Source organism: Camarhynchus parvulus, chromosome 3 (genome assembly GCF_901933205.1).
Source record: "Camarhynchus parvulus chromosome 3, STF_HiC, whole genome shotgun sequence".
Classification (NCBI taxonomy): Eukaryota; Metazoa; Chordata; class Aves; order Passeriformes; family Thraupidae; genus Camarhynchus; species Camarhynchus parvulus.
Genome location: NC_044573.1, coordinates 91,708,961 through 91,997,318, shown reverse-complemented (window position 1 = coordinate 91,997,318; position 288,358 = coordinate 91,708,961). Strand labels below are relative to the sequence as shown.

Here is a 288,358-nt window from a genome sequence, read left to right as displayed (position 1 = left end):
TCATGGATTTGTGGTAGGAATTTAAAATGCATCCTGTATCGCAGGAGCCAGAAAAATTACTATGAAGCCAGAGACAAGAGTAAGTCTTCAGCAGCAAAGCCAGCATCCACAATGACTTTGAGAATCCATAGGATTTGATATTCTTTCCATTAGGTCATACTTGCATCACATTAATGCTACCGATTGAAGTCAAGGAAAATACAGTCTTTCATAGCTTCTTAATACATTGTGGTGGTAAGTTACATTTTAATAGATGTGCTCTCAGACATCTGAGTTGCAGACCACATCCTGAGAACAATGCCAGGCTCCTCTCACCACAGACTCAGGATGAACAAGACTGAACTCACAATGTTGAGCTATTTAAAGGTAAAAAAATTAGCAGGGAATATAGTTGGATGAACTTGTGATTTCTCAAAACTGACCCACCACTTATCACAATACAATTAATTGGGACACAGCAACAGAGCAGCAGAGGAGGGCCAGGGTGGAGGAGAGGGCTCAGTGCATTTTGGTGGGTATACAAGTTGAGGGCAGGGATCATCAGCTGGAAAATCTCATCAAGAGTACAGATTCCTTTTTCCTAGTAGGAACTTTTGCCTCCTTAGCCCTCATGTCTTCAAGAGCAAGTCTGGTTCTCCAAGGCACCAGCCCTGGCAAAGTCAGAGGCAGGATTTTGGCTTTCCTTCACCATCACGATTTTAGCAGAGCCTACAGACTGCTACCACAGATGGTTGCCTCTCTACCTACACTTAAATTGGTCCCACTATTTTTGTTTACCGTGTATATTGGGACTAGCAAATATCAGAGTGGTAATGGGTGGCCAGGGAATAAGAGAGAAAATAACAGTACCTTATTGTTAGCATGAATCACAGGTAAAAATAGTTCAGCATGTTGTTATCTGCATTTATAAAAAGAAAATCCAGCCCCAAAGGTATGCATCTGCGTGTGAGTATAAGCCAAGTTTGGCATCTAGTCAGTTTTCTAATTAGTAATTAATTTCTCTGAAGTAATCACAGTGAACTAAAAAGGATTTAAGACAGTAGTGAAGGACTGGTACAGATTTTCTGAAGTTCTGGATGCCCCATCCCTAGAAATGTCCAAGATTGGGTTGAATGGGGCTCTGAGCAACCTAGTCTAGTAGAAGGTGTCCTTGGCAGGGACGTTGGAACAAGATTATCTTTAAGGCTCCTTCCAACCCAAACTATTTTGTGTTTCTGTGACCTTGAGTCAGCTGGACAAAGCCAGTCAGGGAACATCCACCAGAAAGCTTCAGACACAGAAGCAAGCAATGTAAACAGGCCTCCATGCTGATGGTGCCCAAGTAACAGCTGGCAGATCTTATTCCCTTTTGGTGAAAGAAAAATCACAAACATGAAACAGCCAGTGCATGAAAAGTTGCATAAAAAGCTAAATTCATCAGCCAGCCTGTATCCAAAATCTCAGGACACAAAATGGCACTGTTAGTACATAAAAACTGCAGAGCAAAACCATGAACTCCGTCCACCTCTTGCTGAAACAAGTTCTGTGTGATGCCAGCCAAGCCCAAGAGTTTTCTGGCACTTTCAAATAGGTCAGATCTCCTGGCTGCTGCTTTGGGATCAGATTTAGGGGCATCTGAACTCTGAATACCAGCTGGGCTGACACTGCTAGCCAGCCATTTGTTGTTGAGACAGCAGTGCCAAGTCATTTGGTTGTATGGTTTGGATCACAATCACTCAAGTACTCTCTGTTTTGCTGTTGTTTACCCTGGTTTTCAGACCAAAAGCCTTTCACATAGGTCATATTCAGTCACCTCCCGTTCTCTTATGCCATGAGACTTGCCAGTAAACTCTGTTTGTTAAATAAAGCTGAGTGACATTTCTGAAAACCTTTCTTAATGGACCAGACTCATCATTATAACCTCAGCAGCTGCCTGTACAAAGCTCTGAGGGATTTGGGAGCAGTGATCAGCCACTCATTCTCTTCTGCAGAAATCCCTGCAGCCTTACCGTTCCCAGAATGTCAATATCCCTTCTGCTACTGCATTAGGCAACACAGTGTTTGGTGTTTGCTCACTCTCACTTCAGACAAAAGGCAAAATTGTGTTCCTAATGCAATAATTAGCTGTGCTTGTAGGGCACATAATGGACTTTAGATGAGGATGGAAGAAGGTAGCAAAGGACAGGTTACCTCCACAGAAACTACAATGCTAAAAGAACTGCATTTACAACCACCTTCTGTCTTTAATGTGCACACAATCTTTCAGATCAGCTTAAATCCAAGCTTCAAAGAAGCATTTTAAAAATGAGACCAACGATTTTAACCAAGATTCAATACATGGAAGAAGTCATTGTGAAGATATTAAATCTCCCCACTATGCTTGTGTTAAGCCATCATGTTAGTTAAATCACTTGAGTCTGCAGTCTGCAGGAATGGAAAAAAAAAAGCTTATTTTGGTCAATAGGAATGTTCTTCTGCTGTCAAGCCATGGTTCAAATTTAGTTCCTCAAATGGGACAGATGCCAGTATAATTTTGACTGAGATTAGACAATAAGGATATGTCTGAGACACTATCTAGCCTTACTGTAACTCTTCCAGTTCCGCCCTAGTAAATAAATAATGCATGTTTTTCTTACTTTGATAACTCTATGCTATAGCCATTTATGTTCCTCTGGGACCTGAATCTGCAGCCAGAAGATGCACATCGGCATGAGGCTCTTGAGACTATTGTCACCAAACTGAGAGCTATCCCAGAGCCCTGATTGCTGAAATATCTGCGAGTTTCAGCATTGCATTTAATGGGAAAAGTTTTAGATATTGTAACACATAAAACTTGTACCAGAACTAATACAAGTGGGTCATTGGTAAACCTCAATAAAGAAAACACAAGTGAAGTCAATAAACAGTTGTTACAAGAAGGAAAAACCACAGCTCACCCATTAAGAAAAAATAGATAAAATTATTATATTCTTTTAGTTTATATATTTTTAATTAATCAGTCATTATATGAAAGCCCAAGAAGTAAATAGCATGCTGGCTAAATTACTTAATCTTTGATTTTTTAAGAGGCTCTGGTCATGGCCTTCATCCTTGAATCACCTATTGAAATAACTTACGTGCAAAGTAGGAGGACTTATCAGTCCAAACTCAGAATTATATCTGACTTACCATTTAATTTCTTTTTTTTCTGGTTTTGAGAGGCTTGATTTTACTTTCTGCTTCAGTTTGGACAGATGACACTGAATTTGCCTAGAGTGCACTGAAAGGAGTGAAAGATGTCATTGCACAGATATATCTCTTTATTACCATGCTTCTGAAATATATCAAAACATTTAGCACATGATTGAATAGAACACCACTGGGAAATGAACTATATAGCCCTGCTGACTTATGTTTGATTGCACTTAATACTTCAGGGCTGACTCTGCCAGAGACAACTGTCTGCACAAAGCCATGTCGGCTTCTGCCTCCACAGAACCGAGCCAGCCTCAGGTCAGGGCTGCAAAGCAGAGAGATCTCTTTCCTCAATGTCTCTCTCCAAGGCATTTGGTCTTCCATTGTCCATCAAAGCCAATTGATGGCAATTTGGAGGCACCTTCTGGTGTCAAATGCTTACTTCATCCTAGCTGAGGAGAAAAGTTATTGAATGAGCAGAGTACCAGGGAAGAAAGAGGGTATTGATGTCAAAGGGTTAAGAGTGACTCTGCTTTCTTGCAAAAAGAGCTCCCAGCAAGCTCCCAGACAATTTGGAAGTTTTAAAGGGAAGCTGAGCTGAAGTTATGGGTGATTCTTCCTAGGAAGTTTTGATGTGCATATGTCTTAGGTGTGGAAAAAAATTGTGGGATTATCAGACCTTAATGTCGGGTGAAGAACTGCAAGACTTCATTCCACAAGCTTCAAAGGATGGAAGAATCAACCAGAAAATTTTCTGTTAATTCTTTCTGATTCTCAGATCTTTTATCCTCCCTTCTTTGACAGGATGAGAGGCTGTGGATGCTGCATTATTTGTGATCTCCAACCTTATGATTCAAACAGAAGCCTGTGAGAAAGAGTTTGCTCATCCCATACAGACAGAGCTGTCACCAGCTACCAGCTGACTCAGTAGGTGAGACTGCTTTGTTTCCAGCTTAGTCAGCTTCTGATTTTACCTAATGTTTGCAGTTAGAAGAATTAACACCAAAGGTTTGCTTGACACTATTTACTAAGCGCACAACTCACCTGCTGGTCTGGAATATTCACCACATTTTACTAAAGCTATGAAAAAGCTCCTGTTTTGTTAGGAATATACAGATCACAGCTGGGGTTCACAGACAGCATTACTCATTTCAGGACATTGGATAACAAGGCAGGCAGCTGCCATCTAAAAGAACCTGAAAGTACCTCAGAAATCAATGCACCAAATAATACTTCTGCACATTTACTGCCGCTACGTACATACAAAAGGATTCAGCTAGGTTTCCAGACAGGATCTTGTGCTCCATCTTTTGGACAGTAAACCTTCCTTTCCATCTATTAGCACCTCTTTATTCGAACAGGAAAAAAAATCTGAGTCAGGTTGTTTTGAATGATTCACTGTAAATAAATCTGACACATTTAGCCATTAACCTCTTTGCAAACAATCCTGTCTTGTCAGTTATTCTTGAGAATAAGAGGAGAAATTTAATACATAAATAAATGCCTGTTTCAGGTAATCCATAAATAGGTAGTTAATCTCTGTGTGACATGTGACTGGCTACATTTCACATAGTACTTTTGCTGCTCCCCAGGTAAATCTTTTTAGAGATTCAAGCACAACAGTGGACAAATAAAATCCATCCAAAATAAGCCAGCAATCTTCTTCCTCTGTAGCTATGACTATTTTAACATGAATATAGGTTTTCAGACATAGAAAAGACATTGCTTGGCAAGTACCCTTTCACTGGGTAAATAAAGAAACCCTTTGTATGAGCAACAACTCGAAATTTTAAGGGATGTTCACAGTTTATTTTTCCCTATACTTCTAGCGTGGGCCATTTTTACTTGCTATCATATTTGCTAGTGCATTTTCATCTCTGCTTTTGTTTAATAATGTAGGAAAGGGTGTCAGGTGTATTTTCAGTCTGGCCTATTACACATTAATAGGCTGCAAATGCTGTCAAATGACAAGGGAGCAAGTATGCGCAGTGTCTGAGGACAATGATGCACTTCCCAAATTCCTACACTCTTATCCTGATGAAGGAAATTAATCCCTATAGAAACATATACTTAGGATGCCCAAAATCCTTACATGTGGGTCTTTCTTTGCTAAGACCTCTCAGTGCATCCAGGTTTCAAAACACTATGGAAAACACACCGTGACCTCAAGAATGCAGGAGATGACTTAGCTTTTCCAAAACATTATTTTCTAGGCTCAAATGCAACTTCCTAAAAATTTTGGATGCTTAATTTAGGGCACTATAAAAACATGCTGAACTGAATACTATCAGCCACTTACCAGTCTGAGAAGTGTCAAATAACCTTTATTATGTTCTACTGCCCTCTATGTCCAAGCACCATGTTCTTTTATAGCCTTCCTATTACTCTATAAAGTAAGGGAAGATAACATGTTTGCAGAACTTTATCCAGAACACAAGAGTCAGGTGCCTCTAATACAGTCCTATATTTTTTTTAAACAACTGATTTTAGAAAGTATGAGCAATTCTCCACTTTCTAAGTGATTTGACATTTTCAATTTCACTCAGATGCACATGAATTTTGATAAGCATTATGATTATGGGAATAAATTCAGACTAAAATACTAATAGTTACACTGCAGCTAAAAGGTAAGCAGCATTAATACCTGATATAGCATTACTGCTGCCTGTTATTGGACAGCTACTTAACCACTGTTCTGTTTGACAACTACAGAGTGTAATTACTCTATGTGTTACTACTAAATGTTTCTTTTGCAAAGTGCCACTACAAAAAAAAATCACATTTTTTTTTATTTTAGAAATACTAGAACACCTAAAAAAAAACAAACAAAAAACCTTGATGAGCCAAATGCTGTATTACAATCAAAAGCAAATCAGCACACTAAATTAATGAATATACAGGGATTGAACTTGGAGAGGAGACACAATGTCTTCATGATCATTTTCCAAGTGGATGTGATGGGACAAAAAAGAGAGGAAATGAAGAAGATAGCAGCATGCTCTGCAGGGCTGAACTCAGGGCTGGAGGCAGAAAAGACAAGTTCTAATTCAAACCTTTTCACTAAATCCTCATTCACCTTTGGAGAAAGTTTAACCTCATTGCTGCAACTTCACCAGTTCTGGAGTGGAAATAATAGGAGGGTTTTAGGAGGAAGAGCTGCCTAATCCTGTGCCTGTGCTAACATCCACTTTTCCCAATTTCAGTCCCAAAAGCCAATTTGAGGCAGGACTGCCTGCAGGCTCTACCCATAGCTTTGAGAACCAGCTTATTTGCCCAGGGCTGAGCTTGGTCTGCGTCCCTTCCCCAGGAGGGAAGTGGAGGCCAGCTGTGCCTCAAGGTACTGTGCTGTCCTTCCTCTTAGTCTGAGCACAGCACCCCAGGGACAGAGCTCCTCTGCATTCAGCATTTGGTAATTGGGAACACGAACAGAAATGGAGGAGACCTTTCAGATGCAAAGCAAACCCACTGGCAAAGGTCAGAAAATGGTTACTGTGGGTTTCTCTGATCTCTCACTCCAGACCCCTTGCTTCAGGGCTATTTGTGGTTTTTTCTACACCATCTGGTACTAACTGCTGTCTCCACTGACTTCGAGAATCTCAGGCTCTCACTGATTCTGAACCTAGATGGTGACTGTGACAGAATGTTGGACAAAGTACCCTGGGCTGATCCAGAAAGAGAATTCTCATTATCCATACTAGAATTAAATGATAGCAATATCTAAATTCTAAAGTGAAAACACTGAGTTACGAACTTGCTTACAGACACATTTAGACTAGAGCCCAAGAACTACACTACCTTGAACAAAGATTGCCAGAGCCCCCTGTTTATTTTGTTGGAAAGCCCTCTCCAAGAATTCAAGACAATAAACTTTGGGTCTTTGAAATCAAATTATTATGTGACAGCACCCCCTCTTATTGTATATCCTAATTGAATTTAACATCACACTGCATCTCTATAGAGAAAGACAATGATAAATTTTATTTTGCTGCAGAATCCTCAGAAATATCTTTGCTAGATCGCAACTAGATTACTCTCTTGACAACAATGATAAATGGTTGTCATTTTCATGTGTTAAAGAACTTTTAAAGTAATAAACTAGTGGTCCTGGTGCTCCAGTAAATAAGTGCACATTTTGTTAGCCCTCTGTCAAAGCTAACAAAGCGGCCACACTGTGATTGCCTTTACCAGGGGCAAAGCCAAGTGGGAAATACATCTGTGTTGGTTGTCACTTTAGATTCCTTGACAGGACACATCTCTCCTAGGAAATTTAAACAGTTATATGTTTTCTGGATGCTTGAACTCTGAGGACAATTTGTATGGAATGGCTTGTCAACATGCTTCAAAATTCTCTTTTTCCCTTATAAATAAGGTAGCATCATTTAAACTGCATTGCAAAAGGCTTAGGCTAATTCCCAAGTGATGCCTGGAGGTGGTTCAGGACACTGATACTAGTCGCAGCCCAAACACATTCAAAGGACTATTCCAATGATTTAAGAGCATGGACAATCACAAATTGCTTGAAGATGGCTTAATTCAGCTTCCTCTTTGAAACCATCACCCTCACTTGTTCAGGTCTGTCATTCCTTTGTTGAGCCACATCTTGAAAAGATCCAAGGTTGAGGTCTGACAACCCCTATGAGCTGCTTCTCAATGCTTGTAGTGAAGTCATTTTTCTCACAGTTTTACCTGAACCTCTGAACCCCAATCTACAACTATTAATGCACACTGCACTGCCTGGAACTACTGTGAACAGCTTTTTGGCAACTGAACACAGCTTCACTTACCATTCTATTTACTTTAGGGGATGAACAGAAGCTCTGGGCCTGGGCTCCAGAAGATGGATGAAGAAGAGATGGAGCCATGGCAGAAATAAACTGGGTGTGGTTTCATGGCAGTTTGGCGTGATGTGAGGAGAACACGAACCCTGTCAGGAACAATACCAATGTCACAGGAAGATGCAAGTCAGGATGTGCAGGATGGCCAGGTTTAGGGCATAGACAGTGCTCACAGCTCTTCCATCAGCCACAAGCTTTGGCATTAACCCTCTTAGCCCAGGATTTTTTTATGCATGTGAGCTATTGCAGTAAATTGATGGGGTGAAGAGAAGAGAGGTCAGACAGAGCAGGCAGCTGTGGGTACCCAGCCCTGCACCATGTTCCAGCACTGCTGAGAGCAAGGAATAAATCACAGTGCTGTCTGGCATGGAGCCTGCTGCTGTAGGAGTTGTGCTGAGCAGTGAGTACTAAGAGCTTTGAGACATGGGGTTAGCTCCTGGTCTTCATATTTAGGCTTGAAGTCATTGCAGACTGCACATCTTCATGCTGAGGACTCTCACATGTGCACACATCCCTCCCCTCCACACTGGCCAGGGAGCCCTCACAGCCTGCAGGCACTGGAGATGCCACCACTTCTGGTCTCTGGAGCTAGGTCAAGCAAACCCAACACACCTCAAACTGCTCCCATCCCCTCTGAGCCTGTTCAGGAACCAAGCATCATCTCCAAGAAGATGTGGACTCCTTACAGAAAGAGAAGCCAGGAGTCTCGGAGGTAGGGGGGACATGAATCTCATAGAAAATAAGGGGTCAGCAAGTCAGTGTTTTTAAGAACACTGGGTTGCTGATCTTTCTTGGGAATGTTTACACTACAAAATACCAGTTGCTATGGCTGGGCCTTAGGTAAACATGCCAAATTCTCCCATATGCATATGTACACACTCACTTAATGTATGAATGTCCTTTAATTTTGGGAAAATACTTCTAAAATGATATAAGGCTGGATAATTTAAAAAAGAAAAAAGCAATGTTTAACCTCATATCATTCTAAATTCCTAAAATAAATCCCTTATATCTGCACTTTGGCATCAGTTCTCTTGTTGAAAGTCAGTTCTACACATCAGTCAGTTGGGCATCAGAAATAATGCCACGTGATCTGCAGAATTAAACAAAATAGTACATTTCATTTTGACAATACTTTCAAAGCACTCATCTAATATTTAAGGCCCAGTGGACACACAAAAGTAATCTTTGACAAATACAGAGGAAAGGTTCACAGGACTTTTTCCCAGCCCTTTGGGAACATAAGGAAGAGACAGCCATTAGCTGTTAGCCTGAAATCATTTATCCCATTCTGCCTGGCCACATCAATGAGCTGTATGATTTTAATACACTGCTAGTATGAGTGATGCGAGCCTCAAATCTTGGAATAATCATATTCACCCACAGAAAACTGAGCTCAGATGAAAAATACTCACAGCCATGCCTTCATCTAAAGCTATTCGTTTGGTTTCCTATCCTCTTATTTCTGGCAAATCTGTCCATCAAATTTCAGCTGCTGCATAGTTCTGTCTTCACCAGGAGATGAGCAGCACAACATGGGAGCTGTCATTTGTCTTTCATCTCTAGACTGTTTTACAGATGTGTGTTTACAGGAGAACAAGTGGGTGCACTCCTGTTTCATTTCCCTGGAGGATGCAGATCATCTTTACATAAGCTGCCACAGCTCCTAGGAGCTCCTCCTGCTGCTGGCTTTCACCCACTGCTGTAAATGGACCTCCCTTGTCCCCAGAATGGGATATCCTGCCCAGGGATATCCTGTGTGAGCACATGTCCCCTGCAGCCCCAAAGCACAGGGGGAAGAATTCCCATTTTGTTCTCCAGATTCAGATTTTAGGTATCTTGCACAGGGCTTCCAGTTTCATGCAAATTTGGTGAGAATATCATATTCTGCAGGTGGACTGTGAGCTTTTATTAGGGCTATTTTAAAAACACCTGTGAGCAATACAAATCTGAACCAAGGGAAGGAAAAAAGAAAAAAACCAAACAAACAGAAAAACTCCTTCTCCCTTCTTAAACTCTCACAGGGAGGAGCAGTTTCAGGTGTTCATAAAATTGTCCCACCAGAAAGACAGAGAAAACCAAGTTTTGGAGACTGGTCAAGCTGAGATCCAGATACAGCTTGCCTGGCTCCTGGCCCTGCTCCTCAGCTTTCTTCTTCCAGTCATGTGGTGTGAGCTAATGAGCAACTTAAATCAGGATAGATGCAGATAACAGACTGTGCCTCCCCTCAACACTCATACATGGCTGTCACTGACTAACAAACTAACCTGTCCCACAGCAAGGGGCAGCACAGTGACCTGACTTTTGGGACAGCTCTGTCATGAGTGGGTGGTTTGGGAGGCTTAGAGAATCACCATCAAAAGCATCGGTGAAAAGCAGATTTTAATATAAATCTGTGAAAGTGCAAAATAACAGAGTTCAGTGGCAAGGTTCACTCTATTATTTACCACATAGATGAAGTACACAAAGGGAAATCAATACAAAATTATTTACACAGAGACCAGGAATGGTGCAAATTATATGGACAAAAAAGGGTACAAAAGGGTTTAGCAAGAACTTAATCATTGACTACTTTGACATTCATAAAGTGATTCAATAGGATTTACTATAATTAAAACAGTGACTTAATTATGGATTCAATATAACATTCATGCCATAACCAATTCACCCACATGCACACAGACAGAAGTGTATACATCTATATCTATGCATGCAAAGGTACCTGTTGCTTTACCTGTCCTGAGCCCAGCCAGCCTTGGGAGCAGGTCATTGGACTCCTTTGGGTTTCTCCACCTGGGTGTAAGTCACTGCACACTACTGACATCTGCCCAGTTTGAACTAACTAAGCACAATCACACCTGTGCAAGACAGTATGAAATCATTTCCACAGGAGTTATTTGAATTTGCATCTGAAAGGCAACAGGACCAACCTGCCAAACATAACAATTTGTTAAGAATGACTCTTTCATTTTTATAAACACATATAAATATGTATATTTAGTAGTTAGTGTAGTGCTGCAGAGGCAGTCTCAAGTAGAATGTCATCATTTTTTAATTAATTCCTGGAGAATTCCTTTATGAGGAATATGAAGAAAACTGGGACCGTAGGAAAACAAGAAAAATGAACTCTCCATATTCCTTCACCAATCAATTACAGGATAATATTGTCCATTCCCTTTAGTAGATATCCATGGACCTGTAACTGCATTCCTTTTTGTCTAGTCCCTTTTTCAAGCTGCTGACACCTTCTGCCTCCATTCTTTTCCAAGGCTATGTGTTCCAGGTTACACCCAGTACATAAAGACATAATTTCTCTTACATTCTTTAAAATAGTTTCTTACCAGTTTCAATGACTTCCCCAAATTTTAGTATTTAAGGAAAATAACAGTTCTGCAGTCACCTTAACCATATCTCCATGATTTTGTAAGCCTAAGCCACACACTCTGAAGCCTTCCCAAATTGAAGTCCCAAGGTAGTCTACAGCTCTTTCATCCGTCTTACTCATTTTAGAAATCTTCCATGTAGTGCCCTGAATCAAACAGCTATCTGAAATCTGTAAAAGAAGACTGTATTCTGGTCCTGTGTTTTCACCACGTTTGTGGTCCTTTAGGCTAATATGTTTGACTTTGCGAATTAGATGGACTAAGAGACATGGCTCAGCAGACAGGCAGTAGCTCAGCAGGCTTCCATAAAAAGCCAGTCCCTCTGCCCAGGTTTTGAAATCTAGTCAGGGACAAAGAGAATCAGCCTCTTGCTATGCTTTACACACCGTCCATTTCTCCCAGAAGCAATGAGCTTCTGTATTTTTGGCTTTAAAATGTTCATCCTCTTCTGAGCTAAATCTAAGATCAACTGAATAAGTATTCATAGCTGGTGCCTTCAGAATATTTGTTGCCAGGAAAAAATATTTCAAGAAGAAACTTAAGTGTGTCAAAAAGGATTGAGGGGTTTGTATGTATGCATAGATGCATGCCTATGCAAATTGAAGAGGGTGCAAAACTTTGAATATTGGGATTTGAAAGATGCAGTTTATCTTGGCAGCAGAGGTATTTGTGTTTACAGATCTTAAAGGACGTACATTAATGAAAGTCACTGTGGCAATAGAAAGCCTAAGAGTAACAAAGGATGAGGCTTGAAGGAAAACAAAATTGTTTTCAAGCAAAGGAAACAGTTAAGGCAACATTTCCTGAACAAATCTTTGAAGGTGTTGAGATTTTTTTCCTTAAGATTTCACCATAATTGGAGAACTAGGCCCTAAGACCCATAATGTACATTCCTATTTCTATCTAATTTTTTGAGAAATAAGTTAGTCATGATGGCTTTTCACTCCTCTTTTCAGAAAGGGCTTCTGGAGTGATACATTAATTATTAACTACACATAGGCATTGATCATTCCTCCCCATCCCAATTAATATTGATATTGAATTTAGGTTTAAAAAAATCACCAGTTTGTGACTTGTGTTTCATAAGCAAATGCACAGACACCTACTTCAGGATTCACGTTTTGCACTCTGCGGCAGAAGGCCAGGTATAAGTAAATTAATCATGTTATTAACTTGGCCCGCACTACAAATTACAACTCTGCACGTGGAGAGCAGAACACCTGAAACTTGCCCTTCTGATCTGCACAGCAGCTAGAGAACTGGCACAGGAACTCAGAGGCACAGGCACTTTTTCCAAGAGCTTTGAAAATCAGCCAGCACAGCAGCACAGAGCACATGCCTGAATCCAGTCAAGTCAAAATATTTTATCAGAAACCCATCAGTAAAGGCGATTTGACATTCCTCCCTCAGACAAGAACCGTGTCCTATCACTGATCTCTCCAATCCCTAAGAAAAAGCATAACTGACCATGAATATTATCATATCAATAATGTGTGTCAGATGCTTTTGATGAAAGTAAAGGGAGACATATGGGGCAATTATGCACTGTCAAAACATAATGAATATATTTGAAAAGCAGAGCTGAAAATAAGCTGCTTGAAACCAACCTGCCAAAAGAGTCAAAGGCTTCACACTAATTAACATGGCAGTCCGCATATTACATGGCACATTTGGCATCCCAACAACAAGGCCACCCCATGGACTCACCCTGCCTGTTACCCTGGTCCTGGTAGTAACTCCTGATTAAAAGCCAGATGATGTTAGAGCCTGGTGCTGTAGTGACCGCTCTGCCATCAGGAGAGAAAATGCAACAACTGGTCTGAAAATTAGAGCAAAGAAAAAAACAACACCACCCATTTATCAGATGGAGAAAATATAAAATGAAGATCAGGGAAGTGCAGAGCATTTTATCTTGGCACCTTGTCACTGGCCAGCACTCAAGGGGGACATAGCTGTAGGGTCTTCTGCATCCCCTTGCCTTCTTCCTTGCTGCAGGGTGAGTGCTTGAGGAAGTCACTGCACAGCAAGTGCTGTGGGCACAACTCACCACTTCCTCTGCCAGTGGACATGAAAGTTACAGTTTGGTCCACACCATGGAAATATTTATTTGCAAAGAGAGACAAGAGCTAAAATTGGGGTCTAGCAGCAGCTCATGGAGTCCAAAGACACTGAAGTAAGAGGAAAGATAAAACTGTGACACATAATGGAACTTAACTACAGAATGTTTCTCCTTATTTTTACTTTTCTTTCTCTGTGCAAGTTCAGAAGTACTGCACACTCTATGCTAGCTAAAATCACAGACCCTTGAAACTCTGATTCACTGTGGGGCCAAAACATAAGTTCAGTAGTTTTGAATGACAACTTTTAATTAGTTTGAAACTGAAGTAGGTGAGACTCCAGCTTTAAATAGGCTGTCACATACAAGCAAATATATGTGATTTACTTTTTATTGCTTTTATTATATAGTTCAAGAGTTGCACATAGCATTTTGATGTATTAAATGAATAGTTTCTGCTTTATAATTTCACGCTGTAAAATGAAATATGTGTAAATATAAATAAATATATGTATGCATATACTTTTAAGCACATAGACTCCTTGGCTGACAGCATAGAAGTAATAACCTGTTTTCAAACCTGTTTAAAACAGCTGTCAGCTTTGGCTGGTTTTAAAAAAATCAGAAAGAATGATGAAAAAATGAGAAGCAAATTGATAAAAAATTGAAATCTACATTGGGGGAAGCAAATATATCAACTGAAAAACGTAGTTTTTAACAATGGAAGACCTCTTTAAATGAATTGTTAAATAAAACCACAGTCAGTTAACAAGCCATTCTTCAGTTGCACAACAGAGAGCTCAACATGGTCACAGCTCACCTTGGCCCCCACGCTCTGGCTCAGTCTGTGCCCCAAGACATTGCTCATGCAAACACACATGTTCTATCAGCTGCCTTCACTAAATGAGTGCAAACAGACAAAAACATTGAAAAGGCCAAGGGAATCATAAGAAATCATTAGCTTACCTTCTATATTTCCATCCAAAGCACAATACAGGAAATTTGTGTATTCCCTCTCAGATGATTGCCTACAATGGGAGAAAGACACTCTGCCTTTTCTGATTCAGCATCAATTTCCATGTGATTCAGGTCTGGTGGATTACCTCCTAGCCAGACTCTTATTAAGATGCTGTGAGGAACACCCCAGTCCCGGCTCCTCCTATATGGCCCTTTGCACCAGAAGTGTGTGGTGGGCTGTTTGCTCCATTAGCAGCCCTTGCAAACTCCCTGCATAGTTGCTCCTCCAGCACCACGAAATGGGCAAAACTACAATCAGTACTTCATCTGGGATGGGAACAACTTCAGTAACTCATGTCCTTCTTCCAACACTACTTACCCTGGCCAGTCCTTCAGGGGACAACTCAGGATTACAAGAAATTGCTCCAGATTACAATATCCTGTGATGTGACTGCTACTCCATCCTGGCATGTTCCCAAGGAATTAGCTTCCTGAGCCCACTGCAAAGGCAGGCAAGAGTTCTTGGACTTCTCTTGGAAGCCTTCCCAGAGTTTTCAGGCCAGGTGTAGGACCCTGTGCTGTTCACAACCTGGTAAATGACATGAGTGATCAAACTAAAGCAGATTACCCTTGATCAACTTCCATACTTTCCAACATCTGCAAGCTATGCAGCAGCTGGGCAGAAGTTTTCAGAAGGCTATTTAGAATGCAAAATCTAATGATGATGAACCATTCTGAGCACTTCTCAGCTCCTTATCTTTAGCTCACTTTCTTATCTCAGAGAGGTACATGCAAATAAACAAAGAAATAAACTGATATCCAGTTGGAATGTCTCTTTTAAAATTATGAACTCACAAGAAAAGTACCTGGCATAAATAGTTGAGTACCAACAAAGGAAAAGAGAAAATAAAAGTCAAAAGCTCTTAGCATGATTCCTCTCATCCTTCTCTACAAACATAAACATCAAGAAACTTGAATCAAAGTTGATTCCAGACCTGTTGGAGGCTAGAACCTAAGATTTCCTAGGAAGGTATTATTTGGAGAGAAATGTAATTTCAAGGAAGATTTAGGTTTCTCAAAGGAAGACTTAATCTCTCATCTAGCCCACCATTCATTTTACTTCCCTAATGAGAACATAGCACACGGACACCTTGGGAAGGAGTTTTGCATTGCAGAATGGAAAAAAAATGCAACTTCAGTGAGATGCCCTTATTGTGAGCAAAATAAATATCATTTTAAAGACCAGAGGAATTCTCCGTTCCTTGGATACCTAACTACAGAAGGTTTTTATTAATCAGTAATCTTGCCCTAATCTACTCAGCTGCATAATGATTCCTATGATTAGCAGTACAAATGGGGTATTCATACTGCCTCAGACAGCACAAGAAGCCGGCTCACAAGCCCACAGGACTGGTCATGACTTCTACATCCCTATCATTATATAAGAAGAAGGTGCTGAAGTGACCCTGCACACTGAGATAACTGCTTTGTCATAATTTCTTTTTCAGCCATTTTTGTGTGGTACATTAAATTAGTTCTAGTAACTCATTTCCCTCTAATTCCTGTTTTCCAAACCAGCATTTTCAACAGGTTTTTCTCAGCAGCAAATCTGGATTTATTCTTAGAAAATTTAATTTATTCCCTGAATTGCAAATGTCAAGGCCAAGAATCAATGCATTATCAGCAGATCTAGAAGACAGTCTACATATAGAGGACCTGCTATGCTGGCACAAAAGGGACAAGGGAAATAGGCACAGTTCCTAACCTGCAGCTTCCCACTGAGGTTGAAGGCCAGCCAAAGTAAGGTTTGGGCTAAGTCTCTTCTACAGGTACTTCTGGGTGATGATTCAGGAATCCAAATTAGGCTCCAGCTGTGAACTACCTTCAGAGGATCCCCATCTCTCCACCAACCATAGCTGGAGGTCTGGGAGACTATCCTAAATCTTCCACCTAGGCATGATTCATACTTTTGGTAGTTTCAGTCAATCTCCACACACGCTATCCTTGGGTCTGTGGCAAATTTACAGACACTATTCCTTTCCCTAATTTGGGGAAGGAAACTGCTCTTTGTTTCAGTGATTTGGACCTTTTTATTTCAACATTGTTCATCATCACTCTGTGATCCAGGAAAAAGTGGAATTCCAAAGAAAGTGAACTTCATTATTTAAGCCAGAGATTTTTTTTTTCCAGAACTGTTACTGGAGTGCATGCAATCGAAATTGCAAGTTATCTGTTACATGTCAGGAGACTTTGCCAAAATATTTTCAAAAATAATAATTTCACGATTCCTTACTAAATAACACAATTTGAACATCCCTTTCCAAACACATGCTGTGCCTTTTTAGATATATCTTTTCAGCTGAATTAACTGCTTCTCTGTCACAAGCTCCACAGTTCTTCTAAGAAACTTCTCTACATAAAATGATCTCATCTGTCTTCATTGAACACATATACTTATCAGGCATATATTAATTTAAGCAATATGTCTACTTGACAAAATGCTGTGCTGCACAGAGAATCCAGAGAAAGCAATTCCAAAGCAATCAGAGATACCTGGAGTTGCATCAGCTTGTCCTATCCGCAAGACTAAGGTATCCAGCTTTGCAAAAGTCCTCACCACTCTGCACTAGGGCTGCTGCTCAGGCTCTGGTTCCCAAAGTAGGTCATCCATTAAACCATGCTGCATACATATCTTCTCCCACTTGATTTCAAAGTTTTTGTGTATGGAGATAGGTGGGAGCGACCGTAATTCGCAATAAAACCAAAGCCATGAGTCCAATATAATTTAGAGAAGGTGGTGAGTAGGAGACAGCAAATCCATGGAAACAGCCTCCAGCCAAAACATGGCATCTGGTGTTTCTGTGCCCTAAGGTGGCAAAGGCTTCTTCCTCTTTCATGTTAGAGGCTTGGATGAGGCAGCCAGGTAGCAACATGATATTTGAAGTTGAGCTGCAAGAGGGAAATGTGACAATGGGGCATAAATTAAAGTGAATACCATTCAATTATACTGAGAAACACTAACCTTAGCAGGCTGAAAGTTTAAGGCTAACTTTTAGTCTAAGTTAAGAAGCTTCCTCTTCCATGGGAACAACTGTGTTCTTTAGAGACTAATACTCATCCCAAGGTAAGTTTCTAAAATAAATGGAATTATTTATTCCCTTATTTTTCCCTGGTAAGGACTGCCACAGATCTTTCAGATCATTATCACAAGGATCTGTAATAAACTTTTCTAAGACCAAGACAGAAAGGTCTGCCTACAGGTTCCCTTCTACACTAGGAAGCATCACACACAAACAAAATCACTTCTTATTCAAAAGCCTTTCACTGAAGCCTCCTTCAGTCTTCCCTCATGATGAGAACTAAAGAAAGATTGCCTTTTTTATTTCAATTTGCTGATTTCTATTCATCTGTGGTAAAATTTTACAACAACATCATTAATCAAAACTAAATTTAAATAAAAATCCTATTTCATTATCTTTTATTGTTGGTACTATTGCTCTCATATTGCTGAATAATGTTAATGATGTGCTCGTGTGCCGCCAAATGATAAATTAAAAAGCATCTCGTGAGTGGAACTTGTGTTTCACATTGAGCCCTGGAAAGATTTTGTGGGATTAGGTATTTATGGTGTATTTTATTGCAAAATACGTCAGATTTTCTTTTTTATTTGCTAGAAAGGCTACTGACAAACAATTATTTTATGCAGAACACCAAAGAGCTGTAGCCATATACATATCTACATAACCCAGTTATTAATATAGTAATGAGGCAGGTAGAACACATGCACATCAGTCCTTTTGCAATTAGTTTATACATTTTGAACAGTGGTGCTGCATTTTTTGCAAAGCCTAATTCTAAGAACTGCCATCCTTTTGTATCAGTGCAAGCCACTTGGCCAATCTTATTCTTTTTCCACTTTGCTTTTATCCACTTCTACATGCCTTTTGTATTTCTGTTTGATCCTATTAGTACTGAGATCAATCACAACATTCCTGCTGGGAGCAGAATGGGATGCTATCTTTGTGATGTCTAAATCCAATATTTGACACTATTTTTCTTTACACACCAGCTGCAAACTGGTATCTGTTCTTCTAACTCTTCACTTTAAGTCTTCCATTGTTATCTCTTTTTTACCATTTAAAACAAATGAGAATTTAAATACGCAAAAAATTTTAAATAATGCTACCTTTTCTTAATATGCTAGAATTTTTGTACAGTTACTTTTCTAATCCCAGTTCATACCTACACAAGCACACTACTGGTTTATTTACAGAAACCCTACTGGACAGAAAGTCAATTTCTCAATGTTTTTCACAAAACCTGAGCAAGTTACCTACATGTTCCCTAGATGTCTGTGGGTTTTCAGAGTGAATAGCATGCATCCACTTAGAAAAATATATCAATATGGATAGGAAAAAAAAAATCAAAATTCAGCCCCTCAGATGGTGAAAAACAACTCGAAGATTTGCAGATTGTAAATAACTCTTTCTTGAAAATTTCTTGTTGACAAACAGCTCCTTTGTCACAATACTCTGAAATGTCTTGAGAAATTGACTTAGAGTCTTTACACAGGGCAGAAGAGAAAATTATATTTTTCCCTTTAATACCAGCTCATTATTAAAATGAAAATAATTAATAACTATGCATAGTCTCATATAATTTTTGCTGTCAAAGACAGCATGGTGCACATACAGTTGCTCATCTCACTGACCATACTAGGAAAATTATTTTAATAATGAATACTTGCCACTGCATTGATTTTAATCCAGTTAAGATTGATAGTCAGCTAAAGAGCAGCAAGGTAAATGCCATTTTAATAAAAACAACTGTTATAACTGATTTCTGCTGTTTCACTACTGCAATCTCCTTCAGCAATACAGAAAATGAAAGCTGTTTCTCTGGTGTTGTCACACCCAGATTTCAAGACCATCACTTCTCTAAGTCAAAACAGAAATATTTCCATTTGCTGTTTTCTGAAAAAGCAGGAACTTTTGTTGTGAAACAGATGTCACAAGAAATTTTAAGCTGCCTTTTCTGCTGGAAGGGTATATAAACACACAAGTCACTGAAGTGTGAAGTTCCTGTGTTACCACAGAAAGTAAGATATTTCTGACCATGGCATTTCATTTGTGTGCATACAAGCAGTCCCATCTTTCAGGTATTCCATCTCACTTTTCCAAGAATTAAACTTGGGATTTCTACAGATTCCATTAGGCTTACTTAGAACAAAGCTGTTACACCCAGTTAGAAAATAAGCCATGAAGCCTGTCTGGGGATATGATTTTGATAGAATTTGGATCACTGAAGGACTTTTCAGAAGATTGGAAAATCACTAATTATACACCATTATCCCAAATGGTAACCAGAAATACAGAAGTAAAATGATGCTCAGCAAAATGACAGGGTCATTTAGCAAGGAATGAAACAATCAAAAACCAGATGCAGAAGTAATGTCCATCAAGCTGTCTTTATGAAAAGCAACTTGCTATCAAAATCACTTTTACATCTCTAATACACCATTTATAGATTAAAGCAATTACACAGACATAATATGTGAAAATTTTATTATCATCTTTGATTTAATATTATCTTCAGAGCGGAAAAACCTCAGATTCAGAGAGTCCTGCAAAACTCATTCACAAAGTCCAAAAAGAGAAAATAAAGAGAGAACTAAAAAAGATACTAAGATATCACTCAGTCCATCCCTGCCCAAATGCTTCACTGTCCCAATGTCTTTCCTGCAAGGTGTTTGCCAGACTTGTTGTTATAATCTTTCATGATGGGGGTTCCTTCAGATCTTCCATATAATTTCTATCCAAGTTTTCTGACTTTTTCTGCACAGCAACATACCACTACATTTAACCTCAGGTATTTTTCAGTCTATACATTTCTTTTTCTTGAAGCTTCAGCACTATTAAATGAAACCACAGGATTACCCAAGACACAGTGTGTTTCCCTAGGAGGGACAGACAGATGAGGGGGTTAGGAATGAAGACCACTATCTACAAGGAGTGTGTGATCCTGCGCAGCACTATCCTATCAACATCAGCCTATCAATTAGAAATATTCAGACTATGAGGCAGACAAAAGACCTTGTTTTTATAGATATAATTCTGTTAGAATTTGGACTTGAAAAAATAAATACCGCATAATTTTTACTTACATTCTAACTTGCCATTGGGGCAATCTGAGTAATGACTTTTGAGTTTTTCACTGCAACCACTAAAACTAATAACTGTTTATAGGTTGGATTTTTTTTCCAAAGTAAGTGAATAATCTCCTGTAATGACTTGTGTCCAGGAGCAAAGCCTTTGACTGAAAAACAAACCACTGCATAATTTGAAAACTACTGTTCTTTATAAACAAGCTGGCAATTTTGAAATGCAGTGCAACCTTCCAGAAATAAGTGGGAACTACACAGACATTTTGTCACACAAGATAGAAGAAAACAAAAACCATCTCACACTTGTTAGCAGGCACAGAGGAGAGCAGGCATCACTTGGCAGCTGAGGGACTGAAGCAGCTTCCTGTGTCTCAGGGCTGTCCAGCATCTGGAGCTGCTCCAAGTGTTGGTCACCAGCAGTGCTGGACCTCAGCATGTTCTAATATAACCTGACTATCAGAAATTCAGGAACTAAGATGTGTATAGAGTGAGTTAACATCCAGGAAACAAGAATGTAAAGCTCTTGTCTCTATGCCTGAGGATCATAGAAAGGATGGGATTAAAAACAAATGGGAAGGTGTTAGGAGCTCTATGTCACTGAATTTCATACAAAGTCACCCCCTGGGATGATGAGGGAGAGGGTAATCACTGAGATATCACACTGTGTCTGTGTATGGTTTAATTCAGCTTGACTGCCATCAAAAATGCAGCTTGTGTGAGATGCTAATGACAGCCTTCTGCAATGCAATGCTTTCAACAACAATTTATTAGCTTGGCTAGGATCTAGAAGTAAACAAGGCATTATATTCATGAGAATAATTGAAATAAAGGTTAAATACTGTCAAAATGCAACCATGCTGTTCTCATAACAAATCTGTGGGGGATTCCACCTATTTAAAATTTTAATACATTTTTAGAGCTCTCAGCAATGCTTGTGACTAAAATGTTGGAAAATGGCTCCTGGGAGGGTAAGGTAGACTGGTTTATGTATTATTCCAGTGCCGTGGGCATTTAGCAGCCTCCTGAAGTAATCAATTATGATGGGGAACTACTTCAGTGTTTTTGTGCTGTAAGACTTAGGCAGAAAATCTTAAACACGTAAATGATTAACCAAGTCTCATCAGATTTCCTCGGAGTACCTGGCTTCTCACAAGTTTTCTGATGGAGCTGCACTCTCCCAGCGTGCAAATACATACACACATGCTGTTAATGTAATGTGGTTGCCACAGAATTTATCTTAAAAAGCAACATGCAACACAACCCATTAGAAAATACTGGAAGATGGTGGGTGAAAAAATCAACCCTGGTTCAATTCCACTCATGTTGGTGAGTTCTTGATGCAACACATTTGCTGAAACCATCCACAATCAATTACTGAGACAGAAATAGAAGCGCAGAAGAAACTTCCTTTAAATAACAAACTGTTGATGCACTTAAAACAGCTCCTTATTTTTCTTTCCGTAGTACAGAGCTTCCTATGGCTTTTTTCTATGGGGTCCTGGGAGTTTCTCTAAGAACAAGCATTGAGCTCTTTTCACTCTGTGGTAGAGTCCTAGTTAAATAAAAGGTGTAGGAAGGTTGTCATGAAACATGCCTAACATCTCTGCCCTTCAAGGCAAGGCTTGTGTAAACAAAAACTGCTAGTGAGAGCAATGAGAGGCACTCGGACAATACCAGGTCGCTCAGGCACTAATTCATGTTTGTTGTGGTTCTAGTGTCGCGGTGCGCGCGGTTTGTTTTAAGAAGTTTTCGTAAATGTTTAGTTCAGTTCTGCAGAGGTTATACTGAGTTTTATAGGTTTTACCATTTGCTTAAGATGGCGATTTTTTATTCAGGGCTCCCCCTCCCTCCCCCTTCTTCCCCATGCGGGCCAACTGCCACTCGCCCTATCACCTTGGTTTCTCCCGCCTTTTTGTAACAATTCCTATGTCCATCAGTTATCCCCTCCTCAGTTGCCCCGGCGACCCCCCTGTCCATCACCCTCTCCCCACTCCCTGTCCCCAGAATCTTCCATCAGGGGCTGGGGGTGATTGGTGCAGGGTGGGAAGCCACTCCTTTGTTATGTTCTCATTTGCTGCCGTGCCATGTCTATCATTTGTACTTATGGTCTCATTGGTTGTCTGTGCCTTCCCCCTCCCCTCGGAGTTCCTTTATCTGCCCCCTCCGAGGGGCGGGCGGGGGGCAGTTGCTCGCACTCCCTACCCGACCTGTCGTTCCCTTTCCCTAAATAAACCCGGTTCCTGCTGCGAGCTTCTGCCTTGCTTCACGTTTCTTCGCCTCGCTACTTTGTCGCTGCCTTGCACCTCTCCTTTCTCAGCCCTCTCAGGGACGCCTTTCCCTGCCTCGACGCAGGGAAGGTCCCTGGCAGCCAGCCACTTCCCCAGCCGTCTCTTCGGAGCTAGTGCTGTCGAAGGCAAGGGGCTGGCCCCACCAGGCTGTGTGCTGCGGGACACTTGTGGCCGCTAGCCGGGGTCAGACGCCCGCGCAGCCGCATTCTAGCCTCAGGTAAAAATCCTGAAGATTTAGGAATGTTACTGAGATGTTTTGGAAATTCTGTGTTAGCCTTTCCTACCAGTTTTTTTCCCCCATCTCACTTTCTATAGCTAAAGCAGAAGAGGTTGTGACAGAGCGGATGCGTCCTGGCCATCCACAATGATGCCTGCTTCCCACTTCTGCCTCCATGCAAGGGTGGCATCTGCCCCAGCCCCACATTTCAGCCCCCTAGCAGAGCTTTGCCTTGGGACTACTGAATGCTGCACAAACCAGATTAACACAGCTCATTTTCCTTCCCATCACACAGCTCCTGCCATGCATCAGTTGAAACCAGCATGCAAAACAAAGAGCAACTATTGTGCAAATAGAAGAACAAAACTTATGATTTAAATTTAAATCTGTAAACAATTACAGATTTAAAGAAGAAATCATGTTCACTATCAGGATAGATAACCTTAGAAATAATGATGCTTGTGTTCACTTCTTTGAGTTACACTTTACTGTAATAAAATGGTAAACCAAAATATGAAATATATACTGGCAAATTAATAGGTTATTTAATATGAAACTGACTGAATATTAATATGATTTCTGCTTTTTTTTCAAGTGCTACTGTTTTTTATAAATGAGGTCTTAGAATTTTCAGAGTATATGATATTTCCAATCCTAACAGTTCTCTTTCATCATTTAACAGAAAAGGCAAAGTGCCTGGGAGCACAAGAGCAGGAAACCAGCACAACAGAATTCCCTCTCAGAAGGCATTTAAATTTTATGTAGTAAGCCAGGTCTATGACAAAAGTATGTGTAATGTAATGTAATTGTATCATTTCTCAAAGTTTTACATGATGACTTTCTGTTTCTAAATAATACTTCATTATTGGGAGCAGGAGAATGTAATTGTTCTCTGGGTGCTGCTGTTAGCTCCTAAGGGCACGATCAATCCTGCTGAGACACATAATTCATGCACTGTTTGCTTCTGATACAGCTACATTTACGAAAGCAATGCAGTGATTAGATTCCTCCAGAATAAATGTGTCTATAAATCCCTGTGTTGTAAATATTATTAACAGCTATATCCACTAAAGGACTTGAGCCACTGACATGAGGCTGAGGCAAAGCTAACAGACCTCCAAACAAACCATAATTTTCAAAAAATTTTAAAAAACATCCCCTCTCTGCTATGGCTTAATCCTGGACACATTTACCATCACAAGGCACCCTCCTATCTACTGCAGTCTACTCCGTGCCTGAGGTGCTGTTCCAGCTTCTGCTCAGCAGGAGCTTCTCAAACCCCTTTCCCACAGGGGGGAAACTTGAATCATGGCATTGAGCATGCTTCTACCACTTTTTTTTTTGAAAGACTGAATCTGATAGATACTTAACACAGCAGGAGCAGAATTAGATGCCTTCACAAAAGCAACCAAGGACACTTATAAAAAATAGTGGCTATTTTATCAGCCAGTGAGTGCTCATGAAGGGAGATCACTCCCAGCAGCACCTCATGCCACAGGAGAATAGTGCCTTCAGCTCCCTCAGGCTAGACATGATTACAAGTAATGATCCAGGTACTCATAGAAATTACACTATCTGAACAAAGGGTAAAGTTCATGTCTACAAATTAAGACATCTGCAACAGATCTAGCTGGAGGAAGATGAGTGTCTTAGGGCATAGTTCATCTCATTTAAGCAATGAACCTAAAACTCATGATGTGCATCACTCCTTGGGATTGCTTTTCCCCACACTGACTGTAAAGGGAGCCCTAAAAAGTTAAATCAGATATAAATGTATGCACTGCATACTGCTAAATTTAGCTGAAATCAGTTTTCCACCAAGTGTTTATTAATAATTTAACTAACAAGAAACATGGATAAAAGTGAGTCAGTGCATTGTTTAAATATTATTTATGTTACCATTGGACTGTGCAGAGAGCAGAAAGATGAAACAGGGGCTGAATAAACATAAATCTTTCCTAATCGTGGAGAAAGTCATATTTATGTATGTCTTTGTATCCAGAAATACCATATTGATTTTCCATCATTTCCACATATGCCATTAATATACAGAAATTAAATTCTGAAGGCAGTAATTTTTAAAAAAGAGAGAGAGAGAGAGAAGGACTTTAATAAACCTATAGGATTCCTGTAATAGTCCAAGGAGATTTTCACACTCAGCTTTGTAACAACTCTTGTTATTGGGTTCCATGGACAGTGTCAGAGAATCTTCTCAGGACATCAGTAGAATCAGTTTGTCTCAGCACATCTCCAGATCAGTCTTAAAGATGACTGGTACTATTTACTGTATAGAAAGGCTGATTCTTAGATCTTTCTTCCCAATTGCAACTAACATGTATAGTGCTTACACTGAGTTTTTGTTCCACAATGGATTGTTTCCATTGCACATCATTGAGGAAAAGACCATCTATATGAAGGCGTATTTCCAGAGTTCATGTAGCATGTAATAACACGGAAGGAACCTCAATCCCATCTTTGCAGACTTGAAAGCTAAATTTCCTGCCAGATGACATAGGAATTATTATATTTAAAAAGTAAATGAGAACTACACATTTACTGCAAAAAAACCTAGTGTAATTAAATCATACATCCACTCCTGTTGACACTAGTCTAAAATCTGGAATATATCCTCACCCACCCCATGAATCTCACTAAAATATTTTTTGCTTTCTTTGACCCATAGCCTGCATTTAAGAAGAACATCGCTTACTGTCTTCTGAGTGTTCAATTCACTGGTACTTCAGACAGGCAGGTATTGTAATTTTCCTCCAAATGACCCATTTAAGGAGAGGCAAAGATGTTAAGTATCGCAATGTCATAGAGAAAAAAAGACAAGAAAAACAACAAAAATCAAGTGAAACTGTTGGTGAATCCCTAATCGGGGTTTGCAGTCCTCATTAGAAAAAATAAAGATAAGAAATAATCCTTAATTGAAAGAAAGCAGGACTGAAAGATCAGCACTCATAATTCATCTGTTTCAACTTTGCTTACTCCCTGAGCACAACCAGTTGTGGCATAAATATTGTTGACTGGGCTGCCTGTGGTCTTTTTTAATTACTCATGTTTTAACTTTCCTGTTTGTTACCTATTTCCCATATTAATCACAGCTTGATACCTTTTTTTTTCTTTCATCTGCTATCTGCTCTTAAACTTAATTTTGTTGGTGTTTTCATGTTCCTGCTTCAGCTAAGCACCACCTCATTCTCATGCAAGCCCTCAGTCCGGGTGGTGTCTCCAGCATGAGCAGAATTCAGCTTCACAGCAGAGGCACACCAGAGTGCCTTCTACTGTGGTGGGTGACTGGGATGTGTCAGCAACAAGGATGAGCCTGTGGACTTCAGGGAAGAGCTTGACTGCTCTCAAAAAGCAGGAGCGGATGACTGTCCGTGCAGGAGGTGGGAACAAGGCAACAGTGTGTTCCACCTGGAAAGGCACAGACAGAGCAGGCATCTTGGCTATCTGCCATCAGACAAGATCTCTCTCTGCTGGCTCTCCCTGTGCCTTTCCAGCCACCCGAGCATGCAATTCCAGCTGAACTGCAGAAGGAATTAATATATTTGATTCCCAGTTTGACAGATTGGGCCAGCTCTAAGCTCTGAGCAGTTTGCAGTAGTTACATAGACAGTGCCTGACCAGGGGCATAAATATAAACACATGCACTTGCATGGTCCTCAGTTCTCAAATTGAGATGACAAAAATTTACCTCACCCTGTGGACAAACAACATTAAAAATTTTGAAGGAGTACGTGTGACCTCGCCCAAGTCAGATTCATAACCTCAACCCCTTGAAAACACAGTCACAGAAAAGCTAATTATGCTGTGCTAGTCCAGATTAATGTGCTGCAACAGCAGGTAGCACTCTGAAGATTTAGGCTCTGAGCTCTCAGGCAGTAATTTCCCTGAAGGAAGCAGAACAGTTGTGCCAGCTCCTGCAAGCCTTCCACTATCAGCAACACACAGCAGCTCCAGAACCATGCCAGAAACAGACAGGGTCTTTAATACAACAAGGAACCACAAGGGAACATAAAACATTCCTGACCTTCCCTTTCCCTCTCCTGTGGGAAGGCAGCCTGAAGGAAGCTGAGGGGTGACACAGTTTTACCAGAGATAGCCTGGCCTTGAAGGACACAGGATAAGAGTCATCCCAAGGTCTCTTCCACCTGCGTTCCCAATGATTGCTGACTGGTCAAATTAGAGCATTCCTGAATGCTTGTCTCACCTCAGACTCTAACCTCTAACCAAATTACAACGCATAAGAAAGTTGTCTTAGCCTTACCTCTAACAGAAGGATGCCTCCCACTTAAAAAGCACTTAGCACCTAGCACTTAGATGACATTCCTTAGTCAAGTTCAGACTTGACTGTATGGATTGTACTGTTTCCTTAAAAAAGTTTTCACTTTTCACTAAAAACTGGTATTACTTTTCACAGGGATTTTTTTCTGAATCTCAAGGCCCTTGGCAAAGGTAAATAACTAAGGCAAAATAAACCTTTTGAAGAGCACAGTGCTAGCATCCATGTGTTCTATGAGAAATTGGTTATGAATGTATAATTTAGGGCTTCAAGGAAAATTTTAAAGCCAGATATAAATTAAAACAGACCTAACACTGTACTCACTGAAGTCTGTTAGAACATGACTGGACTCTCAATGACCACTGGAGGTTACTGTTTCCCCACAGAAATTCAATGAGTCAAGCATTATGCTAATTCTTTTCAATTATTAAATACAGGCATCCTTAATATCAGTGGCTGCAAATTGCTCCCACACATGGCAAGCTTTGTTAAGTATGTTCCAGGGTGGCAGAAATCAGGGGCAGAGGAAGGGTATTTGAGCACACAAGCATAGAGATGCAGTCAAAGAAAGATTTTTCTATGCTTATTATTATTTGTTATTATTGTTTGTATTACTTCAGAACCTAGAAAACCAACATTTACTGGGTTTCTGTTGTGTGAAGAGCTCTGTCCTGGCCACCCACAAACTTAGCAAGAGACAACAGGCCCTTACAGGCAGATAGGAACCCACCAGACAGTATCAACTGGTGAGACGGACAACAGCATCCACACACCAGCGGCACATCCTCATCAAGTCTTGGCAGAAATTACAGACACAGAGGCGTATTTTGAGGCAGGATCCAAGGGGTGGGGGACAATAAAGCTGTTTTGCTCATATTCACAGAAGTTACTTTGCAGTGCATTGGGCAGCATGAGCTTTATCGCTGTACCCCTGAAAAGAGGTGAGCAAGTAATACTGATTTTTGGGTACCAGGGACAGCAACCAACATCTTAAGAATGAATGAGAGCTGCCAAGCTGGTTCATATGACTGATGAACTCTTTGCACTTGTTAGCCACTGTGGGTATCTTGTTTTATTGCCTTAACACATCATTTCACCTTAAAGGTTGTAAGAAGGTGGGATTTTTAGGATAGATGTAGTATAATTCTCCTTTGCCCATATTACTTCTATCTGGAGCTTGTAATACTTTTTCTTTTTTCTGTGCAGCAGTGAAAAACTTTCTGCTGTAAATTGGGTATAATAATTCCCTTTTTTATGTCTCACTCATTTGAAGGCGAGTTCTGGGAGACAGGGGCTGCCTTTTAATTTCCATTTGTGCAATTCCAGTACAATAGATTTGGATCAGGGCCCCTAGAAACTCCTCCAGTAAAAGTAGTAAAAACAGCAACAAGGTAATCCTAACCTCTCAAAATATCTTCAAAGAGTCAACACAAACTTTAATGTTTTAAGTCATGTCAGGAAGAGCCTAATGGCAGTTTACCCACAAGAGCCTGATATTCCTCACTATTGGCAGCCAGAGGCACCTAATGGCATGTTAGAGACAGCACAACAAGAGAAGATCAATGTGACACAAAAAGGAAAAAACCCAACCCAGTGGTGTGTGGAGAAAGCATTGTGAGGCTCAGGGGAAGCAGCTGCTTTGTAATCTGTAAGGCTCTATAAAATACCACAATCTGAAAAGAATAGAAGAATTTTAAAAATAGTACTCCATTTTCCCTTCTTTAAAGATTTGTCACCTCCATCATTTTCTGTTCTGCAAAGTTCTGCTCTCTCTCAAAGCCTTTTAACTTTAATATTAAAGTGACATATCACTTTTTTCCTCTTTCCTTTTATTAGGGGGGTGTGGGGGAGGATTTGAATATTTTCCTTCATTGTTGGATTTATTTTTTCCAGTCAAAAGCTAGTTTTGAAATTCTAAGCAGGGTTAGGAGCTTTGGTAGAAATTCAACAACATTCTGTTTATTAAAAAAAACTTAAAATCTGTGCTTTAAATCTCTGTCACACTGTGAAAAGGCATTAACATACTCTTTTCAACTGTTTCATTGAAAGTCTTTCAGCAGGTAAAGCAGGAATAGGCACAAGAGAAACCTCACCTTCAAAGGTTTTGGGTCTGGTTGTCTCTCAGGTATGTTCCCCTAGCATAGGCTGCCATCCTCAGTTTGGTAGAAGGATACCAAGTTTTTCTCCTTCCAACTGTCACTTCGAGTCTGGGTGAGTCTGCCAGTCCACACTAACCATCACCTCTTAAACAGGCACTGGATAAACACTGGGCACCACACTGTGGTTGATATGAGCCATTCCTTCACCATTCTACCAGGTCCTGAGTGGAAATGGTAATAGGTGGGTTCACATTTAAAGTAAATCACTGGTAGAGCAGCAAAAGTCCTCACCCAGAAACCAGGGAAAATTATCCTGATGCGATGAGCAGAGCAAAGGACTCAGGAACAAACTGTCCCCACTGGCAAGCAGGAAACAAATGGCCTCCCAAGGAATACTTTTATTAAAGGCAGAGAAACAAAATGGTTTTTACAGGCAGAGAAACAGGGCAGCAATAAGTCATTCTTAAAGCACAACTGTACTTTATAATTTCTTCTTCCAGAAAGAGAGCAGCCATGGCAGCTGGATGCCTTTCCCTTTCTCTGCCGATGTTCACCAGCCGTGCAAGATTTTACAGCCTTTTGAGACCCATCTCAGCTGAGCAGGTTGGCCATGGGTGGCCCTGGCTCTGCTCCATCACCCACCACCTCCCATCAATCCTGCTGCACAGCCAGGCACGTGTGTTCCCCATGAGCACAGGGACAGCTCCAGCCTCCCTGGAGTCAGTTCTGCCTGCTGCTTTCTGACCAGCCCCTAGAACAGAGCAGGTCTCACCCACCTCTGAGAGCAAAGAGGGATTGAAAATTGTCCTGGAAGCATGGGCACATGCTGACAGCTTTCCCATTTCTCAGGAAAAGTGACTTCTGGGTTGGGCTAAGGAGGAAGCGGGCAGGGGTGAGGGAAGGAAGAGCATGCGGGAGTTGGTGCCCTGGCAGAAGTGCAAACAGTCAGATCCAGATGCTCAAGCACAGTCACGATGCCAAAACTTGAAAGAAAACAAGAAAACCTAATTAGTGCAATGGTGTTCCTTTTTTTTGCAGGTCTGGGTGCTCCCAGGGAGTAAAAATGTAGCCCACACAAAGCGTAAAATACATTGTGCTCTATCAAGGGCAGAATGAAATAAAATAATTTAATGCTTCTTTGTTTCCAATGGGAAAATCATTCCTCTCTTGTACTGCAAGCACATCCTGACAAAAAAAGATGCCACTGAAAAAAGTTCACGCAAAATTTTGAAGGGATGATTCCCCTGATCCTTAAATATTTACTTTATAGGACTCAGATAGCATCTTTGATGCCAAGAAATGTAAGGTTGATGGAGACAAGACCAGCAAGTTCTGAACCAGCTCTTGTAAAAGCAGAATTCTCTAGAGCGAATAGCATCATTATCCATAAAAATGACATTTCATTTTTTGTAGGTTTTGTAAGAATGCCTACTCTGTTCACAGAAATCTGCTGTTGATTGGAAAAGACACTTTTCAAAGGAGTGACAGAAATTACCTCCCCTTCTCTGTGTCTAGCATTTACTTTTCTCCCTTCATTTAGCTGCCTTGATAGCTATACTAAATTAACTAAATTACTGCAGTCTGCTCAGGCAGAGACAGTTATATCAATAAAGAAGTGTTAATATATATATGTGGTATCACCTAATGCTCACATCAACATGGTGGTTATACAGATTTCATATATTTTTGTTTCTCCTCCAATCACAGAGTAAAGTCTTCAGAATAGCAATAGTAAGCACATACAGCAGTTGGTAAACTCTAATATCAGTTTCATATGATTGATTAAATTGAGATGAAAAATTTCCTCTGGGGTACTAACAGCCAGAAAAGTTTTTAAGGTATAAGATGTTATTTTACTGGTGGATTTATTTCAGCTCTAAAGCTAGACGGATTTCAGAGAGTGCACACTGACAAAATGACACATTCAGTGGTTCCGCTTTGACTGTGACCATTACAATATTGCTTGATCCTGTCACTCTTATTCCAGAGATAATTCCTTTTTCTTTTTTCCAAGGAGAACAAAAAAAAAATTGTGAGCCTGCCTTTTTGTTCCACCTTTGGGCAGCACTAGCACAGGGGAAGTTAGCTCATGATGATGTGAAATAACCAATACTTAGATAGATACATGACAGCAGAGCTGGCAATTATCAGTTGATAACAGAACTGTCAAGGGGCATGTAAGAAGGAAACATGCCTGGCTATGCAGAGTCCTGAGTAATCCATAATTTTTTATTGCCTTGTCTCAATATCATATAAAACTAAGTTCATAATAGAGAGGTCATGAGTCAAAACATTCTTCAAAAATTTGGTCTTGAAATTTTTAAAATTTCTTGTTAAATTATGCAGTTAATTTGGTTGTTTGTCCTTAAAAGCGGCAGTGCTGGCTGTCTGAAGCTCTGAGCATGCAGTAGCCATTCTCATGAAGATGAAAGGAAGAGCAGAGAGCACAACTTGCTCTTTTCAGAGAATGCTGTTCACAGATGCAATCAAAGCCATCTAAGACTTCTTTTTGGAGCAGGTGAGAAATTTTTCAATTAACAATTCCCACCTTGATTTGCTAAAAATTGTTGTTAGGTATTATTTGAGGAAAAAAGTTAAAATTTCTGTGTTCAAAGTACTTTGCTTTGAAAATTAAGCAAAACCACACTTTTATCTGAGTTGTGTGCTCTAAAGATTTATAATCTCAAATATTGTTGAGATTTTAATTTCGCTCTGTAACCAAAACAAACATTTTTAAGACTTGAATATACTCCCACCTACTGCTCAGCTTTTTTTTTCCTCTGACAGCTGAGTTTTGAATAGTTTGGTTTAATGGACATAGAAGTCACAGGTGGAGACAACTTGCAATGTGATATTTTGACATGGCACCATCTTTCTTCTCCAAAATGAGTTTTCTGCGAAATAAATAAAATTCCAGAATTCAAGGGAAAACTTCCACCTGTTTTTTCCTTACCAACTTTAACCATGTTATTCATCTTTCCTTTCACTAACATATTCCCTTTTTCCTACCTCTATTTTGATCTCCTGAAGTTTGCTAAAAAGGTCATCTATAAAAATACTACCTGAGAGAAGTCAAACATCTGAGCAAAAGATAAACTCAGCTCATTAATAAGTTGTTGGGCAGGAGAAGTCACCCTTCCCTTGCTGAATCATGGCCAGGTGCCAAAAACTTACTGTGAATATCTCAAGACAGAAGAAAGTAATTACTGTAGAATTTTAAAGCCTCAAAACTTTATAAAAATTTTAGATATTACTTGTTATTGGTCCTACTGAGTCTGACACAATGAAAGCTGAAATTTTGTCCAGTGAGAACCAAAGAAATATGTCCCCATAATTTTGATACAGTAGAGCTTAACTGCCACCTTTTTCCATAGCACAAGTTAGGGACCCTATTAAAGTAAGCATGTAAATTCATAGCTATATTCACTTACTTATAAAGGAATAAAACAAGTCTTGCTCTTTAACACATTCTTCCATTTGGAAGGTACTGGCAGACAGTAGATTTTAATCTGAGTTTTCCAGAAAGACAGTATATACTTGATCTCTTTTGCAAGAGCTCGCAGTGGAAATAGACATTATATCAACAAAATCACTTATTTTTATCTTCAATTGATGTTTTGAAAAAGATGTGATGTTAAAGGTTTATTTCTTAGCTGAGAGAACATGTAAGAAGGAATGGGACTATTATTCCATAGTAAATTTGAGTCTATATAATTTTACCTTCCTCTCTGGGTTATGACTTTCATTTCTGCCACCAATAAATTTCAGGTTTATTGTGGTTGGTGTTGGGTACCTCAGCCCTGTTATGGCTGCTTATCTCATTCTCACAATCCATTTGATAAAACCTAATCCATTAGTAGTCATTTTCCCTCTTGGGAGCACTGCCATTATTTCCTCTCTGATACCTGAACAGACATAAAAACAGCAGAGAAAAATCGGGTGACAGACTCCACATTGTAGATGTCACAGTCAGAAGTTTTCTATGCAATGAGCAGCATCCACAAAACCTAAATTAATCATAACTGACAGTTCAAGAAAAAAAGAAAGAAAGAAAGAAAGTATTCAAATGCACCAATGACACCCTGGGAGTAAAGAAGAACAGTTCAATGTTTCTCTCAGGAGAGACAAATTAAATCCCTTGCTCTATAAGCAGCAGAGATGATGAAATGTGGTATCTTGCAGATCTGCATCTCAAGCCTCTGCTGTGTCTCTGGACTCTCTGATGTCTAAGCAACATGATTTTACATCAGCTTCTGCCCTGATGGGGCATGAACCCTCTGCCTCCTCTACCTGACCAGCTATTTTCACATAGAGGTTTATTATTTTCATAGGTGGTTATTATTTTTCTGATCTTTACATTTCTGACAAACTTGGATGAAATCAGCTCGTGTCAAAACGTTTGGGGCCAGTGTTAGCAGGACTGTGGACAGCTGATCACCAGACAAATGCAGCATGTTTTCAATATTTCTTATTTGCTCAGAAGAAGAAAGCAAGCTAAAATAAAACCTGTATTTGAACCAGAAGTTGGACACACCTGTTATTTTCAGGGATAAATGGGTGGGGGAAGGGCAGGGTAGACAAACAATGAAGTGGGATGACATATGAAATTATTCAGAAAGAATTCAAAGAGATAGAGTTTTGATAGAGATTAGGAATAAAAGAGGGAAAAGCCCGTTATCTAATGGGGGAAAAAAACTACTGCCATATTCTTTGGAAACGACAGCAGGACTCCACTTTCCAGCAGCCTGAACACAAAACTCTGTGGCCTCCAGACAACAAATGGTCTGAAACACATTTTCTGAGAGTGAGAATGGCAGTCACAGGCACATTAGATGCCTTATGCCCAAATTCTCTTGTCACTCATCTGTTAGCACAATTTTCATCTAAATGATTCTCAGGAAACTTCTGAAGTTCACAAAGCAGGAAGAAAAAAAGAGGCAAAGACACTTGCCATTTAAATAACATCTCTCCTTCAGCTGTTCCATGAAAGAGAACAGAGAGCTGTTGCTTTTATTTACCAATAAACTAATATGAGTAAAGAAAGTAACAAGCAGCTTTTATGAACATGCATTCAGTTGAGGTAATGGACTTTCTGTACAGGATGTGCACCAACCCTGAAAGTGTTCCAGGTCAGGTTGGATGGGGCTTTTAGCAATCTGGTCTAGTGGAAAGTGTCCCTGCCTGTGACAGGGGGGTTGGAACTTGTTGATCTTTATGGTCCCTTCCAACCCAAACCACTCCATCCTTCTATCATAAATGTGTGTTTGAATGCTACCACTGCTCACAGTGTGAGTAGAATCATTGCCTCCCTGGGCTATTGTGCTTCGAGTTTCTCTCTCTATTGCACCATGCTTGACTGTAGTTGCTCTTGAATAAGAACAAAGAGGAAGACTTTGGAGGACTAGGAAATTACTGACCCAAGTCTAGTTTCTGTTAGTGCCTGTCTACTGGCCTGTGTGAAATTAATCTATCTACATAACATTTTAGTATCACTTTAATAATTAAGATCAATCTCACTTAGCTGGGTCTCTGAATAACGTGTAAACCAGAGTACCACCCTAGCCAGAAATGGGCCAAACTAGTGCCAAAATCTGTACCACGTTAAGCTTTCAGCAGGCTCAATTTCAAGGCACAAATCTAGACTGGTCTCACTAATATTTTACAGCAGAGCAGCAATCCTCCTTCTCAGTGAGTCCTGGTAGGCCAAGCCCAAATATAAGAGCCCCGTTTCCTCTTGGAAATGTTGAACTCAGTCTCTCCTCCCAGGGAGGCAGGGAGTGTAAGGAAAGGCCCCCACTTTCACTGCAAGATTGCTGTGGTGACAAAAAAGGTGTCCCTAAATCCTTCCTTCAGCGGCATGAGCAGACATAGTTAAGGTATAAAAGGCTAGATGTGAGCCCAAGTAGATCTCCTGCCTTTGTCCACAGAAAGGAAGGAATGTATAACTTACAGTCCATGTCCTCAGTGATGGGTAGACACCTGCCTTGTACCATCCTCAGCAAGTTCTGTAGATATTTATCAGTAAAACACTGATCCCTAAAGCTGTACAGATGAGATCCTGCGTATGAGATTAAAAACACAAACCCTATTTAAAAGAAAGAAATCATTTTTAAAAGAAACTTCTGCCTGTTCCATCCATCTCTAACTAAAATTTACTACCTTTACGTAAAAGTCAAAGTTTTAACAGGGATTTGGAGACTGAACTAAATCAACTTTTCTTCTTGAGATACAATCCTGTAAGAATAGCATACATGTACTCTGAAAGGGTTTTTACAGACCTAAGAAATCAGGCTTAGCCAAATGGTGTTTTCCACTTGAAGTACTTAAAAGCTTTGCCATGGATCCAGACTTGGTGATTTGCTGCAGGACTCACACCAGTTCTGCTTGTCAGGACTAGCAGAACCAACCTCCTCAGGACACTCTCATGACTGCAGTTTGCCTTATGTTATCCTGAAAAACACCCCAAGAACATGCTGAGCAGTGGAATTATACTGCATGGCCATGACTCATTTATGCACAAGAGTTCTCCAGAAAACATGAGGCAACTATTGGAAGAGCGAGCCCTTGTGGGCTTGTGTACATGGCAAATCTCTCAAGCTTTATTTTCATTCTGCTCTCAGTGCTGTGGGTCTCTGAACTTCATCAGAAAAAAATGCATATTAATGATTCAGCTCTGGGAACTCCAACTGATGTAGAGGAGAAAATGAACCCTTTGAAAAAGATCTGATAGAAATGTTCTCTTTCAAATCTCTCCTCAAGACCTACCTCTGCTGTGACATCTATCAGCCAGGTGATGATCCTCACACGTTAACAGCAGTCAGGGACAACCCGCACCTCTTATTAAAGGTGTTTTGCAATGACTCATAAACACCATGCTGAGCCTACAGATAACTTATATCATCTTGTGCTTTCATTCCCACCTTCTTTCCTCCTTTACTGTCTCCTTCCTCTTTAAACTTATTTGTTATATTCTTTACAAAGCCCAGCCCTATATGTATGCGTATATGTATATATGTATATATATACACACACACATACTTGCCTTGCACCTCCACATACCCCCTCCATTCTCAGAAAAATTACCTGCACCTTCCTACAACAGAGCTTCCATACACAAAATGATTCACACTTTATTTATATTTTTAGGCCTTAGAAATCAAAAGTAGACAAGGCAAAATTACCTTAAGAAAGTTTTTAGTACTGATGAGGAGAATATTTTGGTTTCAAGTGATTTGAATTAGTTCCCCTAAATATATGGAATCACATTATTTGAAAAAATGAAATAGCAGGATCAAATAAGAGTTTTCATCTGTCAGAGAAACTCTCTTCAAGGAAAATGTTCAAACACAAAACTCTTAATGCTTTTTCCCCCTTGGAAGCCACACAAAATAAAACTTAGAATGATATGTCATCATTGTAAGTGAATTTTAGGAGTTACAGAATCACTGCTTGTTTTACTACCTCTATATACATTGTAGAATTCCTTACAATATGAAAGATGTTTGATAATAAAGTGAAAGGTAAAGCATGACAAGTTAAGCTAAAAATTGTTTTAGTCTATTAGTGCTAGGGATAACGGTAGTTTATTGCTATGGATGAAAGCCAGCCCTCTTTGAAATCAGATGAAATTTTGCTGCCATGACCTCGTCCAGGCCACTGTTCTGGGACACAGACCAGGGTCCCAGGTCTCAGTTTCATTATCTGGCTTGATTACTTCAACCAGAAACATTGGTGCATGGAAAAATTAAACATAAACAATAATGAAAGATCGGCTCATTATCACATTTGGGACAGAAATCTTTCACACAAGGGGCCCCATGCGCATATGGCACTCCAATAGAGTCACCAGTATCTTTGAGAGCAGTTCTGTTGATGACACAGCAAGCTCCCAGCTCACCCACGAGTGCAGAGCACTATTCCACAGGCTACTCCCTGCATGGAGCCTACTGCAGTCAAGCTGCAAACTTCTCCTTTTGGATGTCCAGCTTCCCAGGCTTCCTTAGGAGCATGCCAGTGGCTTTTCTCCTGTGCATGAACACATTTCCTTTAGGACAGAGCAGCACAGCCTCAGCCCCATTAAGACTTCAGGCTTGATAGACTCCTGGTGGCAGTTCTGTACACAATACTGCTTTCCCTCCTCACCTGAAAGCTCTTTAAAAGTGTCACATCCAGCTGAATGCTACATCAGTGGCAGCTTTTTTAACAAAAGCAGCCAAGTGAAGCTGAAATGTGTATAGTTTAGGGGTTACAGTAGAGATTTAGAAAGTCTTTGGAACAGCCTTCTCTACACATCAGAGCAGCCTCCCTTCTCACCCCTTCCAAAGCCACCCTGGTATCCCAGGGATTTCCACCACCATAGGACTGAGGGCCACAAAGCAGCAACCAGGAGGCAAGTAAAGCTGATGCAATGCTTTCATCCTATGCAGAGGTTCCCTGAACAAACCTGAATTCCATAATGCCTTGGGGAAAAAAAAAAAAAAAGTGAGTTTCACGCTGTCCAGACAGCAGGAGGCTGTCACCTAGAGGAGACACCTCTGTTCCCTACTGCCCTCAGATTCCCAAATAGCATTTCCCTTATCAGATACAAGGATTACTCTCAAAATTCACCATTATCACAGTCCAGATGAGAGAGTATCAAGGTCAGAGACAGCCAATTTGTAAAGCCAAATTATGCTAAAGAGAACACCATACTGTATGCTAGATTGTGCAAAAACCTTTGCTGCCTCTCAACATCTTACCCTGTCTCAGAACTGATGTGAAGGTGAGGATTACTTGCCATGCTCTGGAAATCAGGCAAATTAATTGGGTGTACACAGTAAAATGGCTTTTTTATTAGTACACCTCAGTTGTCCCCAAGACTGAGCAGCTGCTCAGAGGACAGTAGTAGCTGCTGTGGCTGAGACATTGCCATTGTCATTCTCAGCTCCTGTTTCAAGCAATTTGTGGTATCCTGGAAACCATTATCAAAACTATGTGGCAGAAATCATTGCCATATTCTCAAAGAAAAATAAAAAAAGGAACTGCTGCACCAAGTTGATGATCTAAAATACATAAAAACTATAGAAATCAAGTTATTCTAGTTGTCTACTTGCTTTTTGGACTATATGATGTATTTGCAGCCAAGCCTCCTGGCTAAGTTGTTGATTTTCTTTAAAATGGGTCTCATCTCCCTGACTAAAATCTGAGCTGGTACCTTGGACACCTGAGCCATAAGCCACCCAAAAGCCCCTTTCTGTCTCCAGTGACACACAAAATTTAAACCAGTAAACTATTTACTACAATTCCTGAACTGCAGACTAGCTCGAAGTTTTCACACACACACAGTAAATATTTTGCATAATAGAAGAGTTCAAATACTCTCTTATAATAGAGGGGAAAAACTCCTGACCAGAATTTAAACAAGCTCATTAAACCATAATTGACATGACTCCAGAACAAATCAAACCAAGGGATATTCCAAAATATGTCCTGGAAAATTGCTAAAAACAACAGAAATTGCTTCAAAATAACATTATCTATGCAGAAATCTATCCATCCTGAAAGAATTAGATCCCCCTTTTATATAATGGCAGAGACTCACCACCTTCATCCTTTCTTTGCTGTCTCCTAGAGTCTGGGTGTTTGTTGTTTTTTTTTTATAATTTACATAAAGAGCAGATGTCAGTGTCCTTCTAACTAGCAGCCTTTCCATATATCCTTATGCCCATAATTCACCTTCAGCACATCTTAAGTATTGCTTTCACTGCCAAAAAAAACCCACCCCAAACCAATAAACTGCCTCTGTTCTTTGAACAAATTTACCTGAGTGCGTCAGTTTCCACCTCTTTATACTATCAGAAGGAGGAAGGCCATCAGACCACTTCAGAGGCGGTGAATGGCAAGCCAAGGCTGAGTTCCCCAAAGCCCCTGAAACTGGGACAGGGATGAACCCAAAGTGTCCCAGGCCAGTCTCAGGGGTTTACCAGTCACCACTCTGGCTATCCTTTGTGCAGCTTATTTCACAAGGTACTCATTTGAGGGGGAAAAACATCTGTCAGCTTGCAAAAACTGATTAAAGAAATCTAAAGGAAACTGAAGCATCCATCTAGACTCCCTACAAGACCAAAAAAGGCAATAAACATCTACCATTTGGTGCAATGCAGTGTATTCCAAGGGCAAGAACTTTTGTTCTTCAGAATTATTTTTATAATGTCACCTCTGCCAGGGATTATTTAAGAGCTTCTAGATAAGGGAATGAATTTCATCAGAGGCAGAGACATCACCTCAAGTCTCCCTTTAGTTTCTTGATGAATAAAACACCCTCCCCAGCTCCTTCTAACACCTCACTGCTACATTCAGAAGCAGAACTTTAAAGCAAAAGGAAATTATTAGTGTCTCAGTGTAAAAGCCATCTTTAAGAAATTAAGAGAGCAAACACAAGTGCAATGAGTACAGATGAGTTGACTAAGCCTGAAGGAGATTTAAAACTACCTTAAACCAGGTGTATCCAATCTACTCCTCTGAATAGCTGCTACTACCGCATAGCAACGCTGTGCCTGCTGCAAGTGAGAACAAATAGTACCTCACATTTTCAGAAAGTGAAGGCTGATGTAGCATTTCAGGTGCCTTACATGTAGGAATTGCTTCTTACCATTGCTAATGCCTAACTGCCATTATTACTTGCACGTAGGAATCCTCTCCATTAAACTAATTTATACCACTTCTAACAATAAATACAGCAGGGTATCATGTAAAAACATAAATAAAGCTTCAATATAAATTTCCCTCTGTTCAGGAGAAATTTCTGATTAGTCTCACACACCAGGCCCTTCCTTTTCCAGTATCTACCAGTTCTCCTTAGTGAATGCCAATGACCAGGCAAAGGAATACAGGAGCTGGGAAATCATTTGCAATTCACTCCTTCTGCCAACAAAAGTAGCTGCTAGAAGAGGATGTCAATCTTTCCCCCTTGTAATCCTTCTTCACAGCTACAGTAAGGAAAAAGAATACTGCACATTCCCAGTCATGAGTCACCCAAAACAGCACTGTGCTGGGTGGCCACAGTCTGGGCTTGCATAAGTCCCTTGGACGGGAGCAAGGATGAACCTGAATTGTCCTACATAAGTTCTTCCAGTTCATCTCTGGATACTCTACATGTAGGGTATTTTGAATACTGAGGTATCTTTCCTATTCTAGCAGCATCTTTTCACTCAGACGTGCTTGATCTGGAAAGATATTTTGTACAAGTCTCCATAATCTCCATAGGATTCATAGTCATCCACTTCTTACGTACAGACAGTGCAGGAGCAGCATTGTTGGGTTAAGTTCTGATAAGGAAGGCCCCAGTTCACACAACACATACATTTCCTGACAGCCAATGTTAAAGAAATAAACTCAGACTGTCCCACGTTCAGAGAATAGCGGCTAGAACACTGGGAAATGGGGATTCATCTTATTGCACTATTACAAAATTACTTATTCAGCTCAAAAAAAGCACAGGTGCCACATCCAGATAGAGGGTGCAGCTGTACTACAAATGCTTCAAGGAGAAAACACAAGAGAAAACCTTTCCAATTTCACATGTTAGTGCTGCCACATGAAACAAATGGTTACTAAGAAATGAGATTTCCAGCCATCTGGAGACTGAAGTTCTGGAACAGATTTCCAGAAAAAATGTACTAGGAACAAAACAAAAATCCCCAATCAATTTTCAAAATAGGTCTGGATGTGTTTGCAAAAGAGGGTTATTTGTAATGGTTTCTCACACAGAAATCCACCTCAGCACTCTGCCTGGTGTTTCCAAGCTAGGAATAACTTACAGACCTTTCTAGGGAATCAGAGCACACAAAGGCTGTTCTAGCAAACCTTTGGTCACATCACCTTTCTATGAGGCACAATAAAGCAGTATATGCAAACAGTGCAACAAATTTGGGAAAAATGTATCTGAAATCTTTAGGCATGAAGAAGCAGAAAAAATTAAAGCTTTAAATGCTCATTTAGGGATAAGAGCTATCTACAGTGCACAGCATATTGAAGGGCAAGGAATGCAATTAGTGCTTGCTGCTGTATTTCAGGAGTGCTTGATCATTTCTTCTTAGCATGTAATTTACATATTAATACTGGAAATATCATTTGTTTGTTCCTTGCATTATCACTCTTTGATAAGCACGTCATTATTGCATACAAATAAGGAGCTTCCACCTGTCTGACAGAAAACACAGCCAGAAGTTATTTACAAAGGAGCCCTAGTTAGTCTGTTTCATGCCATAATGAATCACATGTCTCATTAGTGGGCACCTTTCCTTCCTCCACAGCAAGCAGGCAGAGAAAGATCCTGACAGGGGAGCTTGCACTGCTCACTGCATGCCAGGAAGCAACATGACGTATTTTGCTATGAGACCAACACAGAGATATACTGGAATCATGCTCAGGTGCCTCCTCAAGGCATCACCTTGTACTTATATTCCTTACAAAGAACAAAATTAAAACCCATCTTTGAAGAAAATCAGGGCTTGGGGGAGAAAAAGAAAGTCCAGGAGAGTGACAGAGCAGAGGTGCTGGGGAAGCCTGAAAGCAGGGCTCAGCTCAGCAGAGCCACAGCCTCCTGCTAGTAGAAGGTTTTGAGTCACAGCAGCCACCTGAGTCCTCTGACACAGGCCAGCCTTCGATCACTCTGTCAATAGTGAAGAATGGCATTAACTCCATATATCTGATGGAATGGCTATAAGCATAAATATTTTAAGATACTTGGGTCAAACTAAAGGTCCATTCATTCCTGTAGCCAGTCTGGCTGTGGCTATCAGCAGATGTTCCTGCCAGGAACATGGCACACAGAGAGCCCTGCTGACCACAGCTGATATTCCCAGCAAGCAGGTGTTTGAGGCTGCTCTGTGCCAGAGTGTGTTCTCAATGGCCTTGATTCTCCAGATCCATCCAATTTGCATTTCTACTTTTACATCAGACACATCCAGCAGCAATGAGCTCCTGAGCTCTATTACAGGCTGTGTGGAAAAGTATTTCCTCCTGTTTGTTTTGGGCCAGATGTCTAATAGCACCATTACACTGTCCATACTGCACAGGCTGGGAGAGGCAGGGAATGATCACCTCCAGCTGGACTGCACCATATACATCTCAGTAGTCTCTTTCCCAGGCTAAAAGCCATAACTCATTTAATCTCCCCATGTGCAGAAGGCATTTCAAACTTCTGGTTAATCTTGTTGTCCTCCTCTATCTTTTCTACATCATCTTGAAACTAAGGGATCAGAAATGAGCTCTCTATTCAACACTCCCTATATGTAACAGTGACGAAGAGATATTTTATCTTCTATTCCTTTCCTTTTAACTTCTAACATCCCATTTGCTTTTCAGTTATCAATAATCATTATAATGATTTTTTCCTGAAAATTATGTATAATAACTTCAAATTCACATAGCTAATACCTAAATTACAATTTCATACATATATTTGAAACTGGTTTTCCCAGGTGAATTATTTAAAATATCTGGGCCCTAGACTTCATCTGCCATTTCTATTTTACAGTCAGTTAATAACAAGAAATCCTACTAGTGCTCTTTGCAGTTGGTCTGACTTTTGGTTATTCTGAAATATTTTGTCTGATCAAGCAGCAGTTATCACCACATCACTTATCCATTTCTCAGATCATTAATGAATACACTAAACAGAACAGAGGCTGGAGCTGTGCATACTCCTCTCTATTGTGAAATAGAGATCATTTACTCCTACCCTGTGGCTTCTTTCATTTAGCCAATTATTAATCTGTGACGCCTTAATATCATCAAGACTCTACAGTTAAAAATATCATGGAAAGTCTTTTTTTAAAACTTTTATTAACTGCATCACCCTTACACACATATTTTTCACAGAACTAGAATAGATTTGTGAAGGATGACTTCGGTCTATGAAATCTGCTTTGACCCTTCTCCTCTATGCTGTATTTCAGCACTCTCTACTCTTTTCTGTCATTTGTAACAGCTTCTACCAATTTGTCCAACACAAAAGTCACAGGTATTGCTCTGCAGTTCCTAGAATTCTCTCTGCAATGCTTTGATAAACACTGGTGTTACATTTGCCACTCCTGAACCATCCAACAGGAAAAATCATTTTAAACAATAAGGTGGAAGCTATAACTAATTGTTCAACAAACTCAACCCTGAGTTCAACAGGTATGTACTTGGCTCATACTGCCTGATACCATCAGTTTGATTCTTCCTTTTCCACTGAATTTTCTAAACCTCTCTGGTGTCTTTTTATATTGAGACAGTTCCTCAGACTTGCCTCCTATAAAGGAAGGTTTTATGGTTGGGCATATTCCCCAATGAATGCCAATGAAAAGAATTTATTTTAAGCTTAGTTCCCTGCTTTCTCTGGGCTCCCTTTAATTTTCTTCTGCTGAATTTGAGATGTCAGTATATTCATTCAAAATCAGTTACTCTAGTTCATACCTCTTCATTTTAGACTTTTATTACTGGTAGAAAAGTATTCATATTCATAGGAGTTTTTAAAGTACATATGAACTTGATTGAGTTTTCTGTCTCATCCTTTATGAGATTTTTATTTTTAATATTGAGCAGTGAAAAAGGGACTGTATTTGTGTACACATGATCAGTTTCATAGCCTCATGTTTTATAGCATCCTATGCCTAAATGTAGGAATACTGCATCCCAGAAGATTTAACCACCCCAAAGATAACAGCCACAAATTAAAAATTCAACACAGTTAGCTCTTTTACTTTTCTGCAAATTAGTTGCTCCTTCCCCCTCCCCTCAAAAATAAAACCAAAAAATCACCCCATGTATTTAACTTAGAAGACAAGACTACATTATTTAGGTATGGTCTTAAAAGAAGAAGGAAGATTTATGTTTCTGCTCTGGGTTTATCATGGGTCTCTGAACAACAAGTAAATGTTCAATGTCATATTTATACTGCCACATGCTGTGATTTTTCCTGCCTGAGAGACTCCACGGCATATGCCCTCTGCTCATCTGCAGTTGTGAAAATATTTTAGCTGCCATTTGTAGAGTGAACCAATAGACAGGAATGAAAGCATTAAAGAATCCTTTTAAAACTACACAAAATACCCTGGCTGAATTTACCACCACCATTGCAGCACCTACTTACAAAAAAAAGAAAGAAACACAGGATTATCTCTCTCCAATGATACTTTTTGTTTCACCAGATAGCAACATTGGATATTGCTTTAATAATGAAGCTGACAAATTATTTCTATTCACAGTTCAGCACCCCCAAATATTTTTATATAAAAAGCATCATTGGCAACCATTTACTTTTAAGTACATACTTTCTAGCAGCATAATGTCTAGACCTATCAACTCTAATGGTCATTTTACCCAGGCCTCTTAAAAAATAAGATGATGATCATTTCAGACATATTTCTTTATTAAGAAACTTCTGGCTTTAAACAGGCCTTCTCTGATATTTTTATTAGATATGTTGTTGTATAACACAAAGCCTGTTTTGTTGGGGCCTCCTCTCAAGAAGTCCACATGGGGTTGTGCTCATCCTCAGCAGCCTGAGGCACAAAACCACCAAGCTGATTAATCCCCTGGGTCACCACTCAGGCATCAACAACTCAAAATTACAGCTCTTACTTCTCACCCTAAGCACACCCAAGTATCTGACAAATAGCATTGGAGGGAAAAAACATATATATAGACAAACAAATATATACATAATATATGGGGAAACCAAAAAACAAAGTTCAGCAAGGAGTGCATGTATTGGCTATAGTTCACCAGGTACAAACTGCCTGCGCACCTTTGAAGCAGGAACACTGAGGAAGGTGGGTGTGCCACTCCAAGGGAGCAATGAAATAAAGGAAGGAATGACACAAAGGTGCTGCAGTCATGCTCTGTTGAAATCAATGCGCATATGAAACAAAGGAGGGAGCAGTACAGCAGTTATGCTCTGTTGAAAACAATTAAGCTAAGCGAAACTAAGCCAAAGGAATTATCCAGATGGTAATCAAAAGCTGAACTGTGCTTCATTAACTCAAAAATACATACTACTTTTCATGTCCTGCATAAGCTAATGAGCAAAGTCACTCAAAATCCACCTAAACATGAAACTGTAACTTTACATTTTCTCCTCCCACAACAAAAATAATATAAATTAAATAGGGGGGAGGTTAGAGAAGACTCCATTGCAACTTCCAGGATCCATTGATGGGCTGAACCTGTCTTGTCCTCATAGGGATGCCAGCTGGGTAAAAACCTTATTTTATGTTCACCAAAGGATTATCCTCAGCGAGCTTTCATTGGTGATTAGAACTTGTCTAATTGCTTCAGATTCATTTTTGCAGTCAGTATACTACTGATGGCAATCTCTGAACCTTACCCTGTCACAGACTTCTATTACCGGTGTGTTTGATAATAAAGTGTGCTATTCCATAAAGTGTGAGCTTGAGTCCTTCAAGGGTGCTGGCAGCTGCTGGCAGGGGATGACAGGGATGACATGCTTGACAAAACTGACAATAAACCCACAAAGAGTGAGAACACTGTCAGTGTGTGACCCTGAATTGTTGGTCAAACCACCCTGCGACACAGTTGCTGTTTAGTTGGGGTCCACAGAACAGAGCCCTGACAGACTAGTCATGCACAAGGGTCTCATCTTCCCTGGGGGCACTGATAGATTGCTCAAATATAAAGAGTTTAAGGAAACATGTCCCTTTCTCCTGACAGTATATCACTCTTACAACCCAACAACTAGCATGCTGCTTGCAGGTTTGGTTTGAGCTAAAACCCTGAGGAAGATTTTCAAAATTAATACAGAGAAAAGCTATCTTGAAAGCAAGTAGAGTCTGGTGACCACTAATAACAAGTGTGTACCTGCGAGCTTCTTAGGCAGCTCACAGGAAAACCACAAAACCAATATGAGTGTCAGGGAATTTCTAGAGAAGGCATGTGTAGGGAGAATGGTAAGGGGGCACATTATTCCCCAATGAGTTGCAGCTGTGGCCAATTAAGAGCAAGTGGCATATACACCTGTAAGCAATTAAGTACAACGGCCATAAAAGGGTGGAGTCAGCCAAGGAGTAAGAGTCAGAAGCCTGCAAGAAGCAGAAGGCTGCACCAGTGAGGGCTGTAGTGAGGACCAGGAGAGTCCCAGGAGAAGATGGTGAGTTCCCCTGGAGGGGATGAATAATCCCAGAAGAAGGCTGACCCCAGGAGAGGGTTGGAGAAGCTTCGGACATGCCAGGGCTCTGTGGCAGTCTGGTAGCAATATCCTTCATTGGATCGCTGCTGGATTAGCTGCAGATGCTTCTGGCTGGGTGCTTTGGGAAAAGCCCCTGGAGGGGATGGACTCTGTTGTTGTAATGCTCACTGTAATATATAAATGTGGTTGTAGTGTTTACTGTAATGTATAAGTATTAGTGTAAAGTGTTTAGGGCTACTGTGACCCACTGGGACGGAGTGGGGGAGGCGGTGTTGGTGAAGCAGAGAGTGGCAGGTGGAAGCCACAAAGAGGTCTAGACCTGATTTCTTCAATCAAGACACCTGGGAATAGGTGAGCCACCAACAAGCAATAATTATGGGATATTTGAGGGATTTGTTTTGGGACGTTTGAGGTATTTACTTTGAATTATGACCGCCTCGACAAGTAGAGATAGATGCTGGTGTAATGTAACTGGTATAATGTATTACTGTAATGCAGAAGTATAGTTGTATAATATATTACTGTATATATATGAGTATTGTTGCAAATGCCTCTAATACAACAGGCATGCACATACTTTAGCATCACAGGAACACAAGTTTAAGTGCTCACTTCCCTTGAGGTGGGTCAGAGACATACCCCAGGCACTGAGAGGGTAGCTCTGCCATCCAGCAGCTGGTATGTGGGATGGGGAATCCCATTTCCTTAATGAGCAACACTGGCTGAGCTAAGCCTTCAGAGAAAGGCCAAAGATGGGGAGAAGGGCCTCCATTCTCAGTATCTCATCCCTCAGTGACATGAGCAGACAACAACTAAGCTTGGAAAATTCTGGGATTTCACAGACCTACCAGCACTGGGGGAGAAGCACTGAGATGTCTCACCTAATACTCCTGCAGATGTGGGCACTTTTTGTGACTCACCTCAGCACAAAAATAGCTGTAGCTGTCAAAATATATGATTTTATCTCACTACTAACCTAAATGGGGTTACTCACACAATCAAGGACTAATTGCATGAGAAGGGATTGCTTGATCAGGTTCTTAGACTTGTGTGTTTCTGGTCAAGTCCTCAATGGATGCAAATTAGCACAGCTTGAAAGAAATTAGTTCAGTGATTCTGAAGGTGTGGCTTCCACTATTTGTGTGTTTGAGAGGAAAGGCAACAGAGACAAAGCAATTCTGCAGGAGAAAGTTATGGCTCTACTAACATACTAGTAATAGATAAAGCAAGTTGGTACAATATAATTTATTTGGATTGTCATTATGTTCTTTTTAAGACTGCTAGGCAAACAAATTAGTCCTGGGTTAAATGTCAAACCTCTGTAGTGGGATTTGAAACTGACTAAAGGATGAAAAGGTAGAGAATTTAGGCACATAAATGGTAAGAATTTAAAGCTAGCTGCAGAGGGCCAGTACTATTTAGTACATTTAAGTTATTACTAATCAGGAGATGATTGTGTGGGAGTCTTTGGAGAACATAAAGAGTTGAGATGCATCAAGTCTGAAAGAGGTTTGAGGAATTAGAAAGGATGTAAGTATATAAGCAGATAGTCATCATTTCTAAGACAAAGTGATACTTCCACAGAAAACCTCATTTTGCCTGGTCATTGCTAAAGCACAAGTCAGCAACGGAGAATCTCTCCTATGAGGAAAGTCTAGCAGAATTGGGGTTGTTCAGTGGGGGCAAGAGAAGGCTTCCAGAGAAACCTTTCATTACATAAGGGGCTTGTAAGAAAGACATTTGAGTAGGGCCTGTAGTGATAGGGCAATGGGGAATGGGTTTAAACTGAAAGAGGGCAGGTTAAAATTGGATGTTAGGAAGAAATTCTTCATGGGGAGGGTGGTGAGGCACTGGAACAGGTGGCCCGGAGAAGATGTGGATGTCTCATCCTTGGAAATACTCAAGGCCAGGTTGGATGGGACTCTGAGAAACCTGGTCTAGAGAAAGGTGTCCCTGCCCATGGCAGGGGAGTTGGAACAAGGTGGTTTTCAAGGCCCATTCCAAACCAAGCCATTCTATGATTCTCTTCCCTTCTTCTCTCTACTTCCCTCTGCTATAAAATCTCTGTGGGCTGAACCACAACCATTTTGCATCTGTTCACAGAAACCCTTCACAGCTGCAAGTCTCATTCTGGGAGAAGCAGCAGTACAGGCAAACAGCAGTTATTTTAGCAAATTTTCTCATGGTCATTTCACACTTCAGGCACAAGAGCTTCAGAAGATGAAGGACTCTTGCATACCAGCATTTCTACAAAAACTTTTGTTCCCCACTGACCTCGAGTCTTGTATATCTGTGGGAGATGTATGGCATATAATAACAGCAGTGCTGGGGGAAGCTCAGTCAGTCACAGCTTACACACACAGGTAAATGCATTTTATTAACTGAAAGCTTTCATTTTCTCTTGTGGGCTCATGGGAGCCCCTGATGGCATTTTTGTAAGGAGAAAATGGAACTGAATAATCTTTCAAGAAAAAGAAAAACTAAAGCTTACAATTAATTCAGCTCTATAAATGCCAAACGTGGGTTCAAAAGCCAATTTAAAATCTTCAATGTAAGATCAAAAAATACTACAAAAGGATGCAAGTATTTTTTAAACAGGAATGTTCTCTTCAGGAGTCAAACCACTTCACAAGTTGACAACTTTCTGTATTCATAACCAGCAGCTTCCTTTTGAAGCAACTTTCACATTGAGATCTGATGGAATAACTCAACATTGCAAAACAGGCAAGTACTATAAAGTATGCTTATTATTTTGAGTGCTACAAAAATAAAGTCACAGATAAAAATCTCAAGATGTGCACAGCCTAAAAACCTTACTGGTCCCTGCCTTACAGAGATTCTAGCTGATACATAAGTGGACAAAAATATACAGGAAAGCAATGCAGTACGAAAAATGAAATCCATTAATTAGCAGCTTGTTTTGTGGAGTCCTGTATAAAGAAATAGCAGGTCAAACAAATATTTGTGACAGTTCCCCTTTAAACCAAATTATGGTTGTATTTGGCCATATTTGAAATAAAACACATACACTGTCAGCCTCTGCCAAATGCAGCCATCACCATCTGAGAACAGCTCAAGGTAGAGAAGGAAGTAAAATTCCAAATTTAATCAATGATGTCTATGAAAAAATTAAGTCAAATGTCTGAACTATATGGGTATAAGCATACATTCAGACAGTGATCCTTCTTCATCAGCAGAAGAAAATTCCAGCATTTTAACATTCCTGTGATATAGCATGCAGTAGGTATATTAATTTAACTAAATTTAAAATTGCAAGCACACAGTAAACACAAAGTTCAAGTTCTCTGTAACATCAGAAAAGAAGGGGTATTTTGGCTTCTCATTAGGCTTCTACACAGAAGTGAATTTTATACACAAAATTTGTATCATATCCATATATCCATTTCTCCTGCAGGTTTGTACCCACTGCAGAGAACATTTTAAATGATAGAGCTTCCCAAGCATAATAAACTCTTTGCAGCTAACTCACAAAATACATTCTTAAGTTTGTGCAGAATATGTGCTGAAATCGTGCTGTTATTTCTTTGTCATTAGTTAACAACTCTCTGGAGCAAAACACACAGTTATGGTTGCTCATGACACCTGTCATACCACTAAGCTCTGATCTGTGGATAAGTCAAAGGCATGAAGTTATCAAAAGACCCATAGCAGCTATTTAAACATTAAATAAGAATTTTTTTGTAGTAGTTCATAAAAAATTTAAAGACAAAAGTATAAAGTAAAAAAAAATTAAAACAACTGTTGTGAATTCTACTTTTGTCTCTAGGACCTCTTTATTTTCACATTGGACTTGCAAATTTTTTTTTTTTAATAAAAGAGTACTGGTGTGTCAGAAAAAAAAGTTCATTATCTGGGACTATTTCTGTGACTCCTAGAACTTGCCTTATGGGATTAGCTGCCCAAAAATGACACTGGAAATATGGGTCCTGCAAAACAGTATACTTTTATCTAGGTCCAACAGCATGAAATATTTTCTGCTTGGGAGGAAGGATTTGTTCAGTGAGGCTATTGCATCTGATTATGTGACACTGCATGGTACCAGGAATAAACAGACATCAAAGACAGCACTGTGAATGGAACAACAGCTAAAAGCTTTAGCAGCGACACTGAAAAAACAGGGAGAAAGGACGTGGAAGAGACCGATGCAGCATGTATCTCCAAGTAAGGTGTGCCAGAAAAATGGAATGACTGTAAAAGAAGCTGTTTAAGTCTTACAGTCTTTTAACTGTGAGAAAGTGGATAAGTTTTCTGAAGTTTTCATGAAGCTACAGTGTGAAAGAACTTTGCCTTTCATGCAAAAGTGTGACTCCTGGCTGGCTGGCCCCAGGCTGGACAAGCTGTTTTGCTCTTTCCTTGGACCCTTATCCTACAGAAACATCTTAAAAATTAAGTCACTCCCACTCAATTTTAGGTAACACTTGAAAAATGTAACTAGCAGCCCTCTTCCTTCTATTCCTCTCCCTTCTGTTTCCTTTAACATCTGCCAAAGCATCTATATCTTGCTGGCTGGGACATTCACTTTGGTTGGTGGCAGGCAACTGGAATTCTTTCAGGGGGAGAAAGGAACGGAATTGTATCCCATATAGAGTATTCTGCCCACCCAGAATTACATTATATAGATTACCTGTAAGGAAGTCATTGATACTTCCTCTGGTTTTGTCTTATAGATGACTACTGCTGCACTTCTAAAGAAAATTTCTGGGACAATCTACTTACTTCAGTGTGTTTGGAAGGAAGAACTTTTCAGGAGGCACAGGTAGGATGGCTTTGAGTCCAGACAAGGATGAGGATGTGTAAGAGACTGTCCAAAGTTTCCTTCATTTGCCTCACGACCGTCACAAGGACAGGGACTAAGATCCTGAAGACCCTGACTAGAGTTCTGGCCTGGTTGAGGTGGATGTTCATCAAGTGATTGTTTGCAGGTGTGCTTGCTGTGTCACCACAGTCTTACACCTGCTTCATGATCCCCGCTCCTCACAACAGCCCATGATTTCCTCACCTCTTGGCCAGATGCGACCAGCTTTAGAGAAAGACTCCTTTTCTGAGGTAACTTTGGTGATCCCTCATGTAAAATCCCTCATCTGCCTCATGACTGCTGTCAAGGATGGAGATTGAAGGCCCTATAGAAACCAGTCCTGAAACAATGGTTCCTGCTCACTGCTGAGACTGGTTTGTCCTGTTTCACAACTAGACTATGTGTACTTGTTTTCATTAGACTTAGTCTCCACTGTCCTGTACCTGTTCCCCTCCCAGTGGAGGACTATAAAAGACCCCCGAGTTAACCAGAGACTTTGAGATTCTCCCCAGTGTGGCAAGATGGATCTATTGGCTGGACCATGAGGATCTTGTCTCTCTGTTGGTAGCTATATTCCCCCCTCCTCCTTCTCTCTCTCTCTCTCTCTATCCTTTATCTCCTTTCTAATCCTTCTATCGCATTTGCTGTGGACACTTAATAAAAGGTGCATTTTGTTTTGGTTAATACTGAAATCTCCTTCTGTGTTTTTTTTTTGCCTCGGAGATCAGTAAAGGAACCATCATGACCCCCGCTTGTACTAGTGGATTGTGACAGGATGTGAGATGGAAGCTTATTCCCCATAGCCCCTCAAAGTGATTTGAGAACAACTTTCCCCTCCAAGTGCTGACTGTGAATTCCTTATGAGACATGAGTCCTTGAAGGGGCAGAAAGGACAGGCTGTTGATTCCTGTATGGCAGTAGGAACCTAAAAGCTGGACTATACACAGAGACACGGTTTTCCAGCACCCAAATCTGCTGGTGGACCCAGACCAATGCTCACTTCACTGCGTTGTGTCTCCTGGAGAACCCCTGAGGTTTGCACTGACACACTACAAGTAGAATATACAGAAATCTACATTGCTGCTGGCACCACATGTGAACTGAAAGGATTTCTGTCACCACTGGGACCAGAAAGTTTAACATTGTTTGTTAGCTCTATGTTTTCTTTCTTTAAAAATGTTAGGATACTGACATTTCATGCTGCCTGGTTTGCATACAACTAAGCTATATGGTATGGTAATTTTTGCTTTGTTTTTTTACACATTATTCTATTGTTGTCATAGTCTTTTGAGATTTGCCATTTATGCCCTAAGCACTAAACAGTGCACTAGGATGCCGCTTACCTTAATTTTTTTTTTTGACATTTTTCATATAGAATGTTCCCTGCATAGTTACAGACTCAGTACTATTAAAAAAACAGCAGGAGGAAAACCCAATTAAACTTGCAATTTTCCACCAAGCAAGGCACATATGCAGTGTTCCACCAGATGACTTGCTCTGTCCTTGCCTGTACGAGACATATCTACAGAGGATTTTCACCTGGGGTCACAGCATGGCTCATTTCCTAAAACTGCTATCTTTCTGCAGAAGATAAATATGAATAAAACATAACCATAATGGCTTTCTTCACTTCAAATATATATACTGAATTTACATGAAGTGCTAACATTTCAAAAGGCTCTCCAGACCTCTGAAAGCTGCCTGGGCTTTCAGTTGCAGCTTCTTTGTACACACCAGAATTGCTTCCCATGTTGTTCAGGCTATAGTGGTGTGCAACTCCTCCATACATGGGCAATCATTTAATCTTCACATATGCAGGAGGAAGACTGGGCAGTTTTATGCTCACAGAACTGGACTCCTCCTTTGACATCCCATCTGCTCTTTAAAATCAATCCCATTAAGGCGCTCTTGGTGTGATTCAGAGGGAATCCAGACCCTGATTTATAGCAAACCTAGGATGCAATTGGTCTCCCATCACTTCATCTGTCCTCAAGCTCAACAATTTTGGCAAGCAAGTCTTCCCTGTTTCCTCCATACTCAAAGGAGCATTTTTACATATAGATGTAGGTATCCTTCTGCTCAGTGATTCATCAGCATCTCCCATTTCAGGATGGGCTGAGTCATTTGTCTCTCTATTCAACAATTAAGAGCCTTAGATCACTTTCTAACTCAACAGTTAACGCCAAAGTAATTTACATTAAAATAGTTAAGCCTTATCCCCAATTGAATCATTGCTCTTTATTTTTATGTCAGGATTGATGACACTGTGACATAAATCCCAGGGAACTTGGGTAAAGTAACACTCCTCTGAGAAAGTCCTGCTTTTGGCTTTGATAGAGTTCATTTTCTTGGTAGCTTATTCAGTGCTGTGGTTTGGGATTTAGTACGAGAATAATATTGATAACACACAGATGTTTTGGTTGTTGCTAAGTAGTTCTTACCCTAGGTCAAGGACTTTTTGCAGAACACATTTACTGCATTTACAAACAGTCAAAATATTACTGATGGCTATAAAGATGAAGAGACTTTTTGACTATGTAATGAAAGAGATGGAAAATTGGGAATCTTCAGCACAATGGATAGTTTCATCTTACTCACCAATGAAAGAAAAGCTGAATGTCTCAGGCTTCTCAGTTTTCTTGCCAGAACAGTTCCATCTGGAGCATTATGACTGCAGAGCAAACATTCAGAACTCTATATAAATTCTGTCCAGCAGAATGGACAATGGAAAAATCAGCTGCCTCAGTGGAAAGCTTTAAATGCATTGACAAAAGCAGCTATGCCATCTGAATTAAAGAACACAATCATTCAACTCTTGCCTTCCTCTGGATCTGGAGGACTGCAAACATCAAGCTTTGGGCTGCCAAGCTTTCCCATGGATAGCAGTAGTAACAGGCTACCAACTTCTTCTTTACAATGATTTCCATTCTTGCCAGTGCATCATCATCTGGAAATTCTGATGGTTTTGAGAGCATTTCTGCTGCTTGTAATCCTCCTACTTTTGAGGCTACATCCTTGCCTAGGAATTTTTCTGCTGTGAACTCTTCAAGCACCATTTTGCTTACAATCTTTGGAACATTTAATGCAGCAGGAGCAACTTCTGCCTCACAGTCCAGCAGTATTTTATTTGGATAGACTGCCAGTGTCTCTGGACATAACATCCCATCAGCAGCTTCTGCCCTCACAAAGCAGAATACATGAAAAAAGTTATTTACACCAAAGAGCAGCTGAAGAATTGAAACAATTTGAAACAAAAAAGATTGTAATGGGAAAAATTCCTCTTAAGCCACCACTAGTAGAAATTTTAAATGTTTAGGACTTTCTAAGTTTATTTTCAAACACGCTATTTTCTCTGATTGCTCAACTACACACTTTTGTGGTTGAGCAATGAAACAAAATGTTTCCACTTCAGTTCATCTTTCTTTCATCTTCAAGTCTTCTGCAGTAATAACCTCTCAGGTTTAAAAAAAAAATCTTATCAAGGCCAGATTTAATGAGGCTTTGAGCAACCTGGTCTAGTGGAAGGTGCCCCTGGAACAAGATGATCCTTAAGGTCCCTTTCACCCCAAACCATTCTGTGATTGTGTCTTTTCAGTTTCCCATGCTCAGTCAATGAGGAGGAGCACAAGAAGCCAGGAGGCAGAAGGCCAGGACAGCTGACCTGAACTGTCCACAGGGACATTCCATACCATAGAATGTCACGCCCAGTATCTAAACTGGGGAGAATTGGCCAGGAGGGGGAGGTCACTGCTTGGGAATAGAGTGGGCAGCAGCCAGTGGGTGGAGAGCAATTGTGTTGGGCATAACTTATTTCTCTTAGGTTTTATTTATATCTCTTTCTCCTTTTCAATAAAATTCTGTTCTTATTATTGCTATTATTATCATGTTTATTATTAGGAGTATTATTATATTTTACTGTATTTGAAGTCTTAAACTGTTCTTATCTCAACCCATGGGTTTTACCTGTTTTTCTCATTCTCCTCCCCATCACACCAAGACTGCATGGGGGAGTGTCATGGTTTGACACTGGCACAATGCCAGTGCCCCATGAAAATATAATTCCCTGGTGTTTGCTGTGAGATGTGACCAGGAAATAAGCAAAGCAGGCCTCTACCTTAGAAAAAAAAGTTTATTAACTAAACTACAAAAGGAAAAAAAACCACACACACACACACGCACACACACACACCTGGAAAATGAAAACTCCACAAAAAGCATTTCCTCCTCCCCCCACCACATTTCCAATACATCTTCCAAATTTCAAGTCTCCATCCATCACCCTGTAAATACTCAATTCCAGTCCATCAAGAGGAGAGGAGTCCTTCTTGGGGCCATGGTGACCTCTTCCTTGCATGCCCAGCGCTCTCACCACTGCACAAGGAACAGAGCTGCTTCAAGGGTTATCCTTTTAAGGGTGCTTTGACCAGTTCCGAGAAAAAAAGCACAGTTTCCTCATCACTCTCGGGACCTCTTGTCCCCCCCATACTTATCTACCCCCTGGGGCCGGGGGGTCTCCAAAACTGAACCCTCTCAGTTCTGAGCCATCGCCTCCCCCCTGCATGCAGCCTCTGTGTCGCGAGGAAGCATGGTTCTGTCCATGGCTGTACCAAAAAGAGTCCAGCAACCAGCTACTCCATCATCTCTTTCCGGCCTCTTCTTTACTCTCCCAGCCTCACTCACTGCTCCAACTGTCATTCATTTGCTCATTTCTTCTTTATCATCCACTCCATCTCCCCTCCGGGAAAGGTCCAAATGCTCTGTGAGGTCTCCATTGTCCAGAAAGGGGTTAACAAACTTCTGCACTCAGCCAGGCTCCTTCCTTGCTGCACTTCCGCCTTCCCCCTCCTTCTTCACAGGCCGATATCACTTCAAGGCCACAGGCCTGTACCAGCTTTCCCTCTCTCGTCTTCTGGCCGGGGGTGGGGGGGGCTGCCCAAATCTTCTCGGGGCCTCTCTCCCTCTGTCTCTCCTGGGGGGGGCTGCCCAACACCTCCTGGTGCCCCCACCACCCTTCCATCCTGAGGGGTCAGGCCTACCTCTGCCGGGCCGCAGGTTTCCCCCGCCCAGCTCGAAGCCGGGCAGGGGAGGCCTTGCCTCTTTGCTGGCCGGAAATCAAAGAGCGAGCCCAAGGGAGTGCTCTGCTTCTAACCCCTGTGTTCTCAGAGGCGCATCCACCCTCAGTGGCCAAGCCTGGTGTCAATTTAAAATCTGAACACCTATTGGCCTCTGGCCACTCCATTCCCAGAAAACCTGCTTCCTGGAAACCCACGACAGGGAGTGAGAGAGCACGTGTGTGGTTGATGCCTGGGGTTAAACCAGAACAGAGTCAAGAGTCCAATAGTCCTAAGTAATAATTTTTATTCCAACAATATTTATAAACATATAACTAGAACACAGTTAGATAAAATGCATGAGTAGTGATAGAAATGCCACCTTTCTGCCAAAGTGTGGTTCTTACCATTACTCAACTGTGTCAGGTCCCTTTTCCCACTGTGTCCCTGGAAGCTTACACTCCTGGATATCCAGTGGTCTGTCTGCAATGGGACAACTGCAGAAAGCATTTGCTTAGAGTGGTTACTGGCTCAGCAGAAGGGTGCTTTCCATTTTGCCTGGCTGAGAGCTGAATTTTGACAAAAAGGAAAAGCACCTCTATTCTTCCCCAATAAGCACCTATGTTTCTTATCCGACAGCTCATCTCCTGAGCTCATGAAATTGTTCTAGGATGCAAAACCCACTCCTACCCCAGCATCAAGAGGGTGGGGAGGTAGACAATTCAGTTTCCACAGGCTGTTTCAATGTATCCCTGTGGGCTGTCTACTGCTAATACCTATCTTACATACCCAAGGGCCCATATTAAATTCAGAACAAAATTAAGTACATAGCATGAGCTTAAAAATTATATTTCCAGGACAGCTACTTAACACTGGGTTCATTGTAAAACATGATACAGGATTTGGGTGCCCAGCCTGTTCATGAACTGCTGAATATCACTTCCCTGGGTGTCTGGAGACACCTTGTGTGGAGATCACAGATAGGTACTGTGTTTTACAGACAGTAAATGCAAAATCCATGAAAGAAGTCATAGCAACCAGGCTTTCAATGGATTGACTTTCATACTTAAGACAGAATACTTATTTAAATGCATTATTGTGTGGACAACTTACTGATGCTCAGATTTTTAAGCAGGAATTTCCTTCAACCATTCTAAAATGCAAAAGAATAAGCATACAAATTAAGATGGGTATGTTACCCAAATTATCAACCTGGCTTGGTCACTGGGAACAGTAAGATCATATTAGCTTTACCATAGCCTAGATATTCTGCTCCTCAGCAAGAATGGCTCCCACATCATCCCAGCTATTCTGCCCAGGAAACTGCAGCCCTTCACCTGGGCTATCTGGCACAAGATGGCTTTGTGCCCTGTGGACAGACCCTAAATGTTGTGGGAAGTACAGTCATAAGGAAAGAGAAAACAATGTCATCCCAGACCAAGCTGTCAGCCCACCACAAACTGTCCTACCCAACAGCAGAAAAGAAGAGATCCTAAAAAAATGTACACACTGGGGGAAATCTTCCTGGAGGTATGCCTTGGATGAGCAAGGACAGAATCACCCAGCTTGATGTAAATGACAGTCCCTTACCAAGCTCTCCTTGCTTGAACCTTCTCTTGCTCCTGCAAACTTGATATAACCCAGGGCACAGCAAAGGAATGGCTGAAATTCAGCAGATACATGAGCATCAAGAACAGCCCACAGAGGAGCACTCCTCAACCCACCATCTAAAGGTAAAATATATACATCCATCCCCAAGGGACACTTTTCCTATTATGCATTCAAAAGATGAAAACTGCATTTCAAAGGCCTGAATGTGCTTCTAGAAGGGAACGTAGAAGGGAACACAGATCCTTTCACCTTCAGGAAGTGAAGCAGTCATTTATGCCAAAACCTTCCAGCTAGGAAGCTACTGCTGGAATTATGTCAAGCATGTGACTAAGGACACAAAAGCACATGAAGCCCCTTTCAATACTTGGGTGATGATGTTTGCTCATGCAAATTATATCCATCATACTCACTCCCAGCTTTTGTAATCATCAAAAAAAGTTGTGGTTCATGGAGTTTACAACTTTAATATTCAGATACCTTGTTTTGTGTCTTTTACCTCCCAATTGTTATCTCTTATGAACCAGGGTTGTTTCTATTAGTATGAAATCCAAAACCAAGCTAGCAGTCAGTCCTCTATCCCCCACACCAGAACATTGCACTTGCATTAAAATAAGAGCTCAGCATGAGAGACTAAAATTCTGAACAGATCAAAATTATATTCAATAATTTTATCAATAATTTATATAATCAATATTATATATTTTTGTATTCCTGTTTAATAGCTTCGTTCATCTACTGAGACTAATGAACAGAAAAATTTATCTAACATTCACTGAGTTACTGGAGTTTACAAAGCCATCTGGAATCAGTTTTACTTTGTGTGTTCACATTATTAACAAACTATTCAACCACATTTTTCTCTGTGCAGGAGATATGTGCCAGGCTTATGTTTGAATCAAATGTTTGTATTTGTGGTCCAAATCCATCAAGCGAGAGACAACCACAGTCTGCAAACTCTTTGAGTTTTCTCATTGAACACAGCATGAACTACACGCTGCAGCTTTAGCAGAGGTAAACCATGGCAAATCAACACAGGAATGGCTATAACTGTTTTACATAAAGATATTTCTAGCTTGCAGTTCAAACTCAAGGAGGAAAATGTGCATGCAATTTGTTAATTATGTTCTTCTTTGCTCTGTATTTCTCAGTTTCAGAAACTGCATGGATTACAGGGAAGAGTGTGCTCACTGGGGAGAATTGTTAGCACTTTTTCAAGACTTAGCCTCAAAACCAACTTCAGAGAGAAAGCAAAATATTGTTTCTTCTTGATAAAATATGAGAAAGGATTTTAATTTTCCTCTGGCATTCTTGCTTTTGGCTGATTCGTTGTTGTCAATAGATAGGTTTATAAGCAATGAAGAACAATGTTAAGTTTATTCAGAACTGAGTTTATTAGTCAAGCTAATCCTGAAGCTTTGGAGGAATTAATGCAGGGATTCAGAAAGGATATTAAAAGACTCTTTTGATGAGCACAAATCAAAATATTTCTGATCTAGGCATTTCTTAGGACAATGAAACAGATAAGGAAAAACTTACCTTCATATATTTTAACACTGAAGCATTCCCAGAAGTGCTTAATATCCTAGCTAACCCAAAAAAGAATTGCCCTGAGAATAAACTAGCTTAATTTTATGTTTGGCAAATGTTTTTACTTATAAGCATTTTAATTAATTATAACAATATTCTAAAATATTTTAAAATACAGAGCAGACTGTTTTATAATTTTATATCTTTTGCTTTCACATTTTGAAGACACCTCATATTAACTTCAGGAAGAAGCATGTCTTCTCAGTCATACTAAATGTCGTACCTTTTTTTTGATGTATTCATAGGTTCAGAATCAAACAATGAACATGTAACTAAAATAAAGTGTAATATTTCTATTTGTTCCAGAGCTGACATTTGCTTAATAGATAGCATAAGTAGGATCCAACCCCACTTGCTACAAAAACAGTGACTTTAAGTTACATATCTGATTCTGGAGAATCTGGATCCACATATATTTTAGCAATTGTCAAATTCAAACTACCTATGGTCCCACCATAATGTTCACAGTTCATGAGCAGATCCATTTTATTTGAAGTTATTTCTTCTCTTTTCTTGCCTTGCTGTAAGAAACACTTTGCTCTCTCTCAGTGATTAAAAAGAAATGGGAAAAAAGTAAAGAAACCAAAGTCTGTATCTCAAGTGATGATCATTTCCAAAACAGCGCATGAGTGTCTTGCAAGAGATGCCTCCATTTGCACTAATAATTTCCTGAAGATATTTGTTTGCAATGAACCAAAATGTAACAATTGAATGAAGAATTATGGTCTACTTAAAAAATTAGCATTTATAATCAAATAACTTTCAAAACTGAGTACAAAATCATAAAGTGATTCAATATACAAACCTAAATTTTCCAAATAATCTAAAATTTAACTCCCTTAATAGCCTAAATACATTTTTATTAAATTTAGAAGCTTAAATGTTATTGACTATCAATTACCAAAGATTTTGGTCCTTAAAAAGGCAGTATGAGGTTAAAAGCCCCACTGTAGAGCAACTCATATTTTTTGAATGCAAATACCTTTAAGAACCAAGCTACTTCTAAACCATCTCCTTTGAAAATGTAAAAAAAAGTGAACTCAGCCCAACCCAGTAAACAAATGGTCTGAAGAAATTAGGTGTCAGTTTTCCTCCTCTATAGAATTAAACAGAAAGTGCATTTTGTTTTGAAGTGCTTTTCTTCTCTGTGAAGGACACAGCTATACTCTGTTTTATATAACAATACAAGGAAAGAAACAAAATTATTTCTGCGTGTATTCTCCTGAATAAATGTTGGGCCAGATTTGTAGACACACATTAAATACAAAGCCAACTTATTGAGTCTTTGATTTCAAGAAGAATGTGTTACCTCTAGTGCAGTAGTTAGAGCAACATCTGGGATATAGGAAAACCTTATTTAAATTCATGCTAATATATTGTTAGAAGGGATGGAAGAAATAATAGGGGATTTTTATACTACTTAGGAAGAAAACAGAGGTGCAGTTGAATCTTGAGCTCTATTCTCACTTTAAGTAATCTAAGTTTATTCAATTGTAATTATTAGTCTTGAACTGGAAAAATCCTGATTTTCAGAGAAAGAAAAACTTGCTCCAGGTCAAAGGATGTGATGTCTGTTTCCTAGCTGAGATTCTTCTAGAGGAAAGCATAGACTCCAGACCTACCAAAGTTTCAGGAGGGTGCCTTTTCAAGCCAGCAGACCTACCTGTAATACTGTCTGAATGGGTAGGAGGAAGAAAAGGACAGAGAGCAAAAGAGAGATACTTCCACAGATTCCTTTGACAGGAATTTTCTAACTTTATCACCTAAAAGTCAGCTCCCTAAATGTCAGCTAGTCCCCTGGGCTCCTTTATAGTTGAAGGAGAGAAAGAGGCGCCTCCAGAAGGCAGTTCATCTCAACCAAGATATCTAAGACAGGTTCAATGAATCAGTTGTTCATTTCTTTCTTATCCTATGGCTATGAAGAAAATATGACAGGTAACTTTTTGATGTCTGACTTTGTCAAGATGAATTCTGACTTAGTGTCATTTTTCACTCCAATCTGAAATGTCACTTGTGGATTTTTTTTCTTTGTAGTCTTTGTGACCTGGTTCCCTTTCTTGCCAAGTTTTGTGATGCCTGCCCTGACCTCATTCAGTGACATGAGCCAGAGCCCACTGGAAGATCCTCTTTGCTGTGAACGATCTTTGGATCAGACCTTAAGGGAAAATCAATATGAGGGCAAAGGCACTCATCAAGATTATGACAGAACAGCAAAATGGTTTAGTCCAGTCATTGCAAAAGTTCTCCCTTGAATCTTTAAGACAGGGCCAACATATTGCTTATCCCATTTCAGCCCAGAAGGTCTAGCAGTTTTTGACTCCATATCTTGTGCTGTCATGCATAACCTGATAAACTGCACCAAAATTGCTCCATATGGTTGTCATTCACTTCTGGCCAGTAGAAAGGCCAAAGAAATGTACAAGACTCTCACAGAAACCTGTATTGCAACAGTTTTTCTGCAATAGTCTGATGAAAAATGGACTTTCGACTTGAATTCTAGAATTCCTTCTATTCTGGAATTCATCAGAAGTTAATAGATTTGGGTAACACATAAAAATGTTGTTGTTAAAACATGTTCAACGAGTGAAATCACATTATTAATTTAGTGATTTTTGCCCTCTCCTGACAAGAGGACCAGTTCACCACAGTCAGCTATTTCCAGTATCATACAGCAGCACACAAGAAAGCAATCATCACGAGGCTGCATTCAGTGAGAGTATATGAAAACTCAAATTTTCCACTGTAAGAGCAATGGCAAGTATTTCTTACTGAAATCAGAAATAGTTTGTGTTGGGCTTCAAAATACCTTGTATCATTCAAAATTATGGGGAAGAGAAGCCAGAGGCTAAAACTATCTTGAAAACACATCATTAGCAGACAGAAGTTATCAATCATGGCACTGTATTGGTTATGACAAAAATGGCCAAAAAATAATCTTGACTTGAGAGCATCCATTTTCTTTTCACATATGATAAAAAGTTGTCATACAGATAACTTTCTGGTTTCCATATATTTACAGAATTCTCACTGGGAGACAGTTTTTATCAGAATACAAACCTGAAATATGGAAACATCTTCGTAAATGGGTAACGACAGGTAAACAAATCCTAAAACGCCATGGAAGTCTACCTGAGAGGTTCCAATTCTGTGGATTCAAAAGGATAAGAATAAGAATAAAAAGCAGCATTGCACTTGAATTTTCAAAAGTCTACCATATTAACAATAACAGCAATTCTGTGATGAAAACCTATTCACAATTTAAAATAATTTCTAAGCAGATTGAAGGAAAACAATTCACACTTTTAGTTCAGGTATGTTTACCAATGCAAGTGGCTCCTATGAATCCATGTGAGTTAAACACAAAAATGTGAACTTCAGTACCCCAAACTTTGATGTTCTTTATACAATTGAATCAAAACTGAGGGATCTTTATCAGTTTCTGAATAGAATTAATGGGGTAAAAATGCAGTAAAAGGTACCATTACTATAATTTCATTATAATGAATTTATTATTCTAATGAAGGAGGATTTTTAACGCCTAACAAAAATATTAACAAAAGGAAAGAAAGAACTATACTACTTCTAAAGCTACTCTGTCTTTCTCACAAATTTGGAGTAAATGGATGATTTAAACTGCACATTGTACATCATTTTTCTTACTAGTTTTCTTTAAATGAACACATAGGTTTTAAATGGTGCACCCAGTCCTATAGTGCAGAGAAGCTCCTACGCCACATGTGATCAAACACTGTCCTGGAAAGACATATGATGGAATGTCCACTTGACCTTCCCAGGAACATCATTATTAAAAAAGAATGCTGAAGAAAATCAATTGAGTTTTGCTTTTTATCTCCTAAAATGGTGAAATCTTCCTTGGAAGCAATCGGGTACATGTGAACTACAGTGAAAGATGAAAATATTCATACCTGTAATCCATCTCCTGGCTTAAAGACCAAGGCCTTCAGGGAGCACAACAAATCCACATCACCTTTCTAAATGTCAGTTTTGTGCTTTGACCTTTGGCTTAGCCATCAGATAAAAATCATGCATAACCACATACTTCCCCAGCAACTACATTAAAACAGATGCTGAAAAAGAATAATTTTGTTGAGGGAAAGTCATAATGAACTCAGACAAACATAAAGATCTCTTCCACATCTACCTTTCCTGACTAAATCAGAGCTTAGGCAATACCTTGCCAGTCACTGTAGAAGACATTTATTGCTCATTGTTGCTTGATGTTAATTTTACTTCGATCACATAAAGCTCTTTCTGGTCAGAGGTATGTACATTTATAATTCACTTTTAGATCTAAGGACAAAAAGCACTAGCTAAAAATCCAACGGTCATTACCACTGGAAAGGATTCAGAAAATGTGAATATTTTTGTTTGAGAGAAACTTGAAGTATACAGCGGGGGTGCAGAACATAGCTTTATATACGAATGCAAAGCTGTTACTGAAAACTTAAATGCAGACCTAATGAAATCATTAGCACTGAGAAATTACATACCCATATTTTGCAAATAATCCATACATTTTCTATCTTAGCAGTTCTTAAATTGGACAAATCTTAGAGGCATCAGTCTCCAGAAATAAAGCTCTCTGGTTTTCGTACTGGTATCACAGGCAGTAATTATTTATACATGCGAAAGTCATTTCTCTAGCCAGAGAAGGCAGTTTTGTGTCTCCAAGTCACAGCCCTGGACTGGAAAGTGATGGGAAGACCCTAGAGCCTTGGTGTCACGAGAGTACCTAAAAAACTTCCTGCAGGGCTCACCAGCTCCACCTCCCTGTGGTTTGACTACAGATGCCAACATCAGTCTGGGCCCACAGCAGCCTGTCCTCCTCACTGGAGTGTAGCAGAGGATAAACTGAACAGCCCCTTGTCCATATTGCTTCACTAGCAACACTGCAAAGCTGCCTAGTGATGTGGTTGTTTCGCCCCTCCTTTGTTTCTATCAGCACATGACACCACATTTAATATAATGCTAAATTTGGAGTGATTTTCATGCAGCACAGATTTAAAAAGTATGAGCAGTGAATTTCAAGCGCTTCCACACAGATGGCAATGCAGTGTGGAAAACTATTCCATTTTCCCACACTCAGATAAAAGCGTATAAATGCCAAATAAACTGGAGATCTTCCTCTGAGGAGAAAAAGAAATGCAAAAAGAAAGTTAGAAAACAATGTCCTGAAGGAGCCCAGAAATCCCCATTTATCACCTGTTTATGCAATCATCCTTATTGCAAGACAGTAGGTTGATTCACTGGAATGTGTCACACCAAACCACTGTATTCTGCAATCTCTTACTGCCATCTTATGCCATTTTTTGTCACTGCACAATCCATGGCATACTAAAAATTGTTAAAAAAATGCTTTTTTACGTAAAGCATTGCCTTTCACAAGTGTTTGTGATCTTATCAGCACATTATCATCTGGCCCTCATCTCTGTACCCCCAGTTCTGCAAGAAAATATTGAACACTAAACTGTCTTTGAAGTTGATGAGAACTGAGAATCCCTAGCACCTTTCAGGATGGTGTTAGAAAGGTTAATAAAAAGCTCTCTCCTTCAAAACTATTTCTTCAGGAGCTCATTGCTTTTCAAATATATGGCTTGACTCATTTGCACTGATTGACTCCACGGTTCCCAGTACTGCTCAGGGATTACAAAATAAATGAAGAAAGGGTTGTAGTTTTCCTTTTTCCTTCTGTCAAAAAAAATAGATGCCTTCCTTATAAACAGCAAAACCAAATCCATGCTATACATCATTTGCACAAAAATAATGTACTAAAGTTGCTGATTTAAACAGCACTAAATGACAGAACACCAAAATGAGTAAAGCACAAGGAAAAATAATGGTTTATAATGAGCAGTCATATTTTATGACACATGAACTCCATTTTTGTAGCATGCAATGACTTCAACAGTTCCGACTTATTGCAATCCCATAGCACAATTTTGCAAGATAACATTTGTATTTATTTTTCAGTACGTGCTACTCCTTTTTAACACACTTCAGTGATCACTTTCAAGGACAATACAGTCAAATGGGAGCTGCAAAATATCTCAATATTTGGCTTTCCCTAAAAATGTAGCAATTACCGTATCTCAGTAATACATCCACAGGAGAGTTATTTAATGTAGTAGGATCCTATTTAAAAGTAAAATTACCTTCTTCTGTGCTCAGTTTCCTGAGAGACAACTATAACCCAAAAAAAGGACAAACTGATGCGATGTTCTCCATTCTGGATTACACATCCAGCTCTGCTATCCCTGGCATGGGAAGGACACTGACCTGTTGGAGAAAGTCCAGACAAGAACCATAGGGATAATCAGAGGGACAGAACACATCTCCCATAAAAACAGGCTGAGAAAATTGGCATTGCTCAGCCTGGAAAAGACAAGGCTCCAGGAAGATCTTCCAGCAGCATTCCAGTATCTAAAGGGGACCTTTGGAAAGCTGAAGAGGAACTTTTTACAAGGGTCTGTAAAGATAAGGACAAATGATAATGGCTTTAAACTGAGATGAGGTTTGGATCGGATATTACAAAGATATTTTTTACTGTGAGGATGGTGAGGCACTGGAACAGAGAAGTTGAGAATATTCCATCTCTGGAAGTGCTCAAGGCCAGGTTGGACGGGGCCCTGAGCAAGCTGGCCTAGTGAAAGGTGTCCCTACACATGGCAGGGGGGTTGGACTACACAATCTCTAAGGTCCCTTCAAACCCAGGCCATTCTATGATTCTGTGATTGGGGCCCTGTTATGACCCTTTGTTTTGGGACTCACTACAGTGTGGGGAAATACGGAATTATAGGTTGCTGCATTCTGCTTACTTGCAAGGAGAAAGAGTGAAAAATCTAACTTTAAAAATTCCCATAACATGCCAGATTTCTATATACAGAACCATATGGTTGATCTTGCAATTATCTGTTTTCCTTAGTATTTGATACCTCTCTGTGGTCTGTCTTTTTAAAGTTCTAATTCATCATTTCAGGTGCAAAATAGGGCCCCTCCTATAAAATAGGGATTTTACAGTCATACATACTCAAGGTCATTCAAAATTTTGGAGCTTTTATTTTTTCTCCACAGATCTAAACCTAGTTAAATAAAGATCTTATTAATACAAAAAGAGGAAGAGTAAATACAGAGAAAAATGGCATGGATTAACTTTTCTAAGGGAACAGGGTTAGAGTTTCCAGGGAAACATTTTCTGAGGAAGGACATAAAGAAGAGGGTGCTAACACAGTGAATTTAGCCCTTGAGGGAACTCCAGAAAGGTGGGTAAAATCTGTAAAAGGTAAAGATGAAGATTAAAAACACATCAGTTGGATTGAGTAGAGTGAACAGGGAAATTGAGGGAAGCAAAACCCAGAGGACATAGGCAAAATACACAGTCTTTAAAACCAAGAATAAGAACTGTCATCATGGAAAATCTGAGGGGTAATTAATGAAAGCTTGCCAAAACCAGAGTAAGAACTTTTGAGGCTTTTTCCAGTAACTTCTAACGTGTGAAGAAAAAAAGTATTGGCACAAAAGTTAGGAAGACATTTCTAACACCATTCCATTTACTCTTTCAAGGCTGTCACTGTTCTCTTTCTAACTTTCATCTCCCTGAGTACATAAAAGCAAATGCAACCTTTTGCTGTCAGCTGCCCTGGTCTGAGCCTCTCACCTCTGCTTCCACTTTGCATCCAAAGTCCTGCACACCATATTGCAGCTAATTTCTGAATTGTCACACCTCCCAAAGCTATTCTCACATCTCTTTCTTTCATCATCTATAGCTTGATCTTTGAACATGTGTATTTGAAAGAAGTATCTGTCACATGCAACTTTGCAGGTTTTTTGTTTATTAATTATTTCAGATCAATAGACATAATTAACAGTAATCTTAAAGCCATTACAAAGATCCATAACAAAACCAAGGTTACATCTTATTGCAAATATTTAAAAGATGTGATGACATGTACTGATATTTTTTCTTTCAAAAAAGGTGAACTTCACTCAATGACTGGCCTAAATTTAAAGTGAACAGTTCTTTACCTTTTCCTCCACCAACTGTGCAATAGCATGATTTCATCTGAATTGATAGCTTGGAAAAGAAAGACTACAGAAAGGAAATTTTCAGCCTCTGTGCAGTCAAAATATAGATTTCCTCAATTCAAAGATTGATTCAGAGATTCAAATTATGGCATCAAATCTAATAAAGAGTACCTGGGTAATCTACTGAAAGCCAACATTTGTTGCATCCCATACTCAATTAAACCTGTGCTTTAAGACATGAAACTGTTACTTTCCCCGCAGAAAAAGAAGCTGTTTTTTGTCTGTGACACGGTGATGTGACAGCGGGATAGGTTCTGTATAGTTAAATAAAGAAAGAATATATAAGGAAAAATTATTTTTAATTTTTTTTAAAATTTTCCTGATTCAAGCTTGAATAAACAAATTTAAGCATTTGTTTTTAAAAGTTACCTATTTTCTATTGCGTCATTTGCATTACATTAAAAGACTTGTGAATGAGCAGACAAATTCCACAAATAGGACTGATAAAAGCTGACCTGGGGAAACAACAGACCCTTCAGAGTTTAAGGCTTGTTGGCAAATTACACTATACCTATCAACAAAGAACAGGGTCTAGGAACTGAGTCCCAGAAAGAAATCCACTTGGGATAAAAACTCCTCTCCTTTGCATTTTGAAGCTGAGACCATGGTCTGCAACAAGTTGTGAGAGAGAGAAGTCACAGAAATGGCGCAGAAGGAATTTTGCTGGATATTAAAGACTTCTGCTTGTGGAAAGAGGGAGGTTACAGACTACAGTGTCTCTTCCTTAATGCTGATTATAATTAAAGCGCTGAATCAGTGCATTCCTTGAACCAAAAAGACATGCAAACACAAAATGGTGAGGACAGATAAGGATATGCAAAAAGTCTGTAATATCAGAGGTTCTTTCTAGAAGTGAGTAGCCTAAACTCTGCCAAGGGCTGCTTGGAAAAGAATAGATTTGTTAATTTCCAGCCTCTTCTAGTCTGCATTTTCTGTTTATACAGGTGGCATATAATTTCATCCTTTTTTATCAATCAGATATCAATAATTGATAAAGATCTGCCCAAGAACATCAAGAGGCACTCCATAATATGCAATCTTTCCATCAAGACAGTAGAGTCTTCAAAAAGTTTGGTAAACTCATTTCTAAACTTTCAAAAGCTGCATGGCCTTTTACAGAGAGCAGGACACAAGAATTACTTTTGCTTTTAAAATCCAACATTGCATAATTCACCTCAATTGTATGACTACCTCCGCAAAGCTTCTCTAAAGTGTTCCTGCTGAACATATAATTGCTGTAACTGTCAGGTTCTTGGTGGTGAAATTATCAAGATTTATTGCCTTCCTGAAAAGTATTTGTGAAAAATTAACACCCAGATGTTTAGCAGCACTTTTATATAAGAAGCATACGTCTGCTCATTCACAGTTATTGTGAGCTTCTAAGAAAATATAAAATTAGACACCAGAGAAAATATGTGTTGTATCCTTTAGAACTTACAAAAGCTCAGGTATTTTAAATAAATTGTATTAAAATTATTAGGCATGGAAATTTTAATGAAGAGTTTAATATAAGCCAGTATCTTAAAATTACATTGTAATTATTACATTCCGTAGGACTATCTTCAAGTTATGATTTCATTTCTAATTTATTTTTAAAATATTACATATACATATTTGGCAAAGATTTATTGCTTACAGAGAATAATTCCTTGCAAATGCAATGCTGAAGACCACTTCAAGGAGTCACTCAGCCTTTCTGTAGTGTTCATACCCTTGAACAGAGACAGTGACTTTTTACAATTTTAGCTGCTGCTGAGCACAGAACATGAGACAGTTCGGTGATGTCTACCAGAGAGAAAAGATTTAAATCTTAGTTCTACTAGTCTTAAACCTAACTTTCTTTCTGACAGCATTATTAATATCAGTATGTTCCATGATTTAGGGCTTCATTCAGTCATCACTGAAGACAACCAGTCTCTTAACTGATTTCACTAGCAACTGTATTAAGTTCTTAACAGTTTTACAGAAATGGACAAGAATTATGTAATTACTTCTTTTTTTGTACTGTGGGCTTTCAATCAGTAGATTAAATCAAAACCAACAGCTAACTACAATCATAGAACAAGATAATTGCTCACATTATATGTTAAAGTTCACTGTGAAAAGCAGAGTAAAGAAATCTCCACTTGCATTAACAGGACCAATTGAAAACTACAAAAAGTCAGATTACATCTGCACTCAGCCTGAGACAGTAGCTTTGCGTGGAGTTATGTCCAAAACAAATTATCTTGTCAAATCACTACTACTCTTTAAAGTAAAATAAAAATGTGATGAATCCATTCATATTTTTCAGCAATACTGGAAAATTTTTCAGCTACTTCCTCTACTCTGGCTGCAAATTCTGGAGTGTCTTCCAGCAAGTGACATCCAGAGCAGAGACTCACTGACTGACATCCTGAGCTACAGAAATCATTAGCAGCCCTTGGAAATTCTGGAAGCACAGCCAAAGTGAGAGGACTGGAGGCACTTCCCTTTCTCTGCAGACCTCTGCATGTTGTACAGGGAAAACTTTCTCACCAGCCTCAACTCCTGTGAGCCCATGTATGTTCCTCTCAAGCCTTGGCAAGTCTGTTTTTCTCATCAGTCCATGAGGGGAAAAAAATCCCCTCTGAGTACACACATTTCCTTAATATAGGAGATTTTACAGAAATCATCTAAGTTCTACATTGGCTTCATCTTTTCCAGTAAATGTTGATCTTGAAAATAAAACACCAACAGGGACAGAGCTACTAGTGTTGGTCTCTTTTTCTTCCATGTTTCTTCTTAAAAGATAAAAGATACTGAGGTAAAAGTTTAAAGCTCCTTGGTGTTTGTTGTATAGAATTCAGTAATTTAGAATTCTTGTTTGTTGTTAAGAATTCAGTAATTTAGACTTCTATTCTTATATATAATTTTAAATTTTGAATGATTATTTTCCTTTTGTTTGGATCTAACCTTCTCAATTTTGAGTTTTATACAGTTCTAGAAAGGTAACAAACCAGGCTTACAGGGGATATTTATTTGTCCTACAGAGCAATTGTCAGTGCTATGTAAGAAGTCAATGACAGACTGATTTTGCATAAAAACATTGCAAGGAACAACCAAGTATACATAAGTATGGCACTGGGCCTTCGCTCATTAAATGTTTTGCAGCACACTAAGTCAGGAGCTGAGACACATGACAACAGAAAGACATCAGTCAACATCTCTACTGCAAACTGCCCTTTCACAAAAACAGCATTTGGCAGCACCCGTAACAGAGATTTCCTTGTCACACACATTCCAAACCTTGTTGGGGTGCGTTTGTGTTCACACTTTGTTTTGCACCCAGTTTCACAATGTTTTACTGTTCTTAAGTCAAGTTTTATAAGTTTTAAGTTTTATTCCCATTGATTTGTATTATGCTAAGATGGCGACCTGAGCAAGGGGATTTCCAGTGCCCCCTCCTCATCCTTATGTCGGTTATATGTCTATCATGCCGGGCCCTCCTTGTTTCATGTAAATTTAGTTGTCATTCTTCGTGTCCCCTCCTTTGTTCCCCTGGCGACCCCCTTGTCCGTCACTCCCAACCCACTCCCCAGATCCAGAAAGTTCCCCGGGGTTTGGGAGGTGATTGGGCTAGGGGGGAAAGCCACACCTGTGTTATCTTCTGATTTGTTCTTTGTGTTTGTGTAATGTCGTTTGATTGGTCATGTTCTGTTTTCCCTCCCCCTGGGGTCGGTGATAAAAAGCCAGACCAGGGGAGGTTCGGTGGTCAGTTCTCTGTGACTCCCTACCCTTCCGTTCTTCCCTCGACCTCAATAAACCCGTCCCTGCTTCACGGAGAACTGGCTGGCTCACGCCTCTTCCTTCATTCCACTGCTTCAGCGATTGCCGCCCCAGAAGTTCGGGTCCGTCTTCTCTGGGTCGCCACCTGTCGCTAGACCGCGCAGGGGACCCAGGTGGCCGGGGGCCAAGTCCTGTTCTTACGCAGCTCACTTGCCTCTGGTCAAGACAGACTGTGGCCGCTCACCCCCTCTCTTTTCGAGTCTGTGCTCTGTGGAGCAGCCGGCCTTCTGTCCGGCGACGCCGGTTGCTGGCGCCCAACGTGGGGCGAAAAGCGGACTGTTCCTGATCCAGCGCCGGACACGGACTTCAGGATCCGCCTCGCCCCCGTTCTGCTTGGATTACAAATCCGCGTCGGCGCGGCAGCACTCTGCGTCGAGCAGGCAGCTGGGGCACTCAGCTGCCGCTCCGCAGAGATCCGGACGACAAAGACCCTTCGGCGCCCCGAGGCGTCGTCCCAGTGGAGACCGGCTTGTCAGCTTCCCCTTCCCCTCCTGCGTCGGAGTGGTAAGCTCCTTACTCCCCTCCGTTTTTAGAGCCCCCCCCGAATCGCGATCGGGGTTTCCGTGAGGGCTCGGGGTGCCCCTGATCCCCCTGGGTCGCGAGCCGCGCTTCATCGGGGAGGACCCAGGGTGTGTTAGGGGGGCGAGGGCTTTCGCGAGTAGCCGCGCTTCATCGGCAAGGCGATTGGAGGGGCCGGCGCAGGAGTTCCCCTATTCAGTTTTGCTTAGTGCCTACGTTTTTCTTTGAGCTTGCTTTCTGTCTGCTTAGTGGGGAATCCCCAAGCTCCTGAGGGAGGGAGGGAGAACTGGTTCTCTGCGCGGCGGGCAGGGGGCGGCTCCCTCTTTAATCCTGTTGTGTTGCTGCAGCTCTCTGGGTGGCGCCAGTAGAGCGTGCAGCCTTCCCTACCTCTTTGTGTTCGCGGTTTTCTACTCCCCTTCGAATTTTATTTGTGACAAGTCGGGAAGGTTGGGAGGAATTTAACACCAGACCATGGGCGCGCGGTTGTCAACCTCCCAGCGTGAGTCCGTTCATCTTTGTTTCGCGTTTCTGTACGGCGCAGATCTCCCGTTCAAGGAACGGGAGATCAAAAGCCTGATTCGCTGGGTCTCCTCCCAGTTCAAAAACTTCTCCCCCGAGCAATGCAAGGACCTCCGATTTTGGGAAGAGGTCCTACGTAAATTATCTAATCTGGCCCGCTCGGAGGAGATAGATATTACTAAAAGGTTAAAATTGGCACAACACCTGCATTGGGTGGCGCAGCTTGTCGCTGCGTTGAAAATCAAGCAGACTAAAGAGCGGGGAGGACACTCAGCTGCTGCCGGGGCTCCTGTCGCCCGGCAGCGTTCCATCAAAAGGCGCGCCTCGGTTAAAAGTTCGGTTGAGAGTTTGGTTGTTCCCCCAGTTTCTGTCCCTTCAAGTGCTCCTACCCCTCAACCCTCTCCCGCTACCCCCAAAAGCACCGGGATCCTGAGGCGGGCAGCCCCGAACCACAGACGGCCTCCCGATCCATCGGAGGGCCCGTCTCAGGCTTCCCAATCCCCCCACTGCCGGCGATCATCGGCCGGATCGCTGGCAGCCTCTCCTTGTCCCTCGCCTTCCCCGAACCCCCGTTTCCAAGTTTTAAAATCCCCCAAGTTAAATTCTAAAGTCCGCTTCGTGGTCCCCCCACAAGATGGCTCCTGTGGAGCACAAGATGGCGGGGACCACGAGGCACCGTGGCGGGACTCCCTTTCCCACTTTCCCTCGGGCCGACCATCGCCCAACCCCTTCCTCCCGCTTCCCAACCCCTTCCTCCCTGAAGACCCGCCCACCTATACCTCCTCCCCCTGGTCCACCCCTCCCGTTGCCCCTCCTTCAGCCCCGCCTGTGGCTCCGCCTGCCGCTCCGCCGTACCACCTGGCACCACCCCCGTCTTCCGTGACCTCCCAGCTCCTCCCACCGGGTTCCGGTTCCCACGCCTCCACTTCCGTTTCCCACGATCCGCCATCTTGGCCGGATCTGGGGGCGGGGGGGGGGAGCGTGGGAAATTCGGAGCCTGATGTGCCTGATTCAATCACGGCGGCCCCGGTGACTTTTCACCTGCGGCAAGGGGGGAGGTGGGACATCCGGTGGACCCCAGTTTCAAGGGCAGTCATTCGCGAGCTGTGCAAGACCCAAAAGGAGTTTGGGTCTGCCAGCGAATATTTTAAAGGTCTCCTGAATGCTACCCTCCGGGAAAATGAACTCGTTCCTTGTGACGTGAGGCAAATTTTCTCATGCTTACTAAACGAGTCTCAGTTTTCCCGGTGGGAAGAGGGATGGAGACAAGCGGTGGCTGACCTGCTCCCGGAGATTTTGGCCCAGCCGAATATCTCCAGGGATGCCAACGGGAATCTCCTAACAGTTGAACACCTCTGCGGGTTAGGAGATTGGGAGAAAGGGCAGCAGGCGGCAGAGCTAATACCATCTGAAGCTCTTGAAAAATCAACACAGGCGGGGGCCCAAGAATTTTTCAAGGTGCTTGTTGGTGTTCCCCAAACCCCTGTCTTTTTGTTACAGCAAGGCCCTGAAGAGTCGTTTGACGACTTCGTCATGCGGCTACAAGCCGCAGCGAGGTTCGAAAACGTCTCTGAGGGGACGAGGCAGGAGATGGTGGCTGCAATCGCGGCCTCTAATGCTAACGCTGCTTGTAAAGCGGCAATTCTCAGCCTTCCGTTACAGCCTGCACCAACTTTAAAGCAAATGCTCCTGGTTTGTGCGAGGAAGGTGCCCGCGCTCCGCCAGACCACCGCGGTGAAGACTCCGAGTGCGGGAAAGCGAGTTTCAGTAGCGGAGGGGCCAGAGGTCTTCATGTACAACCCCGAAGACCCCATTGAAGTGGCCGCCAGTCAGGGACCCGGCACGCCGAGGCAGCAGAGGGGGCACTGCCACCTCTGCTCCAAAGAGGGGCACTGGATGCCCGACTGCCCCCTGCGCAAAGCATTTTATCAGTTTCGCAGGGAGCACGAGTCGGGCGGCTCTACCAAGGGGGCCCCCTCTAGTTCCCAAAAAAACTAGAGGGGGAGCGCAGCCCGCCCCTGCGTGATGACAAAATTAAGGGTGGGCAGTTAACATCATTCCGACGCAGGGGAGGGGAGGAGCGAGGAGGAAGCCCGCCGCCAGCACCCCCTATACCATCTGGGGGAAGTCATGACATGTTTAACACCAGACTGATCATTGATTTCTCTAGACTTGACTTACCGCCGATTTTGACACTTGGGGAGACGGCTTGCCTCGGTTGCGTGGCTCCGTCTCCCTCACCAGAACCTGTCCTAACCACAAATTGTTTCGCGTCACCCTATAGGTTAGAGACAACAGAGGACCTTCGTCTGCAGGACGACCGTTTGCGATTCCTGTCAGTGCGCCCCAACGCCGCGGGAACCTGGAGCCGGCTGGATCACCAATATGTAGTCGTGGGGGACACCAAGTTCACGCCGCGGGATTTGCAGGTTTTCCCGGCCTTGGTGTCCTCAGACCAGCACCGGTTCGAGGTCGCTGTGGGGTGTCTACATCCACCAATGTTCCTCCCCAAAGGAACAATCATTGCTCAAGCCATCCCAGTCCCGGCCATTGATGACATCGTGGTCGGTGACTGGGACCCAGATTGCCCAGGCCAGCGCTCTGGCCTCCCCCGCCGCCGACTGCGGAGGGAGGAGGAGCTGCACAAAACACACACCGTGGCCTGGGCACAGAAACTGGGGGCTGCCAAGCCTCGGCTTGAGTGCAGCCTGGCACAGGGGGGGGACACAATTAACATCAGGGGGATGCTAGACACGGGCGGGGCGTGGCGATCATTCCGCTTCCGGCGGAATGGCGTCACACTGGGAGCTCCAAAACGTGGATGGCCACATTCAAGGTGTTGGGGGTTCCCACTGGCACGTCAAAGCAGGAGCTTACGTAAAATTACGGGGCCGGATGGGCAATTGGCACGAGTACGCCCATTCGTTTTGAATTACAGCGAGCCTCTCTGGGGGAGAGACACCCTTGAGCAATGGGGAGCCAAAATTGACCTCCCGGCTCCTCACCCGGTTTTTCGGGTAGCGGTCGCTGAAGAGCGCGTCACCTGGAAACTCAATTGGCGATCTGATGTTCCAGTCCAGGTGAAGCAGTGGCCGCTGAATAAACAAAAATTACAAGCGCTCAACCAGCTCGTGCAGGAGCAGCTCCACAAAGGGAACCTGGTGGAGACCACGTCACCGTGGAACTCCCCAGTGTTCGTGATCCGAAAGTCATCAGGCAAGTGGAGGCTCTTGCCACGACCTGCCTAAATTAATGCAGTCATAGAAGACATGGGTGTCCTCCAGCCAGGGATGCCCTCCCCTACGATGCTCCCCCGAAATTGGAATCTGGCCATTATTGACATCAAAGATTGCTTCTTTCAAATTCCCCTTCACCCTGATGATGCGCCACGTTTTGCTTTTACGGTGCCATCTATAAACCGACAAGCTCCCAGTAAGCGATACCATTGGCGAGTTCTTCCTCAGGGAATGAAGAACTCCCCTGTTATTTGCCAATGGTACGTTGCCGCCCTCCTCGCGCCCATCCGCGAGACCTACAGCGATGTCATCATCCATCATTACATGGATGACGTGCTGGTCTGCGCACGCGACGACGACCAGCTGGCACACGTGCTCTCCCGTGTCAGCAATTGCCTAATCTCCGCAGGATTCGAGCTCGCGGAAGACAAAATTCAAAAGATGCCGCCCTGGAAATATCTGGGCCTTGAGATCACTAAGCGGACCATTGTGCCCCCAAAATTGGCCATCCACTAAAAGTGGAAACTTTGGCGGACGCCCACCAACTGTGTGGGGCTTTGAATTGGGTAAGGCCCTGGCTGGGTATCACCACTGAAGACCTGGCCCCCCTCTTCAAATTACTTGAAGGGGAGGAGGCGCTTAGTTCGCCTAGGGACCTTACCCCAGAGGCCAGGGCAGCGCTGGAAAGAATTTCGGGACTACTTGAGGCTCGGCAGGCCCATCGCTATGATCTGGACCTGCCGTTCAAATTTATTGTATTAGGCCGACTGCCACACCTCCATGGTCTCATTTATCAATGGGACCAGTCCCGCATTCCACCGAAGGGTCGGGGCAAGGACCAGGGCGCTGGCGACCCCCTCTTAATCATAGAGTGGGTGTTCCTCAGCTGCCACAGGTCCAAGAGGATCACACAGCCACATGAGCTGGTGGCAGAACTGATCCGGAAAGCTCGCTTCCGGATCAGGGAGTTGGCAGGTGAAGACTTCATGTGCATTCACTTACCAATTCAGCTGAAATCTGGCAAATTCCAAGCTAAAATGTTGAATGAACTTCTCATGGAGAGTGAAGTTCTCCAATTCGCACTCGCCGATTACACCGGGCAGATCGACGTTGAGCGGCCATCTCATCCGCTGTTCAACGTCGGTCTGCAATTCAAATTATCTACCAAAAAGCTGCTTAGCCAGAAGCCCCTGGAGGCCCTGACTGTTTTTACAGACGCGTCCGGGGGATCCCACAAGGAGGACAGACTTGCTAAGTCTGCTCTTACCTGGAGGGATCCCCAAACTCAGCGTTGGGAGAAGGAAGTTGAAAGAGTTGAGGGTTCCCCTCAAGTCGCTGAGTTGGCCGCAGTCGTCAGGGCATTCGAGAAGTTCCAGGACCGGCCATTTAATTTGGTAACTGATTCGGCCTATGTAGCAGGTGTAGTCGCGTGGGCGGAGAATTCCGTTCTCCAAGAAGTTCAAAATTCGGCCTTGTACAGGTTGCTTTCAAAACTTGTTCAGTCCATCTCCCAGAGGAAGCAACCGTACTATGTGATGCACACGAGGTCTCACACCGACCTGCCCGGGTACATTGCGGAAGGGAACCGCCGGGCTGATGCCCTGGCGGGGAACGACTGCGTGGACCCCGAGGAGTTCCTGGCGTGTGGCGCGTCATGGGCTCCGCTCCCACAAGTGTTCGAGCAAGCAAAGCTCAGCCACCAGCTGTTCCATCAGAATGCGCCTGGCCTGGTTCGCCAGTTCCACCTAACGCGCGACCAGGCCAAGGCCATTGTGGCAACATGCCCCCAGTGCCAGCAGAGTCAGCCTCCATCTCTGCCTGCTGGTGCTAACCCGAGGGGCTTAGCAAGCTGCGAGGTGTGGCAGACAGACGTCACCAAAATTCCATCATTCGGCCGCCTCAAGTACGTCCACGTGTCCGTGGACACGTTTTCCGGTGCCATCTTTGCCTCTGCCCACACAGGGGAGAGAGCCCTGGATGTCCAGAAACATCTGCTCCAGGCTTTCTCCGTGTTGGGCATCCCCAAAGAAATTAAAACGGATAACGGCCCGGCTTATGTTTCCAGGGAGCTCCGCGACTTCCTGCAGAGGTGGGGAATAGGCCACAAGACCGGCATCCCCTATTCCCCTACGGGACAAGCCATGGTGGAGCGGTCCCATCAGAGCCTCAAAAGGGTCCTTAGTCATCTGACCCCGGCCATGAAGATGGAGTCGCCCCACATCCAGTTGTCGCGAGCCTTGTACACCCTAAATTTTCTAAACTGTTCATTTGAACATCTAGAGCCTCCCATTGTGAGGCACTTTGGGGGGCACGACAGCCTGCGCACGAAGGAGAAGCCTCCGGTTCTGGTGAGGGACCCGGAGACCTACCGGCAGGAGGGACCCTTTCCTCTTGTGACCTGGGGGAGAGGATACGCTTGCGTGTCAACTCCCTCAGGCCCCAAGTGGGTCCCTTCCCGGTGGGTTCGCCCTTACGTGCCCCGCGCACCGATGCACGCAAGCCACAATACCCAAACAGGTCAAAGTCGCGAGCTGGCGGCGGAAGAGGCGGGAGCTCCCCCCTGTTCCGGAGGCCCCAGAGCACGACACGGAGCAACAAGAACTGTGTGAAGAAAACCTGCCTCCGCGGTGGCTGTGGGAGCCCTCCACCCCTTTCTAATAAGTTTCCTCATGTGATTTCGATTTGCTCATGGTCGCCTTTGGTTTTGGTTTGTTTCAGTTACCGGGATGCCCAGCCTGAAGATGTCTGCTTGGTGGATCGTCTTGCTGTGCCTCGCCGCGGGGAACGCCTGGCCCATCCAGCCCCCTCACGAGAACATCTGGAAAATGATGGCCAGGTCCCTCGGCAGGGACAGCATCTGCCTGGACTCCGGCGCGGCTGAGAATCCACTGGGGACCAGTTTGGTAGGAATCCCCGTGCCCATCGACCAGCTGCCGCCCTCCATGGCAGTAGCGTTCAAGAGGTGGGAAAATCCCCGAGCCGTTGCCCCAGGGGCTGCTGCCAGCCCCCGAGTGACCTGGGAGCGAGAAGTGTCCCGATTCCCAAAGGGCAGGCTCGGGGAGCCCCCTCTTGAATTCCAACTACTCGGCGCCGCCAAAGCCCCTCTTTGTTTTTTAAGCCCCAAACTATGATTTTCCCCACACAGTTTATGTCACTTACTTACCTAGCCCCAAACCTCAGTTTACGGCCGGGAGCTGGTGCGGAACCACCGTAACAGTCGCCGCCCCTGCCACCCTTGATTATTTTTCCCGAAAACTCCCAATGAATTTATTCTTAATTTGCGGCGACCGAGCATGGGCGGGCATTCCTGCTCAGCTGATAGGAGGCCCATGTGCCCTGGGCAGGCTGACGCTGTTTGCCCCCAACATGACACAAATTGACGATTGGCGAAGCGAAAACCAAACAGGGCACCTGATTCGGTCTAAAAGAGAAACCCAACAATTTGGCCTCGACTGCGATTCAAAAATTGAACATTGGCCAAAATCTAAAAGAATCGCAATGTCGGTGTTGCTCCCTTGGGTGGCAGTTGCCAAAGCCCTGGGAGAATTGGGCGAGCTTGAATGTTGGGCAGCCAAACAAGCAAATTTAACATCAGCCGCGCTTACGGACCTCCTAGCGGAGGAGAAAATCACCAGACAAGCGGTCCTCCAGAACCGGGCGGCCCTGGACTTCCTGCTGCTGAAACACCACCACAGCTGCAGGGAGTTCCAGGGTCTGTGCTGTTTCGATCTAAAGACCCGGGCGCCGGACATCCAGGCGGATATCCACCAGATCAAGAAAAATGTAGCAGACCTCCAGGAAGAATCCACCGACTGGCTTTTCCATCTAATGCCAGACACTGGGCTCTCGGGCTGGGCAGCCTCCCTTATCAAAGATATTGGTTTTGTTGTTTTCACTATTATCCTTGTTTCTATCAGTTCACTGGCCCTTTGCACTCTGCTTAAACAGCTAATCAAGCGTCTAACATCGACTCCTTCCGCCAATGCCGTCCTGGCTCCCCTCCCACCGGCCTCCATCCAGGAACCATCTACTTACGTCGAGATGGCCCCGCAGGCACTCGGCGAGGACGGAGGCAACGAGGAGCCAGAGGCTGTCGCAGAGATCAGTGGCAGCTTTGAGAGCATCGAAGGAGCCCCAGAGGGACCAGAAGTTTAAGTTGGACTCTTAAGTTGGACTTTTCGAGAGACTTTCATGTTTTGAAGACCTTACAAGCTCAGTTTCGAGTTCAGCCCCATGCCTCCCTCAGTTCCCGTTCTGTTTTTCGTTTAAGTTAAAAAAGGGGGAGATGTTGGGGTGCGTTTGTGTTCACACTTTGTTTTGCACCCAGTTTCACAATGTTTTACTGTTCTTAAGTCAAGTTTTATAAGTTTTAAGTTTTATTCCCATTGATTTGTATTATGCTAAGATGGCGACCTGAGCAAGGGGATTTCCAGTGCCCCCTCCTCATCCTTATGTCGGTTATATGTCTATCATGCCGGGCCCTCCTTGTTTCATGTAAATTTAGTTGTCATTCTTCGTGTCCCCTCCTTTGTTCCCCTGGCGACCCCCTTGTCCGTCACTCCCAACCCACTCCCCAGATCCAGAAAGTTCCCCGGGGTTTGGGAGGTGATTGGGCTAGGGGGGAAAGCCACACCTGTGTTATCTTCTGATTTGTTCTTTGTGTTTGTGTAATGTCGTTTGATTGGTCATGTTCTGTTTTCCCTCCCCCTGGGGTCGGTGATAAAAAGCCAGACCAGGGGGAGGTTCGGTGGTCAGTTCTCTGTGACTCCCTACCCTTCCGTTCTTCCCTCGACCTCAATAAACCCGTCCCTGCTTCACGGAGAACTGGCTGGCTCACGCCTCTTCCTTCATTCCACTGCTTCAGCGATTGCCGCCCCAGAAGTTCGGGTCCGTCTTCTCTGGGTCGCCACCTGTCGCTAGACCGCGCAGGGGACCCAGGTGGCCGGGGGCCAAGTCCTGTTCTTACGCAGCTCACTTGCCTCTGGTCAAGACAGACTGTGGCCGCTCACCCCCTCTCTTTTCGAGTCTGTGCTCTGTGGAGCAGCCGGCCTTCTGTCACGAGCAACCGCAAAACCTTAAAAGTCTTACCTCACCAAACAAATACAGATCCATTGCTGAAAGTCATAAGCAATGTTGCACTTCATTGCTACCATACGGAAATAGATCCAAACATAAAACCATCTGTTTCCCAAGGAAAAAACCAAATCCCACACAACATTTAGCACCATCTCTATTTCTTCACAGTCTGTAGTTAAGTTTTCAATTTCTTAATTCAATGATAAGTTAGCAGAATGGTATTCACAATTAAATTAGATTTTCCAACTCTAAAACAACAGGTTAATCCATCACATTCAAAGATGCCTCCTACTCAAAATGTAAGTCAGGAAAAGCTTATTATCTGTAGATTTGGCCCTATATTAAAATTCTGAGTGACAGACTCTCAATACAATTAAACTTGAGCTTTGCAATGTATCTTTAAAGAGTGCAAAGCAAAAATGTGGCTATAGTAATTAAAAGATCCCTGGTGCATGATGTTCTTACAGTGCATACTAACCACTCAGTCACATTTGACGTTGTTTCACAGAAAGGTCTTTTTCAATAGATTAGTTTGCATTTCAGGTAATTTTATATCTGGCCTTAGAAAGATCTTACGGGATTCAGCCAATTAAGCTCTTAAATTGATACCTTTATGTAATATTTCTACAAGACACACTGCATTTCCCAAAATTTAAAGATCACACAGCACTGAATTTTGAAGTATGCAGCACCTATGAGATTTCACTGCATATCTACATATTGAGTATAAATACTGCAACATGTTTTGTTTGATATAGGCTGTCTCATAAAAAGGCAAATCACTTTTACTCAATAGTTAAATCAGAATTATCTTGAACTTGAAAAAAAATGGAGAGTACACAACTTGGCTTCATTACATTATCCAAGAGTTCTTTAAGAGCTTTATTAATGATTTCTTGATAAGCACCATCCAATACTTAGAGTATGTTGATTGATACTATTACATATTTAAGTAATTCCATTACAAACATCTTGGCTAAACAAAAACAAAACAACAAAAAAGTAAGTACAGATGTGACAGACTACTTTCAAAAGCATTTAACTCTCTGTTTAATGAAAGAATTTATTTCTGAGGAATATACATTTATAATTTCCTCTATACTCATTTTCTTTTTTGTATTTTGTTTCTTAAAGTCAGCAGTGCCAATTTATTCATACAAGCTCTCAAATTGATTTATTTTAAGTGACTAGGCACTGATATTTTTGGATTCTGTTACAAGCTGCTTCCTTATCTTGTCATATAACTTTGATCAAAGTCAGCTGCACTCAAAATTTTAGGAGTCTCTACTTCTGGTTGCTCCTGCTGAGAAACATGGAGTGTCATCTCCAGACGTAATGAATACCTCAGAGGTTCAATCTGTTTCATTTGAAGCTTTAAGTGTTCAGCAAATATGGAGAGAAAACCAGATTCAAAGGCAGAAGACTCCAAAAGTCATGAAGCAGACAGAAGTCACTGATACCTCTTAAGGCAGATATGATATTAATGACAAGAAAGGAAATTTGTACAGAAGCTGTCTAATGACAAGACATGAAATGCACACACACACCAAGTAGACTAATGAAGGGGACAAAAGACAGGGCTTCAACTTCCTCAGTATTTCTGCTTCCTGACACCTTCAAGAAATCTTCATCTGAGTGTTAAAATCAGATCTTGATGTCTTCACATGCCATGTTTTCATCTAAGAGGAGAATATAGCAATATTTATCAGACACAGACTTATCACACTAACACAGACTTTCCAACATTTGCAATGTGAATTCTGAAGGCTGCAAGACCTTGTGTAAACATACAGTACCATTCCAGCCTCTGCTAGATTACAGATTTCAGGTAATCAAAACACGATGCACCACAAATGTAAGCAGCAATGATACATCCAGAGTCCTTCCCAAAAATCCTCATACAAACAAAACCAGACATACAGAGCTCATCACTGAGCTACTAATTTCGTAGTCACTCTGACCAGCTGAAGAACTGGGCTGAGAAACATCTCATGGAGTTCAGCAAGGGAAAACACCAAAACCTGCATCTGGGGAGGAACAACGCTGCGCACCAGGGCACACTGGGGCTTCGTTGGCTGGAAAGCAGAAAAGGACAACGGGTGGATCATGGATCCCATGGCAAAGCAGGCCAGCTGCATCCTGGGCTGGATTAGGGGAGGCATTTCCAGCAGGTCAAGGGAGGGGATCCTTCCCCTTTGCTCAGCACTGGTGAGGTGCACCTGGAGTGTTTCCTGGATTCCCCAACACCAGGAAGATAAGGACATACTGAAGAAAGTGCAACAAAAGGCTTTGAACACGATGAAGGGACTGAAGCATCTCTTATGAGGAAGGGCTGACAGAGCTGGAACTACAGCCTAGAAAAAGATCAGGGAGATCTTATCAGTCTATATTTATATGCCTGATGGATGGAAGACATGGAAGCCAGGCTGCCTTCAGTGTTGCCCTGTGACAGGACACATTGTACAGAGATTAAAACACACGACACTCCAGGTGGACATAAAAACCCTGTATTTTTTACTCCAAGTATGGTCAAACGCTGACTTGGGTTGCTCAGATCCTGGAGTCTCCATGTTTTGAAATATTAAAAATTGAACAGGACACAGGCAACCTGCTGTGGCTGCCCCTGCTTGGGCCAGGGCGGGAACCTTGTCCTCTTGTCTGTGCTCAGTCACGTTCATGGCCGGCTACCACCCTCGGACACTGCCATGGCAGCGTCCCCTGGGCGAGCGGTGGAGGGACTTCCCAGGCAACCAGCGACAGGACAGGAGGATAGAGTCTTAAACTGCACCAGGGAGTTTTAGGTTGGACATTAGGAGGAATTTCTTCACAGAAAGGGTGATTATAAATCAGAAGGGAGTGTCCAGGGAGATGGGGGAGTCACCCGGGAGGTGTTTTAGTAAAGACTGGACGTGCCATTCAGCGCCACGGTTTAATTGGCGTGGTGGTGTCCGGCCATAGGTTGCACTCGCTGATCCCGGAGGTCTTTTCCTCCCTTAACGCCGCCGTGAGGACACCGGTCCCGGCGGGAGCGGCGGCCTCCGGGCCCGCGCGGCGGCGGTCGGGAGCGGGCGGGCGCTGTGACGTGGCGCCCCGGGGTTGCCATGGCGCCGTGAGGGGCCGCCATAGCCACGGCCATGGCGCCGCCCGCGCCGCCCCCCTCTCGCGTCTTCGCCGAGCTCGACCTGGCCCCGTCCCCGGCCTCGGAGGCACGCGTGGAGCCTGCGGCGCTGCCCGGGCGGGAGGTGCATGTGAGCGGCAGCGCGGAGCTGAGCGCCCGCCCGGACCGGGCGCGGGTGTCGCTGCGGCTCGGCAGCCGCAAGGAGGCGGCCGTGGCGGCGCGGAGCAGCGTGTCCCGCCGGCTGCAGTACATCGCTCATACCGCCCGCCTGCACGGCATCCCGGTGAGCTCCGCCGCCCGGGGCCCGCTGAGGCGCCGGGGCGTCCCCAGGGGGAAGGCGGGGGGGGGCAGCAGGTGGGGCAGTTCCCGGTTCCCGGGGCCGTTCCCGGTCCCGTTCCCGGTCCCGCTCGGCAGCCGGCGGGGTGCGGTGCCATCCCGCCGGAGCCGGCCTGAGGAGAGGTGCCCGCGGAGGGCCTTGGTGCCGGAGGGAAGCGGGGGAGTGATGGGTTTGGAGCTCTCGGAGCCTCGGGAACCGCTGGGAAAGCCTGCCTGTCTTTGGAAGGCTGCAGCCATGCCAGCCCCAGGAGAAAAGGTGGAATGTCGCTACCCGGGCTTTCCAAGAGGTTGCTTGTTAAGCATGTGAAAGGCGTCCTGCTTCGACTCCCACGGTGGTGGAATCGCCGTCCCTGGAGGCGTTTAAGGAAAGGCTGGACGTGGGTCTCAGTGCCATGGTCTATTGACATGGTGGTGTTCAGTCTAAGGGTGCACTCTATGATACCAGAGGCCTTTTCCAACCTAATTATGTTATTTGTTGGTGTAATACAGCATTCGCCCGTGCAGGCGGGTGAAACTGATAAAGTAGTACACAGCAGCATAACCTGTACCTGTGTGTGTCAGAGTAACTGTGATGACCAGAGCTTAGTAGCAAATACATACAGAGCTCTTTCCTCTCCCTCTTTCTTGTTCTACTTACGTAGAGAGGTTTTGAAAAACATGGGATATGATCAAGATAGCTGAAGTGACAGAAACCCCTTGTGGACCCAGAAAGTTCCTTTACCACAATGACTATTTTAGCCTCTGAAAGCAGTTTTGCAACAATGAAAAAAAGCATAGACTTACCTTTAAAGCTCTGTCCAAACAGTAAATGCTCCATAAGGGTGATATTTGTCCTAACAATCGGGCTGATGATGTTTTTGGACTTCACAAAAGAGTTTTGGACAGTGTTCCACACATAGGGCTCTTAAAAACAGAAAAAAAAAATTGGTCTTTTATGGAATAAGCAGTTCTTTTCAAAAGTTACTTGTTATTTATATTCCCTAGAAGGTTTGTGCCTTTTGAGTGTATTCGCAGTTAAGCTGGGGGGAAAGGGAGATGATCAGGTTTGCTATAAACACTAGATTATTCAATGGAGTAGAAAGGAATTGCAGAAGGGTTTCCTGATACTGCGTGATGGTACAGTGCAAGTCAGAGTTAGTTAATGCAAAGTAGGAGAGTCAGTTACTCAGCCTAAACACTGATGTGCCACAGTGAAATTGCATGCCCACATTTCAGATGCTGCATGCATTTGAAGATAAGTACTGGCACCAGCTTTCATTCCCAAACAAAATAGGATTCTGTGGGGTTTTTTTTGAACTGTTTTATGCTGTCACTGTAGCATCTATACAAATTGTTCAGGAATAAAGAAGGCAGTAAAGAAGACCACTTCGCCCCTGCAAAAGCTCATATTGCAGCTCTGGGACGAGACAACAAGGGGATATGGAGGCTGCATTGGGCTAGGTGATGTTCATGCCTGGGTGCATGTCTGTCACAGGCAGCATTTGTCATGGGTTCCATTGCCATCGGGATGACTTCTTCAGCCAAAACTGGTGCATTTTTGTAAGGGATTACAGGTTAAATGCCTTCAGTGTCTATTGAGTGAGTTAATAGGAGTTTAAACTGGTGAATTTTAAGAGGAATGGGAGAAGACAATGCAATTCAGTATGCATTCATTCCTATTAGTAGAGAAAATGTCAACCTTTGTACTCACCACCATGGTGAGCTATCAGATTATGGGACATTTTTGTCCTGAGTGTAATTAAATATATGTTCTTCAGAGCATGGCTGTATTAGAAAAGATAGTTGCAGATATTTACCCCACAGTGAATCCGAACAACTGAATTCCAGTTTTGGCTTGATACTGATTGAATTGGGACAGCAAGGAGCATCCAGCATGTAGTGGCTGGCACACAACAAGAGTAGGCAGGGTGTTAAATCGGTGAGTGTGCTTTAGAGGGGCTGTGTGCACCACTACAGGCTAGAAAAAAGGATTGCAAACTGAAGTACAACTTGGACAAACAAATTACTTCATTTGGGTTTATAACAGGTTCAGAAAAGTAGTGTGAGCAGGCAAGCAGGGTGGAGAGTAGGCTGTTTTTACAATGTGAGAGTATTCAGTGTCTTATTATAGTTACAATAATTTCACAGTAATCTTTTTCGAAGATGCTGTGTGTTGGAGAATGGAAATGTTCTTTCCACTTAGTTGAGAGACTGTGAAATGCTGCTTGAGTTGTGGGTTTCTCAGTGTTAGCAAAGTGTTAGCTCTAGGGAACTCTGAGAAAAACAACATGAAGTTATTTTTTTTTCAGAGTAGTTCCCCACGGTATAATTTTTAGTGCTTTGTTTCATCCAGTTTTAAATCACTCTACTGCTGGAGCTTTTATTGGCCTTGCAGCTTTTCCACTAACAACTCTCACTGCTGGCAATTTGTTCTTAACTGCGTTTGCTAACTTCACTTGCGGCTAATACCATTCTAGACAACTGTAAAATTAATGTCTCTTCACAGTCTCCATATGGTTCTAGTTGTTGCAAGCTTATCTAAGGCCTCTTTAGAAATCATCTAACTATGCTATATATTTATTTTAATTAATCCACAGAACAATTTTCTTAACCCTATTGTTGCTATAGTAGGAAGTCTGTGAGATGGGAAGTGCATAACCTTTGCAGCAGCAGGAGCTTGCATTAGCAGCTTCTCAGGAGGCCTGGGGGCAGCACCTGATTTCCATATACATTTACACAGAATTTTAATCAGAAATAGATGCACATAGTGGCATTTATTTATAGAGTGCTGTAAGTATATGCAGCACTTCAGAGCACAGAATGTGGTTTCCCCATTGATTTTACTTTCCCTGCAGCCTTCAAAGCCATCTCCCTTAATCAGCCCAGCTGCTCAAAAGTAACATTTTCTTCTCTTTCTCTAGAAGCAAACAGATTTTATATTTGCCAGCTATGATTTATTTGAGAAATGGTGTGGAGATGACACTTGTTTTCTTTAATGGTGATATCTAACTGTTGGCATTGGCACCATGTTTAAAATAACAGTGATAATATTTGTTGTACCTGTCAGTGTTGTAGAACAAAACAAACCATCTAGCAAAATATATCTGGTAGGCTCTGGGTTAGAGATTGTCTGAACTGGGATACCTCCCTTGGATTTATGTTCAATATTCTTCATATTTCAAAACTTATTCAGGAGTCACAGTTATGGATGCACATCCATACAGTCAGTTAAAAAAGGTTTTAAAGTTTGCTGACTTAGTTGCAAAATCTCCCAATGACAATGTATCTCTGACTGAAGGTAAAAACCTGTGTAAGGCATCGCCTTTTTTATGTTACTACATATTTAAAGAAATATCTCTAGAGTACCCTGCATTTGCTGAGTACAAATCTACTTTTTGTCTTTCTTGTAATAACTGTTACATATACTTCTGTTATTTCTTCTTTAAGCAGCAGAAACTTTTTCACCATGGGGTTTTGGGTTGTCGCTCTGTCATCTCATGCCAAATAGACCACACAGGGTGTGGGGATGAGAGGCTGGAGCACAGCTACCCAATCCCAGAAGGTGCTCACCATCCTTAACTATCTGGAGACGCTGTGGATGACTGTCAGGAGACAGGAGCGTACATCAAGGCTCTCATTAACCATTTCCATAGTGCCAAGAACAAAAATGCCGTGATCACATGGAAGAAGCTAACTCTTGATTGTTCAGATATCTTTCTTTTTTGATAATGTAAGGTTATACTGGATATATCAGTTCAAATGTACAAGTGGATTTTAAGAGACATTTTCAAGTGTCTCCAGATATTTTTTATTTACAGTTACACATATCAGCATACATTACCCAACGGGCATTAGCATACATTCCAAACTATAAACGTTTTCCCTTGCTCAGGCTTGGCTTGTGTGTCATAAAATGGTCTCATAGTTTTGTTAAGTCATTAGCCAGGAGCAGAACACAATTTTATGTGCAGATGGGCTGTTCTCTTAGTGTGTTGTTGCATACTTGTCTCCTTGAAGTATGCTTTTGCTAACTTACCCATTTGGTTTTTTTTCTTGTTCTCTTCTGGGGAAAAGAGCAGTCATTCCTATAACCAGACAATGTCATGAGGGTGGACACAATGGTCCTGGGACTAAGACATTGTTCAGAAGTAGCAGATAGGAGTGACTGTAAAAGGTTAGGTTCAGTTGAAAAGAGTGAAAATATAAAGCAAAGCAATTTCTAGACTTGATATGCTCAATGGGATATCGTTTATCTTTTTCATTTTTATTTTAGAGCGCCTGAAGCAGTGATGTGATGCCACATAAAAAATTGGCTTTATGAGCAGAATTCACTAGTATGATTCTGTTAAGAGTTGTTCAGTGGCTTCTGGGGTGATTGAAATACCAATATTGTTATATTGGTTTAATTATTTTTTGTGATTCTTGGCCCACAGATTTAGAAAATAGAGAAAGTTATTCCAGGTGTCCAGAATACCTGAAGTGCAGCTTTCCCTAAGTCACAGTGAAAAGTATTTCTTCTGGGGCTATTGCAATCAAATGGGTATTTCCTCAGCCAAAATATTAATAGTAGACATAAACAGTAGGGAAGAAAAATTTTTGCTTTTGAAGTAGTCTCAGTCTTGATTCCAATTTAAAATTCTCTTGTCTCCTACCTGTCTTTTCCATATCTTTGTGTGAACACAGTCACAAACAGAAGCAAAGTATCTAACAGAAAATGTATCACAGAAGGCCACCTTGTTATGACTTCAGCAATTATTTCATCCATTTATCTTCAGTAGCACATACTGCTACTGTCACATTTGGTGGGATTAAAATTAGCTGTGAAGGAAATTTTGTAATACACGGTGCAAAATGGTCTTTCACTCCATAATATTGATCTTGCCATAGCACTTGATGCCACGGGATGGCAGTGTCCTTAAATACACAGGAACCTTGGGAGGGCACAGCCAAATTCCAAGGCTTGGATCTGCTCAGCAGGAAAGAGAACCTGTTTTTAAAAAGGATTAAGGAGAGGGGACAGGGGAAAACAAATGCATTTTTTCTGTGTTTACAGTTGTGTTACAGCACAGCTATTTCTGTAAGATACAAGTTGTAGTAGTTTGTTTTTTCTGTGTGGTAATTTCTGTAAGATATGTGAAACCTCTGGGGAAAAATATTTCTTGGCAATTGTAATTGAATTCCAACATAAATAGTAAGATTTACCCCATCCTGTAAATTAAATGAGCTGTTGGTGCTAGACTGTCTTGATCACTCTAGCAAACCCCAGCCAGCCACATAAAAGAAAAAATACAGCTTTTATGGACTACTGGCCCTTGCTAATCCTTGCCCTTACTAGAAGAGACTTTCTGAAAATATCTAAAAATAGGACTGTTGTGCTTAAATTTGAACACTACCAATCAATCATTATACAAATTTTGAAATTTCAGTTTTTTGTAGACTTTTATTCGTAATATGACCATATTATATGGTAATAAAACCATATAATATTTTAAAAGGAAAACGCTTCTCATAGTTAATATCATTTGCATAAACTTATGCATGCATGCATGCTACATGATAAACTTGAAGACTTGAGCGTCTGTAGGAAATACTCTGACACAAAGCATCGTGAATGTCAACATTGAAGAAAATATTTCCTATGCAAATAAATCTAGTAAACAAAACTTCTTTAGTAACTGGAAGGCTGGGTATTTGCTCTACTACACTTCATAGGTGTTACATGCAAAGCTGCAATTAAGCTGTAGGCTGTACTTTTTTTGCTATGTTAGAGTAATTTCACAATAAATTGTTCAAACTGTTCACTGCAGAGCAAAGTGGGTGAAAGATATGCGACTGTTAGACCAGTAGCAAGCTGGTCAAATATTCACATGTACCTGCCATTATTCTGTATCTTCTTGAGTCCAGTACCTTATTTATGTGTCCTACAGGATTTCCTAATGCTCTGTGCAGCCATTATGTTGACCAGTGTAGCTGCTGTTGATGCCGAGGCATCACTGGTGGAACAGCCTTTTTCAAGGGTTACCATTATGCCAGAATAATTGCTGTTCAATCTTTGTTCATATGACCTTGCTACAAGCTGCTGCTGCTGCTAAAATATCTTAAAATAGGGGCCTAAAAAGCACTTCTCACATACTAACTTTGTAAAAGCAATTGAAGCTTCTAGATTTCTTGTACCAGGTGAATTTACAGTTACATACTAATACACACAGCTTCTACCTAGCAGCTACTTTTATGACCTAATTGTTCTCTTCAAGGGAATAGCAGCAAAATTACATTATAGAGCTACTGTGTAATTGACTTAGAATAATTCAAGCTAGTTTTTAACTGAAGATATTTGCATGGAAAATTCAAAATTTCTGTTTCAAAGTCATAAGTAATATGCCAAAACAGTTCAGCTTTTATAGGACACCATGTACATACAGCAGATGCTTAATTTCTGTCTTTTAAGGTTATATTCCTCTACTTTGTTTTAGGAAGAAAATATGACTGTAACAGAAGATTTTAGTAGAGTAGAAAATACTTACCAAATGGAAGCAGAGGTATGTATTCAACCTAACCAAAAATAAAATTAAAGAATAAGAAGTGTGTCAAGTCTATAAAAATTTGCAGACTGTCTTTTCTTAAACCAAGGAACATAACGGCTGCATAGTCCAAAAAAACTATTTAAGGACTGCAGTTTATAGCAGACTTCAGCTGCAGTCTTCTGTTGTGTGCTGAACTTGTTTTCTTCTCAGATGAATGTGTGCTTTTTAAATGTTACCTGATGCTACAGACTGGCATATTTGGTTCTGGGGCAGTGTGAGCAAACCAACAATTCGGAACTTTCCTTTGCCTGTAGCCCTTCCTGCCCTCTGCTTCTTGCAAGGAGTTGGTGAGTTCAGAAAGCTGCCCCAGTTTACTAACCGTTTTTTTCCCCAGCTCAGCTTTAATATTTTTTTTCCATTATTTTAGCTCCTTGAACTGGGAGCAAATGCAAGATCTGCTTAGGCCACAGTTGCAGAGCACCTGGATTTTGGTCTGTTCTGTACAACTCTGCCATCAGCTTGCTCTAAGTAAAGTAAAGGTAATTGTTTCCTGGGTAATTGGCTCAGAATTTTGTAGGTAAAAAGTGCTCTGTGAAATGCAGATATTATGGGAATAATCCCATTTACTTCAGTGTCTGCTAAGGGAAGTATATATTTGCACATTCATGCCATAGTAGGAAATAAATGCTGTGCTTGAAACATTCACTGAGGGAAATTATGTGTGTTCAGCTAATGTATTTTTTAGACCATAAAACTTTAATCACTACCCAGCAAGTTTAGAGATCCTTACAAAGTAAACCTGGAAGCCTGCAATAAAATGATAGCTGGTTTATAGAGCGGTGGTTTAGAGTCCTCTTAAACAAGTTCAGCCTCCTTAGTTTGCTTGCTTAAAGTCATATTCTTATCTAAATAACACCAATAAATACTGAAATGATTGAGAATTTGGAGAACAAAAGTTGGATTTTAAAATGAGTCTTAAGATACTTAAATGGTGTGCATTCATGTTCTAAATGACTTCAGCCTCATCATGGAGGCGCATACTACCTTGGGAGCTTAAATCACCATGTTTTTAGATGACCTGTACTTAAAAATTAATAAAACCCTTAATATTAATTATTATATGAATTGTTTAGGCTACAGACAAGCTTAGGCTTACAACTTCAGTCTTAAGTGGCGACTTAACCAATTATCTATCTTCTGCTATTAGTTTTTGTACAGCAAGGATTATATGTGGAAGGCTAATTACTTAGATTTAGTGTTGATTTGTAAGCAGCTTGGACCAGCTGTAATTGCTGTTGCAAAGTGTGGGTTGCCTGGGACCCCAGGGGTTGGAACTGGAAGAATCCATCCACGGTGCTGCTGTTTTGGCTGCCCTGCACGCTGAGGTGGCAGTGTGGCCACTCTTAATGCAGAGATCAGTCTCTCCTTGCTTCTCCCTTTATGTATATCTTTGCTTCATTAGTGCAGCTTCATAAACCAGTGTCCATTGACAAGCACGTTTGCCTACTTTAGCAACATGAATTAATTTAAAACTCACTTCCACTCACTTCACTGTTAGAGTTTGCCATTTTATCTGTGTTATATGTAAAGTCTTGGACATCCTGTTTTACTTCATTCTGTAAACTCTTTACCATTTGTCTCCTGTAAAGAATTTTTAGAAGACTGAAAAATTCCCAGGCGTGTAGCTATTTAAAAGTATAATGAAGAATTCAAGATATTCTTTCAACTGTAAGGAGATAATTTTAATTCATGCTATAACAAAGGAAAATATGCAGAAGAATGAAGTTGTGTATAAGATCACAAAGCTTTATAATATCTTTATCATAATAGTTCATTTATTTCATGACGTTCTCATGGGAGGAAGATTATGTTGGTTTTGTGCATTTCTTAATATGCTTGCCTCCTTATAAACCATAACTTCTTGTCATTTGCAGCCTTTTCCAAATCTAGGAATGTCTCTAATAGTTTTACATAGCTTCATGTTACTTTTTAACCTTAATAACTGAAAAAGTTAAAACATTTATTTGCATTTTAATGTTGAAGTATTCTCTGTTATTGTAAGTGGAATGTATTAGATGTAGCTCTAAATGAAAATTTTGATTTTTATTTTTTTTAGGAGGGGGAAGCAGCAAAATCAGCTTTGTTTTCTACTTCTGAGGGTACCTGATCAAGTGCTTTTTTTTTAACAGTAAAGTTCCTGAGTGCCCAAAAGTGCCCCAGTCTGAGCAATTTATTTCCTGCTTAAGACCCATAGTTCTTTTGTTTCATCACTTTTTTTGTTTCATCCCCTAGAAGGAACAAATCTTGTAAATGCTGATGGCAATCTGGAAAACACTATGACAGTCCTCATAGTGAGACTTTCTACAAAATACAGCTATGACAGTTTCCTGGCAAAACATCACAGGGGGATGTGTGCTTTTTATATGTATGGCAAGAACTGCCACTGAAGAAAAAACTGTAGGTGTAGCCTCATGTTCAGTCTCTGTTCAATTGACACTGCACCTTTCAGAGCCACTGAACCGGTGCAAGGATCCAAGCCAGGATAAGGTTCAGGTACTACACCAAAAGGCTGTCAAGGGTAACAAGATGGGAGCATTAATTACTTTTTACCTTACTATGCATATGAAGTAGGTCCCTCCTCCCTCACTGAGAGACTCAGCTTCCTTGAATTATCTCATTGTGCACAAGGTAAATAAATCTCTGGTATGCACACAGGAAGCTGCTGCAGTGCTGCTGACATGCTGTAACTGGGATTTCTGTGTCATATCCCTTCACTGTGGTAGAGTGATGCATAGACTGCAGCAGCCATGGGGGCAACTGTACGTCCCACGTGTTGGCAGTAGAATTTTCTTAACTGCAGGTTTTTTCTTCCACTCCTGTGGAAGCTGTATTAATATGCAAAAAGAAGGGAGTTGGGGATAAGAGAGAAGGTGAACCTGACTCATGGTGGGAGCATGGTACTGGAAGTGAAGATGAGGTTTTAGGTTTTTTTTTAAAAAAGTTAGGGATCCAGGATTTGTGGTTCCTGAGTGTTGTATCAGCTCAGTGTCATTGCTTCAATCCTGGCAGCTGTGCTTTGTTGCAGAGAAGAGCTGGCTTCTGCCTGGCAAGTTGCTGCCTGGCTGGACTTTCCACCAGGAAAACTGTTGGGCTCTGGATCCAGGGGCGATAGTGATTGCTGCTTCATAGCATTTGGGAAGGACCTGAATTCCTAGTGCATCTTCATTTAATGCTTCTTACAGCCGGAGGCTGTTGGGTGTTTAAATTGTTTTTAATCCAAGTCTGAAGTGCCCAGTTCCCTCTCAGCACTGCAGTGATTCTGTTCAGACAACGCAGGATTTGGAGCCCACTGCAAGCTGAACTGGGCTCAGTCTAGCTTAATCTCATAGCTGAGGTTTATTTAATCTAATGCTTGGAATTAAAATGTATTTTTCCTTCATGCACAGTGTTTTCCACATCATTTTGTATGAGCTTCTGCATAATTAACATCTAGCAATCTGAGAAGGGACGAACCAGGATGCATCTAGTCATGTGCACCAGAGCACATTCATTCTTCAGATTGTCTGCATACCAAGAATTCTGCATTTCCTCAGGAAGGGATTTCTTAATCCTCAGTTTTAAGCTGTTTAAGAACTTCTTTCCATTGCAAACATAATGCTAGTCTCTAGGGCTATATAGAAGTCTTATAAGTTCATAAATGTTGGAGTTGTATATGGCACTAGTGTGTTTAGTTACCTTGTAGATGTCTGGCCTTACACTGATTTAAATAAAAGTGTTGAGTCATAGTGGAAAACGAAAATATTACTCATGTGATGTCTGTTCACTCACTCCCAGGTCTGTATCATATTCAGTGATTTTGGAAAAATGCAGAATGTTTGCAATCTACTCATTGAAAAGTTAGGAACCTCTGTTACCATCAATCCACCTCATTTCTACCATACACCAGAAGCCATAGACACACTTCGGTAAGTTCTCTCACATGCCAGAAGTCTTACACCCTCAGTTAATATGAATACATAATTTATGCTGTTTGCAATGGGAGCAAGTAGTTTCCTTCACACCTATGAATGTTTATGTTAGAGAGTTCAGTATTTAATATAACTTATAAGTTAATGTTGTTCAGCCTAGAAGATAGAATTTGTTCTTGTACCTGTGCAAAAGCAGAATGTAATAAAAGTTATTTTCCTGCTGATTTCCACTGGAGTATAATCTGCTGTGAATCTTAAGTCAACAGAATTTGTCTTTGATTATATGATCATGTGTAGATTTCATTTGTATTCATTCATGAGGGTGCAAGTGTGTTGCCAGGTGTTGATAATTTCAAGTACCTGTGCCAGTTCCCGTTACTGTTAGCTGACATGATCTAGAAAGAACCATGTGTGGCACTTCTCAGCATCAAAATAATGTGTCCTGACGCTCACAATCTTGATCTGTTTTAAGCATTGACTATTCAGTCCAGGCTTCTCTCACTAAATGGGAGGGAGAGAAGGAAGTTTAGTCTTGGTTGGGGTTTTGCCTCTTGTAAGAAAGAACTGCCTGGTCCAAGCAGCAAGCTTAATTAGCTGCTGTTAAAGGTTCCAGAGGTGCCAAAAGTGAATGTCAGAGGTATCTACAGGAGATCAGGAAATATGGCCAGTGACGTTAAGCAGGTGCTAATATACCTTGAAGCTGAGCCACCGAAATGCCTGGAGCAAGGGTTGAACTCTTGCTCGACTCAGCGTGGATGCCTGCAGCATGCAGGTGTTAGAAATGCTTGATCTCATCAGAATTAGTGAGGATGCTGACTTTTCCTCCACGCACTGTCCCCTCAATTCCCAAGCTGTGGCTCAGAAGCTGGGGGAAGATGATGTGCCTTACCATCTCTGTAGTTAAGAAACTTGCAATGCTAAAAACAAAAGGCTTGGCAGGCGCGCTGTACATCAGTTGAACCTGCTTGTTATTGTGCTGCTGCTTCCACCTCTCAGCCGCCAAGTGTGTGTCACTGCCGTGGGAAACACACGCCGGAAGGCCCAGGAAGTCTGTCAGCTGTTTGGCCAGGCCTTGGGAAAGCCTTTATTGATAAAAGAAGAGGAAACAAAAGAATGGGGAGGCCACATAGACAGTCACCTGTCACACTCTGCTGATTCACAGACTCTGCAAGAAAGAATCCAAAATGCTACTGCTTATGCATCTTGTAGAGTGTTTGCTGCATTTGAGATAAAGGGAAAAGAAAACAGAAGAAGCAAATTGCCCTAGAAACCTTCAAATCCTACACATCTTAATAAAATCTTTATCCTTACTTGTGATTTTTGATGTTTTTAATTCACTCTTGTGGTAAGTCTGTCCTCTAAAATTAAGGTTACAGTTAATTCTGAAAGTACAGTTCACAACTGCTTTTTTTTTTCCTGGCCCCTGTAAAACAGCAAGATATTTGATGTGCCAAACATTTGGCACACCTGGCTGAAACTGTGCTATATCTGAAACTGTGTTTACCTTTCCTCCCAAAACTGGAAGGAAATTAATCCCCATTGCAGAGTCGTGACAATCTGAACAGGCATTGTGTTCACCTCTGACAAAAGTGAGTGTCCAACATAAAACCTGCTTAGGAATGTTTTATTTCATCATAGGAAAAAAATATACATTTTATCCTGGTGTCTGTTTGCTCAGTTTTAAAAAGGACATCTGTTATCTGGATGTACATTACATGTACAGACACTGAAGTACTCAGTCATGAGGGTAGAGTTTTTTCAACCATGGCTGCATAATGTATTTTGATCCATCATATCCACTGAAGTAGGTTTCCATATCAGGGTGATACACCTGAAAAATAAATATTTCAAGTTGAAGAAGCATTAGAATTGGCAATAAATATAAACTGATACTTAAATGAAGTAGACTACATTGTTTGAAAACTCCTGATGAGTCTTTAATGTACATAGAGATACTTTCAATGACATTTTCTGTGTACCATAACTGAATTTCTGTCATCAGAATAGCAATTCTATCCAAGTACTTTACAAATGTTGAACAGATCTCCTGAGATGTTACAAACTAGATTTACACCAGCATCAATGTTTAAAATCAGCGCTGTTTCTTACTGAAGTAGTTCCCACTTGTGTTGCTCCAACTTATGAACCTCTAACACTTGTTAGAGGTATTTGGTATTTCTTTTAGCTGGATCAGTTATCTAATCCAATGAGGCAGCAAGAACAGTAAAGAAGCTGTGGGGGAAATGGTGAAGACAGACCCAGGAGATGACCCTAGGTCCAATATGAAGATGCAAACCCACCAAGGACAATCCAAGCCTTGTCTTGGTGCAGGAAGCCCACAGTGAGTGGCTCAGAACTGTCAGCTGGAAAAGGGTCGTGACAAGTCGAAGCATTTTCTGATCTCTCAACTCTTCAAGAAATTACTGTGCCTGTTAGGCTATGAAAAGGCTGAGTAAGGGCAATCCACAGACCTTTTGAACTGGAGGCATGACTCACCATCTGTTAATAATCTCAGCTAGACAACTTTGAAATACCTGGTTTTGTGAGCTTGTTACCAGTAGTTTCTCCAATAATCTGCGTGGAGAATTAACCTGCCACGTGGGCAAATAAAGCAATTTGATACCTTAAAAGCTAATTCCACAAGGTAAATATTTAAGATTAAGTATCTGTTTCTCCTGATGGAATATAAAGGAAACTGAAGGTAGCCAGCTAACTGGCATAGTGGAAGGTGCATTTTTTAGACAGCGTGGGCAGAATCCAGTTTTAAATGTTTATGATACTCATCTGGAACGGCATAGTTTCTGCTCCTAAATTCAGGCACGTTGGCATATTCTATATGACAATTGGTGGCTAAACCAGAATGGACTGAACTAAGACTTCTCCTGAATAAAAGAGGTGATTGTGTCACACTGTGGTTGAGACGGGTCCTTTATGTGCAGTAGCACAGTTTTGAGAGAGAGCATGGAGAGCCTTCAGGCCAGGCTGACTTACACAATTCCTTTGGGAGGTTTTCCCAAAAGGCAGAGGAACGTGCCAATTTTTAATCTGCCCTGTTTGACTAGACCAAGTGTCTCCTGTTAGGTGAATGGTTCATCTACTTGCTGTTTTTTTTAAATACAGACCCTGCCACTGTCCACAGAGAAGGCATCCACAACAGCATAGGGTTCCCTTGCAAAAAGCCACCTGTATGTGGCATGCATGCCTGAAGGCTGTTTTCTGGCTCAGAGTCTCAGACTAGTCTAAAAATCAGGTGTGCCTTGCATAAGCCAGGAATCAAAAGCTACTTCAACCCTGATACACAAAACAGAATTTTGGCTCCCGAAGAACTTTGCAGATAAGAAAGAAGACATTCTTCAGTCTGGGCAGCAGCTGAGCAGGAGCTGTTTGAAATGGAGATTTTTCAGAGTAGAATTGAGAAACTAACATACTTTACTAGATCCCCAGAATATATATAATGGAAATCAAGTTGCCAAAACACTTACAAACCTCAGCAATTGGATACTTCAAAGTGGGTACTACCTGAGTTTGGTCATTTTTCAGCTTCAAAAACCCATGCTTGAAAGTACAGCAGTAATTTGTTTATCTGCTTTCTCTGTTAGTTTTCACTAACTTTGCATCCTAGCTGGTATCTATTAAGCCAAAGGTCAGCCAACTTTTAAACATACAGGATAACAATCAAGTTGCAGTTGAATAAAAATAAATACTACCTCTAATCCCATAATAACTGTTATCTCTTCCTCAGAAACATAAGCTGTAGATTTGCCAAATCCATTTGCTTTGTTAATTAGAATTCGATAGTGAGGAGTATCTTTTAGATCCTGTAAAAATAGAAAGAAAATAAATAGCCTAAAAGAGAGATGATGACTAAAGATTACATATTATAATCAGTTAACTTTCAGTGGGCTTACAGAACCTAAATCCCCTTGAGATACATGTGTATATATATATGTGTGTGTGTGTGTATATATACAGCCAGTTCATTTTTGATTTTACCAATGTCAGAATTAAATATAAAGCAATCAGAACTGCAACACACAAAGTTCTTGGGATATCTGAAACATTTTTTAAGAATCAAGAGTTTAATTAACCTTTTTTTCCCACAGACCTTGCAAGAAACAAGATTTACAATATCCTTGCTTTTTTGTACATAGGCCCAATGACGATCTGCTAACACCCTTTTTCCTTCACAAGTCACAGCTAAACTCCAAGAGAGGAAGAGACAAGTTCAGAACATAATGCCACCTCCAACAACCATGGTCCCTGGAAAGAGCTAAGGCAACTTCTATGTGTATATATACATGAATCTTCCAACAAAGAAGTGCCTATGAAAACAAATCCTGGGCCAGGGAATATGGGCCATGATATTCGCTGCTATCCATAAACATTCCTGCCCAAAGTAACCCACAATCTAAACACAAAAAAGGGATTGATGAATACAGATGGAGTTTATGAAGCAATCAGTATCAATCAATGAACAGGCAGTGGCCTCTGCTCAGTGATTTCATAAAGATCTGGAAGTCAGAGGAAGGCAAGGAAAACCTGGCTGATATTTTGAGGGATTTACAAAGGACCAGGCTCAGTAAGCTGAAGCCTAAAGATCAGAAGGCATTTTGCAAAGTGCTTATGACATGATAGGCAAAGGCAATTAAACCTCAAAACCAGCAAAAGACGCTTAAACCTCTTGTCATCACTCTTGAAATTAAAACAATAAAGATGAACACAAGGCTGGGACAGCAGAACAATGCAAGGTACATAAAAAGAATCAATGTCTGCTAAGAAATTCTTGGGGGTTCAGCTGGTGATAACACTACTGAGGGGAGAAAAGAAAGCAAGGATGCAGCTGTTTTAGAAGCCAAAGATGAGGGACAGTTGGATAAAACTACATCAGGGAAGGAACCAAACACACAAAATGTGACTGAATGTCAGTTCCCAGCTGAACATGAATTTTCTGCTATAGGTGGAGATTTTCATGTTTTCCTCATTTTCAGTCTTCTGACTTAATACTTAGTGTCTTCCTGCCACTTAAGCAGCATGTCAGTGGCATGCAGAGTATGAAGCACTGCATTACCAGATTAGCACTGTCAACAAAGATTTAGCATCTGATTTTCAAATACAAGGACTTAAGCAAGAGAAATTCAAAGGCTTTAAGAATTCTAACAAAAATGTGTTTCTAAATAGATTTACACTCCAAGTAACCAGATCCTCAAAAACATTGCTTTTTCGCTGAAACTTAATTAAACACAGAGGATTGCTTGCATTTCTTAAGTGCAGTGAAGATGCCACCAATTATGGATGGCATCAGATAAAGGACTTAACAGCTTCTCAAATTTAGTGACACAGCAGGAGAAATCCATTCAGACAACATAGGTTGACACTAGTACTTCAAATATAACACTGTGTTTAAAAAGTGAGTAGTTTTAATTTGAGATGTGTCCACTACAGCCCTGACCAGCAAAGCTTAGCCACTCAGTGGTGTAAAAGCCAAGCTATACTGGGACCACAGTGCAGAAGCAGCAAAGGTACCACTCAGCTGCACAGGTGATGCAGAACTCTGGAGTATTTCCCACTAGGATGGCAGGAAGTTGGTCTGTAACAGAGTTTCTGAGGGTGTTTTAACCTCAGTTATTCTGTGTATATATTAATAAAGCAAGAGTTTAGTACATTCAGACCTGTTTCACTGGAGGATATCTGGGTTGTAGTTGTTCTTCTGGAGTGTTAGCTTTTACATCCCATCCAACAATGACACCTGAGTAGCCAAATCTGTGAATTACTACCTGGCCCACACAGAACTTAATATATTCGGGCTTTGGACTGTGAACATGAGCTGATTCTAATTTAACAAAGAAAGAGACTTAGCAAGGAGAAAAGTTTGATCAGTTATATTAAGCATTTTAACAGAAATTATACTGACTTCTACCTGAAGAGAACTGATAATTAGATTAATAGGGGAATTAAAGAAGAACAGTTGCTTTGGTTTTTTTCCCCCAGAATATTGATTACTATATTTTACAAAGGAACATCCACTAAGAAATTTTTCTGTTTTCATGCATTTGATATTACATAGGGATCTTAACAGAGTTTTAGAAAGCATTAACACGTATGTGCATTGACAGTTACTTAAGCCTTACATACACTATTTTACAGTGCTTACATGTGGTAACCTATTGTGACATTATTTTTGCTAGTTTAAGTCACAGAATTCTTCTATTCAGTCTGGTTAGGAACTTTTTTCCAGGAACAAAGTGGTCAGCTATTTCTTTTTCCTTCCTTCAGAATACATACACTGATGTATTCAGTAAAATACATACATATAGTTACATCATATTGATACTATTACACAACACAGGGAAGAGGCCTTGGATTTTATGTTTACTGTTTTGTTTACTGAATATTATCAATCATGTTTAGAGAGATGAAAAAAGGAAAACAGTCTGCCATTTACAAATTAAGTAAAGAAATCCACTATAGGAGCCTTATAGACAACATCATAAGTAAATTATGAAAGGATTGCAAAAACTTCAATACCTGCAAGATAAGAATGGGGTTTTGCTTCATTGGCACCACTTTTAGCTTTGTTCTCTCCATAGTACCAATTCCTAAAATGTAAAATTAATAACTCAACATACAAACAAGTTCTTTAGAAGCTGAGTTTTAATAATAATCAGAAGGTTAATTATCCTAAGTGGGATACTGCAAAGCCTTTGATACAAAATTCTCTACAGTTTGAAGCCTGCATGAGTTTTAAGGAATATACAAGAAAAAGGAATTTGTTCCAACAGGAAAAAAAGAGAATGAATCTAATTTCTTTGAATATGTTACTCTACAGTTGCATTAGAATTTTTATATCAGAGGAAACCCACTGATTTTATAGAGGTGAGCAAACACTGCTCTGCATTCTTACAGTGTGATTCTTCAGTATCTTTTGTAAAGTCTTTTAAAATTGATTTATACTGGTATGGACAAGGTGTCTGGCGATGAGTCCCTGCCTAAGGCTGCAGTAGGTGTAGCTTTTCCTTCTGCACTAGACTGAATTTCATCTGAGTGTAAAAGGTTGGCAGTAGGAGACGGACATGTTTAGAAAGGGGAAATGGCTAACAGTTTTCATTGCTATAGTGATAAAGAGAAATTGTAAAAAAACAATGAGAATATGGAACATTTCCTTCTGCTGGCAATGTAGCAGCAGCCGTCTATGAACAGAGGAGTTTGGGTAACATTCTGCGTCCATACTAGCCAGCAAACCATTAGTGCCAAAGAACTACAGGTTGTCCTAGTCTCCTTCCTCTTTGATGGTGCCTTTCAGTCTTACTCCCTTCACCCTGCCTGGAGGAAAGTGAGAGCAGGTTCCTGCGCAAACAATGTTTTTACAAAAGTTTGGTTTAGCTCAAATATGTAGAAAGACTTAAGGCTGACAAGTACCTCTTAACAGAAAGAGCAATTGGCAAAGTTAAAACAGCAGCTAATATAGAAGGTCTCAAATGACATTATTTCTAGGACAACCAATTCTTTATAAAATATTCAGAAGACACAGACAATATACTATACGCAAACTATATACAAATAATCCAACTATATACCAATAATCAATGGATCATTTGATCTTTGCATGCTTTATTTTAGATATGCATGGAGCTTTCCACGAAGTTGAGAAGCAATTTATGGTGAACCTTAGAAGAGCACAGGTTTTGATTCCATTCATAGGCCATTCCCCTAGCTTTTGCTGGAAACAAAACTAAGTCAGGATCTTCCACAGTTCAGAGGACCTGCCACCTTTGATTATTGTACATGGATCAAGAATAAAGGACCTTTGAAGGTCCATACAAAGTAAAACCTTTGGAGTATTTCTACTGTACATGAATTAAATCTCACAAATAAGCCCATCAACAAACCGAAAGAAGTCCACGAAGTCTTCTTAAATTAAAATGGTGTGTATGTATGAATGGATAGAATTTTACTTTTTTAGACCAATCGTTGTTACATGACCAATAATCAAAATTTCACTACTTCTTAACCCGCAGATTTTCTGTCTGTGATTCCCAATTCAGATTTTTTTGAAATACAATATCGAGCATAAGATATCCATCCACTGCTAAAGCATCTGATCCTACAAACGTAGTTGCTTACAGTCATTAATTTGGCTAATTGTTCTGCCTTCAGAATCAGACAAATTTTGATGATAACATGTACAGAATTACTGGCATGAGTTATGTTTAGTTTCACATTGAGTTCAGTTTTGATGTTTGTGTAGAAAGTTCCAGATCAGTCTGAGAAGCAAATGAGAGATATTTCCTCTTTGTCACTTACTTCCCCCACAGCACACCTTCCTGCTCAGAGCAGACCATGGCTGAAATCTCCTAGGTGCAGACAGTAACACCCTACCTTGTCTTTGAGAGCCACAGCTTTAAGCCATCTGCCCACACATCCAGACTCAAGTAAGATCTTGTTGAGATGCTCCAAGAGCCAGTTATCCTTTAGGAGTAAAAATGGTCATCATACTGTTTTTAAAACCTTCTCTAGTATTCTTATATAGGTTTTTAATATTTAAGCTTTGAAGTTTCACTTCTGTAGCAAAGAGAAAGAAAGGGTCAGTGACCATGAACAATTTCTCCTCAAGATTAATATCAACACTGAAAATGAATATTCTTTCAGTCATCACTTGTACCAGAAAACCATATGTAAATTTTGGAAAATACCATTTTTCATTACAAGACTGCTTTCTTCCTGTACTTGGACCATAGGAATTGTTAAATTACATTCAGATTCTGCAGCTTCAACTGTTATTTGAGAATAGAGAGCGTGAGATATTTTTAAAATGGTGTACATAATCAAAATACTATTAAAAAAGCCTACAGGTTTTTGCATAAATCTAAATAATAAGTGGTTGACTCATTCCATGAGGCCTGAAAATTATTTCGCTCTGGCTCTTTATGCATAAGCCAAGCTTAGTTCTCTTTTCATCAGACCAATCTTTTGCTCTTCCTGCTTCATGCACTGGAATTCCACAGATGAACCACACAGCCAGCACACTGCACAGGCCACATGTACAGCTGAGTCTCTCTTTGCATGGTCCATTTCAAGATGCCAGTCTTTGCCAATGGACACCACTATCAAAAATTTGGATCTGATGTAATAGTCTCCACTTTTTATTTGGAGATATGTGTGTGGGATTCTGTCAATACACTGCTTCTTTTAAGTCATAGACAAAATGGCACTCCTTACTTAGATCTTATCATTGTCACTGCCTTAAGTAATGTACTGCAATTGAATTTTGTTGGTTAAGAGTCTGTACTGAGTCATACTATGCAAGAAAATATTTTATAACAGTAAATGTCAAAAGGTGATGGAAAATCAGAACTAACGTTACTTAATCAAACACTTAATTGTCATCTTTTGAAAGGGACATAACCCTTAGTAACATATATTGGAACGTCCCAAAAAAGAATGAGGTTAAGGCACTCATGCAGATTAATAAGATTTTTGTGTGAAGAAATCAACAATTGCTATTTGAATTTTGAAACTAAATACAGTCATATGAAGCAACAAAAATGCCTGAGGTGTGATTAAAATGTTGGTTTTGTATAGGAGTAGCCAATCCACCCACACTTCAGCTTTCCGGGACAAAGTGTCATTGGGGATGAGAAAGAGAACTCTCTTACAAATAACTGCAGTAGGCAAGGGGAGTCTTACAACCTTTCTGTTATTTGCATACGCTCGGCAGAGTCCGTTCCGTACCACTGAGATATGAAATACTGTGCAGGAAGAGCGAAGAGCAGCATGGAAATCTGCAGAGCTGCAGCTGCATTGATGTGAGGCATTCCAACAGGAAGTTTCGGCAACGACACTTCACTGCTCCCTACTCTGAAAAGAGGAAGAGAAAAATTTTAAAAAGAGATAAAATATGTAGCTGTGAGCTTTCCTAGTTGTGTAGAACTTCAGTTTCTTTCAGGTTGCTTTGCTGGTTCACAACATTATGTACAATCTGTACTCAGGCATTTTGGTTACAGCTGGAGCACACTTAATTTAGGCCACTTTAACTGCATTAAATTTCATGGTACTTACAGAAGCTAATAGAAGACTAAAGTACACAAGACAGCAAAAACCTGCTTTTAAGATTTATACAGGCATCTCTTTTGTCTGTAAACAGAAGGGGAAAAAAAGAAAAAAGGAACTGGGAATTTGTATGGTTGTCCAATTTGCAGTAAAAAGCTGCTGTCCATGAACCAAATTTGTTGTGGTGCTTTGTCATCTGATTGAGTGCATTAAACATGTCTGGCATACCAGATTGATGGCCTCAAAAATAATCTGTTTGCATTCAGTGATAATTGCACATCTGACAGAACTAAGGGGTTTTTCTTTCAGGCTGAAGGCACTTACAGCACTGTACCAGGCTGATAATGTGCCACGGTCCCACCACTAGATTAGAAAAGGATTTGACATCACCTCTCATTCCCATAGGCACCTGAACCACCATACCAGTGCATATTCATGGCTCTTCCCTTCTTTCCCAAACCATCAAGATATTCACCTTCACCTGAGGACTGTCTTTACATCTGTGAGGTTTCTTCAAATCAGAACTAGGTCGGGCTGAAATTTGAGACTTGTGTCTTTTACACAGGTGTTCTCAGAGTACCCGGTTTTACTGCAGCATTCACCCACTCTGTTCTCCAGGAGCTGCAACAGCTGCTCCTAATTTATGTAATATGCAAAATAATTTGGGTTACTGTAATATACACAGCATATGTGCACATGGGGAGGTAGATTTATGAAAACTGCCCAACAAAAGCAGTCAAGATCACAAAACAATGCCAAAGGAAGTTCAAAGAATATTATAAGGGATATGGAAACATCTTAATGTGTGATGAAGCCTTACTACAAACTGTATTTTTAACTTCTGCATCATCTGCTTTAGAGCCACCAATAAAGACAAAAAAGTCTCCTAATCGCCTTTTAGACGTTATCAGCAGCTGTAGAGTACTTGTTTAGCCTTGTGTGTTGTGGGGGGAGGAAGAGTCACAGTTCAGCCAAATAGCCACGAGCACGCTGCGAGGCCGGGGGGCTGGACAGGACCCGGGGGTCGCCGCCGCGCTGCCCTCTGCACTTACACAGTAGGGCAGCGCAACTTCTGCCGCTGCGCATCTTCCTCCTGTCTCTAAAATCGGCATTTTGAGCAGCCGCGTCCCCCAGACAGAAAGGATGCGGTAGCATATAGCGAGTTAGCCCGAATCAAAACATTTTTGTGCATGTTTGGAGGCACCCGAACGCCCGCAAGAAGCGCTCTGTGCCTGCAGCCCCCGAGCGGGGACCGAGCCGCAGCAGCCCCGAGCCGGCAGCGCCTCTGCTCCTGTCCCGGCTCCCGGTGAGCGCCGCTCCCGGCCCCTCACCCGGCCCGGCCCGGCTCGGCTCGGCTGCGCGCCCACGGGCGGCAGGTGGGGCCGAACAACAACGCCCTAAAGGAGCCCAGAGAGGCGAGCGCCGAGCCTGAACCCGGGCCAGGCTCTCAGCCGGGTTGGGAAGTTGCCCCCTGCTCTCGGCTTTCCCTCGCACAAAAAGCTATCAGGGCAGAAGGATTTCTTAATCTCAAAACGCAACAAACACCCGCATGGACTTTACAGCCCGACAGTTTTAGAGAGATTAAAATAAAGAAATAAAAAGGTCTAAGTTATTTCTTCAGACTAACTTAAAGAAAGTAACATCTTCAACTTCCTTACCTAGGTATTTTTTTCTGTGAATGCGGATGAACAAGTGGCTTGAACCAGCTCTGAATAGAAGTCCGGTGGTTGTTCTTTCATGTGATGTTTATGCAAAATGTGTCGTCACCCTGTAGCCCAGCCTCATGTCCTGCCTCTCACAACGCTGTTGGTACTTCAGAGAGCTCCTGGTGCGGCCCCTGGCCCGGCATTGGCACAGCTGGATGCCGGCACAGCTGAAGCAGGAGCGCCCTCAGTGGTTTCCATAGCACAGGAACTCCGGGGCTGCCCCTGCTGGGCTGCTGCAGGGGGGTCAAACCCGGCCATGAGCCTCGTCTGTGTCACGCATTGCTGTGGTGTAAATTCAACTGCAACCAGTTTTGCTGATGGCACCCAGATCAGAGTGGGAGCAAACAGGAGGCAGACTCCATCTGCAAATGATCCAGAGAGATTGGAGCAATGGGAACATTATAGACAAGAAGAGAAATTCATCAGTGGCAAACGTTGTGACTTACCAAGAGAAAGGAAATGCTCTAGCCATCACTTCTCACTGAGCACAGCTCTCCAAAGGGCGAGACTCTGAAAAAACCAAAAATGTTACCAAGCCATACCTAGTGAACATGTGGGAACTAAGGGCCCAGGCCTAGGGTGGAATTTTGTTGATGGATTTAAACCTGTGCAACATGACAGGAATGCCCAATTGAAAACTCACATGAATACTAGCCTACACTAGAAATACAAATTCTACCTAAGAAAAATAGTTTTTAAATCATAGAATCATAGAGGGTTTGAGTTAGAAGGGACCTTTTCAAGGGCACCTAATCCACCCCCCCTGAAATAAGCAGAGACACCTTCAGCTAGATCATTTGCCTCGCACAGCCCACCCCAAGGAGAACAGGATGTCCTCGTTGGGGACATCATGGCTGTGTTTGCATCACCAATCCCAGGCTGCAGTAAATTCTGGGACCTACCAGCTCCCTTGAGCAAAACCTCAGGAGCCATGTAAACACCTCATCCTACCTCAGGGAGGCTGAAGGGTTTAGTGTGACTCAAGCAACTTATTACTACCCAAACATTAAGACATATTCTTAACACAAAGTAAACCAAATTGCAAGATGAAGATGCTTCTTTTACAAAACAGGCTACTCCCCACGTGCTTAAGCAGAGATCTTCAGTGCAAGAGCCAGAAAGAAACCAGCCCTGTGTGCTCTGTCATGACACAGGGGTGGGCAAAGAGGCCAAAGCCAGAGGAAAATTACAACTTCATAAATTAGCATGCAAGAAAAAAGAAACAATCCTGACCATAACACAATTTCAGATGATCTGCCCTTTCTTAAGACAATGCTTATGTGAATTTTCTAGTAATTTTTCCTAAACAACTTAACCACTGATTTCCCTTGTAAACTTTATTTATCAGAAGAGTTTAATTGGCACACATTTTACAGCCTCAATCATTTTACAAGCATCAAACAGCATAAATGTTTTGAGTTCCAGATATTTCATCTTTCCCCATGTACTTGTGTATGCAGACTAATTGGTGTCAATGAAGGACAGCAACAGTACAGACTGCACATCTACCCAGCTCCTCATGTTGAGATTTTAGCTGGGTAAAAATAGACAGTGTATTGAGAGGTGATCATTAATTAAGGACTTCTAAGTAGCTCTTTTTTAAAAGTTTTTGACAGCTGAATTCCATTTCTTAGCAGTTCATGGAAGCTTACTCCATCTTCTTTAAGAGTTCAGAGAATTCAAGTTTTGAATAAGGTGCTCAAATTTCAGAAAAATAACCCCACTAGATTTCTCTGCTACAGAATACAAACACAGTAATTCTTTCTAATATTTTAATCAGATTCTAACCAGGTTTGCATTCTAAGTTCTGTCTTTATTATTTTGAATATCCTTGTTCAAAGTCAGATTCCAAGATCTGAGACAAAACACAAATTAACAGCTGAGGTTGCCTGGCTCATGAATGCTAACATTGTTTGAAGTCAGTACCTCTAGGAATAGGCTTCTGCAGAAATTTGATGCTGAATGAGTTTGTTACCTGCCTCTTGCTTCCTCCTTGGTTTTTCGTGGGGTTTGTTTTGTTTTGGTTTTTTCTTTTTGGTTGGTTTTTTTTTTTGTGTGTTTATGTATCTAGCTAAAGTAAAATGAAAGGCCAACAGACCAAGTTTAGGTAAAATCTTTTCATTTCAGAGACAAGAAAAGGAAGCATGAAGGAAGTTTGTATGGCTGTTACCAGAGTAGGAATATCATTCCCAAGTTCTCTACCCTGTCATCCCTTCAGCACTCACACAGATTTCAAAGTATAAGAGAAGATTTCTAAATTCTCACTACAGCCCTTTCAAAAAGTAAATTAAGCCTCTTGCAAAGATTTCTTAGCACAATATTTCTCTGAGCTAGAAAAACAACCAGATGTTTTGGGCTTTGAGTTTCCTGTTAACAGTAGTAAAAGCCACAAAAATTATATTTTGCATTATAATTTGTTTTACAGTAACTCAACTTTATGCTATTTATTCCAGTCACATTGTCCATTGCTTGCTGGCACTTGCCTTATTTTCACATTTGCTTCAACTAGCAACATTGATTAATTTTTAAAGGCATTACACTTTGCTCATTTATCTTTGGAAAAAGTGACAAACATTTTTTGCAAAGCTCATATTGATGGCTAGAGCAGTGAACTGACTTTGGCACAAAAACTTTTCACTTTGAAAGTAAAATGGTGGACTTCAACAACCACACAATTTCCTTTGTTTAGTGAGCATTAAGGTCTGTCCTGCTTAGAGGGGTTAGCCGTGTGGGTGTGACCAAGTTGTTATTCTGTATGGCACACTGCATCGCCTGGACCTGGGCTCAGCAGGAAAAGCCAGGCACCCTTACTGGAAGTTGGCCGCTTTTGCCTCTCCGGCTTCAGCAGGAGGGTGACAGCAAAGGATCCACGGACTCCATCCTGGGATACTTTTCTGGGACACGGTGCTGAGGCGAGGCTGTGGCGTGGCTCCCATGCGTGGCACTGCAGGGACTGTGATCAGGGACAGCATGAAGCCAGCATCCCAATGGGACCATCCTCCCCTGCCCTGGTGTACAGGAGCATTGGGAGCAGCAGCAAAGGCACTTGCACAGAACTGAGCCCAGCAGAGCATCCCCTACTCAGATGACTCGGCTTCCAGGGAGGGTTGTCTATCACTGTTTTCCATTATTTTTGGTTGGGAAATGTTAGCCCTGGGAGCTACCTCACCACACTGCCTTTGTTTCTTGACTATCATGTGGGCAACATGCAGGAATGATCATCCTATTGCCTTTGTCTGGAAAAACAACATGGACACAACCACAGGAAGTGTTCACCGCCACCTTTGTTCTTGTTCCTGGTGGTGAATACCTTTCTGTGGGTAAAACACTGTCTCTTTTTGTATTGTACTGTGGGTGTCTTATTCCATCATTTCGTGTTTCAGTAAGTTGTTATCTCTTCCCATATCTCTCCTCTTTTGTCCCTCCTTTACTGGAAGGGGCAGGGGCTGGGGTGTGGCTTGTTTGGAGTTAAATTTCCTGCTGGTGTTAAAATCAGCACATGCACCAACAGCATTGTCAGGTACCAACATTTCACATCATCTGTTAATACGAAGCAAAGTCTTGATTTCTACACAAAATGAAAGAACTACAGTAGGTTTCCAAAAGATACCTGTCACAGAAATGGGAACAGGGATACAATTGTATTTTAAGGATTCTGTACAGAGTTACATAGAAAAATATTTTTAGATATTTTCAAAACAAAGGAAATGCTATTAACTTCTTAAGACTATTCTCAGTAACAAAACTAAAACCCTGGACCTGGAGTGGCTTATGCTTGGATGAGCACACCACTATTACTGTTGTGCTGTAATTCTGGAAATGTACATTCAACAGAACTACCACCTCCAGGACATAACAGCAGCACCAAAGTGTGTCATATGTTCAGTATTCTTAAATTATTTTCTCCAAGCAGAATGCGCCAATGAGCAAAACTCACACGCTTGGGACAGAGATTTTTCCTCAGTTGTTAAAACAAGTCTTGCTTTTGCCAGACTTTACATGGAGTCTGGAAAGTCACAGGGAACTCAATTGATTCCACTGTGACCATTCCACATTCCAGTCACCCAGAGGCACACATACCTGCATCTGAGTGAGTCTCTCTTCCATCACTTCCTTGGGTTTTCAGGTAAGGAACTTAAGGAAAAGATCATCTGATAAAGCAAATAACGTGAAATTAAACAGAATCCACAATTCTTTTTTCTTGCATCTATTGAACAGAAAAATGAACATATAAACAAACCAACCCTGCAGTTTTGTGAAAACACATCCGATGTTGACTTTTCCTTGCATCACCCACTCAGGGCAGCTAGGCTGCAGACAGTAATCTGCAGGAGAGAGGCAGGGGATCCTCTCTGCTTAAGTGTTTCTAGTGTCTTCTAGAGCTGCTGGGAGCAGAGATTTCCCTGGATTGGACATAGCTCTGGTACAAACAGTTGTCACCTGAACAGGGAGGGCTTCCTGGAGGGTTAGAGGCAGGTGCCCTGGTGCACACATGGAAGTGAGCTAAGAGGACTCAACGAGGTGTCTTCAGTGTCAGATGCTACTGCCTTTATATTGCCTCTTGAACTGCAGGGCTTAGTGAAAACCCCTACCAAATAGCAAATTCTGATCTCTCTTCAGAGTCAGAGAGTGCTCCGGTTCCAGTTTTGTCTGTTCCCACTTACCCACTATACCATACTACCAGAAACAGCTATTCCATATTCCACAGGGAATCAAGAGGAGCTGAATTTAAGGAGTTCTGAAAAACACACAACCAATCATCCCATAGCACAGTAAATTACCAGATAGAAACAAACACTGTTGGACAGCTTAGAAAAACATGTTTTCTATTTATTTAAAAATAAGTTTGTAGTTACTACATTGCAGTGACAGTAATTCTTACACATACATTCTAGTTTGTATAAAAGGATTCAAAGTATTATGCATCAAAACTAACATAGAAAGTGTCCACATAACAGTAAAGAAATTTCCAATCCATATGTACAAAAAGAAAGGGCACTGTTATCCTGGTGAGATACTTCAGGTTATATATAACATGATAATCTAGATTTCTGGAAGGAAAAAAGCCTTGATAAAGCTAAAGAATTATAGTTTTCAAAACTGTTACTCATTACATACAACAGATTTGTGTTTTACATAATTCTGTACAAAATAAGTGTAATTTTTAATCTGAAAATCTGTCAGTTTTAAAATTAACCTTTCTAGGTAATTTACTTGAAGTTGAGCTCCATTCTATACATATTGAAACATTATGACAGAATTTAATTCACGCATGATCATTATCCAGTTGTCCACCACACTTCTGCAGTTTTAGTATGGTCCAAAAATGTAACTTCTGTATGGTCTCAATGCATTAGCAAACCAACCTGCACAGTTGTAAGCACAAAACAGTACATGTACATCACACAGTACATGACAGGTACTTCTATTTCTTTCTACTCCTAATTTGTGTGACCTCATTCTTTGTTCTTTCAGTGTAGAAATTCATAGTATAGTACTACTTTCCCTCCCTAAAATGTATTGTTTGTATTATTTGAAGTGAATTTCCTGATGTATTTATCTGCATTAAAAAGGACCCAAATGACTACTTGTCTCACTACTTATCTCCTAAAAGCTAAATTTATTCACCCTTATTTTATTGCAGCGTATAAGGTTTCTTTCTAGAGTGCCTTGAGGCTGTTAGAACCTTGGGAAAAGGCGGGGGAGGTGGTGAGGGGGAAGCAGCTAATCACCTTTTTCTGCAATTTAAGATGTCTTTTAATCTGTCTTCCTGGCATGTTTCCTTCTCTAACACACTGTAAAAGTGACATGGCGAATTCCCGCATTAAATCCAGCAGAAACACAAGAGCACCTGGAGGTTAGCTCTGGTCTAAATGCTACCTGCTGATTTCCCCCAGACATCATAAAAGTCAGCAAGCTGTATTCACAATTCAAAAACAAGAAGCTATGTAAGCTGTCAATGCCAGATTTGTTATTTGAAACACATTGTCAAGCCTTGACCAGATTTATGAAATGTAATACACTTTCCTCTGCATACGAAAAAACAAGTATATACAGGAATTTACAGCAGAAAACTAACAGCCCTTTTATCAGTTGAATATCTAGGTCCCCTTGGAAACCAAACTGGTACAAGAACTTCAGGGATAAAAGAAAATATATACTCATTTTACACAGTTCATTTGTCTTCATTTAGGTCGTAAACAGAAAATGAGCTTTTGCTGTTTCTAGGTGAGGTTTCAAAACCCTCTACCTTTTCTATCACAGCACTGTAGCAGAGTTATAATTAAAGATTTTATAACACTGTTAAAAAAACGCTAAAAGAAAAACGTTTGACAATCTACTTTTGTTGACAGTCAACAAAAACATACTATTTTAGAATAAGGTAAGGACTCGGGACACAGTGTAAATATTGTGGTATGGGTATATTTTAATTGACCAGTGATGTTAAAATTACCTCAGCAAGATTCACATGCTACAAATAAAATGTGAATATTGATGAAAGTGAGTTTAAAAACCTCTCACCTCCAATCTACTATATAAATACAGGGTGAAAGGGGTCCCATCCAGTTAAGCCTATTGCTTTTATAGAACCAATCAACTATTTAACATGTGCCTAAATTCAAATTACACACTAAAGCATTTACTTGTAGTCCTTGATCCAACAAATGTGAGCAAAATATTTTAAAATGCAGTGCAAAAATCCTAACAAGCTTGAAATTACTGAATGGACAGACTATTTTTTGTGTTGCATGTAGTCCTTTTTTTGGTAAGACAAAAGCCTCTGGCACAGAATTGGTACTTAAAAATATTTGTACAGCAGTATAGTGAATAAACTGTCTCTACACTACAATTTATTTTTTAATAGATATTAATATCTATACGTGCTGCATCAGGGTCCTTCATCAATTAATAGCTTTACAAATATTAAGCCATAGTAATATTTAACTCAACCAACTCAATCTTACAAGTCTATCAACAAACTGATCACAGGTACAAACTGGACACTGTACAAATAAACATCTGTAAATCTTTATCACAGCAGTCGAATCACTGGAGGAAGACATTTCTCTGTGAAGTTGCATCACTGGTCACTGCTGAGTGACAAAGAGCTCTAGTTCAATATTGACAATAATAATGAACACTACAGTGGTAAGATTTCAGTTCAGTTCCCAGAGAACACACTAACAACAGAAACAGAGTGGTAAAGAGTTGTTAAGTATGAAGGCACAGGCACAATGATTCCTGTTAAACATTTAGAGCACACATATGACAGAAGCAGAAGTATTTCCTCACTGGCAATTAACACACTGTTATCCAGGTACCACTCAGCAGCAAATACCAATTTTAACGTTTCCCAGTATAGCATAGAAGTACCAGAACAGTATCCTCATATCTATGTCAAATATAAACGAATTTAATGAATAAAACTGAGTTAATTGCTGCCAGGTCATTTGCATGTATGTGGCTATGAAGCTATGTTATTTACAATGCAAATGTAAAACAGTCACATGAGGTTTTGATACTCAATTTTCTGAACCAGTTGTTAGGTACTTGAGATGGCATTATAAAACATGCATAACTATAGATCTTAAATTATTTCAGAACACTGACCAATAATTTATTGCTCACATTTAAAAATCTAAGACTCTGTAATCAAAAGCTCTTTTTCTGTATTGATACAGTATCTCACAACCACCTCAAATAATAAGTTTTTCCCCAACCAAAATACAGTCTGATGGTGACTAAAGTCTCATAAAGTTTGCAACCTAGTGAAATTAAATTATAAGAAATATAAATTTTAAATAAATCTGGTATTGATTTCTAATAAATGTTTAGCATTGCTTCTATAAAAAATTGACCCAAATTATCAACAGTTTATTTTTAAAGGAAAAACATTAATGTGTCTAATAAGAATCAAAAAGTTACTGGCTAAAGTCACCAATATTACTGGGTGGGAAGCAGTACCCATGTTCTGCAGGTAAGGCCTTCTACCCTTGTAAAATTAAGATGCACACTCCTCTCCCTGCTGTTAAGGGAACACAGATTATTTCAGTCTCCAAAACTTACACACAAGGTATCTTTGATATATAAATATATACATAAACATGCCATATAAAACATTATTACAAACGGAGTAAATACAGAAGATGAATTTTAGATATAATCTATTTTATATATTACAATGCAGATAACATCAGGAAATTACACATTTTCAAATGATTGCCTTCATCAGTGAGATTAGACAAAATTAACAAGTAGGATCAATCAGTTTTGAATTGTGAAGCTGTATTGCAACTGTACAAACGTAGCTTGTTATTTTACCACATGTTTAGTGACTCCATTTTAATCAGATGATAAAGAAATACTTGTTAGAACAAATAAATACACCAACAAATCAAATGCAAACTAATCCCTGGCCCCAAATTGAAATCCATAACAATTCACAGAGAGTCTGGAAAATATCTCAGCCATTTTTTGTAGCAAAATGAACTACCTAAAATTAGGTATGGTGGATACTCGTCTGCTATCCACAGTAGTATATTTATATTACTCTTGGTGGAAAATACCAATATTCTTTCTTCAAACTTTTAGGCCTTTTTTTTTTGTAAGAAAATAAAGTGTGAAGAATCAGGCCTCGAATACATATACAGAATCTGTGCAAATTTAAGATCTTAATTCTGCATGTCTTCCAGACATTGCAGAGGATGTGTAAAAACAAAAAAAGTATAACCAGAAAATTTTGGTTACATTTTTGTACCATACCAGATCTCAGTAAATACCATTACTTATGTATTTTTTTCCTTGAAACTGGACAATACTTTTTTTAAGTGATAGAAAATGGTATTAAGGTTTGTTTGTAAAGGTATAAAATAACTAAATGTACCATAAACAAATAAATAACTGCTTTTCTTTTCCAGAGCAGTACATATAACAATACATTCCCCTAAGTCATATAGTTATCATTTACAATAGACAACTTAATTTTAGTAAGGATGCAAGAAATAATAGAATACAAGGCACAATCATTAAATGGAATTTTTCTTTAGGGTGTATGTTGACGCATGTCAGCGTGATATACCATAAAAAGTGCAGAAAAACACAATGTGCAATGAGACCACTGTATAAAACATGATTGCATAAAAAGTGATTTGGCCTTTTAACCCTAATAATTGAAAATAACCAATCTTCCCCTTAAAATTAAACTATAAAGTATGACATTTAAAATTTTCAATTCTAGTGCTATCTAAAAAATCCTGAAAAAAATTTATACCTGGGTAATATTTTAGACATAGGTGTTTATGTATATATTAATATATACACATACACTATTCTTTGTAGGTCATTTCAGCCTCTCAAGCATGTCTAAAGTTGTAGAAACAACAATCAATCTGGATCAGAAAGTAAACATCATAATTCCATACCTGTCCTGTAATTTCCTTGAATCCTTTAACCAATTATACATTTAGACTAAAACATCTCTGTCAAAGGACCCCACCAGTGCATTATTTTCTACCAGAAGTACCAAAAAGGATACATTTCAGAACAATGTTAACAACTTACTATTTAAAACAAGACACAGCTTTTATCACTGCAAATGGTATGCTGTACTGACACTCAAAAAGAAAAAAAGGTTTTCCACTGCACTGATTCTCAGTCTTTGGCACAATAAACAGAGATTTAGTGATTGATACAAGAATCAAGGTCTGAAAAATTAGACATTAGTCAAACTTTTTCCAATGTGGATATATATATTTGTGATTACATTTTTGCTATGTTTGGCAGAACTTGGATAAACAATGGCCTGTGCTAGGCTTCTTTTGCAGCTGAACATTCCATCACAACTGAAATTAAACTTTTTCAGATTAGCAAAGTTTGGTATTTTATTATTTAATAGAAATGCAAGTGAATTTACTGCCACTTTTTGCCAAAGTCTGCCTTCCTAGGCGACTTGATTTTACAATCCAAGTGTACCTTGCTTGGTCAAAAATAGATTTCTGTTTTCAATTTGTGGCAATTAAAAGTTCTATTACCTTTTTTCAATTGTGTAGAGATATTACATACTACTTGAGCAGAGTAGCTCTGAACTCTGTACGTCAGTCAGAAATTGCTTCAATTATTCTCAACTGTGAACAAAATGACTGTTGAAATGTATAACCTATTTGGAGGGTAATAAATAGCAAAAGTTTAAAATATATATTTCTTTCAAAGAATGTTCTTTCAGTTTATCATTTTGCTAAATTTTTCTCCTCAAATCAGAACATACTCTTCTAACCCATAATAGCAGCAGGGAAGCAGAAGTTCTGCTGTTCCTTAACTGTACCTGCTTCATAGCATTCTGAAGTAAAACCCTTGGTAAAAATTACCAACCAATTAAATTAGCTTTTGCTTTTTCAGTCAACTTTCGGACTCTGCCTCTGCTTGAAGTTCCAAAAGTTAAGGAGGTGTCTTCAAACAATAGCTGCCTTTGCTCTTCCTCAGAGTCATCTTCATTGTAAAAGGCTGTCCTCCTACCCTGGTTTCTAGTTCTCATGTGAGGTTCAGAATCTTTAAGGTCTTCAGAACCCTCCTCCATAGGCTCGTGTGTCTTTTTCCTCCTGCTTCTTGTTTGCATTTTAACATTTGCAGGAGCTAAGAGGTCTGAGCCTGGCTGGCGACTCTTTATCTTCCTTTTTGGCTTTCTACCCCCTCGGCCTTTTCTTTGTAACAAGTCTTCCTTCACATTATTTTCAGAAAGAGAATTGCATGCAGTAGAAACAGAGGCTTCCTCTGGTATATCCCTTGTGGTCTGGATTGTATTCTGCTCTGCAACCTTTTGCTGTTCAACAGTTTGTAGCTTTTTTGGTTTCCTGCCTCTTTTCTTGTGCACCACCACTTCACAGCTACTGTTATTAGTCTCCACCTTGGGCTTACGTCCAGGACCTCTTTTAACTGGAGGTTTCAAAGGCTGTCCTCCATGTCCATTTACCTGAATGCTTCCTGATGCCAAAGCATTATTCTTGCAATCTGCTGTAAAGAAATGGTACAGAAATGTACACGTCACATAACAGACTTGCATTTACATTCATTTTCACACTGCCTTAATAAAACTCTTACTAAAATATCTGAATGGATTCACAGTGATTGCCAATCTGTCAAAATCTAAGAAACCCAAAGTTGAGCTCAGAGAGTTTCATTCTACAATGGAATGAGGATTAACTTCTAGTTGGATTTAGCACATGGTAGCTGCAAGGAAAAAAAACCCCAAGAAACAAAAAAAGCCAGGAAAAATGTGGGGCCGGGGGGAAAGAAGGGAAAAAAGGGAAGAGCTGAAGGGTTTTTCTCAAATGATACAACACCAGTGGACAGAACTCCTGTTTTGTATCTGCAACAGCAAAAGGTTTCTCAAGAAGCATTGGGAATGGTGCAAGGATTGGGAATGCTGCACAGTAAGTCATCTCTGGAGAAATAAAGATTTTCTTTCAACCTGAGGTACCATCTTTTGTATCAAATTTGTACAGATTTCTCACACTAACAGACAGTAGAATGTACTTGCTTGGAGAGGTATGTACTTGCTTTTACAGGGTATGAGTTTTCATTATGTGAGGGGTAATCAACTTTTTCAGAGGGGCACGTCACTGGACCTCTTAGAAAGATGTTCTGACACCACACCCTTGCCTAAAATATGGCCAAGAACAGGCTCATAGCCAGCATGGTAGTTCCTGCAGCCCTTTCATGAAACACCCACACACAGCTTCTGCTGTGTTTGAATGTGCACCATCGTGCACTAAAAGCACAGGCCTCCTCTGTCCTATGGGTGGATGTAAGGAGACAGGACCATGTCAACAACATTCAGAAATCCCTGACATCCCATCCTGTAACAGCTGCATATTGAGCCATGCAATGTGGGAACAGCTGGGGCCCTTGTGAGAAAGCTTACAAGCAATGGACAGATGATTTCACTTATCAGACCAAGAGCTACTTTTTCAGAAGCATGGATGAATAAGAAAAAACTCCTAGGGGAGAGGACTACAAGGAGTAGGCAGATTAATTAGATGGGACCCAATTTGCAGACTACTGTGTCCCCATTTTCAAGAAAAGATGTTTAGTGGATCTACCTGCTTCAAGCATCTTATGAACAGTTCAAAGCTCATTCATAAACAGGAAAGCTTTCTGACTAGGAGATCTTATTTCAGCCTCCACAGAAGCTTTGAATTTTAAGGTATTCTGACATCAAAAGACCAGGCAAGCTCACTCAGGGATTTCATGAACTAGGTCCAAGCAGGCCATTCAAATATACTAAATAGAAGCAGTAAACACTGCATAGGCTTTTTTGCTGCGCCAAAAAATGAAAGAATGAATTTGCAGCTGGGGTCCTCTGATCCTTATGCTTGCTGCTGCGCAGAATGTCATCACACTCAGTGTTACTGACCCAAATACAACCCACAGATTTAAAGTGTGACCATGCAGAAGTCTGCTTTGGAATTTAGAAACTTTTAACATGACATTTGTAATAATTTAAATTAAGGTACAAGTTTGAGATGTTAACATCTCAAAATCATCTAAACGACAGTTATCACACCACGGAAATGGTGTTAAGAGTGGTCAAAACTGTGCTAATTCATCAAGAAGGAAACTAATGGTGACTGAGTTGTTTTGTTAGATTTCCCTATTCTGCTAAATCATAATGCACTCTAATTTCCCTACTCCCAAATTACCACAACTAAAGTACAACACTACAGTCACTACATCAATAACTCTGCGGGTGGGGAGGAAGTTCCAGAGAAATTTCGTACCTTGTGGATTAACAGTGGAAGATTTTACTTTGCGCTTGATTTGCTTCTCTTTCTCAGGATTTTCTTTCGTGGAGTTATTCCTAGTGTTATGACTGTAATCAGATGGGGAAGGGTTTGATACAATATTCTGGTTCTTGGAATGTTTGGTTGAATTCTCCAGTACTAGAAGGATAAAAAGAAAAAAAAAATATCAACTTAAGTAGATTATACTACATTCAATCTTGTTGGGCTAAAATGGAATTCATGTTCTACTACAAATTATTTGACTCTTGTGATCCAAAAGGGAGAAAGCTTCCTAGATAAAATAACATAGCCTAACTTGTTCAGTTTTCCTCTGAAAAGCCTCAAAGGCCCATCAGTTTGAAAACAGAACTAGTCTTAACTGAGAGAAAGATACTAGATTTCCAAAGAGCCAGTTTTATCTTTAAAAACATGCATGGCTTAATTAATAGAAAACCAAAACCAAAAGCACCCCAACTTGCCTGACTTTCCTGACCCTGCAGTAGTATTAGGCTTTGTAATTAAAGGCTTTATAGTTAAAGGCTTTGCTCCTGAAGAAGTGGATGGTTGCTCTGTGACAGCCACATCTGTTGTCCCCCTGTTGCTTCGAGTCCGCACGAGGGAGGCGGCCTCAGCGGCTTTTCCATTCATCTGAGGCGGAGCGTGTCTCAGTGCTGTCGACCGTGCAGGTGCAGGAGATGATGAAGTGGCAGAAGTTTCTGCCTTCAGATGAGGTTTTATTAATCTCCTCTTCCTTTCAGGGCTGCAAAAGGAGTAACAATTTGTATCCTGGATGACCACCTTGTCATTTTACAGGAATAAATAAAATTAAATGCTAGTGTCTGAGATTGTGGGAGTAAAACAATCACCTCTGCATGAAGTATGTTAAAAATATGGCATTTACTGTGGAAATTCATGTAAGTTGTGAGCTTCTGGAAAGTGAATCTTTACAATAAATACTATAGTTATATGATAAAGCATGATGCCATCACTATCCTAACGATGCTGTTTTACTGTACACATTTAGCAGTTATTTGAATTTTAAGCACTTACACTAGGATAGCTCTAAGTAAAGTTTAAAACTCTTCCACATCATAGGGACTTGCATGTCAAAGCTACCATTCTGCAATATAGGGAATAGTAAAGGAAGTATTAAGAAAAAAACACACTAAGTTTTATTGTTTAGGTATGTCAAAATTTCACAGCATTTCATGAATACTGTAAAGGAATTAATGTACCTGGATCCAACACTACTGGAAACTGAGCTGCTTCTACTTCTTTTTTTCCTTCGTTTCTTTATTGTATTTCTTTTATGAAAGCGTAGGGCAGATTTATAATCTGATAAAATAGAACTTATGTGTTCTTCAAAGAAAGCAGAAAGGCGCAAGCTCATGCTGTAGATCTGAAAAAGAAAAGCCAGTAAACAAGTCTGATATTTTTTCAAAGTGTCCCTTTACTCATTTATCATCAAATAATAGCTAGAAAAGTAAAAAGTGATTAATATAGAAACGTTTTAGGGAAATTTACAATCTGCCTCAATAAATATATGCTAACCCACATGTAGGTTTGCTTTAACAATTTTCATGGTTTTGAAAAGTGTATCACAACTGAAGACGACACAGAAAAGGAAGAATTGGAAAAACGAGTCTTTCAATTGCCTTTCTAGACTGTATCACTTTTAAGTTTCAACAGAAATCACAAAGAGAGATCCTTAAGGTAATTTTGCTGTATCATACCTAGGGTCAAGAAATCTTATTTTCTGCTCTATTAGCTTGCATCCTTATATCCTATATTTGAACACCAGTCTATTCCTTTTATAGATGAATTGATACTACAAGTAAGTTGGCTGCAACAGGTACAATAAACATATTGGAATTACGTAGGTGAACTTTTTTTTTCTATCTCTACACTTGGATGATTTACAGAGACTCCCAAATTCAGTTTAGATCACAAGTAATTATTTGAGCACAGTTGCTATTCTGGAAACAGAATTAGTGACCTGTACTTTGAGGAGACACAGCACCTTGAATGAAACACAAAGACAATATTGAACCAATGCCTACTTAATGGCACACCAAACCATCTGAGCACCAGACTCAACAGGTTTGACTGCAGATTCTGCATGTGTTACTGGTGATAGCATGCAAAGGAATGTGAGTCTGATGTGCTAAGCAAAAAACAAGCTGATGACTTTAGGTTTACTGATCAAGAAAGCATCAGTGACATCAGTTTACGGTTCAAATAAGCATCATTGACATAAAGTACGATGCTAAAAATATAAGTGCATGACATAGTAATAAACATGACATCCAACCACATATTGCATGCACTGAAAGCACATAGGTTCTAGAATATTAAAACTCTTGACATAAGAACCTTCCACTTCTGAGTAAAACAAAAAAAGATAAATTTATTACTATACCAGTCTGTTTGGATGAAACGTGAAAGAAATGAAAATGTCAAAAGAATCTATAAAACTACACAAAGCTAAAGATAATGTCAGGTATGATGAGGTCAAGGACAGAAAGGAAAACCACAAAAGAATCCAGACCTGCCCCAAAAGCCCTGCCATTTGCTGGAACTGAAAGAGTAATTCTTTTATGGGTTATGGCAGCCTCAACAGAGAGTGGGCCTGTCTGCTACTGACTGGAGAGTAATCACTGATCCTGCTAGTTACCTACTAAGAAATTTGTGCCCAAGTCTTAAAACAATGAAGTCCTAATGATTAACTTGCTATTTAGAACAGCCAAACATAAAAGCTGTTAATAATTCTGGTCTTAAAACCTAACACACATTAGTAGAAGAAAAGCTACACCGAAGCCCTGAACCCATGTAAATAGGCATCCATGATGTAACTGCTATCAGACACTGCACCTACTACTAGCAGAACATGTCAGTATGAAGAGCTTTGTAAGCTGACACTGTGTAAACTGTCCTGTTTCCCAGAAGTCCTAAGAACTTCATTACAACCCACTGCACAGTCGTGAACAGCACAGAATTTCAACATCCTCATCTATCTATACTTGCATATTCCAGTTTGGGGCAACCTTCAAAGTAGAGAGGCTCCCTGGGTATTTCTTTTGAAAATCTGGTTTCTTCCCCAAAATACTGGTTAGATTTCATTATTTTACTCATAATCCTGCTTCCACAGGCCTTTTTTTCCATGTGCTTTTCTGTTTAGACCCACTTTCTAATATTTACTTTTGAAACACACATGCAGAACATCAGAACTTTTGGTATTTAAAAAGCACACATTCCTTTCTCTTCAAATATAAAGCTGTAATAGTTTCTCAGAAATATTCATATTTTAAGATCAGAAATAATTAAACTTGTTTTTTAAAAGCAATCAAATTACACTGTCTCTCTGCTTTTTCAGTCCTATATTTTTCAGAGGTAAGTGTTCTTTCAAACAACAACAATAGAAAGCAATAAAATCTTACCCTTGATCTTTTACTTGGTGTATAGGCCTTGGAATTGCTGAAAATAAGTCTCACATCTTTACATAACTCCATTGGTGACTCGTAGTTGTCAGCTTCCAGTGTTTCTCTAACAGTAGCAAAGTCCATAGGAGTGTCAATAATATCTCTATAATCCTGTTTGGAAATAGCAAAGCAATTTATTACAGTTTTTCTCCCAAGCTTTAATATATAATTTTCATTGGGATGAGTTTGATAAACCTGTTTAAGCAAAATGTCCTCTTTAAATAGGTATGGAAGACTGCTGAAGATATTTTTCCCATTTCCACTAATATACAACATAACTCCTTTGCAGACATACTCAGCAGGGTCAAGGTTAGAAGTTAACTGATAGATGATTTAATTCATTTTATAAACCTATTTACTGAAACGCCGAGCTCAGAATTTGATGTCCTAAGGGTTGCACTACTGACACACTGACATGAAGATAACAGTGATATGAAAGTGTGACTACAAGCCTTCTGGGCGGCTTAGCAGCTCAAACTTAGGACTAAGACTAATACTGTTCTCACCTATTAGCTTTAAAATATGAAGTTTGAATACTTGAGCCTGATCAGAGGCTTATCATCCTTTCTGAAACTTGAGCAGTTTCCTAAATGGAGACCCTACAATTTATGAATGTAATGAATGTCAAAAACTCCACAGGCTTAGGTAGGACCCAAGTCAAGCCAATGACAGAAATTTTTTTTCCAGACAATGGAAGAAACAGAGACATGTTCATACAAGGAAAAGCTTAAATACCAAATTTAACCAAAAAGTTTTAGTTAATCCATCAGAGCAAACAGAAGCTACAGGAGTGCCTCTGCATGTTAAACAGGCTTGCGACACCAGGAACCAGTGTGTTTCATGCCTCAGCCTAGCAGAGTGCTCTCTATCAGCTCTTTTGAGAATCTCAAATATATAGGGCCACTTGTAGTTGGCCGCAGCATAAAGTTTAGGTTACATAAAAAATAATAGTACCCAGTGGCTGCAGAAGTGCCAAGACAGATCTACTAGTGAAGTCTGAAAAAGAAGCATTTCTTTTTCCTAATTGAGACAGTTAATTTTGCCCAAGTTATTCACCCTGGAATAATATTTTACAGAATTTAAGATACAGTAGAAGGAAAGCAAGCAAGATCTTTGCTTTATTACACTAAGTTTTCATATAATCTTACTTTTAGTTTTTATACTCTGAAATGAAACCAATGATCCTTGACAACATATCACATGCAGCAACCAAATATAAGCATTTCATATATATGACCATTTTTCAGTCAGAAAAGGAAAGACATCTTAATTGCAAAAGCTGTAATTTACTTTAAAAGCTGTAATCTACTTAATAACATAAGCATCCCTGAATATAAACTATTTTCCAACAAAAGTATCTGAGAGAGCAGAGAAGTATTATTTATTTAGAAATTAGTTGAAAAAAACAGTAAACATTATTTAATAAGTGACAATGAAGTGCTGAAAAGAATTCTGTCACTACAGCTGCCTGAAGTTTCAATTGAAAGAACTAAAGAAATGGTCAAAATTAAAAAAAAACACAAACCAACCCACCACTAAACAACTGGATTATAAGCAGCCATCTTGTTCTAAAATACTCACTGGATACTCAAGAAGATCCACTGGTTGTCGAAATGGTTCAGAGTCTTCACACTGGAAAATGAGATTCAGCAGCTCCTGGCATTGCTTCTTCCATGACTGAATGTCATATGACTGAGCCCTATTACGCAACCGCCGCTTTGGCTGATGATCCTGAAATGACAATATTGCCTGGTGTATATTAAATAAACTAGCTGCTTTTACAAAATCTAATGGAAGAGTTACCCGACAGGATATAAATGAATTCACAACATGCAGCAGCACAGACAGAAATACTTTTACATTGAACAGTTCAGTAGAACAACACATCACTAAGTTCAAAACTTTCAAAATGCTGACATTACACAATACTAGACATATTTAAAAATTTAAAAACATTTACCTTTCTTTTTCTAGTGGAAGTACCCGGCACATTTGTGTCTTTCTCTTCTTCCTTTGAGCAAGATAATGAGTCGCATAAAAAGGTTAAAAAATATAAGCATATATGAGTAGGCGAGTTCTTTTATATTTTAAACTTATAATTTGATTCTTTACAGTCCTACCCCTGTCCCTCTGAGAAGCATTTCATATGACTGTCAATTTTGAGAACCTCTCAGAAATCTAAGCAGCATCTTCCAGCAAACTATTAAAGCTCTCTGCACGAAAGGAAGAGAGGAGGCTGGATTTTCATCCAGTTTCCCAGCTGACAAGAAGAAACGTTGTACTGACAGAAAAGTATACTCCACTTCCCAGCAGTGACTGAAAGCAGTACTTTGGTCCTGCACAGGACAGACAGCAGTCTGGTTTCTCCAGTGTATCAATGCCAATGCCCAATACACAACCACTTACCTCATCAGAGTCAGACAACACTTTCTTCTTCATTGCGTTGTATAATGGAATTATGTCATAGCAGCTCTGGTCTCTGTAAAAAGAAACACAAGCTAACATTTATTTTCTATCACCTGTGGAAACAACTGTAATTTGCTTAGGAAAAGCAAAATATTTATCAAGCCGTCTCCAAATAAATTGAGAATGTGTTTAGTGCTATATGAATACCAAGAGAATTGAAGTAATAAGTCAAGCTTTTTCAAATCATAATCCTTTACCATGCATTTGCCAGCATCAGAAAAATCTAATCCTGTACTATATAAAAGGTTTCAGGCTCGCAGGTTTTTAAGGAGCATTACAGTAAATTTATTGTACAAAAGTGCAACTTAATAATTTAATTTAGCACTCACAATGTATGACATTTGAAATGCACGTATAGAAGGACCTGTTTACACACTGTTATTGTGTAAACCTGCATAATGAAATCAGCAAAACACGCTGATTCTCAATTCTTGATTAACAGGTAAAGCTCCTTACAAAAGAAAGCTCAAAGGTATTCTACTATGTAGCAATACAAACCACCGGGAAGAAAAGTGGTTTGTAACACTTTTACCACTCAGCAACTTCACACGGAATCAGAATCCCTAATACAGGCTACTGCCATTACCACTAGAACAGCTGTGTGTGAGAGAAGGTAAAAAAAGATAAACTAACTGCAAAATCCACTGCCCATCTTCAGCCCTTTAAGATACTTGGGTGATGTAAGAAACTAAGACATATATTCTCAGAGGCATCCAGATATTTCATTCTCGTTACAACCATAGGCTTTACTTCCCATTGTCTAGGCCTTCTACCTTACAGTTACAACCATAAAGCCTGGGCTTTACATCAATTGCTAGTTCACTTAAATTAGTATATTAATAGAGTCAAGCTATAGCCCATTATTAAATAAGAATATCCAAGAATATCCACTAATTTAACTAAGCCAATTAAAAACATACACTTTGAAAAACTCTGAGCTACATACAGTTTGAAAAACTCTGAGCTGCTTAATTAATCAGAAAAAAAACCATGTAGGACAAAGATGTTAAAGAATAAAATTAGTAACAGAAAAGCCCTTTAGATATGTATCTGTTCCTAATGGTATATACTTCACTAAAACTTTTAATGTCTAAAGCAGTTAAGTGTTTTACATTCTCCAGCAAATATCAGAAATCACAGGCACTAGAGAAATTTAAGATTTATTTATGGACTCAAAGTCCTAGATTTCCAAATTCTAAACAGAGTTCTAATGTTTTTTAAGAACACACAAAATAAAAAAGAACTAGTTTAAATTTAACACTGACAAATGAAATCACTAAAAATATCACAACTTTTGTTAAACTAATGAAGTATCTCGCTGTGTCTGCAAAGTGGAAACAGCAGCGCTCACTGTGTACGAGCAAACCAAGGCTGTGGGCACAGTAACTTCTTACAAACTTCAGCTCTGTAGATGTGTCAACTGAATGAAAAAGCTTAAATATTTGTCATTGAGTTTGTCTGTGGATAATAACAGAATGTTTGAAAGACAGCTACAACTTCAGTTGACTACAAAGCCTTTTAATTTTTACTTTGCATACATATAAAACATCATTTTCAAACCTATTATAAATTGTAGTCTAGATTTCAGATTTATGCTAACATAGCCAGTATTCAACCTCAAAATTAGAACTCCTAACTTACCAATGAATATATCTGTATCTCCATGAAGACCTGTAACTCCATGAACTCAAACCCATTTTTATCATTTAGGAGAAAGTCTCTCAAAATAAAATGCCATGCCAATCTATGCCTTTCAATGTATTACAAAACTTGTTTTGCGAACTTATGAATTCTTTGTCAACATAAGCTCTATTCTTTTCTGCCCCAACAGCAGACAACAGGTTTAAAGTGCAGAACTATCTTACTTTAAAATTCCGATCTAAAAAGGCTCTTGCCTTGGTAAGAGATAGGAATAACAACAGACCTACTAAGCAACTCACTTTATGAAGTGTAGCAGAAGATCTGTGACAAATTTGGCAGATTTGACAATAGGACTTCCAGGTTCATTAAATGTGCGAGTATTGTGTTCGATGTACCGCACTTCCCACATTAATGAAGAAAGGCGCCTGTATTAAAACAGTTGGCAGGAAAGAAAAGGAAAAAGAAATAAGGACAATTTCTAGCAATATATATGAACAGGGGAAAAAACCTTACAGCCCTCTTCTCATTCACCATCGTTTTCCCTTATATCAGAAAATGTGCACTTCAGATATGCTGCCCTGAGTGACCAGCAGCAGGCAGCTTCCTCTGGCTTCCCATTCTTATGTTATATTCTGTGGTAATCTATACAAATGGCTTTAAGAACATACAGTTGAGTTTTCCCTCAGGAAAACTCAGCTATGACACCAGCTTTTATTTTTCCTTTATGATATATATAACCCATCCTACATGGCCTTTGAACTCAGTTAAGAATTAACAAAATAGTAAAAAAAATGTTTTACTATTTTGTAATGTTTCTGACAGACAACAATCAAATTTCCCCTGATTTAATAACCTAACTACAGAATAGTCACATTATAAAAAATTATGCACAAAAGCAGAATAACTGAAAAAAATAAATCAAAATATAAAAAAGATAAAATAAGAAGATAGTAATGACTGATGGCACAAAAGTTACAGTTTTAAGGTAAACCTCATGAAAACCCACCAAAAATCAAAAGTGATCTGAACAATCCACTAAATATATATATATATAAATCGCTGCAAAGTGCAACAGTGTGGTTGCTTATTACCTAACTAGGCCACAGCAATATTACAAACTAAAAAAGCCCATTTATTGAAGGTGTGTTGATTACAAAAAATAAATGCTTTTTCTTTTGACAAGAGAAACAAAATCCAGCAAAAAGTTCTCTCTATCTGACAGCAAAGCAGTGCATTATAGAAGAGAAAGCTGGATTACCTCATATGACACAATAAACATGGAATTCAATATTGCAATAGAATGATAAAAAACAGAGGTGCTATTTTGAAAATGAAAAAGCAAATTTAAGTTAGAATTCAATCTTCATTTAGCATGTGTAAAGGATTAAAAATGAATTTTGAAATTCGGCCCAAAACAAAATCCTATCCATATTTATTCAAAAGAAACTAAAGCGACATTGATTTTAAAACAAGAAATAGAACAAAAACTCAAGGAAACTGAAGTAATTTAAAAAACTATCCTCCGGTATAGATATTTACTTAAAAAAAAAAAAAAAAAAAGAAAAAACCCATAGCAGTTGAAATCACAGTTTAAGAAAATATCAAAACAGTATCAAAAAGTATAAACTTTTTTTGTTGTTGTACAACAACTCAGAAGTTCAACACCAATAATTCAAGAAGTCAGATTCTGTGTAGCTGTTTAAGTGATACAAGAATATTTTTTAAAGCACGTCAGGACAAAAAAAAACCACTTGAGATTTTTCTAAGGTCTCTCTTACAAAATTTTGAAAGTACTTTAAAAATTATTAAGTGGAAACTTTATCTTTGGACTAAAAGTCACTTTACTAATCCTGCAATTTGAATCTCACATGGAACAAGCCATTTACATAATCAGGAATTTGAATGCCATGTCATTCTAAAATACATTTTGGAGATGTTCAATCCTTTGTTGAGTTTTAGGAAACTGAAACCTAGATCAAGGATAGAAGATGAAAGGAAATAAAAGCACACACCTGTACCCACCTCCTAGTTTGGTATGACAAGACAAAGAGCTACCAAAAATACAGCTGCTGGTAGATCACAGCAGAACTGGGAATTGGGTCTAACCTGTAAAATCTGCTTTCCAGTCTTTGCTTGATGGTACTGAGGTCTGTGGGATATGCCACAACAGTGCAATACATTGGGTAAGCCTGAAGATCCACTGGTGCCACAAATGCAGAAGCAATATCTAGATGAAAAAAAAAAACAAAAACAAGCAAACCACAAAACCCCCAAGTGTTACATACCACAAAGTTCCGTAGCAGTTTTGAGATTCACCCCCCTGCAACATAAGCTATTTCTTCATGTTTGAAATGCACAGCAGTTTCCCAGAAATAACAGTAACTAGATATTCCAAATGATTTCTGATATTCTATTTAGAGTGCTTTCTGAGGTTGTGCTGTGCATCCCACTGCTGCAGTGACTGGGTGCCCATCATGTTATGCATGAAGCACCACACTCCCCAAAGGCATAGCAAGTGCACGTTTGAAATATATGCATTTGAAAAGTATAAAAATTATACACAGATGAAGGCATGCAATTCAGTATCATTATTTATAGCACAGGCTCGTTTCATTTCACTTTATATCGCCACTCTCACATCTTTAAACAAAGCAACACATTAAATTCCTGCCATAAAACTACAGTGCTATTTCAGCCTCTAAGATGTGGGTAAAATTCACGCTCAAAGTAAACAGAAACATGCTCTCCTGTCCCTACCTAAAAGCAAAGAAGCCTTCAAAATCAATCCAATATAGTGCTAGAGGACTGCTGAGCAATTTAAATTTGTGTACCTAAACAACCTTGCTTTTTCCCTCCTGTACTTAGGATCATCATGAGGGCTTAGACACATCATTCTAACATCTTTTATCTCAAGGAAAAAATACTGCAATACAAAACCATAAAATCACCTTTAAAAGTATCAAAAGTCTTTAAAAACAGAAAATATGCTGCTGCTAAAAAGACTGCTCTTCTTAAAGCTGTTTACTTACTTTTGTGAATGTTCTAGTAACTGCTACTTTGTACCAATATGCACCACACCTGCTATAGCCAAATCCCAAACTGAGTGCTCTACCATACACCATAATGCAATATATATAATGATGGCACAGCAAAAACAACTCAAATATCATTTCCTCTGAGTTTTAGGGTTTTTCAACAGAAATCTCTAACTTGTTCTACTACACTGTACAGATAAATCCTTTGTTTAGGAAGCAAAGGGAGGCTTATGCAATGTGTCATCAAAGAAACCATATGGAATATACAGGTAATCAGAATTATTTCAAGAGTTGAGAGGTTTTTGGCTTTTTTTGAAACACAGATCTTACTTTGCATTAAGTACTTCAAAAATCAGTTAAATAAAGTATCTGTGACTTTTATATTTAATGCATGACCACTGTTAGCCCAAAACCTACAACTGCTGATTGAACATCTTTTGGTCCCCATAAAGACATACAGAAGACTTATAATTCAAGCTGTATTTACTGACGGATCTCCATCCAGACATCCATCTATGATCAGGTAAATTTTGCAGCAATGTGTTAAACATTTTAACAGTTACTTTTTCAGAAGCTGCCTGTAAAGAAAAATTGCTCTGCAACTAAATAGCAAGTAGCTTTCCTAAGGTAAATCAATTACTTTTCCCTCAACATTTTACATAATTAAGGAAATGTGGGGAAGAAATCAGGAGTTAGCAAAGGCTAATACAGGGAAAATCCACGCATAGATATTCATTATCTAAGTAAATCTATGCTTTTTTCCCTCCTCCCCCATCTGTCCATAATCTAGTTAATATTCACTTAATCATAAAGGTTTTAATTTTAACCCAAACATGAGATTCTGGTAGCTAAAGTTAAAAATCAAGTAACTTGCTTTTAACATATAAAACCCAAACCCCTAGCACTTGTCAAATTGTCTACCAAAAAACAACAGTTACCTTGGGAAACAGAAAAAAAATGTAGGTCTCATAAGTACTCACTATAAAAAAAACTTCAAAAATGTTCAATAAGAAAGTTTTGTTGTGTATTTTATCACATTCATTTTGGTAATTTCAGAAGTGCTCAAGATCATAGTCTGAAAAACAAACTACAAACATTTCCCATAATATTCAGATTTTACCTAGAGTCATAAGCTGGTTTATCCCTGCAATAATTCTGTCACACTCCTCATCTCGGGCCCTGGAACCCCACTCTCCATCCAAAGGTTTGTAGAGCAGCGTTCTACGTTCATCGTCAGTTAAAGGAACACTAGTTCCCAGTTCTTCTGGAAATACAGCTGGAACATAATATGAAAATTACATAAAACATAAATGTTTGTATCTTGTGTAATACATATACTTGTAAATCAAAGATACCATGAAATCATTTTTATAAATGCACAGCTCTTGATTTACTCAAAGACATTTTGGATGTATCCAATATACTTTCTGTATATTATTCTGTGTTATATTTAAATCCTTACAATGCAGTTTGGTGTAGAGGTCCTCCCCGAAGATTTATCCTCTTTCAAATACTAATTGTAAAATTTATTTTAGAACCGACTAAGAAATTTATTTATCACAGTTAAAACTTGTATTTTGGTTTTGGAGTTATTCTGTGTTTAAAGGCCAATATTTTTAGTAATATTTTGGTAAGGAATGGTGGATGATTTCCAGATAGTTTAAGATAACTTTGACATTCTCCAGGTAGTGGTTCTACATTGCCACAGTTTTGAGGTCAAATGCTAAAATGACAGCTCCTGAGTATGCAAATTTATAATAGTCTTATCACCTTAGCATCCTTGAGGACGTACCAGTTTTGACAATTTATACTGTAACAGCAGATTTTTAAAGTATGATGTTAAGCAGTCCTCTTAACAATTTTTAACAAAAGTTGATATTTGTGAATATAGCAAAAAATCAGATTCAGGTTTAGTTATCTTAATCAGTATTATCTGAAAATTATTTTTCCTTTCCTAAGACAACAGGAATTGGCCTCTACTAAAAAGGAAACAGGGGCAGTCTATTTTAATTATTTATTTTAATCATATTATCACTCTAACACCTGCCTTTTACTTATGATAAAGAGGTACCCATTAAAAGAAGGATTGAACCAAAATAAAAAGTTTAAATGAACACAATTACAATTAAAATAATTAAGAATTATTTATACTTACTTTTGAGAGACAATATTATCAAATGTTTCATGGAAAACACAAGGAAAAATGCTGATTCTACTTTGCTTTTTAACCAGAGTTCTGTGAAGTCTTAGAAAAACCCAAGCAACCAACCAACAAACTGAACATGTGAATAGTTCCCATGCTATGCTGTCCACCCTGCAGCCTGTGTATCTGCTACACGTGCTGGGCCACAGGGAGAGGAAAATGCTGCTATTACCAAACTCTCTCACAGGCACAGTTTCATCTGCAGTGCACTGAATATCTGCAGAAATGCTGGCATATCTTAAGGCAGCAGTTTCCTCAAGCTGACCTAGGGCATAGGTTTATCTTCCTAATTGTACAAAGAGTTAAGTTTAACCGTACATTATCTATAGCAATTTTTGTATTATTTCTATTTTCAACATCACTCAGTTTATCTAGCATGGCTGTTTTTTCCCAGTTCTTTTATCTTGATTCCCTTTTAGTTTATTAATTGATTTAAAGATATTCTTTAAATGCAACTGCTTTGTGGGCCTTCTTCCCCCTCCCTCCAAAAAACAGGATTGTTTATGTAAAGCCATATAACATTTTTTTTCTTCTTAAAATACATTTGTAAAGCAAATAATATTAATAAGGTAACATACCATTACTTGGTATCAGCTCCATGTCCCAAGGGCTCATCTTCTCAGTATCACCATTGTCCCAGCTTAAAAATAACCACACTTAAATTATACACTAATATTGCTTCAACAATGTAATTGTTTAATGTTTGTAACAAAACTTTAATTTATACACCACAGAATATTAAAATAAACTGGTACAGTGAAATGCATGACTGAATTTAATGAAAGTAAGTTTCTCAGTCAGTACTTCAAATGAAGGAACGAATTAACATAAAAAAGATTGAAGATAAATTTGCTAACCAGACATTGTAGCACTGAAATAAGCTATCAGGATAATCAGGTTGAAGAGGTTCCTGGCTTTCAATTGTTCCAAACCACCAAGCATCATCTATCACTGACCTGAAACGATCACCTAGGTAAGAACAAAAAATAATTTCATCAATATAAGGCATGTACCCTCCCAGAAAAGCAGGTGTAGATATATCTGGCTTGATTCTGAATACAGAAATTCTTCTAAACATTTACAGCCTCAGCAGGCAAGCATGAGTCAGTGCTCAGTTAAAAACTAAACAAATTATTACATTCTTTTTGAAGATTGTTTTTTAACCAAAATGAAAGTTAATATGGCATTTTAGAAAAATAATGATTTGCAAACCTACCTACATATTCTTTACTTCTGAATTTATTTCTTAATTTCATATAAAAGGTGAGACATTTCAATGCTTTAAGACTCCTTTAAAGCTCAAATCTACTTACATTAAATGCTACATGCTACCTTAAAATAACTGAACACTGTGACACTTCTGTATGGGGAATATTTTACAAGCTGCTGAGCTCATCCTCCTTAGTTTCTGAAGTGCTTTTTCAGCAATGCAAATGTAACTCAAGAGGTTCATTCTCTTTACTATGCAGGCAATCTGAATGATAATAGAATAAAATTTATTAAAGCTTGCTCAAAAGGTTAGCAAAGTAATTTACTGTGACTTGCAACGGCTTCACTATCACAAAGCATTCATGCAGCTGAGAAAAAAGGTCAGAAGCATTATTAAAAAAAATTACACATGAGAATGCATGTATTACACACCATCATAAATGGTACCATTTTCTATAACACATGCCACAAAATTAAGAAACAATTTTAGTGTAGTATTCTGTTCAATATAAGAAAAAATGTAATTTAAGCTTGAGATTCCAAGAACTACACATTTTTATGTGGGACTTGAATATATGCACACTCTCAGCTGCTGCAGTATTTGTTCCATTTCAATACATCCACCCTCTGACCAAATGCTTGCTGAAGTTGTCTGAAATAATAGGAAGTAAATCTATTCTCAAAAATGGTCTGCTTCTTTACTGCATTTAAAAAAATTTTTAATTTAATGGATCACTAGTAATTCAGGACAATTATAAAACTTCTATTAATAATCCTAATTGTGCTGAATAGAAGCAAGTAAACCAGAAATACCTGAAATGCAAGATGAAAAATGTAAATAAGGGCTGATGTTTTATTTAGAAAGAATAATTTATTTTCTGAAGAGTTATAAAATTACAGTTTTCCAATACAGCCTTCCCCAGTGATCAGTTTTACAAAGAAATGTCCATAGGTACAACTAGGAGTGACTTCACTGAGCTGAACATAAAGCAGATCAAAACCACTTAAAGAGGCATATATTGGCAGTTGCTTCTAAGTTCTCAAGAGCCACAGCATTCCTACAGACAGAATGCTAAAGCAGGAAACAACATGAGTGAAAGAACCATCTCCCGAATCTCTGCTTTCCCCAGGTCCTCTGTGCTACCTCATCTATGCAGAAGCAGTCCAAAATCTCTCAGAAGAAGGTGGCTCTAGTGCAATTTTCCAGAACTGGGTATCCCTGCCTAATGCTCACTTGAAGATAACAAAGAATGCAGGTGCAACTCACAGTGGCTGCTATGTAAGAGACAGGCGTGCACACCTGTCTAAGACATGCAATATGAAGTTGCAGGAATACTACTGGAATAGCTTTTAGCCCAAGTATTAAACTTGAAGTTTAACTATAGTAAGATAAAGATATGCAGTAAATAGAATCTGAATGCAAATAAAAACCTGTAATTTCAAATTTTATGTTTGTTCCTTCCAAAAGGATTCATGCAATTATATAAATTTAATATTAAAAGATATAATAGATGCACAGATATTCTTCCCTAAAACAAAGCCAAGTCAAAAACAAAAATTTACATTATTTGCATTGGAAGCTTGCTAAAAGGTCCTGATACATCCAATACTTTCTGTGTAGCTTGGATTTATTCCAGACTGGAAATTTCTTGAAATACAGCATCAGTTCAGGAAGCCTGGCTAAGCTGTTCACAAACAAACTATGGCAATCATTCTGCTGCTGCTGCAATGATTTTGTGCAAAAACATGGCATGGCAGAGGAGGACAAGACCACAGATCCATAACCATAAGGAAAGAGCAAAGCTTAGTGACCTATTAGTAGATCTTCGTCAACCTTGTCACTTACAAGATCTTTAAACTGAAATGATCTTGGAGAGGAAATCAAGGTTTACATTTCTTATTGGAACAGAAGTCTAGGGTCTTTACCAAATTCCCTACAGAACTGAAGATGAGCTGTCTTTTCAGACAACACAGTGTAAGGTATGAGATGATATGGAACTTATTCCTATGGCATCATGTAATTTATACATTATAAAGTAGCCAACCTAAGGATACTGCAGAGACATACAACCTAAGGACATCAAAGGACAAATTAATTCATTCCACAGCTGAAAGGTGATCTTTGTCATCATTTGGAAAAGATGACTTGGAAATAGATCTGACTGGAGGACCTACCAGTCATGGGCATTGTTCCAATATCCAGTACTCCGAAATAACTGGGCACAGGCAAAATAAAAAGAATCCAAGTCATTCCCTCATCACTTGGCAGCGAATTATAACTACGTACACTTCAGTGAAGCTAAACCATAGGGTTTAGAAAAGAATTCAGAAAGTGTAAGAAGATGGAAAGAGCATTCTTCTTGTACAACCTAGACATCAATTTGCAATTTTTGAAAAAGTATTCCCATGTTTTCAGCAGAAATTTCAGAAATTGGTAAAAAAGAATCCTAGTAGCAATGCAGTTGTAGGAGAGCCTTCAATAAAAAAAAAAGAGATACAAACAATATATAGGCTACAAAAAGTTTTCAGCTAGCAACAAACACCACTTTCCTAAAACCTATCCCTCACTATTCTCTCTGCAAATATACAACTGAAATTTTCTTTGCACTTTTTTTTAAAGATCACCTGCAATATTTAGTTTGCTTGCTGCCACTTTGGTCAAGGACTAAGTAGAACTCCCCAGGTAACGATGGGCAAAGCTTACTCTCTGACTTCGGTATAGTATTAGGATTTCTTTACCATAACCTATTTTTAAGAAAGCTATCATGAAAATAGGTAGACACTTAGAAAAACAAACAAACAAAACCACAGCACACAACTTTCCCCACAACTCACCTATATTCCATCGCCTATGCTTTGCATCATCAAATTGTTGCCTCAAAACTAGGAAATCGATGACATCTGGCATATCATGGTACCTAATTACAAAAGAACACACAACTATTAACCAATAAAACAGCAAAAGCATAACTTAAACCGCATAAAAATATTAACACTTCAAAATCAACACTTGAAAAAACACAAGGCAATATTAATGTAATCATTTAACTTTCAACCTCAACACCCCCTTGGCCATCCCCATCCAAGAAAACCCCCAATTTGCATACAGTACTGCTTTCCTTACTTCATGGTGAAGGCTCCTCCAGTCAGTTTACCCGTATCAGGGTCAAGAAAAGCTAGTTTAAGACAGCAGAGAGTAGGCAATCCCACTTCATACTTAATCCCAACTATTTTCATCAGCTCTTGCTCCTAGAATAAATAAAATACTATGTACCACCACTGAAGTTAATTGAAATAGCTTTCTGAAACATGAAAACACGGGTATATTGAATGTACTATATTTCTGCCAGATCATGTCAAAATCAAGAACCTGAAATTTAGTCTTCCACAATGAGCTATTATTTCACAATGCAATATGCTTGAAAAATATTTTGCTATGAAGTGTAACCATCTTATCTGCTCAAGCTGATACAAAAAGTAGTAAAGTTTAAGGTCTGATTTCATTTGACTATAAGTTAAATTTCCCCCTTATCTTACAATATTAAGAGCACTAGATTTACTTGTATCAGGGACTTACTTCCAGTTAGTTTCTATTTTTTTTTCTGTAATATTAAGATACAAACAAAAAAGAAAAAGAAGTCATACCCGCAATTCCATTTTATGCCACGGTTGTTTCTTGGGATTAATATTATAAATTTTGTTCTTCTTGGCCATTACAACATATGCTTCATGACCTTGTCGGAAATAGTAAACCTAAAAGTGAAATGTGACAGTTATCCTACAAAGACTCTGTGGAGCTGAAATGCTAAAAAGTCACTGTTGTACAATGTGTGTACTTTCTATTTCATCAACTTTTCAGTCTGTTTTCCTGCCAAAGTCAGGGGTTCTCAAAATTTAAGTGGAGGAAATTTTAAAAAGATATTATAGAAACATTTACAAAAAAAAAAGCAGAAAATACTTAGAACATTATTTTCTGTATGGACAAAATACCCTAAATTACACATGAGTGAGGCCAACAAAATCACTAACAAAACCATCCATTTATCATTGCACCATAGAGCAATCAACTGACAGCAACAAGAATTCCAGTAATCTACCTGGTTATACATTACTGCAGGACAGGATAAGTTAACTATCAAGTATCACTAAATTCACTATCTAGCCTATCTTTTTTGAACAAGAAATATATTCTAGAAGGAAAAGTCTGTTATTGTTCTGGTAAGATTTTGGTGTTTGCTTCCCTATCGCTGAAAAAATAGCCTAACAAATGCCTGAACAAACTAAAATAGACATTTCCAATGCTTATTAATTTTTTTAATCCTTCCAGTATATATTTCCATGGTTCAGACATCCAGAGTCTAATCCAGTTCTGCTTTGATCTTGTTGTATATATCATACCACATGGATGAATGCTTTTATAATAAGCCATCACTGTAATGAGTTAGTAAGCTGAAACCCATTAACATGAATTCAAGGAATGTATTTGAAATGCGAAACAGAGGTTCCACAAACTAGTCAGAACAAAGATCTGATAAATGCCTGTATTCTTGGTGCAATTTATGCCAAATAAAAGATCCTCTTCAAGTGTCCCAACATGGGATTTCCATCTAATTGCACAAAGGAAAGAGAGCTTTAATGTAAAGGTTCAATACAACAAAAAAAAGCAGAGCAGAAATCAATCTAAGTTTTAAAATACACAAATAAACACACTAATATTTGTATTCCTACCTACTTGCCAAAACTCTTGTATCATAAAACATTATAAAGAAGTCTTTGCCAGGTTTCTACATTAATGAGTACTGAACTCTTAGTGTCATGTGGCAATTTTTTTTTAAATGAAGAACTCCGCACCACATTTTTTTTTAAATCCCTGTTTTCAGAGTATTCAATATGCATAATATTCTCATAGAGACAAAACATACAGCAGCTACAAAAGGCATGAAAGCACTGAGAATCTCCTAGGCACTGTCAGAATCTATCTGTCAGGAAAAGGAACAGAGGCTACTGAGACACATCTGAAGGCAAATTTACATTACACTCTCAACATTGTGATGATTGTTTCCCATACATTCTAGTGAATCAAAACAAAAAAAAGTGCACAGGCTACAAACAATCTCTGCTACACTCAAGTGTTTCTGCTAAACCACTACATAAATTCAATCCACTGTTTACAGAACTGAAATATTCTTTATTTTGCAAATGACTCTAAGCATTGCATCTTCTGGTAGAAGACCAAACTGCAAAGATATTTGTGAAAAAAAAAATTAATATATTTTCCCAGGAAATAATATTTTTATGCTTGATGAATTCCTGCTTCTGCATGTTTGTTGTAGTACCCAGACAAAACTGGTTTTTATTGTGTTAAGGGCAGAATACTCCAGCAAACGTGCCTGCTATTTGGGTATTCAGACAGCGAATTGGCAAGCCCATCCTCTCTGGTGTGTTTCCACTGTTCCTCAAGTCACAGGGCAGAGATCTGTAAACAGCACTATTCAGAAAGGGAAATGGGATGGTATGTGCTATTCTTGTACACTAAGTGTAACTAAATATAGCACTACTGTTTTTTTCTTACTTGTTTGTACAGCTTGAGAACAAATTTTAAATATATCTCCCCCCAAATCTTATGAAACATACCTACCATCCAACAAAGTGTTGGAAAGGCACACAATATCTCTTCTCATAACGTTCCTCTAATTAAACCAACCCTTTATTTCTGTGAATGTCAAAAGTAACTTTCTAGATGAATAATTTCTTTTTATATATTAAGCAAATCCAGGGAAGGCAAGTATCAGAGATGGAATTTCAGACAGAGCAGCTGGATTACAAGCATACTCTCAATTGGTGCAATTATTCCTACTTTCTAGGCACAGGACACAAAACCTCCTGTTTTCCCACATAAAGCATTTTCAGCAAAAGGATGTACCCTACTTAGATATTCCTAGTACACACTGTACGTGGTATTCAGCAGGTGCCAAGTCAAACACAACTGTTTATCTTACTAAACCAATATGATGTTAAAGTCTCCTGAGCAGTATGGTACTGATAAATCCTTGGCTGCTTCACTGTATCCAGATGGTATCAGGCACCAAATATATTTATTTGGACTTGATCTTTTGAACAGCAGAGTCTCCAAAACATGCTTCCTGGAGGGTATCAATCCATAAGCATTCTCTCTAGCTGCAACTCTCAACTTGAAATGCTCCTTCCCTCCCTCACTAGACTTTGCTGATGTAATTTTTGCATAGCTGTGCTATGAACTGATCATTGAAGTAATCCAGTAAAAACAAAACTGCTTGCACATGCAACCTCTGCTTCTGATTCTGTTTCTGAGGTGGTGCCCACAAAAAGCTTCAGCTTGGGAACAAAGTTAATCAACTTTGCCACCATGTCAAATATTTCTCCAACAGCATTCTAAAAGTGTGAGCTATACAACTACTCTGTTTAGTAACTCAGAAAACATGCTGCTCCCCAAATAGACAACACACACTGCCCATTACAGCATAAGCCAGCTATTTCCTCTTATTTTAACCTGGGGGGGTTTTAAGAAACATGTACAGACTCTGGCTTTCAAGACTGCATTCTACCTAATACTACTTATTCATAGAATGCACTGTTATGTTCACCTGCTACATATTCCAAAACAGAAACTGGTGGGTATACTTTTGGTACTGTATTTTGAGACATCTGGGTCATGTTTACAAAGTATTTACTGTCTGGTTTGTACAAAATACATATATACAAAACCTTTCTCGTGGTTTTCCATTGTAAGAGATAAGCAGAAGTTTTTTATATCAGGAACACAAGTGATAAGGACAATATCAGTGTTTTTCTTCAAAATAAATGAATTTTTTAAAAAAATTACATCAAAACAATCATACCAAGCAAAAAAACCCACAACCTTCCCCAGGAAGCTTAATTCCTGGGGTTTTTTTCAAGTCCCAAACTGAAGTATGTTTTCAAGACCTAATTTCATATCTGATTTCTTACCTGTTTTTCAGGATACTAAATGCTCTACGATTAAGGAATACTTTCACAACATAAAGCACCTCACACAGCTTGTCTACAGGTGTCATGAGGAAATCCACACACTGAATAGCATACAAGAAGGAACACTACTGCAACAGCAGGGAATAATAATATAAAGTTAAAGCAACACTATGCAGAATATTTTTTAAGTACAAAGAAGCAAAAGCAATTTTAGCCAGATCAAAGAATGTTTTTAAGAAAATCCAAAATATTTTAAGTCTCTGGGGAAAAAATGCACAGATGAAAATACAAAAGGCAAAAACAAACTGAAAGAAGCAAGGACACAGAGGCAAAAACTACAATACCTCATCTCCCATCTGTGGGACAAATGGGCACCGCCGAGGAACAGTATCTGTAATCCATGCTGAAGGCAGCCATTCTTCCAGCGTCAAACCATTTTCTGCCAGAACTCCTACAGCCAGCCTCTGAAGAAAACATAGAGGATTTGTACAAAATTATTGTTACTGTGAGTATTAATCTTAACTGCCTTTTGAGATTTTTTTAGGGGTGTGGGGGGGTGAACTCTAACAAAAACTGAATTTAGTAACAGTCCAGTAATTATATCTCATGCCCAAAAAGATACAATGGAAACATGTCATTCTCTTGAACCAAATTCAATGGTTGTGTTGGCCAAAGAGGCACTAAAATTATACAGCTGCCTCCAATTAAGGAACCTTGCCCAAAACAAGGAGGAAGATTTATGAGGTAAAGAACGTGAAAATTACCTGGGTTGGGTACATCCACATTACCTACTGGCATATTTAATATAACATGCTGTGGAACTACATTTTCAGAATGCATTTCCACATCACATACTTGTAAAGCAATGACACTCAAGGCAGTTCCTCATCCTAGGTGCACACTGCTTGTCTGTATCCAAGAAGTCAGATAAAGCAGAGATTTGTACAACCATTCAAGCAAGGCTGCTTTGAAATTACTAACAGGATTTTGTGTGTGTGTACAGAAAGCAGCCCTGGATGTCTGTACAGAAATCCACTTCATACAGCCACTGCTGGAGGACTGCATCTCCAGACTGCAAGTAGGATATGACATATGTAATTCCATTATACCAATTCAAATGTGGTTTCACATGACAAGAAGCACTGTGATGATTGCACCAGTGAGTATCACAGGAAAAAGCATACATATAGTAAAAAACAAAAGCCCACCAAAAAAAATCAAAATAGAACTTCTCTACTGTAATAAGTCAATAAGATAGAAGCACTTTGTGAATTCTGAGGTTCAAGCAGGTCTGTCTTGCAAAAAAATGATACACTGCATCAGAGCAAAGTGTCTAGCTAACTGGTGAATTATGGGAAGGCAGAATCTTCCCTTCTTATAATTTTACACATTAATCATCAGTTGAAAACATTCTGGAACTGAGGTCTGATGTTAGTTACTCATCAAGAAGGGACTCTTCCTGGTGATTTTATTAAATAATTTCTGAGACTCTACTAAATCCTTTAGTAATTAGTTCCACTACCTGACTACACACTCAAGTGGGTTTGGGGTGGGAGGGGCATGTATAATGGGAAAATGGGTCATTTTTGAGCTTTCTGTCTGTGTCATCAGGTGCAACATCTCACTGTAACAAAACACGGAAGGAAATAATTCTGCATTTATTCCTTTCTAAGCCATTATAGTTTTATACAAGCTTTTTCATCATATCTCTTCCAAACTCTCTCCTTTCTAAGAGTCAGCCTCTGCGTCTGATCTAAAGAAAAAAAAATGTTCAGTACTTTTGATCTTCCTGGGTGATCCTCCCTTGGCTTTCTTCACTGCTGTATCATTTTTTTAGATTGATTTTTGGTAGAGGGGGATTAGAAACGTAAGCACCATTCAAGATCATTAAATCCATGCATTAATAGAGACGAATGTCAATTTTTCTCTACTCCTTTTTTAATTTTTAAGATTCTGTGTATGGCTACAAAGACAGTCAGAACTTTCCTCAATTGAAAGACCTAATTTTGAATCAGGATCAGAATGAGGAAGAACTTTCTACCAGAAAGGCCTGTGAGCTCTCTGCTCAGTAAGGAGGTCAAATGTCCACCACAAGAAACGTCAAAGACTAACATCTGTCAGGAATGACAGGTATAATTAATGCTACCAAGGGATAGAGGAAAGAGAGATGATTTTCTGCAATACTTCCAGCCTCATATTTTCTTCTGACTCAAGAAATAAGCAGGTCAGCTTTCAAAGTCTGAAATATCTAGCCCTGGTAATTTTTGAATTAAAGATGTCCCATATCTCAATAACTGGGACTAAAATGGATGCAAGATTCCCAAAACATTCTGTTTAGTTTTAATCTAAGTGGAAATACTAGGCCGTCAACCAGTTTTTTATTTTATAATAAGAAGGCAAACTAGAAGTTTCAATCATTTAAAAAGTCCCCCACCATCTATTTTTCTCATCTGCTTTCTTATTCAGTCTGATACTTTCTTTTTGTTTCAGACTGTATAAACAATAATATACTATTAGTATTGACAGTGCAACTAATGACTGTGTACAATACAGAAAAAGTAGCCAAAACAAAGAATAGATTACCACCTGACATCCTGTATGCCATACCAGAGATTCACAGCTAATCTGACACTGTGCCAACCTCTTGTGTTCGAACAGCTGTTTTGCCACTCTACCTTCTAATGAGGGCTAAAAGACTGAAATAATTATCTTAAAGAATGCTGAGGACTCCTAACCTAATAAATAAAGAAAATACAGGTACTTAGTTTAGATGATACAGTTAGCTTCCTTGGGTACTGCAAAAATAGAAGCTTTAAGCTTACAATAACAACTAACATCTACCAGATAGATCACTTCTGGTCTCTGTATAGAAAGAAGGAAGAATGAAGTTTTCAGATCTAACAATTAAAAACAAAACAACCTCTCAAAAAACACACTGAAAATAACTAAAGTCACTGGAAATATCTATGTACTGATATAAACTGTAATTACATTATATTAGAAAGCAAACAAAATACAGACAACAACGAAGTCCTGATCAAGTCATATTTCCCTTGATGGAGTCAATACTGACAAGCATAATGCAAATATCATATATCATAGAATTGACAGAAAAAAATTACATGGTTGTGCAGACCTAAAAAAAATTGCAATTATATAAGAAGACAAGTCAGCACAGCTGTAAAAATACTGGCACTTTATAATAATACTCAATTGTATTGGAAGTTGAATTATTCCACAGAAAGGAAGTTTCTGGTGTGAGCAAGGATAGTGATAAGGACATTAGAAGTGCTCCTTACATCAAATGTATCATATTCAAAAAACATATCATTATAGTCATCTGTCTTACAAGAGGTCTTTAATTACCATTTTAAAAGAGTAAAAGTCATTATGTGTTTTAAAATTAGACAATATTAAGTTATATATGTAACTAAATCATTCATCCAGTTATTTCTAAGTCAGCTGGAATGAGCAACTGGTAATACACAAAGAACATCTAACCTTTTGTTTTCTCTCTTTGGGTTTCCTCTTCTTTGGTGATGTTGATGGTCCATCTTTCTCCTCAATACCCTTCTTCCTTTCCTTTTTAATTTGCTTCCTTTGTTTTTCAGGTCCTTCTTCATCTTCTGAACTACTTTCTGCTTTCTTTGTTTTAATTTTAGGAATTTTCTTTGGTGGTTGCAAATTGATTCCTGCATCTGCTGTCCAGTCAGAATAATCACTAGAATAGTCACTATAGTTGATATAACAAAGAAAAAAGAAATTAAACCCTAAAGTTAAAAAGTGCGTTGGATTACAAAATATAACCCAATAAAAGATTACAGTTAACAGTAATCTAGCTAACGACAATGTTTTAATAGTTAAAATCCTGATGATTAAAACCCTATATTCTATCTACAATTTAAATGGTAATAAACCAAAAGGCCTGACATCATTTGGTCTTGGAAGAAACTTAACTTATAGCACCCCTCAAAGTAAACATGTATTTACTTCATCAATTCAAGATGATAAACATTGAAGTTTGGATATTGTCTTCAAGACTTCTGGTTTTGACTAGCTTTGAATGAAAAAATAAAAGATGCTCTATTTGCTCTTTAATTTCAAACCAAGGATCACAGCTCAGACTGAGCACCATAGGAAATTGCTACTACCTGCCTGAAGTGTTTGTGTGCCTGATAAGAAATACCTTCCTGCAAAACAATTCTGCTTCTACCAAACAAGGAAAAACCTTCCCTAAATTTTAGTTAGCAATATGACTGAAAATTAAATCCTGAAACTTTCATGTTCTTCTTCACTTTTTCTTCTAAATCTGCACAAGTGTTAGTTATTAATCATTAACTGTTTACAGTAAAAATTATTAAAGATTTCTTAGTAAGAATTTTCTCCGTATGTTATATATACTGTCACTTACCTAGAACTGCCATCACTGTGCCATGCTCTTTCGTCATCCTCTGATGTTCCACCACTGGCAACAACTACTTCCCCTTCCTAATAAGGAGAGCAGAGGGCATTGGGAAGGGGGAGAGGGAGAAGCAGAGAAAAAGAAAGGATTTTCTTTAGAGCTCAAGTTATAATATATGACAATACAATGAAAACTTTTCTAGGCTTTATATGCGTTATAAATATCTGGCATTCTAGAAGCTTTATGTTAAAAAGGAATTTTAGTTTGCAGGAAGTTCCTTTACTTTAGTGGACTTCTATAAAGAAGCATGAAGATATCTGTGCCTGGCCAGATGCAGTGTAGAGCAACATTTTTCATCACCATTTGAAAAGATTAGTTTACCTTCTTGAAAATTATTTTTATTTCCACATCTTTTTAATATCAAACAAAAACCCAATATGAACATTATGTACTCCTCACTCATTCTCTGGCATAGCTACAGAAGCACAGAATAATTGAGGCTGGAAGGGACTTCTGGAGGTCATATTATCCAACCTCCCTGTTCAAACAGGGTCACCTAAAGTTGGTGACCATAGTGCTAGGCCACCTGGGCAGTACTGACTAGGCTTACAAATTGCACACATACTTTGCAAAATACCCTTACAAATGAGCATTTTTCTCCTTTGTCAATTACTTTTTAAGTCAAAGCCAAACATATACAACAGCATGTGAAAACCTAATACAACATAATTTTTAAAAGAGGTGAAAGGAAATGCCCAAGGAAAAATTTAACTTGAGTTTCCACTAAAAACAATGTTTCATTAGCTGAAGCAGGAGCTTAATGCATAGAAATGGAATGTGTAAGACTGCTTCAAGAATAAAGTTCTTACATCTGAAGAACTGTGTCCATTTTCCACCTCTTCAGCAGGCCTTGCAGTTTCTTCTGCTGCATATCTCGTACGGTAGCTGTGCTGATTGGCTGCTTGTTTCTTTGAGTCACTAGCATCTAGTAAATTATCATGAGAATGGTTCTGTGAAGATATAAAAATCAAAATACATGATTTTTGAGTGTACATTTTATTAATACATAGCATTTTCTTTAATAATACTATTCCAGGAAGCAATTTTTGCATTGGCAAAAAGTTACAAGTCCAAAACTAAAGAGCTGCTGAAGAAAACACTCCATATGCATAGTTGAATGAATATAAGCACCAAACAGTTCTGTGTATTCTGGAAATAATTAAATTTCTTCCCAGATACAAAAACAATTTTTAAATCTACAATTATTAAAAATATTCATTCTCTGAAAAGTACATGTCAGTTAATAAGGACTAAAACATAACTACTGATAGGCTGCTAAGGGTTTGTAAAAGCTTAGAATTACACTAAAAATGGCTAAGGAAAGAAGACTCTTAAACAGAAGTCCAAAGTGTTATTTTGCAGTCAAAGGGTCAGATGTGTTAGAAAAGAACCCCGTACAGTAAAACATCCTTAGCATAGAGATGACTGTTAGAAAATACAGACCTTTAAATAGTATGATGATGCATTGAAGAATTCAAATGAATGAGTCAGTTTGAAAGAATATGAAGCTTAAAAGAATGAAATAAAGCTGTAATTTAGAAACACTTCATGCTCCAGCATTAAGAGATTTTGTTCCTCCTGTAGAATATATATAATGCAAACACTTGCTCTCTACATCAAGTGTACAATCTTGTCTTAGTTGCCAATCACTGGGAAAAGAACCCAAGAGTCATGATCTCAATTTCAAGAGTTTTGTGCTAATTTTTTTTTTTTTTTTGGCATGTACAGTCAAACTTCATCCTAGCTCAGATCCAAGAAAATAATTTCTGGGCACATTACTAAGTGCCACAAAAAGAGATACACTTCCTTCTGTTCCAGTATTATCCTCCTGCCACAAAGAAAACCTTGGGTATCTACTAGGTGCTGATAATAGTTGAAAAAAAAAACAGTCCTAGAGATGAAGAAAGCAGAACTGAACAAAATAAAGAAAGGCACTAATATTTTGACAGCCTTCTAGAAGAGCAGACTGCTTGTACCTATTCCTCTTGATTTTTTTTTCTTTTGTAGGAAAGAAAATACCTTTACTATCATGTATGATATAAGCTGGTTCATTAGGTTAAATTTTCTTCTTGAGGAAAATAACTCCCACTTTTCACAGTAAAAGCTGTACTAAAACTTGGCTATAAGATTGAGTTTTCCTTAGCCACAACAATCATCATTAAAGTGCAGAAGTTTAGCAACTAGTTTTTCTCCCATGCTCCCTGTTAGAAGATACACTCCTTCTTGCAGGCATGACTGCAACAGTTCAGTAAAGCAAGCCAGCACACCACTCTGTAAATTTGTGTTCCAGTTTTCATCAAAGCACAGAAGACCAACACAAACTGCTCCATGCTCTTTCCAGTGAGTACTGTGCTTCTGTTGTTCTGTCCTTCTGTCTAGTTGGGGAAGTTATCACTGACAGCACAGTTACCAGAGACACTTCTAACGGGACTGCTCAGCCATCAGCATTTTAACATTGCCTAAGACTTTTGAGACCTGGGGCACTCATTCCTCCTGCTGGATTCAAACTGGCAGCGCACAAGGGATCTCCTCAAGCTGCTCTGACCTGACCCAGAACAGCTCCAAGGCAGCCCTGAGCCCAGTGGCTGAGCCCATCACACAGCCTTCTGTCCTTCAGCCTTCTGGGGCTGCTCACTTCTCATCAAGCTTTCAAGATCCATTACTGAAGCAAAAAGGTCACAAAAACCAGTGCTATAGCAACTTCTTTCTGCTACTGCACTGTGCCTTTTTCACCATGAAACATAGTAGGGACATAGCAGGGACAACAGAATGGAACCACATAACCCCAGTGAAACAATTTAGTCAAATATCCATTACAATAAGGGGGACATATTTTGCAGAAGCTACATTACAGCTTGACTGCAATGTTCATGTCTTCTCTCTAGAAACAAAAGTCCTAAAATCCTTACCTCCCTGTTTCTCTTCAGAGGTGAGGTTTCTCAAACAGTTATCATAAATACAGCTTTTCCCTACTCAAATAGAACTACAGATGCTTGGAAAACTGAAGCACTTGGCATTACTCTTTGGTTCCAAAAAGAGTTCTTTTCTTTTGGCAGTTCAAAGCTTGAGGGAAAAAACAACAACCCAGCCCCTCCGCCCCAGTCATTCCCACATGGAAAAAAGCAATACCACTGTATAAATAATGGGTCATAGTGATGCTTTGGGAAAGATACAATGTCAAAACAAGAACAGAAAAAAAACCCAGGAAAACAAAACCACAAGTACTTATCCATGAGTAACAGAATGATAGAATGAAGTTGGAAAGGATCTCTAGATGTCACCTTGTCTAAACCCACTGCTCAAGCAGGGATTAGAAAAGTGGTCATAAGGTATACAATTGCCTCATCTTGCCAAAAAAATGCATTTTAACATCATTCCTATTCATCTTTACTTTTCAAAATCTGAAGAGAAGCTGTGAAGATGCAACTTTATTTATTTGGGGAGGAGTGGAGTTGAATGTCAAAGTTTGACTATAAAGTACAACAGTTTTTTTTCTCACAAAATGTAATTATCACCAGCGTGTTCAACTATAACTGAGGAAACAGAGTTGATGCCTCCTCTGCCTCAATATATAACCTAAAGAAAGAGCTTGAAATTGTACTCTCAACTCTAACAGTAGGCTGGGAAATAAAGCCAAGATAACTTATGATTTGAAGTTCAATCATCACTTTCTCTCTAAACACTTTGATGAGCAGTCATATATGCTGATAAGTACCTTGTACCTTGTCCAAGGCTTTCAGTCAGTATCAGAGCACATCTATTGATACACCAGAAATTACAGCTCCTGACAGAAGTTTTTCTGTGAAATAAAAATGATGGCATTTCCTGTATTTGAGGGGGATACTGGACACTGCTGGGGGTCTTGGTAACATCTTTTGTGAGAGATACAGTGGAAACCCAGTGATGCCCTGACAATTCAGACCACACTGCATTCTATGGTCCTTACGACTCTGACAGCACTGGAAAGCACAGCTTTGCTGCAGTGTCATACAGGGCTGAAGCAATTTTGGAAAGCTTTGGCTGTAGCAATTTCATGGTATTTCCTAACCAGCAGAATCTATTTTTATGTGAAAATGATCCTTCCTTCCTTAAGCCAACAGGAATTAACTTTTACTAGGAAGTTTAACAGGGACAAGGCATAAGCATATGGCCTGTATCAGAACCCCAACATTAAATAGGTCTCTCGCCCTGGCATTTTCTCTTTGGCTAAAGAGCACCCTTCCACACTCTCCTCAAGTCTGAATCAGTGTCTGTAATTACTTAGTTTTTATTCTTATCACATCACATGTATGTAAAAAATTAGTAAGAACTGTTCCACAAGCAGTGAGATAACAGACACGAAGCACTAAGTGCTAGGTTCTGGAGTTTTAGATTATTTTCCTCTTAACATCTTGCTGATTTAATTGGAAGTATTGTTTAAATAACATGTAAGTAGAAAAACTTATTTCTGTGGAACAAAAATAAGCCACTTTCAGCAGAACAAAGTACAAAGTTGCTCCTCTCTGGGTTCTGTTAGTTTACACAGTCATTTGCACCCAGCACAACAGAGGCTTATGCCTGCTTTTGTCCATCCATAACAATTTCCCGTGTTAATTGGCATCACATTTCCACTAAATGATAATGAGGAATATTTCCATTTTTGTCACATTTTACTAGGACACACATCATATCAACCCTCTAGTGTACAGAAATTTCACACTCTTAAATATTTATTAAAATTGTCTAATCCCAGTAGTTTAACAGACTAATCCTCTTAAGTACTTGGACTGGGAATATTTACGTAAGCATGTTATTTATCTCAATTTTCATCTGCTCCTGAAAACAAGCAATTTGAAATACAGTTCGATTTTGAAGATGTAAAAAATCCATTCTATCCTCTTTCATTAATGTATTGGGGGTTCAAGTTTCTGCTCTTTACTTTTTAAATGTTTTTGTTTAATAATAGAAAAAACTCTAATCCTCACCAATGACTTTGAAAGTCAAACCAAGTTTGTCATTCAACCTGCGGGTCAGTTATACTAAATACTATTTACTAAAAACTATTCAGGTCAAAATACCCCAAGTTTTTAGTTTCTCCCCCACAACTCCATTAGTCCCTTAAGCAATCACATTCAAACACTTTTCTGTATGACCTGTGTCAAAGAAATGTGGGATTTCAATGGCAGAACACTTCTGTGACTTCCATTTAAATTGCAGATATTGTTAAAGAAGAAAGACTGAGCTATAATTTTAGATTACTTTTAACACACCCTACAATGACCCTGAATTAAAAATTAGCAATAGGACTTTGGAATCTCCTCAAAATGTAAGTACAGCTGCTCTGTGTTCTTCCTTATTGACCTACACTTCACCTTGCAATCCAAAATGCTAATAACATTCATTCCTGCCCATCTTTTCATTTTATTTCTGTATTTTTGACTTTTTTTCAGTTAGAAGGGAAGAAGGAAACCGAAGAAAATATTATTTCATGATTATCATTATTATATGAATACACCTGATAAATTTCAGAAGTTGATGTAAAAACCAGTATTTCCTACTGGTATGAATTACAACTGAATTTTCCTATGAAGACAATGTTTTAAATACAAGCCTTGTTTTACTCTGCTTCCAGAGAAGCTGACAGTTCTATAGAGTAAGACATTTTCTAGAATTTTGATGCTGTAGTTCTTAGGTCTAGAGATTACTGGAAGAAAATGTCATGCCCTGTATTTTGCTAGACATGTTCCCCATCTCCTTTAGCTCATAAATTCTCTCATTAAACCTGTAAGAATTCACTATGCAATAAGGAATAGTCTTGCAACAATACTGTAGTATAACTTACAAGGAATTAGTATCAAAACCTACTGGATATTCTCAAGGAAAAGAAAGATTTGCACTGTGCTTTCCAGTTCAATCTTCAACCTAACACAGTTTGTATTTCAAGTCACACTGCCACTGTAAAAGAACAGCAACAGAAGAACAACCATAATGAAGTTATTAATTTCTACTTAAAACAACCCTAAAAATATTGCACGACAGTTTTTGGATTGCAGTCAATCTTGTTTCTCTTCCCAGGTGTTTATTTGAATTTATTGTGAACACTACAGAAGATGACAACTCCAATTCACTCTTCCTGTTGCTCAGACACTCCTGAGCAAAAGTATTGCTCATGTTAACTATAAGCAACAACAAAAATCATAAAAATCATAAAAATCATAAAAATCATAAAAATCATAAAAAGCAGTTAATTGAATTGTGAGACTCAATCACTCAAGATCAAACACCTTCTTCTTCTTGAAACGTGCTTATTTAAAGCCCATGGGATATGTACTTATTTCTGAATCCCTCTGAGATTTTACTCAAGAGATTTGAATTAGTGTACTTCTCAGCAGTCTAAGTCCTCCAAAAAGAGATGTATTTAATGAAGAATCAGCTATGGAAGAATACCATTTTTTTATCCCAAGGTGTTATAAAAAAGTATTCAGTAGGGTTTATGAAGGCTTTAAGTGTTCTGAAAGTATTACTAAGTATATCAGTAATAGTATTTAGAAAATTTACTGACATACTCATATGAAAAGACCACAATTGCCTGGGGTTATTCATTATTTTCTCAGAACAAAGGCAGAAAGCGACTAAAGGATTTACCAAGTTATCTCCCTCACATTCTGAGAATCCAGAATCCAGTTCACAGAACCCCCCAGGTGTAAATATATGAAGCTGAAGAAAATTATTCCTAAGTAGCAGTTGCTCTGAAGGATTTCAAGGACATAAATATCTGGAATAAAAATATGGGGCCCAAAAGATCCACTGCTACCATTATAGTTTGGAGATCAAAAAAAATTTTTTTAAACAGGATTTTAAAAAAACATTTGCTTTAAATTTCTTTGTTGCAAAGATATCATAAAAATAATTGCTAAAACCACAGTGCTGGACCAGCTAGCCAATTCCATTAAACTTTTATGTCCTAGTGATATTTTAGAAGAAAACTGTAAACCAATTAGAAATTTAATGGTAATTTGGTATGGATTCACATTATCAGGAAGGATCTTTTGACTAGGCTGCAGCAAAAGACAAGGAAAAAAAATAGAAACCCATGAGCAGTGCAACTGTTTAACTAAACTAAAAGAAACTATATAATTCAGCACCAAAATACATTCCCTCAAGACAGGAAAATACTTTGTTAAATGTGAATTTGTCAGGCCCATTTGCTATTATTCCCAAAAGAAAAATAAGAGTTAAAGACTTCTGATGTCTTGGTATTTCATTCATGAGTCCTGTCATGTGGCATAAAGTTTGGAGACAAAAGTGAACAAATTTCTTTCAGTATATCTTGGGAAAACACACAATGTTGGTGCCTGCAGAACTGAAAAGAGTGCATCAGGATCATTTTTTAAGATAGCAATGCATTGAGATTTTAATACAAGAAAGAAATTGAAGGAAAAAGTAAGAAATAAATTAAATAAAGAAATTTAAACTTATTAGGGAACTGTGAGTAGGGGACTGCTCACATCACTTCTTTTGAAATATTTACTTTGGTTGGGTATGAAAAATGTAGCAAAACAATACTCAAATTTAATATCAAATATAAACTTGCTCATTTCAAACTTACTCTGCCACATATGAAATTAATTAATCGTTATTAAAAATTACAGAATCACCACAAAGCATCTGAAATTTACTTATTTTCAGATTGAAAAAAATCTCAGTTCCTTCCTTCACAGGCATAAAGTATGGTACTCTAATGAATTTAAGAGCTGTAGTCTTTTGCTCTTTTGTTTGTCTACTTGTTCTTTTTATTTCATTTATTTAGTTTTCCACCTTATATCCTGTAAGTGATTTTTGCCTTTCAATTGCAATTGCCACAATTTGCAGGTGTTCCTGAAAGCTGTATTTTACAAGCTTTGGTTTGAGGATGAAAAGAATCTCCTCCATATTAAACATACTATGAAACTCAAAGCATGAGTTCTCCTTTACCATTGCTAAAATTCACTTCCTTTATTACAAAAACATAATTGGCTATTTAGCTAGAAAAGCATAGATAAGCATGTGCAATTGATAGATAAAACTAATTTTAAACAAAGACGACTTAAAATGCTTTCCGTAAACATAAAATATGTATCTTTCAATTTTTGTAACCAGCAAGAATATGCAAGATTGAAATCTTTTGCAAGTCATATTTTTAAAAAAGCATGTTGCTTATGACAATCTAATTCTTAATACAACTTATTTCCTTCTACTTAACCTATCCTGCTTTCATCTTTTCTGAAAATGTACTCCCAGCTCTAGAAAAAGCATGACTTAGATATAGCCCATAATAGCCCAAAATATGATTTTTAGGGTACTATGAGAGAAAATACCCCATTATCTATTAGGAGATGTATTTAATCTGTTAAACTTAAGAAGTGTGACTTGAGTTTTAATACAATCTTTCCACAGAACAGTATGTCAAACAGTAGACAACAGCAGAGGGGTGTATTGATTAATAGTGACAGACTCCCTACAGCAAATCATGTCCCTAATGCCAGATTTGCAGGGATTTCTCCCCACTTCTGAAAGCAATCCATGTTGTTTATTATTAAGAACATATTGAAACATCAGTACAGACAGGCTTCCTCATTCTGGGGAGGCAAACAAACTCCCATACCCTGGTCTGTAAATTTAAAACTGAGAAGAAGAATGTAAATTTATGTGACCCAGCTTATTGAATTACATTTTATGCTTCATTCTGTGATAAGGTACATGTGGACCACTTACCTTAGAGAAAGTAGGTATTTTGTTTTCTCTTGGAATGTGACTCATTACATGTTTTCTTTTCTCTTCTGATCGATACACCCTTATTTCTTCTTCTCCCTTTGCTGTTCTCCATTCTTCTTGCCTACTGAAAAAAGAAAATGGAGATGTTAACTTCAAAGGACATTACTAAAACTAAGAGGATCTATTCCAAACCAGGGAATAGACATTCAACATCTACAGCATTCTTTGAGCAGCAGTTCATCTCTTTACAGTTAGCATATGGTTTTAAAATTAGCTTTTTTCAAACAAAGTAAGATTTTCATCTTATTTTATTAAACTAGAGCAGCTTATGCTTGACTATGGCAAGTAGGTTTTTTGACTTACTGATTTAAGTATTCATCATTTACTGATAAAAATTAAAGTTCCAGTTCAGAAATCAAAATTCATCTCAGGGACCTAATAGTTTAGGTCAGTATTCCAGCCATAAAACACTACATAATGACAGGATACAATCTTATGCTAGAAGTCAGAAGATATTGAAGCAACTAAATTCCATTGCCTATACAAGTTCAATTACTGTGTCATTGATTAGAAGGACAAATTTTATTCCTAATTCTTCTGGAGTTACAAGATTTTTCAAGCGATATATCAACAAGTGATTTCAAACTGAAACTGACTTTGTAAGAAATTTGAGATGACAAAATAGAAAACAAATAACAATGTGAATGGCGATAAGAATTCCAAAACGGTTCCATTTAATGTTCCATTTAAGTTCACCACAGTAAAATTCTCCATCTGTGTTTACCTGGCCACACCAGAAGACAATTCAGGCACTACCACCCTGCGGCTCCAAGCCACGAGGTCCCGCTCAGTGGCGATTTCACTTCTGGGTGCATTGCTGTGCATCTGACGCACACCTTCAATTTGCCCACTGCGCCTTAACCCTATATTTGGTGGGGAGTGTACTTCTGAGGTAGAGCTTACAGATCCTAAAAAGTCAAAAAGCAATAGCTCTTGATCTGAAATTCTTAGGGAAGCATTAGAAAAGAAAGACTTGGAAAGAAATGGAAAAAATTACTTTATCTATTACTTCAAAAGAAATCATACAAACTGAGTATAAGTATTTCAGCAATTTCTACAGTCACCACAACACAGTACAAACAGCTACTGGGCTGCAGCACCCTGTTTAAAAATTCACATTGAAAAGAAGCAGGTGTACCAACAATCTGAAGTGAAGCAAATGTTTGCTTCTTTAAAAATACCTTTGAAAACATTTAGGCAAAGCTGACTATTGCTACTGCACTCTAGATCTGCATTATAAAACAGTGAGGTATCTCACTGAATCAGTGTGCTCCTTAAACAGTCTTCTACCTTCAAAAAAAAGGAAGCCTCAACCCTGGAAATTAGGAATCAAGCTGTAAAATTACAGACAAAAAACTGAAATGACCAAGAGGTTAAAAATAACTAAACCAACCCAAAACAAAGCCACACACACATGCAAGAGCCTTCGAACACCTACACAGTAGCAAAATATCAACATTTTTCCATATCCTTACACTCACAAGCTAATCCTGATTACTCTAGTGGATTGCTAACCATAATTTTTAAAGTGTTGAAAACTACTGTGTACTCTAGTGCAAGACACTGAAACATGGAACAACTCTGCAGAGAAATAAGTATTTCCTTCTGTCCTGGGTTGACTATACGATGCTTTTATCCCCAGATCGTCTCATTTGCTTATGCTGAATAATAATAAGTTTTGCACCTTTAAGACTTGTTGCAGAGAGTGAAGGGGGGAGAGAAGAAGTGTGCAGTTTGTTTTCAGACACTGGACTCACTCCTCCAGATTCCTCTCCCTGGACTGTGTTGTCTGTGATGAACAGACAGCAGGACAGAGAGCTCTCCTTTGCTTTTAGTTAGTTTTAGCTGGCTGAGGCAAAGAAGTTCCCTGGACTGTGGTTTTTTCCCTTTTCTTTGGACCTCTTGGAACCTGCTCTGGACTGAACACCCAGGGGAGCACCGGCAGCTGCACCTGTGGCCACTGGGCCGGGCCGGGCCTGGCCTGCGACAATTCCAGCACCAGAAGGACTGATCAGAGACTGAGTGGGTTGAGCTGCAACCCAGGATGGGGGGTTTCTCAGTTTGTCATCTCTTTTAGAGCGGCAAGGGGTTTTATTGTTTAATATTGTTTAGGTTCTATTGTTTAATAAACAGCTTTTTTCCACTTTTCTCCAAGGAGGTATTTTCTCCCAGTCGGGCGGAGGGGCCGATTGAATTTACCTTCCTACCAGAGCTCCTTTGGGGACTCTCTCCCAAATTTGCTCTAAACCAGGACACCTTCCACTTTTCTTCCTCCTGTATCCTAATTTAAAAGAAGTCAGATTTCAAACAACTAGGTGGCCAGTTCCAGATTAAACAGTAGGGTAGTTACTCCTAAGGGCTGCATTTCCCTGAGTGAGGAGACAATAACAAAGATAAATCTGTAATGTTAAGAAGCCAAATATTTAGCAAAAGGCAAAAAAAAAAAACTATGGGAAAGCGGTACTGTTTTCTACAGCTGCATACCTTTCTACCAGTTCAACAAAATGCACCAGTTCATGAACAATATAAAGGGATTTATGTTTTCCAACTCCCAGCCTCAACATCCATCCCCCAGTGATCTACCTCTGCTTATCCGGCTGGTACCACTGGTTCCTGCCTCCCCAGAGCGTCTCTGGTCCTGCTCCTGCTGAAGTCTTTGAATCATGCTATCCAACGGACTGATTTCTTGATTTGCTTGCTGACTAAGAACTTGATTCAATCCTGTGAAGTAAAATATACAGAACAATACACAAATGTAAATTTCTAGGAGATTAATGTTACAGACAGCTCATCTAAGTTTTAGCTTTTAAACAAGTACAGTAAATTATCACATGTAGCTACAAACTAATGCTTATTTTTCTAACAGCCATTTCTTAAAACAGGACAACTTCTTTTCTTAATATATTTGAGAGCATTATATTTTCTGGAGCAGGGTCAAGATGACCACACTTCACTTCTATTAAAACGCTAAATTTGATCAAGTGCCAGCAAGCCACAGAAGCTTAATACAACTGTTGTTTGTCAGCTCAGTCAATGCAAATTGTTCAAATGCAAGATTAGCCTGCCTCAAATGCATTAAAAAACACTTTATAAGCTTCAATGAAAGAAACACATCAAGAAGGTCTAACTGAATTAGAAAATAATTATCTATACTGTAGAAAATGAAGCAGTAAAAATGTTTAATTGAGCTCCACATGGACATAATGACTGCACAGATCAAGTAATGTTCATTTTCTTTGGTATGTAAAACAGCCAAGAAACCTCCTTTTGGGTAGGTCTTGTGAATAGAAGATGGGAAACAGTTCCAAAGAAGTGATTACAAGGTGATAATACTGTTTCTGAGCAGCAAGCAAAATACACAGCACATAAGCATGAACACCACAAAACCTTTTCATACTTATAATGATCACAAAAAACAGTTAGAGAGGTATAGAGAAAAAGACAAGGGTTACAGTACTGATTCAAAAAGAAGTCAGACATCTCCACACAGAATAGTGAGAGGGTGGAGTGGAATGGTGGGAAGCTCTAGTCAAGAGAAGCAGAACTTGCAAAATTTTGTAATGAGGAATAACAGTGTTCAAAGAAACAAGATATAGAGACTATTTTTCCAGCATGATTCCAAAGAAATATCACAGTACAAACTGCACTTTGCAAGATCAAAGACTAGATATTACAGTAATCGTGCTATGAAATGAAGAGCTTTGATTATGTGGCTGAACAGAAGCTGCTATCTCTTAACAGTATGCAGAAAAAAACAAATATTTAAGATAGTGCTCTCAGGCTTTAAAGGTTATTGAAGTCAACATCCCTAAAGCAGTAGAACCTTGGAATAACAGAAAGAGCTCTGGTATAACGACAGTTGGATGTTTTCTGAGTCAGGTAAGTAAGTGAGACATTAATTTGCCAATTTCATGAGCAGACAACTGTCTACTGAGAACAATGGGAAATAATACTAATAATCCAAGAATGATCTTAAATAAAGAAACTGCTCTCTAAACAAAATTAATGTTTTTATGTATCTAGCCTGTGAGACAATGCCTTAGCAAGAAGCAGCAAGTGGTTTCTTTTTAAATGAAATAATGAAGACACTGGTGTATACTTGATTTTTTCAAAACATCTGGTTTAAAGGAGCTTCAAGTTCACTAAGGCAGTAAATCAAGTATGACTATCTGAATTCCCCCTACTCTTAGAAATCCCTACAGAAAACTTAAAAAGAAATGAATGGTCAGTGCTCTGAGTGAGATGCATCAAACTCCACAACAAAGCTTCAGAAAGAAAAGGAACTTTCTTAGCAGAAGGGAACATATAAACTATATAAATGTTGTTTAGGTCTGCATACAACTGCATTGTTGCTATATTGTAAAAAGGTTGAAAAATGTCTTGTGTCTGTCTATCACCTGTCAAGCTGATGGATGGCTCCCTGCTATTAAACAAAATGCTATGGACATCATCTTCCTATAGGCATTGATGTGTCATGCAGACAGATCACTAAATTTAGTTTTGTTGGGTCTGTGGGTAGAGCTTAACTTGTTTCAAGATACATTGAAGAATGTGCCCAGGACACTTTGAAATTTGGAGAATTTCACAATGCAATGGATTCACACTTTAACTGTAACAATGAAATAAAGTCACATCCTTCCCTAAAAATAAAATTTTGTTTCATAAGCCACTAAGAAATTTACATTCACCAGGAAAGATATTTTCCTTCTTACAGTTGCTTCTCAAGTAACATTTCTTCTTGTAATTTTGGAGGAAATATGGAAATCCTCCCCTAAAAATGCTTAAACATTCACTGCCCCGTAATCCTGAGATCTACAAATAAGGATAAAGAAATTTTTTGGTAAAAACACTCTCAGTTACCTTCCTGGAATGTCTGACACACCACAGGTTTAAGTATCGTGAACATATGAACTACAATTTATATCAACAGTCAGTTTTCATATATTTTCAAGAATATCCAAATAGTTAACAACGCTTATTTTGAAAACATTTAAAGCTACTTTCACCAGTCACCAGTTGGCTTATTCATACTAATATCAAATTTGTAACATATAAGTAGGCATTATTTTTCCATCCCTACCCATGTGAAACACCTTTAGGCAGTTTCCAACAGCCAGCCATCGGCCCAATATATGCATGCTCTTCTCATGTCATGTGCATGAGAATAAAACTTACAAGGAACTTCCTACATTTTATGTCTCTTTCATGTCTTTAGTTCTTTAACCATATCACCAAAGCTTAAGAGATGTTCTTGTAAGTGTTACCTTTTCTAACTGATCTGTGGAAGATCAGTCTATTTCCTAGGTTTTCTAAAGCAGGAAATCTTATCCCAAAGAGATACCTGAGAGGTTCACACAACATTATACATTGCTCCAGTAATGAAACGAACTCTGAGCTAACTGGTGTTGTAGCATCAACAAGTGCCAACTTGACTGATGACAATAGTGTAAATGAAATTGTCACAAGCAACCAGTGCCAAAGACATTGCAATTCTTCCACACTACATGAACTACTATGCCCATAAATGAAGAAAAAGGACAAAGTGAAAGTGTAGAACAACTGAAGGTAACTAGATAGACTACTGGTCAGTGAAGTGAAATTTTCCATACCTGAAGATGTCACTCCCATCTGAGGAATAAGCTGTTCCTCCCTGCAGTTCTCACGACCAGGAACTAGTCTTTGATACCTTGCAGGATGAGGGTTGCCATCCACATCAACCAAAAATGGGGGAGGCATAAGGTGTGGAGCCTGCTGTGTCTGTTCATCCAGGACAAAGTTGTTGGCATCACGGATAAGGGGCCGATAATCACTATGAAAGAACATCTGATCTGCTATCTGTAAACAAAGTCATTTTGTAATTTTTTAAAGAACCTATTACAAAAGCATACAGAAGAGAACTGCCAAGATTATTTTTAACAGTGGTACTCATGGTCAGTTTTGCAAAAAACAGGGCTATAAGCTGATGTGCTTATTTCAGTTTAAAGGGGAAAATTTAATGACTCCATTATTATTTTGTTTCAAAGTACTCTTTTCTATGTAACAATGCAAAGGGAATAATCCACATGTTTGAGGGTGGAAAGCATTTAAATAATAGGGGAATGGGGTGATATCTAATTACTAGAAGACATCTGACCAAATACAGCATTAATGTATTAATGTTTATAGGTTTATAAACTTTCTTCTACAGTCTGAATATATGAATAAATTTTCTGATAATAAAAAATTGTGTCACAGACTTATGAGATATGGTGCAGGCAGAAGACTAGGAAAAATATTTATTGCATGAGAGTATTGCCAAATATTTTATCATCAAAATATATATATCCTTACTATAATGCTAGATATCAGAACAAGTTTCAGTTGATAAAATAAAGCCAAACTAAAAACTGAATTTCTCACTTTATTTTTTCAAAATAAAAATGGAAGTTTTCTTTTTTATTTCTGTCCACCTGCTCCTAATTTATTATAGATGACTTTCCACAGACCCTCAAGACTGAAGAACATTTTTGTCCAAATAAATATAAAACGATGTATGCTCAATTCCTCGCTGGTACAGGTATCTCAGTATTGAGCAATAAGAAAGATATTGAAGTGCAAGGAGAAAAGAAAGTGAATAGGAGAGCAGTTGATGCATATACTACACATCCCAGAACCACCTACTGGCAAGCAAACCTTGTGGCAGCTCATGTATTCAGTTGAACTGAATGAACAAGTGAAAATCAAATCATAAAATCATCATTCACACAAATTAAGATTTCCAGTGCAGTATGAAAACAATTAAATGATTGCCTCAATGTATAGAGATCTCAAAAAATCTTGTCTTTGGAGCATGGAGAGAGGAATGCCCAAGTTGTCATAGAACATCCTCTAATTTCTGGAGAGTATGCTCTATCAGTACCAATCCATAACATGGTTTCTAGTAATTTGTTAAGTAGAAATCAGTAAGGCAGAGATCATAGCAGCTACTCAGAGGTCTGGTCTCTCAATGACAAATGTCCCCCACCCTGGAAGCAAGAAGACCAGGAACAAAGATGACAACAAACATTTGTCAATTGCAACATCAGAACGTGCATCCATATGATATGGATTTTAAAAAAAGAATTAGGAAAAAATCAGAGATCTCATGGGCTCTAGACCTCACAAAAGCTCAGAAAAATAACAACAGGAAGAAATCTGAAAGATACAAAGAAAGATGCAGTAGAAAATAATTCACTTCAGAGATTTAAAAGACTACTCTTACAAAATACATATGGACAAGGTGATATCCCACTGCAGTAAAAAAGCTGACTGGATGAAATCTTGCTGCCAGATTCTTTGTTAACAGAGGCTGAATGAGAAAGATAAAAGTGCTTTCATGTGTCGACTGACAGAATCAAGGCCTGATGAACACCTTTGTTTCTTCATCTCACAATAGCTCAATATGACAGAGACAGAGGTCCCCAAGGAGGACTTACAATGTCTGTGAAAATCATAATGGAATATGCATTACTTACACTTAGTATAAGTCTTCCTGCCAAGTACTTCCCACACTGAGAAAAAAGTTTTAAATGGCAAGGTCATACAACCTGTGAGTTTTATTATGTTGTGTCTTGGCTGTACAGTGTAGCCTGCATCCCAGGTTTTGTGAGCAAAGGGAAGACCTGGTACAAGATGACAAGGGACTTTGTTGCAATTACACCTCTGTGCACCCTATATTGCAATCAAGTATAATAGTATAAAAAATAACAATTTTCTACTCCCTAAGATAATGTGGCATTTCTTGGAGAACACAGACTCAGAACAACTCTCAGGTAGAATATCCCTACTGGAATCCAGGAAAATGTCTTATCCTGAGAAAAATCAGAAGAATTAGACATTCCATCAGAAAACCAGCCAGAAGTATTAACAATGAGACTTATTTGTTTATATACTATTAGAGATCAAATTCATGACAATGAGATGATATCACATCATCATTTGCGTGAGAGTCTTCTTTTCATATGACTTCACAAAACCAGCTTGGGAATGAGCACAAAAGCTTTCCACAAGGTCTGAGCTCCATAGATAGATTCTCCTCCAACTACACATTCAGAATGCTCACCTTCTCCAAATGGGCACAGTTGCACAAAGAGGTTTTCCCCAGTACTGCACCAATCCACTGTACAGGAACTGTCAACTTGCAGGTGACAGTGCTTGGTTTGGGCAGTCTGCAGGAACAAATGCCTTAGAAAGCTCAGAGATCAGGTTCCCCAGGAAAGTGGCCACGGCACCAAGCCTGCCAGAGTTCAAAAAGCATTTGGACAATGCACTCAGGCACGTTATGTGCTTTGTGCAGAGCCAGGAGCTGGTCTTGATCCTAGTGAGTCCCTTCCAACTCAGAATATTCTATGATTTAAAATCAACAGAATAGTACCTTACACTCTAGAACTGCTAGTCACTCCTGGCCAAGCTTCCACCTAATCAAGAACTTCTGAAGTGCACATGCCCTGCTGACAGTGAACTTGGCTCAACTCTGGTGATGACACACTCAGATTTCAGCTGAGATTGGCTCAAGCAACCCTAGACAATCAGCACATGTATTCTTTTTATTTTCCCCCATAAAAGAATTACTTCAAAATATCATGAAAGAAAAAACCCCACAAAAAAACCCATAAACCCCAAACAAAAAGCCTACACCCCACCCCATTCACCTTCATTGTGGCCAAGATCACACCACAGGGCAAAGAAAGCCTAGGCATTGGTTCCAGTCAACTAGGAAGTGTAGATACTATCTGAACATAACATGAAAAAGCAAAGATGTAGAAAAATAAGAGCTTGTTCTCTCAGTAGAATTAACACCATCTCAGCTATAATCACTGTCAATTCCAAAATGCAGGAATACAGGACAGGTTGCCACCCTTCTCTCTTCTGTAAAATTAATTTCCCCAGAGATAGGAAACACTTTAAAGGCCAAAAAAACGCATATCCTACCAGATCATAGTCTGACAAGATGTCTGAAACCCTCTCCAGTATCCGAGGGGAGAAAGACAGAAAAAAACCCTGCCATCTCCAGCACCTACCTACCTGTAGTAACATTCTCTCATAAATCAGGTCAGACAAAAGCAAAGGTGAATAAACCACACATGGAAGACACCAGATACTTCCAAGCTGGGTTTTCTGTGAGTAGAAGACTGAGATTAAAGTGGTAACAAATAAATCCTATTTGGTCCCATTTCTGCTATGATGAAGAATGCCAAGAGTAACATTGGCACATCAACCAGTTAGAGGATTATTTTAAATCATTCAATAAGTGAAAAGTTTAAAACAATCTTTTCTCAGGGGCTGCAGCAAAAACCCCAAGAGAGCCAAGGGTCTGTAGAATTCAAGCAGGGAAAAGCAACTGCATTCATTCTACAAACACATTTAATCTTTCACAGGTAAATTCTCAAACAGCAGCATAAAGGAAAATTCTGATCTATCATAGCAAAGACCAAAAGACTCACAGTTTCAATTTAATTCCCAGCATTTCAAAGTAGCAGAGAACTAAATTCCTAAATTCTTCCAAAACAATTGGAGAGAAAAAGAAACCTGAAACAATCCACAGATATGGTGAGAAAAATGCTCCTATTACAACAGCCTTTAAAGTCTAGAAGAGTAAGAATCCTGAAACACAAAGAAAACTATCTGATAATCCTGATTTTCCTTGCTTGTGATGTCTCTACTGTTTTATTTGGAATGGAAGGGGAAGTGCACAGATAGTAATAACTGAGGGATAGCAACAGCAGCTTAGTAGTGAGGAATTCAAACCATAGTTGAGAAACAAGGAGAAAAACTAAATCCCCAAATGCAAATCCTTCTGTAAGACTACAGAAAGAAATTCAGTAGCTTACAAGATAAAGATTAGAATTCCTTTTGCACTCCGTCCTCAGGTCCCTCTGCACTGCTGTTTGCCAAAATGCTTTCAAAACCTGCCTGAGTCCAAAGATCCAAAGCAGAAGGCAAGATCCAAAATACAGCACTTCACCAACAGCATTCAAGTGCCAACTACCAGAAGCACAGATGAAAATGGAGCAGATAGGTCTACTTAAGTCTTAGGAAAAGGGAGAACAGGCACACCTCGTTTCTTTTCTGGGTGCTAAATGAAGAACCAAGAACCTGTGGACACTCCAAACCTGTATGGTTCCCAGAGCACATTCCTCCACAAAGGAAAATAAACAACACCACATATCTTTACAGTCATGAGGGTCTGTGGCAAGACACCCACACTCAGAATGCACAATGTAGACTATTAGAATAGACATTAGATAATACACATTAGAATAAAGATATAATATTTAAATCACACTAATGGTGGAATACTCCTGTGCAAGCACAAAGGTATTCATGATGGTACTTCATTAGCAGACATAAAATTGCATCACTAAAACAAGCACGTTTTATGTAAATAATTCTCTCATAAGCTATACAATATTTAAATACAGATAGCAGGAACTAGTTCTATTACACACCCATTTTTTAGGCCTAGTTAGGAAGCAGAAAAAAAATTCAAGTAGAATGTGTAACTATTATCAGTTCCACTGTAGCTTATTCCCATCATCCATGTCAATCCATTAGTAGATATTTGTAACTTTGTCACTTGAGAGTAGACAGTGACTGGTTAATTTTGAATTCTGGTTTTAAATTATCATTATTATTATTATTATTATTGCTATTATTTTGAACTTCCCATGTAAACAGTAGCTTAACAGAATGTTTCTATAATTTAAAAAAAAGACAGTGAAAGAAACCTCATTGTCAACAAAAGGGATCCAAAACATCCCATATTAATGGCTCAAAATTGTGTCAAGACACACCCCCTTGAAATGAAGCTCTGAAGAAGTTTGCACAAATGCATTCAACACAGACAAACATTTTGATTTACATTTTGCACTGTACCTTGTCATATTTGCTACTGGAACCAAAGCCAAAAATCAGAAGGTGACCGTGAGAATCAGTACATGCAAAATGCTGTCCATCAGGAGAGCACTTGCAGTCGAAAACTGCACCATGCCCTTGTCCTTCAATCTGAAATACATCAACATACAAAATAATTAACAGAAATTAATAATTTTCAATTAGGATTCTCAAACTGTGGTGCTGACATTGAAATTTATTATAAAATCTGTATGACAGTATACTGCTAGATGGAAGTTATTTTAAAACAAAGCTTACTTTTTTAGCTATTCACTTTTCAGTGAATTTTGTAATAATGCTCATGAAAGATTCCAAATTGATAGCAGTAGAAACTGACAGACTTTATCCACAAAGCAGGCACAGTATAGGAAGTGAAAATAAAAGCTTCCCCTTGAACGTCCTGCTAATGAGCCTAACCAGAGAGCTGGGCCCAGATCAGGGCTTAGTCACTACACCCTTTCCATCCTCTGCCTTCTTGCTAAGCTGCCCCAGCAGCAGTGGCTGCTGCGGGGTGTTCCACAACACCTGCCCCCTGGAAAACGCACTGACATAGACAACCCACATTACACAGCTTAGCAACTACCTGTTTCTGTAATTCCTACTCCTAATTTATTGGAGTGGGGAAGGAGTAAATTTGCGTAAAAACTCCACCTTTTATAGGAGAACTGCAAAGATTTTAAAAAAGGAATTTTTACCTGATACTCATTTTCTGTTTTCCAGTTCCATTAAGCCAGAACAAATGGGTTTTTGTTTTTCCCTGCAACCTGTCAATCAAGCAGAGGTGACCAATCACCACTCTGAATTTTCATGTCTTCAGCACCTCTTCAGAAAGCCCCTTTCTATTCTCCCCAGCAAAGCACTTTCGCATTTTCTTTAAAGAGACACCAAACAAAATTCTTTCCCTAACTGTGGCACACCTATATATCACCAGGAAAGGGGGAAAAAAACAAAACAAAACAAAAAACAATGATATTCAGCCTTCAGACAATAACTTCTGCAGCACCTTCCAGAGGCCATCAGCATTACTTTAAAAAGTTAACAAAGCCTCAGAAATCCTGTGAGATATGTACTGTTTTCACTCTCTTACAGGCTGAGACAAAGGCAAGAATTCTAAATCTTTTCCCCACAGTCTTACAACATATCCACACCCCTGCACATCCCCCCAGCGAGAGAGGCTGCTACATCTATTGCTTTCAGGTCTTTCTCACTACAGGTAATTTCCCTAAATGTCAAATGAGTTTCTGGACTAGCAAAAGAGGACCACAAACCAATGCAAGTCTTACGTTCTGTTTTGCCCATCATTCCAGAAGAAATGAACAGAAGTATCTCACAGAAAGGGATGGAAAATAAAAACAGAACTTCAAGCAAGTGACACTAACATCACAGCAGTCAGGAATGCAGAATTAATGTAGTCTAAGCAAGATCCAACTACCACAGCAAAGTTACAACTTTGTGCTGCTTTTTGCATATAGAAAGCTCACTGTATTAAAGGGAGACAGTCTGGGAAAGCAGGTGGAAAGCAGACAGAATTTCACCACAATAATAAGCTTTGCAGAAACACAGTTCAAAATTGGAAAAGAAATTTTATACGTAGATTTCTGTTCCCTTACCCTTCTTCCAACAAAGGAAACATCAGTATCAAGCTTCCTAATGCTGAAGTCCTTCATAAATAGAATTTCATGGTTCAGCCTAAGTTTTTACTACCTTTTGTTTTACAAGGAAAACAATACATGTTGTGGGAAGAACTATTTGCTAACCATGGTGAGGGGAAAAATATAAACAGAAGGAAAAAAATCCAACTACTAAGATGATGAGTTTTTTAATCCTTTCCATCAAGAAATGGTTTGGATGGACCATTTTCAAGAAACCCCCGGAAATTAGAGTCTTATTCAGAAAACATTCCCTTCTTATGTAAAGAATAGTGTTCAACTATTTGGGGACAAGTGCAGTGCAAATAGTTTTAATCTAAACGTGCCCAGAATTTGGTTTTAAAAAGTGCTTCCAGAAAGGGCAACTCTAAGACCTTTCAGCACAAACCTTCAAGCCTGAAGTACAAATACTTGGAAATAAAGATTCTTATAGGAACAAAAACTACCATTGAGGATAACCTTCCAAGATATAATTACTATTCTAAATTAAAGAACAAAGTCAACCAGAGTGACCAGAGAACCAAATTCTACCCAGTAGAATTTTCTTTTCAATAAAACTATTTCAGGATTAATAAGTGACAAATCACAATAGATATTTTTTTCATAATAAAGCTAATATAGTCATTTGAAATGGAAACTAAACATTAAGTTGCAAAAAGGGAAGCTGTAGTAAATCAGTGAAGCTGTTACTTCAGCAGGTTAGATAAAGAATTTCAGCAAGAAGGAAGCTGCCTTCCCCTGTCCATCTCTTTTAAATCAAAGATGCAAGAACTACATAAAGACTGTATCCCAAGAAGATTTAGAATGCTTATTCTGTCTTGAACCTTCCCCTGCTGCATATAAGGATATCAATTGTGAAGGGAAAAGACTGCTCAGGAGTGCAGAAAAAGCACTGGTTAATTAAGAGCTGTCATAGAATCACAGAATTATGTGAGTTGGAAAAGACCCTTAAGATCACATAGTTCCAACCCCCTGCCATAGGCAGGGATACCTTCTAGCCCAGGTTGCTCAGAGCTCCATCCAACCTGGCCTTGAACACTGCCAGGGATGGGGAGCCCCCAGTTTCTCTTACATCCCGTTCCAGTGCTTCAACAAAGGCTGTGTCACAACAAAAGGCTGTGAAAAGTGAACAAGACACTCCTGGTAGCAAAGCAGGTAGCAAGGATTTTTCAGCTAAACAGGGAAGAACCAGTGATGCTATACAATGAGGATTAAGTAAAGATTATTTTTAGTTTTAGTTCCAAGAATGAAGAGTCCGGTTTGCCCATATTTTCTCTAGCAAGGAAACATGTGGACACTGGTACATCCAGAATGGAGGAAAGATAATGAAATAAGAGAATGAAAAAGGGAAGACTTTTCCTCTCAGTTTTGAAGAAAGCTTATTGTTTGCCCCAAACCAGGGAGAATAGAGCTGTCAAGCTTGTACACAAAGTAATGTCTTAAATGCATAAAAATTATTTGTTGTATGGAAACAGAACAATAACACTTACATAGCAAGCTCAGTAATAAGCCTTTTTGACCTGTTATCAATAGATAGTATGAAATAGCTAAACCCTACTTTTCAAGAAGAGTATAAGACATGGAAGAAAAAGTAAAAAATTCAAATAAGATGAAAAATTAATAGAGAGTACCAGAGAAATTTAGGAGACTTTCTTCAGAAAAATAACTAATTTTTCAATGCCAAGAAAATATAACTCATTCAACCTAGCTAGATTTCAAAGGCATGATACTTAAACTTGATTGAAATGATTGTGATTAGTAGGAGAAATGCAGAGTAGACAAACTTAATAAAGAAAGGTTAACAAGTTACTGATTTCGGAAAGACATACAGAGCTAAAAGGATGTTATTACTAAAGTTTTTCAAGACAGGCCTTTCTGTTATTGACTAAATAAAAAATAGGAGCCCTTTGATGAAATGAACATTAGTGAATTATCTACCGAGAACAAATTCGGGATAGCATAAATTATATCAATTCAAGCAATTAAAAGCCAACAGGACAAAATGCAAAAGAGCATGAACCTAATAAGATTATTAGAAATAACTTACTAGCACATTTACTGCCAGAAAAAAAATAATGAAACTCAGTCTGCATAAAATAACACTACACATTTCTAAAAAATCTTCCACTACTAGTCACCAGCACAGTTTAAAAAGACAAATAAAAATCAGTGAACTAAAACCTCTACTAGCCTGAGGTAGAATCCATCCTTCATGTTAAGGAACTGAGGCAATTAGTTGGAAATACAGGGAAAAAGATCGCTGTGTATTCTTTGCAATATATTATATATAACACAGCAGCAAAATGAAAACTGCAACTCTAAACCAGACCAGAAGTGCACCCAGAAAAGAAAGTGCATATGTGCTAGACAAATAGACAATGCTAAGAACAAAATCTTCCAAAGCAGTACACATTTTTTCCTTCCCAGGTTCAAGATGAATAAATTCTAAGAGGAACAGCTACAGAGTCACTCATCATGATAACACAAAATTTAAGAGCTCAGCTTCTCTATACGAACACTAAGGACAGAGGACTATTTTGTATGACTATACTAAAAGGCTTGCAGCGGGAAGAGAACTACTATACTAAAAGACCTTAAAGAGGATGAGAACTTCTCTACTTATATTCATAAGAACAAATGAATCTAAGTTACAAGCAATATCCAGACTTGAAAATTGAAATTAAGATTCTAACAAAAACAATGGTATGCTAGAACAAATTTCTGAAACTAGCAAAGAAAGCAGCACTAATTATTATTAAAATCTCTTTTATAAGTGATGAAACTACATCATAACTGCTCAAGTCAAACCAGCGTCCAAGTATCTGGAAGTTCCTTTGTAGGTTTATGCTCTCCTTTGCTTTAAGGAAAAATCTTCAGTGACAACATGCCAAAAACTTCTGTAAGCCAAAAACTACCTACAGACTTTCTGCAAAGTTAAAGAAGGTTGCTACTCATTTGGAGGAGTGGAAAGCAGACTTACTTTTTAAGCCAGTTTGTAAAAATTAAAAAAAAAACAAAACAGCAGATCTTCTACACTGCTCCCAGAGCAGTAACAAGAGATGAAATGGTAGGAAGAAAACAAGGAATAATTAAATTCAGAGTAACATATTTACTAAAAATGTTTCTATCCTCCTACCAGCCAAGTCAGTTATTTATTCAGGAATGCTGCATATGTCTGGAGAAAAAAATCTATCAGTTAAAAGGTCTGATAGGTCACCCACCCTGTGGATGCCTGAAGTTATATAAAGGCATATATATATATATATATATATATATATGTATTTAAATTATTTACAGCTTTTTTTTTTTTTGGTATTATAAAGATTTTTCTTACTATACCTCCTGCAAACTTAGTACTGGCTTCTTCTATTTGAACTACTAGAGCATTATGCTGGTTTTGTTCTCCAGAGTCTGTTTCTCAGGATATGCTCTTATGTGCTATTCAAAGGTGGAGCCTCTCAAAAATTTCAAACCGTTACAGAAGGACTATAGACAAACTGATTCAAAATAATCCATCCATAACCTTACTTAGGTCATTCTGTATTTCACATAACTACAAAACCTGACCTAAAAATACAATCCTACATAATTCCACTGAAAGTGAAAGTCTTTATGAAAGTCACAACATAAGAAATATTGTTTTCACATCTCTAGTTCCCACTGGAAGTTACATTGTTCATATAAGCAAGTCATGTCTTTCAGACATTAGTGAAAAAAAATCACCTTGTGTGGCAGAAAATCCACACAAAGACCATTCTGCTGAGGTGTTCTAAATGGAACCTGGTCTTTCACACTGTTCTTTAGACAAAGACTTCCAATCTTTTGGTAGGTCATTCAGCCTAAAACTAATCAAGTAGCTGCTAACAAAGACCTAGGAAGGCCTGACAGGTTTAAAGGAAAGAAAAAAAATGTTGTAAGTGATATGATAATGCTATCATGGCTTTAGAGTTTGCCAGTTCACATTGAAAGTAGAAGTAGAATTAGAAAATAAGAAACCACATCACACAGATCAGTGGAAGATCAGACTTCAGAAGATGGGGCAGGAAAAACATTAAGGTACACAGACATAAGTAGCCATAGCATAGGAACTGCCTGCAATGAAGTGCCCACTTAAAGCTAAAAATAAAGGACAGTTAACAACCAGCTCTCTGAAGGAGCAAGAGCACACAGAAAAATCCAATTGCAACTCAGTGGTCTCTGCTTGATTGACAACTTGCAGGAAGAAACCCTTTTAACCTGAATCAGTTAATGCCGTAACACTGACAGTAAATTCTAAACAAAACAAGGATTAAACTGCACTAAAACATTAAAACAGTCATTAACAGGGAATGTGTGTGCCCAAATTCACAAAAAATAGAAATACATTCCTACTACAACCTCCATGGGTTTTCTAATATTTTTGACTGATTTATATAAAAAACATAAAATGTGTAAAGAGGGCAGAGAGACTGGGCAAGTAGACAACCAATACATTACTGCATCCAGACAGTCTGATTCTTCAACTGTACTGCAGAGCCTCCATTAATAGGATCAAAATTACGCCCTCCACAATTTTCATTGTAGAAATCAGGAAAATTCTTGCAGCTGCTTCAACTTGACCTTTTTATGGCCAAGTTCTGTACGTGACGACTTCTCTCACTGCTTATGCTAATAACCCCAGATAAATATAAAACATACCCAAAGCTCTCAAAAGCTAAGAAAGTGTTTCTAATAAAATTTTTCAAAAGATACATTGTTTAAAAGTTGGAGAAAATGTATAAGCTTAAAAAAGAATCATGCAATGCAACTACCACACATCCTAGAAAAGTAATTAAGGACTTGGAAAGAAACGCATGGAACCAGGAATAGCACCAGACAACTTTACATTAGACAATCAGTTTGCTACAGACTTGGGGACAAAACACTTGGACATTATCTTCAGTCATCTTATTCCTTAATTTCTGTGTAGCCATAACTTTCAACCTTAACATCATCGTGTGAGATGATTTTAGGGTTGAGGGGTTTTTGAGTTTGTGTGTTTTGGTTGGGTTTATTTTAATACATAATATATAAATGATATAAAAAATTTATCTCCATTTACACACATTTACTTGTTATCTGTCTATGAAAAGGTAGGTATTCACCATGGTAACTCACATAGTGAATGTAAAACAAAATTAGCATGAATGTACTCACTTGCTTCAAAGTTTTCTCACTGGATGCACGGCAATACGCATTTTCAGTTTCAAAAACAAGTTTAATGTTTTAAATACAATTATTGCTTTGTTAAATTATGTATCACCCCATTTCCTGATTTTATGCCAGCATATCTAAGTATAATCTGTTTCACTACTACGTCATTTTAAATAAAAGCAACATTTAGAGAGATACAATTATAATCTTCACATAACCAGATAAGCATAACCTTACAAGATAGGTTAGTATCTGTTTGCTGATTCTACTACTCCAATTGTTTTCAAAGGCAATCAAATGAAATAACGGAATTTCAGAGATCACCTTCAAAACAACCTTATCATATCCACTTTTTGTTTCTTCAGCCCAAGGCTTCTCAACAGAGAAGCAACCTGAAAAAGAAAACTAAGGACCAATACAAGTCAGTGTTTTTTCTTTGGGATAGCAAAGTCATAAGAGCTTGGGTCTTAACTTCAAGATTGGCCAGAAAATCAAGAGATCTAAAAATAAGTTTGTGAGTATATTCTCTCAATCATAGGAAAGCACTCTTCACTGTATAAGAAGTTTGAATGCAGTCAAATGAAAGCTACTACAGCAGAGCTAAAAGTAAATAAGGTTTTAATGAGTGGTCTTGCACCATTCCAAGATCCTTCCAACACATCTTTTCTTCTACCTAACTTTTGCAACAGTAATTGTTAGAAATAAAGTTATGTTGTAACTCTTAAAGTGGAAAAGCAGATCCTGGAGTCTTATCTTCAAGTAACACACAGAGGTCTCCCAGCGAAGTAAATCTTTTGCTCTTTACAAACAGTATTTCAGGAATAACCAGACATAACCACCACAGTTTTTCAAAAGCCTCTAGTAAAGTTTATTTACACAACTGTCTCACTTCATGTAACTGACATTGATGCATAGACGTTAAAAATTTCATTTACAATTATGTGGTTTTTAACGTACCAATATTTAACCCCTTCACTAAAAATTAAATAGCACTTAGAGAGCCATAACACATGTTGGTTTGAAAACTACATAAAGAAACTGTGGTAAATTTTCCCCTCTGGGTTATTTTCTCTAGAATTTGTGGTAAAACAATTACATTAAGTCAGTCATGCTAAATACCTGGTCCTCATGTCTTGCTAAGAAATCCTGACCAGCTTTCTCAACCACAGCTAGTATTTTCATTTTTCTGATAAGAAGCACTGAACCATCATATTTGAGACTACATTAGGGAAGCCAACTCAAGCTATGAGTCAAGTTGGTAAGACAGGATAAGACATTCAAATTTTACAATTCTACAGTTGAAAGCAGGAGATGTTGGTATTTTATAATTCTATAACTAAAACGTTTGTAGAGTCAGTAACAATTTCACCCTGCTGCAAAGCTCTGAGCTTTTTTTTTAAATTTGGTTTGGATTTTTATTGGCTTGGGTTTTTTCCCCTAAGAATTATTACCTTCTGCAGTACTTTTCCAACTCCAACCAAGAACATAAGCAAAAAATCAGCCCTCCAAGTTTGCTAGGTCTGATAAAGTAGCTTATACCTGCTGCGCTGTATGTTCAACAATAGTTCATATTTAAGTTCTTTAAAGAGTTTTTCAGTACCAAGAACTTTGGAGTTGCTATTCCCTATTAATACAATTGTTAAAGAGAATGACTACATTTAAGTTTTGATGTGATAACACAATGCCAAGTCATATAACTTTATCTTGCTAAAAAGATCTGTAACTATTTACATAAGGTTCCAGTAATATGTTCTTTAATCCTTTCAGAAATAAAAGTTTCCTCACCATTTCTCTTTTAGCTGTCATAATTTTAATTTAGAAGAAAAAAAAATTCCAAAAAAGAAACACATCTTTGCTAATGGAGTTAAATCCATTATATAGGTTTATCCTAAAATTTTAAGTAAGATCCTTCTGGGCTGACAATTATAAATGAAGTTGGACAAAATAATGTGCTGCTAAATTTATATAGAAATTGCAAGTGCAAAACTTAAACTTATTAGAAAACTGTCACTTTTCAATTCAGCTGCTTACATTGTATCTGTTTTAATTTGGGTTTTGACACATATGGGAGAAACTGTGCTCATCACACTAACCAAATCTTTGATAAGCTATTAAACCTTTTTAAGTAAACACAAAAGTGTGTAAATCCTTACTTTGTTTTAAAAATATTCATATTTAAGATTTAGCTTTCATAACCTATTAAAAATTAAAACATATTGTAAAGAACACATGTAAATCACAACATGTCACAAGCTTTCTAGTTCTGTATACAATGTCTATTTACATAAAATGTAACTAATGCATTTTAAATGAAAGTGTGGGACTTTTCATCATGAGCTTCTAGTAGAACACTGCCTAGAACAAAGAAAATAGCTAGAATTCTGATATAGAGACTTAGAACAAAATATGCCCCAGTTAAATAATTTAAAAAATTAAAAATAACTATTTTTTTCCCTAGGACCTAGGACCCTAGGATGAGAAGCCTCATCCTACCTTCACCAACTACAGCTACCAAAGTCATTGTTGTCCTTCTAAGTCTCAGTGAAAGAGCATACCTTAGCTCCAGGATCAGAGTCTTTCAAAAACAGTCAAGAAACTGAACGGTGGCCTGTATCTTCTCCAGTAGCAATGCAACAAGCACATCAGCTTGCCCCTCAGGCCTTGCCATTTTAAAGTTTATTTTGTATTATTCCAATTTCCTGACCATTTCCATAAAACTGGGACAGAGGGCATAAGAATGGCAAATACCAATTCAAGCACTAAGAGCTACACTGCTTGTTTTGAATTACCAATATGGTCTTCCAGGGCAAGATTTACTAAGTGGAGAGTAAGCATTTACACAGAGGAGAACAGTGGTGTTTCTGGGGGAGATTAAAGCTTTTCTTTCACACATATAACTGAGTTACTTGTCATTTCAAAGCAAGCTGAAAGTGGGAAAGGGGAAGAGCAAGTTCAGCTAGGATTTTTCTTTTTCTTCCTTCTCCTCCAAAAGAATCAGAAGGTTGCTTCAAATGACCAGTTTAGAGTTCAAATTGTAATGCATTTCTGAAACACCCTTGGTATTTCTATATGCTCTCATGAAATGTGCTTTGGCATTTAGAAAAAGACTCATCGTATAATTCTCAACAGTTAGAGATATACACACTGTGATGTGTAAGTGTCAAAGGCTAAGGTGGCTTAGCCTTTCAGCAGCTCAGATAGCCACAAAGGTAGGGGGATTTTGAACTATTTGGATCTGTGAATTTAATACCAAATTGTAAAAAAAAAAAAAAATCTTTTCATATCAGTATTTCAAAGCATTCCTCCAGTACATTGAAGGAGCTATGGCCATCTTAGCCCTGAGTTCCAAGGGAGTTCCAGAACTACCACCCAGAGCGTGTTAAGGATACCCTAACACAAACACTGCTCAGAAAGACTCTCTTAGCACTAAGGTAATGTCACAAGAATCAGTCCAGACAAACACTTCACAACTGGCAACACATTAGGATTACAAATAAGGAAAAGGCTGACCTTGACAGGCTGTCAGGCACACAGGAGGCACCCAAGGCACACATATGTCAGACATAAGAAGGCTGACTGCTGGCTATAGCTGAGCCTGCCTTCTCAAAGAAGCCACTCACAATGAGAGTCAATCAAGTAAGACATGAGAACAACACCTACTCATGAAAGATCTTTTGTTGTTGGCTCTCTTTGGGTATTTTTTTGAAATCTGTTGTCCAGAATATTTTTTTTTCTTTAAAGGCTTCAATATTCCCACTTGATTAATTTTTACATTACACAAAGGCTTCTTAAATATCATAAGGCTTGTCTTTATAAAAACACAGGCTTCCTGTTGCAGTAATTGCAATGCCTACCTACAGAATCTGCCTAGTCAGGTATCAGTTTCAGGTAAAGCAATGACATTCAAAGCCACAGTAAGAATTCCAATATTCTATAGTGACAAAAATTTTAAAAATGCCTGCTCTCCCCTAATCTTTCATTCTTGCTACTGTAGTATAGCCTTCATACTTTCAAAAACATACTTTAAAGTAATAGGAATCATCATATGTTCCTGCAATTGTTCATAAATCTATGCTATAAACCAAATTATTCTTTTAAAAAATTAAAAAAAATACCCTAAAGAAAAAAAAACCAAAACAAAACAAAAACCAAAAACAAAAACAAACCCAACCCCAAGCAAACAAAAAAAGATAAAGAACAGAACTACAGGCTTGTACATAACCTAAAATCTTTTAGGAAACCTCTCTCAATACTCTTTCCCAGGGCAGCCTACTCACAGGACAAGAACTATCAGGAGAAACCTATACTCCAAGGCCTCAGACAAAATGCTTTTTGCAAGCAGTCTGAGTAAACAGAGCCCATCCCCAGGAGGTACTTCTTAGAGGAAAGTGTGCTTAAGTGAAACTTCCTAAGTCCAAAAAGTAACAATCAAGGGCAGCACCATAACACCACAAACCTATTTAGGATCAGACTCAAGGAACATCAATACTTAATGTTTAAATTATAATACCAACAAAAACCCAGTCACCAAACTAAAGATCTGTGCATCCACCTAACGTTACCAGACATCTCCATTTAGATCTGAAATATTTTGTCCCTGTAGGTTTTTTTGCCTTCATATGTTCTCAGCATTGAGAAACTTCTGTCTGAAGCCTAAGGGCTAAGCTGCAGCACATATCAAGTGCCAACCCTGGAATTTCTAACAAACCAACGTCAGGTCTACCAGGAAGTAACTTAGAGGGAATACCTGAAAGAAAATAAATGCTGTGACAAGAATTGAGTGGTGTACACCTCCTATTTATGACCTGATGGAACAGGAATCTTGCAAATACCAGTTTGCCTGAAGGCAAAGAATTTCCACCACTTTCTAATTTACCTAGAATGATTTGTATACCCAAGAAAACTAGCCAGTACCTAATGCACAGGCTACAGTTTTAGTTCTCTCCACAGCAGCACAATTTGGGAAAATTGGAAAGAAATCCTGTCTAAGGCATTTATAGCCAAGATGTTCTCCTGAGTAAGCAGATGTTGAATTGAGTCCTTTACTACTGAGGATGTAACAGAATCTAGGTCTTCCATTTCCTGACTCCAACAGCCAAGGTTATCCCAAAAAATGAGTGCCACCTGCTCCTGTAGGCTCCTTTAGGAAAGCAAGGACTTCCCTCAGTTGTTGGAAACGTGCCTTACCACTCAAGGGATCCAGATGCCTCATTGCAGCTTTGAGTAAGGGACTGCATTTCAAATATATCTTTAAGTACGTTATCATGCAGCTGCTTTCACCAGACAGCCTACCATTCAGTGTATTTTTTCCCCTTGATCATCCACAAAGACATCTACAGCTCATACATTCTTCAGCAAAATAAACTACAATTTAAGCATTTATAAGAGTCTGCATTGCTCTTGTGTAGCAACAGCACTGTTTTTGTGAAATACATAAACTCTGAAACAGTTGGCTAAAGGAACCACTTAAGAATTATTACCCTGTTTCTTCAGAATGCTTCTTTGTACCTGGGAAATACCGCAGACAAAACTGCCCTAATATTGCACCAAGAACACATTCTTCATTAGCAGCTGTTTAAAGTCAGGCCTGGTGTGAATATGACATAGGCCAAAAACCAAACACCTGTATTTACATATGCAATTTAAAACCATCTCATCATCTTGCTAACTGTCCAAATTGCCTAAAATGCTTTAGCCATCTCACACTCTTGATACTTCTGTGGTAAATTGCACTCTCTGGCATATTGAAAACACCCCTGAGTGTAGGGGACTCAAGTCACTGAATTAAACCAGTTCTGAATGTCCATGGACTCCAACACCAAATTATGCAATATTTACACAACTAGACCAAATGAAATGAAGACTACAGGTGAAAATATGAAATATATAAAGCATATATACTTACTGAGAGTACCCCATGTGACAGTATGGGGTGACTGTTAATGATAAAGACCAAAATCTGGCAAACAAACCAAAGATGCTTCATACAGACCAAAGATTCTTCAAATTAACCACAATTATGACAATTAATTTAATAGCAAATCTTCAGTTTAAAAACCTGGGAAAGGATGTTCTGCAGGACCACCAGAGTCACCTAATGGGACCAAATTGCAACCAGCAAGAAACAAATAAATGGAGGAACCAAAGTTTAAGTTAAATACAAAACAAACAGTATATTTGGTTACTATGATTTTCTTTGCAATTTCATATTCATTGATTGGATAAAAGAATTAAAATTGACACTGCTTTCATCCCTTGGTGTTTTGTTTCCTTTTTTTTTTTTTAATTTTTGGATGGGTTTTTTTGTTTGTTTAGTTTGTTTAGGTTTTTTTCATGTTGACAAATGAAGGCATTTGGGGCAGGGTGGAAAGTAATTTTAAAAAAAACAACTCTACTTTAGGGATTTGCCACAAGGCTTCAGACATACAAAGCAATTAATCCAAGATAGATGGACTGGACCAACATTAAGCTAACAGTCATCTATGATTTTGTTAATTCAACCAACTCCCCCAACTTCTGCAACATTTTTTAAAGAACTTTTATTATGAGGAAATCTCTAAGTGCTACTTCTGGTACCACAGACCAGGCAATGATAATGAGAGATTTTTCATTTGCCATTTAGGAAACAGAAGACTGGCAGCTCTGTATGAATTCATTTACCTCACTGTTGCAAACCAGAGCACTTAAACTTTGCATCTCTGCAGAGGTGACTGCACAATGTCCTCTGCCTGCCACCATTCACCTAAGAAAACCTGTAATTTCCGCCCATGTCTTTTAAAGCATCGAACACAGTGGTGAAATATTCAGAACATAGAGAGATGCCTCTCTTGCATACCTGGCTCATACAGTCTAATTCCTTGGTTTGAGATGAACTGATTGTCAGATTTACAATTCCCCTCCCCTCACACAGGCAGACTTTCTCATATTAGTTTCTAGCATAAAGCACAGATTACTAGCTGCTGAGATCTTCTGATTGTCTAGAAATTTCTCTGACTCCAAAGATATTAAAATGTATGTGACTACTACCTTTTTAGGTGCTTATGTTGCATGGCACTCTCGACACAAATATTTCAGTGTTTTGGGAGCTGCTTAATATCACAGGCACCAGTAGTTTAGATTCTGATAGCTCTTAAATGGACTTGGTTTAAAAAGAGCAGATTAGCTCTTTGACTAAGAGCTCTTTAGCTCTTAGACTCTTCTGACCTAAACTCCATGAAAACCATCATACATCCATTGTAAGTAGAATTGGAAATGCAAGCTAACCATGAAATGACAACATACACCTCAACTGGCAACAGTGAATAGCACCAAGTAATGAAGATGCATGCTCATAGCTCCAATATGACTGTCTTGGATCCTTCATAAGCTCAGAAATCACTGCAGAGAGAACAGTGCTCAACCCAGGCCATTGCTGAAGGAATCTAGGTTGCACTCTCTGATTAAGACTGGCTGAATTTTCTCTAAGACCTTATGAACTCTACTGTAATGCACGTCTCAAAACCTTTCTTTAGGTTCAGTGACCTTCCTGGCCTGAGTTCACTTCTAAATGTCCCTTATCTTTTTGTGAAGGTATCTATCATAGGGCTCTTCTTCAGATGATTTTCTTTATGCTGTTCTCTGCAACTGCCATTCCACTACAGCTGAAGCCCATTTGCCTACTCTCAAGCATTCTAAATTATTGTGGATATTCTACAAAGGCTTTTGTAATTTTGTCCATGAGACAAAGTCGGAATTGCACAATACATCATTACCTTTTTGAGGAAAAAGGTACATACAAAGACCCACTTAATATCAAGAAACAGATGAACACCTATTGCATTCATCTTGCAGGAGAATTAGTATAGTGTAGAACAGACCAAATTTGAAACCTGCCTGTGAGGGAGCTCTACACAGAAAGACTCACAGTATTCCATCCAATGGCCAAGGCAACACACAACAACCTTGCATGACACCAGGAGACTCCTGAAGAGCTTTAGCCAGATTAAGAATTAGTAAGGCAAAAATAAACCAAGTTCCACCTTGGCTCCCCAGGCAGGAAAAAAGCACAAAAGGAGGGTCCTTGTCACCCTGTCTCTTACACATGATCTCTGACAATGTAACTAACATTCCAATTTTGTGTGGATCAAGCATATAAAAATAAAACACTATGAAATAAAGCCAAAGAAACAACTTTTAACATTTACAGATTTACTCTTTGCCCCACTGAACTGAAAAGGAATTTCTCGTGACTTCACCAGATGCAGGATCTTGTTCTATACATAAATCATACTTCAAGATGGCCTACATAAAAATGTACTAAAAGCAGAAGGTTTAGAATGATTGCTTTGGCATATCTGTATAAAGCACAATAATTACCATGTTGAAGTAAGACCGGATTTTGATCCCTCTTGCCAAATCCCAAACTATGACATTTCCATCATGTCCAGCAGAGAAGAGAACTCTTGGATCAAACGGGTGAGGTTCAAGCACAAACACTTCATCTTCATGTCCCTGAAAACAAAGACACAGCAGAATGAAAAAGAGTATTGTCTCAAATATTACCCAAGGACTCAACATGGTAACACTAGCAGCTGCCATATTAATCTATGAAAATACCCAGCAAAAAACTACTTTAACCACACTTTATTTTGTATGTCACCTTCACAAGTACATCCCAATACTTTCACCAGGATTTTAAAAAGATTAGTGTCCACAATACTTGGTGTCTTGGGGTCTTAATATTCCACAGCTTTTCATTTTTTTTTAGCAGAGTATCAGTTAGAAATTTAATTTAAACTCATAAAGGATGAAATATATAACTTAAAGGTAGAGAACAACATCTTTCATCTTGCTATATTTCAGAGATTTGCATTAAGTATTTCCATGTCCAAGCAGAGTATCAAGTTACCTAGAGTTAACCATTTTCTCAATTACAAAACAAGAGTCAGACATTAGTAAAACTGTTGATTTCTTTTAGTTAGAAGACAAATTTTTGTACTCATGGAATGATTAGATTGCAAAAGTGTCACTGGTTAAAGAGGGCAAATTTACCCATTAACAGTATTTTAAAACATCACATTAAATAAAGATTAAAAAGCCAACCATTTCCTTCTCTCCTTCAAGATAGAACTCCATTAAAAACAAAACAAAACAAAATGTCCAAAATTAGTTTCAGACATCTTGAACAGCAGTGATTACTCGCAACTTCAAGCTTTTATTTTCTAATAAGCAGCTGATAGACATCTCTACTACACTTCAGTTATCTGGAAACATTTGTCACGGCAGTTTTCAGACAGGAAAAACCATAAGGAGGAATGTTGATAATGTATAAATAAATTTTACATTCAAGATTGATAAATCAAGATAGTACACCTTACCATGAGAATGTGAATGAGCTGGCCAGTGAAAGAATTCCAGACTTTCAGTGTCATATTGTTGACTGCAGTTATAACAGAGTTGTCATGGCGGTCCCATGCCACCATGGTCACTTTCAGCTTTGTGATTTTATCTTCAACTCCTTGAAAACTTTGTCTAAAACAAAAAAGTAAAAAATTTCAGTGTAATCCTACTTTGGCAAAATAGTTTAACACTACTAACAAGTGAAAATGCTTCTGTATTTTGCCATATTTTTAAGAATACTTCCTGAGAAATATTCTTAAAATTTCTCTGAAACCAGAGAAATTAAAGATGTTTTCAATAATGCAGCATATACAATCACCAAGAATTGTAGATACTTAAACAATGACTAAAGGCTCTTCCAGAAAATGCTCTCTGATACATGACCTAATTTACTTAAATTGATAGCTACAGTATTTCTTGTGACATCTAAAGAACAAAAATCCAAATTAATCAACCATGTAACAACAAATTGTCCTAAAGAATATTTGTAATAAGTAGTTCTTAATATGGAGAGAAGTATTCTATACCTTTAAATTATCTAAATTCTCAGGCAATATTTAGAACTACACCATTACCCTGGCATCACTTTACTACTGGTAATAACGGCACTTAATCTTGCATGAAACCCAAACAACAGTAATCTATAATATAATATACCAGAATACTCAAAAATTACATTTTTGGCAGTGTGATTTAAAGACTAATCACCCTTGAATTCTCTAGCATATTTACTTCTATGAAAACATCAACCAAATGCAACAATAGCATGTGACCACTAAGTAGGCAGACAAAATACAGAATCTTCCATATGGTAAGCACAACAACACATTGCACAATAGTATGTATTGTAAAACTCAATAATAGAAAATGTAGTTATCACCAAATCCCCTTCTAGATTTAATGCAAAACTCAGCAGGCTTTGTAAGCTGAATTCACTCTTTCCTTTCAGTGCACTGATTTCATTTTTTTGATAAAACTGTTCTTGTGCAGAAAAGATCAAATTTGGAACTGCACTTATTCCTCTCATCAAAAGGATAGAACAGAATTCTGCTATAGTGTTTTACAAAAAGAGCATTTCAGTTTCTCAGATAAATTCAGCATTTATGACGACAATGAAGAAGAATCCATCCCTCTTTTGCCGAGTATCAGTTAAAATTGAGAATTTTTACTGACAGTAACTCAGTCTGTTATCAAAGTAGCAGCATTTAATACACTCCTGTCCAACAGTTTGATAACCTATGGTTTGTTGCATCTGTCCATAACTGAAAAGATAATATCTGATCTAAATATCTAACTAAATTACAGCTTATTTAGCCTTCTCTTCCATCCCTCTCTTGGTCTTTCAGGTATTTTACCACAGAGTACTCCTGAAACCATTATAATTTTTTTTCTACTAAATATCCTTCAAAGCACTCAGTAAGGGGAAAAAGGTTTATTCCTTAAACCTGTTATAAATCTTTTTAATTTATGCCAACTGGAAAATATCTTCATGCCAAAATAAAAAGGTGCAAGCCACTGTTCCTAGGAAGTCATTATCCATCTTCAAGCATCTTTTGTTGCTAGTTCAAGTGCACAGAAGTTTCCCATACCTACAAACTCTTGTAAACACTCAGATTGTTTTAACAAACACAAAACCTTTACTGAGCCAGCAATTTCTTTGCTCTGGCATGTTGTATGAAAACGACCCATTACTGCTTTTCTGGGCATGCATGTTCCACAATATCTGTAAATATTACTAAAATGCAAGCAGTCAAGAAGAAACCTGCCCTGGTTTTCTTGCTCCAGAAATAAATGTATATGTGAAAAAACATATAAATTTGACCTTCAATGGGTTTTGATTATCTTTTATTGTTTTAATCTAATCAAAATACTAGTGGCACTATTATCAGACAAGCTAATTTCCACAGCTGAATATGTAGTCAAATATTTATTTTAGCTGGATTTCAAGAGCTAGATAAGCATACTGTGCATTTAAGTAATAATAATTTAAGCCTTCTCTTTTTATTTTCCCTCACTGTCTTCTCAAAATTTTTTTTAGTAAGTCAGCAAATTATATCAAAGGCCCTCAAGAATCTATGTGATAGCAGAACATTTTACATCACTTACCCTGCTGGGCGAGTAGCCATATCTAACAAAATGCTTTTCCATTCCCTTCGCTTAAATTGCCAGATTCGTGCTGTTCCATCACGGCTTCCACTCACAAATCTAACGAAAGGGGGAAAAAGTTACTCAGAGATCAAAGGCAGATCTGTACAGAAAAGACACCTGAAAACTGAAGTCCCAGACATTAGAATTCAAAACCAGAAGGTATGGTTAAGAAGTCCAAACAGTGTCAGAATGCTGTACAAATGGTTTGAGGTTAAAAAAACTTTCCATACCAGCAAAAAAATTGAAGGCCTCTAAAAAGTCAAATCTGTTTCCCTACCCTGAGCCCTTTCCAAACTAACTGTTCTATGACCTTTGGTGCAGCTTGCTGAGTTATGACCCTGCACCGGCAGAGGGACACCACAACCCAATGAACTTTCCAAGGGACAGACCCTGTAACACCAGGTCAAGAGGAGAACCCTGCCAGACGTGATTTAAAACAAAACCTATTCCCAATAAGTTAGCATTGTATACAGAGTAAGTATTATGATATTTATACGAAGAAGTGTTTCCCAGCCTGAGTTTCTCTCCCATCCTTTTCATCCCCCTTTCAGAGGTTCAGGAGTAGGAGGAGGAGAAAGAGGTGGGTGAAGCTTGGTTTACAACTATTTGTGTCATGATTAAAGTGCACATTAGAACATCAAATAAGTAAAGTGTCAGATGCTTCATAATAAACCAAACTATTTTCTTGAGCATCCTTCATATCCCACATCCAGAACTTAAAGTGAAACATTACAAAAAAAGCATTAGGCTAGCTAAACAACACATTGTTAGATCTAGTTTGATAATTTCTCTGTATGCAGCAGTCACTTGACTGAAAAAAGGTTTACACATTAAAATATATCTAAAAGTACATGTATTTGGTACATGAATATATATACACACACACAAATTTCTCAGGAAGAAGTTTCAAGTATTTTTATACCCATAATTTTAGCAAATTCGAAATACTTCAATCATTACAATGAAAACAACTGTGAAACTAAGGAGTACCATTAAAAAAAAACAGTGAGAGTCCAATACTTATAGACAATTTTACTGGATGAAACTCAAAATAAAGCTCTTTTTTTAATAACTCTCTCTGGAAACTGGTATTTAAAAATGTCTACAAGGTCAAAAAGCTAGCTCTGAATAGTGTGCTTACCTGCTACTACTATTAGAAAACTGAATGCTGTCAACTTTGTCCTATATAAAAAAAGAGCAGAAAAAGAAAAAAGAAATCAAATTTCTCCAAATTATCCCCTTTTATCCAAATTATTACTTTAATCAAGTACATATGTAATTTTAAAAAATGTATTTACAGTATGAAACTCCAACTCTGATATCTTCTCTGGCTGACCTGATCCAAAGAAATAAACCCTAATGATGTGATCTGTACTCCCCGTGGCCAAAAACATTCCACCTGAGAAAAACAAACAGATAAGTCTTAAAAAAAAAGGGCAATCTACTGTTATTGCAATATTTTCAAAGGGATGTAACATCAAATATTTCAATTTATTTTCTAAAATTTATGGCTGTATCTCATTTCAACTACATCTGTAACTGACCTTTAAGTCAAAACAAGATTTAGAAACTCCAGAGTTTAACTGGAGCTGAATTACCTCACATTTGCTGTCAGTAAATATGCATCAGCAGATGTATCCAAAAGATTAGCTAACCAGACTAATTTGCTTGCAGCTAAGCCCTTAGAAGCCTCCCTCTTAAAAAAATCAAATGGAACTAGAGCTCCAGTACATTTTGATATTTTATCCAATTAATTATGTAGCATTCTTCAGTTACCACCTCTAGAATCAATGAAACCCTGACCATGAGAACTCGGTAATCAGCCCCTTCTTGTACAAATCCCCACATATTACACCTCAGATAAAGCTGACTCTCCTAATTATTCTGCAAAAAAGCTATATAACTATCCTGTTCTGAAAAGACTTGCAGTCACAAGAGACTTACTTACAACATTTCATGTTTAACTGTTTCTAGGAACTTCTGTAGCAGCAAGTATTAATGCATAAATTCTGAATTTCTATTTTAAATATTTGGGGTCTTTCAACAGCCACTTAAACTCAAATCCATCTCATTAAAATGAAATATGCTACAGTAACTGTACTGTACTTTATTTTACACTTCAAATGACTTCCTGCACAGATATAAGGAGAGGAGGAAAAAAGAAGTTGTTTACCAGCACTAAAAGAAGAACAGATCATTTGGACTCCAGGCCGAGGACGTTCTGTAAACTTCGTTGGCCTTGGACTACAAATAAAAAAAAAAAAAACCCAGTTAAATAATTTCCTAATAGAATTTCAAGAAACAAGTCAGTATCTTAGAAATAAAGGACAGAAGGATAAAATTAAATATGAAGGAACAGATGGCTGCCCATTTATAAACAATTTTGTGTGACTATGCTTCATGATGTGATCTTTAGGAAACTAAGACATCCAGATGGACTAAGTAATCCATGCATCAACAAGAGTTGTAACATAACTTAAATCCCATTCCCTTCTGATATTGCTATACAAAACACTCTCCTGAAGTTATCAGCAAGGCAGAACAGAGCCAGTTTCCCATGATGTTCCGTTTTAAACTCCTGGGTGTACTGGACTTCTCCTGTGGCATCTGCTTGCTTTTACAAGAGAGAAACAGAGCTGGATGCTCTATACAGACAAGGATATCAAAGAAATTTAAATAAATTTGGAGTTTCTCACAGTATTAGAATATAAGAGTTTATTCAAATGACGTATATCCTTGTAGGTTAGTTTCAAACAGTACCCAAAATGTCAGGACAAAGATTGAAGTTCGTAAGAGATTTTATTTTATGGCCCTCACTTTTCTCTAGGCATTTCAGAATCTGATGTGCAAGCAAAACTAAAGCTTCAGTGAACCTGGCACTTTAAGGATGTGTAAAACCAAAACAAATCAGATCAAGTTCTTCAATCATTATTTCAATTCTGTTCATGCATTACAGCAACCTCAAACCAGTAGGTGGTCTTGCACAGTATGCCATCTGCAATCTTCCCTCAAAGAATTAACTTACGAGAGAACAGCAGCACTACACCCACGAGTGTCATCACTAAAGATTTGCTCTAACATAAAAGAATGCATATTCAGAACTTATCCAAAATGTTCTCTTTTAAAAGCAAAATGGCCTGTATAATTCATTTCACCTGAAGGCAATGCATAAAAGATCTTTTTCCACTAATCAGTTATTGTTATCTCAAAAAAGTAATAAGCATTAAACCTTGGTGATGTTTATGCATAAAACAAAGTAATAAACATCAGCAGTACCCGTTAAGAACCCTTTCTCCAAATTATGCATTCACTATAGGCTGTTTCTGTGACCTTTCCTGCAGGAGTTTTAAGGTAACTCCATGCAGATTTGTCACAAGAAAACTTCACAAGATACACTAAACAAGACAAAGATCTTTCCTACAAAACAGTTGAAATGCTCCCTAACTGATATACTAACAAGAACTGTCAAACAATTCAATATGAAGTTTACATAATTTGGAACAAATGTAAATAGATAAATAGGCTGTTATCTTCTTCCACTGTTGTTTGTGAACTCTGCCTTTGGCATTAGGACAGCTACAGAATAGAGAAAGTATGCGCTTACATTCTAGTTCAGATAACCAATTTAAATTCCCAAACTTGCGTCTCTGCAATGTGTGCTATTTTAGGCATTAGGAGACAAGAGATTACAGCACTCTTCTATAATACAGCAGATTGCAAAATGAGTTGGGCAATCAGTATTTTTGTGAAGTGTGGAAAGGGGACAAAAGCTGGTTCTCTCCAGGACAGTGTTTCACTTTAAATCTATTTTCAATGTGTTTATTAAGTGTTTTATTAGTTTATTAATCTAACTTGCAGACTAGCCTAACTCTGGTCATGTAGTAGTTAAAGCAAGACTTCTTCACAGATGTGAAGATGTGTGATATAACCTCTCTAACTTAAGTCTTCATTCCCAAGTTAATGAAAAAGGTTCAGCATATCTGAGTTCTTATATATTACCAGCCCCTTTAACATCAAGTGCCTTCTACATAAGAAAGCAAATAGGAAATATCACATCACACTGATGACAATTGAGAAATCAATGTACTGTCCAAAACAGGAATGTCAAAATCAGCATGTGTTTTTCCTGAGTTTTTTTCCCTCCTTTTAAAATTATGGGAGAATAAATAGATAAGAAGAAAAGCAGTACACCAAGCTCCTCTATTCAAATCTGTGAGACGGTTCTGCTGCCTTGCTCATATGGTCTGTCAGTAACAGGCTAACACTGGAAACTTGTGATGCAAACAGGTGGCAGAAGAAAAATGAAACTCAGTGTCTTCCTCTGAAAGGATATATAGGCAAATATTTCACAGCGCAACTAATTTAACCGTGATGCACTGACCAGTTATAATAATTCTCCCTTAAATTTGAACGAAGCACATGATTATTCAGTTTCTGATGAGGCAGACTTTCTTACTCCTCCCTACTGCAAACTGATGCAGGAATCAACTCCTGTGTTTACTATCACCACCCAGAATAGTAAAAGAAGACTAAACACAGGGTAAGACTTGATTGCCTAAATTTTCAATTGTTTTCTGATCTTGTTTGGGCTACGTTATGTGAATTCCTTGCCTGCAGCAACAACCAGTCTTCCTCTGTTTGGAAACTAAAGTAATCTACCTGGAATGTTACTGTTTTTAGGCATACACGATACCTTCCTGGTCATAAATCTCTTCAAGGAAAGAAGAGGAGCACACAGGCACCCCTGTAACACTAAAGAACATGCATCCACACTAGTCACAGAATCATGTGAACAAGGTTGCTCACTTTCCTTTGAACAACCTGAGAATTTTGTGGTCAGCTCTTTCCAATGTCTCTTTCATCCTGTGACACTAAATCTATTGTAATGTGTCCTTTTGCAGTTCATCAAAACAAAGCTGTCACTAACATCTCCAGACTGGGCCATACATCTGACCCAAACACAGAACATGCCTCAATTAACAAGGCTATCAAAAAAGAGGAGACCAACATGGGAAGCCCCTAATTTCAGACATACTATTAATTAAATAATATTAACTGCAGTAGCATTGTTGGCAAAGCTGAGTTACAAGATTTTTGCAATCTGAGAATGAAAAAAAATAAACATTTGCAAAGATAAGGACAAAAACACAGAAAGTACACCTCAGTGTAGTTAAGAACAAAACTGATTATTTTTAATTTGAGAGCACACTGAACACAATACCAACTCTGCCTTTCCTGTATTCCATGAAAAAGTTCAGCAAAGTATTAATGGCACTGCCAATCATCTTGAAATGACAATCAATCAACTACATGATCATCATGAGGCTGCCCCTCACCAGGGGCACCAGGTGATTCGAGTAGTGTTGAGTACAAAAAGCAGGTGTGGGATATATTGATTTTTTTTTTCTTTAAAGTGACTTAAATTTCAAGAGTTTACCACCCATCCCCATTTGAAGCATTGGATAATTTAGTAACAAACTTTCATCACTGATAGCAATTGCACCCTTGTAGAGCAGGCTGCAGTCAAGCTCAGGAGGAACATGAATTCAAGTTCTGACTTAAGCATGTTACAGCATCTTTCACCTGAACTACTCCGAACTCTAAGTCTTGCTTGAAAGCTCCAGCTTCTGCTTCCTGGGGTGGGAGTTGTAGTAGAACCAAGACACAGGGCAGCAAGCTCAGAGGCTGAGCAACCATGGTAAGATCTTATTGTCCCTGCCAGCTTTCCTTCTCTTCAGAAATACTGAACAGAAGCAAGCCTGTATTTTTTACTACATAGATAAATGGAAGGATAAACCTCCCATCTTACCAGTGATACTCTCTTCCAGATGGCCTACACATCATATTTTTTTAATGTAACTTCATAAATGACATTATGGCAAAAATGCCTTATGACAAAAATTAACAGGCATCTTTCTTACTCTTGATGCTCTTATATTGCTGGTACTTGTTTTCCCCCAGCACATAACTGAATGGATGTAGAGGGAACCTACCACGCTTCTGCAGCTCTGGAAGGAGAGCCACATCCAAGTGTGTAAGAAGTGCAATCACCTCATTGGAAACTGCTCTGACAATATACACCCATTGCTGAGCTGCACTGGCTATGCAATGCAGCCTTCTTGTGGAAAATTACACTGGATTGCAAGTTTCCCAGCAAAATTTATTTTGGTTTACTGGAATAATCATGATAAGCACAGTTAGGAAGGTTTACAGCTTAGCACATTAAGTAAAACTTCCCCTAACTAACAATTTCCCTGAACTAGTACACTGTTCAATTCAGGAAATTAAGACTCATCTGTGTGTCCAACTGTTTTTGACATCACAAATGGCACACAATTATACTCCAGGCCTAAAAGACATACTTGTTTCTTATTTAGACATTTTTATCAAGTTTTAGTTTGGATTAAAAAGCATCAATTACTTCAAATACATTGCAGCTCTCTTAAACAAAGACCTAAAAGAAGAAAAAGCACACAGTGATGCCTTTTAACATCTTCATATAATGCATAATACCCTGTGATGAGGAGTTTTGTAACTCAGTTGCATGTTTTGTAAAGAACCATCTCCTTCCACTTTGAAAATTGATACTTTCATTCAATACCTTCTAGAACCATAAGGGCCCACAAGCAATTCCTCATTATATTCTCTCTTCAACACACTCACAACTGTACATTAGTCATCTTCATGTATTCCTTCTTTTCCAGACTGAAGAAATACAGCTTAATGACTTCCTCTCTCTTCTCAAACCCAGCATAAAAAATATTTCCAAAACAGAAGGTAAGAGCAGTAGAAAAATTCCAGTCTCAAAATTTAATCTGCACTCTGTTGTTAAGCAACACGAGTCACTGGCATGACTTAGGTTACCAAACCACTTCCTTGCTGTGCTGCACAAGACATCTCAACTGATCTGTTTTCTCTATGCCCCTGTCTAATCACATCTGTTGAAATTACTTTTACATGAAAGCATTCCTCAAATATCTTCTCTTCTTTTAGTATTTGCTGAGCACATCACTAACAATTTTTATTCTACAATTATACATCACCATGGGAGAATCCCCTACCATAATCGGTACCAATTTTCTCCCTCTCTAAATTTTATCTCAAGGCAAATCTCATCCAACTCCATGATTCATTCAAACTTTCATGATTTCTAAATAATCATCTCCCAGCTTATATATTATAATCTACCTAACTTTCAAGGATTCACTATTTTCTAATGACAGAATTAGTTTCAAAAATCAATTCCATAGACTAAACCTTTACTTAGGAAAAGGAGAAGAAAAGAAAGAAAAGAGAAAAATAAAAGAAAAAAACATGTGGGCTCAAAAGGTTTACCAGTCAGAGAGACTAAAATTTCATCTTGTCAACAAGAGCTCAGACTTAGGAAGCCTTAAGAAAAATAATGTGGTGGCAACTCCTTTCCTTCACACAAAAATAAACATGTAAGCTATCTCCTCCTGTCCTCAGTAAAAAGGGGAGTCTTAATTTGATTACAGCATGCACTAGGCAACAGAGGAGTAAGAACATGAGACACAGCTTCATCTACAGTACCAAAAGAGAGACAAAACATCCAGCGAACATCAAAATAGTTAAGGCCCAAACAACTAGAAAAGTACCTATGCAACTGTGCCTGCATGCTCTGCATAACCTCAGCACACTGGAAGAAAAAGATTCTAGCAGCAATTACCAAAACTACAAGGAAATTGAACTTACCTGCGAGGAGCATATATCCATAAGAACACATCCCATCATCAGAGCTAAATCACAGATGATTACTAAAACAACTATTTCCAATTTTAAGCTATAGGTTTTAGTGATAAAGGAAAATAAAGAGCAAAGAACATTTGAAAGCTGCTGAGCAAGTTGATTTAAAAAAACTATATATGAAAGTCCTGACAACATCTTTAGTAACTTTGAAGGCAGAAACTTCAGGCACAACTTCAGCCATCAATAATGGCTGTCCAAGAATTCTGCCTTCTGCCATGTTACAGCCAAGAGCAACTATGAAAAGGTAACACGGGTAAGGAAACAACAAACATTAAAAATATTCTATCCTGATTTATACTACGACATTACTGTCTCCTTTAAAAGTGGATTTTGCAATATATATCGCAATAATTTTATCAACATAATTTTAATTTCATTTGAAATTGTGATGACATCAGAATAATGGAGTGCCAATTTTGACATTATATTAAACAAAAAACCCCAACAGTGGACTCATTTTCTAAATTAACAGATATACATTATCACGCCACAGAATGTTGTATTAGCAAATTAGTTTTTAAGAGATAAGCAAGCAAGCTATAGCTACATCAGAAATAGATCATACCCAACAATCATATACTGAAGTAGTCAATGACAAAATGACAAGCTTGGTTTAGTCACATTTTTCTCTAGATTTGTACATCATTCTTAATCACATGAACAGAAGTAGCAATAAATAAAATAGCAACTAACTTTATTTTAAGGGTGCCAGCATCCCACAGCCAAAAGCATATAGTTCCATCTGCCCCGGTTGAAGATAAGTATCTCTTTGAGCCACTGCATAGTGGAGAGAACTGGGAAAAAGAGGAAGAAAAAAGAAAAGTTTTCCTGTTAATCTGTTCCAGATGTGCAAAGGAATTCCCCAATTCATCTCAACAGGAAAAAAAAAGTCAAGCATCAAACCATACTTAAGGGAAACTGATTGGAATGAACACCAAAGTAACAAAATGTTGCTCTGTCACTCCCTCCAGAACAACCTTCTGAGTTACTTGCCAAAGCCCTCCAGGTACCTTCTCCCTCTCCACAAACCAAGTTGCACAATAGCATGTAACTCATGCAAACAAAACCACAGTACTCCCAGCGACTGCAGTTTTTACTCAATGCACTTGTGCTCAGAATCACAGCCTTCAAAGAAATGGTACTTCAAAACAGAACTGCCCACGTGTCATGCAATTTTTTTGAACAAAGATTATGTCTGGGATTCTTCAAAGGTCAGGCATTTTGACAATAAACGTGTTTTTTCACAATGCATACCATGAAAATTCCTTCTCACTTCAAGCTTACAATGCCAGGCGTGCATTTCTATTACACTTAACGTTCTCATGACTGATTTTGGCAAAGTAAAAACCTACCTGCAATGATGTTATAGATGCACTGTGGCCCTGCAGGACTGCTAAGGGTGCGCAAGTTCGAAGGCACCAAACTCTGATCATTTTATCACAGCTTCCAGCAGCTATCATGGTGTTTTCATAGTTTACTGCCATATCAGATATTTCAGCTGCATGCCCTCTCAGGGTAGCCAACAACCTTCCGTCATCGGTTGCCCAGATTTTTACAAGGCAATCATCTGACCCCTAGAAGTAAGGCAGAAATAATTTCAACCACATCATTGGCTGTTTTGATGCTAGAATTAGCACAGTGAAAAACAGAACTAGTGACATGCAGATTCTCCCACCCATGCTTTTAACAGTTTTCCACACTGCATTCAAAACACAAGTTTACGTTGATTCTCAACAGTATATACAAATCATGATGCATTTACAATACAGATCACAAATCCTACAGCATGTTGGTTTATGCTTCAGTAAGACATTTTTTCCAAAAATCCAGCACAAACTGAAGAAGCTGTTGCAAGACATTAAAATAAAGATTTACATTAAAAGTGAAAGTTAATTATAAACTGGTATATTCTATCATTTATACCCACATATGTTCCTTATCTTCCTAGTTTCATCATCATCATACTTACCACAACAAGTCAGGTAAAGAGCATTTATGAACAGCTATTCCATTATTAGGTCAAACTACTACAAGCCTGCTTAAATATTCACATTCACATAAACATCAAAATGATCATTCTTTCTCAAGAAACTCAAGAGGTTTCATCTACATATTCATACTTAACTAAAGCTTTGCTGGTCTTCCTACACAATTCTAACAGCTACTGGCCTATACAACAAATTCCCAGCCCTAACAAAAAATTCAGAACTCATTCCTTCATTTTTTATTGCATTTCTGCGCCTTCCTGAAAGTCTGAGCATCTGCACTGCACCATGGCTCAATACCATGACATTTGAACACTGCACACACACTGACAGAAAAGGTTTATTGTAAAAATTTAATTCAATTACTTAGGTTTAGAAGCAATGCAAAGTTGGGTTTTAATATCCAGAGCACTGATCTGCTACTGGACACACACAGGTGCTACAAGTTACAATGTGACATCAGCCTTATAAAATTTCACCAGTTTTTCCTATTCCATCTACTTACAGTGCCTCTGCACATCTGCCTCTGTAATCTAGCACTTGCACTTTAAAGACAGCAGAAGGCACAGCAATACTATCATCTACCTTTTACAAAATAGAACCAGGTCTCCTAGGCAAAGGAAATAGTTACAGAAGCTTGTTCATAATTATATTTTTTGCCTCTTGGGTGAGAAGAGCAATGATATAGCCTATATTATTTCCACCTATGCATAAAACTTCCATGCTGAGATTCTGTGGAACACATTTGCCTCTTTTAACTGCTAGACTGCCATAGTGCCAGACCAGGGAACACAACCAGAGTCTGAGTTACAGCAATGAAGAGAGGACAGAATCATAGAATTGTTGAGGTAAGAAGATACTTTGGTCTAGCCCAAACTCCCTGCTCAAATAGGGTTAGCTAGAACATGATGCTGTATCCACCACTCAGGTTTTGTCATCTTCTGGGCATCTACTGAAGGTACCCACTTGTTCTGTCACCCAGGTCCTTAAATGAAGAATGAGAGAGTACCAGTCACAGTAGTACCAAACCCTGTGGTACACCACTAGAGACTGGCCTCCAGCTGGACCTTGTGTTGCTAATCACAGCCCCTCAAACCTGAAAATGCCCTAATCTGACAGTCTCACAGTCCACACATCTAACCTGTACATCATCAGTTTGTAGGTAAGGATGTTACAACTATCTGAAAGATAGTATCAGCTCATGCGGTTCTGTTACCATGATATGAGACTGGAGTATGAAGAAGCTTGCATATTCTTCTCAAAATGCAGTCACCATCAAAAAACCCAAGAAGCTGAGACAGAAGGGTATGTGCGCTTGCTGGTGTGTAAAACTGCAAATAAGAGCCTCAACGCTCAAGAGAGACCTGAAAGTAGGGGGAGGGAATGGCAGACCCAACACTACCAACACTAGGAAAGGTAGAAATCAGTTACAGATAAAGGTGTAAAATGGTCAGCAAGGAAAAAAAAATCGTTGTGGCACCTAATAGCACCTGGAGGGTCCCCAGAGGTCTTTTTAGTAGCAGCAAACCAAGGCAAGAAGATCAGCATAAAACAGGCCTACTCCCTGCCAGCTGGCTATAGTGTCACTATAGAAGCACAAGTTGTACATCTCCACTGCAGAGAAAAAATACTGTCAGCCAAGTCTCAACAATGAAAATGAGGGGAAAATAAGGCAGGAGGAAAGGAAAACAAAAGAGAAAAAAACCTAAGGTAAAATTGTAAATTCTGTAGCACCTTGGCAAGACATCAATATTAAAATCAGACAAATTCATGTGTTACTGTCTGATCTGAATGGGACAATCCACAACTCTTAAAATACTGTTGTAATTCTACGAGCAAGGGTATTTGGCTTACACCACAGCTCATGTTTCCAACATTATATCCACAACTGTTACAAATTATATACCTATTAAAAAGCATCTGTCAAAAGTGAATCCTAAAACAACTTCAGCACCAAGAGAGAACTGATGACTGCATTACCAAGGTATGGAGTAAAATTGGTTCATTTTCCTACCATTATACACACTTGTGGGATGAAGTGAAACTGCCAAGCAACACACAAATTAATCTTGGGTTGGAAATCTTACACAGACTATTACACAATGCTGTTTATGATTCCCTAGAAAGAACAATCTCAGCAGAGACAGGAAAATCCCAGCACCTGAAACACCTCCTCCTCGTCCTTCTTTCACTCATGATAAGGTCCTGCAGTGCTGTTTCTCTCATGCATTTCACTCCTCTCTCCTAACTGCAGCTGCCCTGGGATTTTTCTCCTCCTTCTGAAATACATTATCCCAGCGGCACTACCACCATCACTGATGTGCTGAGCCTTGACCAGCAGTGGGTCTCTGCTGGAGCCAGCTGGCATTGGCTCTGCCAAACATGGAAGAAGTTTCCAGCAACTTCTCACAGAAGCCTCCCTAGCACCACAACCTTGCTATGTGAACATAACAAAGGTCAACTAAACTGGTAAGGAAAAATGTATACTGTCCCATTTCCACTGTCTTTAGGCAAAATAGAAGTAACATCTTTCTAGTAAGAACAATATCTCCCAGATGACTCAAAAATGTGCTGAGAACACCTTTTCCTTTTAATTTGGAACAGAACATGAACAAAGTTTGAATTTAGAGGCTTTCAATCATTCAGATGTCAGGTGGAACAGGAAACACTTATTATACAGTTTGCAGAACCAATTACAAATCTAAAACAACTCAGCTAACTAACATCACACTGAAGGTTGCAGAGTGAAAATGTAAGGCAAGAACAATTCCCTACTGATGCACACAAATCTACCACTCTAGAGACTTTAGTAGTTGCAGTGGTCTAGATTGAAAAGAACTGGCACCATTCCATTATACAGGTGCAATTACAACACAACAGCTCATGACTGTTTATCCACTGACTATATGAGGCCAGCTAGAGCAACTTGGATTTTAATGAAATGTGGAATACAACCATTTGCCAACAACCACTTAAACATCTACGTGAAAAACACTGGATTTACCTAAAAGTGCAGAGATAAGAAGTGCAGTCCTAGGCCCTCCAAAATGAAAATTCAGTAACCACAATTAATATCTATGGCCACTTTATTTAACACCTGAAGTAATCATGATCTAAACCGGGAACTTTCTTTCAAGCAATTAGACCAGTCAGCAAAGGAATGCCAGCAAAACTCTGGGGCTGCAGAAACATATCACCCCTGTCCATCTCCCATTTTATTTCAGGTTGTTCTACTTCTCTCTTAGAAAAAAACTCCTGTTACAATCCAGAGAGTTCTCTCATAAAATCTTTCATGCATTCTGCCATGTCATATACAAAATAAACCCACAACACAGAGCCCATTTCCTGGCAAGTAAATCATGTATAAACCACAGGACATAAGATTTTAATGCCTGTGATTCAGCTTGGTGACAAAAACAAAATAAATATGAAAATGAGTCTCTTCTATGGCTGAATTAACAAGTGAACAAATAAATAGGCCTGTTCAGAACACTGCAAGGTGTCCCATTCCTTCAACCACACATTTCCCCATGGGACAAAGCAAGATATATGTGGGCAAAAGGGAGAATCATATTTACAACTGCTTTGAAAGAATTTTAGAAGTTAGGACTGCAAGGCAAAATAGGAAACCTGAACTGTACTTCTATCAGCATTGTTCAAGCTATCTGACATGAGGTTAAAAGGACACAATCAAGCTCCTGAATCCACATAGCTATCAATTACATCCAGTGTTTGTAGGAATCCAATAAATGCAGCCAAAGCATCCTGGACTGGCATGAAGTGTGTTTATGAAATCTTTGTCTCCACTGAAACTGACTGCTTACCAAGAAATCTAAATATTACACTGACATCTATGTGGTTTTATAAATCCCATCCCCTTGGAAACCTTCAATTTCAGTACTGATTTCAGACATCTGTCTAGAATTTATGACTTAACAACAAAAAAAAAGGCAAATAGTTAAAACTACTAAAAACACTAGTATTGAAAAAAGTTCCTAGGATTTCATAAAGACAATTTGTTGTGAACCAACATTTGTTACAACACACCATGTGATTATTCTCTCTCTGACTTCCTAATCTAATTCTGTGGTGGCAGTTCCTTGTTTTGCTTATGTTTTTTGCTAGAGAAAACAAAGCCAGAAGAAAGAACCTATACAGAGTAAATCCTTTCCACTGAAAATGAACAATTTTCTCAATGAACTACACACGTCAGCAACCACCATCACATCTCTAGTGTTCAGATATATACACCAAAACTATTTTAGGGTGTCAACCAGCATGGCTACTTAAAAGCAAATATGAGAGGAACGGTAGTAAAGGACTTATTCTGCTTTTCATTCGTCATCAGTGTATCTATCCTATGTTCAGGTTTTGGAAACAATTAGGTGACATATTATGTGTACTTAAAAATGAAAAGAATCTACAAAAATAAAGATTTTGTACTCACAGTAAATATTCGCCTGCCAGTGCGATCAAAAGTTACACAGTATACAGAAGATAAGTGTCCTAAAATTCGCTTGTGCATCTTCATATGTTGATAGACTGCAGTTGGAACAAGGCGTTCAAGTCTGTATTTTCCATTTAGTTTTCTTGAAAACAGGGTATCCACTACCAAATGGGTAAAGGGAAAAGAAGAGACACATTTACATTGCATTCATGAACTAAAATACTTGACAAGGATGGAAAATTTATTTTAACACTGGACCACCTGCACATATGAACAGCTGAGTATAGCAATTCTCATTTTGCCCTAGTTAGAGAAAAATACAAAAGTAGCCCATGATACAGACAGGGGAAAAGTATTGAACTGCAAGGCATAGTATAAATATGCAATATAACTTCCAGCTTGAAGTTGACGCCCAAATTCAGGAGTACTGAGGCAGCTCCCCTGAAGGAGTAACCTACCTCAAATATAAAAAGTGTAAAAGCTTCCCCATAGCCAGTAACTGAAAGTCAGCACACATTCAAATCTTCTCAAAGGCAACCTGATTCTTGAGGTCTGCTCAAACATTTACCAATCACTTGTAAGACCGTTCATTTTTTAAGAATCCTGCTACCCACTACAGCTAAACAAACACACATACACCCTAACAACTCTCTCCACCCCCATCCTATTTCCACTTCTATCCAACAACCTCAAGAACATCTCCAACACAATTACAAACACAGTCAAAACCTCCTTCTTAATCAGCTTAGTCCCAATAACAAAACAAAAATTTACAAATTAATTTGCCAAAACCTACAGAAATTTCAGATTTTGACTAACAAAACTTTGTTTCAAAGAACTTGGTGATATTTTTCAAGTTTAAAAGCTAACAAGTTCCAAGAGCAAGAATTCAGTTTAACAAAATGGAAATCTTTCATCAAGAATGTCAGAGAAGAAAATTAAGCTCACTGAAATTAATTTTAAACTGCTATTCATGCAATAAGAAAGCAACAGAGTATAATTTTTCTCTGCAAGGATACATAAACTTTAGTCACACTCCATATCCTTATCAGACCAAAGAATGGCAATGGTGATACATTTTTATAATCTACAGAACTGTGCCAAGGCATATAATATAACATTCACACACTAAATGGTGTTGAATGATTTAAAGAAATTTGGAAGGGACTGCAGTCAGTCATCCAACCTAACCTCCATGTTCAAGCAGTGTCATCCCAGAGCACATGGCACAGGACTGCACCTAGACAGTTCTGCAATGTCTCCAGTGAGGGAGACTCCACAACCTCTCTGGGCAACCTGTTCCAGTGCATAGTCACCCATACAAGGAAGAAGTTCTTCCTCAGATTCAGGTCGAAGCTTCTGTGCATCAGTTTCTGCCTGATTCCTCTTGTCCTATTGCTCAGCACCACTGAGAAGAGTCTGGCTTCTTTCTCTTGGCACCCTCCCTTCTGATACCAACAGACATTGATACAGTCACCTCTCAGTTGTTGCTTCTCAAGGATGAGCAGGCCCAGCTCTCTCAGCCTGTCATATTTATCTCAGAGAGAGACACTCCAGTCCCTTAATCATCCTCATAGCCCTCCACTGGATCCACTCCAAGACCTCCATGTCTCTCTTGTGCTGACAATCCCAGAGCTGGACACAGCACTCCAGACTGACCTCATCAGGGTTGAGTAGATCACTTCCCTTGACCTGCTGGAAATGGTCTTCCTAAGGCATCCCTGGACACCACTGGTCTTTTTGGCCACAAGGGCACTGCTGGCTCACGGACAACTCACTCCCTAATATCCACTGCAAGAGAGCTATAAAGCCCTCACAACGCCCAGGTTTGGCCCAGACCAACAGAATAGTGGTTCATAAGCCAGCACAGGTCAAACTACGTCAGGTACGCCAATTTTTACAGTGGGATTGTAGCAATTCTGTAAGAACAACAAGCTTCCTGTGTTATAGCCAAGCGCCAAGCCCATTAGCCTCTGGCCCTAATTCAAGGAATTTTTCCTAGTTCAAGAAGCTCTGTGAAGAAGTGGAATTATTAGCTGTGGAGCAAAGCACTTTTAGTCAAGGAGCAATTGCTGTCTTAAAGTTCTACTGTTTTTTCACCGTTCCCTCATACCAGAAAAAGATGCAGTTGCATTTGCTTTATGACAAACTTTTCCCTTGCCAGCAGTCTACTGCAGAACAGCAGGAAACCAAGATTAGTTTAGGCACAAGATAAATCTAGTTCTGGTATCTGACAAATCATCCTACGTTTAGAAAAAAAAATCCCCAACAAAAAAATCACACACGCAAAAAAAAGAAACCAAACAAGTACACACACACTAAGAGAATAAAAGTCTTGGTCCCAACAAAGTAAGTTTACACAATAATCCCAACCCAGACAGAAATTACCTTTTGTCCACTTTTAACATAAAATGGATATGGTTGATGGATATCCCAATGCCTTCAAATGAAACAATAGCTCACAAAAACTGAGAAAAGCTTAACTAAAAGTTTAATTTGTAGAGATGTGTCAATGAAACAAAACTGCAGGGAGGCTTTAGAATAAAAATTTAGAAAACTCTGCAACAGCAAGTCTAATCTCTCTTATTTTAGCCATATTAGCACTTTTCTGTCTTTGCTTGGCCTCACACACATGAGTCAGTATGAACAAAGCTGTTAATCACAGGAAGAATGACAAGGTATAAGTAGTTAAATGGTTGCAGTGGGAGCCACAAACTACATAAGGGAGTGAAGGAAGGTTATACTTTATCCCAGGATGCATTACAGAATGCTGATTGGGCCTTACAGTGAGTCAACCAACTAAAAGGGAAGGGTTGTAAAGAAGAAAACAACAGAATAAAGATTGCATGCTCCTTGCTGGAAGGGCACTGTGAAATGGACAATGCATTGAAAAAAAATATCCAATGTCTGGCTACCTTAGTTTTACATTCCAATCTTCTACTTACACATAAGGTCCTGTTTTAAAAATAAATAAATAAAATAGAAAATAGATTCTAAAAACAGATGTTACTAAGTGGTTGTTACAAAACACAGTATGATAAACCACCACTTACTCCCAAATGATATTCTGGTTTCAAAATCAGAATTCTTCATATTTAATAATCAGTGAAAGCCAGTGTCTGAGAAAGCTGTGAATTTGTTGACATTGTGAAACTTATTCACAAATTTTATTATTTTAATTTGCTAACAATTCTTTACTAACTGATTCCAAACGAAATTAAGTGGCTTCTAGTTTTTAGTAACTGAGTTTATGTTTCTATACTATGACCAGCCTCCAAGACTGATACAGGCTACTATTACCCAACCATTGAATGGCTGAAGCGGGAAGGAACCTATGTAGAGGTAATCTATTCCAAGACCCTGCTCAAGCAGGGTCAGCTAGAGCAGGTTGCTCAGTGCTGCATCCAGTCCAGTTTTGAGTCTCCAAGGATGGAGACTTCACAACCTCTCTGAGCAACTTGTGTGAGAGATCTTATCACCCCCCAAAGCTGTTCTCTTATGTTTAAATTGAAGTTCCTCTATTTCAGTTTTGGTTCATGACCTCTGTCATGTCACGATGCACCAATGAGAAGAGTCTGACTCCATCTTCATTGCATGCTCCAATTCAAGTATTTATAACCATTCATACTACCACCACTGTCCTGCCCATGACACACTTTCTCTACTCAAGGCTACACAAGTCCAGGTCTCTTGGCTCCTCTTTGTATAACAGATACCTCAATTTCTTCATCATCTTTCTGGTCCTTTGAGAGATCAGTTAACAGCTATGTTAACCAGTTAACAGACTGTCCATGTAGGTCTTTTCCTGAGGAGCTGGATCCAGCCCTCCAGATGTGATCTTATTTGCACTGAGTAGAGGGGAAAGAACGCCCACAATCTAATGGCAATGCACTGCCTCCAGCAACCCAGGATGCTGTTTGGGTTTTGTGTGCAAGGTCACATTGTGTCTGACCCATTCAACACCAGGACAATCAGGTAGTTTTCTCCACAGCTGCATTCCAGCAGTCAACCCCCAGTATATCCAGATACATGAAGTCATTCCTCCCCAGGGGCAGGACCTCTGCTCTCCTCTTTGTGAAAATACATTAGATTCTTGTTGACCCATTTCTCCACTCTGTCAAGGTCCTCCTCAATCATCCACTACTCTTGGATTTCAGTTGTTTGACAAACTTTTTCCATCATCCATGTTCCATCATCCACGTTATTAATGAAGATGTTGAATAATACTGGCTCTTGCATCAACTTCTGGAGTGCACCGTTAGGGACTGGCTCTTGTGCCAGACACTGGAATTCACTCTGCTGATCACAGTCCTTTGATCCCAGCAGTTCTGTCATATCTTTTCAGTTTGTCATTGAGAATGTTATGGAAGTCTGTTCAGAAAGCCTTGCTGAACTCAGGATAAATAACATTCACTACTGTCCCCTAATCTTCAAGCCCCTCATCTCCTTTAAAAGGTTATTGGGCTAGTCAGCTATAATTTCTCCTTCACAGATCAATACCAACAACTCTTAAGCATGTACCTGTCTTTTCCTACCTTGACCTCCAGAAATATTTGCTACATCACTTGCCCAGGGACTGAGATGAGGAGGACCCACCTTTAGTTCTATAAAGTCTCCTTCTCATCCTACTTCAGGTCCCCTGTCCTATTCAGCAGCAGGACAACTGTTCCTCCTACTGCTGACAGACCTGAAAATCTTCATGTGTTGATTCATATCCCTCACCATGTTTATTGCCAGAAGAACTCCAACTTCCGTTACTACAAAATCACAGAATGGTTGAAGTCAGAAAGGACCTTTAAAAATCATCCAGTCTAACCCTCCTTTGAAAGGAGGGCCAAATATAGCTCAGAATCTTGAATCTCTAGAGTTTAAAAAACCAAGTGGGGTAGAGAAAAACACCTGCCATTCTTGACCTAAAGACTCTAAATGTAAGAGTTTAAATTCCTTTTTTTTTTCATAAGGGCCACTCAGGAACCTAAAATGCAACTTTGTTTTTAAAATATTGCTTCTGCTGTCACAATTCACTGCTGCTAACAACCTTAATCTCAAAACCACACATCTCGAAGCGTCAAAAACACCTTATTTGTTTGGTTTCCTGTGGAACAACGTAAAAATCAAACAAAGCTGATGGAAGTGGTGGGAGTTTTCAGTGGAACTCACAAGAGTATAGATTTTCTCCCACTCAAAAGGCATGCAACAGGCACCAAATTAATGCCTTCAAGTTTCAGAACTTCTCTAACTCATTCGCACCCCAAATAGAACAGGCAGCTCAAAGAAAAACAGATATCTGTTAAAGTATGATAAATTTGGGGGTCTGAAAGATATGGCAGTATCAGCCCTCTTTTTTTTCACTTGGCTTTCTTTCTACTTTCTAATTTTACCAAAATGATCAATTCTACCCCCTTATTTACATGGTCTTATCCTTGAATATGGAATATACCTTAAAGATGGGGGATAGTAATCTGCCTTATCCACTAGCCAGTGATAAATAAATTTAATTTTGTACCACATATAGGTTACATTTTTAAAATGTATACACAAGCTCTCATTTTCTTCCTTTCTCGAGTTGTATTTAACTAATGGAATTTCTGTTCTGAAAACCAGAATCCAACTTCATTCCCTATCCAGTCACACAAAAATAGAACCAGATTCAGAAGAATCCTGGAAGGATACCCAAAGGATATAATTCACTTACAACTCTTACCCTTATTGAATCAAGTTTCATTAACTTAAGAGGTTAGACAGGCCTCTAATGAATACCAAAGAATTCAGAGCTGTTAAAAATAGTAGTAGAGACTGCTAGACAGCTCCTTTCACTGTCCAAGCTAGTAAGACTGAATGTATCAAGCATTCTGTTTGGTGCTGTTGAAGGCTTTTTTCTCCCTTCTTCAAAGACATCCAAGACCAAAAAAAAAACCAACCAAAAAACTTCCAGCTTGAACTGAGTTCTAACTTCCTACCGTTCCTCTGTTCAGCTTTCAAACTCTATATGGTATTCCAAGTCTCTTGACTTAGACATGACTGTCAACCAAGTAAAATGATTAAGCTTGCTAAGTTATCAAGCCAAAATTTGTCTCTGGTCAAATCATGAAGGTAAAAGAATATCAACTCCTAACTGGAGTATTTCTGAAAACACAAAAATTCTATATACACCTTAAACTTCCTATACAATATTCATTTACTTGATGAAAGCAACTGCCAACCCTTCCTAATTCAGAGTGGTACAAGGTGAGATATTTCAAGAGGCAGAAAACAAAAATAAATGAAAGCTACACAACCTTCCAAACTTCCCTGACTTCAGTGATACCTCAGTTGGTTTCACTATATAGCTCCATTGGTACTTTACTCAAAGTTCCATGACTTCTACCGCTTATTTATTCTTGCACACTAACAAGTCATTTACTTTAGTATGATTCACTCTAGACATGACTAAATGTGTATAACAAGAGGTTACTTTTACACAGATCTTTTAATAGAAATGCAGTCTTTGCCTTTATTTTCTTCCTATAGTTAACAAAATAATAGAGTTGCACAAAGTACTGGGAAGTTAATTTTTAGGCCTAAAGTATTTACTGCATTTCTAAAAATAGACATTTACACTGCTTTCAGAACCTGGCATTCTCTTTACAGCCAAAACACCAGTACCACTTAATAAACATACTGAAAAAAGTGTAAAATGCCTCAGAACTTTTATTGAGATTGATTACTCTGCAAAACTGTGAAATACTGGTTTTGGAAGGGAGATATTTTTGCTGGTCAGGAAAAAAAAAATCTTTGTCTGGGACAAACAGCCAGTCTCATTCAGATCCTCACACCCAAGTGGTCACTTTCACAAGAGTTCTGAACTCAAATCTCTTGAAGGTTTATGCTTAGATTTGTTCCTTTTTCAGCAGTTCCCAAAAATTACTGAAAAAGAGCTCTTTTTCTCTTTCTGCATCCACAAAAATGAGACCTTTAACAAAACAAATTAGCATATGACTTAGCTGCTTTTGCTCTTTATTGAGCACTTCATCAACTTTTTTATAAGATATATACAAGTGAGTGAGGGTATATAAGATATACACAAGTGAGCCCAACCAGACAAAGACTATTCCATATTCAAGATTTACTTTTCATCATGTTCTACAGATACTCTATAGCTTCCAGGGGAAACACATACTTGTACAGATCTATCTTAATTGGTATAAGCCAGCTACCTACAAGGCAGGTGGCACAATATACACAAAAATAATTCTAAGTAATACCCCACCAGCATCATACCTGCATTGATTCATCAGGCTAGGAAATAAATTAACAACTTTGTACATTCACTGAAATGTAAGTTAAGTTTTCCTGGACAACACAGAAGAATTTCACTGTTTTTATTCCTGTTCCTTAAACATTAGTAGGTTATCTACCTGAAATACATCCAGCCTGAAGAATAATAGGTTCTAACTTTTTTTTTTTTTACATAAAATGTAGTCTTCCCAGGGGAAAACTGGAAGTTATTTAAGGAAACAGAAAAAAAAATCTAATTCAATTTAAAAAAGAAGTGTTATTCAGGTTCCTTATTTTATTGAGAAGGCAGAGTAGACAGAATAAGATACATTAAAAGTAAATGCTTTAGCATACAGCCCTGAACCAAATATCCTAAAAATTCAAATACACTTCACAGTTGAAAACATTCAGTTACCAGCACTTATATGAATGTTTGGAAAAGGAAATTACTGGGCATGAAAAAAGTGGTATTTGAAATAACTGTAATTTTGCAAACATTCAGTGCTCTGCAAAAGGTTCAATAAAAATAACATTTATTTAGAAAGCCTGACTTGTTCTTCTCTAAAAAGAGTCTGCAAGTTATTTTTCTTAACATTTCATTTCACTACCACAGCAGCTCCACAGCTTTCTTTGAACTTCAGCTACCATGGATCTCATACACTGATCTTTTTCCCTTTAAATGTATACACCAGCTACCATACACTGTAAGCCACAGTACAACATAAAACAGTATTCAATGGAATCATTCTGATTCCTCCAACATGTTTTAACATTTCTTCACAAGAAAAGCTAAGCAACCACTAAAGAAATCTTAGCTATTAAAAAGCTCAGTCCTACAGTCACCTTGCAAAAATATCCCAAGATTTTCCAAGACCATTATCATCAAGCAATTGCACAACGACTCAAGGGAATTTTCTAACCAGCAACAACCATTTTCTTCTACACACCTAGAGCACAACACAGAAAATACCCTCTAAGCGAATACAAAACTAGTGGCTCTAAACAAAACCACATTGAATGATGCAGGTGCTACATTTAGGGTTGATCAATTGTGCTGATCAATACACATACCAGCTGAGGAATTCTTAAAGCTCAGCTCTAAACAGCAAGCAAAACCACATTCTCAGCCTACAGTCCAAGCATCTACAGAAATATCATAGAAAACATGTAACTTGTGCTTTAAAATGGAAATACTACTAGGACACTAAATACTCTGCCATCTACCAGGTCAAAATTGGCTGTGCTGAACCTGAGAGTTTAGCTATAGCATGGTTCTGATCCAGCTGTTGTGAGAGAACTATAATTCTCTGCATTAAGTGTAATGGTGTATATTTTGATATTTGATTTTTAATTCCTTCAACTGAAGAAAAAATACAAATAGCCCAAATTAACCTCTCTTGATTTTACATTTTATACATGTTATGTGTATCTATTTAAATTCATTAAAATCTTAGAGGCTACCAAAAGCCAAAAGAGTTTAGAGATTGAAGAATTGCCATGGCAAGTTACCACATTAAAAAATTCTCTGTCCCTAATAGTGTCTGCCTACATATTTATATCGTGACACTATATATAGTGCATGTAAATATAATTTTTCACATACTTTGTTATATATTAGTTTCCCAATACATCTGCAAATCTTCTCCTTTTTTTGCCAAGACAGAAACCTTTGTCTTTGCAGTAGCATCTGCACCTGATCCAGAGCCAATCAACTGGATATTCTCTGCCCACTCTCATCCAACACTGCACATCTATCTGCAACCACCATTTTATTAAAAAAACCTAGTCCTTTTCTGGTGTAATTCACACAGACAATTTGGTCTTAATCATTTCCCCTTCAATGGACATCAATAGAGAAATATGAAAAGATGCCAGTGATTCTGCTCATTTTTCTATATATGAAAAAAAGAGAAAGGTTGCTCCCTGAAGAATCTTCTAAAATATCACATCTTGATCCTCCTAGCAACTAAACAAACGTGTATCTTTGTTCTTAAAACATAAAAGCTAACAAACATTTCAGTGACCCTGTGAGAGCTTAAAAATAAAAACTAGAATACCTCTGACCTCCAGCTTTCAATTTTTCAACAGTACATACAGCACTTGCATCCTTCATGATACAGCACAGCAGAGAAAGCTAAAGGACAGCTACAAAATTAATGAATGGACCAGACAGCAAAAAGAATAACTTCTACAAGACTCAATTTTTTCCAAAGGTAACCATTACCAGTCTACATGACTTACTTTCCTAACAATAGGTGTAGACCTTGCTGTCTTATAATACTAATTATTTATCTACTGGCAGCTTTATTATATCTTTAAGAAAGAGTTTTGTTTGTATGTAGTCATAATTTAAATACATTTCACTCAATTTCATACTTCAAAGACAAAATCAGCTTCAGAGAAAATTTTACAATAAATATAGAAACACAGTATCCTAATAAAAACACTAGAAGTAAGGTATGTGACACTAACAAGGGTAAATATAAACAGAACTACTATTTATCTCTCACCATCATAATAATCAATCACCCTGAGAGTTAGGTATTAAAATGGCAGTGCCAGAATAAAATTGACTTACCTATACTAGGTGGACTGCCATAATTTACAGGGGACTCTGGAGGCCTTCCACAATGTAGTGCAGCAAGAGCAGATCCCTTCCATACAACATGTTTGCAACCTGTTTGTTAAAAATCACACCAAAAAATGAAGGCAAATGAGCTTTTTCATGCAAAACCACAGGAAAGGTATGAAATATCAAGAACTCTCAAAATTCTCATGCAATTTTCATACTTTTGTTTGTACGAAGCAAAGACTGTCTGCCAGCCCCCAATAATGTCTGCACTCCAGGGACACTTTGTGGAATTTCTTGCTCTAGAAGTGGTCCAAGTCGATGGCATATTTGAAGCAAGTGATCAGGTGCCAAGTGTCTGTAGTATTTCACCTATTACATCAAAGAGCAAACAGAACATTTGAGAAAGAATGCAAAACTTTTGATGCATTACTGGTTTAATCTTTCCCCGCCCCCAGATTGTTACAAAAATTCATAACAAAATTATAGGATATTAAAGGATAAAAAGGAATAATGACCTTTAAGTACAATAATTCATTCCAGCTGGTCCTAATTAATTCTTCTATTCAGCACATGCCATTTTGTACAGAGAACTGTTGGTATTTACTACTTTCTGACTTCAAGGTCACACTAATAAGCTCCCTTATAACCACAGTAAAAAAATGTAAAGTATATATTCAATATTACATTTAAGTAGTGGTCTGGTCAATTTAAGTTACTCTAAGATAAAGATGAGACAAAGATTGTAAAGACAGGAACATTTACTTCTTTCAAGAATTACAAATACTAAATAAATAATATAGCTTTGTAAAAGAAAAAACATTCTGCCTCAATTTACCTAAGTTAAAACATCTTGAAACTTCACAACGGGCTTGATTTATTTTACATCTAAAGCTTTTAAACAAAAACGTTGGCTTAAGTAATTCAACTTTTAAATTGGGGTATGTCTTCCCTATTGCATCTATAAACATGACAAGTTTTTGCAACAGGTCATAATTACACAGTACAAAAACAAGCACCTATAATCAGCAACATAATTTCTCACCACTTGATAATAAACCACCTTTAATGACTGCTAGATAAAAACAGTTTATTCTTTTGAACTACCATAATTCTAGATCAGAGAACTGTCTTAAATAACAAGGGAGGAAAATGCTTTTGAAATGTATGTGACAACAGTAAAAATCCTACTAACATAAAGCTTTTGATTAATAAATAGCATTTTTAAATGCAAAAGCTATTGTGAATTTAGACTATAACAAAAACAAATAATAAATAAAGAGGGAGAATAGACTCAATTTCTCCAATTCTTTTATAAAATTCGGCATGTAGTCATTTTGTCCTTCATACAGCCTGAAATTCAGCAAAATACTGAAGAAAAAGCTTGTGATGTTTTGTTATTCTATAACTAGAGGAGGTCTTGACTGACACTTAGGCAGAATGATGCTTCTGTATTACACCCAATTAACAGAATATACCTCATTCTTCATCAAATGTGCTCCTATCTTGCTGACACACCACAATCATTTAACGTACTCCAGCAGTTTGTTAACATAAAGAGTGCTGATGTCTAAAACTGAGGTTCTGGAAAAACCTTGCTTACACCAGTAATTCCCACCACCACCACAATCTCCTAGTGAAGGAGGGAAAGTTTTCTCTCTCCTGTCTTGGTCTAACACTGGTCAGCAGTTCAGCCTTCTGCAGCCACTTGCTCATTCTCGTTGCAGTGGAATGGTGGAGAAAATCAGATGGGTAAAAGAAAAAAAACTTGTGGATTGAAATAAAAAAAGTTGAATAAGTAAAGCAAAATCTGCAAGCAAGCAAGGCAAAATAAGAATTTATTTACTACCTCCCATTGGCAGGCAAACGTTTAGCTGCTTCCTGGAAAGAGGGGTTTTCCTTCTGTGGACTATATTAAATTTGTAGAAAGCCTTGCAAACTGTCTGAATTTGGCTGTCTAAAAGTTAAATAACTTACAAAAATCACACAAGCAAAAAAAAGTTTTCTTTAAAAAAATTTAAAATTTTATTTTACTTAAATAAAATTACAGCTCTTTGTAAAGATTGGTTAATTTAAAATTGCTAAATTCAATGTCATCAGACATGCACACAGAAGAGTGGCAAAAAATAATTCAGAATTATTATTATAAGAAAAATTAATCAGAATAGCAAATCAATGTGCTTTTTTCTGCTTAAATAAGTAATCACAGTCAAAATACATGCATGAGAGCTCTAAAATATCTAAATAGCCATAAGTTATGAAGCTGTATATACTTTTGCCATCAACAGCCCTGATCCATTTCCTTAGCTTTTGTTCTCCTCTCTCCTATCAAAAGGAGCACAAAAATTTGACAACACTGCTCTTTGCTTAATTCCATCTGAAACCAGAATTTACAACTGCAGAATCTGAATTCATCTCTCAAAGATTAAAAACTATGGAGTTTTTTTGGTTTAACCACGAATAACACAACTAAATACACAATACAGTTGTCATTTTATCCTGCTCAAGATTCTACAGTTTTACACATCCTAAGAAATGCACAAAATCTAAAGTAAATAATCTTTGACACATTCCAAAACTACAGCAAGCTGACATCTTGAGTCATATCTCTCACGATTTGTCATCAGCCATGCGCTCACTTTTTATTTTAGCAGAAACTAGGTAGGCTCAATTCCTCTTGCAGCTTTTAAAGCAAATGTTTTGATAAGAGCTATCTGTCTGTTTTGTTCTTGATCATCTGTATTAAAGATCTCAATATATACCTTACACCCACGCTGCAGTCTCTTCTAGTTTAAGTCCATTTGTGTGAAAAGAGCTATTTATGACACATTATGCAGTAGTTGTGTGATGCTTCTTCACAGTATTTGTCTAAGTAATCCTAGTTCACTACTAAGCAGCATTTGCAGCAGCTCATTAACAAACTGATTCAACAATACTTGGGAGCTGTACACTTTGCCAAAACAGAAGTGGCACTGCCCATTTAAATACTTGTCAGTTGCAGGAAGTTTATAGAGCTATTTCATGAACCATGCACAGTCAACATTCGGCCCTTGTTTTCCTTCATAAAGCTAAAGTACACACAAGAAACTTAAATAAAAAGATAGGCTTCATTTCTCTGTAAAATCAGATAAGAAAACTTATTTAATAAAGTCTTTATTTGGACTGATTTATTTTTCCTTTTCTTCTTCTACAAAATAAAATTTGGAACTTTAATAACTTATTGAAAACAGGCTATTAATTTTCTCCAGGTGACATAATTTCTTCATTAAAAAAACAAAATTCTTTATCTACTCTAATTGCCTGACCACTTCAAGGCTGACTCAAAGTTAAACTACAGCGTTAGGGCACTGTTCAAATGTCTCAGCCAGCAACAGGCTTGGGGCTTTGACTGTCTCTCTGGGAAGTCTGTTCCAGTGCTAATTTATACGTGTGAGTATTATGGTGGAAGTCACTAATTAAAAAACTATGCAACAGAAATTCACTCAATTTCTCCCTTTTGAAAAAGGAAAAATGAGAATTGCAGAAGAGATAACCACAATCTGGTAGCAACAAATCAAGATGGGACAAGATAAGTTTATTTAATACATTAAACTAAAATTATTCAGATTGTTCCATGGTGCAGCCTACCAGGAAACAACTCTTGCAGTGACAAAATGCAAAAAGAACCTAGAATCAACAAAAATATACCTGCAATGCAAAAAACCCACATCCAGAGTACTTTCAAGTCAGATTATTGAAACAAAACAAAATAAATAAATTTTTGTTTTAATGGCAAATTTAGAAGCTTTGTCAGAAACAGAAAAGCTCAAGACAATTCAGAATGAAATTTGAAATTAATAGAATGAAAGAACAAAATAAAATTTGGTTGGATATCAATCTCTGATTCCAAGAGAGAAAGGAAAGCAAAAGGAAAAAATAACAGATGTACAAGTATTTAAAATTCATACAGCTCTAAATGAAAGTGAAAACTGGACTCTACAAACAGGAATTTTAAATTTATATGCCAAAACTGTGATGTCAAACAGCATAAAAAGCGCAGGATTTTTTCTCTGCCAGTCTCAGCTGAAATTCTAGCTGTTTTTCTTCCTTGCCCTATTACACTTTCTTCAGTGTCTAATTCTGTCTGTTCTCCCAGAAGAAATGCAGAGAAGACGTGCTTTTAAGGTAAAATATTAAATTCTCTTTTTGTTCTTATAGTCTTTTCACATAAGTTAACACTTCTTAACCATTACTGTAACATAAATTAAACTCTGTTAGCAAGTACAAAATTTTCAGATCTTAAGCATAAATATTATTTTCTAGAAAATCAGAAGCAACATTGCCCTCAAACCTCTCCCTTTACCAACTACCCCCAATTTCACCCATTCCAATCAAGCAGCATGGGAATACACAAAATGCAGCTACACACCTACCTGGACTAATGTACAAATCTTTATCACTTTGAAATAGACCTAAGTGCTTATATTTTCATTCTGCATGACTCTGCAGCATAATTCAGCATCAGAATCACAACGAATAAAACAAAAGAATCGTGATTTGACCTAGAGCTTTTAGTTAAATTTGCAATACATATTGCAGTTATTCACCACCGTGTTTTAGACATCAAGTAAAATATGACCTTATTCTAGTGCTCCAAATACTCCACACACTGAAACATTCTCTCAAAAATTGTTAGTTTCCCCCTCACCCTGCTAACAGCCAACATGTTCAACTACCAGATTGGCTGTAAATATGTTTCAGAAAAACACATTTCCACATAAGGACATTTAACAACAAAAATTACATCAGTCAGCTACCTATATTCCAAGATGTGAGAGCTCAATCTTACTAACACCAGCAGTTATCCCACTTTAACTACCCTACTATGTAACATATTACCCAAAACAAGCCTCAAATTGAATTACAGTAATTGTTGTACTCTATCAGATCATCAATCTAATAGAGAATCATGTACCACCAGCTACTGTCTTATCACTTTAAAATTAGGAATTGCAACAAAATGCAAGTACTTTTCTCTGAAGAATTCTCATTCCTTTTTCCTTTTTTTAGGGGGGAGGTGGGGGGTGGTCTGGGGAGACAGGGCAGGGACAACCAACAACAGGGAGGGAGAACCATTTTCCCCAAAACATATTTGTTTCTTGTATACTTTCAACTCTCCTTGAGCTAAAACTATACCGTTTATATTTAACCACTATTTCCAATCAGAATGACTATTATTTTACTGAGATTACTCTTTCTCTAATTAAATACATCTATATGAAAGCAGCCATCCCAAGAACACATTATTTTTTCAACTATTTAATGCTTTTAATAGGTGTGAGGCTAGAGCAGATAAACTCAAGCCTTAGTATAAAAAGTGTGCCACAAGCTTAGCACATGAGAAGGTGTGAGCAGAGGCAGCATTTTTTGCCTTATGAACTAAGATGTTCAGCTGTGCCTGTTACTGTTAAATTACCCGTAGCTATTTGCCTTTCTTAAATTGCTCATAATGTTTTGTGGGTTTTGTTGGGTTTGGGGTTTTTTAAACAAAAGTTACACTTTAGAAACTTGATATTCCTCTTCATCCCATCTCTCAACAGTGTTTCTTAGTCCCAGTTTGAAAGAACTAGCACAAAACAGTTGGCTTGGCCTTTTCCCCTGATTATTTGTGGAACAAACAAATGTGTGGTGCTACTTAAAACAAACAAGTGTTTCCCCATATCAAAATATACTGGTCTGAACAGAGAGGTTTTAACATCACCTAAGTTGTCAACTATGGGAATAGTCTGTCCAGCAGAAGCATTTGTCTTTTAGAACTCAGAGGAGATATTTAAGTTGATATATGTCCAACCAAACCACAGTTAATGAAACCAAAAATCTGGCTAAGGATAACAATCAGAATACTTCCGTTTTCTTACCACGGTGCCAAGTTTTTCAGAACACCTTCCAAAATATTGTATATATTGTCCCCAAAATACTGTTAATAAAATCTAGGTGATAATGCAGCTCTCTGATTCAACTCAATTTTGCTCCCTATTTCTTGGAATATCTTTACAGAACAAGCTTTCTTTCCTAGAGAAACAAACCACTTATTATCTGGTTACTTATTAAGAAACAATTTCTAAATAGTAACCACAATTCTGCTAGAAGACTTAACTATTACAAGAACAAAGAAACACAGTATCAATGTATTTAGTGTCCCAGTCCCACAGATACTCTTTGTAATTTCACGGAGGTTTGCACCGCAAAAAAAAAGAACAGTGCAGTGGCCTGAAAAAAGTGTTTTGTAAATTTTACTTGAAATCACATTAATAACTGTGAGCTGGAGAAAAGAAAGGCACAAATGCCACAAATGATGGCAAAACAACCATCAACAGTTCCTGAGACCAAGACATATTGCCTATTAAACATATCGGGCCATTCTATTTGGTGTGAAGTCCCAGCTTTCTCCCTCCTCAACCACCACCATCACCACCATGAATAAAATTCTAATTCAACAGAGAAAATTACAATTACATTAATATTCTGGATAAGTCCTTAAAAACAAAACAAAACAAAAAACCACTACAAAACACGCACAGACAAAAGAAAAAAAAAATTCCCTATGGTAGCTCCAAACTGTTGAAGTGAATCGCAACAGTTGGTTTCATTCAGATGAAGTCTACTTTGGTCCCAAAAGAAGCAACTGCAACACCTTCTCCAACCCCTCCACACTCACTCCTATCATCTCCCTCATGGTGGTGGTAACACCCATGGTGTAGCACACAAAAAGAGCTGAGCCATCTTAAAATTACTGTTCATTTTTTAGACAGGTCAGCTACCTCATCCAACTAACCACACATTTGGATAAGCACTAGTGCCTACACAAAGGATGCAGCAGAAATGCACAGCTTTCATCCACAGCATACAATTAGTGCAGCTACACCCACAGGGAAACTGCAACATGAAAAAAACAATTACCCCAGAGTCAAATGATGCACCAAAGCTTGCTCGTGTAACAAAGGCCCTAACAAAGGTGTTGAAAAGCTTAAAAAATGTAACACAACACTTAAATATCTTATCCACAATGTCTAAACGATTCACAGGGCTGCCTTGCTCTGCTGTTAAATGAGCTGTTAACTCTTAAAATTTCTCAGTTTCTGTTCCCCACAGCGAGAAAACCTCAATATTTCCAAAGAGAGAAAACAAGCTATCCTACAATTTGTGAGTTTTCACAAGAGAAGCCAGAACACAAAACATCCTGAGAACTGTTACTGAAGAGTCCCACCATGCTTGGCAGATCTATGTTGAAAGTGGCCTACTGGGACTCAATTGTCACAGGGTCTTTGGTTATAGCATAAATAGAAATCTTAATACTGGCAAATATTAGAATGAGATCAGCACTCTGAAATAAGAGCCTACACTATCAAAGCCATATTCATGTTATTTATTTCACCACACATACTGACTCTATAAAAATATAATATAGGAATACTGGAGTTCAAGAAAAATCATTTAAGAACATAATATAATAGCATTTCTAAACTCATATATTTGCCTGTAGGATTACAAGCATGCACAGCATGGTATTAGCTTATTTAAGAAAAAGAAACATTTACTTTCACTGACCAAACAGAAAAATTAAAGTAACTTGCAGGACAAAAATCGCACCAGATTTAACATTATTTGCACAAATTAAGTAACAGAAATAAAACATCTAGGGCTGTGAATTCCAGTCTAATAACAAAAAGTTGACTCCAATATAAATTCTTAAATAAATGCTTTCAAATGAGGACAAAATCAGAAATATCATCTCTTGAAAATATATTCATATATATTAAAGGAATTATTTTTCAAAAATATGGATATAATAAAAAGCATGATTTTGTACACAACGAAAGAGAAGCTTGGGATTAAATTTCATCCCAGTTAAACAGAGCCCTTATTCCTTCCCAGAGTAAAAGTCAAACATCTAACACTACATTTACTGGTAATTTTATTTTTTTAGCCTTTTATCCCTTCAGACCTCTCTACAAAGTTTAGTGAAAGCTTAGGGCATTCATGTCTGAGAAAGGGTATCAAAACATGGCAAAACGTGCCATCTTGAGAAGGAAGAGTTGGTATCTTAATGCTGGAAAAATTAAAAAAAAACCAAAACAATGTTAGCTCAATCATTCTCTATCTCAAAAGCTAAGAATCCATTGGTTTGAGACAAATAAGTTTTTGTTTCAAGAGGACACAGTGAAAAACTCTTCTTTTGTACAAAATGTAACTGTCATGTGCAAATACGCTTCCGTGCCAGCTTTCACATGCCTAAAATGTCAAGTAATACAAAGTTCACACAGCTTTGACAACGGAGGCAAGAACAAATACAGGATGGAGGGAAACATCAATAACGAAGTAACCAATTACACACACACGTCCCCCCCAAAATCTAGGTAGGGAAAAGGTGGGAAAGCACTTAGAAATGTTTATTAGGAAGTCTAAGGAAACTTTGTTATGAACAGAAGACAAGGAAATGAGAAAGGACCTAGTCAGCATCGCCTCTCTGAATATAAGCATCCAGCATCAAGTCCAAGTTTTGAGGAAGTACATCTTATGTCGTTACCTATGCTTACTAAATTGGTATTGACCTGCATTCCACAAAGAAAAGAAGTTTCTTGGAAAGGGTCTGAATGAACTTACTGCTCACCAACTCTTCTTACTTCAAACTTTAAATTGTCTTTTTTCATCACTTTTCCTTTCTTCACATCCTTTTATACTCTAACTATATAGAAGAAACTCAAATCCATGCTACACTAAGACTGTGCCTCCAAGTCTTTATAATTTATAGGATAAAAGAGAAAGGTTATTGATAAGTTTTACCAAGCAACTCCTTGAAATGGGTAAAACAGCTTCACAGGGTTACAAATAAAAAATTAAATAAGAATAGCATAATATATGATGCACTTTGAAATTCCCAGTTGAGTTTCTTCATATTTGATTTCAAGAAAGTTTAAAAGTACTTGTATGCACTCTTATGTTTTCCACAAGCTAATTGCTGTCAACTCTTCCACACCATACACATGAAAATGCCTATGCCAATGCAACTCTTGCTCCAGAAAAAAAGCAATGCTGTAAGTAAATCTGTTCTAACTACAATAAATACCTATGCTTCATACTATAACATTTGTTATAGAATTTAAAAAAGGTATATGGCAACAGTCTTTATCAGAGGCATTACAAACGAAGATGTTTCTATCTCCTTTCACGTAAGTTCAAAAGTTCTCAACTTCTCTATGTTTCAGAAGTACTGGAGCTCAGAACTACTACAAGCAACCAGCAAGGGAAATCTCTCTTTGATGAGCATCACAAACAGGACTCAGCCTTTCTCTTAAATCGTTTTCAGAAATTCAGAAACTAAATTATACAATAGTGTACCTGCAATGAACACAATACTAGCAACAAGTTGCTAACACACACAATTTAGATACCTCATTTGCTGTTTTGCCAAGTGCTGCAGTAAACAACATGATAGGGGAAAAAAACCCAGGCGCCTCTCTGCTAGCCAGAGGTACATCGCTGAGAGTAACACTTTGTTTTATCACCGATCTAACCCGAGCTGAAAAGCACGCACTAGGAAGTTTTAAAAAGAACAAACCGAAAATCCACCAAAGTCAAACTTGTGATGTGACCCTGGCAATCCCGGTTACTCCCACGCACCAGCTACAAGGTATATAAAACTCTCCAAGGCACACAAGGCACCGGGCGGGCACGCCGGGGGCAGCCGCTCGGCGCGGTGCCGGTGCGGAGCGCGGCCGGGCCGCGGCCATTGTGTGCGCGCGCGGCGCACAGCGCCCCCGCACGGCCGCACGCGCCCCGGCAGCCGCCGCCGCCGCTGGCCCCGCCCCGCCCGGCGCCGCGCCGCGCGCGCGGCTGTGGCGCCCGCCCGCACCGCGTCCGTGACGTCGCGGAGCGAGCGCGGCCGGGCCCGGCGCGCGCGTTGTTATTGACCCCGCTCGGGCGGGCACCGGCCGGACCCCGGCCCGAGCCCCCCCCCTGGGACACTGACAGGGGGTGCAGGGAGGGACAGAGGCTGTCAGAAAAAATTAAAATTAAAAAAAATTCCAAAGTTTTGTTGTTTTTTTTTTTTCCTAAGTTGGTCCCTTTTTTTTTTTTTTTTGCGGGAAATTCAATTTTTTCACCGGGCTGTTCAGGGAGAGTGAGGGAGGGGGAAAAACAACTTTGCCCGCCGCAGCGCTCTCTCCTGTTACCAGCGCCTGCTCCTCTTACCAGGTTCTCGTAGCTCCGGGGATGCTCCTTGCCCGTCCAGTCCGTGCGCTTGGGCAGCAGCTGAGGGAGGGAAGAGAGGGCGCCCCGTGAGCGGCTCCCCCCTCCCCCGAGGAGCCCCCCGGCAGCGCCCGGGATGGGGCGGGGGAAGCGGGAGAGCGAGGGAAGGGGGAGGGAGGCCGCAGGCGGGGCGAGCGCCGGGTGCACGGCGCCGCTCTTACCTCTTTCTCCGCCACTTCTCGGATCAGGACCTGCAGCAACAACAAAAGCGGGGCGTGAGAAAAGGTTTCAAAATGAGAGAAAAAAGGAGAAGGAGGACGAGGCGGCCAGCGCGCCGCCCGATCAGCCGCCCTGCCCGGCCGCCCCCTCCCCACCAGGCCCGGCGGCGCCATCCATCCATCCATCCCTCCCTCCATCCATCCATCCATCCCTCCATCCCCTACCTGAGCCGCTTGCTGGCATGGTCCGTCCTCCAAAAAGCGAGCGATGAGGAAGTAGAGCTCTGCGGAGAGAGGACAGGCCGTCAGGGCTGGAGCTCGCCTCTTTCCCGCGGGCTTCCCTTTCTTCCCCCTGCCCGCCGCCCCTCTCCGGATCCCCCGGCCACCACTCACCCGCTCGCAGCTCCGCCGTGTGCCGGCTGCCGCCGTCCCCGGACATGGCGAGGCGAAAACCGGGGAGGGGAGGGGGGGAAAGGGGGAGAAGGGGGGTTGCCCGGGCCGCGCTCCCGCGGCAGCGTCGGGTCCCAGCGAAATGCGCCCGCCCGGTCGCTGTCACTGCTCGTTCACCGGGGAGAGTCTCGGCTCCACCATTCAACCCACGGGCAGCAGCAGCAGCAGGAGGAGGAGGAAACAACAACTCGCAGCCGCCCGCCGCCAACGCCAACGCCGCCGCCGTCGCCAGCCAGCCAGCGCGAGCGAGCGCGATCCCTCCGCCAGGAGAAAGAGTCCCCTCCTCCTCCGCGCCCCCTCCTCAGCCCCCGCGGCCCTGCGCACCGCCCCTTCCCCCCGCGCCCCCCTGAGTCCCCGGCGCTGCCTGGCGGGGGCGGCCAGGCAGGGCAGGAAGGGGGGAGCCGGACTCTCCTGACCCCGGCTACCGCCCCGCTGCCGCGGCGGCCCCCAGCGCTGTCCGGCGCTGGAGGGGAGAGAGGGGCGAGCGCTACGCGTTTATTAGCGGGAAGGCGGGCGGGCTGTGGCAGAAGATGTCGGCGGGGTGGGCGGGAAGGCGGCGGGCGGGCGGCTGAAAGGCGCTTTCTCTGCGCGGTGCCGGCGCGCGGAGGGATACGACGCACGGCGAGGAGGAGGGGCTGCGCGGCAGCGGCGGGGCCGGGGCGACTCGCGGCGGCGGCGCTGGAAGTTCCCGAGCTCCAGTGCCGCAAGAATGGGAAGCGAGCGAAACCAAAATGTCCCCGGGGAGCGCGGCCCCGCTGGGGAGGCCTGGCACTTCCACATCCCCGGCTCGCGGCTCCCCCTGTGCCCAGCCCGCTCCCTCGGAGCCAGCCGGGAACCTCGGGGCGCTGCCAGGGGCTTTGGCATCTGCGCGTAAGTGCCACAGTGTCACGCGTTGTTGGTTCTTATTCTTGCAACATCGCGCCCGGCTTCCTGCCGTGGGTCTGCAGCGGGGGGAAATCCCAGCCAGCCCCCAGCAGCCAGAAACTCGTCTTTCTCTCTTTCTCCCTTGTTCGGCGGGGCTGCCCAGGCGGCTCCGCCTGGGGGTTGAAGGGCTCGCAGAGCGCTCGCTTTGAGAACTTCCCTTAAAAAAAAAACAAAAACAAAACAACGAAACAAAAACCAAAACAACCAAACAAACCCCGACAGCTGATAACGATTCTATTCATTGCTCTTGCCGCCAAGCAGATCAGACATGTGGGACTGACGAATTTCTGCCTTCCAGGAGCGGTGGGCAAGAGGAGCAGCGTTGTCAACGCGAGCACCAGCGAGGGATGGTGATGCCTGCACCCTATGGCTGAGCTGGAGGTAAATCACTAGCGGATCGATAACCTAGCGAAGGTTCCTGAAAGGCTGCAACATTGTACGGAGCCCGGTTAGCGGTTAAATAATTTCTTTATTTAATGTTTGCGACTTTGAGGATACTGAATAAAACCTTCCGGTTTCTGCTATAACTGTTTCTTTACTGCTTACAGTTAAAAGAAAATAAAAACAAAGCCGGTGTTCGCTGATAATCAGCTGTTTTTAAAAAATCCATATCTGATGAGGGATTTAAAGGAGCATGATTCGTTGTCTTGATGTTTTGCACGTGCCTGTGCTTTTTCTGGTCGAGCTTGGGCCTTGCAAGAACAAATGTGTTTGTGGACAATAAGAATGAATTTAGCAGGGATCAATGTAAACAGGGCAAGCTGTAATTTTTAAACATTTCTTTAGCCTCAGTTTTTAACTGATGCAACTTGGGAAGCAAAGACAAAAGTATATTTGAAATTGTACAGAAACTAGACAAAGAACTATTTTTTTCCTATACATAAAGCCCCCTGAAATTCTCAACTATCTAACTTTCAACAAAATTAAATTTGAACAACATTTCTGTACAGACGAGGGTAACCTGCGTTGAGCATTTTTATACTTGTTTCCAAGGCCTGCAAGCTCAGTGTACGAGCTCGAGCTTTGTGCTTGATTATGGTGAGAAAGCTTCGCTGCAATCACCCTTCTGCTTTATTGAAGAAATGTTGCCCTGAAAGGTTACAGAAGGGAGGCTAAAACATCGCTTATTTCCTTTGTTGTATTACAAAAACTGTATTTATATAGTGGATGTCTAGATGGTGTGCATTTTTTATATACAATTATCACATGTCCTAAAAAATCACTAAAATCCTAATCTAGAATTTTTATCATTAAGGTAAATTAATTTTGTAGCATAATTTTTTTAATTAAAAAAAAAGCAAGACTGTATGTACTAGATTTGATTACTGTATCTGTAGCTATGATCACTATATATTTTTAAATGTACATGTATCTCCCTTTCCCCAGATTTGTAACAATAACCACTCTGTTTCAGCTTCACTTTAAATCCACACTTCAAATAATTGAAAAGGAAATGAAATCATATTTAATGTCTAATAAAGATTTTAAAAATAAAGTGACTCGAATCTTTTCTTAGTAAAGTGAAATGTGTATTGTAATATCTTTCCTAGGTGATTCTCACAACAAAGGGCTACATGAATAATGTGATTAACATTTTAATTTCCCTTGATGTTTACATAAAAGAAAGTATACTGACGTATGACATCACTGAAACTGTAAACCAAGCAATAGAAAAATTTTAACAGTTAAGGAGTCTGAAAGTACAGGAAAACCTCTCCTAGATATATTGACCCTCCTTGTTCTTTTGGCAACTCATAACTTTTCCTGTTGCAGTTCAAAATACAGCCTACAGAATCAAAAAGTTCTTGGTGTTTTGACAATAAAATAAGGATTGTGTCTTTTATTTAATTTTTTTTTGATCACCAAGCGAAATGAAATCATAGTCCCAGACTTGAGCTTGAGCACTGCCGTGCTACAAGTAATATTTAATAAATAGCTTTTACAAACGTACATTCCACTTTCTTTTTACAGATTAAATCTGATGGGATTTTTATGTGCATGTGTGGCACAACATGAAAGTCACACACAAGAGAAAATGCCTAATTATTATTGCTTGGTGATACACGTTAGATTGAATTCCTGCAGCAGTAACAAATATTCCATTCATTTCTCAGAGATATTTTTAAAGGTTTTTTTATTCTTTCAGTTAAGATTTTTTTATAATGCACACAAGTGAAGAAAAATATAATCTCTGAATTTTTACTATCTTTATTGTTTTGCTTTCTAATAATCCCTTTCATGCCATCTTTTCACCTTACATTATTCTAAAATAAAATACATCAGTCCTGCTTTATCAGCAAGATTCAGTGTTTTCAGGAGAAATTATTCTGAAAGGTCTTCATTAAAAAAAATTAGAAATAGTAATGGAATGATTTCATTTTGTGACTTTCAAATGTTAATATTCACACACAATTACTAATTTAATTTTACCAAAAGAAAAAAAAAGAAGGAAGTTTCATAGATTTTTCCTGTTGCTGTAGATTTTACGCATCAGCTATACTAAGCAATGGACTGATCCTAAGAGTTGCTGGTTTGGGATGTCTCTTTTTACCCTAACCTGGCCTTTTTTTTTTTTTTCTTCCATCTTCCTCTTCCCCCCTAAAAAGTGCTATAAGCTCTATAAATATCCAAGCACAGATATATTATAATTTTCTTCAATTACTGGTTACCTTTGACAGTTAAGAATGTAGTATCTTTGGTTTCTTCTTGAATTTTCTGGTATCTTTCTGCACTTTTAGGATTAGTTGGTTGAGGGGTTTGGGGTTGGGTTTTTTGTTTCTTTTTTTACTGATATATTTTAGCCAGGGTTTTTTTGTGTCCGTATGATTTTATACCTTGTGCCCAGAAAGTACATTTTTTGGACCCTAGTAGTGGCAGTATTTGACATGAAAAGCCTTTCTGTTTCTTTTGAAATTTGCTCCTATCCTTTTCTCTAGAGACAAAGGAAAGTATTTAGGGTTTGTAGATTGTCAAGCTGAACAATGTAGCTAAATATTTGAAGCATGATATTAGCAGGGGGTGGCTGAGAGCAACATAAAGCAGTGACTGAGTTTTCCTTGGGTTTGGATGGTTGGTTGGTTACTTGAACAGGGTTTTTTTGGTGAGTTTTTTCCACCTCAAATGAGAATTATCAACACTAGTTGCTTGTTGATTCTTACTCTTGAAACCAACCATAAACTTTACAAGGGCAAGACGTGTGTGATGAGTGCTTGTGAGGCCAGAAACTTTTTTTATTATTATCATTTGTGTTAACTTCATGCAGAAAGAGCCACATGTGCTAAATTACCATACTACTATGAGCAAATTCCTTCTGTAGTTTCAAACAATTACTTGGAGCTTAACTAAGTAGCTTCACATCAAAATTCATTTAAATACTCCCTTGGTCATGCTTCATGCCAAGAATACATTCTTATCTTTTCTGCACCCTGCATCAGTAACCTACCTGAACTTTCTACTAGGAAGTTTCTAATAGAATGCTTAGCTGCTTTGTATTCTACCCTTATCAGATATTAAATAGTGAACTGTATGCTTCTATTTTTTACTTTATTTCCCATTTCAGTGTGCCCTTTACCACAGAACATGCATGTCTTCCCACTCCACTATTTTTGAAAATATTTCCTGTTACTCCTGCTTGCTTCTCGCCAATGGTCAAGAGGAGCTTAGAATTAGGCACCTGTATTACCCAAACCACCAGCAGCCCTGACAAATTAACACTTTTTTACAAGCACACGAAGAGATTAGCCTCTGAAAATGTTCTCTATCAATTTTGTGTAAAAACAAATAATTAGCTGCAAATCTACTATCAGGATTTTAAAAGTAGATCTATATGTCATTTATATTTTGAGCAGTAAATGAGCCTTGTTAGAGTTCATCCAATGAACCTAAAAACCTCTTTAATATGCTGTTACCCAAATAAATATAAATTTCACCAGCCTTGACATTCTTTCAGTTTCACTGTTATATCTTGGAGTACAAAACCTTCCCTTACAAAGAGAAACTAAGAATAAGGCCTATGTTATTCCTACTGAATAGAGGAATTCTGCTGGGTTCATGCTGGGGATTTTGTTTGGGTTTGTTTTGTTTTAAAGTAAATTTATTTGTGTTCCTGTATTTTGTAAAAGACTTTCAATTAAATTTCCTGGATCTGTTTGACATTTCAACTTTCTATGCTGAATCCATTCCTTAATTATCCAGAGGATATTGAGAAAATTATTAAAATGCTGTACTTAATTGTTTACTATTGGGCTTTCCTTCACAGAGACTCTTGGATATTTGCCATGTCTATTTTCACATCTATTTGATGTCTCCAAAGTTTTCTGAGTCTTCTAAGGATTATGTAGAAGTTTTTTTAAGGGAAGCATTGAAAAAATTAATACACAGGGTATATTTTAGAGGAGACCTATTCCATAATGAAAATAGGAATGATGTTGTTTTGTATATTGACAATTATTTGCTTAGATTATTACTTCTACAAAAATTTTGAAAATGTTTGCTGTTACTTCACTTTGTAGTAAAGTGTTCTAATATGCTAAGGCAATTTTTGTTGAGCTGAAGATTCTCCAAATAACGTGTATCATTCATTTGTTTCAATGGTTTCATATTAGTGTTCTGAGTCTGAATTACTTGAGGTGTTAAATAACAAATTTTATTTAAACTGGTAAATTATAAAGTTTGTTAAGGCACAATTTAATGGTGGCCTTCAGCTACTGTTTCTCTTTCCATTTCTCTAAATGAAAATTTAGATTTCTGTTTAACCAAGTTTGAGGGTCATTTCCAGTTAGGGGTATGGATTTGATGTTTCCATTTACTGTAGTAGCCTGTTAAAAATGCAACTTTTAAAAATACAGATGAGAGGTTATTTGCCTGATTTTTCAAAATGATGCTGGCTATCATTAGCTTTCATATAGACTTGGAATTGCTCTGAGTTAATACAAAAGACTGTTAAAGATTTATATCTATGTAATAACTTAAGGGATTCTGTGATATTGTTATCAGACATATAGTCTGATAAACTTGCTAATATGCAATTTAGATAAAAGTAGAGGAGGACGTAAGAAATATCAGTGAGATCTATCCAGGGAAGAGATGAGCAGAACAATGTAGGTATAATTTCATGATGTTACATTCAAAATAGTCTACTGAAGGAATTATATGAGTCATTCATGCTCCTAATGGGCTCCAAATCAATATAAAGGGGAGAAAAAACCCCTGTATTTGATAGCCAGTAGTAAATCTTTTTAAAAGACCATTCTATTTATTACATAGTCAACATTAAGAATATGGTAATTTTCTTTTTCTAGAACTCTAATATGAAGCCAGTGAAACAAAACAATAACACACCTTCTGTTGTAATACTGCATTAAGTCTTTCACCTTATCTCAAAAAATTAGAGTTCAGGAGAAAATTAGGATCAAGGAAAAATACTTGAGGAATAGGATTAAAGACCAAGGAAAAGGAATAAAATACATGGAGGAAGTAATATTCAATCGGTGCATACAAAATTTCTCTGTTTCAGAGAAGATAAAGCAAGACCCTCTATAAACTCTAGGTTATAGTTCAAGAATTGAAATGCTTGAAAGATTTTAAATTAAGAACTATGTTTTTCCTCATAACAAAATATAGCCATTCGGGCTTCACTTTTGCCTCAGAAGTCTCAATGGCAAGGATTTTAGTAGTCTGTAGAAGAACTGATATTTCTACAGGTAAGAATAGCCAGTGATAGAACAGATACATAATTTTAAACTCATTAGTCTGATCCAACACAGCCTTGCTCTGTTGCCAGCCTTAGTTTTTCCCAAGTGCTTCCTTCTAATTTTGTTTTAGTTTAGACCAACCTAGTATTTTTATTTCAGTGCAATTGAAATATCTACTTTCCCCAAAATAGCAATGATGTAGAGTAAGTAGTACCAATATTTGCACTTACAGTAAAAATTCAGGGCTGTTAGCATTGAGCCATTTGGCTGACAGTGCCTACTTTGTGTAGCATATGTGATTTGTCAGTCATCCATGAAATAGGCATCACTGAGATTCCGATCTCCATTTATTGTTCAGTCTTCTGAGAAAATACTGGTCTGCTGATCCAGATTTCTCAACATTTTGTATTCTTGTATAGCATCTACTTGGTGCCTTGAAAGGATTATTTTATATTTTCAGTTTGCCCAGCTCTGGTGAGCTGCATAGGCATGGTGTACTAATTGAGATACAAATTGTGTAAGATAACTGCTGATTTAAAGTAATTGAACCAAGCTCTTGATTTTACAGGTTGTGGAGTACCAGTGCTTCACTAGAAGTGTGATCAGACAGCAAATGATCCCTGCATATACGTGACACTGGTTGCGTTTTTTGTTTGCTTCCTTGTTTTTAACCTAATACTAATGTAAGATGAAGACTGGCACACATGACTCCCTTTTCCCAGGTGAGGCCCTACCACAAGATTAAAAGATTGTGATCATTCTAGATGGACTGATCGGTAGTTTTCTCATGCAGAGTGGAACGGCTTTCTTAATAGAGATTAGGAAGAACCCGCTCTTGAGGATATTTTCCCAAGTGGCTAGCTCAGTCTGTTCTGAGGTACAAAATACTGATTTCTCTTCCTTGGAAGAATTTGAACTGAAGTGGGATCCTCCTGCACACAAAAGTAAATTAAAACTGCACAACCCCCTCTTTGGTTAGGACCTAGTTTGGTAAGCATGCTCAGAAAATGATCCACAAATAGGGTGTACAAACAAGACAAGCAGAGAATTGTGGATCATGAGCTAGCTGGAACAGGCAGTGCTGGGCAAACTAAGAAGTTTTTTAGACACTCAGAAACTCTCACTGTTGGAAAATTATGTATCTATATTTTGATTCGTAAAGTAATGGAAAGATTATTTTATAGTTAGTGTCATGCACATTCTCACCCCATCGCTGATGGATGTTCATGCAATAAGCTCTCGAGCACAAGCCTAGTGCTTGTTTCTGCACATGTGAATTTTCTTTTAAATCTAACTTCCAAGATTGAATAAAAAAGGAATTGAACTTTATCTTTTAGCATCAAATTTGACTACTAATAATTACCTCTTGACAGAGTCTTATAAATAAAGCATCAAATAACACTAAAAGTCAATCAGCTAATGTAAAGAAACACATCTTATGAAAACTAAATTGAAGAAATACATAGGAATTTATTTTTAAAATAGTTGTTATAATAAAGTGATGTCTATTTAGTCCATGTATCAATTTGTTTGTATATATGTCTGAAAGTGCTTTCCTCAGATCCTGCATAGCAGGGTTTAACAAATTGCCAGTCTTGGTGCATCCCAGATTTCACCACATGAAGTGTACCTCTGAATTGTGTTGTTCCCATGAACTCCCAACCCTGATTTTTCAGTTGAAAATTTTCAGCAGCCAGCATACTTACATTTTTCTCTTCCCCCAGGAGAGTGGTGTGTATGCCTTTGAGTTCATTCACTGATAGACGATTCTAATAGCATAGGACTCTGTAAGAGGACAGGTCATGACATATTTGCAGACAACAAAATTTCAAAATCCAGTACACAGAAGGTAAGGTGTTCTTGCTGCTGTATTCCTCAGTTTTGAATTTTACCCATACTAGTAATCTGAAGAGCACTACTGCCCACTCAATTTATGACCAGTTGCTCATGCCAGTGGCCATATCCATATTACTGGGCTCTTTAAAACTCCAAAACAGGACAGCTGCATCTGCATTGTCAGCTGGGCCTGAGCTACCCCCTGAGCCATGCCAAGGGTGGCCTGGGAGAACGCTGCTTGTCCTGGACCTGGCGCAGGGACTCTGCTGTCAACAACTTAACAGCGTCAGCTCTGGGCTTCAAGTCTGCAGCTCTGTGCCCTGGCACCTTTTGGTTTGCTAGCATAGACACAGCTTTTGCAACAAACAAAACTGAAGCTGCCATTGTGCTTTACTTCTGAAACTGAGATATCTTATAGTAAGGTATAGTATGTAAAACAAGGAATACATTCCACAACAATGTCCTTTGCTAGGAAGTTCTAGGGGCAGAGATAAATCCTAGCTAGTTTGTGACAAACCCTAAGACAGCTCAGTTCACTTTTGCTCAGCCTCCAAATTATTTGAGTCTTTATTCTGTCCACTAAATAAAGAGAAAATGCTGAAATGCTTAAAATGATAATAAAAACTTCTCAGGGCCTCACTAAAGATCCTTGCAGGAAGAGTTGATGTCGCAAATAAACCAGAAAATACAAAGTCTCAAACTGATGAGAGTTGAAAGAAAACAATGTAACATTACAAGAAGGTAAACAAATTAACATCTGTCAGAGAGATTCACAGTATATCTCAATTATTGCTACAGTGTTCTGACCTGATAACTACCTACAGTTTGTGGTAGTCAAGCGCCGGCTGCAGTTGCTCCCAACAAATCTATTTAAAGGTGCTTGAGAGGTGTCACAAAGGACATCTTACGTCTTAGAATTATAGAATATCTTGAGTTGGAAGGGACCAGCAAGGACCATCAAAATCCCACTGCTGGCGCTGCTTAGGTCCGCCTCAAATATCTCATCATGTGCCCGAGAGCATTGTCCCAACATTCCTTGAACTCTGTCAGGCTTGGTGCTGTGACCACCTTCCTGGGGAGCCCATTCCAATGCCCAAACACCCTCTGGGTGAAAAACTTTTTTGCTATTATCCAACTTAAACCTTCCCTGATACAACTCAGGCCATTCCCTTGGATCCTGTCACTGTCACCACAGAGCAGAGATCAGCACCTGCCCCTCCTCCTCCCCTCACAAGGAAGCTGTAACTGCAGTGAGGTCTCCCCTCAGTCTCCTCCAGGCTGAACAGACCCAGTGCCCTCAGCTGCTCCTCACACAGCTTCCCCTCAAGGCCCTTCCCCATCTTTGCTACCCTCCATGGACACTCTCTGATAGTTTAATGTCTTTCTTACATTGTGGTGCCCAGAACTGTCCCCAGCACTCGAGGTGAGGCTGCCCCAGTGCAGAGCAGAGCAGGACAATCCCCTCCCTTGCCCAGCTGGTGATGCTGTGCCTGATGCCCCCAGGACAGGGCTGGCTCTCCTGGCTGCCAGGGCACTGCTGGCTCATGTTCAACTTGCCATTGACCAGGACCCCTAGGTCCCTTTACGTGGTGATGTTTTCCAGCATCTCATTCCCAGTCTGTCTGTACATTCAGGGTTGCCCATCCCAGGTGCAGATCCAGCACTTGCCTTTGTTAAACTTCATACAGTTGGGTGATTGCCCAGTCCTCTAATTTGTCAAAGACTTGTCAGACCTTACTGGGAACAGGAAGACTAGTGCATTGAAAGCACTGAAAAGAATCCTCAAACAGTGTTTGGCCACAAAGCTTCTTGCCAATGGCTTGTTATCTGGTGTAAGTATGACTATGAGGGGGAAGCTGGAACACCCCTTTTTGAAAGAAGCAATATATAACTGAGTCCTTTATTCATGGTCCAACAATAATATAACCTGCTAAACATGCCAGATGCACTGTTATTAAGAGATATATGATACCAAATGCTTTGTCTAATTGCTTGATGAATAAAGGGACAGCCAGTATTTTCCATGCTTGGTATAAGCCAAGTCTATTGTTATAAGTAATTAACTGGTCATTGGATTTTGTAAGAATGCAATATTTGTGCTGCTGGCTTCTTTCTGTATATTACCTAATGCATTGTAGGATCTATGAACCTAAAACATCACCCCACCATGAAAGGATGAATCCAATGCTAATGCTGAAGCGTTCATCAGATGAGGAGCATTATAATTGTTTTAATTGTTTTCACTTAAAGGAGACAGCACTTAAAAAATAAGTCAGGACACCCCTGTGATCATTCAAGTGTGAATGGGACAGTGGCGCAACAGAGCCAAAGACAAGTGCTCTACCATCAGTTGCTTACAACCTCTATGGCAGTGATTCACCTTGCAGTTTCATCACCGAGGGTGACATCTATCTGGAAATACAATTTTTTTTCTGTTTTTTTGGGATGTCTTCATAATTATATTCAACTGCTGCTATAATTGGCACTTGCAACTCAATATTTAAAACCAATTTCATACACTTCCCATAGTCCTAACAGCATGTGTAATAGCAGAGCACTAGCCATCTCTTGTCATTAATTCCTATTAACACTATCCACATTCACTATTTTTGAATAACTATTGTCAACTTTCTGATTCATCATAGTCATATAAGATAACCAGCTGCCAAAAATGTCACAACCAAATCTATCCTTATGCAACTATTTGGAATTGTGCCTTTTCTGTGCTACTCTGCATCAGAACAACCTGCACCAGTCCCACTGTTCCCTTTGATGAACTACCACTGCACACACCTTGTGAATCCAAGGCCCTGACCTGCCCTCTGTTGCTGAGGCCAAGCAACCCTCATTCTGTGTATGACCATTATAAAGAAGTCTCAAAACAGCATAGAGGTGCTATGCTCACCCAGCCCTCCCCTGGCTCTCTCTCTTCCATCTCACCTCAAAGTCCAGTATCTATTGTCACTGAGGTGATAGCAGACTCTCCAGGAGTCTCTTGATGCTCAGATTTACCATTTTTTAAACCTTTACTCACTTAGTTCCCTTGGGGGTAAAGAAGGCAAAGCTTCCTGAAAGACTTCAGAAGTTCATCAACACAACTAGTAGTTATCCTGCAGGTGGAGATTTGGCACCAATACACAAATGATACTTAAGTGCAATAATGCCTCCAAGGAAGTAGGAAAAAAAAAAAAAAACCCTACAATTACAAGCTTTACCAGGAATGTATCCCAGAGGGAACAAAACAAAAGTACTGTGCCCTCAGTAACGGGATTTTTGATAAAGGGCCCGAGGGGAAAAAATAAATCTAGTGACATTCAAGGCTTGCTTGCACATGCAAAAAAATTTGCTGTTTCTCTCTTGCTCCTATTCCTAGAAAAATGTTTCTCCTATGTTGTGCAAGATATCTTCCTCCACACCCACCCACCCAGATTACAGGGTCAGACTACTTTCCCTCTCCTGCCCTTCCCAGTTCTGCCCCCTGCCCCCACCCCCCCAGATTGTCCTCCACAAAGCATCGCTGCTGTGCAATCACTGCAGAGTATTCACACACTGCTCCTGCACTCAGCCACCAGGAACTTTCTTCCAAGCTCATTCTGGGATGACCCCCAGCTGCTGCAGTAGCATCACTCCTCCCTCTTCTGAATAACATGCAGCCATCTGTAAGATGACAATGAACAGAATCACAGAAATTCACTACTGCTACTCCTTTCTTACTCAGTTATTCTAGATGCACCTGACATACATCACATGCTTTGTCTCCAATAGTTATGAACCTCTTCAAGAGTTCACATCTTCTGACTTCTTACAGAATATGCCTGACATGTACATATATATGCATATGTGACACTAGAAACTAGGAAGGGTTTGATTTTGCTTTTAGAAATTAGATTTATTATAACTAGTCTAAAGAAAGCTTAGAATGGCCTTCCAGCTTTGTCTTACAATGGGGCAAAAGTTCTTGTTCTACAACCTTTATTTTGCAAGGAACTACAGTAATATTTTATAGCCATTTTAGAAAAAGACTGAGGACTTTGACAAGATCACTCTTTCCAGTCACTGCATTGTCATCTTAAATTATATTGCTCTCCATTAAATTGTTCATTATTGGAAGATTCATATCAAACAGCTTAGTACCTGAAATTGTCCAGTATAAATTCAGTTTTTATGGGCTTCAAGTCTGAAATTTATTTCTGAATGAGAATGGAAACAGTGATAAAACAATTCCTACAAGTTATACTACCGTGACATAAATGCAGTACTAAAACTAAGCACAATGGCCTCACACAATCAGGTTTATTTTTTGAGCATGAATTTGAATTACTAGCTTTATCCTTATCTTAGCAGGTATGCAAATATGATTTTCCACTCATATTATTAGTATCAATAGACAAAGTTAAAACATTAGTTATGCAGAACTCATTTGTAGCCACTTTAAAGATGACTGTGAGGGTATTTTGCTGTATTAGTCAAACACCTGTTAGTCCCCATCATCACAAAGGGCATAATGTATCAAAACAGTTTATTTCTTACACTGTCCATTTTCTATGGGAAAACCATTGAACTATTTCATTCTGATCTATTATAAATGCAGAACTGGACATAACAGAAAGCAGTTGCTGGCAATTTGGCAAGCCAATTTGGCTATAGCAGGCTTTATTAGTTTTAAAATAAAGCAAAAAAACATGTATATTAGAGAGAACAGGAGTAGAAAACTCTTATTTTACCAAAAATAATAGCACTGAACATTCTAATGCCTCTCCTGACCACTATGTATGCAGCAGTTTAACTAACAGTGAAAGTATTCTTCACATTTTCCTACAAATACAAGATAGATAACAAACCTTGAGCCAGGAGGGTGACAGAGTTCTTGCTATACTGGAGTTGTTTATAGACAGTCTCCTGTATATTTAGTGCTTTCATTCACATACAGAAGTTTACTGTCTTATTTAATATAAATGGACATTGTGGGCTAAATTATTGCTTTTCCCAAGTCCACTAGAAATTTAACTTGCATGTTATTTATTCTAGTAAGTGATCTTTATTTTCTTGCTAGTCCTTTTCTCTCTCCCTATTTTTTTTTAATTTTGCAGTTATGAACAGACCAAGTAACCCTCTAATTTTTAAGGGTTGAGCAAGATGCACCAAAAACTTAATTTTCACTGCTGCTTAGCACAAGGGTTAATTTTCCATTAGGATTTTTGTTAATCGGTTGCATCTTATCTGCAGTTCAGAAAAAGCTGCCTTCGCCATTGAACAGACAAAATACCAAGTGTAACCTTGTGCTGACATATTCAGTTAGCCCAAGGTCAGTCAATGACAGGGCAATAGTGGAAAGTGACAATCAAGGGGAATTGTCTTATTTCTGATGCATTTGCCTCCTTTAAACTTAAAAATCTGTCTGTCCTTCTGTCATGGTTTAGGAATGGTCCTCCCCAATTCAGTGCCCCCAATGAGACTCTCCCAAGCCAGATGCTACTTGCTCACTCTCTCCAATTCCCCTTGTCCTTCCCACACCAGGGATGGAGTTGAAAATTGGAGCCACAAAAGGTTAAAATCACAGGCTGAGATAAGACGAGCTTACTGGAAACAGCAGCGAGATAAGAAAAGAACAGCAACAATACTAATGCCAAAAGTGTACCCAGAGCGGGTGATTTACACACAAAATGCTCACCAAGCCTGACATAATTAAACAGTGAGGGATGAACCCTAAGCCCACCACTAGAAGGGACATGCTCCTCCTTGGAGGAGAAGAGTCCCTTCTCTCCAACCCTTGGACCCTGGCCATGAGGTAAGATGGTATTGAATAACATTTGGGTCTTGGACTTGCCCACACAGCTCCAGGCTCTGCCCCCTCACAGCTACTGCAAAGAATTAACCCTGTCCTTGGCTGAAACTTAGACACCCTCACAATTTTTTTTTTATGTACCTTGAATTACCCATCTGTTACATCCCACAAAAGGACATATACTGCTTTCAGGGATCCCTCCAAACCTTGTGCTCAAGTGTGAAGCAGTCAGTCATTAAATACTGATGATACAAGTTTCCTTATGGCAGAGATGTGACACCTGGCACTTCCAACTGCCACTTCAAAACTAAAATACTTACATACTTCCTGAAGGTGCTCTGCAGATCACCACCTGCCCACGAAGACTCTTGCTACATATGTCTGAATGTGTGACCATTCTAATTTTAAAAAACATGTTCTAGAACTTGATACAGTGCCTTGAAGATTTCTCTGAGAATTTGACATGTAGAGAAAAAATATAGGTAAGCATGACATTTACAAAGCACTTTTGAAAAATCAGAAATGTTAAGTGAATCAGCAGGGTAGTGTGTTTCACTGCCCTTTAGCCAAGTGGATCTTTTCTTAAGTGCTTCCAATGGAATTCTGGCACTGACCTGAATCTCCTAATCCAGCTGGGACAACAGAAGAATTTTGTGCCAAAATTACTAGGTCAAGGTATGATGCAATTAGTTTAAGGACCCAACTTTTGCCCACCTTTTAACCATTTATTAAAAGAGCTCTCCTTAAACAAGACTGTCCAGAGAAGTGTCTTCTGATGCTCACGCCTAAGTTAAAGTCTAAGTAAAAAGGGTCATTTCAAGAGCTTCAAGCGTCTAGATAGGATTAGGCAATTAAACTCTTGATGATCCACACAAAATGATCAGAGTATATATACATACACATAGAGGGACAAGAAACTCATAAATTGAAAAAATGCTTACAAATAGCACTTCGATGATTCTGTGAAAGAGTTCAGATGGTTCAACTTCCCACAACCATAATTTCTAATAGATTTTCAACAGAGTCCATCAGAAAGCAAATCAGAAGTAATGTGCATGATTACCAAACACATATTGCTGGGTAACACTAAGGACTTCCCTTCTCATTGTCTACAGTTTCTGTTATAGCCCTCTCCCTTCCATCACCAAAAGCAGAGCATTGATTTAAATTTTCTAACAAAACTAAGTTCATGCTGCAGAGAACAGCCTCCTCTTCTGTGGGTGTAGCAAGCCTATCATAAAAGTGTAGGTGACATTTATATCAATGCAGGTCTTAACTCTTATTCTAGCTAGGAGAGAGAGTTTTGGCAATCAAGCTTGAATTTTCAAGTGTAGATATGCTTGGCTTCTTTTTGGTTTTAATTTAAAAAGGCAACTAGAGACTTCTTCCCAAAGAACAAATAGAACGACAGGTCAGGCAACAGTCATTTATTTATTGACTCAAACAAGCAAAAGGTATCCTCAGACATAATGGCTACCACTTGAGCAATACAAATCAATGCTACCGAAGAACAGGGAACATCTTTTCTTTCACCCCTCCCATCCCAGAAGTAACAATAGAAACACCAGGACCCCTAGAGAAAAGAGAAGGAGAAAAATCATAAAAGGTACTTAGAATGAGCTGCAGAGTTGAAACATGGACACTAAAAAAATCATTAGCTAATCCACCACATCACCACAATTACCTCAAAATCAGTTTTCATTGTTCCACTTCCACCAGGTACCAAATATATAGCACTGTTTAACAGCGATTTCAATGTATTAACAACTGTCCTCAGCTGAAGAACAGTAATTACTATTTATATTAAACTCAAGGCTACAGATAGAAAGAAAGGTTTCCATAGACTACAGTGCACATTAATGAAAAGAGAGTGGGGAGAAACAAAGCTACTTTTAAATTACTGTACGTCTCTATCAATCAAGCAATTTGTTCTGTACTGATAGCTCACTGAAGACACAATATCCTGTCAGAGTATGGCAACTCTACTCACCCTGTGTCAGTGTATCTGGTGAATGTATCTATGAAGAATTTATCTGTAAATCCCCTAAACTGTAGGCCACTGAAAATCCCAGTTTGCTGCTCCTGTGTGCGTGGTTTTCAATCAGACATCAGCAAAAAAAAGCAAACACACTGCATGCAAAACAACTGTTACTAAATAATTTAGTCTGCCTTGTAACAGTCAAAGATGTGAGTATGGCATTCCTCAGATTAAGAGAAAACATTAGGAGTCTTTAGTTTTGCGGGCAAGGAGACCTTTTATTTTAATCCATTAAAAGAACCCAAAATAGTCAGCAGGTGGCCACATCTATCCATGTTTCATTAAAATCACATAAAACCTAAGTACAAAAGCACCACTGATTATTGCTCTAGAAAAACTGCATGAAAAATTCCAATACACACAGTAAAAACATCACCATATGCACAAGACATAATTTCTTAAAGCAAGTGTATGGAATGCTGATCCAATTTCACACATACCTTGCAATATTAAGTTGATATTTATATTACTTGGCAACAATGGGAATTTCTAAAAGCACTGTTATGAGAAGGGAAATGTTCATATACAGTTTAATATGTCAACTATCATAGTCCTAAAAAAATTAGCATTTACAAAATACTTGATAAAAATATCTTTTAAAAGTTGTCCAAGAGGTACATAAAATCAACCCAAAATTTTCATGGTATTTCATTCATTCTTGTCACCTACAGATTCAGTTTTCTGAGCCTGTGGAGAAAAAAAGAAAGAAACTAAATTACTATAGTGAAATGCTATTAGGTACCTAAATACCCAAGCTATCCTTACTCCTTGGATTTCTTACTTGCAACAGCTCCAAACCTGTGTCCATAGGATATCTACACAACCGGAACACTTACAGTCACACACTTTTCTCAACTCATGGGTCCCAGCTTTTCAAAAGCAATACAAGCCTTACCTGTCAGCTTCCACGGTTCACACTGAAAAGCACCACACTACCACCTGTTCCTATCCACTGCACACATGCTGAATGCTCTACCGCACCCTTAACTTTCACTGTTTCAATCTGCCCTTTTACTGACAGTGTGCTGGGTGGGGCACCTCTGGATGTTGAAACACTAACAGTTGAGCGAGATGAGAATCTGCAATAACATTATGGGCAATAAAAAGAAACATTATGAACATGCTAACAATGTCTGAAAGGCTGAATAATTAAACAACACTGATTCAATCAGCAGGAGGTATGTGTGGAAAGTACCTCTTCAGCTTTATTTTCACCATTTTCAGATGGTGTAGTACCTTCCTTTGCAGCTTCTTGCTTTTCATCCTTCTTCCCTTTAGCACCTTTGCTGGCCTTTGTTCCAGGTTCCTTCTGACAGAAGATTAAAAACATGGCCATAGACCTTGTATGAGTAGCCAGAACCCTGCATCTTCATCAAAACAACTTTCACATGAACTAATCAGCAAGTCTTGGCAAGCTTCATGTGCTGGACTGAAACAGAAAACCATCTAAAGGCTACCTGAAAACTATAAACCCACATAAGTTACATAGAGACTCAACATTTCTAGAAAATGGTGGTGTCTGCTTCTTTAGTTTTTCTGCTAATTTTTTCAGGGATACAAAACCCTGCCAGATGACTTCGGTAGGGCTGTCCTATGAGGTATATACAGGATATCTGTGTGAACAAATGCAATTACAGTATATTGAAAGCTTACTCAGCCAAACACAAACACCACACTGTTTGTCTAACTACAGCACTACACTTTCAATTAATATAAAATATTAAATTAGATTTTAAAAATTAAGCTTTTTGCTGGCTGTCCTTTTGTTACTTTGATAACATCTGTGATGGTCATTCCATGTCAAGGAAAGAACCAGCCAACACACTAGGGAGGCAAACTGATAAAAGTCCATCTGCAGCAACACAAAGCAAAGAATTTATCAAAAGGAATTATTCTAACAGCCACAATTTCATTTTCAGATTTGCTCTTAATTTCTATGCTGAAGTCCAATATTTTTTATAAATCCTTTCTCTATGTACTTGTTTACATTTGTGATCTAAAGGTTAGCAGAAACATAAGTTAAGTATTTAAAGTCCAATGGGATAAAATTTAAATGGTATTGCATTTATTATTTTATGTTAGTACTTAAAGTAGTTCTGATAAACACTGGATATCTTCCATGCAATCATTTGCTCTAAATTCTCCACGTAAATGGCAATAATAGCTGTGAACAGGGATATTAATGTCTGCCTTCCTTCATTTACTACCCTTCCCCACTGATGCCCATACAGGAGTGGCACAGTGAGGAGATCAGTAATTCAGTAATCCCAGTTCCAGGGCAGCTGAATTACTCCTTCCACCCCTCAGCTTCAATGTTACATAGCAGCTTAATTTGGAAGCTTACAGTCGATATGAACACAGTTATAACTCTTCACCTACAAAAGAACAAACTAAGGAGTTGACTTAGCAAATTTGTAACATGCAAGCTTTTAACAATAAAAATTATCTGAAATCTGCACCATCTTTCATTGTTTACTAGCAGGTTCAGAGTATACACTTGCTGTTTTCTGTTGAGGAGACCAAGATTAATATACTCCTTAAAATATGATCCAGTTAGGGTTTGGAAAAAAAAGATAACTGTACTAAAAAGTTACTTACAGTAATATCATAAAGGATTTGAGTCACCCAAAATAAGCTTCAAATTGTATCTCACACAACTTAGACTGGGTCCATGACACTGAGCTCAACCCACACATATGTGAAGCTACAGAAGCTGTCACATTCCCTTCTTTATTAATACTCTTTTTAAGAGGGGAGAGCAGGATAGACTCAGCAAGATTTACTGGTAATTTTATATGATAAATCAAACAGTGTTTAAAGTCGGAGTTTTACTTTACATGTGGACTTTGTATCCTGGCACTTGCCCAACTGAGATGACAATAAAAGGACTTGAAAAATGGAAGTGTGAGGAGTGCTAGACGCAGTGTCCGGCATGGAAGCTTTTTTCCCCCAATAAAGCAATTGCTCTTATTCAACATTCCCCTTAGGCACAAATAAATCTACAGTTTCTGAAGTACATGATTTATATGCAAAAATCCTGAAAAGGTTTTCAAACACTAATAAGATTTTAATTTGACTGTAACTGGCCCAGAAAACCCAAACTATTCAATTTAAATATATTTAATTTCACCTTTAATTATAATTGTGCATTCTCAGCAGCAGCCAGGCTTCAAGAACAGATAAGAGTTTCTCAGTACAAAATGAAGTACTGCACCTCTAGACAAGGAAACAGAATGATACAGAGTAATCTCAAATGCTTTTGTAGAAATTGCTAGGTCTCAGGAAGAGTTTACTCAACCAAGCCTGTACTTTTCAGGAAAGGTGTAGTAAAGGTAAAAATTCTTCTAAAACTAGCAATTCACTACAAACTAACATGGTCTGCATATCAAACAGGCAAGACATTTTCTTTGGGCCAGTAATGAGGCCAGGAAGGGGTGGAACAGAAAGAAAAGAATGATCTAATTTGCGTTTTTCTTCCAGGGAGGGGGGGCAGGGAGCTGCAGAGAGGGCAGGGAAGCCCATGCCTCAAAAAAAAAAGCTGTGAATTGAACTGTTTGCAACATAAAGAAGGAGTATACTTGCTTACTATTGGCTAAAACGATGGTAACTAAAAAGAAGGAGTATTTACCTTTGCTGTTTTCCTTGGTTTGGGTTCAGGTTTTGGTGGAGCAGGTTTCTATAAAACATTTTTAGTTGCACAACATGTTAGACACATCACCAGAAGCCAGCCTCCTCCACACCCTGTGTCCCCCCCACCCTACACCTTCCCTTACTTCCTGCTCAATAGTATGCATCTAAAAAGGTCTGAAAAACCTTACTGCACAAATGCACCTCATCTCTGAACACACCTATTTGCATTAACTCACTCATCTAGAACTGAAAGCAACTTGGGGGTCACTCTACGAGTAAAATACTGAGATTAGTAGTAACTATTAAAAAATCCCCCATCAGCTATATTCTAACAGAGAAGAGGAAATAAAACCAAGTGCTAGCAGTGGCATCAAATGAAGTCCTTGAAACACAGCTCCTTCTCCTTTCCAGAGAAGTAGCTGCATTTCCACAACTAACATCAGCCTGCAAAATGAAATAAAGTCAATACTGCACCTAACAGACAGTTATGCACTGAAGTGGGGAAATATATCTTTTGTCAGAACAACCTGAAAACCTGAAACCAAGAAAACAAAGATAACTTCATTGATAGAGTTCTTAAATATCCCTTGCAAGAATAAAAATGGAATCAAGCAAAATGTAAAGAACTTGTTTGGTCTGAGAAACCATATGTGCTTAGAAAAGAATATACCAGGAGGTACTACACATACTTACAGCTGACAGTCTTGCTGATCGTCTTGTGGGCTACAGGGAAAAAAAAAAAAAGAACATTTTTACAGGCTTACAGGAAAAAATATCCAAAGCATCATAGTATCAGTCATTCCATAGGACAGCATAAAATATGCATCTATTAAAATATGTGTCTATTGCCAAACAGAGTTCACATCTCGCTCACCTTGGACACTCAAAATTTTAAAGGGACACGTGATGTGAAAGTTAGAAATAAAAGTTGTGCAGGAATTATACCATCTAAACTGATGCCCTCTTTGGGACTACCTAAAAACAGAAGTCAGACAAAATTAAGGGAGTAAAGAGCTGTTATATTTATTGTAGGCCTTCAGGTACATTTCGGGCAGATAAAGCCCTCCCAGGGGCTACACACAAAATGGATGACAGGCCAGGGGTTTTCATACTTTTATAGGTCTGGTCCATTTGCATACTGGGGGTTAATCTTCCAATTACAGCTTCAGGTAATGAAGTAATTTACTCCAAGTTTGCTCCTTCCCAACTCACTTTTGTTTACATCTCTCTGGGCCTGAGACAGCGAGGTGTCCTTGACTTCCAGGCCTAGAGAGGAATTGTTTTGTCTGACCAAAATTGGAAAGTAGTAGCTAACACCCTATATGCAGTTTAGGGTTATACACTAAAGAATTGCAGGATTGCAAATGTATGGAAAATATAAAAGCTAAAATTCTAAGGCACCAAAAGCTCCACAAAGTTTAATACCTCATACACACCCCTTTTACAACTACTTACACCCCTTTTACAACTACTTCTGAGTCTCTTCCTGGTCTGTGAAAAGTTCACAAATCCAGTAAGCTTGACTACCTGTGCAAAGGACTGAACCTTTTTCATACAGACTTAGCATGATGTTTTTAAAATCTAGCAGATGTTACTTGTAATAGTGGGCACAAATCCCATCTGATGAATAGCTGAATAAAGTTAACATCCTTCTCTAGAGGACATCAGAGTGCTAAAATTTCAAAACATGAAACTAAGTCCTTCCACTTCCTCAGTTCTCCACACACTTGCTCAGAGAGTCCAGGTGCACAAAGACAGCTGCAGGATGAGACAGAAAAATTATTTCTTCTATTTAAACACAAATCTCAAAAGGCAAGACTTGAGCCAGACATTCTGCTTCTCTCCAGCTTTCTTTATCACTTCAACATATTTTCCTTGTCAGATTTTATTTCATCCTGCTTTTTGTCATAAATTTATTACGGAAGTCTTAAAAATACTTGTTAGCTCGTTCAAAATATTTTTTTATTAATTAAAACAGATTCACCCAGTTACACAGCATGGTTAATAAATTGAGCTGAAGTCTGGTCTACTCATAAAATGAGAATTACACCTGTGACCAAAATAAAGGGACAACTAAACTGCAACAAATATCCAACATAACTCAGCTTGAAAAGAGAATGAAAAATACTTCTAATTACATATTAAGCACTTAAGCTGAGCTGAAAAAACATGGCTCGGCACATCCTGCAACAGGAAAAAGCCCTTGTTAATATCTGAAGAATGCTGTAATTTGTGTTCGTTGGAGCCATTCAAGAATTCTTAGTGGAAAGCAGTAGTGAATAGTTCAAATCTGCATCCAGCAAAATAGAAGTAAAAAAAATACCTAGACATTTTCAGCTATGAAATATTTATGCATCATTAACAGCAAAAAGGTAAACCTCTCTTCACTTGGCAATTTAACATATCAACCACCAGAGAAGCAGCCCACCATTATTTTACAACAGGATAAACAAAACATTTCAGTTGGTCAGGTAATCAAAGAACCCCTAACTCAAGAGATCATCTTTTACAAATCTGCTTTCTTAACAATTATTTCTATCCCTTTAACATTTAGGAACTGAAATGTTTTGCTAGCATCTACCTTTTAAAGGATAATATGTTGATTTAGATAAGTTATAATTCTCTCCCCTACCTCCTGACTTTCTTATGACTTGTTTGCCACAAGAAAGCCAGCAAAAACCATAAGGTCCTCAAAAATGCTTGACAGCTAAATAATTTTAATTTGGAGTTTGTATGTATTTTTGTGTTGTCTGATTATAAGGAGGGAACTAGAGCCAAGTCAGCAAAGGTCACATTTTCATTTGCTTTGGGAACCTCTGTCCCCTCCAAACAGCTGTACTAACCCAGGAATTAGCAGCTTGCCCAAGAGCCTGTTTGACACAAGCCCACTAGCAAACATCTATGGAAAGGGTCTATGAAAAGGAGCAGACAGAACAACTCTGTGCATGCTCCCACTGCACCAGCTTCTGGCAATCTGAAGTTGCCAGCTCTCCAATCTGGATATCATAATCACATCATGTGTTTAAATAGTCCCCAAGGGTTATTTTCTAGACAAATCTGTTTAATAATATAGGACTCATTTACACTTTCAGTTTCCATAACATCCCACGTCAATGAGTTCCATAAGGGGATTATGCACCATGTGGAAAACAAAAAGCAAAATCTTCATCCTCTGCTGTCTCTCCTTATAACTTCTTGCCTCTTACCTCCACTAGATTCCTCTTATTTACTGCTTTCATGAAGAGTAATTCCCTAACTGCCTTTCTTTGTGTTACTAATTATTTTATCACACCTCCATTATATAAAAGATGAATAATCCTAGAAAAACTGTGTTGTTTGGTTTTTCAGTTTGGGTTGTTTACCTTTTTGTTAAAGCTGCTGTACATCCTCTATTTGTCCCTGTATTTTTATGTAATTTTACTGTACTTGGTATCCTTTTAATTCTATCATGGCCTCTATCAGGAGAGCTTCATTTAGTATTCCCTTATCTGAGAGCACAAAAATTAATCTTGTGGTACACTGACGTTTACTCTCTCCTCTGGCATTTTTTCCTGTGTTCTAGTTGCTTTCTGTTTAGAACTACTGACATTTTCTAGTAACTATTCACTGTGATTTTACAATCTCTCCCCTGATTAACAGCTTAGTGACCACCACTGGGTCTTCCTCTCTCCGTGTATTAATTTGCATTTCTCCATACTGAATTTCTTCTGATATTTTATTGCTCAGTTATTTGTCAATGACATAACAGCCTTCTCAGCCTCTCTCACTTCTGACTACTCTGACAATTTTTGCAGACTTCAGCAAACTTTGTAAATTTTTTAGTACTTTTTCTCCTAGAGATCATTAACAAATATATTCAGCAGCAAAAGCCCCCCAAAAAATCCAATACTCCACTGATAATCTCCTCCTTTATGAAATTAAGTTTCACTCCTCCATTCTCTTCTCCTAAGTTTATATGTTAGGAATTCTTAGAAAGATCTTCAACACTAGCTAGTTTCTTTAAGATCCTGCTTGGGGAGCCTTATGAAAAAGTTCTCTTTACATGCAAGTAAACTATAGCACATGCCATTTGTTTACTTGCTATTTTCCTGATCAAATATGCTACAAGATTTACAAAGAGAGCAATTAAATATTGCCCCATTCTTCTCAAGGTCCTGGTTTACAAAAGAAGGGAACCTAAGAAAAAAATTCTCCTAATTCTTTACCTGTTTTTTAAAATTCACATTAAGGGCTATGACAAACAAACTAGCAAACTTTATTGTAGATACCAAGATATCACCGGCTGTCTTCTCTAACAGAATGTACTGTGTCCTTTAAACAAATCCAGTCAAAGAAAACACACAAATGTGTCAGCTTCTCCAGTTTAGAGTCTAGTATCTTAATTCAAGACACTCTCCCATCAGTCACTTAAGCTAAGAATAGTTTTGAAGCAGACTGGTTGAGGTGTGTGCATTAACCCTCTTCTGCCAACCCACTAAAGACAGAGCAACAGTTCCAGGCAGTAACATACTACACTACTACCACAAGATCCACCAGAGTTTGTCTATGAAAGCCCTAAAACTTTCTCAAATTTATTTGGTGTACTAATAAGTTGTATAAATCCTCAGTACACCAAGACAAAATCAAGCCAGACAGGGTAAAAATGTGGTTTACTGTCTTTATTCCCACTGAAAACAGCTCACCAGAAGTGCCAGAGAAATACATAATCTTCTGATACACATGACTGCAAATCTCCAATTATTAATTACATGCCAAAACAAATTAAATATATATATATACTTGCCTCTTGTTTAGTTACTTTTGCTGCATCCTTGCCTTCAGCACCCTCTGGAGACTGAAACAAAATATTAAATCAGTGTTTTTATGACAGACTTAAAAGCAGGCAGACAACAGCAAAACAAAGACTATGGTGAAGACTGACTGCTCTTTCATTTGCAACAACTTAAAGCAGCCTGACAAATCTGCATTTGTATGTACAAGCAGCATTGTACTCAAACCAGACTCCTTACCCAAACCAGCTGAGGACTGAGAACCAGGTACATACACATCATATCACTCACCATCCCTCAGACTCCCTACATCCCATTAACTAAAGCATCCTCAGGCTCCAGTGGAAGTTCCATCTCATCAGCTGTTGGTAGCACAACAGTAGGAACTAGAAATCTGAGGTTTGCTCTATGATGGCTTTTGACATCCCCAAGAAATTTAACACATTTTTTTCCCCAAACATGAATTTAACCTGTTATGTGATGCAGTGAGATGCACCAAAAAAATACAGCATGACTGAAATGAATGATTTCTTTACCTTCTTTACTCCTTTTTCCTCTCAGCCTCACTCAGCTGGAAGTTTTAAAAGTATCCTTACATCATATCACCTCCTTGTTCAGAAGAGCATATATCAGTAAAATACTGAGATATTGACAGAAAAGCTTGGGACAAACATGCATCTTCTCAAGAACAAAGTATCAGCTTGAATGCTGTAAAACTAATTTTGCATAGGTACTAGAGAAAGGTTGGTTAAATAAAGAAGGCAGGGCAGGTGAAAATCAAGCTTCTCTTTTGTTTACAACTCAAGATGCATAACTTCACATTTTGTAAACATTTGTGTTTCTAGGCAGGAGCAAGCAATTCCTGGATAAAGAGTGAGCAGCAGCAGTTAGAGCAGATCTACAAGAATGGCATATTTCAAAAAGGCATTTTACAGGCAGCAGAGAAGGCAATTTGGTTGTTGTTTCGTTTTACAATCAGTAAGGAAGCAGACTAGTTATCTTTTCCCTTTTCTTTCCATTTCAATCTTAATTCAAACTTCCTCACAGATTTTGACACAAGATGTCTGGGAGTTAGAGAGCTGTGGTTTGGAGCAGCCAAAATGACCGGCTCGTTTGCAGCAGTTGACCAGTGCCTTCTCCTGGCATTGGGCTCTAACATACTTAGAGAAAGACATCCCCCCACCAGGAATAAAACGTGCCTTTGTTACTGTGCACTCTCCCGACAGAAAGAAAGCATGCCACAAGAGCAGCTGCTTTAAAAAAAAAGCCGAGGAATGATCATGTAAGTAGCTTGAAAACAGCAGGAAGTTAAGCAGCATCGCACAGCGTAGAGCAACTCAGAATAGCAACAGGCAGGCATCCAAAATGGAGCCTGACTGCTCCCTATGCAACTGCAGCCTCACCAGTCACCTGCAGGATCGTTTCAGGTTTGCATTTCTAAAAGTCTTTCAGTTTGGTTACCAAGGAGTTACTACAGCTTGATGTTGTGACGCTGGGAGCATCAGAAGTCACAAAGAAAACAAAAACAAGCTATTCCATTATTCCTGTCAGAAACAAAGTCCTGCGTTCTACAACTTTGCTCTTCGACTCACAATACAGGATATGCTCTGGGTAGAGCTTTTCTGTTGTCTATGAGTTCATAAGAGGTTTCTCCCATATGAATTTTCTCAATTCTAACAAACTTGTGCTGCACCCTTTCCCCAAGAGGGAACTCAAATAGCATCCTTCCTGTCCTTGGCAGAACCTATTTACATGGAAATTCTCTGAGATTTTATAATCTTTTCCTAGCAGTGGTCAAGAGACTTTAGATTTACAGGGGTAGGGACAGAAAGATGGCATAATCCATTTCCTTTGGAAGCCAAGCCAAAAAACTCTTCATAAGCTAAACAAAGTTGACTGACACTCCACAATCAGGCTGATTTACCCTGCTTCACTTTTAGGAATCATAGAGCTTTGAGAGAGCTAAACTATCCCAAGATGGCACTGTGACATGCCAACAGCCTTGCAGGAATTGCACGAGGGCTAACTCTCTACCCGCAACACTGCACAGTTAACACACAGTAATTTACCCCATTCTCTTTAACACTTACAAAAGAGGATTCTCCCATATTTCTGTCAGACAGGGCAGTCTGATAGATGCCAATACTACTGCTAGAAAACAGATCAAAAAAACTGCTCATGAGGCTAACCAGAGGGGGAAAAATCATATTAAAATACTCTTAATGCAACCACAACCTCTGTATACTAACTACTGTGATATATTACATAACATACTTCAATTAAGTTAGATAATTAATGAGCCCAGCACTGGGCTCTCACAGCCCTCCCAAGTTAGAAAATCCAACAGCAATTCTGAAGGCCACATAACTTTTCTCCATGGAGAATAATAGTAATTTCAGAGGTGTGAACAAGCAGCAAGGGGTTCTGACAGGCTCTCATTTCCATTTCCTGCTCCCTCCTCTCTGCAAGTCCAGGCCTTTGGTGGCTGGGCTCATCCTCCCGGCCCTAGCTCCCCACTAGGCTGGCAGAGCTGCATGGGAGGCCATGTCACAGGTAAGGTAATTGATCCAGCTGAAAAATAGCCTGCTGCTTAAACAAATGCATAAATATTATAACATATAAACAAATTATAAATATATAGTCTTCCCTGCTCCAGCAGAATCATTTTACTGCACAGCTGCACAAACAATTCAGTCAGTACAACAGACAAGAATGCAGTGGCATGGGGCAGCTGCAGGCAGCCTGGGACTCCATCTATTCTGTGTATTGCAGCTGATAGACACACCAAAAAAACATACATGTCAGATATGGCTACAATGTATTTGTTAAAAGAGGAACAGAAACTTATTTTCCTCTCTATGAGTTCTGATGAGTCCCAGCTGATGTGGTTCTTCATACCGGTTTTTGCAATACTTTCTCCTTTCTCCTCTCCCCAGGGAAAAGAGAGATTTATACACAAATGGATTTAAGCCAAGCATAGTTCCCAAAGAACTTGGCATGCCACAAGCAGAGACTGCACTCCTATCTGGAGTCATAGGACTTTTATGTAGATACCACCAAAACCTTTTTCCCTTAACTCTTCCACAGGAACCCTTCCCCCATTTTTTGTCCTAGTGACAAACTACTGAAGAACCTCTGGTTTCAAAGCAACAAAATGTACTAAGTAACCCCTCCCCTTGGCACGTTTTTCCTCATGACCTAATGCAACGGCTCACCATATTTCACATGACACCTCAGCCACATTAAAATGCACCCCGGATACAGTGTTGTACATCCTAAACCAGGCAGGAGCAGGAATACCCACACTGCAAGTTTTGTGCTGCAAAATCCAAGGTGAATACAAGCCCTGAACCACTTGACAAGGGCAGCACCCCAGCCTCAGTAATTCTTCAGCTGTACTCCATCATATGTCTGTATTATATTTATAAAGCAGTCCCTATAGGCCTGCCGTCTGTGATATTGTATGGATGCCTACAGAGACAAAACATAAATAAAGCAAATAAGGACACAGACAACAGTGATTTTTTTTTTCGTCGTGGAGGTAGACACAAGGAAAGAAGATGACTGGCCATCTCTAAATATCTAAATATGTCTAAATATGCTTTTGACATTTGAATTACAAGCAAGTTTTAGGTTCAGATGACCACACATCGTGTCATACACCATTAGCACTAAATATTGGCAATAAGATTGCAACTTAAGCTGTAGCTAAGCTTTGCAAGATCTGTCACAGCTGCATAACTCTCAAACCTTAAGACTGCCTATCAGCAATTGGCTTTTATTTTTCCACTCGCTTTTACCCCAGCTATTTTTAAGACCAATCTAGAAAATTATTTTGAGTGGCTTGGAAAAAACAAAGGAATATTAATAGATGGTAGAGAATGCTAAAAAATCCCTGAAGGAATATTAACATTGAGTTTATTTGTATACACAGCTCTTTCACCAGCTGTGAAGTATACATAATAAGAACCAGTGTTTCCACACACCAAAGCAATACTGCAGTATCTGCAATGCCAACATCATTACAGAACTGTTAGGTTGAAAAGAGAAAACTAGACAACTGTTTTAAGTAAACATTTAATAGAAAATACAGGTCAATTTCCTGTTTTTACTGTTCTTAAGGCAAGGCTATTGGTACAGATGCACCACAAAACATACAGCTTCATTTTTTTAAACCAAACCCCTGAAATATAAACAGTATATAATGAGAGTAAAGTAATCCAAAGCAGTGAAGCCGATGATGTCTTTTGAGCAATCCAAAGATAGGCGTTTGAAATTGCAATGTCCAGCTTCTGGATGAATATTTTGTTTGCACTATTATGAATGGATTTATTATAAAGAAGTACATTAAAAAGCCTGAAAAATGAGAATACAAGTAGGTGAGAAGTAACTGTCAGTAGAAGGTCGGTATAAAATTAAATAGATGGTTCATTCTCTGAAGGATTTTATTACAAGCCGAAACTCAACACCTTGGCTCTGATGGGAGAGAAATTAGTCCTTTCATCCCTCCATGAAAACAAAACAAACAAAAAAGCAGATACAAATTTCATTCTAACTATCATATTAAGAAATCAGAAAGGCAGAAAGCCTTAACTGTCCTAGCACATGAGCATTCTGAATAGCATTTTTTCCCTTCTTTGCAAGCTGTTTGGTTCAGCCACATCTTGATACACTGCCTGCAAGGGGATTTGCCCATAGATTTCCTGGCTCACTCTTGCAGCTGCAATTTCCATGATGTAATGTTTTTGGTCATTCCTCCTACAATTTTTTTCACCAACTAAAATAAGGTGAAAGCTTGGAAAAAAAAAAAAAGCACGTTGCAAGAGGAGCAGATGTATCCATCTGAAGCCTTTTTCAGGGTTTATTGCACTCTTTCCCTAAAATTTTTCTACCCCTCATTTGTTTTTAACTATGCATTAGACTAAATTTAATGCCATGAATGGTTTCCCCATTCATGGCATTAAACACATGCTATACCTTCTTATTATTTATCCTCAGAGCAGCTCTGAATTTTGAGCTAGTTCATAAATGTAATTAAAATGTTATTTATTTCTTGGTTTAGATTAATGAAGACTACATGTTGACTAATTTAACACTAACCAACTCCTGCAATACCCTCCTAACTATTGTTTCCTCATTTAGCTCCTCCAGCATCTTATCATTAACCTTTGTTTACAACTAGTTCTTTGATCTGTTTTCAGTGGATAGAACAGTGCTCACTGCCAAGTCAATGTGAATTAGCTTTGCAAGTAAAATTAATTCCCCCTAATAAATGCTTTAAGAAATCAGGTAGTCTTCACACAACACAGCTTCATTTCTTTTTCCTACCAAAAGTCTGATCCTGGATGAGGAAAAAACTGTGCATGCTGCTACTCAAAAAAAAAAAAAAATTCTGCCAGAACCACAAGGGAAGTACAGCATAAAACTGTTTAGCGGCAGGCTGGATTTTTTAAATACTTATCCAAAATTATATCTGTCTTGCTCTCTTCCAAGAAATGAAGTTGGGCTTTCTTGTATAGCCATGTAAATAAGTCTTTCACAAAAACCCTCAAAACAAACAAAACCAACTACACAAACCCCCATGCTGCTTAAGTATTTATTCTTTAAGTATATAATATTTTAATATTTTTGTTAATAATTATTACAATATTATAAAATGTCATTTTTAGAATTTAAATCCCTCCACCTTATATCTATTAAGAGGAGAATACCTAATTTTCTAATTCTTTGGGGGAGAATGTCAAGATCATAAAGCTCCAAAAGGATGAATGGTACTTAAAGGTTTAAATTTAAAGACAAGCATTAATATCCCTTGTATTAGTATGCTAATTACATGTTAATTGGCAAAAATCAGGGGAAACACTTCCTGATCAAGGTATCAAGGTTTCCACTCCTGCTTAAAGATTCAACCCAAGCAGAGTGACTTGTTGACATGCAATGCATTTTCAAAGAATATACAAGAAAATAAGAATACAAAAAGCCTGGCCCTAAATAAAATCAGTAGGTGCAGAAAATGCATTTTAATAAATTCCTTAATTCTTAAGACAGGTGATTTCTGTGGGCTTTATGCGCTTCCAGACAAGATAGCAAATCAAATTAGGACTGGGATATTTCCAGATAACCAAAACCAGACAGAATAAGTGCTTTTCCAGAAGAGGAAATTCCTTCATTGTAGACTGAGGTTCTGCTATTCCCACTGAAAAGAGGGTCAAAGACTGACAAATATAAGTGAAAATGCATTGCATTTTTGCAAAATTCATTTTGAAAACACATTGCATATTCGATAGGCCATTTTTAAAAATCTCACAGCTGGCTTGGCTTTTATTTTTCCTTCCAAGTTTCTCTTCCCTGTAGTCAGTTTTTGAACATGACATCTACCTATGGCAAAGTGAAAACGTAAAAGCAGTTTTTAGAGGCTCAGACTTAAAAAAAAATATGGCATTGTAATTTAAAATTAGACACACAGTTCACTTTTCAGACAGTGAAGTAATCAGCTGCATTTTGAAAAATACAGATCAGCCATGGGAGCAGAGAGCATCGAGCATTTGAAATTGTTCAGCTACCCCTGAACACCAGATGTGAAAATTCAGCTAGGTAGTGAGTAGATTCTTGTCTCTATACTTGCTTAACCATTTTACTGCCACCATAAAATAAAAAAGGCAGATTAAAAAAAAAAGATGGATGAAATCCAGTCCCTAATATTACTTCTCTAACTTTCAAAGCTGATGACAGTTCTGCAAGTGAGATGAAGCTGCTGAACTCATCCAAGTCTACATATAGAGGCAATTTCTTAAACCTTCAAGATTATGTTCCAAAATCTGTATTTAAATAGAACTGATCAGATTTGCAAAGTAAAACTAGCACACAGTACTTCTGGAAAAAAATTATCTAAAAATAGAAATTACATTTAGATAATTACTTTCAATAACAACTGTTTCCCTAAAATAGCCACCTCTGACAAACAAAAATACTGTAAAGGACTGAAAAGAGGTGTTTAATTCCTCTTCTACCAGAGGACATTACAGTGACAAAAACCACAATAATCTAGAAAAAGGACCTTTTTGTTGTTGCTTCAGCTAACTGGTACTACAGAACATCAAACCTCTGAGATGATGATAGCAGGTACCAAAACCACAACTGGTACAAAGCCTTAGATACACCCATCTCTCACATCCCAGTAATAATTACAGCTGTGGTTAAAAGCAGTATTGCTCTACCACAACAGCCAGAATGAAGAGCTTCACAGGCAACCAAAATGCAGCTTCAAGAGAAGAATAAATTAAAATGTCTCCAAGTGGGCACAGGTGGGATAAGGAAGAAATGATGCAGAAGAGATAAAGGATGATTTCCTTCTACAAACAGACCACTGATACATCTCAACTCTGCTTGAGAGGAGCAAAACACTGCAGAGGTAAAAATGTCCTTAGATCTTCATTCGCAATAATAGAAGCTACTATTAATTCAGGTAGCATTAGGTCAATGGAGAAAGCTATGTGAGATGAGCAAACATACCAACAGTCCCAACAAAGCTGGCAGTGATGGGAGCATACACAATTCTTTTCTGCAGACAGATTCCAATGTTCTTAGGGAACATAGCATTTTTCATTTGCAGCTTTCACTGTTACCAAGAACACCCACTCTTTACTATTGGAAGACAGGAGCTGTATCTCCAAAAACTGGTAACTTCCAAAGACACCAATGGGGTAAAAACTCACAAAATAAAAACCAAGCCTGATGCCTCCTCCCTCTGGTGCTACAAGCGTACAATTTGAGTACTGAGTTGCTCTGATTATTCTAATGAATTAAAGAATGCTCCTCTAGAAACTCTGAGTTAGGGACAATCAAATCAAAGATGAATGCCTGGCTGCTGCTAAGAATTCTGCCCTTCCCCACCTAATCATTCGTGCCAATTCCAGCTTAACTCTTTGTGTCATGGTATGGAAAACTAGATCAGCAGTCAGGTCTGCCCAAAAACTACCTCAAACAAATATGATATCCCACAGGTTAAATCAAAATAAGGACAGGAATGGGCATCTGGATTTTCTGCTTCTGGCCTGTATATATCAGCTAGAAGTATCTGTTGAACTGCTGTTGAAACTGTGAAGACCCACGCTGCCAATTTTGCTGACAATAAAATTGGTATAAGACCATACCTCTTTCCTGCATGCAGCCAGCTGCTCACTGCCAGCCTACTGCTTTCTAATAGGTTACCACACATCCATTGTGCCACTGTGCACATCTCTAACTTGGATCAGTACAATGACCCAGAATTAAAAAAAAAAAATCCAAATAATGTTCCAACCTGTTCAGCAGACAAGCCTTAAGAGTCATGGCCTGAAAGGCCATTCCAGCATATTGAACTCATTTTGGCTACTGGACCATGGGATAAATCACAGTGCTAGCTTAGTGAAGGTAAAGAATGGGAAGTAGATGGTGGCCATGATGATCATACCAAGTGCTAACTTCCAAGAAAAATCTCTGGATTTGGTTTACTTACACTCTAGGCAAAAGACCATGTCACAATCCTGTCAAGCAAAATTCAACTTCATACAGCTTCTCTAAAGGAATGATACATCTTGGAACACACCATCCCTATACACAGCTACTGTTTGGGTATAAAACAGCAGAGAAAGTGAAGTTTTCCAAGCAGCACAGAAGAAAAGCAACCTTAAACTAAATAATGCATAGATATAGTCTACTTACACATATAACTACATTCCATTTACACACAGGGCTTTTTTATTTTTTAAACTTAACAATATTGATACTCCAGCACACAAAAGAACATTGCCCATATCTGAGTGTTGAACTATCATATACAGAAAGATTACATGCACCTAGTCAATTTTGAAGTTGATGACTTACAAAGAGTTGATGACTTACAAGATTGTACTACTATGCTTTACGTGCCCAAGAAGCACGGGAAATAATTTTTAATTGACAATTCAGTGAAAACTTTGGAATTTTTAGGTTGCCTATTAAGTCCAATGGTATTTTAGTGTAGTCTATAAAGAAAATTTATATACATTGCCATCAATTGCTAATAAATGAGTCAGATCTTTACAGACTGGTATAAAATTATCAGAAATGTTTTAGATCATTAAATCCTTGGTCAATGACCTTCTAATCTCCATAACTGAATAACAACAACAACAATAATAATAGCTAAAATTACATAATTAGCTCTAAGTTAAAAAGTCTCTAATATAAAACATCAAAAAATATTTGCTGCATGTATTTAATAGTCCTGTAAACTTCATTTACTGCAATGTGCCATAGCAGCATTGCTCAAGCATGTTTTTTCTTCAGTGCCATTGAACAATGCTACATTGCTTTGTATCCAAGCATTTCACGAGCAGATAAAAGTTTTTGATCTTTTCTGCTTAGTTTTTCTATGAAAGACGTAGATCCTTTGAGTCACTCTGGTCAACTGCTTTTGTTGGCCTTCTCGAAGTAGGCCAACTAGGCAGTTTTTAATTGCTTTTAAACACCTCAAGGTTTAAAATTCTGCAATAGTTACAAATCCAGTAAAATTTCTAAAATTGTTAGTGGCAAAACCTCCATCTCCCTTCTACTACAAGGCTCCTGCAATCTTTAAGATGCTCTGGCACATCTGTTTTGCTTGTCTTGCTTGAATTTAAAGTGCATCTCTGCATAGCAATCATTTTACCTGTCCCTGCAAGGCATGCTGAAGGTGGAAGTCCACCTGAGGACTCTGCTGACATATTAGACAGAAATTTGTCAAAGTCAGGGGCATGTCAGTGACAGATACAAAGAAGGGCATCTTCTGCTGCTTAGCCTGTTTTCCAGTAGTTACTGAATGGTCCAGGAGTGACCCACCAGAAAATGTGGAAAGAGAAACTACCTTTTTCAGAGCTCTGACTTTTGCTTTTAATTCTCATGGACCAGGAGAAAGAAGAAAGCAGCCAGCACAAAGGCAGAGTGAATCCAAGTTAAAGTCTGGAGAAAGAAGTGGACAGAATAGGAGTGGGGAGAGGGCAGCAGCCAAGACATCTGGATCTGGTACTGACTCCCTTTTCCTTTCTATTCTATAATCACCTATAGACTGAAATGAAATACAGAACTTCCCCCATTTCTATGTCTCACAGAGACTCCCTTGTGTTCTAGGATAAACTAAAGAGCGGCTTGGCTACAGAGAAAGAGCTTCCAGCCCCGGTGTTGAAACAATTTATTGGGAAGATGCAGGTTCCCACAACATCACTGGAGCTTCTTTCCTGTCAAACAGCTTCAAAATGAAGAGACCCTTTGAAAAAAATCCACTATGTTACATATAGTATATCACATTGATGCAGACTGAATCACAGCTGAAGTATCAGGACATGGAAAGGGATGTGAAATGGAGTTGCTCACAACTTGAGGATACTTTATATTGCTGCACCATGAACGTAAACTCAGCTGCTAATATGCTTTGCACAAACCTAGACTTCATTCCACAGACCAAAAAGCAACAGGAAGATCATTCAGAGATAAAGCAAAACAGAGCTGTCACCAGCAGGACCTCAGCTTCATTACTAAATTGTCTGATCACATACAAGTTGCTCCAACAAAATTTTAGAGAACTGGTTACTATTGCAAGTTCCTCAGTTACTATGTACACAGCACAAAGCAAGAAGATAAATTTGGCAAAGTAACAACAAATGTGCCACTCAAAAGTGCAGGAGATGCTTATTAGTGGGAATAAAATGCCAGGCCAGACATCTTAACCTGAGAATTCAAGATAAAGGGACCATTCCAACAACTAAGCAATTTATTTCTGTGCCTCATTTCCCCTATTGGTGGATAAATATGGTTGATACTCTCTTTGAATATTCATGACATTTCAGAAATAAAATCTTAAAACACATAGAAGAATTTCACAAAGAGAACTCAGTTTAGGTCCAGACAAAAAAGCATAAGAATTTAGCAGCTCTAGGTTAGTACCTGTAAGAACATGCATTTAACCCCAAACGTTAGAAAATACATTGATTAGATACCTGGCTGGCAAAATAATCAGTAAGGGTCTCACCAAAAAATCACGTGATCGTGTAACTAAATGCACTACGATAAGACAACAATGTGGTCCCTTCTGACTTCTGCTAAAGAAGCTGCATTACAAGCAAAATACTCAGCAGGCTTGTTTTTCAGCAGTAAATATAACCAAGTACCTTTGACTTTAAAAAAAGTGAATTTGCATACTGGAACAGGAACCTGTCCCAGATGGTCTCTACTGTATCTTCACAGCATCAACTGTACTGCAGAAACTACATTCCTGACTACAAGGAGCCAACAAATAACCAACTGAAATGGCTAATTAGACCACAATATTTTTTATTTTATTTAAAAAATAACAATATTCAAAGATGGCAAATGATAAAAAAATGAGATGACTTAGGTTGCACTTAGTCCTCATATCTGATCCAACTCCAAGTGTTTTCAAAACAAGTGAGATGCAGGTGATATTGCATAGATTCAGATATTCAGATTAAAGAACAAGTTGGGTCATTTTGGAGTGCAATCCCCACTAAATGACAGGCTCCCCATCCAATACTGGACAAGTCATTACCTAACCTATTACGTCCCTTATACATGATGCACATTCAGGAGAACTGTCATTCATCTTGATGTCTGCTTATGCACTTTCATGTGACCATACCACGATTCTCCTTGTCATCAGGTACAGAATGGCTCTTCATCCTTTTATGGATAACACTGAGATATTTTTATTGGGGCTGTTTCAAAGTCAAGGAGTTTGTCAATATGACCCAAGAGCTAATTCCACAAACACAAGCGAAGAGCAAAACACCCCAAGCCATTTCAAGGCATTCTTTCTAGCAATACCACAACAAGTATTCTGGTTTATCCCACACTGGCATACCATTCTTCTTAAGAGAGGCCAAGCTCACACCACAACATGTTATTACAACAGATGAAGGGTACAGAAATCTGACAGGAGCAGTCCAGAGTTCAATCCCTTTTTGCTTTATCACAGTATTTAACACCATCTCAACAGAGAGTATGTTCTTCCTTTTCTCTGTGACCCTCAAGCAATGAGTACTGATACCCTGATATCCTATGCCACAGCCCTCTAGAGAAGGGGAGACAGCTTACACTTTTTTGTTAATAATATTCATAATGAACATAGGGCCAGGGACTAAGCAAGTGACTTGAGTTTACACAGAGATGAGAAACATTAGAGATGAAAAGAAAAGCAAACAAAAAAGAACCAGCCAGCTTAGATAACTAAATACACAAAAATAGATACAGGTGGATTAAAGCCCTTTCTGCAATATTATTTCTTTACCTACCCTTGTAACAGTGAAAATTTCTCATTTTGACTTTTGATGTTTATTTCCTTACAAAATCTTCCCTGTTAGAAGCCTTAGCAATTTTAAGAGAAGAACTGACTATTAAGTTGTATGTGATGGTTTTGTCTCCATGTCAAAATTGGCTGGCGTAATTATTCAGTTACTGCTGCATCACCAACTTCTCACTCTGCGGATGTTATTCTGGAATAAAATTGACTATTGTAAAATACTACAATTACACCTTTCTTAAAAAGCAAAGCCATTATTCACACACTTTCCCTGGAACGAGTGCTTCCCAAAACCTACACTTTGTATATAATCTTTAAACGTAAACCTTTACCACTACAATGCTAACCAAAATAAAATTTACCATGCTGTCAAAACTCATCTCCATTGCTCTCATCCCATATACAATCTTTTTATTACTTATTTTAAATAATCTTCTAGAAATGAGAAATTTTCTTATGGACTTACTACTGAAAGGTAGTTTCCCTTAATAAACATTTCACAAGACCACAAAAACCTACAGGAGTATCTTTAACTCTACCTGCACTTAGGACAGCGTGAAACATCTGTAGTGCAAGAATGCAGAAGAGCAAAGTAAACAAGGTAGGAAGTTCACAAGGTTTCAAAAGTTGGGGGGTCCTGTGGACACAAGATAATTTTCTAGTTTCTCCTGGTGACAAGCAAGAGCACTAAAAGCACAGAAGCACGCGAGGGTGCAATGACAGAAGAGCAAATGGAAAAAAGGCCCATCATATACTGACTTCAAGCCCAGTTAGTCCAACCAACTCCACAGCTGTATCCATTTTGAGAACCAGAATGAGGCCCTCAACTACGAAATAAATAATTCAGTAGCATATTTGACAATTTGACATTTTGATACCTCCCATAAGGAATAAGCAAAGGACAAGCAAACACCAAGTTACCTGGAAGGCATCATCTACCTCTAACTTTATTAAAACAGATTTCAGCCCTTGCCCAGAAACGGTGTATTAGGAGGTCACAGGTGACATTTGGGAAAAACACAAATTGCCTTGCCTCGGTTGACCTAGTTAAAATTAAAGGACTGCAGCTATAATTTTTTTGTCATTGCATGTATTAGTGTCAAGTCTCTCGTTACACTCTGTTAGCGTCCAGGAAGGCAGGCGGCAAGTTCTCGACGAGGATCTCCGCAGCAGGGCCTCCCTGGGCCGCCACCCGCGGGGCCCAGCAGGGGCGGAGGGGGCCGGCCGCCACCCTCCGGGCTCAGCCGCCTTCTGCCAGCGCCGAGCGCTCCCGGCGGCCGCGCAGCCCCGGCTCCGCTTCCAGCGGGCACGGCAGGCACGGAAAAGCCCCCACGGCACCGAGCCCGGCCGCTCGAGGGCCGCCCAAGTTTCTCTCTCTGGGGGAAGGCGGTCTCACGGCCGGCTCCCTCCCGAGGAGCAGGCTGCCCGCCCCGAGGTGCCCGGAGAGCAGGACTCGGCCAGCGGCGGGTCCCCCTCAGCCCCGCACGGCTCCCCTGGCGCGGCGGGGGCCGCGGGCGCTCCCTCGGCAGGCGCCGCCCCCCGCCGCCGGGGGCCCTGCCCGGATGGGCGCCGGAGTTGGTACATACGGGTCTGCCGCGGGAGGCGAGGAGAAGGGTGTAGTTTGTTTTAAACATGGCTTGCCTCTCCCCTCCTCCCTTTTACTCGGAGCCATCGCTCCGGCGCGGCGGGAAGCGGCGGCGGCGGGATCCGACCGCCCCGGGTGGGGGCTGCCTCCTCCCCGCCGCGGCGCCGGAGTTTGCGAGCAGGAAACTCCTCCCGCGGGGGCCAGGGGCGAAGCCGCAGCTGCTGCAGCGCTTCTCCCCGGCGGCGGAGGGGGAGGAGGAGGAGGAAGGTGGGGGCTGGAGTTGTGATAGCGACTTCACCCCCCGGGGAGCGGGGCGACATCGCCCCGCGCGGCACCGGGAAAGTAAACAGGCGGCGGGGAGCGGCGGGGCGGGGTGTGAGGGGGCTTGCAACAGGCAGCAAAATGCCCGGGCTCGGCAGCCATCCGCGAAGCCCAGCACGGAGCAGCGGCAGGAGAGCGGCGGGCGGCCCCGGCCCCTGAGGCGCGTTTCACCCGCCGGCCGCCGCTCAGCCCCCCCGACCCCACCCGGGGAGGCAGGACCCGCCGCACAGCCGGGGCGCCTCACCTTTCTCTTCGGCATAATGTCCCTGCTCCGGGCCGCCAAAGTAAAGCGACCGAAAGAAGCTCCGGCAGAAGCGCGGGATCCGCCCGGCGGTGGCGGCGGCAGCGACACCGGCGTGGCTGGTGCCCGCAGCTGTGCCCGCGCCCGGTGCCCGCCGCGCCGCCCCGCCGCCCCCGGCGCCCCGGCAGCCCCCGCCGCCAGCGCCCGCCTCGCCGACGGGGCGGGCGGAGCGGCGCGGCCGCGGCTCCCGATTGGCTCCCCCGGCGGCGCCGCGCCCCCCGCCCCGGCGGCAGCGGCTAATCACGGGCCCGGGATGCTCCATCAGCCGTCGGGAAGGCGAACCAGGCGGAGGTCTGGGCGCGTCGGGCAAGTTGCGTGCGGTGAGCGGCGAACGGGGAACAGCATCCGCTCGTAAACCTCTGCAGTGGTCCTTGCAGAGGTGCATTATTTCAGCCTGTCTAAATTTACCTTCGTTTTCTTCTCTCGCTACGTTCCGGTTTCCCCTCCTTGACTGAAATCAGCCGTAGTCTTTCTCCATCGCTACTGTTCAGCCTTTTTCAACCCGGGGGTTTGTTTTGCCGTGTACATCCATTCGTGCTCCAGATACAAGCATGCTGTTGTATCAGGTCTCCTCATTACATTGCCCAGCTAAATTACTAGTAAGACAAACCAGTGCCACTGAGAAAAACACTCCATTACAAGGTGGGGTAATCAATTCTTTATCTGAAGTTCAAATGCCACCTACTTTTTTTTGAGTTTCAATGAGAAAAAGAAAAGTGATGGACTTGTTCACGTCTTGAAACTAAGAGATCCCTCTCAAGTACCTGCAGAAGAAGCAGAACGAAACCCAAAGATTTTCCAAGGGGTTGGCCACCTGCCTTTTAACCAAGAGCTGTGGTTAGGATGTGCATGGAGCATCATACAGCAGTCACAGACCTCATTTTCCCTCTTTACCTGGGGGCATTTGAACTCGTACCTCTTGTTCTCCCACAACGTTATTTTGACAACAAACTACTGTGTCTCTGGAGCAGGAGAGGTTAGATCCTAGTGTTGATATATATGGCTTCAAGAGCTTTGTTGAGCTTGAACAATTTGTACTAATTAAATAATTTGTACTAATAATTCACTGAGGCTGTAACTCAGCTGGGTTTGCTCCCAGTTACATGTGTAAACCACCAAATTAGGGAGTCACACCCACTTGTTTACATGCTATTCATGTATATTTAAATCGTTTGTACAAAGTGGTATAGTTCCACACAGAAAGACTGGAAATATGGCCTTTAACAGGTGATGCCTGTGTTAATCAGAAATTCGGGCCCACCTTAACATAGTATATTGCCTGGGTACTGAGTAACATAGGAAAGAAAGAGGTCAGAATTACTCTGTAACTTTACTTTCGCCTGTTTCTTTTCCCACCTGTTCTCCATTTTTCCCAGGTATCTTAAGTCATTAATGGATGATAGGAGCAACCCCCTGCAGCTTCACTGTGTACCATCCATTCAGAGGGAGAAAACAGAGCTAGCCCTCCATTAACACAGATGAAATGTCACCCACAGGAGAATTATGCACATGTGCAGTGATATATTCCTATGCCATCAAAAAAGTTTGGATTAGTCCAACGTCTCATTCCAAACCAAAATAACTTTGGAGGGGGGGGATTAGAATTTTTTGTTAGTTCTATTGCTACCTTCCTCATTTGATTATATGCCTTTTCCATTTTGTCTCCCTACTTTGAGCCTTGCAGGATAATTCAGGTTGAAAGGAATCTCAGGAGAATGTCAAGTAAAACCCTCTGTTGCAGAGGGTTTACTTTACCTTGCCCTCTAGAGCAGGCAGCTGAGGTCTTGGTCAAGTTCAGAATGTCTCTGCAAACACAGATTCCATCATCTTCCCAGGCGCCCTTTGCTGGTACTTTCCCTGCATATGCATAAGCTCAGTTCTAAAACTGTCCCCACCCCATTTCCACAGTCACTCCAGTTTCTTTAAATTTGCAGCTAGGAGACAGCAACAACAGTTCCATGAGAGCAGTAGGAGCCTGGTAACAGGCAGAGAGGAAGTCCAGTAGATTTGAAGAGGTAATTTCCCCTGGATTTATGCAAAGGGGAGAAGCAATCCTGTTGATAATTTATAGTTATCTACAACTAATGAACAGTAAGAAGGAAAAGCAAAATTTTAGCAGTGAGACAGCAAGAGAAAGCACTGGTAGAGCAAATAACTTATTTACAGATACCCTTTTTCCTCAATTGAACCAAATTCAGGTTCAATGGAAACATTGCACCTCAGGGTGAAATCATTCAGGAAAGTTGCTGACGGGTAAAAGAGTCCAGTTGGTCTCTTTCTTCATTCCCTCAATATTTTCTGTATCAATACTGATTTTTTCAGTTTGCTTTCTGCCACTGCAAGTCCTATCAGTTCTCTGGACAGTGGCAGGTTGTAGGTGAAATTCCCAAAACCTGAGAATAGCAGCAAGTTGTTTCTCTATTCTATGTATACTCATCCCTCTGTGTCTGTGTGACACTTTCTCTGTAACACAATTTATGTTCAGGCTGGCTGGCCTGCTGCTACAGCTTTCAGTTCAAAAGCACAGGAATTATCAGGTAGCTTTATCTTTCTGCAGCTGTTGTCTTTTTCCATCATACCTGACCTGCTGGTGTTGAAAGATGCCTCTTGTCTGAAAAGCTCTGTTACTAACAAGAGAAACCCTGATCTGTAGGATTTCAGAGGAAAAAGGCAAAAATTCTCCTTTCCAATATGTGGTGAAAACTTCTGTACCACAGATGTAGGCTCTGCTACAAAAGCCATGTTTTGACCATATTTTTGGTTGTCGTAGAAATTAGTTTATAGCTTAACTTCACAACTGTTTCTTTTTTTAAGTAATTAGGGGATGCAGTGTAACACACTATCATTTTTATAACACCATTTAAGGACACAGATCAAAGTAATGTAGCCCTACATCACATTTTGTGTCGAAGGTATGCTGGTTGCTCTACAGAGCCACCCTGAAATATAGCCTTGGAACCATCAAAAGGGACATTGTTGTCAATTCCTTGTAAATGAGTATGTGACTGTAGGCAAATAATCCCAAATTGTGATGATAAGGGGCTACAGAGATACAAACTAAGCAGTCTCAACACACTTCTTGTTCCACTCTTTCAAACATAGGCACTCTGAAGTCTGGTAACTATTTTATTATCATTATCAATGTCTGTTGCTGTATAGAAATTTCTGTTATTTCAGAATTGTTATTTGTAAGTAAAAATAATCTATGACATTTACCTTTGAAAATAGATCTGTCATGAAGTTCAATTGCTAGGAAGAAACTCACAGAAACCATTTAAAATAAATTTCAGAACAGCTTTATGTTTTATCTTCAAATAAGACAAATGTTCAAGCACTCCAAACTACTATAATGATGTTTTTCAAGCTATCAAGCTTTTGGAACATATCATAGTATTCAGCAAAGCTGCTCCTACCTCTGTTTCGGGGGCATGTCTACCACCTCAAAGCACTACAACCACACTTTAAACCTCTTGAACTTTCATTCAATAATCCTCTGCACAAATACTACAGGCAACAGCAAAAAACAGATATCACATATTAGGAAGGCAGTTAAATTTAGAAATCTAATATTTTTTTTATTTTTGCAATTAATTTCTCCTGATTATTAGCAGGAACAGAGCATCTGGTATACACAGTTCCCATACAAGTCAAGAGGAATTAGATCAATGAAGTTTGGAGTAGAAGTGGGCTAACACCATTTACACCATAGAAATTGGACTACTTTGGACACTTCCATACTATGATCAGCTGATGAGTTGTCAGCATTCAAGATCACAGACTCACACAACTTTTAGTGTCACAGAATGACTGAAGTGGGAAGGGACCTCTGCATATTGTCTAGTCCAACCCTCTGCTGAAAGCAGGGTCAGACACCACACTCAATTGTATTGAAGTGAGAAGCACACCACATGGTTATCCAGCCCACCGTCAAATAAGGCAGCTGTCAGCCATTCAAGCTCTCTTACACTATTACATAATTCCATGAGACAACTTATTGCCTATTATATACAAGCTCATTGTTTTCCATGATTTGCTGAAGTAAGAGCAAAGGTCTTCATCTGTCTCAGCTTCAGCAACACCACCAGCTGAGGCATTCTAAGTACTAATATGAGCACTAAGCTGAGACAGATAACATTATCATGATGTTTTTTCTCTCCCTTGTCTAAGGTCTTACCTTCTGTTTTCCTTGCATGCAAAAGCTGGTCCAAGAAAGATTCCACCTTTTGAGATAAAGTAGTATTAAAAGTAGTAAACCTTGAATTCATCTACATGAACAGGGGAAGAGTCTCATTTCAGTTACACAAGAATTCAGAGAAGTGATTCTATCATCTTAAACCTTTTGTTGAGTAATTCTACTTGCAGTAGCCCTGCCTTCAGCATTCTGTCTTTAGTTCTATGTCAGCTTCTATGTCAGCCCTTTCTGAACATATATACTCATGTTTCCAGTGTGATGTTAGTATTTGGTTTATGAATGCAGGAAACTTACCTGGAATACACTGCTTTCCACATTCATTCCTAGCACGTCTAAGCACTTCAAGAATGAAGTAGCTAAAAAATTAGAGAAGAGAAGCATTCTGAAGTGATTTTTAGGTGGAGGTTTATATCAAGCAGGCAGAAGAAGACATAACTGTGCTTCAAAAGTCTTTAGCAAAGGTCTCAGGTGTTGCTTCACCTACCACTTAACCAGGTGAAAGCAGAGATCCCTGTCAGGTCTACCAGCGTATCAATTTATCTGGCCACACCCTAGTTCACTACTTATCAAAGTGGGTTAGGTTAGAAACACAAGTGTTTGGAGGTATTTAATGAATCAAGCTACTTTAAAAAAATGAGATTAAGAGCAATCCCAGACACAGTGTGGGTTTTGGGGAAATGCTAAGATCCAGTTAATGAGGCAGGGCAGTAATCTGTAGCTGGGGCAGTAGACCTCATTTAGCTTCTGCTGGATCTGGCTGTGCTTGGAGTACAGCACTTGTCCTGCTTTCTCAGTGTCAGACAAGAAGGCACCTGCAGCCCTGCCCCATTTCAGTGGCAGCTTTGATAGGTCAAGGGACTCCTCTACCCCCTTGACCATAAAAATCCTCTGAAAAGTGCTGCCCTTAATTCTGCTGGCCCGGTCTGCCAAAAACTCACTCTCTGTGTTAGTTCAGGCAAACCAAGGTGGACCTGCAAAGACCTGTCATTGAAAGGGAGTGGGCCTGGCTCATTTCAACACAGGCTGGGGAGCAGCCAGACAAGTTACACTGGCAGAACCTGGGAGGTGGAAATCTATGGTGGGGGTGGTAATGAGCCGCTAAGGGTTCCCTAAGTGTTCTTCTGGTAGCCTAGCTACAGCCAGAACTTGCAGTGTGTCCACAGAAAACCAGCATCCCTGAGCATCCTCTTTCATTCACGGAGAGAGTTGGGTGGCTATGAGACATTCTTCATCTTGCTAAGGTTCTGAATTACCCTCTGAAATTGTAAAACCCACATAAATATAATAAAGGGATTCATAAATCTAGATCATTATTTTTCTGATAGTATAGAGAAGCATTTCCATGAGTTCTCTGAAATAATACATCTGATTGACAAAAATAGGGAAAAGGGTGTTTTAAACTTTAAAATTAATAAATTTTAAGACAACTTTAGGTTAATGGTAGGTCCTTTCTAAACATACAATGAGAAAAAAATCAAACTAGTGAGTTGTTTCTGTCCCACAGCACTAAACCCTACTGCCAATAATCAGTTAGAATTTAAATGTAGGGACGATTACTAGAAAAAGCCAAATTAGATCAGCTAAAATTTGATAGTTGTTAAAAAAATTCTAAATGTGGGATGTATACATTTATTTATGTTCCTAAAATGTAAGGTTTGGTTTTTTTTGTTTTTTTGGTTTGTTTGGTTTTGGTTTTTTTTTTGTATAGACACTGTATAAAGTTCATTTTAATTGAAAACATGGGAAGTCCACCTTGACTAATGACAAAATGCTGCAACACAGAACAATGTTTTCTGAGCTTGTCATTTAACGACACTTTGAACAGCTCAAGTCAATGCTCCTAAAGTTCTGTTGAAATTCTGGACCAGCTAAATAAAACAAGACATTTCTCCGCACCTCCTATTACTAGCTCTCGTCAGTCTTTGCTTAGAGTTTTTCTGTAATCAGTTCATCTGCCTCAAACTAAAAAAGTGGAGAGAATGCAAAAGAACACAAACTGTAGTTGCACTGGTCTGGCTCAGAGCTCCTGAGTGTGCAGCAATGAAATTTCTCTTTGCTTTCCTTTACACTGAAGCTGTATTTGCTTCTGGGTAAGAACCTGCTGTTAAATGTTAAATATGGATCAGTCCTTTGAAAGGCTGCACTAGGGATGTAGAGGTTAGTTTACTGGCTGTTTTGTAGCAAGGAAGTAGTGTAAAAATATAATAAGTATTTCCATTTTCCTTGCGTATGTTTTTCTGGGCTAACTGTGCTTATCAGTTTTTGTGTTTATTTAATGAAAAATATACCAATAAATTATTGATTCAGCTGACAGGAAGAAAAAGACAATGCAATGGGAAACATTGTCAAATAAGGCCTCTAAATAGGCAGGGTAATTTAAACGGGAAATCCTAAATCATCTGCTAGATAATGTAGTAAGTAAACATATTAACCTGTCAGTAAACATATCAACCAGTAAGTAAACATATCAACTAGACATGAGTTATGTCATAAATTATGTTTGTTGATATATCAAAGTCTAGTCATAACACCCAAGGAACAGTTAAGGAAACCCAGGAAATAAAGATAATGGATACTTTTATGGAGTTTATAAATTGCAGCTTCTAAACATTTATTTTAAAAAAATTTCAAGAGTGCTGCTTTGGAATCGTCATTGAAAACCATTACTGCAGGAATGCATGGTTCTGTATAGTAAACAGGATACAGTCATTGTGCTGAAAAAACATTTGTTGGTGAAATTTTGTTGCTATTAAAAAGCTCCAAACAAAATACACGCATGCAGGCATGGTAAAGTCTAATCAGATATATTTATAACAATTTTGGCAGTTTAGATATGGCTGTTTTTACAAAGCTTTTTGCTTTACAGCATGCTTGCACACATTCTTTAGTTTTTTAGTTACATGCAGAACTTTTTTTTTTCCTGAATTAGTCTTATAATTTTTCCTTCTAGTAAAACCATATATGAGAATATAATTAGTCCATCCTTTTTCTGTGACATGTTGCTCCTAACACCCTGGGATAAATAAAACCAAACAAAACTGAAACAAGCATCACCACCCCCCAAACCCAGGAAACTTTACATCATGTATCGTCTTCAGACCCAGGAGACATCATTGGTTTTCCCAAAGTGGGATTTCCCAAAGCTTTGATGTCAACTATCTGCTGCAACTGAAAACATTGAAACCATTACCTTTGATAGAAGCAAAATGAAGCCAAAGCTGAGCCCTTCAATAAATATTTTCCCTGACAACTGCAAAGACACAAAGCATTTGAAAATATGATTGATACTTAAACTGTTTACAAACCTGCTTGACTCATTCTGTAAAGGTCTTGAAACTAACTAAAGTAAACTAGAACTGAAAAGAACCCAGTCTTTCCAAAAATTCATATTGCTTTTTTATTCCCCAAATGCTGAACTATTATCCATTGCAGGCATTGTGGTCCTAGAGGAACCTGTGCAGCTGGGTGAGCAGTGAAAGTCAGCAAATACAGTAACAAGTGTTTCCAGTGATGAGCTGAAGGGATACTGTACTTGCTAATTTTGGCATCTGGAATTTAAACTCTGGAGAACTTTAGTGAGAAGAGAGTTATCTGGAGTCGACTGATGATCTATTTTTGTTTGTTCATTTTTGTTTAACAGACAGGTACCACAGCTGACACAACGTACCTGGTATGGGCTTTACTGATATAGCAATGCTAAAGCCAGAGCTCTCTAACTGAAAATTACAGAGGCCTACAACACATATCAACATATATCACATATATCACACTGCCACTTTATAGAACTTTTGGGTTTTTTCCTGTGTGGTGATGATGTAAAGCCTTAAGAGATGTTTCTGGCAGGCTCTAGTAGGTGAAGCAATCTCCCCCATGGGGATCAGCTTTGTATGTACTAGTCTGTCTCCTGAGCTTAATTTCCTTAATCCTAATTGCCAGCAGGAGTTGTGATGATTGATTTTGAGGGTTCACAGTGCAGTTTTCAACAAAGGTGATAAAGTATTAAAAGAAGTCGGTAAACTGAGCCTAGCTGTACTGATTAAGTGAATTTCTTCTTAACTCTTGTGAGAAGAAATCAAAGCTGCTGGAGTGCAGTATGGTAGTGGATTCTGAAAGCATTTTGACATTACACTTTGTAAAGTCAAACTGCCTCAGTGTTTTGCTGTAGTACCTCTATACGCCAGAGATATGTAGTTGAAGAGGAGGGGAGGTGAGATTTTTCAGCTATACTGACTGCCATTCCCTTAAATTAGGCTATTAACTTGATTTTATATTTAAACATGCAATTATTTATATATGCACATCTATACAAAATGTACACGTAATAGAAAATGTAAAACAATATATATTACCTCACATATACTGGAGTATGCTATTGTATTATATGTTGCATATGACATATTGTACTTTGGATACAGAATAAGATATATGCTAAAAAATTACATTGTTGATTTAAGGTTTCTCTGGCTTCTTAACTGGAAGTTTTCTTAGAAGGGAAATTATTGGGGTCACAGCTTCAAGCCCAACTCTGCAGCTTTGTCTGCTTCTTTGTTTCCCTTTAAAAACCTTATCTGCAGCTATGTATGCAGCTAGATTATGAAAAAGAAATTTGCTATTATCACTGTTGCCTTGTAATGCAGAGGTAATACCTCTGGTGCTTCAGCAGGAAGCAACCAGCTTTCAGTCAGCTCTGCTTGTTAGCCCAATGTAACACTCTTCATTATGTGGGGAACACATAGACATGCTCTCCATCACTGACTAAAAATCTTGCCAGGTTTGACCATTACACTATGAGATGCATATGAAGAATGAAATCCTATCCTTATTAAAACTAAGGGGAAAAGACACACCAAACCTCTCACTGAATTATTTAGGCTCAAATTTTCAAAGCACAAGATACAGAATTATTATATTTTTGTCCTTGGAGAAGGTTGTTGAAATGTAGGGTTCAGAGACATTCATAAGACATATCAACACATGGAAAGACCTGTAGTGTTTGCCCTTGAAATGATACATATTCTCAGGACAAATGCAATACAACCACCGTAGCTGAAAAAATCAGTATCTTTCTTGAGAGCTTGCATCTATACCTATAAGTAAACATCATGGCACTGAAACTTGCAATCCCTTTATCTTGTTCAGGACTTGTGAAATTGTTGGGTGGAGTCATGTCAGGTTCCTGTGCTCTGTGTGGTCAGAGGAAGGCAGCACTAGGAGGTACGGTCAGCATGCTCTAATGTTCTGGCTTGCCTACACCTAAGCAGTGCTGATGGTAATTCCAGCTCTGCTCTGGCACTTAGGTATTTGACATTATAAGAGGGATGTCTCCTCTCTTCAGGACATGTGGCAGTAATGTCTTTTTAAGAATATGAGAAGATTGACAAACTTGAAATCAGTGGTCTTTTAGCTGTGTTTTCTGAGCATCTGCCACCTGTTGGAGTTGCAGCTGCCAGTAATTTATCAGCACCAGAAAAAAGCCTTTGAGTTCCAGCCAGTGGAAAAGAAGATGTGATCCTAGGCTTCTGAGCCTTTACCAGGAGAGAAGGAGATCTAGGTTTTTAGTTTTTGCTCCAAGAACTCTTAATGAATTTTCTACACTGATTGTTTCTTAGAAAATGCAGAAATTGTCAAAGCAGATCTTAGATGTTTCTCTAAGGCCAGCTAGGCTTCCTGACTATATTCCTTCTGTCTTCTTGGGGAGATAGAGAAACATCACAATTTTGCTACTTCATGCGGTGCAGATGTGACATAGGTGCTGTTATGCTTCACATACACCTTCAGAAGAAAGCTGAACAATTTGTTTCAGATTTTCATTTTAGACCTGGACATACCTTATCCAAGTTTGAGGCCTGAAATAATTGATTTTTTTTTAATGGGTATATCAGTATTTGATTTGATGCACATCAGCTGGATTTAGCCAGCATCACAGAATATGGATGAAAGGTCAGAGAACAGAAAAATGAGACAAACACAATCTCATGGCTGAAAGCTGAAGTCAACAAAAACAGTTAATAACAAAGATTAGTTCACTTATGGAGCAGATAACTGAAGAGTGTGCTCCAGTTTCATACTTAGGAAGAGAAGTTTTGCCAGAATGTACATGTAGCTTAGTTACTGGATTGAAGGACAAGAACTGCAAGATAAATTCCCATAGCTCAGTGCTAACATTAATTTAAACTTTTATGGACAGTGCCCCACTGAAAGTCTAAGTCCTTTATTTTTTTCTGAGGAGAAACAACTTGCTTATTCTGCCTGTGTCTGGAGGTTTTTTCGAGGTCTCTTATGGTTTTAACTGCGTTGTTGTTTAACAGGCTTTACTCTGGCTGGGTATGAGTCAGCTCCAAGCCATAAACAGTGTAGCCATGGTTAGTAAGCCTGGGCTGCTAAGCCTTTGCTGATAGCGTGGGCACAAGAAGTGTGCCTGCTTGGAGCACAACCAAAGCAAGCTCACATCTGCTTAAAAAAAGAAAAATAAAGTTAATGTATCCTCTCTGTTCTTTTCCTGCTTCCTTCCCCTGCCTTTCTCTTTCCCTCTCCCTTTTTCTTTCTCTCTGTCCCACCCACACGCATCCACAAGAATACTCACAGAAACTCCACCTATACAAGCCCTCCACCCAGATAGCCCAAATTCCTGAGTGGGATCTCACAGGGCACACGTTTGTTTGGAGTGGTAACACGTGGCAGTGTTTTGGTGTGAGGCCCCTCGTGCAGTTCCTAACTATGAACTTGAACAGATAGTAGTTGTTATATTAATCCCTTTCAAGAGGGCCTATGAAATGTTCATTTTTGCCTCATACAGCTGACTGACCCCAGAAAAGGGTAATGTAAATCATGCAGGGGAAGCTACAGTGGTGAGCTCCAAACACCTTTTGGGGAGTTCCCATTCAGAGGGAACAGACTCACCCTAAGTTTCACTTAGACCACAATGGCAGGATGTCAGTGTCCACCTCTCATAGCACAGAGGCTGGCTGCAGAAATGTCAGTAGCAGCTCTGCTTGTTATTGACAGTAGCAGCCAATGAGACAGGAATTTTAGGTGGAATTTGTATGTAGCTACAAAACCCGGGTTCCATGGGCTTTTCTCATGCGCAAAATAAGAAACCGGTTACTCCTTCCCTACATTTTCTTTTAATCTCTTTTTTCTTCCACTAGCTAGGCATGAATTGTGTTGTACATCATCTTCTGCCATTCTTCTGGCACAAGCTACATGCTGGCACAAGTCAGTGGAAATTCAACATTCATTAAGGTTTGCCTGCATTGCCTGTGTATCACCTCTTTTTTTTTTTTTTCCCCTGAGATGACTGCTTTCAAGAATGAGGCTAACAATCTTACAACAGGAAGTCCTCCATTTTAGACAGGTAAGCTGCATAAGCTGCATCTTGGCTATTATTGCCTTGCATGCCTGGGAATTAGTTTTTCTGAGATCTGGGGATTTTTACCAGTGGGTTTTGAAAAGCATCAACAATCTTAGTCACCTACACATTTACAAGAGGACTGTGTTCTCAAAGAAGCAGTACTTTTTGACAGAACAACTATGAAAAATGCTGAGAAGTAAAAGGATCATCACAAAATGTACACCTTTCTCCTTTTAAAATGTATAATCCTTACAGGGGATTACTGGTGGGTGAATATTAGAGCTGGTCTGCCTTCTAGCTTGAAAGCTTGTTTCTCAGGCAAAGCTGTCTTCTGGCAAATTAAAGGAAAATGAGTTTCTTAGGATTCCATTTCCCTCTGCAGAGGAGAAACTGATATAAGAGAAAGCAAGCTCACTTATTTCTCTGAATTCTTCCTCTAGATATATGAGGGTGTTTGTGTGCAATTTTTTTCTCCTGATGGCAAAACCCAAACACATCATGTGCAGAGCCCAGCATTTTCTTTTCTTCTATTACCTATGTCCCAAGGAAACATCAGGAACATAAAGATGGCTCTCCCTTTTTCACTTATTCCTGCTACCTGCTGGATGCCACAGGTCCTGCAGGTTCATCCATGTGCTCTGTGCATTGGCTAAATGTGAGAGAAATAAATGTCACTGTTCTATTTGGAAGATTCTTACATAGGTCCTCTATTACACCACAGTTATAGTTTTAAACAAATGTATTGTCCATAAATTCATTGCAGTCAGGCAGTGGCATTCCCATTTAAGGAAAGGGAACAGAAAGGAAGTGTAAGTTAAGCGACTTGCCCAACATTACATATATTCATGGTCATGGAAAATGGCATTTGTTCTCTGGCAGAGCAAGGTTTGGTTTGTTTCACAAGCTGAAATAGTGCATCAATTCATTTAATAAGCCCCAAATTGTCCCTTAGCCCTTTAATCTCTAGATCAGTATGTCATTATGGTGGAATTAATTATCATATAGTACCTAAACCAAATATGGATTTCTCATGTTTGCCAAGTAGATATAAAATTTTCACAGTATTTGGACAATGGAATAGTAGATGGAGTGCAGAATTCTTGACTTTCAAAATAAGTTTTGGTGTTTAGAAAAGTCAATCCAAAAAAACCACATCTCACGTGATCTTACCTGCTGGAGAAGGTGAGAATTCCATTCCTGTATGTTCTGCAAGCTAATTTCCTGTTCCTGCTTGACATCCTAAACCTTCACAGTCTGCACTTTAGGGCTTTGCTATGCTGTGAGGAGGGAGAATCCAATTAATTACGTCCTACCTCGCATTCAGCTTTCAGCAACCAATTACTAGACAAAACCTAGTAGAAGCCCTCATTTGATTTAGGAGGCTTAGGTCTCTTGGCATTCATCAAGATTTACTGATGTTGATAAATTGCTCTTCTCTGTCATGGCTCTAAATAGATATATCAGGTTTGTCCAAGGCTTCTTGCTGAGCCTTGATCTAAATGGTTTTTCATCTAAGACTATGGAGCAGTAGTTCTTTTATCTGGAGCTGAGATATGGAGGTCAGAAGTAATGAAACTGGCAATTTGTCTAATTATGAATTCCATTATTATTTTCTATCTTCAAGCAGCTAGGGGTAAATCCACAAGAGTCTGCTTCAGTAGAACTCTCCTGAACTAGCATAGCGAGATAAATTAAAAGTAGCATGAGCCAAGTATGTCCTAGGATATCTTTATGTGCAGTACCTAAGAGAGCCTAGGTTGCAATCTGGAGATCTGCTGTGTTGGCTGGGGTGCAGCAGAACTGACAGAGATGGGTGGGGAGTGTATTCTCTGTGCAGAGTTTGGGATGCTGCCTCCTGCCCCCCCATCCTGCCACCCCAGTTTTTGTTAGCTTCCCTTTGAAGTGTGGTGAGAGGAATAACATGCAGACAGATGCATGGAGCTACCACCTGGTAGTAAAGCATGAACTGATTGTATTGTTTGGTTTAGTTAAATTTCAAAGTAATTGACAGGATGCTCAAAGGCCTGGGGCACTGACACCGTATTTTAAGACAGAGGAAAACCAAAGAGGAGAAAAAAATAATAGAACACTTTAATTTTCCTACCTCTCAGCCTCCTGTGTTCTTGTCTAGGAACCTTGTAAAGTACTTTCACTTATTTTTCAGATTAGTACCTGAGACCAGACCAAGAATGGGCAGAAGTCTGCTCTTCCTCATACATGTGCTGATCTGGAATTACTTGGGATTTTTTCTCCTAAATTTGTTCTAAGTTCTTGTGAGTCACTGTACTACTTGACAGCTGAATTTAATGCATCTGATTGTTAAGCTCCCTGGCTGCTAATCTTCAAAGATCACTTACTGACAAATACCATGTAATGTGTGTAATAGAGTTGCTGCGCATTTATGTTAAGTAGCTCTGAGTTTTGTTTGTTAATGCCAGGTAATTCAGGCTAAACTATTTTTTTTGATATAACCAAATATAAAATCTAATCTGTTTTGACTACTTTCATTCCAGGTAATGTTCAAGTTCATGCCAGTTTTATACCAAAAGCTACAGAAAAGGGCTTTTATGACCCTTCAAATTCCAATGAATTGCCTTGTACAATTGTGCTTGTAATCTAAATGTTTTTTTGAAGGAATTGGGTTTGAAAGGCTTATCACAATCACGACTGTATTCCTCATGGATGTAGCTTTGTGTTTATAAAAAGAGAGCCTGTTTTTTCCCAAATAGTACTTGGTATCCGTTATTTCCTACCTAGCTGTTTTAAAGGTTTTGTCTCTAATCAATAATTAGAAAGGACGTGAAGACTTACCTATCACAAGTGAAAACCAGACAATTGTGAGCTTATAATATTGGGGAAAAATGGAGACACAGTTTTGGTAAAAAAAAAACAATCGGTATTTTTTAATACCTCTGCAAATTTTGCAACCTAAATGCTGTTGTGAATGTTGCTAAAATATTCACAAGTATAAGGAAGGCTTAAACTAATGAAAGATGATTACCTAAAAAGCATCATGACTGTACAGCTCAGTTGTCTGTGAGCAACTTTCCTGCTGTAGAACTTCCTGTTTCTGAAATGGAAGTGGTCCTCCTTCCTTTCATCACTGCACATCAGCTGCTGGGGAAATTCACCTCTACTTCCACTAGATTGTTGCCTCAGCTGAGCTTGTGGAAACCAGGTAATCTTTGGCACTGAGTGTCTGTATATCACCTTAAGCTTTCTTATGTCAAAATGTCAGTATCACATGGTGCTTCTATACTGCTTAATATTGGTATTATTGTTCTTCTATATGTCAGCCTGAAGATATAAGAGTGTCATAAAGTGGTTCAGATGTCAAGGTTACTCATTACTATCTGGAAGTTCAGTGCAGTTTTCTTTGCTCTCCTTAGCCTTACAATAAAAGACATACATCTTAGGAAATAATTTATTACTTTACACATCTGATTAATGACAAATCGGGACATTAAAAGAAAAGATATGTTGGACCTAATGATTAAATAACCAAACAAAAGCCAATACTTAATTGCATTATTTCCTCTTAGAATAGTATTTTCAGTAGTAAGTTTTTGTATGGATGATCAGAGGAAAAGCCATTCCTGGCTAGAGGGAGGATGTGTTAAATTTCCATTTTTTCATTGACTGCTTAACTAAGAGTATAAGAAAACAGGGTTCATCAGGATGACTCAGAGGGAAGAAAGCAATTGTGAGCTTTTTTTATGGCCATGCAAATTTAAGTGAACTTAAAAGTTTTAGATAAATATGTGTTTGTTTATTAGCACATCAACTTAGTAGAAGACCTTCTATAAATATACATCATCTTATATGCACTACCTTTTATAGAGGTCTCCCAAAACTATCACATTCTGTACAAAATATATAATTTAAGGCAAGTATTTAGACCAGCACTTCATTTTGAGCAAGCATAGTCTTTTGTACTTAATTTATAAAAGGCTATTGAGGGATAATACTAATTATTATCTAGCAAGTGAATCTCACTACTATTAATTATCAGTGAACCAAAATCTAAGTGACATAATTATCTTGAAAAATGTTTGCAATAAGAGCAAGCCACACTGTATCATATCAAAGGCCCCAGTAACCAGTATCCTGTCTCCAGCAGTGTTAATAGGTAGCAAAGAGAATCCACAACCTCATTAGCACTAAAATGGGTGCAATAGTTTGTTTCAGCAGCAACTGGTTAAAGCAGAGCATCATTTTGATTAATTTCCTTTAACAGCAGTTATGTGCCTTGTAGAAGCTACTGCTAAGATAAGTGTTTAGCCTCTCTATGCAAAATTAGTCATTGGTAGGACTAGAAATATTTATTTCTGGTTTGCAGCCTTAAAATGTCTGCTTCTCTTCAGGAACTCAGGGAGCAACCTGCAGTGACTGTCTCAGACAGATGTTTACACAACTCCTTCCACAGGATCTTGTATTTTAAAACAAATGCCTATACATGCCAGTAGGACAAGAAAGCTGGGGGCACTGCATTCGTCTTCTCTGCAAACAAATGCAGGGGAGGTGCCTCAGGTAAAACAACTTCATTCAGACTCATTCATCTGGGCATGGAAACCATAGCCAGAATTAACAAAGCTCATCATCTTTTAGGCTAAGAGAATTCACCAAGGAGCTCATTGTTTTCTGGCGAAGACTGATGATGAAATGGAAGGATTAACAAAAGTGATCTGTAGATGCAGTGAGGATTTTGAATGGGCAAAGTTTCATAAAATGAGAAAACTATATAGTGAGGCAGGTTGGACTGAAGTAGTTAAGAGAAGGGAATGCTTGAGCTGGAGTTTTCTGAAGTCAAAGCTGCAAAAAATAGTGTGAATTTTTAAACCAGAAACTTGTATGAAAATGTTCAGAATTAAGGTGGGCAATTAACCACATCAAAAGTGTATTAGGAAAAAAAGCAGACACTCTTAGTGAAACACAAAACCAGACTGAACAGTTTCCTGGAGACCAAAGAGTATAGACTAAATTAAAAATTGCTGGAAGTTCAGATTAATAAGATCTTGTAAACACAATTAAAATAGTAGATTTAACATATATCCTTATATACAAAAAGAGAAACACAAAAGAAAGCAGAAGATCTTATGTAGCAAAGCTGATCTTACTTGCTTCTTTGCCAGTATTTCTGGGATAAATGGAACAAATGTGGCTCATGTTCACCAGAAGTAGATTATATGATGACAACACAATGTTTTGAGGACAAAACCATTTTCTCTGTGTTATCTTTCTCTTGAACTGTGATAGCTTTAATCCACTTGGATGTTCACTCGCTGTCTATCCCACTCAGAGAATCATCAGTTTATGAAGGGGGAGCTATGTATAAGTGAAAAGAGCATAGTTAGAACACAGATCACAGGAGTTTGTGCTGAAAACAGTCATAATACTGGAGGGAAGTATGTGGCAAATTTCCTCCAGGAGCAGTGTTGGTCCATATCAATCTCTAATTTAATATTTTCATGTAGTATGTATTGTCATGGGAAAATGTGCATACCCTAATGGAGGATGATGATGATGATGATGCAAAATTGAGAGGTAACATTAACATAGAAAAGGATTTAGATGTTGACAGTATAAAACAGAATCTGAGGCTAAAAAAGAGAACTGGAGAAGAGTTTGAGGATGGAATGGCATGTAACAATATGGCACGCAAAGCAATAGGCTTGGGAACAAAGAACAGGGATCTCTGCTGTTATGTGAGTGTCCATCAGATGACCAGAGGACCATGTGGTCTTGATATGACCTTGAAAGAGGCAGATTCCAGGAAATGTGAGTACATACAGCAAAGCTGCTCTTGGATTATTTTGGATGCACTACCATTCTCTGGGGTAATTCTGGCAATCATTTGTGACAGAAGTTGTTCCCTGCAGACAGAGTTGCCAGGCTTCCCCTGCTTGAGCCTTCATCTTCTAACACTATCTCAGGAGGTTCAAGACATCCCTAAACTCCCCTGGGCTGCACCAAGTCCCAGAACAGGCAACAGGTACTTTGACAATCCTGTTATAAAATCAACACTCTGGTGGACTCTATTCAGCATATTCCTTACACTTGGAGCTAAAGCCTCATCCCAACACAGACACACAGAGGTGATGTTTTAGTCTCCCAGTGTCACTGTGCTGTCCCCATGGAGACCCAGCTCAGGTACTGTGAGCTGTGTGCATGATCAGCCTCTGCTTGGGGAGGTGTCACTGGGCAGCGTGGATGCTCTGCAATCAGCATCCACTACCCTGCTATGGTCTAGGCAACTCTTCTAGCTGTGACTGCAGCACAGCAATTCCTTTCCTGATCTTTGTAAATGTGCTGGTTTTGCTTTAATTGATTTTTTGTGAAGAGGGAGAAAGTCAGCCAGGGAAGTGATTCTCTGTGAGGAGCTGCTACAGGCTTCCTCTGTGCCTGGGCAGTACCAGCACAGGAATGCAAACTCTCAAAGCAGCTCTTGCAGCGACTGTGGGGATACAGTCCTTTTTCCTTTGGCTATCCCAGGAAAGTGGGACAGTTGCTGAAATCCTAAGTAAACAATTTACCCCAACAGTTACCTTGTTACCAATCTAAAGGAATATCTTGCTAAATAAAAGAAGTGTGGGACCACTGAGCATTTACTTTAGGCAGTTACTTTGATATCATACTTAAGTCAAAAGAAAGCTAAATTATTCATTCCAATTGTAAAGTAGATGTCACAATTGCAAGGGTGTATAGAAACAAAAAACAACTGTCTAATCTGGTACCAAATCAACATCTAAGAAAAAAAATCTCTTGTCTACAGTCTGCTTTGCAGACACACTGGGTCTCATAGGCACTCCTCTACTCTGGCAAACACAGAGGACCTGGGAGTGTGCTTTAACACTGAACCCCATGGCTGTCCTGTTAAAAGTTTTAGGGAAACTAAGGGGAAGGTGCCTATGTGGATATGCAATTTTTTGTCAGCTTACCCCAGGCTCTGCACTTGATCACTCTATCTCATTCTCTGTAATATAAAAACCCAGACACAGTTTTGGGAGTAACTCAATCCAGAAATCATTCTAGCAGTCACTTAGGAGGAGACGATCAGGTTTAACTCCCAGAAAGTCCTCTAATAGGCCTTGTACACTTTTGCTTCCTAGAGAACATGATACAAACCCTCCAGTTCCATACTCCAGTGACATGAAAGTGACAGGCTGATATAGTCCTGAAGTTATTTCAGAGACTTTGTGATTAAAATTTTAAAAAGGCAAAAGATAATAAAAGATTATAATTATGTCATAGGATCTTGTGGGTGATATGTAAGATACAAAAGACACTCAATGCCAAGCAGTCTGTAGTTTGTACATAATTGATTTCTCTAGAGGGAACTGGACCTAAACACTGGGGACTTTTGCTCTTTTGCTAATCCATAATATCTACCCTCAAGGTCAAGCACTGGTCACAGTCCTCCCTTTTTTACCAGCATAGATGTACCCCTCTCTCCATTGATTCTTTCTCTTTGCTCTTCTCACATACTGTGCTCCACAGCGGGAACCACCGGCTAGTACACCATCCTAACTCCTGCAGCCACTGTTTCTTTAAAAGTTTCTATGGAATCCATTCAGATTCAGAAATCCCAACCAAAAATAACTTAGTTGAACAAGAGATATCTTCATCCTGTTGATTTAGGAATAGATTTACCTTTTCAAGGTTGGAAATGTCACACTGCTAGAGCAGGTGTCATCTGCACCAGGCTAACTTTGACTTCACATGTAGTAAAACATCTTCCCTTTTCATGACTCTGTTGCATACATTTCAGTGTGAAGTGTCTCCATCTACTGAGCTTCTATTTTATATCAACCTATATTATCCTATTATCAAATAGGATAATGTACTTTTTACAAGTATTTACATGAGTTTAATACACCCTATTCTTTACAAATTCATGACTGACACAGGAAAATAATATTATCTAGCATTTTGATGGTAGATAATAACGAGTTTGAAGTTCTTTTCTTATGAGAGGGGGACAAAAAATTTTGGCATGGGTAGCTTAGCAAAATAAGAAGAAATGTACCATAATTCAGATTGGAATAGATCTCTGGAGGCCACTCAGTTCAACCTCCTTCTCAAAGGCAGGCCTAAATTCAAAGTTAGATTGAGTTGCTCAGGTTTTTGTCCATTTGGTTTGAAATTAACTCCAGGAAATGAAATTTCCTAGCCACTTTGGGCAACTTTGGCACTTGACCATTCTCCTTTGAATTGTTTGGGGTTTTTTCCTTTTTTATTCAGTCAGATTTTCTCTGTAGCTCTTTGTACCTGTTGCCTCTCATATTTATTTATGACTATGTAGAAGAAAACTCTGTCATCTCTATAAGCCCCTGGTCATCCCCTAAGTTCTCCTTCTGCTTAACAAACCCATGTATATCAGCCTGTCCTCTGTGCTGAACTTGGAGATACAGGATGTCCCTTTCTCTCCTTGGTTTTGATTTTTGTAGAATCTGTTTTAGCATTTTTGGCTAGGATAAAATTTTCCATTATTGTCTTGGTAAGTTTCTGTCTGCAGTGACCTCACCAGTGTGGACAGGAGAGATCTGAGGATTTAGGGAACATTTCTGAAGTCATTATTTGGAACAAGAATCATACATTTAAGCTGTAATTAATTCTAACTGAATACATGTAAAAGTTCCCCAGTCTGAGGCATTCAGAGATCAATTAAAAAAAACCTTTATGGCTTCTAGAATGGCTAGATGTAATCAGGCCTAGTTTTCAAGAACAGAAAGAGTGCAAATATAAGAAATGTACATTACAAAAAAACTCCAAAAACCAAACCAAAACAAAAAATACCCAAAAAACCTACCACCACCACCCCCACCAACAACAACAAAAACTGGAAAAAAATAACTGTAACTGTAGCATCTCAATACAGTCCTAGAAGCTGATGCCTCACAGAAATTCCTCATCTTTGGCAATGGGTACATATAAGCCTGAGAAGAGGATAAGAGATTCTTGAGTGTTTCCTTCTGTGTTCTTGCAGAAATGAAGTACTTTATTATGTTTACTCCTTGGATCACTGTATTGTTTCACTGGTAATTATGGAAGGAAAAGAGAGAAATGAAAACTGACATGGGTCTGTCTCTAAGACCATGGATTATACCTGCTGTCCAGAACGAGCCATGTGTAGCTTGGATACTGCATGTCCTGCACTGAACCTAAAAAAGAAGTGTGTGAAATTCAGACCAAGTGATTAAAATTCAAAAGCTCTTGCTGAAGTGGAGAGAAACAGACAGAAGGATTTCACTGGGATGAATTTCTACCTCTTGGCTATTGTCATTCACCTTTCTTGAGAAGTGTAGCCTTTGCGAAGAAAAGCCTTAATGCAATGCTTGGTGTTGCTGTGTTGAGCATCCTCTAGCAGCACATTAGGTTTGACACTAAAATGAAAATAATTCAGCTAGTGAGCTGTACAGAGCTATTGCCGGCTCTAAAACTTCAGCTATGCTTACTGTGTCCTCTTGACACCAGTGATCAGATCATAGACTTGCTACTTTTGTTTGCAAATAACGTAATTTTGAATTAATGGCATTGGTGCTGCTAATGTTCAGGCTGACTGCAGTATAATAATGTCTTTTTTTCGTGCCTAAGCTGATCAATTGGAAATTGACCTTGGTGACCAGGTTCTCTAAGGTGATCAGCATAATGGACCCTTGTTAACAGCATGAATATCAGGAGCATATTTCATTCATATAACACTGTTAAAATGGATCAGATTGTACAATTAACTATGATTTTTGGGGACTCAGATGTTGTCAGTAGGAAAAAAATGCATTTCTCTTTTCAAGCAAAAAAAACCCCACTGCTGGCTTGTTCTGAATAGATCCCATTGAACGACTTTGGTAGCATCTCCTAATGACTTCCCTGCTTCTTTTGACTCCTACCATAAATAGTTTTCTTCCTAAAGAAAAAACAGATAGCAGTATTTTACAGCAGATTCTTGCTTTTCATTGGGAAGATGAAGATTAACTATGCAATAGAACCTCAGTATCTGAAAACCTGTGACCCAAACTTCTCCCTCTAACAACCTACTTCTTCCACTATCATTTTCTCCTTTTGTATTGATTTGCATTTAGCTGGAAATCCTTGACGTCACCTAACTGATTCAGACAACCAGGATTTCATGGAAAAGCAATCGTGTCCTAGTAATCTGTAACCATGTCAGTTACAGAAAGAATACATGGAGTATTCTTTCTAGAGTGACATTAAGAAAAAACCCACGAACTTGTGTCTCTGTGTCATGGTACAGTTCTGTTGTGTTGACTTTGGGAAGTTTAAAAAAAGAAGGAAAATAAAACAATCTATGAACTGATTTGTGAAATACATCTTTAAAGTTACTCAGAAAGACAAGATGAACTCCCAAAATGTAATTATGTTTTCATAGCTTGGCTTGCTCAGCTTAAGCAGCAATGTGAGTTCAGTGGGACTTTAATTTATTCTTGAATTGTTTGCTCATTATTTGATATTAGATTGCCAGGTAATATGTTATTCTCTGCTGTTTTTAAAATGGAAGATTATAGCTTAATATATACAGAATGAAAACGCTCTGTCAAGTCTTTGTTCTGTTGTCACTATGACCAGCAAAAAAAGGAAGAAATCCACAGCACACCTAATCATTCCAGTTAGTAAGACAGTAAACCATTTCCCCTCTTGTTTTGCTGTACCTACATTTTGAATCATGATAATTCTTTTTATTTATTATTTTCTGTCAAGTTCTAGTCACTGTATCCTTCCTTATCACTGTTTTGTATTCTTGACTTCTTGTCTTACAGAATTTCTGAAGACAAGGCAGCATTAGAAACACATCACACGAGTTCACCAATGACTGATGGAACCTACTAGACACTTGTTAATTAGAATAATTAGGAAACCATTAAGGAAACATTTGTAAGACCCTTGCTTTTGTAAATGATGTACTGCAGATCCAATGACAAATACAGGCAGATCATTTTTCTTACAGAGGGCTCTGTCCTCTATTTTCCCTGTGCATACTTTTCAGCTGTAAACTTGAGCCAGACTCTGTCCAGTTTTCACTCCCTGAAATTATTCTTTGTTTTACAAAGAGCTAACACAAAAATTACAGGTATTGTGCTGCTCTTTGCTCAGGAGTTTTAGTCCTCTAGCCACACCCTTAATGCTGTATATCCCTCCTGGCAGCACAGTTGATATTTGACAAGTATAACAAAATGATAGAGGATGTTCACCCACTCATTCTCAAAATGCTTTTGGGAATAATGTGCTCCACTTGACAGGGCATTCCTGCTGAATGAAGCTTGAAGGAAATAATGTCAGCTCATGCTCTTTGTTAACAGTCCCTTGTTTTCCATTAGCATTAGCTGTGTACAAAGCTCAATATTGAAAGATGACTGTATGCTGATTTTCTGGACCGGCAAGCAGAAAATTGGCCAAAAATATATTATGAAGCACATGCTAGACAGCATTAAGCACTAGCAGTTTAAAAGAAAAAGTAAAGACAAAGAGGCATATCCATCTTCAACTGATGGACTTTCAAAGGATAATCTATTGAGAGGAGTCTCACTTGTCACCCTTGAAGAAGCAGCTTTACACCAGCACCACCATGAGTAGCTTCCAGTCCCAGCAGTCAGAGCGGGGATGGGGAACGAGTGCACTGAGACTCTCATTCATACTTATGCCAACATTCTGGGTTTAATGAACCACCTTTTCACAAATCCTCAGAGAACAGCAGTCCTGTGGGGATAGGTGTTTGCAGGGATTAGGTACAGAGCTTGGGATATACACAGGAGCCTTGTCAACAACAAGGTTCTTGCACATAACAAGGCTGTGAGCTGTCCCACAACCACAGGCAAAGTCAAACCTCTTTTATCAATCCCTGCCTCCCGCTTCCCTCAGTAGCTTCGGTGCTATCTGGTTTTCCATCACGCATGGAATGAGAAGAAAGGATGGCCATCCTGGAGTGGGAAATGGCACAAAATGAAGAGTGATAGGCTTAAACCTCCCATTCTTCCCTTTCCAGAGGCTAAAAATACTGTGAAAATACAGGACTTTTCCATCTGAAGAGGAGAAAACTAAGGTGGAAGAAGAATCTGGTGGGTGTTAGTTAAACTGAACTGTTAATCATTGAAACCTGCAATACTAGAACTAGGGATATCCACTGAAACAAGTGATAGAGCATCTTAAAGCCCAGATTTAAAAAAGTACATCTTTACATGTTTGGGTAGTGAACTTCTGTTGCCAGAGGGGACTGTGGGGGCAGCTTCATATGAGGCTGGACAAATTAAGGCAGATCTGACAGCCAGATCATGATTCTATAATTCTGTGACTCCATGATTCAGACAGTAAAGAAAATGAGCAGGGATGTACCCTATGATACAATGAGTGTGGATTACGTAGATTACCGCCATCCCTGGAGGTATTTAAAAGAAACTTGGAGACATGGTTTAGTGTTGGATTTGGCAGTGTTGGGTCAGCAATTGGACTTGATGACCTTAGACGTGTTTCCAACCTAAGTGGTTCAACGATTCTGTCATATTGTAAGCATTGTCCATTCAAGACCACGACTCTGCGATAACTTCTACTTGGCAGCTGAGGATAGCTGGGGCAGCACAGCAGCTGGATTGCAGTTTGGAAATGAGCCTGTGGAGGTTGTCCCTTCTCTCATGAGGCTGAGGAGAGAAGTCTCTGTGCTTGATGAGGGTGCTTCAACGTCTTCACAAACAGCCACAAGAGATTATGTTTAGAAAGGCTGTGAAGGGAAGCTAGAGCCAAGTCCTTGTCAGTCTAAGCATGGAGAACATCCTTCCTGAATGCTTCCCTTGGATACAAGAAAATTGTGAGCTAATGTGATACTTTAATACTATACATCTCTGCTTTGGAAGATTACTTTGAAGAAATTCTGATTTACAGCAATAATCACATAGCTAATGATTTTTTTTCAGTTGAAGAGAGTGAGTATAATCTAGTTATGACAACTTGAGAAGAATGTGACCAGTTTTTACACTAAAGCCAAACAAGATGACCCAGCTAATTATAGTTCTGACGTCCTGATCTCAATCCTGGATGAGTTAATGGAATGACTGATATGGGACTTGATTAATCAAGAATTAAAACCAGGGAATATAATTAATACCAGCTAACAGGACTTCACTGAAAATAGATTTTGCTGCTTTGTTGATTTTTTTAAGTGACATTTCATGTTTAATCTGTAAAGATAATAGAGTAAGTAAAAAATGCATGACCTGATATACCACAACAAAAATCTACACACATATAAAGTTAACTGATATGTATTTGATATGGAGTAAAAGAAGGATAAACTCTTTCACTTACAGTATCTCCAAATGTAGTCATAAATTTGGAATCACCAACGGCCTGGTGGTTCTAACTTGTCCCACAGGGTTCAGCTGAGGGGCTCAGACTTGCAACAAAATTCTGATGTTAATACTATTTGAAGATGACACAAGAGGTTGTGAAAGCAATAAGTAACAGAGAAGGAGACAGACAGCAGCATGGATTGCTCTCTAAGTGTGCTGAACATGCACTTCAGGACAGTCTGAGGGAAACTCTACATCTAGGGGACAAGAGTAATGTAGGTAATGCTTGAGAATGAAGAATCTGTCATGCTGGGCAGTGGCTGTGAATAGAAGTTTGTTGGAAAGCTGTAGCTGCAAAGTCTGACTGTGGCCAGTTGTAACAGGTGGTGCAAACCAGAGAGAAAGCTCAAATAGCATTGCTGCACTGCGTAGTCTCCTTTGATTTCTTGATTTTACTTCTGTAGAAATAGTGTTTCTATAGTGTGCCTTCATCTGCTTGTGCTTTGCAGAGTGAATCTCTTTTACCCTTAGCAGCCTCAGCAGTGCTGGACTCTTTCTGCATGGACGCAGAACAAGTTTCCGAGACAGAGGGGATCAAACAGGTTCTGGAGGAGTCCTCACTCCTCACTAAGAGAAGATGAAATTTGGGAACTAGCACAGACTAAGCCTCTTCCTTCTATTAGAGAGCTAAAGCTAAATAAAATCAAGCCTTGTTGATAGTCAGAATTTTAGATGCACTTAGAGACCACAAATCCTTTTGAGCGTGAATGGTGATGGACTATCTGACACTGAAGTTGATTAAGATTTTCTAGTCAAGATAAGATGACGATACTTGTTAAAATGGTTTGAAGTGGTTGTCTGTGTTCCCTGGAGCTTTTGGTCCCTTCAGACCAAAAGAACTTAGAATATTGAAATTAATACACTTTGTACCAGAAGCACTCACCATATGACATGAAGGACAAATATAAAGTATTACAGAAGCTAATATGCTACAAATTATTTTCAAGGGCTTGAGTGAGTTTAGCAGTAGAAAAAGGTAAACATTTTTAGAAGAAATGCATTAAAGGAGTTTTGAATTGAGAAGCTGAGAGAGCATTTAGACAGAACTCAGCAGAACAAATGTTGGTTACAATCAAAGCTACATATTATAAAAGATGAATTGATGATACAACGCGAAAATGTGTGTGATCCTATTTATTGTTCTAATTGGCTATGTCTTGATAAATACCAGGAAATGATTGATCTCTCATCACAGATGCTTTGTGAGTTTGGTGGTGGTGCAGCATAAGCAATTTTAGCAGCTGTGTATAGTTACTACAATTCACTAGTTGAAACAGTAATTTTCTTTAAATATTTCTGATTACTTAAATTAGCTCTAAGTGTTGCTTTTCCTCAAGGATACTGCAGGTGCATAAACCAGATAGGGAAAAAGAGAAAACCCTCTATTTCTTGCATTTTGAGTGAAATCTTGTTGTGCTGATGTCACTACATTATCTTCAGTGAAGGTGAATTTTCATCCACTCTTTCCACTATTTCTGAATTTTATGAATATTGGATAATGACACTGAACACAGTGGTAATACTTGCTTGTGCCCACAGGGTGGGACCTAAATGTGGTGAAACTGGAGATCTCTAACAAGAGAATATTTGCAGAGCTTGCTCAGGGTTGTCAAGAAAACTGTAAGTGTTAGAACACTATAAAAAATTCTTTTAGCAGGAAGAGTCTGATTTCAGACAGTTCTAAATGTATTGAAAGTATATTTGAAATATTTAATTCCATTTCTTGCTCTGAAATATCCATTAACTTCAGAAGAAAAACTTATGATATTAGATTATAGCTATAACTTTTGGAAATCCATAGCTTGGAATGACTGACTGGGAGAATGATGACACTTGACAGACAGTGATAAACATTGTGAAATTCTACTCATTTTGGCCTCAAACTTGACTGATTTAATTCAACCCACATATGGAGACTACATTATAATGATATTGTTCAATAACTACAGTGACACAGATTTCAACTACATCTTTAGATCCAGCCTCTTGCCATTCTGGGATCAGGAAATAATGGCTAAATTAAAAAAAATACAATCAGAGTTATTCAGCTATTATTATTCACTAGTTATTGAACTACTTGTACCACAAAGTGAAGCAGCAAGTAAATGAATGAGAAGGTTTACTGGTAAAAGAGATTACTGGTAATAGAAATTAGCTATGGCAGTCTGAATTCAAAACAAATGTGTACACTGAAAAAAAACCCCACATCTAAGCAATCAGAATGAGGTGGTTTTGAGAAGGCTTTGAAAATCTGTTTGGAAAATTTTGTAGACAGAAGTAAAACTAGCCTACAATGTCTTCCTTGTGTCTTGGACACAAGATGTGGAACCAAAAAGGACAGAGAATACTAAAGGAAGCTATTTTTCTTTCCTTAAGACAGTTAGATGTAGAGATAAGATTCATCAGCATTTAGATTTTAAAATATTTTGTCAACAGTTGTATTATTTTTTTGTCCTCTGTTAAAAGGATGCTGGGCCATTGAGAAGCATATTTCTTAGAAGTATGGAAGCAATTCTGTTGAAAAGACTCTGGGTCTGAACAATTTTTAAATACAAATAAGAGGAACATTAATTCTGATATGTGTGTTGGAAACATGTTACAGGCAATTATTCAGAATTACATAGATTATGAGAAGGAAGCAGGCGAGGATTTTTCTCTTCAAAATAAAGCAATGGTGCATGCATTTAAAAAAAACCAACTCCAAGTCTGTTCTATATTCATTCCAGCTGGAGAAGAAACTAATATGGACAGTTCAATTGCATTGTGCACCTCCATGAAAACAGCTGATTGAAACTTTCTGATAGCATGGAAGCAAACTTCCTACAACCACTCCTGCATGCTCCCATTCCCTAATGTAATTCACCACATTTAATGTAATTAATTTGGAAAGAAGGAAGTGCTGTTTTCCCAAAGGAATTTCCTGACTGACAGCTGTTTTGCATAATCAGTGCAGAAACAGCTGTAGTGGAGCATACTCCAGCTATTACCTCCTAATGGACATTCACTTTGCCTTGCTACTGTTTTGCTCAGCACAAAAGATTGCAACACAGATATGGAGGATTCAATTTAAATTCCTTCCCCCATAAAATGAATTCTTTGGCTAAGTGTGTACATTACAGAACCTTTTGTTTCAGGGCTATAACGAGCACCCAGTGCCCTGTCAGCCTGCAAGACACCTAGGTATTCCCCCAAAAAACCCAGGTGCACCACAAACTGAGTATAAGTTCAAAAATCCTCCTTGCCAATGAGAAAATAGTAACATCTTACACACTATTAGCTTTTCATAACTGTAAGTAAAGAGCATGTAAGGACTCCAGTAATGTGTGTAAAATAATTTGTGAATAATTATTGAGGGAAACTATATTAATTTTAATAACTAGTCAAGCCTATTTGATTGAATTTGTGGGTGAAATGGTAAAAAACATTATAAAGAAAAAGCAAATAAGAATTTTACGCTTTAATGTGGCAAAGTTTTGTGAAGAAGGGATGGAGAGTAGTAAATATAAAACAAATCCAATAATTGACTTCTCCTGAGCAACGTTTACCTAATCTGTGTGAAGAAAAGAAAAATATCTTTCACTATTGGCTCATATAATATAGAGGTAACTTTTGGAACTTGCGTCTTTCATGGTCTATGTTTATTTTAAATGAAATGCTGTGTATTTTTCTAAGGTGTATTTGACCAGAATCGTCAATTTTGTAGGTGTTCCCCCTGGCCACTGTACATGAGGGTGTTCAACAGTAGGTGGTGCTCCCAAGGTAAATCATAGTCTAAAATAAAAATTAAAGAGTGTTTATTGAGAATGGAGAACTCTGGGATTTTTAATATGGCAACTGAAAAGTATTTAAAGGATAAAACCTCTAAAAATATATTAAATATTATACTGACTCTAATTTTTAAATCATGTAAAGCTTGTCAGCCACTCAAACATGGAAGATGTGCAGTTTTCAGTCTGTTCTTTTTCTTCCAAATATTGTTGGAGCAAATTGTTCACTCAGCTTATATCCTGGCTGTGGAATTTCTGTCCATGTGCTTTATTGCCCAGATGCCATTCACATTTTCTGAGAATGCAAGTATCAAATCCAAATTGCCTATATGATTTTCAGTTGTTAAATGTTTAATGTGTTTTATTGGCAATTGTGCAATTTAAATATTCTTTTTTAATTACATCCTAGATTAATAGCACCTAAAATGTGATCTTAAAAAAAAAAGACCCTGGAATATTTTCAGCATTATAAATAGCAATAGGATTTAGCATTTTCTGTTGTGTTTCTATGCGCTAGGCATCCTTTATGCAGTATATGCTTGCTTTTCAGTATTGTTTCTTGAATGTGGATATACAAGTATGATCTTACACATTCTTTTATATGATTAGAGAGCATCACATGGGGAACAAAATTTAGCATTAGTACTCTCAAATTTGAGCTTGAATGATATTGACAGAACATCCTATGAATTTTTACTGACATATTGAACTAAAGTTAAAATTGCTGTTGAAAACAAATCTCAAAGCTCAAGGGACCCAAATAGCTTTCAAAGAGGAGGGTGTTGGTGTTATTTTTCTTTGGTTGTTTGGTTTTCTTCTTGCTCAATAATGGACTTTCCTTGCCTGTTTATATTTCTGTAGGAGTTCAGCAATATTTGCACAATATCCTATTTGTGTGTACACAATCTGAGAAATATGGTCATTTGCAAACAGTGTATTGTGTTAATTGTAGTAGGTGCCTTGCCTATTTACGTATTTGAGCAGCTTGAACTAAATTGAAAGAATAAAACCAATGAGGCAGGAAAGTCCAATTAAAAGTATGTTAATCAAATGCCCCACAAATGCCTTTCCTCTCTAATACATATTGTTGCACTTTATGTCAAGTGCCTGCTTGATGTCAATTGTCCTTCTGTATCTAATGCAGAATCTTTTTCAGTCAGTGTGCAGTAATAAATGTAATTGTCAAAGGCCTGGGTTCAGACACTTCATTTTATATTTTTATAGATTTTATAGTTAATTTAAATTTTGGACCATTCTTCTTTTAAAGATTAATTATAACCAAGAAACAGAGAGATGAGAAAAAGAGAGATGAGAAAGTGACTACCATGTTAAGAAATGACTATTTGAAACAGGCAGCTTTTCATGTGCCACAGTTGCAGTAGAGTTTCTTCTCATCTGCACTGGAATGAGTCAAAGTAGACTCTGTTGGTTTTCACATAAAATTCAAACTAGAAAAGCGCTTCAACACAGCACTTAAAATTTGCTCCCTTGATATCTGGTGAACAAAATTAGCTTGACTGAGCTTCTAGTATAATGCCATAAATCAAGAAGAGGTCTGTGGGAGCTCATGTGAAAAGTTTATTTTGTTGCACTGATGCATCTTGCAATAAATAAATGAATACTTGTGGCCGTGTGGAAACACAAATTAGGTATTCAATTAATCTGAGAGCTGGACATAGAATTCCACTTCTTGCTCCATTGCAGCATGTTTATATGATGCCAGGCAAGAGTTTTAGGACCAGATCTCAGAGAGATAAAAAAGAAAAAGGAAATTAAAACAAGATTCATGCAGAAATTAGAATCTGAATCTATTCTGTCTAATCCTGGGAGTGCTTTTCCATTCCTTATACGCCTAAACCACATTCCTGTTTTAGGGCAGTCCTACAAGGCTGAGTAGTCTGGTGTCTGCTCAATTACAGGACTCTCCAGGAAAGAGGCAGTTTGTCCCCAAGGGGGGTGTGTCTGTCGGGCGTTGTTAGCACACACAGAATGCATGCGGACAAGGCTGGGCTCCCTGCAGAACCCCACTGTACTCACTGGGGAAACATAAACCCTTCAGGGTGGTACTTATGTGCTGCTATTCAAAAAAATATTAAAAATAGAGGATTTCTGGAAAATGGCACATCAAGTTAAAATATTTCTTTATCCATACAGGGCTGAAAATTCCTCAGAGGAGCAACTAAAGTTTAAATTGTCTCAAGCTGGAGAGAGATCTGGAACCAGACCTTAGTTTAAGTTTCTCACTCTAAGACAATTGTAAAAAGTGAGTCACTCAGCCTTCTCCTTTCTGAGGAAGAAACAGGAAGAAAGTTGTGAGTGCAAGGGGTGTAGGGGTCTCCCTGCAGAGGGTTATCTGTGGGTGTGTGCACCTCTGTGTGGCATGGGAAGCAGAGTCAGGGTGGGATGACAGCTGCACATGCTGTACTCATGGTCTCCTGTGTGCTGGTGCTGCTGGTGCTGCACTGAGCAGGACAACTTTAACTGAGTGCCTGAAAGCAAGTTCCACAAGTTCCACCAAGTCCATCCTTTGGATCCCTTTCTGACCGACCCTGCCATGGGCACGTCTCCCTCCAGTTCTAGCTGAGCCAATGGGAGAGTTTTCAGTCCTCTTCTCCTACCCTCATTCCCCTTGAGTGCCCTCTCCCTACAGA

General features: G+C 39.0%; 4 protein-coding genes and 1 pseudogene across 8 annotated transcripts; 3 read left to right on the top strand and 2 right to left on the bottom strand.

Moving 5' to 3' along the window:
- The first annotated feature begins 51,646 nt into the window (after nt 1-51,646).
- LOC115901806 lies at nt 51,647-54,822 on the top strand (annotated as a pseudogene).
- A 17,758-nt stretch (nt 54,823-72,580) lies between these two features.
- LOC115901805 (endogenous retrovirus group K member 113 Gag polyprotein-like) lies at nt 72,581-74,626 on the top strand. The gene has a single exon (XM_030944773.1). It carries the CDS (start codon nt 72,581-72,583, stop codon nt 74,624-74,626), a length of 2,046 nt encoding a protein of 681 aa, XP_030800633.1.
- Nucleotides 74,627-84,049: 9,423 nt separating this feature from the next.
- Nucleotides 84,050-105,589, top strand: IRAK1BP1 (interleukin 1 receptor associated kinase 1 binding protein 1). 2 transcript variants are annotated; one of them, XM_030944820.1, is made up of 4 exons: nt 84,050-84,341; nt 90,847-90,912; nt 94,732-94,862; nt 104,581-105,589. In XM_030944820.1, exons 1-4 carry the CDS (start codon nt 84,075-84,077, stop codon nt 104,780-104,782), a joined length of 666 nt encoding a protein of 221 aa, XP_030800680.1. In that variant the 5' UTR covers nt 84,050-84,074; the 3' UTR covers nt 104,783-105,589. The 2 variants fall into 2 exon arrangements, with proteins under 2 accessions (XP_030800680.1, XP_030800679.1); XM_030944819.1 differs by lacking the exon at nt 104,581-105,589 and adding an exon at nt 95,862-98,665.
- A 5,838-nt stretch (nt 105,590-111,427) lies between these two features.
- Nucleotides 111,428-218,119, bottom strand: PHIP (pleckstrin homology domain interacting protein). Of its 3 annotated transcripts, none has more exons than XM_030944816.1 (40): nt 217,791-218,119; nt 217,623-217,681; nt 217,401-217,430; nt 217,183-217,242; nt 207,174-207,324; nt 206,962-207,060; nt 197,127-197,287; nt 192,047-192,268; nt 191,388-191,488; nt 185,101-185,171; nt 184,226-184,326; nt 184,069-184,109; nt 182,886-182,984; nt 180,758-180,911; nt 179,757-179,891; nt 164,563-164,691; nt 159,279-159,504; nt 156,253-156,390; nt 154,394-154,577; nt 153,610-153,733; nt 145,686-145,826; nt 144,826-144,902; nt 143,916-144,147; nt 140,759-140,878; nt 137,073-137,180; nt 136,552-136,676; nt 136,263-136,345; nt 133,076-133,187; nt 132,797-132,858; nt 131,136-131,291; nt 129,087-129,207; nt 127,280-127,405; nt 125,280-125,352; nt 124,834-124,884; nt 124,455-124,604; nt 122,832-122,984; nt 120,630-120,793; nt 119,874-120,154; nt 119,392-119,553; nt 111,428-117,625 (listed from the first exon to the last, which is right to left on the bottom strand). In XM_030944816.1, exons 1-40 carry the CDS (start codon nt 217,834-217,836, stop codon nt 116,979-116,981), a joined length of 5,475 nt encoding a protein of 1,824 aa, XP_030800676.1. In that variant the 5' UTR covers nt 217,837-218,119; the 3' UTR covers nt 111,428-116,978. The 3 variants fall into 3 exon arrangements, with proteins under 3 accessions (XP_030800676.1, XP_030800677.1, XP_030800678.1); XM_030944817.1 differs by having other exon boundaries at nt 111,428-117,622; XM_030944818.1 differs by having other exon boundaries at nt 153,610-153,730.
- A 15,378-nt stretch (nt 218,120-233,497) lies between these two features.
- Nucleotides 233,498-257,190, bottom strand: HMGN3 (high mobility group nucleosomal binding domain 3). Of its 2 annotated transcripts, none has more exons than XM_030945377.1 (6): nt 256,986-257,190; nt 242,537-242,587; nt 238,447-238,476; nt 237,752-237,799; nt 235,360-235,432; nt 233,498-234,810 (listed from the first exon to the last, which is right to left on the bottom strand). In XM_030945377.1, the coding sequence occupies exons 1-6, from the start codon at nt 256,998-257,000 to the stop codon at nt 234,797-234,799; spliced, it is 231 nt and encodes a 76-aa protein (XP_030801237.1). In that variant the 5' UTR covers nt 257,001-257,190; the 3' UTR covers nt 233,498-234,796. The 2 variants fall into 2 exon arrangements, with proteins under 2 accessions (XP_030801237.1, XP_030801235.1); XM_030945375.1 differs by having other exon boundaries at nt 235,319-235,432; nt 256,986-257,168.
- Between the last annotated feature and the right edge of the window lie 31,168 nt (nt 257,191-288,358).

Bases quoted from the DNA above. Each gene is read 5' to 3' on its own strand.
- LOC115901805 (XM_030944773.1), top strand. From the start codon at position 72,581: ATGGGCGCGCGGTTGTCAACCTCCCAGCGTGAGTCCGTTCATCTTTGT.
- IRAK1BP1 (XM_030944819.1), top strand. From the start codon at position 84,075: ATGGCGCCGCCCGCGCCGCCCCCCTCTCGCGTCTTCGCCGAGCTCGAC. The intron at 90,913-94,731 runs GTATGTATTCAA...ACTCACTCCCAG, and splicing joins CTTACCAAATGGAAGCAGAG to GTCTGTATCATATTCAGTGA. The intron at 94,863-95,861 runs GTAAGTTCTCTC...TCCACCTCTCAG, and splicing joins GAAGCCATAGACACACTTCG to CCGCCAAGTGTGTGTCACTG.
- PHIP (XM_030944816.1), bottom strand. From the start codon at position 217,836: ATGTCCGGGGACGGCGGCAGCCGGCACACGGCGGAGCTGCGAGCGG. The intron at 156,391-159,278 runs GTATGGAAAATT...TTTACTTCACAG, and splicing joins GATGGGAGTGACATCTTCAG to GATTGAATCAAGTTCTTAGT. The intron at 120,794-122,831 runs GTAAGATTTTAT...TTTCTTTTTCAG, and splicing joins CACCAAGTAAAAGATCAAGG to ATCTACAGCATGAGCTTGCG.
- HMGN3 (XM_030945375.1), bottom strand. The intron at 237,800-238,446 runs GTAAGTATGTGT...AATGTTTTATAG, and splicing joins GATCAGCAAGACTGTCAGCT to AAACCTGCTCCACCAAAACC. The intron at 234,811-235,318 runs GTACTTTCCACA...TTTTCTCCACAG, and splicing joins GTGAAAATAAAGCTGAAGAG to GCTCAGAAAACTGAATCTGT.